We start from the raw sequence: 233,708 nt of genomic DNA, 5'->3' as shown, positions 1-233,708 counted from the left end.
GAAGAGAGAGCCTGTTGAAGGTTAGGGTTGTTGTTTTTCTCTTGGATTTTTCTGCCATCTGTTGCTAAGAGACAATAATAACTGGTACTTAATATGGAACGAAGTGACCAAGGTGGAGGGAAAGCCAGCACTGTGCCCTGGTGGCCAAGAAGGCCAATGACAACCTGGCCTGTATCAGGAATAGTCTGGCCAGCAGAACCAGGGAGATCACTCTTCCCCTGCGCTTGGCACTGGTGAGGCTGCACCTTGAGTGCTGTGTCCAGTGTTGGGCCCCTCAGTTTAGGAAGGATGTTTAAATTCTTTAGTGGATTCAGAGAAGGGCAACAAGACTGATGAGGAATGACTGAGGGAGCTGGGGTTGTTTAGCCTGGAGAAAAGGAGACTCAGAAGTGACCTTATCACTCTATCACTCTCTACAGCTTCCTGAAGGGTGGTTGCAGTCAGGTGGGGGTTGGTCTCTTTCACCGGGGGCACCAGCTGATGGAACCAGAGGACAATCAAGCTGCATCAAGAAAAATATAGATTGGATATTAGGAAAAAGTTTTTCACTGAAAGAGTCATAAAGTTCTGGAATAGTCTGCCCGGGGAAGTGGTGGAGTCATCATCCCTGGATGTGTTTAAAAAAAGACTGGATATGACACTTGATGCCATGGTTTAGTTGAGGTGTTAGGGCATGGGTTGGACTTGATGATCTTAAAGGTCTCTTCCAACATAGTCATTCTGTGAATTCTGTGAAAAGTGCAGCTGCACTCTTGTAGCTGAGGTGGCTTTCTTTTGGAAGGGCAGAGCTATCACAAGATTTTGCCGGGGTGTGAGGGGTTGGGTTCAGCTCTTTTCTCTCTCAATCTCAGGATCTGAGGGAACAGTTGAGTGGCTCCTATTGCTGGCACTGCGGAGTCCAGCCCGTTACTATTTTCTCCTACAATAGGTGAAGCTTTTGCTCATACGAGCATCTGTTGCACTGGGACCTTACTGACACCTGCCTCAGCAGAAAGGACCCTCTCCGTCTACTCGGGTGCCTCAGGGGAACCCCCGCGATCCCCAGGCCCCCTCCCCCTCCCAGCGGAGTTCGGGAGCCGAGCGGCCACCGCCCGGCCCCGCCGCTTCTCCGCCACGGCTCCGGGCTTCTCACTGCCCCGGAACTCAGCGCCCCTGCCTGCCGGGACACCCCTCGGCTCCTGCTACAGCTGCGGAGTTCCTGTTACATTCTGTTTGCTACTCCGGAGTCTGCTCGTCCCTGCGGCTCCAGACACCGCTCGAGGTTCCTGCTGCGGCCCACTCGCGCCATCCAGCCCGCCGCCATTGCCGTGGGGCGAGGCGGCTGAGCCCGCGCCACAGCGCCCCCTGCAGCCGCGGGGGAATCATCGCACCTGCCCGGCCCGGCCGGGAGCCACCGGCGCCCCTGCCGGCTGTGCCCGGAACTGCGCCAAAGGGGAGAGTGCGGGCGGCCGGGAGAGGCAGGGCCGGGGCTGGGCTCCGGGCCGGGGCTGGGCTCCGGGCCGGGTCTGGGCTCCGGGCCGGGGCTGGGCTCCGGGCCGGGGCTGGGCTCCGGGCCGGGGCTGGGCTCCGGGCCGGGTCTGGGCTCCGGGCCGGGGCTGGGCTCCGGGCCGGGGCCGGGGCTGGGCTCCGGGCTGGGTCTGGGCTCCGGGCCGGGGCTGGGCTCCGGGCCGGGTCTGGGCTCCGGGCTGGGGCTGGGCTCCGGGCCGGGTCTGGGCTCTGGGCCGGGGCCGGGGCTGGGCTCCGGGCCGGGTCTGGGCTCCGGGCTGGGGCTGGGCTCCGGGCCGGGTCTGGGCTCTGGGCCGGGGCCGGGGCTGGGCTCCGGGCCGGGGCCGGGGCTGGGCTCCGGGCTGGGTCTGGGCTCCGGGCCGGGGCTGGGCTCCGGGCCGGATCTGGGTTCTGGGCCGGGGCTGGGCTCCGGGCTTCTGTTTGTTGTTGCTGCTGCTGTTGTTGTTTGCCTTAATTTATATATATATATATATATATATATATATATATATATATATATATATATACACTAGTAAAGAACTTTTATTCATGTTTCCATATCTTTGCCTGAAATTCCAAAATTTTGAAGTTATTATTATAATTTGGAGTAAAGGGGGTCATAATCTCCATTCCAAGGAAGGTTCCCACCTACCTTGGCAGACAGCTATTTTTCAAACTAAGACATAGCACATGCTAAAAAGAGCCCCATCTGTTACACAAGAGTAACAGATAGGCTTCCTGCAGTACAGCTCATTCACGGTGTTCCCCAGGTGCAGGAGGAGTGTATGGTGGGATACAGGGTAGCCCTCAGGGTAGCATCACCTACTGTGTCTCACCTCTACTGGCTCCCCAGGATTCAAGAATTCTTCCAAACTAATAGGAAAACAGATTTCTTGGCAGCTGAATGCCATGAAAGCACCACTGAAAACAAATGAGTCGGCCAAGTAGAACAATGCCATTGCTTATTTCCAGTCTGACTGTGGCAGCCTTTGGAACCAGACCATGGGTGTGCCTGTGCAGAGCAGCTGCTGTTTAAAGAGAGAAATAATAAACATTATTCTAAAGTCAAGGAAGGGATTATTTGCATCATTTTTAATGAAATTATGCACCAATAATCTCTAACACTGTGAGTTTTGTTTTTCACATACAGAGCTAGATTTTATTCTCATTAGACTTCCAGGGATCCAACTGTCAGAGTAGCCCCAATTCTCAGCAACCTGTGGAGTTCAGGTTCCTTCATTTCACGTGCAAGCCCCTCATCATTTAGTCTTTTGGCAGTTTGGAGAGGACTGTGAAGGAGTGTGGGGCTGGCCCTGAATGCAGTTCCTCTGAGTTGAAAAAACTCACATTATCAGCCAGGAGCAATCCCAGCTCTGCTCCAAGAATCACTGCTATGCTGGTAGAGCTATGCTATGCTGGTAGAGCTGTGGGAGGGGAGCATTCACTGCTCACACCCCTGCATTATTATTATATAATGCCTGGCACTCATCTGCTAAAGAAAACAAACACAGTTTTTTTTTTTTAAATAACAATTTGGCACTTAATTTTCAAATCCGCAGCCCAACTGCATCTGGCTAGCAATTACTTATTTTGTTCTCTTCTTTTTCTAGTGAATTGCTTAGGCTGGACTTTTTGGCTTCTGTCCAATTGGCTATCCTTAAGTTTGAGGCAAAGTCCCCAAGGTCCTATAAGGTGTCTTTTAACCAAATTGAGGAGAGAAACTTCTGGGTTTTTTTTCTTTTTAAGGAGGCAGAGGATAATTTGGTCACTCTATCAACAGGGGGCACATTCCCACACTTGTGCTATTAAATAAACAAACCAGCTCCCACTGGAGTTCAGTTTTTAGTGTAGAAAGGTGTAAGAGGCAGTCTGAAGACCCTCACTCATTTGCCTGCCGATTGCCACAAGAAGGAACTCCCTTCCCCCTCTGCAGTTCTGGCTTAGAGAAGGCAACAGTGCAGGTGCAGCCGCTGCACTGTTACGTTGCTGTTCCCAACGAGGCCCGGCAAGAACATGGCAAGGAGTTGACAAGGACTTGGCGAAGACCCAGCACAGACCCAGCACGGAGCGGCCTGCTGCAATTCCTGCTTCACTCTCCACCTATTAGCCGAATGAACTGTTGGGGTGACTCTGGTGGTCTCTCACTGAAGACCCCTCATCTGCCTCGCTACCACTGTGACAGACAGAGATCAAGAACCCTCTCCCCCAAGGACTGAGACTGAGACCCCTACCACAAACAGTGGGCGGGGGGGAGAGAATGACCTGACCTGTTCTTCTCCAGTAACTTCAATGGACTTATTATTCATTGTGTTTGTTCAGCCTGGATGATTTTCTGTAGATACACCTGTTCCCCCCACAGCAATTTCAATAGACTCTCATTGTTCTGCCTGTTCCCCCCTTTTCCCTCTGTGGACTATAACTGGACCCCTGGGTTGGGTAGGACTTTGGAGACTCTCCCCAACACAACAAGACGGATCCCAATCGTCCGAACCAGTGAGGACTCCGCCTGTGTTGGTAGCTATTCCCATCCCCCCTTCTTTCTCTCTCTCTCTCTCTATCATTTTTATTTCTTTTCTGACCCCACTATCGCATTTATTGTTTTGGTTCCTAATAAAGGTGCATTTGTTGTGATTAACCTGCTGTTTGTCTTTTGCACTTTGGGATCGGCTAACGAACCATCATGACGCCCCGCTATATGCGGATCGTGACAAAAGGTCAAAGCAGAAACCTTTGGTTCCACTTTTGAAAGAGAATTATCAACTTATCTCATAATGCAATGTAACATGCTACATGTGTTTGGGAGTGCTGATTACTTAACCCAAAAGGAAAAATTCTGTGTGAAGAATCCTGTCCTGGGTTGTAAAATAAGCTTGTATTCTATTTGCCATCTGTTGGAGGTTGGGGCAGGTTTGTTATCTCTCCCAAAGACAATGGTTTGCCCCGTAGAGGCAATGGTTTGTTTATACACTATTGACTGACTCACTGCAGGGCTGGTAAATGTAACACCATCCCATTGTGAGATGCTCCACCCAGAGGGGAAGGCCAAGCACTCCTTTATGGTATAAGGGGGTACCTTTTTGGGGACAGAGCAGCTCTCTCTTTGGGGGATTGCCAGAGAGGCAGCTCCTTCGGCGGCACTCGCAGAGAAGCGGCCGGAGTGCGGTGAGGCGGCGGCGGCGGAGCTCGGAGGCAACCCCGGCGCAGAGGAAGACCGGCCCCACTGCCACCAGATCTTCAGAGGAAAACTATACCCTTCAAAAGATCACCACTGCAGCTGCAATTCATCAGCCACTGCAAGAGGAGCAGCTATCATTTCCACCGGACTACTACCAGCACCCCGACTCCTCAGGTTGTGGACATTATCACTAGTTTTTGTTTGTACCAATTGCATTTGCCTTTTTAAATTGTTATCTAGTTTTCTCCTAGTAAAGAATTGTTACTCCCATTCCCATATCTTTGCCTGAGAGCCTTTTAATTTAAAGATCCTGGTAATTCGGAGGGAGGGGGGTTTGCCTTCTCCATTGCACAGGAGGCTTTGCCCTCTTTCACAGACTCCTGTCTTGTCAAACCAAGACAGATTTTGGCGCATCAACGTGGGGCCCGAGGGCATTGAGAGGGAAAAAGGATTAACAGTTCTTAAGTAATTTGGTTTTGTTTTTTTGTTGTTGTTGTGTGTAGAAACATCTTAAGCATCACCATGTGGTCTAGTTTACCTTGGTTTGGGTGGCATGTGATCGTAGCTATACTTTTCCCATTTGCAGACCCTTATCTAAAAATGGGTCCCATAACTAAGGCTATGGTGTCTGTTATCAAGTTTGGCTGCTGGGTTAATTGGGTGAAGAATTCATGGATCTTTAATTTCCTCTGGAAGGCAGGTACATGGATTCATAGCTATCACACACTAACTGTATGTTTTTGGGGTTACTTTAATAACGGTACATACTGTGAGGAAATAGCACCTGGGGAAACTTTCTCCCAACCTTTTAACCTTCTTTTTGGGTCTGCTCCACCAGTTCTCAAAGGGTTAAGATCCTTTCTAAGTGCTAATGATACCATACAATGGGTGGTGTTGCTGATAGTCCTGTTATATTTAGCACTCAGAGATAAGGGAAGATTAACCTGGATAACTACCCTCACACCTACACCAGAGGCTAGATATGCTCCTGCAGAACCTGACACTGCCCCAGAGACTCGAGATGCTGCTACTCCAGAGCCTGACCCTGCCCCACAGCCCACCTTAGAAATGAACCACCCAGATTGGGTGAGGGCTCTGGTTAAGGAGATACGAGAGATGCTGAAGGAGTGCATTTCCCCAGCTGGTGAGAAACCAGCCCTTTGCCTTGAGGAGGAACAGTCTAATAGTACAGCTGTGGAACCCACAGATGTTACAACTGTCCAGGATCCAGCTGAACCACAAAGGCAGTCACAGCCAGCAGCAGTTGCCCCGGTAGAAACAAGGAAGTCTAAGGTGAAAGCAGAGCACCCTGCAGATAGGGACAGGAATGGAGGAACCTCACAACCCACAGGGGAGCCAGAGATTGCTATCATCACCAAGTCCCTGACGTACGAAAGTCTTCGTAATCTGCATAAAGACATTGTGAGACGAGGGTGTGAGGTTTATACTACTTGGTTACTCCGGGTTTGGGATCTTATGGGTACAGGCGTGCAGCTGGACAGTGGTGAGGCAAGGAACTTGGGACCCTTGACCCAGGACTCGGGTATAAATCAGGTTTTTGTAAGGGAACCAGGGTCCCTTTCTCTCTGGGAGCGGCTCTTAATGAGTGTCAGGGAGAGCTTTGTCCACAGAGAGAAAATGCAGGAGCACCATCATAGAATGCGCTGGAAGACCCTCGAGGAAGGGATCCAACAGCTGAGGGAAGTGGCAGTATTGGAGGTACTCTTTGGGAGGGATGGACGACACAATAATGACCCCGACAAGGTCAGGTGTACGGGACAAATGCTGTGGAGTCTAGCAAATCTTGGGCCATCTCAATACACCACTTTCATTGCAACAATCAATGCTGACGCTCACCAGGAGACAGTGGGCTCTGTTGCCAACAAACTTAGGAATTATGAGTATGATTAATGGCCCAATGAAGGCTCATATCTCAGCTGTGATTAAGGAGTTTAAAGAGGAGATGAGGGAGGAGAATAGGAAGGTTAATACAGCACCCGTGAGAGTCACAGGCCCCAGAATCAGCGCCCAACAATCCCCAGTTAGAGAGAGAGGGTACACCCCAAGGGCTAATCTGTGGTTCTTCCTGCGTGACCATGGGGAAGACATGGGGAGGTGGGATGGGAAACCCACTTCTGTCCTGGCAGCACGGGTCCGTCAACTTAAGGAGGGAAACTCTAACCAGGGGAGTTCCACCAAAATGAAGGTAGCCTCAACCTCCCGTGACCAAGCTTGTGGGTACGATCTGTCAGACCCCCTTGAAGGGACCTCTAGTATGTATGCCCAGGAAAGGAATGATAACCAGTTAGAGGGGCCCTGTCTCTAGCCAGGGAGAGGCACGGGAAAACCGGATCTTCTGGACAGTGTGGATCCGATGGCCTGGCACATCAGAGCCACACAAATATGATGCTTTAGTTGATACTGGTGCACAGTGTACTCTGATACCATCGGGACATGTGGGGGCAGAGCCTGTTTCCATTGCTGGTGTGACAGGGGGATCACAACAATTGACTCTGGTGGAAGCCGAGGTGAGCCTGACTGGGAAGGAGTGGAAGAAACATCCTATAGTGACGGGCCCAGATGCTCCGTGTATCCTGGGCATAGACTTCCTCCGGAACGGATATTACAAAGACCCAAAGGGACTCAGGTGGGCTTTTGGAATAGCTGCTGTAGAGGCAGAAGACATTAAGCAATTGAACACCTGCCTGGACTGTCAGAAAACCCCTCTGCAGTAGGACTCCTAAGGGTGGAAGAACAACGCGTGCCAATTGCGACCTCGACAGTGCACCGCCGGCAGTATCGGACGGATCGAGATGCCATGATCCCCATCCACAAAATGATTCGGGAGCTGGAGAGCCAAGGGGTGGTCAGCAAAACCCACTCACCCTTCAACAGCCCCATCTGGCCTGTGCGCAAATCTGACAAAGAATGGAGATTGACTGTGGACTATCGTGGCTTAAATGAAGTGACTCCACCACTGAGTGCTGCTGTACCGGATATGCTGGAACTCCAGTACGAGCTGGAGTCCAAGGCAGCAAAGTGGTATGCCACCATTGATATTGCTAATGCGTTTTTCTCCATTTCTCTGGCAGCATAATGCAGGCCTCAGTTTGCTTTCACCTGGAGGGGCGTGCAGTACACCTGGAACCGACTGCCCCAGGGGTGGAAACAGCCCCACCATCTGCCATGGACTGATCCAGACTGCACTAGAAAAGGGTGAGGCTCCAGAACACCTGCAATACATTGATGACATCATTGTGTGGGGGAGCACAGCGGCAGAAGTGTTTGAGAAAGGTGAGAGGATCATCCAGATACTACTAGAAGCTGGCTTTGCTATCAAGAAGAGCAAAGTCAAGGGACCTGCCCGAGAGATCCAGTTCCTGGGAGTGAAATGGCAGGACGGACGGTGCCAGATTCCCACTGAGGTCATCAACAAGATCACAGCTATGTCCCCACCAACCAGCAAAAAGGAAACACAAGCTTTCCTAGGTGCCATAGGTTTCTGGAGAATGCACATTCCCGAGTATAGCCAGATTGTGAGCCCTCTTTATCTGGTTACCCGAAAGAAGAATGATTTCCACTGGGGCCCTGAGCAGCAACAAGCCTTCACCCAGATCAAGCAGGAGATCGCTCATGCTGTAGCCCTTGGACCGGTCAGGACGGGACCAGAGGTCAAGAATGTGCTCTACTCTGCAGCCGGGAACCATGGGTTGTCCTGGAGCCTTTGGCAGAAGGTCCCTGGGGAGACTCGAGGCCGACCACTGGGATTCTGGAGCCGAAGTTACAGAGGGTCTGAAGCCAACTACACTCCCACAGAGAAGGAAATCTTGGCTGCCTTTGAAGGAGTTCAAGCTGCCTCGGAGGTAATTGGCACAGAAGCACAACTCCTCCTGGCACCCCGACTACCGGTGCTGGGGTGGATGTTTAAAGGAAAGGTTCCTACTACCCACCATGCCACTGACGCCACATGGAGCAAATGGATTGCCCTCATCACTCAACGCGCCCGTATTGGAAACCTGAATCGCCCTGGGATTTTGGAGATAATTACGAACTGGCCAGAAGGTGAAAACTTTGGTCTCACTGATGATGAGGAGCAGGTACAAGTGGCAAGGGCTGAAGAAGCTCCACCATACAACCAACTACCAGCAGAGGAGACCTGCTACGCTCTTTTCACTGACGGTTCCTGTCGCATTGTAGGGATGAACCGGAAGTGGAAAGCAGCCGTATTGAGCCCCATACGCCAAGTTGCACAAGCTACCGAAGGAGAAGGTGGATCAAGCCAACTCGCTGAACTCAAGGCCGTTCAGCTAGCTCTGGACATTGCTGAAGGGGAGAAGTGGCCAAAGCTCTACCTTTATACTGATTCGTGGATGGTAGCCAATGCTCTGTGGGGCTGGCTGGAGGAAGGCCAACTGGCAACGTAGAGGAAAGCCAATCTGGGCTGCTGATATATGGAAAGACATTGCCTCTTGGGTGGAAAAGCTAACGGTGAAAGTCCGTCATGTAGATGCCCATGTCCCCAAAAGTCGGGCTAATGAGGAGCACCGAAACAACGAGCAGGTAGATCAGGCAGCAAAAATAGAGGTGTCAAAGATAGACTTAGATTGGCACCATAAGGGGGAGTTGTTCCTGGCTCAATGGGCTCATGATTCCTCAGGTCATCAGGGCAGAGATGCCACCTACAAGTGGGCACGAGACCGAGGGGTGGATCTAACCATGGACAGTGTTTCCCAGGTTATCCATGACTGTGAGACGTGTGCTGCCATCAAACAGGCCAAGAGAGTGAAGCCCCTATGGTATGGTGGGCGGTGGTCCAAGTACAAGTATGGGGAGGCCTGGCAGATTGACTATATCACACTGCCCCAGACACGCCAAGGCAAGCGCTACGTGCTGACCATGGTGGAAGCCACCACTGGATGGCTGGAGACTTTCCCTGTACCTCATGCCACTGCCCGGAACACCATCTTAGGCTTGGAAAAGCAAGTCCTGTGGAGACACGGCACACCTGAGAGAATTGAGTCTGACAACAGCACCCATTTCAAGAACAGCCTTATCAACACCTGGGACGGAGAACATGGTATCAAATGGATATATCATATTCCCTATCATGCTCCGGCTGCCAGCAAAGTTGAACGGTGCAACGGACTCCTTAAGACTACCCTAAAGGCACTTGGTGGAGGAACATTTAGAAACTGGGAAATTAACCTGGCAAAAGCAACCTGGATGGTCAACACCCGAGGGTCTGTCAATCGAGCTGGCCCTGCCCAGTCAGAACCCTTACACACAGTAGATGGAGATAAGGTCCCTGTAGTACATATGAAAGGTATTTTAGGGAAAACTGTTTGGATTAATCCCACCTCAGGCAAAGACCAACCCATTCGTGGGATTGTCTTTGCTCAAGGACCTGGTTACACTTGGTGGGTAATGCAGAAAGATGGGGAGACCCGCTGTGTACCACAGGGAAACTTGGCCTTAAGTGAGAACTGGGTGTAAGATTTCATGGTGTGCAGATAGAAATAGAATAAGGGGTGGATAATGTCCTGGGTTGTAAGATAAGCTTGTATTCTATTTGCCATCTGTTGGAGGTTGGGCAGGTTTGTTATCTCTCCCAAAGACAATGGTTTGCCCCGTAGAGGCAATGGTTTGTTTATACACTATTGACTGACTCACTGCCGGGCTGGTAAATGTAACACCATCCCATTGTGAGAGGTTCCACCCAGAGGTGGAGGCCAAGCACTCCTTTATGGTATAAGCGGGTACCTTTTTGGGGACAGAGCAGCTCTCTCTTTGGGGGATTGCCAGAGAAGCAGCTCTCTTTGGCGGCACTCGCAGCGAAGCAGCCGGAGCGCGGTGAGGTGGCGGCGGCGGAGCTCGGAGGCAGCCCCGGCGCAGAGGAAGACCGGCCCCACTGCCACCAGATCTTCAGAGGAAAGCTATACCCTTCAAAAGATCACCACTGCAGCTGCAATTCATCAGCCACTGCAAGAGGAGCAGCTATCATTTCCACCGGACTACTACCAGCACCCCGACTCCTCAGGTTGTGGACATTATCACTAGTTTTTGTTTGTACCAATTGCATTTGCCTTTTTAAATTGTTATCTAGTTTTCTCCTAGTAAAGAATTGTTACTCCCATTCCCATATCTTTGCCTGAGAGCCTTTTAATTTAAAGATCCTGGTAATTCGGAGGGAGGGGGGTTTGCCTTCTCCATTGCACAGGAGGCTTTGCCCTCTTTCACAGACTCCTGTCTTGTCAAACCAAGACAAATCCATACTTTTGTGGGCCACCTATGGGCACTGTGATTACTGAGTCCTTTACTTTTGATCTATTGTTGCATAAATCTCTTGAATTTTGTTTACTTTTCATCTAGTTTTCTCCTCACTCTGCACATTTCTCCTTTGGTGTCAATGTCAGGTAACACCCTGGCCACACCAGTCAATTCATGACCAATTTTCCTTTTAGTTCTTGTCAAAAAAACCTTCTCATATGAAAGAAATAGCAACATTTGATTTCTACAGGACACTCTGTTCGGATATATACAACAAAGGACTAATTGGAAGATAAGCTTATTGGAAGATAAGATATACCCCCATTACTCTTATCTTCCCAGGAAATGGTTTTGCCAGGTTGTCCCTGCAATTCTTGGCCCATTAGTGAGTCTTCATCTGAATGAATTGACTCTAGGAAGGACCTCCCCTTTGCAGTTCCCCCATCTTCCTCAACCTTTGCATCATTCTTGCTGCTTTTCTGACTTCCTTCCTTGAGTACCTCAGTGACCAGTGGCTGTTGCCTGCCCTGCAGAAGGTCACACGTATACCCCAGAGTCTGCAGATACTCCTTGTCTGCAAGGATAAAGCATGGGCAGGTAATCCATCCACGCAAACAAGAAGCAATAAATGTTAGAGTTCTAAGCTTTTGTTAACCATGTTGTGTCATGAGATCAGTCACAAAAACTGCTTTGTAGCTGCCTGGTGGCATATGGTACAAACAAATAGCACAGCTGAGAGCCAGCTCACACACAGTTGCTCCTCTGGAATGGTGTCACTGGAGGATGAAGAGGAGTTCTTTTCGCCTCCATCGTGGCCACTCAAAGCCCTCTTGGGGTAGGTAAGAGATGTGCCATTGCTCAGCGGGACTCAGCCTGGGCAGGCAGTGTCCAAACAGCTTCTCTTACAAGAAGTACCTGGGTCTGCTCAGGTAAATGAGCCCAGGTCACCTTGAGGCTGCAGGAAAGCTGGTGCCAAAATGGTGGAGGATCCTTCCCACAGGCACTCTACCTCTACAGATATGCCTCCTTCCTCTGCAGCACCTATGTGAGTCTACCTGCACAGGGCACAGCAGTTTGCAGCAATTGTCCTCTTCACTGGCTGTGACTGCTGTCCATGTCTCTTGTCCATGCTGCAAACTGAGCATCTCAACCCACCTTCCCCTCAACCTCCCCTTCACAGTCGGGTTCCCCACAAGCTCATTCTGGCAACCCCTTCTCCTGTGCCCTGTTCCTGCACAGCAAAGAGCTGCATGCTGGGCCTGGAGGAGTGCTCCTGCCTGGGCCCAGAGCACCATGCCTAGATGTCAAGGTGCCAAACACCAGGCACCAACAAAAGTAATTTGCTTACACTCTCCTACGGGTAGGCAAAGGAGAGGGAAAAAAGATGAAGGACTCATGAGTTGAGATAGAGACTAGGAAAAAAACACTCTAAGGGAAAAACAGGTTTAAATTTAAAGGTACAAATTAAATTTATTAACAGAGTCAGAGGAGGATAATGAGAAGTAAAATAAGCGCTTAAACCACCTTTTTTCCCCTCAGCCCCTCCCTTCTTCCCAGCAACAGCACAGGGAGACAGAGTGTGGGGGTTTTGGTCAGTTCATCACTCAAGATCTTCTGTTCATTCAGGGAGAGGAGTCTTTTTTCTGCTATGCCATGGTGTCCCTCCCACAGGCAGTCATCCCAAACTGTTGTGGCTTAGGTCACTCATCCCTTAGGGGTGCAGTCTCCTAAGGATAGGCTGCTCTAGTTTGGAAGCGAGGGGTCCCTATCTCTGGAAGCTGGGGCCCTCTCTCTCTATTCGGCTCTCCCACTGGGTCACAGCTTTCTCTGGCATCCATCTGCTCCAGTGTGAGCACTTTTCCCACAGACTGCAAGTGGCTATCTTCTTTCCTCATGGACTTCATGCATTGCAAGGGAACAGTTTGTTTCACCACAGTCCTCACTACACCTTGCAGAGGAATCTTGGCTCTGACCACTGGAGCACTTATTCACCCTCTTTCTTTACCACTGATCTTGGTGCTGCCATTTTGTTTTCCCTCACGAGTCCTCACTTTCTCTTCTTCTCTGACTAGAAGAACTACTGACAAGAACTACTTGTCAACAAGTTTTACTGTCACTATTGGACACCAAATGAGTATATAGAAGCTTGGCGAGTTCAAGAGAGAAAAGGAGCTAATTTTATTTCTGATCTTGTAATATATATAATTTTAAAAGTGACAGGATTGGAGGATGAAATCATCACCTCTCCAACCACACTGATTGAACCAACAGTCTATCAATTCTCTCCTCCTACAAAGAAGAATACAAAACAATCATTATTTACATGAAAAGTGTGTAAGAATTCTAATAGAAATATGTAAACATTATCAGAAGGCTAAAGAAGTTTTATGAAAACTTTAGCACTTTTAAAAGAACTACAAAAGAAAACTTAACACTTTTAAAAATCAAGGTAACATTTCATTAATTCAAAGATTCCTGCAGGATCCCACAGTGCTGAGAAGCTGATCTCGTCTAGGTTCCACACTGGGGAATCACCCGTCATGCTTCTGCTGCAGCCACGTGGCCCTGCTGCCATTGCTCAGGCAGTGGTGGCTGCCGCGGCGCTGCACCATTCAATGCCTCTCCTTGTGCAGGGCACCGGGAAGGGGAAGCTGCCACCACACCTGCCCTTCTGCCCGTGGCACAGCTGGCTAGGAGTGACCAGGTGAGTGCAGCTCGCCACAGGCCGCACCAAGGTGGCAGCAGCTATGGTGGTGCATTGCTACATGCTACACCAGGGATGGCCCCAGTGGTGGTGTTTTCACTATCCATTGAAAAAGCAGTGTGTGCGCTGTGTCCATTTTCTTCTTAAATATGTAATCACAGAGGTCTTACCAACCGTCTGTAATTGGACCAGCAGCATGTCCATCTTCAGAGCCATCAGAGATTGGCTCTGTCAGACATGGTGGAAGCATCTAGCAACCTGTCACAGAAGCTACCCATGTACCCCTCCCCAACCCCCCACCCCTCACTACCAAAAACCAGGCTGTGCCAAGCCAACATAATGGGTCAGGGAGAGGTGTGGGGTTGTTCTGGTTTGAAAACCAGCGAGACACTCTAAGTCAGAAATACAATTTATTGGGAAAAGGGAAAAGAGACAAAATACATGCAATAATATAAAAGGAAGACCACCGACAAAGTCAGAATACAACCTGACACCCCTTTGGCCAGCGTGTTGGTAGCAGTCCAAATTGGAGTGGCTGCAGTCCTCTTGGAGTGGCAGATGTGGTTTCTGTTTGAGCAGTGGCCCTGTAGAAAAAGTGTAGTCAGTCTAGTGGAAAATCCCAGCTGTGTCCTCTTGGAAACCTGTGGGAAGGCTGCCTCTCTGTCTAAAAATCCCAGCATAGATCTAGGTGGGAACGCTTAGCTGCTCCCCCCTGGGCAGAGCATCTCACAATGGGCTGATGTCATTCTGACTCATGTGGTGGGTACTTGATCACCTGTTAAACTGGCTCCTGGATGGAGTTACCTCTGAGTCATGTGGGAAGACATTGATGGGCCCATTCACAGGAGATAAGGAAAATTGCCCAGAGAATAACTGCTACAAAGATGGCAATAGAAAACTTCTTGCTCTCAATCTCGGAGAGGGGTCCAAGAACACACCAAGCTAGAAATGAGGGCCAGCTTCAAGTCTTTGTCTGAAATCGGAGGTCCTCACAGGCTCCACTGAGATGCCAGTTTGTGCTCTTGCCTGTCTCTGGAAGCTGTTTATGGCTGGACAGCCCAGGACACCACTGGTACAGAGTGACAATTGGGCAGAGTTCATCCAGCTTCCTAGTGCTGCCCAAAGAAGCAATGCCCCCTGGCTTCTCCAGCCACACCATCCAGCCTGCTCCCCCTTGACAGCAGTGACTTTCAGGTGGCCCACCAAGGGACTGAGGTATGGCCTCATACCCACAGAAGCTATTCCTAGCTACATGGCATCTGGCCATTGCAAAGCACTGGCCACCTTGTAAAAGGCAGCAGGAGTACAAATGGAACTTGCATTTGTCCAAAGTGACTACTCCAAGGGAAATCTGTGGGTCTGTAAATGGCGTTTCCCATCTGATAAGGATGAAACATTTCCATCCCCAGCAAGACCAGCAAGGAGGAAAGCTCAGTTTCACATGGTCGCACTGCACCATACCCAGAGGAGCAGCAGTGTAAAACTCCCTGTACAGTGGCTGCAGGGGAAACTCCTTTTGTGTGGGTCCCTCAAAGAAGGCAGGACATTGGCTTCTCAATGACAACAATAAATGTAGTTTATCCAAGGATATACTTCTAATTTAGAAGTGATTAGCAACTTGGAAGACCAAAGCTAAGACATCTATAATTGCAGAAGTGGATACAAAACGAGGGAATTCCATCACATGGCTGCAGAGACTGTTAAATCAGTGTTGTAAGGCTCAGTGCAGCTCCAGAAGGGTTAAATCCTTTCCTTTAGAAGACAAGAGCAGCCTGCCTGAACTGGCAGGTACAGATAGTGTCACTATAGTGTTGCAGAGGATAGATAGATATGATTGTTATTTTAGCTAGCCAGATGTCACTTCTACCCTTGGATGAATCCTGGAGTGAAATGGACTGTTCCATCCCACCCTGCAAAAGATTGTGGTTCATCCCGCACCTCTGTACCTGCCCCTAAAACAGAGTCTGTAACCCCATTGGCCCATACCTTGTCCCAGCCCACCTGGGAGCCCCTAATAAGGGGGCTCTGAGCGGCCATGCGGCCTCTTGGCCCTCTCCTCCCCTCTTGGACTTCCTCCCTCCCTGGGGCTTCCCCTCTCCTAAACCCTCCGTTTCTCTCTCCCCTCCCCCATCCTCCTAAGCCCGGCCACGTGCTACGCCTGAGAGCACGAGGCTTGGGCATCCCTGAATTCTCCAATAAACCTCTTCCCCCAAGAGCAAGCTTCAGAGATCTCTGCCTCCCAACACCCCCAACCGTGCAACAGGAGCCTACTCTTCCCTCAACTGGCGCCCAACGTGAAAGAAAAAGGAACCCACGAATTTCGACACCTCCATGCACGGTAATTACCTGTGATAGCCTCCTCTTCGCTCTGAGCACAGGCTGTCGTTGCTAAGCAACGTAGAAGCCTTATCTCTTTAAAGTTTGCCGAGGCATTTTACCCTCGAGCACCATCGCCTGTGAATAGCCGGCTTTTGGAGCTCTTGGGACTGCCCGAGCAAGGAGCTGTGAGCTGGTGGCACGTGGCCACGTTAAGAGAGCACACCGAGCACTGCCCAGCACTGCCTGCGCTGGAAGCCCCGAGGGGGGAGGTCTGAAGGTCCCGAGCACGGAAAAGCCGTCCGGAGAGACGCCCGGAGCTCTGAGGGGACCTGTGCAGAGTCCTGAGGAGAGGATCTCTGCTTTTGCGAACTCGAGGTGAGCTACACAGGTCTAAAATATGGGACAATCCCACTCTACCCAAGATAGAGATCTCTATAAGCAATTTAACCATCTTTTACGTAGTTATAACAGTAGTTTGCCTAAGAAAGAGTTAAAATCCCTTTTGGAATGGGTCCTGCCCCACTTCCCTCATGCGGATCGATCAGCCGCCTTTACCAAAGACTTCTGGGACTCAGTAGGTGATAGGCTTTTTATTGAGATTTCCAGGAGAGACGCCGTTGCTTGCAGGTTACTCCCAGCTTTTAGAGCTGTGGCCGAATTGTTCGTTCCGCGAAAGCCGGTCCCGGCCATGTGGCCGGCCCACGCGGCTGCTGACGACCGCGCCGCGATCCCCTTCCGCCCCGCCCCTCCCCCTCCCGCCGCGGCCCCGGCCGCAACCGCCGCGGCCGCCCCCCTGAGTGACGCGGTTCCCACCGCCCCCGCCCTGGCCCCTGCGACCCCCCATCCAACCCCCGCGCCGCGCCGCCGGGCGCCGGCCCCCGCGGCCGCTTCCACCCCTGCCGCTTCCGCCGCGACCGCGACCCCACCCCCAACCGCCGCGGCTGCGCCGGCCCCCGCGACCACCCCCCGCACCCCCCCGATCCCCGCGCCGCGCCGCCTGCCGCCGGGCTCGGCGGCCCCCGCCGCGGCCGCTCCCGCCCCTCCCACCTCCGCCGCGACCTCACCCCCCACCGCCGCGATCAGCCCCGGCCCCGCCCCACCCCCCGCGGGCGCCGCTCCTGTCCCGGCCCCCGCTGCCGCCCCGGCCCCCCCTACTGGCCGCGGGGCTCGTGCCCGCCCCGGCTCCCCCCGAAACCCCCCTAGCAGCGGCTGTTGCTACTTTCGTTGGCTCCTTACAAAGCGCCTTCGCCGCGTTTCTACAAACGCTCGATCCGGCGATCACCGCCGCCGCTGCCTTGCCGCCGCTGCCCGCGCCGGGAGGGCGCTTGGCCACGCCCCCAATCCCGGACGTGCGACAGGAAGCACCGGGAAGCCCGGTGCGCCCACCCCAGCCCGAGCCCCGGCCGTGGGGGGACACCCCGGGTCCCCGCGCCGCGACCCCGCCACCCCCCGCCCCCCGCAAACCCCCCCGCGGAACGTGCCCATCGTCAGCATGCTCCGGCGGGGCGGCAGACGCGGCCGCCATCTTGGTTCGGCCGGCGGACCACGTGGTGCGCCCCGCACATGCGCAGTTCGCGGTGCCCCCGGTCCGGCCGGTCCCCGTCGCCTCTGCCGCGCCGCCGATAGAGCCTGCCACTCCCGCCGCGCCCCGTGCCGCGACCCCACCACCCCCCGCCTCCCGGCAAACCCCCCGCGGTGCGGGCCCAACATCAGACGGCTCCGGCGGGGCGGCAGACGCGGCCGCCATCTTGGTTCGGCCGGCGGACCACGTGGTGCGCCCCGCGAATGCGCGGTTCGCGGTGCCCCCGGTCTGGCCGGTTCCCGCCGCCTCTGCCGCGCCGCCGACGGAGCCCGCCGCTCCCCCCGCGCCCCGTGCCGCGGTCTGCGATCAGCCAGAACCCCCGAGCTCAGCGGCGGCGCCGGCAGAACCCCCGGAGCCGCCAGAAGGAGCCCCACCGCCGACGCCGGGGACCACCGAGTCGCTTCCGGGTTTGCCGCTAAAGCCCTCCGTGCCGGGTGCCCGCCCGGAACTCCGGCCAGCCGTGCAACAAGTAATTCTCGTCACCCCACCGCCGCCCCTACAGCCCCTGGATGCCCCCACTTCCTCTCCTAGGCTGCATCCACATTCCACAGCTGCAGCCTCAGCTTGGAGAGATCCCTCCGCATCCTCAGGTTTCTCCCACGAGCCTTTGCTGACAGTCTCCACTCCTGCCCCTCTGCCCCAGCTGTTGGCAGCTGCTGCATCTAATTCACAGCTTAGCATGCAGCCAGGGAAAGAGGAACAGCACCTGGCAGCTGCTTTGACGAGTACAGGATCCACGGAGAACTGTGCTACCCCTACCAGTACCACCCCTGCTGCCTCAGTTTCCCAGGATGCTCAGGGAATCATTGATGGCCTCCAACTGATGGACAGGCATATATCCAAGCCTCATGGTCCCAGAGAGTGGACAGCTGTCCCATCTCTGGACGAGAGAGAATTCCTAGTAGCGGCAGGAGATAGTAGCTTCCATTTCTCCTATTGTTACCAGCTGTTAGGGGGTACCATAGAAAAGACATCTGAGGCCCTAGAAAGCAGCTTATTAAAACAGACAAGGGGAATATATAAGGCCACACCCCAAAATAGGTTCAGCAAAGCCCCATACGCATACAATCTTTCAAATTGCTGTATAGGACAGCCTGACATGCCCATTTACAGACACTTTCTGAACAACAAAAAAGTAAAAATAAAAGTCTTGATCAAGACCTCAGTCACAGGACAAATAGAAAGCCCATGCAACCTTGTAACGTGGGAGAGAGGGTTTGCTTGTGTCTCTACAGGCGAAGGACTCAGATGGACCCCGGCAAAGAATGTAAGGCCTTACCATACACCGAAATCTGGCAGTGCCCTCACCAGTGGCAGTGACTTTGCAGGTGCAAACCAAGAAGCAAGCGCTCAGATTTGAACTGTGCTAAGACGAGATGAAAACTACCTGCCAGAAACAATTCAAGACTATGGACATTTATTTTCACATGCATGTTAATTTTGTACCCTTGTTGTTACATTTGTTCTCTTATTTCAAATTTTTGTATTGAGATTTCACCTATAGGTTAACCAAAGACAAATGCCTGGGTAACTCTGGCCAAGACTGCAAGCTCTGATACCATATCTCTAACTGATACAAAGCTCTAATAGACTTTTTCAACCTAGTCAATTATAGAACCTTCCTCAAAAGATTTTAATAACACTACCTCAGTTAAATTCTTCCATTAGACTAAAGCAGTCAAAAGGTTAAAATGCTCAATCAGTAAAGAAATAAACGCCACCTTGATTACAATTAATAATCTAGCTAAACAGTTTATCTGAAGGTTTGAGCTCTGCATCTTGGCTGAAGGAACTCTGTAAAGTAAGCTTGATTGTTTTTAGAGTAATAAGTATAGTTTCATTAGCAATATGTTATGTACCCCAAGTTGTGCAAAAATAGTAATTAAGTCTGTATTTACCTTTTCAAAAGTTTAATGAAAAGGGGCAATTGTTGCAGAGGATAGATAGATATGATTGTTATTTTAGCTAGCCAGATGTCACTTCTACCCTTGGATGAATCCTGGAGTGAAATGGACTGTTCCATCCCACCCTGCAAAAGATTGTGGTTCATCCCGCACCTCTGTACCTGCCCCTAAAACAGAGTCTGTAACCCCATTGGCCCATACCTTGTCCCAGCCCACCTGGGAGCCCCTAATAAGGGGGCTCTGAGCGGCCATGCGGCCTCTTGGCCCTCTCCTCCCCTCTTGGACTTCCTCCCTCCCTGGGGCTTCCCCTCTCCTAAACCCTCCGTTTCTCTCTCCCCTCCCCCATCCTCCTAAGCCCGGCCACGTGCTACGCCTGAGAGCACGAGGCTCGAGCATCCCTGAATTCTCCAATAAACCTCTTCCCCCAAGAGCAAGCTTCAGAGATCTCTGCCTCCCAACACCCCCAACCGTGCAACAGGAGCCTACTCTTCCCTCACTATAGGACACGTGAAAACACGACACGAGCTGCTGCTATTGCAAAGGTGAAAAAGAGAAAGTTTATTTTCTGACTCCAGCATTTATACTTTTCCAAAAGTGACAGTGGATTGGAAGGTGAATGTGCCACCTCTCCAATGACAGTGGACAAACTACCAGTACATCAAATTTCTCCACCTCTATGGAGGAACGGTAAACAATAGATTGTTTACAGAAAGTTGTGTGAGAAAGTTCTCTACAAGAATGTAAACTCAGAAGGCTTTAAAAAATCTTAAGAATCAGGACAACACAGATAGGCCCTCTTCTCAGGCAAAGCAAGCAGTTGGATTGGCCAGGTGGTCAGAAACCATAATTCAGCAGAGGCTCCAAGGCATAGGCAATGGTTGTTTTCCAGTTTTTCCTAGAGCAGCTGGATTTGGGAGCAGTTGCTGTCTGTGGCAACATGGGTGACAGCTTTAGTGGTGTGCATGTGCTGTAAAAGAAGACCTTGCACAAAACAGAACAGCAGAAATACAGGCACCTCTAATACCCTGTTCATGGGTGTTATATGTGGTGACCAGGGAGCTGCTGCAGGGGCAGCTGCCTTTCTCCTCCTTACAGGAGGGCACCTGCATGGCCCCTCTGTGTGTGTCTGTGTCCATGCACATGTGCTGCTCCAGAAAGGAGACAATGACTTGACCAGAGCTGCTGGTGCCCTTGCATGTGAGGTGATGTAGGAAAGGATTTCGCCCACTGTTTCTTCTGGTTTTGGTGGTAGAGGCTGTTGGTTTCTGATCTGGTTGCAAAGTCTTGCAAGTTATCAAATACTTCTCAGGGAGACTGTCTAGACCTCAGTTTACTTGCTAAGAGCAGCATTTTCTTTAAAGTCAGGTTCAAACTCTTTCACCTAGAAGATCCAAGGACCACTGTGAAAACTGTCCTGTGATGTGATGTGATGTGATGTGATGTGATGTGATGTGATGTCATGTCATGTCATGTCATGTCCTGTCCTGTCATGTCATGTCATGTTATGATGTGATGTGATGTACAAGGCAGTGTTTTGTTTAAAAATGTGCTTGAACCTAACTAATAAACCACCACCAAAAACTGTAGTTAGAGTCTCTGACTGTCTCAAAGCAGGGCTTAAAAACTCTTGAGAGAGCCAGTGAGGAACACAGTAGCTGCACAGCACAAGGCAGCCAGACACTGACCTGGCTGAGTTGAGATTGCTGCAACAGCTCTCCATGATGCAGCAGTCACTGTGTGAGAGAGAGACGGCATCCAAAGACAGCAGGGTCATTCCAGTGGGAGGGGGCTGTTTTTATTAAAAGAGGTAGCAGTGAGGACTCTGTGGTGACCTTTACTTCCCTACCAAGGAGTTTAAGCAAGGAAGCCTTGTGGATGTGGCAGCCTGGTCAAAGAGAGAGAAAACTAGGTAAGTTTTCTCAGAATTGACTTGAGAGACTTTAGGGAGTTGAAGATAAATAATGATAGCTTGCTATTATAAACAACCTGCAGATGCTGTTTTCCTACTCTCTGCTTTCTTGTTTTTCTCAAAGATTGTTTATAAGAAAGGTGTCTTCTTAATTAGCCAATCATGTGAAATGTGTTGATTAATTGACCAACCAGGTCTGTCTGTATTGGAACAATGTATAAAAAGAGAGGATCTGAAGTAAAGATGAGGTGCTATGCAAACCAGCCTTCTAGTGAGTCTGTGTAATTTCTTACTCAATACCAACAACATCTAGTGACCCCGCTGTTAGTCACAGCGATTGGCCCTTTGTGGATGGCAGGACAGACAGAGACGCCCCGGACCCTCGTGTAGTAGATAGGGACAGGCGATCGGAAGATCTCGGGATGTGATGGAAAGAAAGACCCTTCCCCCTCTCACCCTGCAACATGTTATCTATTACCCCCAGAGCATGTAACCACACCTAACCCAGTAGTTTTCCACTCCTTACTAATCCTAGAGACCCTACCAACCCCCCCTGATATAGCAAAGTCCCCCGAGACTATTTAAACCCATGAGATAAGATAATAAACGCTTTTGACCATCCACCACATTGGTGTTAGCGTCTGTTGTTAGCCCGAGTAGCCCGGGCAAAGCTGGGCTGCCGTGCTGTTCCTTGCAACCAGGTTGCCTTGCCTTCCCCTGAAGGCAACATATCTGGTGCTGAAGCCCAGGAAGATTCTCTCGGGTAGTGGGAGTCACCTGGACAAGGGCAGCGGCCGAAGCGGTGAGACCGTATCTTGGCGAGGGAGACGTCCCGGGACCCGCGATCATCATGGACACCATCGTGAAGGTCGTGAGTGCGATTCATAAGCAGTGGGGTATTAAGTGCAGGCTCAAAGACTTTTATCTTGCTATAGCAAGGCTGCTTGAGCTTGGGGCAATTGACTGCTCCATGGATGTTTTACATCCAGAGATATGGGAAAAATGCACAGCCATGCTGGCCGAGGACACGAAATCCTCAGGCAGTGGCAGAAGCCTTAAGGCGTGGGGCAAAGTAGAGAAAGCCCTACGCAAAGCAATAGAAGAGCAGGAGACATGGAGCGCAGCGCGTACGTGTTTATTGGTTACACCCAAGCTAGGGGTAGGAGCGGCAACGCAAACCGCCCCTGAGGGCGATCTGCCCTGGAGCGGGGATCCGGGGGGGCCCGGCGCGCCACCCTCCTCCCTGGGCTAGAGCCCAAACCCCCCCGCGGAAACTACCCAAAAATATGCGGCTTCCCCATCCGTCCCGCCACCACCAATCGGTGACCCGCTGCCGGAGGTGCAGCAGCGCGCGGAATCCTTTTGGCAGGGACTGGCGAGGGAATCCAGAGAGGCAGAAACCGCGGCTCAGGAAGAGATCCTAACCGCGCCGCCACCGTACTCTGTTGAAAATGGCGCCGGCGGCCAAGGAGAGGGGCGGGGCGCGGGCGGTCTCAGCGGGAAAAGCCCGGAGGCGCGGAGTTTTACGAATGTGTGTATGCGGGAGAAAGAGGAGGAGAGCGGCAGAGGGCACGGAGCCAATCGGCAGCCGTGGCGGACGCTGCTACCATTTAAGGGAGAGACCCCCCCCTGCAGGAGACAGGGCGAGCCCGGGGGGCGGCAGCGGCGCCACCCCCGGGGGGAGGAGCAAGGTTGGAGCCAGGCAAAAAAGCACCAAGCCCCGGAAGTGCGCTGGCATTCGACTTCCGACTCGGAGTCCAGCAGCAGCTCCGGCAGCTCAGAAGAGCTGATGGAGGCTGGCTGGGACTCTGAAACGGAGGAAACGGAGCCAATGCAATTTAAAACAAAACCGAGTAAAGCTTTAAGCCGCACCGAAAAGCAACCACAATATGAACCAGCCCAGTTTAACAACTGGAGAAAAATAAAAATAGCCTGTGCTGAATGGGCCCCAGCGGCTGCTATCCAAGCCTTCCCGGTGAGGATCACCGGCCCGGAAGGAAACCAGCAGAGGGTATATACCCCGGTAAACCCAGAAGATGTACAGTCAATTGTCAAAGCCATTGCAGAAAAAGGAATCAATTTGGCCATGGTCTCCACTTTAATCTATGGTCTCTTTGGTAATGACGACTTGCTTCCCTTTGATATCAAGTGAATAGGTCTCATGATACTTGATGGTGCAGGAATGATTGTGTTTAGACAGGAATGGGAGGATAATTGTACAAAGCTACTAGCCCAAGCATCTGATGCGGGGCAACCACTGCACGGCTTGAGCTTATCCAGGCTGATGGGAAAGCACGATGATATGATCACGCCTCTGCAACAAGCCATGCAGATGCGGGCTGAGGAGGTCAGGGTGACCACTCGGGCTGCTAGGGAGGCTATTCGTGCAGCCTCCCGGGTCGTGGCTAAGCCGTCGCCGTGGTCCACCATGAGGCAGGCAGGGATCGAAAGCTTCACGCAGTTTGTGGATCGCCTGCAGGCAGCGATAGACTCCTCTACCCTGCCAGCAGAGGCAAAGGACCCCGTGGTAGCTGACTGCTTGCGCCAGCAGTGCAACTCTGTCACCAAGGATATCTTACGTTCCCTGCCAGCCGGAGCCAGCCTGGCTGACATGATCAGACATGTAGTGAGGGAAGAGCACCTGACACCCATTCAGGCAGCCATCCACACCCTGACCAGTGCCATGGCATGTTTCAAGTGTGGTAAGGCAGGTCACATCACGGTGAGCTGTCCCCAGCCGGCACGGCAGCCCGCCGCGGTGCCTCCACCCCAAGCACGCCCAAGAGGAGCCTGTTGGGGCTGCGGGAGGAAGGGGCACCTCGCTAAGGAATGCAGGTCCTGGCCCCAGGGAAACAGGAAAGGGACGGGGTGTGCGTGCCGCACTCAGCCTCCTCCCACCACGAATGCAAGGCGGCCCATCTATGCCAATCCCCAGTGGGGCGGGGCGCCCTTATACCCCATACCCCCACGGGAGGCAGCCAACTTTGTACCCCCACCAGCGACACAATTGCAGATTTTCGCAACACAGCCTGCGGTACCTTCGCACCCACTACCACCGCAAGCAGCGCCTGTGCCGCAGGGTCAGCAGGAGATGCCCCAGAGCGGGACCCCTGGGTGGCCCTGGCCATGAAAATAGGGAAGGAGCCCCCGAAGGTGTGGGGGACGTGCCGCCTTTATGGCAGTCAGGACCCCCATGTCATAGGGCTTCAGTTTTGGGCAGACACAGGAGCAGACTGCTCCATTTTTCCCCAAACACTGTGGCCCCAACATTGGCAATGCCAAGAAGTCCCCCCAGTGAACGGAGTGGGAGGGCCGTCCCGAGCTTGGAAAAGCACCCAATTAGTAGCTATAACACTTCATACAAAAAAGGGACCAGAACAAACAGTAGCAATCCACCCCTACATTTTGCAAAACTCTCCACCCCTGATAGGAAGGGACATCCTTGCTATGTTAGGAGTCAGGATTACAAATTTATAATGAGGGCCACTGACATACACCCACTGCTGCCAATCAAACTGACTTGGAAATCACCAGACCCCATATGGGTCGAGCAGTGGCCTCTATCAAAGCTTCGAATGGCAGCCTTGCTGGAACTGGTTGACTGCGAGCTGCAAAAGGGTCACAAAGAACCCTCCACCAGCCAGTGGAACACCCCCGTATTTGTAATCCCCAAGAGATCTGGAGAAGGTTATCATCTCATCCACGACCTGAGGGAGGTGAACAAGACAATCCAACCCATGGACCCAGTTCAGACACTGCTGCCCACGAACTCAGACATCCCTGAAGGGCAGCCATGTGCGGTGCTGGACATCAAAGACTGTTTCTTTTCAATACCCCTGCATGCTGAGGACAAAGAACGATTCGCCTTTTCCATCGTGTTCCCAAACGGCGAGTGACCTAACCTCCGTTTCCAGTGGAAGGTGCTACCACAAGGTCTCGTGGACAGCCCGACCATATGCCAGATCACCGTGGACAGGGCACTGATGCCAGTCCGACACTCCCACCCTGCTGCAACCATCATTCAGTACATGGACGACATCCTCGTCGCTGCACCATCAGCAAGCCAAGTGGACCACCTAGTGTCCACGATCACAGAAACTCTCCAGGCCAACGGCTTTGAGATCGCAAACACGAAGATCAAGAGAGGACTGTGCGTGACCTTCCTGGGAGTGGGGATCACAAATTCCTACATGACCCCCCCCAGGGTGAAGGTCCGCCAAGACATCAAGATGGTCCATGACATGCAGCGCCTTGTGGGATCTCTGCAGTGGCTCCGCAATGTCATCCTGGTTCCTCCAGAGGTCATGGACCCCTTATATGACCTCCTGAAAGGAAAACACCCCTGGGACCCCAAGGAGCTGACACCACAAGCAACGGACTCTCTCGATTCATCGAACGTCAGATGTCCACTGGCACACTTGCCAGGTGGAACCCAAGCGTACCACTAGATTTATACGTCCACTTCATGCAGAAGGGAGGAGTGGGAGCACTGGCCCAAGGACCTTCCGAAAAATCCCAGCCGATCCAATGGGTGGTCCTCGGAAGACCAACTCATGCATTTTCCCCAGGAGTTGAATGCATTACTAACCTCATCATGGAAGGCAGGAAACTCGCCCTGAGACACCTGGGGACTGAGCCGGCAAGGATCCACCTCCCCTTCCGCAAGCGACTGACCATGGAGTCAACCGCGATATTGGAGCACCTGGTCCTTGCTCTCACTGGCTTCGGAGGAGAAATCTCCTATGCCACCAGACCACCTTGGACCCAGCTACTGACCATTGTCGACACAGATGTGCCACCAAAGGTCATGGATCGACCGCAGCCAGGACCGACGGTCTTTACAGACGCCTCCTCCACGACTTCTACTGCAGCAGCAGTGTGGCAGGCAGGAGAAATATGGCATTGTGTCAAAACATGTGACCCCACACTGTCAGTGCAACAGCTGGAAGCAGCAGCAGTCGTCTTGGCATGCAGACTCTTCCAAGATGAACACCTCTACATCGTAACAGAATCTATATTCGTGGCAAAGCTTTGCCTAGCCATGTCGAGACCAGGTGTGTCAGCATCTACAGCGGCCTCAATGCTTGAAGAGGCACTCATGACAGGGCACTGTGTCTGTCATTCACATCAACAGCTACAACCCAGTCAAGGGTTTCTTCCAGACTGGAAATGACAAAGCAGATGGCACGGCAAAGGGAGTGTGGACGTTGCAGGAAGCTCATCAACTGCACGAGTCACTCCACATTGGAGCCAAAGAACTGGCGAAGAGATGCGGGATCTCGACAGCAGACGCAAGACACGTGGTGGCCACTTGCCCTCACTGCCAGAAGTCACCCCTATGGACCGGTGGGGTCAACCTGAGAGGCCTCAAGGCCTCAGAAATCTGGCAGTCAGACTTCACTTTCTGCGAACTGCTGAAGTCCCGAGCATGGCTTGCAGTGACAGTGGACACTTACAGCGGAGCAATCGTGGCAACACAGCACCTCAAATCCAACTCTAATGCCACAATCCAGCACTGGCTGACAGTTATGGCATGGCTTGGTATCCCCAAGCAAATTAAAACTGACAATGCTTCCAATTTTATCTCCAAATCAGTGCAGGAATTCGCCTCGGTGTGGGGCATCGCCTTAGTACAAGGGATCCTATATAACAGCACCAGACAGGCCGTAGTTGAGCAAGCAAATCAGACCCTAAGAGCCAAGCTAGAAGTATTGGCAAAGGCAGAGGGCTTTGCCAATTCCATTCCCCCAGGAGACCAAGCACGCATGCTGGCAACCGTGTTGCTAGCACTGAACCAATTCCCTAGGGGAGATGAGACAAATAGTCCCATTCAAAAGCACTGGGCCACCCAGACACTAGAGGAGGGCCCACAGGTCATGATCAAAAACGAGCTAGGCGAATGGGAACAGGGCCAGAGACTGGTGCTTACGGGACGAGGGTACGCGGCAGTCAAAAAAGAGGACAGAATCAGGTGGTGTCCACTCAGGTCAATCAAACCTGACCTTCAGAATGAAACTAATGAAAAACTGTGAGTTTCTGTTTGCAGGACATGCTCGTGGACCATCCCCATGACGCATACACCCCTGTTCCAGAGGAAGATGATGGACCACCAAGCCACCAGACAAAACCCAAGAGTCCCACACCAGTGAGATCCAGACATGCACAGTGTCTTTGTGTGATTTTGCTGTTGGGGCTTGTGGCCGGGGGGCAAGCCGACCCAGGCCATTACCCCCATCAGCCATTCAGGTGGGTCATGCAACATCTTTCAAGCGACAAGGTGTTCAAAGAGGTCACCACAGTGAACACCCCATCCTTCATGTTCCACATAGCTGATCTGTTTCCAGGACAACCAAAACTACGGCCCATAAACCCATGTATCGTACTCATGTACATATCCTACTGGTGCCTAGCGTCCAACCCAGGGAAAAGGTACTGCAACTACCCGGGGTGGGGACATCGCGGATATTGGGGCTGCGAAACCATTGTTACAGATGCCAGACCATGGGGAGATGGGTGGCAACTGCAGGAGCCCGACAAATTTTTACAGTTCACCTGGGCACCCTTTGGCTGTGGAGACCACAATGCACAACCTAGATATCGGGGATGTGTAAGTTATAACATGACTGTTCTACAGCCAGATCACCCTAGTTGGGCCACAGGTAGAACATGGACAGTGGTCCTCAGAGGACCGAGAAGGTGGGTGAGTGTACGAATTATCAGGCTCCAACCACCAGCACCTCGACCAGTAGGACCCAAAAAAGTTATCAAGAACGTGCTAAAAGGGAAAAACACAACGCACCCCAGAACCTTGCCCCCAAAGGTCACCGATACCCCAACCGGCCATGCGGATGCCCTCCAGATAGGCCACACAGCTGAGTCAGACCCAAACCCAATCTTTCGTATGCTAGAAGCTACCTGAATGAAACCAAACCGAACCTAACTAACTCCTGTTGGCTTTGCTATGATGTTAAACCCCCTTTCTACGAAGGTATTGTTTTAGACACCCCCTTCAGTTACTCCACAGCCAGTGCCCCCCACCAGTGCAGATGGGACACTCCCCGCAGAGGAATCACCCTGAGTCAAATCACAGGACAGGGCAGATGTTTTGGCAATGCAACTTTAGCAAAGCAGAAAGGCAACTTCTGCACTAAAGTTGTCAAGCCCAACAGAAAGACCAATAAGTGGGTGGTCCCATCCGCATCTGGGATGTGGGTTTGCCAACGATCAGGAGTAAGTCCTTGTGTGTTCCTTGCCAAATTTAATGACTCTATCGACTTCTGTGTCCAAGTTCTGATTGTTCCTAGGGTCCTGTACCACTCGGACGAAGAGGTATACCACCTTTTCGAGGAACCCGACAGACTCCACAAAAGAGAAATAATCACAGGTATAACTATCGCAATGCTGCTCGGCCTGGGAGCAGCTGGCACAGCCACGGGTGTCTCAGCCATCGCAACCCAACAGCACGGACTCTCTCAGCTGCAAATGACCATCGACAAAGACCTGCAGAGGATCGAGAAATCCATCTCCTATCTAGAGAAATCAGTCTCCTCGCTTTCAGAAGTAGTTTTACAAAATAGGCGAGGACTGGACCTCTTGTTCATGTAACAAGGAGGACTATGCGCAGCCTTGAAAGAGGAATGCTGCTTTTATGCAGATCATACAGGAGTCGTTAAAGACTCCATGGCAGAACTCTGAGATAGACTGGCTCAGAGAAAGAAAGACAGGGAAACCCAACAGGGCTGGTTCAAATCCTGGTTCAATCAATCGCCTTGGCTTACCACTTTAATTTCCGCCCTGGTAGGTCCACTGGCAATACTGCTTTTAGCTGTTACCATAGGACCATGCCTGCTGAACAAGCTAGTCTCATTTGTTCAGCCCATCTAGAACGGGCAAACATTCTGTTTGTAGGCCAGCAACAAATGCTGTAAACCAAAAACTGCAAACACTGCCAGTCGCAAAAGCCTTCGAAACTCACCTTGCGATAATTACTCAGGTTTACCAAACCCCTTTTTCCTTACCAAGTTACAAGTTTGTACCTCACTCCAGTGCCTATATCTACGACTACCTCATTTTATTTATGAAAAGGAGGGGGGAGATGTAGTAGATAGGGACAGGCGAACGGAAGATCTCGGGATGTGATGGAAAGAAAGACCCCTTCCCCCTCTCCTCCTGCAGCACATTATCTATTACCCCCAGAGCATGTAACCACACCTAACCCAGTAGTTTTCCACTCCTTACTAATCCTAGAGACCCTACCAACCCCCCCTGACGTAGCAAAGTCCCCTGAGACTATTTAAACCCATGAGATAATAAAGGCCTTTCGACTGTCCACCACATTGGTGTTAGCATGTGCTGTTGGCCCGAGTAGCCCGGGCAAAGCCGGGCTGCCATGCTGTTCCTTGCAACCAGGTTGCCTTGCCTTCCCCTGAAGGCAACACCCCCGCCAGACCTCTGCCAGGACCCCACAGCGCCCACATAGCCCACCTGTTTCTGGACACCCTCTGTTCCACCAGAGAGGTAATGACCTTTCCGTGCATCCTCCTGGAAAGGACTGGGAACGTGGTTTTGCCCTGATAGCTTGGAAACGTGGGCGGGAATGAATTCCCCAGCAAAGCGGACAGTTCATACTTCTTGCTGGAGGTTGGGGGCCAGTATTTCTGTGATGGGGAGTCACCTCTCTAGAGAAGAACACGCAATTGTTTCTGTGTGAAAGGACATGATTTCCTTTATTGAAGTCTCTGTGTCAGATGATTCGCTCTGCACTCTGCTTGCCTGGGCCAAATCTCATGACTTTCTGGTAGATATATACACTGCTGTTAGTCTGCAATTATGGGAGGCATTGGGCTACGGGCTCTGGAAGAAATTTCTAAACTGGGCCCCACCACAACTCGACTTATACCTCTATGGGGACTCCTATCTCGTGTGTTCTAAGGCCACACCCGGGGGGGCAGCCAGTCAGATATGGCGATCCTCCACCCTGGGGGGAGGATTTCCAGACCGGGTGGCTGTTGGCTTTTTCCAGCTCCACGTGGACTGGCAAGGAACATGGGGACCTCCCATGGAACCTATCTCACGACTAGAGATTATGTTCCACCAAAATATCCTTATCCCTACAACTCTGTGAAGCCGATATCTTCTCCTCCAGTAAAACCAACACTGCTGAGAGCGATAGCTGTGTCTCTGCCATGCCCGGGGGACGACCTCTCTCTGTTTGCACCATTTTCGACCCCTCCATTGCCACAGATAGAGCCAGAACTATCACCGCTGCAACCAGTGGGTTGTTCTTCTCTGCCCTGTGAAGAGAGGCTGGCAAGCCACTGCAACAACTGGCCCTGCTCCAGCTGCCAGTGATTCCTGCCTCCATCTGGAAGGGAGCAGGGGGATGGCCTTGCGCTGCCCCACAGGCAACTTGGCCCTGCCAGACAGCCCTGCCTTCCCCCTGCCACATGTTGGGACCGACTCTTTCAGGGTTGGCAGGAGCTGCTGTTCCCCCCCCCATCGTGGGTGAGGGTGGAGCCATCTCTGCTGTTGGTGGTTGCCACAGCCAGACTGGTCACTCTGTCAGCTCCCTTGTTGTCAGCACAGAGCCTGCACAGATGTACTGGCCACCCCCATCATCAGTACCTACCGGTGGGTGTTTCTTCCAGCCAATGTTGCAGCCCCTGCCAGCTTGCCCCTCCTCTTCCATGGTGCCTACACAGACAACAGCAGCTGTCACCACTGCATCAGCAGTATCTCTCCAAACAGTAAATCACACAATAGGAGCTATGTTCCCATTCGCCCGCTCACCTTTAGTTGCAGAACAACTGCCTTTTCCTCCTCCCTGCGCAGCAGCTGACTTGGTTGACTAAATGTCTTTTTCAGCTTTGCCATTGTAACCCACGGCAATGATAGCAGTGCTGACAGCCACAGCCACACTGCCCACTGCCGTGCCTCCCGCCGCACCATCTGTGGCTGGACCCCCGGTTGCAGCACAGCCGGAGGCCAGTCCCCCTGCATCTGAACTTGTAACCAGGCCCTTGGCTTCGCAGTCTGCAGTCAGCCCCTTGACTTTGGAGCTTTTGGCCAACCTGCCAACCCCTGCTGCTCTCAGGCTGTCCTCCCCATCCCTGGATGGGGACAGTGACAGTGATGAATGCCAATGGGCAGCCCCTCAGCAGGGGTGTGCCTTGGCGGCAGAATGCGAACACTGACAGGCAGCATCATTGTCCCTGTGTAATGTCTGGACTTTGACCCTCTGCTGAGGTGAGCCCCAAGAACCCTCGCCGTTTTTGGGAAGCAGCTAAGAGCAAGTTTCAGAAACTAGGGATTGGAACCTCTTAGAGAGGGTGGGAATGACACAGTGTGAAGCTAACAACACACTAGATCTGAGGGAAGGGGCTACAGATGTCAGTCAAACAGTTAATCCAGAATCTGTGGGGGAGACACAGGTGGTTCAAGACCACAATGTTCCACCACAAGGAGAGAGTCAAGCTTTCCCCATGTATAAAGCTGTCCCAAATACAGGACATGCTGACAGGTATGATGTGATTGCCTGGAGGGTGGTCCAATATTTGCGAGATAAGGTTGCAGAATATGGCCTTGGCTCCGTGCAAGTTATGCAATTTCTCAGAGTGTTAAACACAGACCTGCTTGCTCCATTTGATACTAGACATATAGCTCGGGCATTGTTCCAACCTGTGCAATTTAGGGTTTTTCTGGACAGCTAGAGGCAGGCCTATGAAAGGCTTGCAACAGAAAACAGGCATTTGCCTCAGGGGGATCCTAGGATTTATGTGGTGGATATTCTCAGAGAAGAGGCCTTTTCCAATCCTGATTTTCAGGCTACCTGGGACTCTGCCATTCTTGAGTAGAGTCATAGGGTAGGATTTAATGCATTGTTAAGAACTATTGAGATGGCTTCCCCCAGGCCATGATATACATCAATAACTCAAGGAGCAGATGAGCCTTTTCTGCCATTTGTTGAGAAGCTTGCAGCTGCTCTGGAGAAGCAAGTTGAGGATGGTATCTTGAGGCAGGTTTTATGCAAGTAGTTAGCTTGGGATGATGCAAACTCTGAGTGCCAGGAGATCATAGATGCTCTTCCAGGCCACCCGATGCTAACAGACATGGTCAACACAAGTTTCAAAATAGCTGCTGTAGATCACAAAGTGTCTGCTCTGATGGTTGCTTTACATCCAGGCCAGAAATCCTCAGGGGGCGTATGACAGAAGAGCAAAAATAAGGGCAAGAAAAAGCAAGGAACACACAAGCGAACAGGGCCAAATACCAAATTCTTGTGCTCTAGATGCCTAAGGGCAGGTCATTATGCAAACAAATATAAGTCTAGATATGATGCTAATGGCCAATCTTTGGTAGGCCTGGGAAACAGGAGGATGAGTACACAGGGGAATTAAGCTCTGACACAAGTGATTCCTCAGGGTGTTGCACAGGCTCAGGCCTACCCAGCCAGCTCAGAGGCAGCACCCACAGCTCCGCCAGGGTGGATGTATGTATCACAACAGCAGTCATCTTAGAATCCTGTCATGAAGATAAGGTTCCTTTGGATGTTTGTTGTGGGGTGATTTTATGGCTTACCCCAGAACCCCGGTTTCTCCCGTGAAGGTGTCCTCCCAGTTGTGTCAATCACCGGAACCCCCCTGGACAGAGCCCCCAGAGACACTGTCTGTGATCTCTGTCCATGGAAAATAGTTTTCAATCTTACAGGATGAATTACCAGCTCTGAGTGTTTGATATAAGTAATAATTAAGTCTGGCACAGGTGCAAAAGTAAAATTTTAGGATTCTAGATAAGGGGTTCAAAGGGGACAAGATGGAGGACATTGGGTGTGCCTTGTCCTTTTTCTCCTTTTTCATGCCCTCCATGTTTCACTGTGGTGTTGGCATTTTTCTGTTGGTTCAGGCTGGGGACACACTGTCCAACGTAGGTGACAGATATTGGCACGTTATTGTAAATCCAGCACAGGGAGTTTCTGGTATTTAATGTTTGTAACATCCCACTGAGGGCAGAGCCCCACATGCTGCCCTGCAGGACAGAGCTGCAGCAGGGCAGCAGAACATGTTAAACAGAATAAACTACCTTGAAATCAGCACAGACGAATAATGACTTCTTCTTTGGCAGTGGGGCAGAAAGAAAGAGACTTTCTACAATCTCGGAATCATCAATACCACAGATTCCAACAGCCTGTCACTCCTGGCATTCCCGAAGTGAGCCATCCAGGTGTCCTTTGTCCCTTGAGACCTCCTCTCCTGTACCTGGTTGGTGGCTCCCTAACCCTTCCCTGTTGCAGAGGATAGATAGATATGATTGTTATCTTAGCTAGCCGAATGTCACTTCTACCCTTGGATGAATCCTGGAGTGAAATGGACTGTTCCATCCCACCCTGCAAGAGATTGTGGTTCATCCCGCACCTCTGTACCTGCCCCTAAAACAGAGTCTGTAACCCCATTGGCCCATGCCTTGTCCCAGCCCACCTGGGAGCCCCTGATAAGGGGGCTCCGAGCAGCCGTGCGGCCTCTTGGATTTCCTCCCCTCTAGGACTCCCTCCCCCTCTGGGGCTTCCCCTCTCCTAAACCCTCCGTTTCTCTCTCCCCTCCCCCGTCCTCCTAAGCCCAGCCACGTGCTACGCCTGAGAACACGAGGCTCGGGCATTCCTGAATCTTTGAATAAACCTCTCTCCCCAAGAGCAAGCTTCAGAGATCTCTGCCTAACTACACCCCAACCGTGCAAAGGAGCATAATCATCCCACACTTCCCCCCTCGCCTCCCCCAGGTAAAAGAGAGTTCTGATGGGGCAGTGACAGGATTCAGAGGTCTGCATGGGAGTTCTGCTTAGAACTGTGACTGGATTCAGAGGCCTGCGGGCCAGAATAAAAGCTCAGGATTAAACCCCCCATCAGAATCGACTCCTTTCCTTCACCATAGCCTTAAAGGCTTCTCCAACAGCGGGAAATCTGAGGAGCGGACCTCAGTGAAAGGAAGCCCCATCCCGCCACCTGAATTCTGGCTTGCCTGGACTTGTCTCCATGCAACAAGTCCTGCAACATCCAGCTAGCCAAAAGTGTCTCTGGGGTGAAACACCACAGTTGCTGCTATTTGGTTCAACAGCAGGGGCCAGACAAGCCAGGGCACGTCCCATTCTCAATACTGGTAACCACCAATAGATGTGTTTGAACCTCTGAGACAAGGATTGAGTGCACCGCTTGTGGGAAGATCTAGTGTCACCCACCAAGAAATCTTTGTTCAACCAGGTGTCATTGACTTGGCTTTTCAGGTCAAATTTGTACTAAGTTTCCACAACAACCACCCCCCCTCCCCCTCCACGCCCCCACACCCCCCCCCACCCCGTCACTATTCCGGCAGGGACTCGGATTGCTTCACTTGTGCCTTTTCAGTCATGTGTCCCCAGCACTGGCCAGTGGACTCGTGGGAATGGTGGCTTTGAATACATGAGACTGACACAAGTCTTATGGTCTACAAATTTTTCTGTTTGACAACCCCAGATGATGTGTACTCTGACCCTACTGCTATATGTGTATGATAATTTGTGCAAATAAAATTGTCATGTATTTTATAGTTATGTGCTGTAAGATATACTCTTATAAGAAGTTTTTAAAAACACACAAGCCAGCTACAGGGATTGCAACACAATGTTGAAACCACCTAGACAAAGGAGGGAGGACTCCATTCACAAGCAGTTGAACATAGCCAGCCCGGAGATGGATCACCCATCAAGTGGTCCAAGGAACGCCCAGATGATAAATATGCTGTAAATATCTGAAAGTGAGATAGCCAGAGCCATCAGGGAGATACATCTCAATACCTAATTCCGGGAACATGATCATGGGTGTTCATCACTCTCCGGACATGTACTGTTCAACTTGCCACAGAGAAAAGAACTCCACCTGAATACGTGCAGTCCAAAAAGGAAGAAAAGGGACTCTGCCTCAAGCAAGAAAAATCATATAAAAATCAGCCAGACAGGTCAGTCAACATGGAGCATAAGAGACCCTCTGCTGCAGCAGTCAAACCTGTGTCTCACACAACACCAACACCCGGGCTTGGCACTGACCTTTTTTTTATTTTTTGATAGTGTTTGATAGTGACTTTTCTTTTTGTTGTTATTCTCTAAATTTATATTTAGTACATTTAATAAATTTTCTTAAATTAATAAATTGGAGCTTTCATTTATATACTACCGGATGCTTCCCTGACGAAGATTGGGCTTTGAGGTTTGATCAACACAGGGGTGGATGTGACAGTTGTCTCCCTCTTTGCATGGCCTTCTATGTGGTCTTTGGCTCCCAGAGGGTTGGCCATTGAAGAGGTGGGGGGTGCAGCACATACTTTGGTAAGCCAATGGTCTGTGCTGATCAGTAACATGAATGGGCAGACAGCTGCAGTTTGGCTCCATATCACTCCATCTCTGATCAATCTTTGGGGGCAGGATGTATTGTCTGCCTGGAGTGTATGAATTGGGATGGATTTTTAATTGGGGCCACTGTATTGAAGATATGCTGCACTGCCTTTATGGTGGCTGGTGGACAAACCCATTTGGGTACACCAGGGATCCCTGACAAAAGACAAATTGGTCACCCTTCGTGAATTGGTTCAGGAACAACTTCAACAGGGACACGTTGAGTGTTGAGGAATTTTTGCAGGTCAATGGACACATTCAGCAGATGCACAATCCAGCCTTCTGGTAACAAAGTAGCCAGTTCAAAGAACGGGGACAGTGAATCCTTGAGGACGGAGAAAAGAAGAAGAGTCAGCAAGAATCAGCAAAGTTGTCAGCAAAGTTGTCAGCAAAGCTCGGGAAAGTGAAATAAAGAGGACTAAGGGTGGGCCAGATGACCACAGCAATATGCATGTAGAATTGGGTGATCCAATCAGCATTTAATCTTAGATGTGTGGACAGTTTAGATTAACCAATACTGTGTTAGCTAGAGGAGCATGGACAGCAGAATATATTATAACTATAGGCTTCTGTATAATAAAGTTGGCTTCACTTGATCATATTGATCAAGGTGTGATGTCCCATTTCTGATCCTCCGCATCACAACTGAGCCTTCTACTAGTCCTTGGAATACTCCTGTCTTTGTGATAAAGAAAAAAATCTGGGAAATGGAGTCTCTCATAGGACCTCTGAAAAATTAATGCAGTAATAGAAAGCATGGGGGCACAGCAGGCTGGTATGCCCTCACCTACCCTTCTCCCTGGAGGATGGGAAGGAAATCTTGATCATTGATTTGAAGGATTATTTCTTCACAATTCCTTTGCATCCTGATGGCAAACCAAAGTTTGCCTTCTCAGCGCCTTCAATCAACAACACCAAACCTGTGCAGCTATATCAATGGAAAGTTTTGCCACAGGGCTGTCACAATAGCCCTGGTCAGTCATATGTAGCTCAGGCCTTGTCCAGAGTTCACAAGCAGTTTTCTGACACATGTTGTTATCATTACATGGACAACATCCTGGTGGCACCACCCACCCAGGATGAGTTGCTGAGGATATGGCCTCAGCTGTTTGCAGCTCTGCTTTCTTGTGGGCTGCAGGTGGCTCTGGAGAAGGTTCAACAGCATCCTCCTTGGAAATATCTGGGAGTCAAAATTCTTGCCCAAACTATTCAGCATCAGGAGGTGCAATTCTTGGATTTTTGACCTTGAGTGATGCACAGAAATTGATGGGTGTCATCAGCTGGTTGTGTCCTTACTTGTCACTAACTGACAAACAACTGTCCCCACTGTATGATACTCCAAAGGGGGACCCTGACCTGAGATCACCTTGGGAATTGACTCCTGAGGTGCAACGAGCGCTGGGAGAGGTCCAAAAGGCTGTTTCTGCTTGTCAGGTTCATTGAGTAGACCTTTCTATAGATATCACTGTCTTCATTACCAATCCAGATTTTTATCCTATGGGTGTCATTGGCCAATGGAGTGACAAATGGTTTGATCCTTTGCACATTTTGGAATGGGTCTTCCTGACCCATCAACCAAGAAAGACAGCACCCTCATTATGTGAGCTGATCACTCATTTGATAATCAAATGCCATCAACGGTGTTTGCAATTAATGGCAGCTGATCCCGCAACAATCATTATTCCAGTAGAACGGGAAGAGTTTGCTAACAGTGTTCCTTTGCAAAGTGCACTGCAAAACTTCTCAGGGTAGATTGCCTATCATATGCCCAATCACAAGTTATAGTAGTTGGCAAAAAAAACTAACCTGTTGTTGCGGCTAAAAAGTAGCCAGGTGCCAGTGCAAAGGCCCACTGTCTTCACTGACAGTTCCAGAAAAATGGGAAAGCCATTGTTACCTGGAAGGATGAATCTGGATGGCAAATGCTGGAGGGCCATGAGTAAGGCTTGGCCCAACTGGTTGAGTTAAAAGCCATTGCCATGGCACTCCAGAAATTTTCTCAGGTGCCCCTGAACTTGGTCATTGATTCTGCCTTTGTTGCAGATATAACCAAGTGTTTGGATTGTTCACTTCTGAAGGAAGTCAATAATGCAGTTTTGTTTCAGTTATTGACAGCTTTATGGAGTGCAATTCAGGCCTGAATTTATATGTATTACAACTTACACATTTGGAGTCACACCAAATTGCCAGGTTTCATAGCAGAAGATAATGCCAGGGCTGACAGGTTGGCTAACCCTGCATGGGTAGTGCCTCAACCTGACAAGATTGTGCAAGCCAAAGCGTCACATGATTTTTTCCATCATAGTGCAAAAACATATCCTGCAGAAACAATTTCATTTGATGCCACCTGAGGCTCATGACATCATCAGCTCTTGTGCTGAGTGTCATGGAATTGCTGCACCTTTACCAGCAGAGGCCTAAAGGCCTTGCAGCTCTGGCAAACAGATATTACTCACAGCGCTGAATTTGGCTGACTCAAGTATGTGCATGTCTATTGACACATTTTATTCCACCATGTGAGCCTCTGCTCACACTAGAGAAAAGGGTTGCAATGTGATTGTCCATTGGAGGATGGCTTTTGCAATCTTGGGAATACCTTTTTCTGTGAAAACTGATAATGGCCCCACCATGTCTCGCAGAAGATGCGGCAGTTTTTACATTTATGGGGAGTGTCACACAAACTTGGTATTCTGCACTCTCCAGTGGGCCAGGCCATTGTCAAATGCACTCATGGTACCTCAAAGCATGTCTGAACAAACAAAAAAGGGGAATGCCTGGGGAGACCCCACATAGTCAATTTGGAAAAGCTCGATATATAATCAATCATCTTACAGTGCCACAGAACTCAAAGAATCCTGTCATTCTAAATCATTTTCTCTCATTGCACTCTTCAGGTGAGACGCACCTGCCTTGAGCGAACGTCTGGACACAAGACCTAGACACTAATACGTGGGAGGGCCGATACGACCTTATCACCTGGGGCCACGGGTATGCATGTGTTTCCACAGATACTGGAGTATGATGGGCACCTGTGAGGTGTCCATCCTGATTTGTGACACCAAAAAGAGAATGTGTCCAACAAGCAACCTCCAACCAATGATCAAGATGTCAACCATCAGTCAGATGGTCCCTCCATGAGTGGGGAGTAAAAGTTCCATCCTTTCTTTGTTTCTGAAAAAGAACTGTTGACAGGCTGTCAGTTCTTTGAACAAATTAATGATAAGTTATTGTTATATTAGACTTAGTATTGAGATTGTATTAGAATAGCTAACTGATTTTAAGATTAATAGTGTATTTCTGGTAAGAGGGAATCACAAGATTTGATTTCTCTGACCATTTCAAAATGTTGTCCAGTTGAGGTTCTGATTAATAACTAGCAACTGCTAGAGGAAGCTTGAGCTGTGCTCTCCTTTCTGCAAGGGACCTCACAGAGGATTACAAACACTGCCTCCTCCATTAAACAAAAAGGGGGACCTGTGGATGTGACAGCCTGATCAGAGAGCAAGAAAACTAGGTAAGTTTTCCCAGAATTGGCTTGAGAGACTTTAGGGAGTTGAAGATGAATAATGACAGCTTGTTATTGTAAACAACCTGCAGATGCTGTTTTCCTACTCTCTGCTTTCTTATTTTTCTCAAAGATTGTTTATAAGAAAGGCGCCTTGTTGATTAGCCAGTCATGTGAAATGTGTTGATTAATTGACCAACCAGGTCTGTCTGTATTGAAAAAATGTATAAAAAAAAAGGCTCCAAAGTAAAGATGAGGTGCTATGCAAACCAGCCTTCTGGTGAGTCTGTGTAATTTCTGACTCAATAGCTACAAATCCTCAGTTTGGTTTCGATTGCTCCCTGGTTCTATTACACACCAGGGACTCCTTCACCTCTTTCATTTTACCAACAGAGGCTGAATAGACTCTTGTCCAGCTCTCTCCTTGTCTTGGTTTGACAAGACAGGAGTCTGTGAAGGAGGGCAAAAGCCTCCTGTGCAATGGAGAAGGTAAACCCCCTCCCTCCGAATTACCAGGATTTTTAAATTAAAAGGCTCTCAGGCAAAGATATGGGAATGGGAGTAACAATTCTTTACTAGGAGAAACTAGATAACAATTTTAAAAGGCAAATGCATTTGGTACAAACAAAAAACTAGTGATAAAGTCCACAACCTGACACCCTGAGGATTCGGGGTGTTGGTAGCAGTCCAGTTGAAATGACAGCTGCTCCTCTTGCAGTAGCTGATGAATTGCAGCTGAAGTGGTGATCTTTTGAAGGGTATAGTTTTCTCTGAAGATCTGGTGGCAGTTGGGGCCGGTCTTCCTCTGCGCCGGGGCCGCCTCTGAGCTCCGCCGCCGCTGCCTTACCGCACTCCGGCCGTTTCTCTGGGAATCCCGCCGAAGGAGCTGCTTCTCTGGGAATCCCGCAGAAGAGAGAGAGAGCTGCCCTGTCTCCCAAAAGGTACCCCTTTATCCCATAAAAGAGTGCTTGGCTTCCCCCTCTGGGTGGAGCATCTCACAATGGGATGGTGTTACGTTACCAGGCCTGCAGTGAGTCAGTCAATGGCTCATTAACAAACTATTACCTCTTCGGAGCAAACCATTGTTCTTGGAAGAGATAACAAACCTGCCCAACCTCCAACAGATGGCAAATAGAATACAAGCTTATCTTACAAACCAGGACACTCCTGCCCAAAGGACAACGAAGGAGCACAGTGGAGCATTAGTGGCAATTACCATCAAGTGCCCAAATAGGGCTATCACAGCACTATGTGTTTGTAAGAGAGGCCTTGCTCATCATCATCACAGGTTTTGTGTCTCACAGCCACAGCCACTTCTTAGCTGGTAAAGAGACAAATCATTTCTGTTGTCTTCATGCCCTCTTTTCAGAGCCATGTTCTTCTGTGTATAGGAGTAATTCCAGCCCTCAGAGGTCCACAGTTGCAAGAATAGTGTGTGTGATGAACCCCATGAAGAGATTTTTGCTGCCTGCTGTTGTGAGTAATTATTTCCTGGAAGACAGAGAGGCTTCATCACTTGGAGAAACACTGTTCTTGGACATGTGAAGCACAGGTTAGAACCACACAGCCCTGAGACTTGCAGAAGTGAGTGGGGCTTCCAGCTGTTTCAGGTCTAGAGGCCTGATGCAGAACAGCCAGGATGCACTGGAGAAGGGGCACTTCCAGAAGAAACCAGACATTAAGAGCAACACCCTTTCATCTCAAAGGGAAAGCCTCTTATTACCTATGGGAATGGTTCTGAAGTTCTTTCACATTGGTTGCTATGCATATTTTGTTAATTAACATAAGACAGTAGCCTCTGAATTTAAGGTAGCCTGGATTTAAGCATGAAGCTGAGCCTGTCTCCTGCCTGCCTTCCCTATGACCATCTCTAGCTACTTGAGGCTACTGGCTTATGGGGTGACCCATGCTGCCTACTGGAAGATATCTAGCAGAAAACTAGATCTAGATCTTGGCAAATGCAAATACCTGCACCTTGCAAGACCTTAGCCAAGAACGGATAAGAGAGGAAGGTGAAGCACTGCTGAGCAGTATCAGGCTACTGTCTTGCTTGTCCTCCTCCCTTCTGGGGAGATGAGTCAGTTAATACTTGGAAACGACAGGTAAAGGGCTTTCCCCCACTGTGCCAGCTATGGAAGCACATCCTGTGAGAGGATCTTTCATCCGATGTTACAAAACAGTTTGTTGTTGGGTACAGGCTTCACAGTGACCCTATGGAAATTCTGGCTCCCCTAGAAGAAGGGAAGGGAGATTTGCACTTCCATAGCTGCAGGTGGTGGATCTTGGGAGGTGTGTGTGTATTTTTAGCCATGGTGTCATGAAAGGGGCTGGCTGAAAGATGAATGCAGTCAAAAGGACAGGTGGAAATCAGTTTATATCTGGTGTGTTTGCCTGCTTTAAGAATCTATACCTCTGCAGTGAGAAGGATGAGCTTCAGTTTCAGAAGACAGTGGGGTCCCAGGGAACACCATTCAGCTGTGCATTCTGTGCCTCTGTCAGGCAGGCCATAGGTTGTGCTGATTCTGTATTTGGAAAAGAGGAAGTACACTAAAATAAACTTCATCCGTCTTGAGACAGAGAACATCTCTGTCTCGGTTTGAAAGACAGATGTCTGCCAAGGAAGGTGGGAACCTCCCTGGGAATTGAAAATGTGATCTCCTTCCCTCCAAAATATTTTAAATTTGAATTTATGGAGCATTCAGGCAAAGATAAGGGAAAAGGAATAACAGTTCTTTACCAGAAGGTATAATAAACCAAACAAACAACCGCAGCAGCAGAAGCAACAGAACCACAAATCCACTCCCGGCCAAAAGCGCAGACCCGGCCCCGGCCCGGAGCGCAGACCCGGCCCAGAGCCCAGATCCAGCCCGGAGCCCAGCCCCGGCCCGGAGCCCAGCCCCGGCCCCGGCCCGGAGCCCAGCCCCGGCCCGGAGCCCAGCCCCGGCCCCGGCCCGGAGCCCAGCCCCGGCCCGGAGCCCAGACCCGGCCCCGGCCCAGCCCCGGCCCCGGCCCAGCCCCGGCCCGGAGCCCAGCCCCGGCCCGGAGCCCAGCCCCGGCCCCGGCCCGGAGCCCAGCCCCGGCCCGGAGCCCAGACCCGGCCCCGGCCCAGCCCCGGCCCCGGCCCAGCCCCGGCCCCGGCCCGGAGCCCAGCCCCGGCCCGGAGCCCAGCCCCGGCCCGGAGCCCAGACCCGGCCCGGAGCCCAGCCCCGGCCCGGAGCCCAGCCCCGGCCCTGCCTCTCCCGGCCGCCCGCACTCTCCCCTTTGGCGCAGTTCCGGGCACAGCCGGCAGGGGCGCCGGTGGCTCCCGGCCGGGCCGGGCAGGTGCGATGATTCCCCCGCGGCTGCAGGGGGCGCTGTGGCGCGGGCTCAGCCGCCTCGCCCCACGGCAATGGCGGCGGGCTGGATGGCGCGAGTGGGCCGCAGCAGGAACCTCGAGCGGTGTCTGGAGCCGCAGGGACGAGCAGACTCCGGAGTAGCAAACAGAATGTAACAGGAACTCCGCAGCTGTAGCAGGAGCCGAGGGGTGTCCCGGCAGGCAGGGGCGCTGAGTTCCGGGGCAGTGAGAAGCCCGGAGCCGTGGCGGAGAAGCGGCGGGGCCGGGCGGTGGCCGCTCGGCTCCCGAACTCCGCTGGGAGGGGGAGGGGGCCTGGGGATCGCGGGGGTTCCCCTGAGGCACCCGAGTAGACGGAGAGGGTCCTTTCTGCTGAGGCAGGTGTCAGTAAGGTCCCAGTTCAGTGCTGTCACGGGCAAAAGTCCTGGCAGAAGCAGCAATATCGGGCTGGGCTCCTTCAGTGGCAGTGATCCCTATCAACTCCAGCCCTCTTCCTCTGAAGCCGAGAGTAAGCCATCTTGTAGCTGCCCCAGCCCTTTCTTTTACCAGCCCAATCCTTGCAGTATTTGCCACTCTGAGAGAAACCCTCAGATTTCAGAAACCCTCAGAGAAATGCAGCCAGATGCCCTTCTCTCCACTGAGCTTGGCAATTTATTTTGCCCTTCTTAAGTACCCAATCGTTATTGTTTCTTACAAAAAAATAAAGGGGATGGGAGGAAATTCCCCAAGAGAAAAGAAAAACAAAAGGAAAACCTTTAACCTCCAAGATGCTATTATAAACAAATCACTCTGTAGAAAAATGACAATGGAATTCTGGAAACTTGGGATACCCTGAGCACTGACCCCTCAGCATCTTCTTTTACCCCTTTTCTGTTGAAATGTTGGGAAATATGTTGTGGTTTTTAAATTAAATTATAATTTCTTTCTGATCACATGAGACCAGTGTCTGGTTCCAGTATAAGAGTTTAAAGGGCCATGCTTAGAAGTTACTTGCCTTCCTGCCACAAAAGAGGGAACAATTCCAAGCATAAACCAGAATTCTCTCTGTCCAGACTTGGTTAACACTTCCTCCAGTGTGATACAGGTTGAATTTTGCCTCAGTAATGTTATAAATGAAAATATGTCCAACCAAACTAATATTTAAAAAATAAAATATTTATTTTGCAATCATATTCTATCTAGCCAGCCACAAGGAAAGAACAGAGCTGAGCCCGGGGTTGGCACTGGGTGTGCATCAAAAAAGTCAGCCTCAGCAGAGGTTTTCCTTTATGCCACACACCTCCATCCTGGCACAAGTGGTTTTTATAGGGAAAATTCCACCTGAGGCCAAGATTTCATCAGTCAGTTTTTTCTTCTATTCAGAGTCCATAGGTTAATAAGATTTTATTTTTCAGTGATGAAGAAGAAAAATTCAGTGTCAGGAGTTGGTGAATCTCTTGATGAAATTTACGGGAACACTGCATTCACATGGATCTGTCCGAGGATTTCCATGATATCCATCCCGGGTCGTTCACCAGATGATCAGCGCCTGGGGTCCCCCGTATCTCTCCAGACATGGTCCATCTCCTGGCCGAGCCGCATCCTTCTACGTGTAAATCGGGCTTCAACATACACCAGGTTTCACCTGCGAGGGTTGGGGGGAGTCCTAATACAAATGTGTCCAACAGATATTCAATATCACATATATCATACTAGAAATGGCATGAATTTCTACTACTACACATAACAGTAAGGACGTAAATTTTGTAGCAAAAGAATATTATTTTTCAAGGCTCCTGTCAAACAATAGATGCTGGATTCAGAAAAAAACACACCCTTTACACATTACAGTGTGATGTCTTGTCTTGAAAAAAACCTTGTCCTGCAGTCAGTCTGCTATTGGCTTTAAGCCCACAATTGTGTGCCATGTTCCTCTTTGCTCTTTTTTACATCCCAGCAAACTTTCTCGTAGTGCATGAGGAAGATTTCACCCATTACTCATGGTATACCATTCATTTTATCTACTTGCTTTAGTGCTTTCTGTCCTGACACTGCTGGAAACAATTTTATTCAATGAAAGATGAAATTCAGGAGCAGAATTCTGTGGTATGAGTACTACTTCCAGACTTGGACTCATTACTAGCAATTTTTTGAGCACTAATGCTGAGGCCAGATTGAATTTGGACTGATAGGAAAATGTTATGTAATATATGTTGAGTCCCTTCTAGAAGGAGAAAGCTAGAAATAATCCTATTCAAGACACATAAATACAAGACTGTAAAATGAGAAACAGGAGGCCATGGCAGCAACTGCTGAGAAACCAAAGCAGTTAAGAAATAGCATTGGAAATCCTGTATCTCCAGATTTATGAAAATGTCAGTCATTATAAAATCCCAGATAGTATCAGAAAACTTGTTAGACGCAAATGTACAGGAAACTGGTCAACGAATGAGAAGGAGCTCTGCATCAAAGGCTACACAAGGTTTTCCTTTGTCTTTATTACGTACTGGAAGCAATTCCATTATTTATCTGGTAGAAGAAACACTCCATACCTAAACAGATCCAATCTCTACTGTCTGTGTCTGACATCCCAAAAATTTAGTCTTATCCTATGCACACAGTCAGCTATGTTGCAAGTGTCTTTGAGCTAGAGCTTAAATGACTTTTTATCAGGGTGGGACCTGTACCTGCAGCAGTTTCCTCCTCTGCTCCACCTTCCACAAAGGGAAAGCCTGGAAGAGTGGGCAAGGCAGGAGCTGCAGTGTACTCTGAACAGGTTTCCAATCTGAATGCGCAGGAATGCAGCCCCAGGGATTGCCAGGATCTTCTGTTTTCCCAGCCAGGTGAGGCTGACACATTCCTATACCATCCCTTGGTCAAGTACTAAATTATTTTGTCTTGGGGTTACAAATCCATTCTACCTGCTCAAACCAGATGGAGTTTATTGTGAAATTTTTTTGGTAGCAAAGACCTGTCAAGGCCTCTAATGAAAAACTAATTGCTAAATATTAAGAGATGAATCACCATATTGAATGTGGTTCAATACTAAATCCCTATCATTGGAGGGATCCAAGAGGACCAGTGCCACAACTGAAACATATGTTGCACTGAAACATAGCTGGTGAGTGGCCACTCAGCTTTTCCACTTCCCTTTCTTCCTTGATGCTTCCTCTCCCCATCTCACCCCCAAACCATTCCCTTCATTTTAGAAGAGATAGGAAAAGTGAACATATTCAGTTAACAAGTGGAGACTGGTGTCAAGGATGAAATTGTGCAAGTGTCCAGGTTACTGCTAAAGAAAGGGTCTTCCTAAAAAATGTAGAAATATCAGGTAATTATCAATGCAAATTTCAGGAAGTATATTTTGAAAAAATATTTATTGCAGTACAGTTGATAGCAACACTATGAAAATACACAGTAACACCAGAAGGGGATAAAAACCAAACCAAACAAACATTAAAAAGAACAAAACAAACAAAAAAAAACCCCACAAAAACCCCCAACCCAAAATGAAACAAACCACAAAAAAGCCAACCCACCAAAAAAAAAAAACCAAAAAAACAGCCACAACAAAACCAAAACCAAAACCAAACAAAAAAACCCAACAAATTCCAAAGCGCACAAACTCTTGTAATAAAGTTTCTAAGCCATTTTCTCAACTTCATGAACAAAGGGGATTTACATCTGGTTTACATTATCAATCAAAATTAGGCAAAAAGCTTAAAATAATTTCTAAAATATGAAAGATGTACAGATGATCACATCAAATAACAAGAGAAGTGAGCTAACCCAAAAATGCTTATACAGAGGCTTTCAGCATTCTTAAAATATTTTTCCTGTCTTAACACAGAGTTTATAGCTGGTCTTCCACAAATTTGCTAGTGTTAGAAACTGAATGTTAAAGAGAGAAAAAGTTCACTCTTAAGTGCACGGCTTGATGCTCAGGGGTCTTTTTTTTGTTTGCTCGGGTGTTAGAGATGACACGGACTGCGTGAGGCAGGAGGAGGGGCCGGAAGGGTGCTGGAGCCGGTCCAGCAGCAGTTCGGCTACAGTTTACAGACAGGCGCCAAAATTCAAAACACGCACTGTGCTGTACTGCAACTCCCAAGTGTGGCTGGAACAAAGCGCAAGAGGCAGATGGGGCAGGTTCCGACCTCATTACGAGCAGCGACCACAGCACCCTGGGATTTGTAGTCTCTGCTTCCTTCCCGATTCAGGCAGAAAGCTGAATGTCATGCTAATTCGCTCATTATATCATCAGATCTCACTAGCAGCACCCTGCCGGCAGTGACCCTCATGTAGAGAGATTGTGCCTTTCAGAAAGTACATGGGAAGTGATCTTGCTTTCATTTTAGCTGTCACTCATAAACACCCTCTGGGGAACCCACTGATATCCACAACTCCACAGACTGGTGTGGAAATTTCTGTCCTTGGCTCTTGGTAGGAGACAGAGGTGAAGGGACATGCAGCGCTGTTCCAGGAGAGGTGATGCATGAGCAGGTGGGACAGGCACTCTGCTGTCCCACACAGCCAGGACAGCTAGTTTTGTATCAGATGCAGATTTTGAGGTAAATGCAGTCAGGTGAAAAACCGTGATTTATGCAGTGATTGCTAGGGAGACTTAAAGCTATTTGCCCACATGGATATTGAGAACCCAGAATTCCTGGGTTTATTCCAAGGTTTTCCAGTTTGAGGTGTATTTGATACCAGGATTTCACATGAAGATTGTTTTAGTTCTATTTTGAGACCAAATAACTACTACCTGCTTTTTCACCCTGGGTCCCTAAGTTTTCCCTAAGTTTTCATTGTATGTTGTATTTTCTTGCTGTCTTTCCTGTTTTTCTATCCAGACCTATCTTTGTATAATGCTCTTGCTACTTTTTCTCTTTGCTGTTCATACAGATGACAGTCTTTTCAATCAGTTTTTTCAACTTCTTTTTCTCAGCCCTTCCTTGTAGCTGAAAGGCACAAGACCAAGAATAGCTTTTGGGAATGGTAATCCAGTTTATACTTGTTAATGTGCAAGAACAGATAGAATTTGAGGTTTTGGGGGAAAATACAATTCCAAATATTCAGGAACAGAAAACTCAGCAAATTTTAGTTTGTACAAACTTTAACTATGTAGCCAAAAAACATCACTCTTTAGGAACTCCTAAAAACATCAACCTTGGGGACGTCTAATGCTTTCTCCATTTCAGCACAGAGCTGGACCCTATCCTGTGCAGAGCGGACAGCAAAGACGGGCAAAATCACACAGTGCACAGGCGGCTGTGGGCGGTATTTTAGGGAACTACAGTGAAAACACACGAATACACCTTTCAGTGAACCCATCAGCCCACAGGCCTGAGCCCCGTCAGCGACCCGGGCTGCTGCTCCGCCAGGAGCGGGTGAAGGTCAGTCCTGTTGGTCGCTCTGGCCCCTTCCACAGTCGCCACCAAAACCTCTTCGCTTCAGAACCGGCCCCACGCTCGGTTCTGTCCTTGACGCGTAATCCGAACAGCAACGGCGAGCCTTGATCAGGCGCAAAATGGCGGGCAGCGCTGAGCCCCGCGGCCATCTTGGCGGCGGGACTGCATGTCCCAGGCGGCGCCGCGGCGCGAGGGGCCGCCCGCCCGCCATCTTAGCGCTCCCTCCCCCGGTGCGGCGGGATTGAATGAGTCGCTGCCCGCCCGCCTGCCAGCCCAGCGCCATGTCAGGCACTCCGAGCCGCGGCACCCCCGGCGGGACCCCGCTGTCGCCGACCCGCATCTCCCGGCTGCAGGAGAAGGAGGAACTGCGGCAGCTCAATGACCGCCTGGCCGTTTACATTGACCGTGTGCGGGCGCTGGAGCTGGAGAACGACCGTCTTCTGCTGAAGATATCGGAGAAGGAGGAGGTCACCACCCGGGAGGTACGGCCGGAGTTGGGGACCAGCAGCGACTGCTTGTGGGGCGCCCCCCACCTCCATCCCGGGGCAGGTCCGTGGCCCGGGGCTCGCCCGGCCAGTTCCCGCCCGGCCAGTTCCCGCCCGTTCCCTGCGCGGGGTGCGCTGTGGCGGCTCCGTGCGGCCGCCGCGCCATGCCCGTCCGCCGCGCGGGGAGCGGGGGCGATGGAGACCCTGCACCTACTCGCGCGGCCCCGCGGGGCAGCTCTCTGGCCGCGCTGTCGCGCTGAGGGGCTACTGGCGACACATTCAAGGCGGCTCAGGCCGGGATTCGGCACGGGGAGGAGCCCGTGCCGGTGGCGGGAGTGGAGCGGGGCGGACGCGGCGCTGCGGGCGGTATTGGCGGCTCCCGCGCCGGCCGGGCTGCAGCGCGGAGCCGCTGTGGGGCCCTTGGCCACGGGCGGGGCTCGGCCGGGGTCGCGGGCGGTCCGAGCTCTCCAGTGCCCCGCGCCCACAGCACACGCGTACTCTGGTACCAGGGTGTTGGGTGTCCCCTACGGCCTCTGTCTTGATGGCTGATGCAATGGGATGGGAGATTTGAAAGGGTTTAGACTGGCTTTGCCTCTGACTGTAGAAAATATTTTACAGATTCCGTAAATACTCGGAATCAAGTCTGTGTAAGCGACTCTGATTTGTTTCCTCGAATTTTGGAACAAAACTGCGTGACTTTTTTCCCTAAACCTTGCTTTTCCCTATTCTGTGGTGTCTGCTTTCCGCGGTACTCTCCTTTCCTCATGCCGGAAGGATGTAGTCGGTGACACACTGGGGACAGTCCCGTCCTGTGCAAGCCCAAACCCTCTCAGCAAGGTGCGGTGTCCCGCCACTGAGGTGATGTTAAGGTGCTGTGGAAAGCCTATCAATAAACAGCCTGGACTGTAACTTCTGGGATGTGATGGATCGCTGTGCCACTGTGTAGCTTTTAAATTTTTTTTCTTTTTCCTTTTTTCACCCCTTGAGATGCTGATTTAATGGTGCTCGGAGTGTTGGGAATAGGGTTTGATTTAATTTAGTTTAAGCAGAGCAGATACTAGAGTGTCTTATTTGGAGATGGTTTGGAGTACCTGCAATCAGTACATATATGCCCAAAACCAAAGTACCTTTAAAGTCCCTTTGTATCACTTAATGATATATTGTATCTTCCATGCTTTCAAAATCGCTAGCTGTTTCTAAGCATGAAACATCACTTGTCATGTGAAATCATGCTATGAACAAAATAAATACATTTAATTTAGGGAATTTCTATGCTGTAGATCTCTGGAGGCTAGAAGGAGTATCCCTTTGAAATGCGAGAGGCAAAGTGTAATTCTACTGACAGCACACATGTAGCAAAAGTAAGAGAACAAGCAGACAACGTAGATATAATTTCATTCGACTTTTAGCATGAGCATAAACCAACTTGTAACAGCGTTCTGTGTGAGCAATTCTGAAAAGTATTCTGATGCGGTAATCAGAAAGTAAACTGGAGAATATTTGGTTACTTTTTAACCTTTTGGTTACTTTGAGCTTTCTGTCTCCAGTTTTTTCATCCAGACTTTAAAAAGGTCTTAATCCTTGAACATAACAAACTTCTTCAGGATTCATGAAGCTCTTCCTTTGGACCACCTTTGTTAAATACTTTCCTCATCCATTTAGGAAGGTCTGTTTATTCTTTTTATATGTCCACAAAAGGAAACTTTATAGTTTTACTGTGTTGGTAGTGGGTAGTGGACATTGGTTTTGGACTATGGAAGCAGTAAGCCTTCACATAGTTGTCAGATTTTTGATTTACTGGAATGGGAGAATCATATCCTTTTACTTTTGGGACCAACCTAGTAGATTGGATTTTCTGCTGACAATTCAGCAAATTCCGACAATTATTAACTGTTGGAATTTGCATTCATAAAATGATTAGGCTTAGTGTGAAATAAGATATTAAATAAAAATAAACCCTCCAAATCCCACAACCCCCACAAACATACCCCAAAGCAGCTCTTAACTTCTGTGTAGAAACACAGTTAAACATAATCCAGTGAAATTTGCATACTGTTCTCTCTGTGTTATTAAATATATATGTAAGCATCTAAGCTCTGCATGCTTATAGGAGACTATTTTCTTTTTCCGCAGTGTTCAGAATGAAAGCTCATTTTTGTTGTTCTCAACTGTGTGTAAATTTGAGTTGGATCTTATTTATTATTTATAAAAGCTAATTGAATATTCTATTATTTTTGGCTTTTCTTTGGTAATGGCAGAAAACATCACCTGCCACTGTGGTAGGTGGTATGCTGCACATTGTGGGAAGCAGACACGAAGAACTGCTCACCAGTGGGCTATTGGTTACTACCTGAGACTTTTGCCTAGAGAGCAGATGATGGGGTCCATGATCAAAAGTGGATTTCTCAAGGTTAAGGATAGCTATGGCAAGCAGTATACAGAACCATGGTTAACATGAGAGAGATGTTTGTTCTTTGTTTGTCAACTCCACAGGGACCATACCTGAGCTGGGTGACACTGTTGTTTACTGACATGACATGTCCTCAGTAATGGGTGACCGTTCCTGACACTGCCTGCCCCCACCCTGCAAGTGTGGGAGCAGTTTTGATCTGTCCTCAAAGTTCTGGTTTAGGGTAGCATCTCCTGGATGAGAGAAGTTCTACTGATGCTGATCAGGCAAGGGCTGTAGTCATTCTTCTGCCAGAGATTCTTTAATCATCAGCTGATCAGGATGTACTTTTTCCTCATTGTTTCAATCACCAGTTTGAAGAAGATTGCAGAAAGCAGCTGTTTGCTGTTTGTGTGGCAGTCTCAGCATAATCATAGACAATATTATTCCTGTTCTTTTTTATGAACACAGGGCTGCCATCTCTTAACAGCAGAGAAAAGAAGCTTTGCAGTTGATTGATCTTTAGTTCTTTCTTAATTAAAGCCTTTTTCCTAACCTTGTCCATTGCTGCTTTACTTGTATGTGTGGGAATCAAGGGCTTCCCTCTGGCTGCCCTGGAAAGTCTGGGACCCTGGCAGGGGTCAGGAAGCCCCCTGGACAGAGCCCCCAGAGACACTGTCTGTGATACCTGTCCATGGAAAAGAGTTTTCAATCTTACAGGATGAATTACCAGCTCTGAGTGTTTGATATCAGTAATAATTAAGTGTGGCATGGGTGCAAAAGTAAAATTTTAGGATTCTAGATAAGGGGTCCAAAGGGGACAAGATGGAGGAAATTGGGTGTGTCCTGTCCTTTTTCTCCTTCTTCATGCCCTCCATGTCTCACTGTGGTGTTGGCATTTTTCTGTTGGTTCAGGCTGGGGACACACTGTCCAACGTAGGTGACAGATATTGGCACGTTATTGTAAATGCAGCCCAGGGAGTTTCTGGTATTGAATGTTTGTAACATCCCACTGAGGGCAGAGCCCCACACGTTGTCCTGCAGGACAGAGCTGTGGCAGGGCAGCAGAACATGTTAGAGATAAACAGAATAAACAGCCTTGAAACCAGCACAGACCAATTATGGCTTCTTTGGCAGCAGGGCTGAAAGACAGAGACTTTCTACAATCTCAGGATCATCAATACCTCAGATTCCGACAGTATGCAGTAGGTACCTAGACAGATAAAAAGTATATACTGTAAGCCCTCAGTCAAATGCAAAAAAAAAGGTTTACAGATGTGGCTGAGGGAACCTCTAACTGTTCTCATTCCTTTTCTGCTTTCCTCCATCACTGCCCTTGTGTAAGGTAGCCTGTGACAGAAGAGAAATTGAGCTTATCCCCTTGTTTTTTTAAACCTTAGTACATGACTGATTCTGTTCTCACTGTGTTGGGGTCACTGTTGCAATAACATAATTTGTGAGGCTGGGAGGGGACATACTGGAAGAGTTAAGAGAACAGTCCTAGAGCTCTCCTCAATTCCCTTTTACTAACTCCCTTCCCTCTCTTGCAGTGCTTATGGTTGTAGCCTTCTTGAATAGATGTTTTAATGGGGACAGGAGAGATTACTGCGCTGTTCTGAGGACACCCCACTGTGCTCCCCCCTCAAAGGAGAATTAGAAAAATAAGATCCTTGGGAGCCTCAGCTCCCGATGGGAATTGCCCTTGTAACAAAAGCAGGATCTATGGGGTTCCTTATTCATCCATGTCTTTCCATCTCTGTGGATGTGAGTGCAGGTGGCTGCAATCTCACATGGTTTCCTCTTACCTGCCAGTGTTGGAGCTACCATGCCCTTTGGTGACCAGAACTACTGTCATGACCAGGATATGAGTGTCTGGTGTTGCCTAGGTGTCACCTGCAAAATACATGCTTAGACGCTGCTGTAGATGTTGGGTCACTCAAGTTGCATCCTCTGAAATACTGAGTTAAATTATTTTCTGGCACTGTAGATGTCATCTGGGAGGTGACGTAACACACATCTTCATTGTTCTTGAGAACTTGACTGATATTCTCGGTGGGCTTGAGCTATAGCTGACTGGCAGTCCTTTGTCAATCTATAACTGGCTAAATAAGAACATACTAAGCCACACCTGGTGGGAATACACTTATGTTTTGCACATTAATGTATTCTTATGAGATTAATGTTTCATCACCAAATTTGTCTGGAGTCACTTGTGGTTGGCTGGAACATGTTTCTTGCCATGTTCTCGTTTCTAGCATGTTGCTTCAGTGCCTTCTTGACATGTTTCAAGTCTTCACTGAATTACATGCTGCAGCTTTTCTCAAGTGGGGTTGTTTTGAGAGGGTGTTGGTGTGTCTGCCCTTGACCCACTGCCTACTGAGCTTTAAATGCTCCCAGTGAAGGTAGGTAAGAGCATCCAGCAGTTGTAGCTTTCAGAGTCTGCTATGGAAGCATCTCTGTTTTCTTTTTCTATTTCCTTGCTCCTGTGTTGCCCAACTACAAACTCACAGACTCTTTTGCCAGCAAAAGAGGGGGTAAAAAAGTGAAAGTACATTTGTGGTGCAATAAGGGTGTCTAGGTTGGCCTATGTGCAGGAAAAGTTATGCTTGGGTGCACATGGACATGAAGTGGATTGGGCTGCAGCATATCCTTTTGTTTTCTGGTAAACATTTTGGGTTTTTTTCCTTTGCTTTCATATGGGGTTTCCATTTTCACGGTTGAGAGACCAATTTGCTGGCCTAACTTGTCATCTTGGAATGTTTGTTGCTGCTTCCCAGGGTTTGTATTCTGGGCATTGTAGAAAATCTGCTGAGGCTCACATGGCCATATGCGTTTATCCATTCTGCTCCTCAACAGAGGGACCAGTGCTGGGGACAAGAGGGACCTGAAGAGTATCAGACATAACTACATGGCTCTGGGTCATTGTTGGAGGTTAGGGGTGGGTTCTGTTTGGGGTTTTTTTGGCTTGGCTGTTTTTGGTTTTGGGAGTTTTTTGGTTTTGGATTTTGTTGTTGGGTTTTTTCCCTTTTCTTTCTCATACGGAGTTTTTCTCCCATTTGTTGCTTAAGAGACTGCAACTATATATACTTGAGAAAGACAAAGGCCAAGATGTGCAGAAGGCATGCAGCTGGCTGCAGTACCTAAGGTTTTCTCTTGAGAAGTGCAGAGGCACTATGAGATTTTGGCTGGAGGTTCAGAGGCTGGGCTCAACTCCTCACTCGCTCTCAGGGTCAGAAGGCAGGCAGTTGGGCTGCTGCTACTGCAGGGAGAATTTGCTGCCACCACGGAGTTCTGTCCTGCTTCTACTACCATGTATGAGCCTTTGCTTATAAGAGCGGCCGTTGAACTGTGACCTTTTCAATACCCAACCTCACTGCAAAGGACCCTCATCTACTGGGGTGCCCCAGGGGAAAACCTGGAACCCTGAGCTCCTGGGATGAAGTGTCTCCCAGCTGCCACTGCCCAGCCTCTCTGCTTTTAGCGTCTGTTTCTGGCTTTTTGCTACACTTTATTGGACTCTCTGGGTCTCGCTGACCCTGGCCTCACTGTGTTTGCCACCCTGGGTGTGCCTGCCGCTGCTCTTCCAGCTTGTTTCTCTGAAGTTCCTGCTGCAGGCCATTCAGCTTTCCAAGTGGCGCTGAGACCAGCTGCCCCACTGAGGGTTTGCAAAGGAAGCCCTTTCTCTCTTTCACCCGCCATTGCCGTGGGGCGAGGCGGCTGAGCCCGCGCCACAGCGCCCCCTGCAGCCGCGGGGGAATCATCGCACCTGCCCGGCCCGGCCGGGAGCCACCGGCGCCCCTGCCGGCTGTGCCCGGAACTGTGCCAAAGGGGAGAGTGCGGGTGGTCGGGAGAGGCCGGGGCCGGGGCTGGGCTCCGGGCCGGGGCCGGGTCTGGGCTCCGGACCGGGGCCGGGTCTGGGCTCCGGGCCGGGGCCGGGTCTGGGCTCCGGACCGGGGCCGGGTCTGGGCTCCAGGCTGGGACTGGGTGTGTTTGTTGTTGCTGCTGCTGTTGTTTGTTTGCCTTGTTGTACATACACATACTAGTAAAGAACTGTTATTTGTTTTCCTTTATCTTTGCCTGAAAGTCCCAAAATTTCAAAGTTATAATAATTTGGGGAGAAGGGGGTCACATTTTCAATTCCCAGGGAGGTTTCTGCCTTCCTTGGCAGACACCTGTCTTTCAAATCAAGACAGTGATCATCAGTGGCATCAGAGCCCAGGTGGTGTGAGGAGAGTGAAGGGCTTGAGGATAGCCAAGCAGATCCTGCAGAGCAGCTCTGGATTCCACAACTGCTGTTGGCAGCAGGGTTTTGGATTCTGTAACAAACCCCCAGTGCAAATTTAGTCTGGGTGGAGAATAGATTGAGAGTCACTCTGGGACGGACTTGGGGGTGTTGGTGAGTGAGAGGCTCAACCTGCCCTGACCATGGGCACTAGCCCCCACAAACCCCCTCTGTGATGGGCTGAGCCCCCAGTGTGGGCAGCAGGGGAGAGGGCATTCTGAACCTCTGATCTGTTCAGAGAAGCTATGCCTGCCCCATCCCTGGAAGTGTTCAGGCCAGATTGAGGCTTGGAACAACTGGGGATAGTGGAAGGTGACCCTGCACATGGCAAGGGGTTGGAATGAGATGAGTTTTAAGGTCTTTTCCAACCCAACTCATTCTTTGATTCTTTGACCATGGAACTATCTTTCAGGATTCACAACTGCTTCAGAGAGACAGGATCAGGATCCACCTGACTAAATGTTCAGCATACAGCTGGATAACCCTGTCACATGCTGTGTGAGGAACTGGCTCACGAATTGGTCACAATGGGTTATAGTAATGGAGGGACATCAGGCTGACATTGATCACAAGTGGAGTTCCATCCTTAGCCCATCAATATCTTCATCAATGATCTTTAGATCCAGGACTGTGGTGGATTCTACGAAAGTTTGCCAGTGACACTAAACTGGGAGGAGCTTTCAACACCTGCAAGGGAAGAGAGGCCCTCCAGAGAAATGTTGACCAATCAGAGATGGGAAATCAACAACCATCTGAAGTTTAACAAGGGCAAGTGCTAGATGCTGCCCCTAGGATGGGGCAGCCATGGTTGTGTAGATGGACTGGGGAACAAGAAGCTGAAGAGGGGCTACAGAAAGGGGCCTAGGGGTTCTGATTGATTGATTGAAGTTGGATCTGAGTCAGCAGTGCCCTGGAGCCAGGAGGGCCAACCATGTCCTTGCCAGCTGGGCGAGGGAGAGGATTGTGTCTCTCTGCTCTGCACTGGAGCAGCCTCACCTTGAGTTCTGGGGGCAGTTTTGGGCACCACAGTATAAAAAAGATATTAAGCTAATAGAGAAGTGTCCAAAGAAGGGCCACAAGGATGGGGAAGGGTCTAGAGAGGAAGTTGTATGAGGAGCTGCTGAGGGCACTTGGTTTGTTCAGCCTGGAGGAAAATAAAGGGAGACCTCAATGCAGTATTCAACCTCCTCATGAGAGGCAGGTACCAGTCTGTACACTCTCATGACCAGTGAGAGAGCTTGAGGAAACAGCATGGAGCTGAGTCAGGGAAGGTTTAGTTTGGATATCAGGATGTTTTTTCCCAGGAGGTAGTTGGGCACTGGACATGCTCCCTGGGGAAGTGTTCAGAGCACCAAGGCTGCCAGAGCTCAAGGAGCATTTGGGCAATACTCTCAGGCACAATGTAAGATTGTTGGGGTGCTCTGTGCAGTGCCAGGAGTATGACTTGATGCTCCTGACAGGTCTAACTCAGCATATTTTATGATTCTATGAAAGTTGTTCTGGCATCCTTTCACAGAAGCAAAAGTAGTATTCTTACATGGTCTGTACCTTTTAGTTGTCTGATATAACTTTGAAATAATCATGCCTTATAAAAAATAAAAAGGTATAAAAGACTTCAAGATGCCTCATGCAGTTTGTATTGCTGATTATATGATAAATGATTTTGGGACAGGGAGAAGTCTGTAGTTCTTTATCCTATGAGATAGAGAAGACTGGAAGCTCATTTCTGAGCAGTTCACATTTCTATAGTTCATCTGGTTTCAGACCCTTTATAGCTTTGTAGTGGAAGAACAGCAGAGTCAAATTGGGCCCTTGGGCTTGTATTCCACAAAATGTCTTCATGTGTTAAAAAAAAAAAAAAATCTCCCAAAGCAGCAGTGTTGGGAATAACGGCAAGTAATTGAAGTTAAGATTGTAAGGTGCACTGATCTAGTTCAGTTTATCTCTTGGGAAGGTTTGCACATTTCAAACATAGTATGTTTTGTCGCAGTGGTAATAAAAACTAAATATTTGGGTTGCTCGTTAATGGAAAATGTTCAATATAGAATGTTCTTAAATGGCAGTAATCATATCATACACCCTTTTTCAAAAGAAACTTGTGTGTAACCTGGTCCTATGTTTCAGTTCTTTGATAGTTGTTGTGATGTTCTCATACCCAATACTTTTTTTTTGCCTTAGGTGAGTGGAATCAAGAGTCTCTATGAGTCTGAACTGGCTGATGCTCGAAGAGTTCTGGATGAAACTGCCAAAGAGAGGGCTAGATTACAAATTGAAATAGGAAAGCTGAGAGCAGAACTTGAGGAGTTCAATAAAAGGTGAGGAGAGTATTCAATTTCTTTTCTTTCAATTAGAATGGACAATATTTGCTGTGCAAATTATACTAATGATGCTTCTTAAAACGCCTTTTGGAAGCAGATCCATGAGAAGATTCCCTCCATGTCAGAGGGAAAATCCTTCAGCTTGTTGGTACAACTGTCAGAGCACATAATTCCAGCAGTATATACACAAGTATATTTGTAAATGTAAGATGAATGTCATGTGATATGCGAGTCAAGCAAATGGCTGTGCCTGCTTTGTTGTGTCATACCTCCCCTTACATGAACGTGCATGTGTGCAGCTGCTTGGTTGTCCTAGGTTATAATATTGGGGTGTATTTCATTACCACCTCAAGATGCAATCCCTTTCTTTCCTTATCTCGTGACTCAGAGGTAAATCCCTCCAGGAGGACCTGTTCTTTTAGGCAGGTGACTGATAAGATCACATCATTCTGTTGTGAGATGCTCCGCCCATAGGGAGGAGCCAAATGATGCCATCAAGGATATGAGCGGGGTTGTGCAGACAGCAAGGAGATCCCCTCTTCCAAGGGGAACAGCTGAGACCTTCTCTACACTGGACCTCCAGAGGGAAACTACATCAGTCTACAGGAGCACTGCTTGGACAGAGCCATATCTGCTACCACCGCCCTAGCCAGCAAATGTCAGGTTGTATCTCTAACTCTGTCAGTGGTTCTTCTTTTGTTATATTGTGTGTATTTGGTTCTTTGTTCCCTTTTTCCTAATAAATTGTACTTCTGACTTAGAGCCTCTCACTGGTTTTGCTTTTCAAACCAGGGCATAATTTTGGCGCCCAATGTGGGGCTAGAAGCTACTAAGAAAGTCAAAATTACAATTTTGCTATGATGCTTAACATGTTTATATGGGTCTCATACCTAACTCTATGTTTTTCCATGCTCAGGCATTATCTGCTGATCATAATGCTCCTATGTAAATCAGGATACAGTATAAAAATTGCATTATTGGTCTATTATTTCTATAGCATGATAACCTCAGAAACAATGAATGTAATTTGGAATATATATTCACTTTTGTTTTCTTGTCCTCATCTAAGCTGCTATGTTTGGGGCCTCAAAAATCTCACCCAGTCCCTGGGGGAGGGGGGGGTAAAGAATTACTTTTCCCAGCCTTTCAGGTTTGACACGCCATTTTTGAAAAGGTTGAGCTCTTTCTATATACCAAAGATAGCATAGTGTTGCTGTTAGTTCTGTTTTGTCTTCTCTGCACATCTTGCAACCTGCTTAGGAGCAAAGCACTATATGATGTGGTGCAGCATTTTCTTGAAGAAGAAGAAAGGAGAGGCAAAACAACAGTATCCATGCCCACGCAGACTGCCACAAAGGAAGAAGAAACCAGCAGCGAAACAGCATCCATGTCTATACAGACTGTGCCAGAAGAGGAAGGAACCGAATGTGAAACAGCAGCATCTGTGTCCATGCAGACTGTCATAGAAGAAGAAAGAACCACAAATAAAGCAACAGTGTCTGTGTCTACACAAACTCACAGAGGAGGAAGAAACCCAAAGCACCGTCAGCATTTCCACACAGACCATCACTGAACCCAAACAGCCTGAACCAGTAGCAGTTGCCCCCATTCAGAAGAAGAAATCAAAAAGCAAATCAGTCCGCATAGTGACCGACGAGGATGTGGCAGGACCCTCGCACCCAGCAGAAGAGACAGAGCCAGAAATCATCACTTGGTCTCTATCCCTGGGTGAGCTGCATGACCTGCAGAGAGAATTCACCCGCCAGATGAACGAGTCCATCCTGACCTGGCTGCTCCGCATCTGGGATGCTGCAGCCAATGATACCATTCTGGATGGAAGTGAGGCCAAGCAACTGGGAGTACTGTCCAGGGATGTGGTCATTGACCAGGGGATTGGGAGAACCCAAGAAACTCTCATGCTCTGGCGACTACTGCTGACAAGCATGAGGGATAGATACCTTTGCAAAGAAGACCTCCACGTACACCAAGGAAAATGGAGCACAATAGAACAAGGTATCCGATGCCTGAGGGAATTGGCTGTGCTGGAGATAATTTTCTCAGAAGACGAGACTTCCTAAGAGCTCAGATTGTGTCCAGTGCAAATCACAGATGTAGTTGATATTTGCACAGCTTGGAACAGAGATGTATTCCCGTTACCTGGCAACGCTGCAATGGAGAGAAGGCGAGGACAGGGTGGGTGTCTTAGCCAATAAACTAAGAATTTACGAGGACACTGTCACCGCCCCGTTTCATACCCATGTCTCGTCCTTAGAAACAAGACTGGCTGAGCAAGTCTAGGGCTTGATTGAAGACAGCCATCAGAAACTAAAAAAGGAACTTAAGGAAGAAGTTGACCAGATCTCACCAGAACCAACAAGAGTCTCTGCCATTAGGAGCCGGTGTTCCCCAGCCAAGGAGAGAGGATACACTCCATGAGGTAACTTCTGGTTTTTCCTTCAGGAGCATGGAGAAGCCATGAGGAAGTGGGACAGAAAACCCACCTCCTCCTTAGCAGCCTGGGTACGTGAACTGAAAAGAGGAACCCCCAACACGAGAAGCTCATCTAGAGTCAATGCTGCTCCAGTCTCTCACACATGAAATTCTAGACAATATAGGAATAATGATATGACCGACCCTCTTGAAGGAACTTCAGGAAGCTATTTGCAGGAAGAGAGAAATGTGTACTATGACCAGGCATAGAGGGGCCCTGCCTCTAGCCAGGTAGAGGACAGGGACAGTCGGATCTATTGGACTGTGTGGATCCAATGGCCTGGCACATCTGACCCACAAAAATATACAGCTTTGGTTGACACCGGTGCCCAATGTACCCTGATGCCATCAAGTTATGTAGGAGCAGAATCCATTTCCATCTCTGGGGTAACAGGAGGATCCCAGCAGCTGACTGTATTGGAGGCCGAAGTAAGCTTAACTGGGAATGGGTGGCAGAAACACCCCATTGTGACTGGCCCAGAGGCCCCATGTATCCTTGGCATAGACTACCTCAGAAATGGATATTTCAAAGATCCAAAAGGACATTGTTGGGCTTTCGGGATAGCTGCTGTAGAGACAGAAGACATCCGGAAACTGAATACCTTGCCTGGTTTTTCAGATGACCCTTCTGCTGTGGGACTGCTGAGAGTTGAAGAGCAACAGGTACCAATTGCCACAGCAACAGTACACTGTTGGCAATATCACACCAACAGAGACTGTGATTCCCATCCATGAGATGATCCGTAAACTGGAGAGCCAAGTGGTGGTTAGCAAAGCTCATTCCCCTTTCAACAGCCCTATATGGCCAGTGCGCAAGTCCAGTGGAGAATGGAGACTGACAGTGGACTACTGCGGCCTAAGTGAGGTTACACCACCACTGAGTGCTGCCGTGCCAGACATGTTGGAGCTCCAGTACGAGTTAGAGTCCAAGGCAGCAAAGTGGTATGCGACCATTGATATCGCCAATGCCTTCTTCTGCATCCCTTTGGCAGCAGAATGCAGGCCTCAGTTTGCCTTCTACTGGAGGGGAGTGCAGTACACCTGGTACTGACTGCCCCAGGGGTGGAAACACGGCCCCACTATCTGCCATGGACTGATCCAGGCTGCACTGGAAAAGAGCAAGGCTCCTGAACATCTACAGTATACTGACGACATCATCGTATGGGGGAGCACAGCAAAGGAAATTTTTGAAAAAGGAGAAATGATTGTCCAGATTCTACTGAAAGCTGGTTTTGCCATTAAGCAAAGCAAAGTTAAGGGAACAGCTCAAGAAATTCAGTTTCTAGGATTCAATTGGCAAGATGGACGTCGTCAGATCCCAACAGAAGTAATCAAAAAAATCACTGCTATGTCTCCATCTACCAACAAGAAGGAAACACAAGCTTTCCTAGGCGCCATAGGTTTCTGGAGAATGCACATTCCTGAGTACAGCCAAATTGTGAGCCCTCTCTACCTGGTTACCCACAAGAAGAATGATTTCCACTGGGGCCCTGAAGAGCAACAAGCCTTCACCCAGATCAAGCAGGAGATCGCTCATGCGGTAGCCCTTGGCCCAGTCAGAACAGGACCGAAGCTAACAAATGTGCTCTACTTTGTGGCCAGGAACCATGGTCTGTTCTGGAGCCTTTGGCAGAAGGTGCCTGGTGAGACTCGGGGTCGACCACTGGGATTCTGGAGTCGGAGTTATAGAGGCTCTGAAGCAAATTACACTCCCACAGAGAAGGAAATCTTGGCTGCCTATGAAGGAGTTCAAGCTGCTTTGGAAGTAATTGGCACTGAAACACGGCTGCTTCTGGCACCCCAGCTACCAGTGCTGGGGTGGGTGTTTAAAGGAAAGGTTCCTTCCACACATCATGCCACCGACACCACATGGAGTAAATGGATTGTCCTCATCATCCAGTACGCCCATATCGGAAATCCAAATCGCCCTGGGATTCTGAAAGTTATAACAAACTGGCCTGAAGGGGAGACTTTTGGATTGTCTTCTGAGGAGGAAGAGCAGGTAGCATGTGCTGAAGAAGCTCCACCATACAATGAGCTACCAGAGACTGAAAGACAACATGCTCTTTTCACTGATGGTTCCTGCCAAATTGTAGGCACTAACCGGAAATGGAAAGCTGCAGTGTGGAGCCCCACACGACAAGTTGCACAAGCCACTGAGGGGCAAGGTGGATCAAGTCAGGTTGCAGAGCTTAAAGCTGTCCAGCTGGCTTTAGATATTGCTGAATGAGAAAAGTGGCCGAGACTCTTATCTCTACAGCTGCTCATGGATGGCTGAGTTGCTGGAAAAAGGCCAACTGGCAGCACAGAGGGAAACGCATCTGGGCCGCCGAGATTTGGCAGGACACTGCCACCAGGATAGAAAGGCTGACTGTAAAGATTCGACATGTGGATGCACACATACCCAAGAGTTGGGCTAATGAAGAGCATCACAACAACAAGCAGGTGGACCAAGCTGCCAAGGTGGAAGTATCACAGGTGGATCTCAACTGGCAGCATAAGGGAGAATTATTCCTAGCTCGTTTGGCTCATGATGCTTCTGGTCATCAGGGGACAGATGCTACATACCGATGGGCCCATGACTAAGGGGGTGGACCTTACTATGAACAACATCTCACAGGTCATCCACAACTGCAAAACCTATGCTGCAATCAAACAGACCAAGTGGGTAAAGCCTCTGTGGTACGGTGGACAATGGTTGAAGTACAGGTATGGGGAAGCCTGGCAAATTGACTACATCATGCTTCCCCAAACCCGCCAAGGTAAATGCTACATACTGACCATGGTGGAAGCAATCACAGGATGGTTGGAAACCTACCCTCTGCCTCATGCTACTGCCCAGAATACCATCTTGGGCTAGAAAAGCAAGTCCTGCGGAGACATGGCACCCCTGAGAGAATTGAGTTGGACAATGGAACCCATTTCAAAAATGGCCTTATAAATACCTGGGCCAGGGAACATGGTATTGAATTGATATATCCCCTATCATGCAGCAGCTGCCAGGAAAGTTGAACGGTGTAATGGACTGCTTAAAATGACCCTGAAGGCATTTGGCGGAGGAAGCTTCGGAAACTGGGAACTGAACTTGGCGAAAGCCACGTGGATGGTCAACACCCGAGGATCCATCAATTGAGCTGGACCAGCCCAGTCTGAGCCCCTGCACACAGTAGATGGAGACAACGTTCCTGTGATACACATGAAAGGCATTCTAGGAAAGACTGTTTGGATTAACCCCACCACAGGCAGGGGCAAACCCATCCATGGGGTTTTTTTTGCTCAAGGAACTGGTTACACTTGGTGGGTAATGCAGAAGGATGGGAAAACCCATTGTGTACCACAAGGAGACCTAATTTTAAGCGAGAACTGTATGTGAAGCTTCAGTCTGTATTTGTAAAAATATGTTGGTTTGGGTATAGGTGGTAATAGAATAAGGAGCAGATTATGTCCTAGGTTATAATATTGGGGTATATTCCATTACCCCACCTCAAGATGCAATCCCTTTCTTTCCTTATCTCGTGACTCAGAGGTAAGTCCCTCCAGGAGGACCTGTTCTTTTAGGCAGATGACTGATAAGATCACAGCATTCTGTTGTGAGATGCTCCGCCCATAGGGAGGAGCCAAATGATGCCATCAAGGATATGAGCGGGGTTGTGCAGACAGCAAGGAGATCCACTCTTCCAAGGGGAACAGCTGAGACCTTCTCTACACTGGACCTCCAGAGGGAAACTACATCAGTCTACAGGAGCACTGTTTGGACAGAGCCATATCTGCTACCACTGCCCTAGCCAGCAAATGTCAGGTTGTATCTCTAACTCTGTCAGTGGTTCTTCTTTTGTGCTATTGTATGTATTTGGTTCTCTGTTCCCTTTTTCCTAATAAATTGTACTTCTGACTTAGAGCCTCTCACTGGTTTTGCTTTTCAAACCAGGACATTGGTAAACTGGATTGAGCAAGACGTCTAGATTAAAATTGATCCACCCAATGAGGGTTAATTAATGATTTTTATTGTCTGGTTCACTGTATGATTGATGGGAGGGATGGAAGCAAAGGGAAAGGGTTGGCTCTGAGCAGTTTGGGAATATAGAAGCAGTGTTGCCTTGAAAAGACATGAAGCTACAATGTAAATGTGCTGGGAGAAGACCTTGTACTGACTAAATATTTTTACTCCTGTTCAGTTTGCATCACAGAGAATTGGCATAATAAACTAGTTCCTGAAGTGAAGTAGAATCCATTATTTCAATTCCCATGAGAATTATTTGTAATAAAACACTGTTTAGCAGTATAAACTTTTTTAAAGTTAATATATGTAGTGGAAAAATAAATTTTTGCTTCTAATTGAATTTTGCTACCTATTTTAATATATAAGATTTGTGAATTACAGATTTTTCCTGAGCAGGTAATTATGTACATCACCTGTTTATCAAATGGTGTCATCTATAAAATAGATTTTAATCTGGCAGTGCCACTAAGGCCTGCTTTAAATTTCTCATCTCTCTTCATTTGCAGCTAAGTGGTTATAATAGGACTTAAGTGTTTCCCTCTCCTGTCTTTTATTTTTTTTCTGACTAGCTAGTTGATTTATGATAAAGTATTTCATGTTTTCTCTGTAAATTTTGCTATATCACTGGATGCTCATTTTCTCTGCTGGGCCCTCTTTTTAAAGTCATCCATTGGAGATATTTTTGTAATTTGTCCTAAAACAACTGTCCAAACATGAAATAGCTATAGTGTAAGCATCTGCATTTGAGTGAGTCAGTGTAAAGTCTGTTGAAGCATGGCTAATACCATAGGCCTGCATGTGGTCAGGCAAGCTGTGTGATGGTATTTGTGGACTTGGTTAGGTCACCTTTTGTTAACCATGAAAAAGTCCTACGGTAACTAGGTCAGCTGTAAAACCTCTGAAGTGTAGTGAGGTGAATCCCATCTGGCCCTACTGGGATGTTCCTGTTGGGACTTTTTCCTCTTCAAAGCCTCAGGCCAGCAGTCTTGGCATTTATTTTGGATAGTATATTTTGCATGGCAGTTGGCATCACATGGACTAAGGTTGTCTCTCTTGTCTTGTGATAGCAGGTACTCTTCTTGCTTGGCTTTTAAAGCAAACTCCATAAGAGAGCAACAGTAGTAACTGGGAATTTGGTTCACCTCTCGTGTTCTGCAATATGGTGTTTCTCTGTTTTGATTAAGGTATCCTTAGAAGTATCTTCACTTGGCAGATAGTGAGAATCCAGTTGATTCCTGTTCTTTAGACTTTTCATAGCCCTAAGAGATGTTACAAATACTTTGTTGTGGAAAATTGTACATGTAAAGTGATGGAGATGGTATTTTCCCTTGGATCACTCCCTCATCCAGTGTGGACAACTGAGTTGCCCCTTACCAGTCACTTCAATGACAAATTCTACCAAACTAATTTACTCTTTTTGTTTGCTTGTCTTGTGCGATAGATGAGGAAAAAATACCTGGTTTTCTGTGTTTGTCTCTGTGTTTACAGTTCATACCAGTAGAGTTGAATTCCTCAGCTTTAGAGTTTCTTCTATTTAATTCCTTCTAGTCCATTGAGATGCTTGTAATGTTCTTGGAGTGTTCATGGAGTGTCTAGCTTGTGATACGGCCAGATTTTAAATATGATTCTTGTAAGCACAACTTTCAATTTTTTGTCTGATTTGCAGTGTTCACTTGACATCTAGCTCATTACTGAAGCTTCCCTGTCTATGCTGATAGTCAGATGGTGCTTCTCTCAGACCAAACTTGCTTTGAGAACTGTGTAATGGAAGAGTAGGTTATTGCATAAGTTTATATTCACTACTATTTCCTCTATCTCTCTTTCAAGCTCATAACAGAGGAGAGATTCAAGGATGCCAGCACAGTCTGGCCAGGAGGGATCCCGAGCATTGCCATTCTGTTGTTTGCTTGGAATAGGTTGGCACTGTCAAGAATTCTGTATGGTTCAAGCTGTACATCAAATACTTCTATTCATTCCCATCCCTGGAAGCACTCGCTTGCTGCCTGGCTTCTGCAGGTGGGAGGAAGCAGGAGGTTGTGTGAGCACATACTGCTGTTCATGATCAGAGTGAAGTGGCATTTGCTCTTTGAGTCCTGCACAGGCAGAAGGCTCCCAGGTCTGATTGGTTGTGACACAGGCACAGTGGCTTCTTTTACAACACATGTGTAATATAGTGCTTGTAACCTTCTGACTACTGCTAAATAACTGTCTTTTAAATAGAAGCCATGTTTTGTCTGTGCCTCCAGGAAGCTGCTGAGTGTGAAGACACTGCACATATGTTGCAGAACAGAATTCACAGTGACAGATTGGACTGATGATAAGAAAAATTGGTTACAGTTAAATAAAAACAAATTCCAAGATCTAAACCATGAAATGCAGATAGAAAACACAAGCATATTGCATCACAAAATAAAGATGTCAGCTTAGAAAAAGATTTACCTGGGCCTTCATGCTGAACCATGTAAACCATTGGTAAACCACTGTATGAGCCACAGGTAAAGAGCACTGTGTGTAGGGCACACCAATACTCAATAATGGAGGATTTTTGTAAAGTAATTCTGGCCAGTTCAGGCAAATCAGAAATTCAAGAAGACAGTACAAGTGCTGAGCGTTTTGGGAACCAAGCTTCAGGATCCGGACTGGTTAGCAAGGTTTGTATTAATCTAGAACAGTGTTTTTTCAGCTTTTTTTTTTTTTTTTGAAACATAATAGTTTTTTTCCATGTTTGGAGTTGCAGATTGAATAAAGAGCTTTTAAAAGCCTGTATGTAGTAGGAAGTCTCTTCAAAGCTATTTATGTGGGCCCTTAAAACAGCTTATGGACCACAGGTGCAAACTACAGATCTATAGATCAGATTAGAAGTGTGAAGATAGAAAGGGAGAAAAGGTGTCTGCGATGACGTAAGAGAAAAACATTTAAAAAACTGTTCCCTCCATCCCATGTGGTGTGAGACTAGAACAGTGAACTTAAGCAGCAACAAGGAAGGATTATAGCACATAACAGATCCATTTTTAATAACATAATGATACATGCTGAGAAAAGCTGCAGAAAGTCACTATGTTAGATGAAAAGAGTAAAAATTACTTGGTGGGCAGAAGGAAAATTATCTTGAGCATATCTGAAAGTTGGATATAACAGCTCAAATAATGATATTTAAAGCACTTCGACATGCTTTGCCCGTAATGAATACTGCTGAAGAAATACTGTTTTGTTCCTGAAAGGTGACCACATTTCCATAGTGGATTACTGTATTTTACTACTTTTTGTGGGATTACATCATAAAGAATACGCTTGACCACATGAGATGTAAACCCTTGGGTGACAGATGTAAACCCAAGGGTTTACATCAGGGCTTACACATGGGATGTAAACCCTTGGATGTTCAGGCCTCTTTGACCACTGCATGTTGTGCTGCATCTGTGGTCCCCAGGGGGGGCCCCCAAGCTGTGAATTCGCTGGTAGCAGCAGGCAGGCAAGAAGACTCCACACAGCTTCTGAGAGTGCTAATTAGATGAGGGTTTATTGGGGGTCCTACCCCTGGGAAGCAGCATGGTTTCTGAGGGAGAGGGGAGGGGAGGAGGAGAGAGGGAGAAGCTAGGGAGAAAAGGGCCAAAGAGAGCCTGGTCTCCCCATCACACTTATCAGGGTCATTCAAAGTGGGCACAGAATAAGACTTGGGCCAATGGGATTACAGATACATGATACTTTAGGGAAGGATTACAAGCTTGGAGTAAACTGTACTTTTTTGACGGGTGAGACAGAGCATACCATTTAACTAAAATGTAGCATCACAATTGCATGCACTTTGTTTGCTTCATGGACTGTACTGCAAAGTAGAAGGTACCGGATTTGAAGCTGCCAAATAAAAAAGTACTGTTTATACTTTGTGTGTGTTGCCATCTCTTAGCTGCCAGAGTTGCCTTCTCGTTTTTCTCTTGTCTGTCCATGACATGTTTTTTACTGTACCATGCATTTACAGACCATAGTACCAGCTTCACATTTTGGGGGTGTTCCAGGTCAGTGATCAGCAGCATTTGCAGACTACTGTAGGAGCCATGTAGTGGTGAGCTGGGCTTGATGAAAGGTATCTGATAACAAAATACCTGTGGCTGTAATTAAAACATGCTCAGGGTGGGTGTGCACCCATATAAGTATAATGTACTTTTGTTTTTCCAGCTACAAGAAGAAAGATGCAGATTTGTCTGTGGCTCAGGGTCGTATCAAGGATCTGGAAGTTCTCTTCCATAGAAGTGAAGCAGAACTCAATACTGTCCTGAATGAGAAACGCAGTCTGGAAGCAGAGGTGGCTGATCTGCGTGCCCAGCTTGCTAAGGTATGGTAGGGAATGCTCTCTTGCTTGAGCACAGGACAGGCTGTGTAGCTTAAATTCCCTTTTTTCTTTGCAGTTAGTTTATAGTCTGGACATCAATGATGCACCTTGCTCACTGCTGAATCTTTGGCTGCCCCTCTTGGATACAGAATGAAATTTTAAGAAATCTATGTAAAATATCCAAAGCAAGACAATGTTTTAGACATTTTGGTTGTCAGATGTTTGTTTTTTTTTAAATTCCTGATGTGTTTATATCTTGAGTCATTAAATATTATCCTTTGTAAGGTCCTGCATTATTTTACACCTGTGCTGGAGTACCCAGTGGGACATTGCTAGCAAGAAAAAGAAAGTGCAGTGTATTGTGCATGAGGAATTAATAATCCTTAGCCCCTTATCAGAGTGTATTGAACTAATCCTACATTTTAAATAGCTGATATGCTTGTTTTTTTTTTTTCTGGAGCTTTTTTATTTATTGTGTTTTCTTTATGGTGGTGGTGTGGATTGGTTTTCTTTAAATCAATGGCTAGATATTAGTTTTGTTGTTGTGAGTAACTGCTCCAAAGACATCAGATGAAGACTGTAAGAGGTTTATGGATGGACGATAGGAATCCAGACAAAATTATCTTTAAAATTCTTTACTAGGCTGAAGATGGTCATGCTGTGGCAAAGAAGCAGTTGGAGAAGGAGACACTCATGCGTGTGGACCTGGAAAATCGGTGCCAGAGTTTGCAAGAGGATCTGGATTTCAGGAAGAATGTATTTGAGGAGGTATTATCAATCTAGTAATCTTGCCACTGTCTAAAGTTATGTAGCTTTTAATCAAATTGACTATGAGCAACTACTAACTAGTCCAGGCAGAGAAAATCAATATTATCCTTCCTATAAATGGGTTGAGTAATAAAATATGTGAAGGTTTTATACCTGTTTACATGGTAAATCAGTGGTGGAATCAGTGTGAGAACCAGGTGACAAGAGTATTGTTCCATGGGCAAGTGAACTGGAGCCAGCTGACTGCTGTGGGAAAGGGAAAATCTTTTTCCCTCTCTCTGGACCTGTTTGCATGATCCTGCTCTTTACTTACACCGGCTTTGGTTGCTGGACCTGATTATAACCTGTTTTTATTGACTAGAATAGTATGCAACTGCCTTGCTTATTGCAGAGGTAGTTTTCTGCCTGTTAAGTGAATAGTTCTAGTAAAGACCAAAATTTTTGTAATAGTGGGAATAGGGAGAGGAAGGCAAGACTCTCTCTGTACCTGATGCAAAGTGTTATGTCTGTTTATTCCATCTCTGGTGGCTCTGCTAGCTCATTCAATTAGTGGCTGCTGAGCAGTCGCCACCTGCTTCCACTGTTTATCTCATCTACTCTAGGTGTGATTCACCTAACCATTTCAACCAGATTAACTAGAAACATAATAAAGTTTTCTTGGTTGAGTTTAATTTTTGACTGCTTAGTGGCTGAGTTGATTTACCACAGAATCCAGATGAGTGCCAGGGACAGGGCTATGTGGCTAAGGACAGGAGACAGGGGCTGGAGTAGGGCAAAAAAGCCAACCAGGGAGATCAGCCTGAGATGTACTGACCATAGTCTCATTTCTATGCCCTGGAGTGGTTGGATTGGTACACTGACTGCGGTGACAGATCCTTATTTGCTTGTAGGACCTTAAAATAACTTTTCTTCTTGGGAATAATGTGTTGTTATTGAATGAAGGTGAAACTAAATGAGATAGCAGAAGCTAATCCTAAAGCTTGCTGTGCTCAAGGGTATGTTCTTTAGCCATTTCTGAAGCTCTTTGATTCTTGTATGCACCAATTCAACACATGAAGCAATAAATTGATTTCCTTTACATTAGTGAATTTATTTGGTTTACTGAAGGGTCCAAATCTCCATTAGAATTGAGTCATCATGACTGGGGGTGTGGCAAGTGAAGCCTGCTTATTCTAGTGGTGTTAAACTGCTGGATCAGCTCGGCCCTTCACCTGATCCTTTGTAGTCCCCCACAATATTCCTTTAGCTTCTGAGCTGTCATTGCCTACAGTTACTGAGAGACTGCTGCTTGCTAGTTTTCTTGGTGTAAAAATTAACCACAGAAAGAAAAGTTTATTCCATATCACTTCAGAGCACATTGCTGCTAGTAAAAGGACATGTTTCTGGGAATCTATTTTAGATGTAGAGCATTTCTGTTAAACAACTAGTAAAGTTGTTTTGAGTATGTGTTAGCCTCCTATGACTCCAGTCTAGCAAAATTGAGCCTTGCTTCACTTGCTCTTGTTCCTCATGGCCCTGCTGCTAACTTCAGGCGTCCTCCCAGTACTCAGAGCTACTCCTTGGTTGTTTGTCCTGCCCTGAAGGAAGAAATTATTTTTCTCATACCACACATTCAGATCTAGCCAGTCTCTGCATGAATATGTGCATGAGTAAACCTTACCTTACTAGTTTGCAACCAGTGTTCTTAAGCACAGAAAACAAATACACTTCTAAAAATGAAAATTTCTCAGTGCGAACTCGGATCATAAAAAATTATGTCTTCAGGATTGCTTGGATTGCTACTTTATTAATGCTGTAATCGAAATCTAATAAGAAGAGGACATCAAGTATATAGAACATAGATGAGACCCACATGTGCTTAAGAGTGAAATTTGAAGATGCAGTTTTTCTCTATAATTTTTTAAAATATATATAATGTTCACAAATGGTGTTAATTTTCATTTGACTCCTTGTAGACTGCTATTGTAATGTCAGGATGCATATTGAGATGACAGGGTTTGTATTGAAGCATATGGAATCTCTTTGCTATGTAAAAATTGATGTTTTTTCCACCTCCCTTCCCCCCATGTTGACTTTTGTAGCATAAACCAGCCCCTTACTTAGACAGTATGTAGGTATTTTTGAAGCTGGTGTTAAGTTGGATCACTTTAAGAATTACATCCTGACAAATGAGAACAGTAATTTGAATCTGTTAGTGCACGCAGCAATTCCCAGGCTTAAATGCCTGTAATACTGTAGCTCCATTATGCTAAATAGTTAGTACTGCAGTAGTTAATTGTTGTCTGAATGTAAATACTTGAACTGTTTACCTTAGTGTGGGAATTTGTCCCTCTTTGTATGTGTGTATGTAGGAAATAAGGGAAACAAGAAAACGACATGAACATCGTTTGATTGAGGTGGACACAAGCCGCCAACAGGAGTATGAATCTAAAATGACCCAGGCTCTGGAGGATCTGCGAAATCAACATGATGAACAAGTCAAACTGTATAAGATGGAGCTGGAGCAGACATATCAGGCTAAGGTAACAACTGCTGTCCACAGCACTGTCAGACTGGAAGCCCAGTTTTTGAGATAAAAACCACTTCTACCAGCTCTACTGGACTTGTGTGAAGGTGCATTTCCAGGGAGGTTATAGCCAAGAAGCAATAGCTTTAGTCAAGAGAGGTCAGTGAGAAAACATGTGGAGCTGTTGTTGGTCTCTGCAGAAGACACAGTGGGAATAGTGGATGTCAAACAGTAGCTGATTAGACAATGTCTTCTGCTATAAGGGTTCTTTTCTTATATCAGTAGATCCAGTTTTTCTTCACAAATGGAGGGGTTGGGAAAACTTGCAATATGGTCAATATGTTGTGCATAAGAAGCTGGAGGGGGGGATTGGAAGTGGATGTGTCTCAGTATTGGCTTTTGCTTGGATGCAGTGAGCTTGCAAACTAACACAGACACACTGGAAGGGGCTTCTTATCTAAGGGGCATTGTCACTTTGCTCTTAACTGTGGCTGTTGCAGTGTTCATAATCACGCCAATACACTTTTAAATATGTCTAAGCCTTGCAACATTTCAATGATCTAAGATAGTTCTGGACTGGAAAATTACTAGATGCAGCTGTGAATTCTTTGGTGACAGGGAAGCTTCAGGCAAGATACCAGATCTTTCTTAACCAGCTTTGATGATGAAAACCATGGTATGTAATTGGAAATCATAGAATTATAGAGTGGTTTGAGCTGGAAGGGACCTTTAAAAGCCATCTAGACCAGCCCCCTGCTGTCACTGTTGAGGCAGGACGGGAATGAGAAGACTTACTCAGAAGGCTGCTGAGAGTAAAAACTCCGGTTTATTCAAAATACACTGCTCTTTTATACAGAGCTTCGTGAGGGCCAATTACATTGGACCTGAAGTGAGAACAACTCACAGCATTGGTGCAAAGTGCTTGACGCAAAGTGATAGAACTTAACTATAAACAATGTGAATAACAAGAGAGATAAAGAATTATTTACATTCTTCTCCAGCTCTTTCCCAGGCTTCTGCCTGGATAGACACTCTCAATTTCTCTTTGACTGAATCTGAGACCCACATTTCCCCCTTTTTGTTTAAAGAAGGAGGCGGTGTTTGTCTCCTTTCTGCAGGGCCTTTTGCAGAAGAGAGGACAAACACGACTCCGAGGTTCACTAGTTGATAATTCAAAACCTCATTGGATGTTGGCTCAGAATGGTCAAAGAGCTTCCAAACATATAATTTTCAAGGAATCAGTTACCAACTCTAAGATTGTAACAACTCATTGTCAAACTGTCAAAGGACTGGCAGTCCAACTTGTCAAAACCCATTTCCCAGTGTGAGCATGACATGACAGAAAAGAAGGTATTTACAACACAAGCACATACCCAAATCAGCCAAATTTGAATTTGGCAAGATGCATAACATCTGTTTGCCACAGCTGCAAAGCCTTTAGGCCTCTGGGATTTGTCCCAGCCAGTAAGATGCAGCAGGTGAAACATTGGTTGGCATTCATCAGAATTGCTTTTACAAGGTGTGTGTTAATAAAAGAATCATGCAAGGCTTTGCCTATGCAATCATGTCCTCAATGGACAGCTTGAGTGATGAAATTGAACTCAGGTCCAAATTGCATCCTCAAAGCTTTCAAAACAATTGAATTAAATTGACCCAATTTAGAAAGGACTAAATTCACAACACTTGAGAAACCTCTGAAATGCCATGAAATCTCTGAAATGCCATGGCCACAGCCCTTAATTCAATCACTTGGGCTGAGGTTGATTTGTGGCTTTCCAGTACTTTGAGCTGTCAGTGAAAACACAGCTCTTTCTGCCTTTTTTTTTTTTTTTTGAAGAGCCAGCGGCAGGCTCTAGGACCCAGCGATGCTTGTCAAGGCGGGGGACCCGGCTCCGTGGGCAGGGCCAAGTGTCCCAAATCCAGCCAGGGGGGCGGGGAGCCCAGGCTCTCTGCTGAGCCAAGATTCACCCAGCTCGGCCCCCAGCTTCTCTTTGGTATTTCCTGGGGCCCCTGAATTTGGGGTCCCTGGGACACTCCAGGACCACTGATAAATCAGCAACCTCTCCCAACCTTACAGTTCAGTGCACGTCCCCAACAGGCTGCGAGAAATGCGGCAATTCCTCCGAGTTTCTGCTCTCCCCTCACTCCGCTTAGCCATGGGTCTTCCTACAGCTTCATGGCATCCCGCTCCACAAACCACAAGATAAGGATGCAAATGGTATGAGAAGGGTGGGTTTCCCCAGGAATATAAAATTCCACCCGGGCTCCAGGGCTCCCTGCACCACCCAAGCCCGCCCAGAACAAGGGGCTGCTCCTCTCTTCCAGTGTGCCTGTGCTGCCGCAGAATACAGTCGATCACTGCACAGTTCCCTGATTCGCGGCCCCACACCCCTCATTCCCAGCTTTGGGACCAGCAGCAGTGGCGCTGCCGCTGGCCAAGCCGGTGCCTCTTCCCAGCCCCTCTCCCTTGGAGGGACAGAACTCGGTGCAGTCTGGAGGAAGCGAAGGGCTGAATTCATTGTCCAGCGCGGGACTCTTGGCCGCCAGATCGCAGGGTGGAGCCGCTGCTGATGAGCCAGCTTCAGGGGGTGCAGTGGCTGGAGCTACTGCATCCTGTGGTCCCTTCCCCACGGTGAGCAGGGCGGGAAGCACCACCGCGTCTCCCGGCAGCGGCAGCCACAGCACTTCCGCCAATTCCAAGGTCGGTGGCAGCAGTGGCACTCTTGGCGCTTGCAGTTGCAATGCAGAAGGCAGCATGGGCACTGGAGCCGGCAGCGGGCAGTGCCGCGGCTGTGGCGGTTTCTCCTGGGAGTGACACTGGCGGTCCTGGGGTGGGCAGAGGCGAGGCTGCTGCTGCTGCTGGAGCCAGTGGTGGACAGGACAGTAAAGCCTGCTGTTGGCAGGGGTGGCGGCATGGCAAGCGTGGCATGGAAGGCAGGCACCATCCCCAACGCAGGAGTCTATCCCACAGTGGGCAGGGGGGAGAACAACATGGGTGTCCCGCCCAAGACGTGCTGTTGGACAACTAATGCCAGCACAGTAAATGAAATCAAAACAGCCGGTCCACATGGCACGCAGAGGGGTGGACCGGGAGTCAAAGGCTGTCCCTTCGCTACAGCTGAAATCCCCGCAGGTGGCGGTGGGCATGCCAGGGGATGGACCAAAGGCTGCAGTGGCGTCTGCGCAGGCTCCATCAGCGAAGGAGTCAGGAGGCAACCCCCACTCCGTGACATGATGCGGGCAGTGCCAGCCTCCCCACAAATGTGGTTTGGAAAGGAGGGGGCTTCAGGGCCATGGGCGGCGGCGGCTCCTGCCAGTCCAGGGCCACCCTGTGCAGTCCATGCAATGCTGGGTGTGCTGAAGCTGATAGCTGTGGCAAAGGCACCCCGGCTGCCTCCTGAAGGGCGGATGATGTCGCCGACACTGCGTTCAGGGCAGAGTGCACCTGTGCAGCCAGCCACCACACGGGCTGTGCCGCGGTCTGTGTCCGGAATCCCGAAATGTTCTGGTCAGAATCGCTGCCTGTGTCCAAGGCTATGTTGATGCCTGCCCAGATTGCAGCCAAGTCAGACGCTGTAGTGTCACCTTTGTGCATTTGCGCCGTGAGACAGCATCCCAAGTCGAGCCAGACCTTACGATCAAAGGAGGACCTAGGATTCACAGAAAATCCCTGATCCTGAGCCCAACTCAAAAGTCTGACCAGGTCTTCCTCAGAGAGCCAAGCTCCCACAAGAGGGATGTAGGCTCACCAGGCAGTCAAGACTGCTCGCTCGACTGCAGATGGCTGGTTTCCCATTGTTAGGAAACCTTTCCCTAGCAGATGTCAACTTCAAGAGTCCGACAGTCCGCTATTTCAGGGAAAACCCATCCCACGCAGTTCTGACCTCTAAGAGCCAGTCCGCAGTCCAAACAGGACCATGCCTTCTCCGGAAGGCAAGAGGTTTCAGCTTTACCTTTCTTTAAGAAGGCAAAGGTGTCCAAGCACAGCCTCCAGGCTGTTGGCGTGGAACCGCATCAGAGGGAGACCCCCCGCAAGATGCCAGGTTCGGGTCTGCTACCGAGGCTGAAATTCCACGTCAGGTCACCAGACCCTGTCCCTTCAGGGCAGGGTGCGTATCACGTCAGGGTCACCAGATGTCGCTGTCAAGGCAGGACGGGAATGAGAAGACTCTGATCAGAAGGCTGCTGAGAGTAAAATTCCGGTTTATTCAAAATACACTGCTCTTTTATACAGAGCTTTGTAAGGGCCAATTCCATTAGACCTGAAGTGAAAACAACTCACCGCATTGGTGCAAAGTGCTTGACGCACAGTGATAGAACTTAACTATAAACAATGTGAATAACAAGAGAGATAAAGAATTATTTACATTCTTCTCCAGCTCTTTCCCAGGCTTCTGCCTGGATAGAAACTCTCTTTATCTCTTTGACTGAATCTGAGACCCACACCCAGCCTTGAACAGGAATGTCTTTAAACTAGGCCAGGTTGCTCAGAGCCCCATCCTGGCAATTCTCACTGTTGAAAGTACTTGTCAAAGTTACAGCCACTTGTTCTTTTGTGCTGGAAGAATGATGGTACTGCTTACATTGTTCTCTCCCAGCCTTCACTGAGATTCCCTTTGAATTCTTTGGGGTAATGATTTGAGAAATACTTATCTACAAATATTTAACTATTACTTATGGCAGCAACCCTATAGATAATAGATACTAATACCCCAAAATTAAAATTAAAACCCCCAACACAGTTGACAGGGTTGGAATTATTCACAGAACTCTGGAACATGTAATACCTAATACAAGGAGCTATTTGGGTTGACTTGTCACAGTATGAAGGAGGTTCAGGATAGAAGATGCTTAGTAGAAAAAAAAAAAATTAAAAATGATGCAATATACAGACTTAGAGAATGAAAAAGTGACAAGTTTTGAACAGGGGAAATTAAGCTGCTTTTTCCCTGCATAAAGGTGGTTGTTATGGATGAAGTTGGAGTATGGGGGGAAAGTGATTTAGCTGTGAACTTAGTTCTGTGATTTCTGAACAAAGACATGTCCCTCTTAGAGAGCCAAAGCTGGGGAGGAATATTATGTCAAAGCAAATCACTAGGTTTAGCTACTGAGCAGCTCCAGGATGAGATGGTCTTGGTTAAAAGCTCACTTCTTGCGCAGGGCAGTTGTGGAATGTCTGGAAAAAGTCCAAAGAAGGTCATAAAAGTCATCCTGAGGACTGGACCACCTCTCATGGAGAGAGTTGGGAAGTTTAGCTGGGATGTTCAGCTTGGGCAAGAGAATTCTCCAGGGAGACCTTATTGCGACTTCTGAATACTTAAAAACAGCTTCTAAGAAAGATCATAATGGTCTGTGGTAATAAGCAGTAGAAAGCCTGAGTACTTGGCACTATGCCAGCTTGACTGTAAAGTAGTGAAGGCTAGTAAAGTTGTCAGATTTCAAATATTTTTTAGTTTTAAACTTTACAAGAAGTAATGGCATGTGTAGTTGATGTTCCTTCAAAATCTGTAGCCTAAAGGCTCTGTGTGTGCTGCTCAGAAACTAGTGAACAGCAGAGCTAGTGAAGATTGATTTTGTAAACCTTTGTGCTGTGTAGCTAAAGAACATCTGCCTGTAACTGTTCTTAGAATTAGATCAATTTAGTTTTTGAGTGGATTCCATGGTGTGGCAAAATTGTTGAAATCCACCTCTAAGGCATATAAAGGATGGTTTTTCTAGCTCTCTGCTTTCATGAAACTTACCATGTAAGATTACTGGTTTTGCTCTGTTTTGGTTAAAATTAGCCACTAGAAATTAAGCTTGTTCACTAGGTGAATTTAACAAAAAATAAAAACCAAATTTTTTATTGGCAACTATTTTGGAAAGAGAATAAAACCAAACCAATTTTTTGCCTCTGGGACAGGATGTCATCTGGAGTGCCATGCATAGTTTTATTTGCAAAAGTACTACATAATTGACAGAGACAATTTAGAGTGGGAAACAATTCATGCATGAGAAAATTTTAAGTAAAATTTTACCTGGAAAAGAGATACGTTGCAAGAAGTGAAAGATACAATGGATGTCTGTAAGGGGAGAAATAGCATGGAGGAAGGTGAATGAGGAGTGATTGTTTGCTATTTTTCCAGTAGGAGCAGGAACAGTGAATGTCCAGTGAGAATGTCCAGATAGAGAAGAAACAGAAAGTATTGTTCTTTAATATAGAGCTAAACTCATTGTCCCAAAAATTCAAAATTCCTAAATTTTGACACAAATTCATGCCTGAGAAATCCACTGAGAGATAGTAAGCAGTAAAATATTTTCCCTGACTGAGGAAGTTCCTGAGTTGCATATAGCCAACAGAGACATAATACCCATGAAATATTTTATTGGGTTAGTCTCTGGGCATCCAGGGAACTGTTGGACCAGGACATGAATTAGGTAGGCAGCCTTTGCTGTCACCCAGTGTGATTTGCCTTAGGACAAACAAGCAGAGCATGTGGTCAGTTTTTTGGAAACTAAGGTTGTTTGTATAATGGGAGGGCTAATAGAGTATTTTTTTAACAGCATAAGTGAATCCTGAAATACATTTTCCTTCGGTCCTTAGGGCATTCCTTAATGTTATGCAGTTCTTATCCTAAACTTACCAGACCATTTAAAATTTTATAAAATTAAATACATGCTATTTTTTTACCAAAAGCATATTTCAGGATTTCTAACTCAGTACAAGTGAGCTATATAAAACTTTCATTCCAGCTGGAGAATGCCAAATTGTCTTCTGACCAAAATGACAAAGCTGCTGGTGCAGCTCGAGAGGAGCTGAAGGAGGCTCGCATGAGGATAGAAGCTCTTAGCTACCAGCTTTCTGGTCTTCAGAAACAGGTAAAGGGACTAAATTGGCTTTCATCTCAAACACACAGCTGTTTTATGTGAATATATTAATGTTTCTGACCCTTCATATTTTCTGAATTTTGCACAGAGAAATCTTTATGTTCATTTGGGAGGGAGAAGGGTTTTAACTTTTTGAGTGGACCTGCATGGATGCCAGGCGAGCTTTTTCTTCTGCTGTGTGCCCAGGCCAGTGCAGCAGAAGATCGCATTCGGGAACTGGAGGAAATGATGGCTGGTGAGCGGGAGAAGTTCAGGAAGATGCTGGATGCAAAGGAAAGGGAAATGACAGACATGAGGGACCAGATGCAGCTTCAACTTACGGAGTACCAAGAACTACTTGATGTTAAATTAGCCCTGGACATGGAGATCAGTGCTTACCGAAAGCTCCTGGAAGGCGAGGAAGAAAGGTGTGTAAAGAGTCCACTTTCTTTTCTAAGGACTCTTAAGTGTTACTTTCATTTCTTGCCCTTATTTTTTTACCCCTTGAACAGGAATGCCCAGATTACCTTTCACTGAAATTATATTGGCTTCACACCACAATGTTGTTACATGGAACACTTGTTCTCAGCTGAACACTGTACTTATTTTGGGGTTTTTGTAATGGTCTTGGAGTACAGTGAAATACACCGTTCTGTGCTTGGTCTTTATATCATCTTTTTAATTAAATGCTTGTACTCTATGGTTTTAAATCATGGGGCTCAAGAATAGTGTGTTAGATAGTAGCTGTACTGGAGGGAAGGGTTAAGGGATCTGTGCTGCTCTCAGTATCACAGCTTTCCATGTCACGTGGTCATACTGCAAGAACATTCCTCAGAAATGGGTAGCCCCCTCCTCCTCATATATGCAGTACTCTTGACATATAGAGTGAGAATACTGTCAGCCTTGGACCACATTACAGTCTGGTTACTTGATGATATTGTAGCTTTGTGGTTCTCTGGGTGAGTTAATTCAAATGTTTTCTTGGTTGTGTTAAGGTTGAAGCTCTCTCCAAGTCCCTCTTCCCGTGTCACAGTCTCTCGGGCTACCTCCAGCAGCAGCAGCAGCAGCACTTCACTTGCTCGCTCTTCCCGAGGCAAGAGAAAACGTATTGAAGCAGAGGAGCTTTCTGGCAGTGGAACTAGTGGGATTGGCACTGGAAGTATCAGTGGCAGCAGCAGTAGCAGTAGCTTTCAAATGTCCCAGCAAGCTTCATCTACAGGAAGTATCAGCATAGAAGAGATAGACCTGGAGGGCAAGTATGTTCAGCTTAAGAACAACTCTGAGAAGGTGAGCATCAGCAGAACTCATAGAAAACAAGCAGGAACTAAACACAGCCTTTTGCAGCATGAGTAGGTTCGGCCACGTGGAGAGCAGGAGCAGCATCTCAAGGTGCAGAATTCTGCAGGAATTAATGGGGACTTTAAAAGTTGAACATAATGGTGGGCTGACATGCTGCAGGAAGATAATACGATTTGTGTCCCAGGTGTGTAAATGTGTGCTGGGACATTGCTCACAGAAGCAGCCTGCTGTCTAGCAGAACTTTGTTGTGTGAAATGGTTGTCTTTTAAAATCTTGCTGAATGATGTTAAGGGATTTACACTTTAGACTCTGACTGGATATAGGCAAATACTTTCAAGGTAGAGTGCAAATGTCTAACAACCATATAGATAAATTTATATTCCTATTATTTTAATAACAAAGACCTAGATTCTGATGCTTGTTTGTTCTGTTTTGTTCACTCTGAATAACTTTCTGACTCTCTCCATTAGGATCAGTCTTTAGGTAACTGGAGACTGAAAAGACAAATTGGAGATGGAGACGAAATTGCTTACAAATTTACTCCTAAGTATGTCCTCAGAGCTGGGCAGACTGTTACAGTAAGTTGTATTTACCGTATGTCAACAACATATTCTTCTGTTGATGATGTGGCAATTGAAAATCTTGAAGTCTGGTATAGCCTGATTCGATTTCATGGGTCTCACTCTAGAGGAGCAAGATTTCAGTTATAAAAATGCAAACCAAAAAATTAATTTCTATATTAGTACTTCAGTATTTAAGACCATTTCTTTGGGCACATAATAAATAGAAGAAAAAGGTATTTTTGGGGATAAGTCAAGAACTATTTGTTTCCAAACACCTTTGCCCTGATTTAGAACCCTAATCCTTAAAGAATTGGGAACAGTTCAGAGCATTCATCCAGACTGTAGTTAAGATGGACATTGATAGCATTAACTGTAGTTAATGCTGTTGAACAGCTGCTTTTCAATAATTTTGTATTTTATTTTCAGTCTGCAACAGATGTTCTTTAGGAAGAAACAAATGTATCTTTTAATCATTTGCAGCTATTTATACTTAAGTATCAATTGTTCAGATATGGATAAAAGATTAAGTTGATGCACTATGTGTTGCTTTTTGCCTTGCAGTATGGTTATTGAGACAGTGGTAGGAGAAATTTGTTCAGAAAAGAATTCATGACTGCAGTATTAGAGTTTTTAATACCTTACTACAAGTAATAGTGTCATTAAAATTAGGGTAATTCCAACTGCCATTGGAATTCAGAAAAGAAACCTAGTATGTAGAGAGAAGTAAGAGAATTAGGGGGATATGTATATTTAAAAGAAAAAATTGGATAAACAGCTAATTACCGATTGTCATTCTCTCTAGATCTGGGGTGCAGATGCGGGCGTATCTCATAGTCCCCCTTCTGTTCTTGTGTGGAAGAATCAAGGCAGCTGGGGCACTGGTGGAAATATCCGCACTTATCTTGTCAACTCTGAAGGAGAGGTAGGCTGTGTCGATGGGTTGGGTTATCTCCCAAACTCTTAATTTGAGGGTGGGGAGACATGACACTATGACAAAATCCTGATTGTAAGATCTCTGTGTTGTCTTCTAATATGACAGTTTATAACACTGAAATAATTACATATTATTTATGTACATATCTCTGGCATTTTTTGGATATTTTTAAAAACTGTGATCATCATGATAATGCCCACAGACACTTATTTCCTATTTTAGAAGAATACCCTGCTAGTATAGAATTTGTTTGGAATTTGAGTATGTACTTTCAGAAGAGTAAAAAAAAGAAGCATTTCTGGCAATTCAGTTTCATTATATAGTCCTTATGATGTTCTGAGGTGCAATGTAAATATTAATGTAAGAAGATAATTGTCCTTTCCACGTTAGAAACATATCATAAGTTCTAATTTGGCAGAGGTTCCTGAGCATTCTGCATTGTCCTACATCTCTGCAGATGACTTTTGCAAGGAAGAATCATGCCTTGGCTGTTACTCATAACCATACCATTATCCAAGCAATCTGATAACAGTAGGAAAAGGAAACAGACCACAGTCATATCAGTTTTTGTGTTGCCTTTCTCGCAGTTTTCTGGAAGAACTTTGTGGGCAGGATGAGGTAGGAGAGGGTTAATTTGTACAAATAGAAAACTAATGCTCTCCATATTCAAACTGTGTGGTCAAACTAGTATTTGAAAAACTTTCAAATCTGTGTCTGTTTTCACTATTGTTACCTTTAGTATCCCTGCTTAGGAGTGTATGTTAAGGGCAACTTCTTCCACAATTAGAGATTTTCACCTGTGATTTCCATGGTGCAAGTAGGCAGAAGAATTTCTTACTATTTAGAAGTGTTAAAATAATTTAGTAGTAAAGGAAGCTTCCTGGAGTTTTAGAATGTCCTTTAGTGCCTGGCTTGTAAAACCATGCTGATAACCAGTGTATGCAATTAACATTGGATATTTATTAGAAACTGGGAGTATTCCTTATGTTGTGTAATCATACTGAGAAAGTTTGGTTTCTTACATTACACTGTGTCTCAGACAGCTCCTACCCGTGTCTGCTGTGACCTTGTGTAAAACTGACTGTGATCACCTGAAACATGTCTGCTTCCTCTTAAATCCCAGGGTAATGAAAAAAAATTAAGTGACTGAATTACATTACCATGCCTTTTAGTGCACAGAAATAGGAATTATGCTGTGGTTTGCAAGATATTGCTTGTATTTGCTTGCATAGTTAGTGGTTAAATGTAGGCCAAGTTGCTTTAAACTCTCCAAAATTTAATAAGGATATTACATTGATGATATAGCAAAAACTTAACAAATAGATAAAGACTCCTGGCCATCTCCTTATCTGTCATTTTGTGTAGGAAGTTGCAGTGAGAAGTGTTACTAAATCAGTAGTCATGCGAGAGAATGAAGAGGAAGAAGATGAAGCAGAATATGGAGAGGAAGACCTTTTCAACCAACAGGTAATCAGATGCAAACCAGATGTTTAACTTGTGCCTCATTAGTTGGATCAATCAGGCATAAGGTTTAGTGGGGGGATCCCACTTCAACTTTTGTCAACTCTGAGCTTCCTAGTCCTTTCTTCCAATGGTTGCTTGCAACATTGCAGTGCACCAAGAGAGGACAATGTGAGCAGTGCTGCCAGGAATTACTGCTGGGATCCATCCTGGTACAGCTCAGGCAGTGGCTGATGCCTGCTCAGGGTATCTGTGCTTCAGATCACATAGTTTCAGTGTTAGCAGGCAGTGTTCCTCCCAGTATATGCTGCCCCAGGGCATTCTTACTGGAAACAGGATATTACCAGATAACCACTGAAAACCGGGAATGGGGGTGCTTCTGTTGCTGCAATTATTTTTCTTAATAATACCACATGTATGTTTTGATAACCTTTAGTTTAATAATGTGAAATAAGCAACCTGCAGTTGACAGAGTAAAAAAAGGAGAAAGATATATAGGTGATACCAGAAAATATTTTAAATTTGAAACTTAAGGGATTTGTTCTTCTGATCAATGGCCATTAGTAGGTCTTTTCACAAAGAATGCATTCTGTGCAGGTTTGCAGGTGAGTTATCAATGCTTTTTTGGTCCCAAAGTTTAAGCAGTGTGTTTGTAGTATAAAACAACTGATTTTTCTTACCCAGAAAAACAGCTATACAATACAGCAGAGATTGCTCTCAAATAAAATCAGCATTTGAAATACAGGAACTTGCTGGTCTCTAGCTAATGGCATCACAATTTTTGTTTGTCATCTGTATCACTGTTGGAAATATGGAGACTAACCAGTAAGCCTGTTGCAGGAAACCACAACCAGGGGCATGGCATGTACTCTACTTCCTCTTATGTGGTGATGTTCCCTTAATGTAACTAAACTACTAAAAATGTGCTTTTGACAACTGAGATGATAACCAGAGTTTAGGCTTGCAATCTGAATAGCTGGTAAGAATTGAATTCAACTCTGTCTCTTATTTTAGGGTGATCCCAGAACAACCTCTAGAGGATGCTCAGTGATGTGAAGAAAGAAGAAAGAAACTATTATTTACGCTTTTCCCCCTTCATTTATTTCCTTTTATTTTTGCTATTTTTTCCTTCCAGAGCCACTGAAAACTATTTTTATATGCATCACCTGATTTCTTTGACATTTACTCCTTGGTACATTTTTATAAAAAAATTCAAAAAAACTTTACTGAACAAAACTGCCAGAATTTTTAATAGATTTCTTTATTTTTCCCTCTTTGTTGAAACACTGTATTGGAATACAATATTTTTTCCCCCATACAGAATTTAAAGTCTTACATAGAAACCTAAAGGAGAAAAGAGATTTTTAGCTAAAATGAGATGAGACTCCTTGAGTGTATGGTAAATCTATAATTACATATATAACCAGTATAATACCCCAGAAAGAAAGTTTAATGAAGTGTGTTCATTTACAGGGCCCTGGGAGAGATTCACAGAGTGTTTCCTCAGCAGTTGTAGAAAAGCTAGTATTTTGCCTGGTATCCTCAGCAATTCCCAGCTTAGGAAAATTAGACCACAGATTCACTCAAAGTGCTGCTCCACAATTGCAATGACATGGGGAAGCTTCATTTTAGTAATTTTTGACTCAGGACCTTGCCATTGTGTCTTTCTTCAGGGTTTGACAGCCTAATGGTAAAACATCTGGGTCTGTCACACCTGAGCTCCATGTCATCATTTCAGAAGTTGAATGGTGGGTTCTGCTTCCTGAATATGCACACCATCCTAAGTTGGAAGTGTCAAACCCAGAGATTGAACTGTTTGATTTTTAGGGGATTTTGCCATTGTCACAAGTTAAATCATGGACACAAATTGTGATATTCAGTATTTATAATTTAATCCTTTTGACATATTCAACTTTTAAAATGTTTGATTAAGATTTTAGAAGTAAAACATATTTATACTTTTGGCAGTGATAAATATTGGGGATTTTAAAGGTTAACCAATGTAAATGTTGACCTTTTTAATCAGAGCTAGATAGAGCTTGTTCATACTTCTCTTAGTTTCAAAAGGGGCATTATCAGGTATCCCAAGGAGCAATATTTGCAAAATAGAGCAGAAATAATTGAATTACTTTTAAACAGTTCAAAGGAACTGCCTGTGTTAAGGATGTAAGCAATGCAGCGTTCAAGTCCTCAAAGCAAAATCTAACAACGAGTGAAGGAACAATAATGCTTTTTATAAACAATGTGTTGTATGGGTAGCAGGTGATTTTTATTTTAATAGGATGCATTTTTTATCTGATAGTGTCCATTTAGCTTGAGGTTTCTGCTGCTGCATTTCTCTGGAGATAACTGAGTCCCATAAGGGTTAGTTAGTGTTCATCTTTAAGCACAAGGAAAAATACTTGACTGTTCCAAAGAATGCAAATGTTTTTTCAACTACCAGCTGAAAAACAAACTTAGTACTTTGGATACAAAATTTGGACACCATTTGATTCCAGCATAAAATCCTGTTTTTACCTGCACTCTTGAACTCTGATCTTGTAAATCAAAATGTTAAAACTCCTCAGACAAGTGACAAGATGTGGATGTTTTCGGTGGCTTTTGGACATCATGTTCTCTGAACAGTATTGTGACTGACAGATATAACCTAGAAAGTTGGTTTAGTGGCTTGGATTGATGGCTTTGTTATGCAAGCAGAGTGGGAACAAAAGGGGCTTTAAGCTTCAGGATTTATTTTGTCATTTAAAAATAAAGATACTACTTTTCTCTCCTTGAGTGGGATAACTGAGTTGCTGAAGTTAAGCTAGTAGACATTTAGAATTATGTTTTAATCCATTATCAGAAGACCCATTACAAAAAAATGAGATAAAGATTCGGCTGTTTGGGCTGATGGGATAACTGCATTAATGTACTTGGCCATCTTTCTATTGTAATTTTTCCACTCTGCTTGTGTAGAAGGTTAAATATGTAGTAAATCATGTCTCTCTCTCTGTAAGATGTATCTAGTGAAATTATGTTTCTCAGACATACTGTTAAAATTACCTTTTCTAAATTCATTGTTATGCAAATGAATGCAATCAGTGTAAAGTTATTTTTGCAACACACCTTCCAGCCACTGGACACAATTTCCCTTTTCTGACCCACAGCTTCTATAATATACTGACATAGTGTTTGAGGGCTTTTTTGCTTTTTCCCTAAAGATCTGTATTTTTTACATTGGCCAGTTTTTAGACTGCTTATTCCTTTAAGATTGTCCTGTAAATTTAAGATTATTTTGTGATCTTAAATACTAAAGTAATGAATATGTAGTTAATTTACTTTTTTTTCTGTGGTTTTTGGTTTGTTTGTTTCCTGTAAAGAATGGCTTCAGAAAGGCAGCTCAAATGAAGAAAAACCTCTTGCTACCTGAGCCATAGTTTTCCTAACAGCTACTGTATGAGGAGTGTCTCTTTTTGTAGCCTGAAGAACTGGTGCTTGCAGATCTCGTGTAATGAGCACTGTGCCCTTGAGTAACAGTCTGCAGAATTTGTCTTTAGAATTGGAACTGTGGCCTTTAACTTTGGAAATGGTTTATTTGATTCTTTGGGACCATGCTTAGGTGCATACAGGTCAAATAAACCTGTGAACACTGTGGGAAAAGCCAAGTCTGAATGTGGATGATTCTGTTACCACAGTGCTTTTTAATAGGCTACTACAAATATGATAAATAACTCCTGGCTGTAAATTACAAGATACAGAAGAACTACTGTATTCCATGTACTTTGTTTTTTGTGTTGCCTTCTCCAGACACCATCCTGGCCTTTTGCTTTTGATGCTGAGCTTCAGTCTAACAGCGCTGTTCCAGCCATACTGGGAGGCAGTTTTGTTGCTTTAAATACCCAAAAAACATAGTTTATTATTTTTTTCTGTCTTTCCAAGATTTCTCTCTATTTTCAGGATATTTAAATTTTTTTGTTCAAATAAAATCCAGTCTCCTTGCCCCCTTTTTCTCTTGATAAAAGTCTTGATAAAATTAGAATGTGGACAGCAGTTCTACTTCAGTGCTGGTACTCGGCGTAAAGCTTGAAGGAGAAATAGATTTGACTTGCCCGGAGAAAAAGTATTTTAAGGTGTCTCTGATGAGGGAAATGAAGCTCTTATCAAGTAGTTACTTGAGCATAACTACCCATATGGATTTTCTTATTCCAGAAATATAACCTTATTGTGAATGAAATAGTAAATAGTTTTTCCTATGTGTAGCTCATAACAGAATACCATATAAAATACAATAAGCACATCCTGCCTCCTCCTAAGTTCATGCCACATGAAAATGCTTGTCTCAGAACAAGTCCATCCATCTGCAGACCTGTCAGGAATGTGGTGCCTTCTGGAGTGAGGTGTGGCCTCAGAATCCCTGGCATTTCATGCCATTTTCTTCTCCCTCACTTCTGCATTTGTTCCTTTAACTGTTGCATTGCAGTGACATACTCCAAGGAGTGGAGTGGCTGGGATTCCCTTGTTCCTACACATCCGTATTTCCTGTGATTTCTTTGCTGCCACAGGTGTATTTCCTGTTCCCTTTGTTGCTTCACAGCTCTATTTCCAAGCAGGTCTCTTTATGTCTACATGAGGCTCCAGCTTGGCTCTGACAGAACCCATCATTTGCACTGACATGTTGCTCACTTATCTTCAGCTCTGTGTTACCATTAGATGGGCAGTTGGCTGCATAGTCTTTGTTTATAGCAGGAATCAAAAGTCTCAGGACTTTTTAATGCTCATTCTATATAAAGGCCCTTTAACTGCAACCTTAACAGAGGTTGCAGGTTAGAAGAGACCTGTAAAAATCCTCTTTACACCCCAGGACCTTGGAGAATCTGTTACCTTTATGCACATCAGAAAGGTTTTGATGCTGCAGGAAAGTATGCACGCTGTATGTTCTAGGTCTCTTGTAGCCACCTCTCATGTCTTCACTGTTAAACCACTGTGTCTCTTCTTTCTGTATCTTCTTTTGAAAGTCTTATCTCTAAACAAAGACATATCTATATTTGATCCTGCATTTTATTGACACTGTTGGGTCCAAACTCTGTGTGAGCAGAGCCTTGTGAACCAGTGAGCGGAAGGTGACATAGTGATTGCATTTTTCAAAGCACTGTTTTAGCTGAATGTCGGGACAAATTATACTGGATAGATTGTTTTCTCATTATATTGGCCTGGGAAACAGAATTTTTATTTGCCTTTCAATATGCTTAGCTTTAAACCAGTTTAAAATTATTTAAAGGTGTTTGTTGGGTTTTTTTTTATACAAGACCATATTTATATGCAATTATTATTTGTAAACGTAATGCTTTTCTTGAAATGCTAAGGTCTAGAGTGAAAATGATGCAAAAGCCTCCATTAAGAATAGCACAGTGAATTGACTTGGAGTTCCAGAAAAGATGTTGTTTATTGAACTTCCAGATTTTCTAGTTAGCTATTACTGAAGTGACAAGTCCATCTTGGTAAGGCAGATGTTACTATATATTCAGCTACCCAGATTGTTACACTAAAATTACATGCAATAATCTCTTGAGCAAGTTTAAGCCAAAATGCTTTCCATTTGGGCACAAAATACAGTTGATCTCTTATTTTCATAGAGTGATGCCTTGTGACTTGAATTGTGATTTTTATGTTTAATTTTTTTTTACAAAATTTTGATTTAAACAGGTCTGGCTTGAGGGTGCTGCAGTAACCACCTCCAGTCAGCTGCTGCAGATGGGTTTTTGGAAGGTTCATGTTTTTTAAATCAGGGAGCTATGAAAAAGGCTGTTAACAGAAACATAAAGACAAAACAATGAAAGTGTTCACTTGAAACTTAGAAAAACTACATCATGACCTAGACTTTATAATTTCAAAGTGGTTTGTTTTTTTCTTTTTAGACTATGCATGCCAAATGTCTTGTCTTTTTCAATGATTTGTAATATACATTTTATGACTGGAAACTTTTTGTACAACATACTCGAATAAATGTTTTGCATTTTATTGGTTTTCTTCTGTCTACTAGCCAACACACAGGTAACATGGGCTATTTGAGATGATTCATCAAAGGAGGCCTTTCAGTGTGGAGAGAGGACATAAAGAGCTGCTGTCTGTGCTCCTAACTGATCAGCTGAATTGTGTTCCAGCAGGGATCGTGGGGTGTGTTCCAGAAACAAACAAATGCTTTCCTTAAATGTGATGGAGCCTGGTGGAACCTGCTGTCCTCTCTGATCAGTACCAACAAAAGCAGGGGGAAGAATATCTGGTGCGGTGTGGAGGATCAGAAACAGGACATCACGCCATGATCAATGTGATCAAGTGAAGCCAACTTTATTATACAGAAATCTATATTTATAATATATTCTAATGTCCCTCTAGCTAATACATGATTGACCATTCCTGTCCATGCATCTCAGACTAAATGCTGTTTGGATCACACAATTCTACACACATATTGCTGTGGTCGTCTAGCCCACCCTTAGTCCTTTTTTTCACTTTCTCGAACTTTGCTGACAACTTGGTGATTCTTGCAGACTCTTCTCTCTTCAGGAATTCACTCTCCTTGGTCCTTGAACTGGTTGCTTTGTTACCAGAAGGCTGGATTGTGAATCTGCTGAATGTGTCCATTGTCCTGCAAAAATTCCTCAGCAATCTGGGGCCGGAGCAGATAAACCTTCACTTGCTTTCTCATTGCCGCTGCACTGAAGGGGTTTTTTGATTTAACCTACTTGACGCTAAATAAGAATGAGAGTAGAAACGGATCCCTGGCAGGGATGGACAGAAGTATTGCCACCAGCTGATGCATTTGTCTGCCTGGCTCAGCCTCCAGCCCATTTTTGAGTACAGACTCAAAAGTGGGCTGGAAGCTGAGCCAGGCTGGCAAATTTTAAATTCATTTTAAACTTGTACCTTAAACGCGTTTCATTTTAAATTTGTACCTTAGGTGGCTGCCCTATTATTAGCAGTAGCAGATGATGTTTCTTGTGGAGTGGTAGGAATGCCTTCTGTTTGAAGTGGGCAGATCCAAAGACAGGATGATATGGTTTACAATACTCTGAGTGTGGGCTCGGGCTACTGACGATGAGCACAGTTTTGGCTTCAGCTTTGCTGTGGTACTCAGTGCCCTCCTCTCATGCCATCTCCTACCTGCACATCACATCTCACCCATGAAAAAGAGCTCCCTAGCGTGGTCCTCTCGCATTCGTTTCTACTTCGACCCACAGCATTCTTACTTAATGGAAGGAAGTGTAATGAAGCTGACTTTAAGGGCATGGGCCTCTCACCCGAGTCACCTAAGGCAGAAGAAAGCCTCGAAGAACAGAAGGATGAATTCCAGGAGAACCCATACGGCAAGTTTCTCTCTGCGGGGATCTCAGCAGAGCTGCTGTTTCACCACCGGGTGCAGCTGTGCGGCGTTTGTGTCTCTGGTGATGCCAGTTTAAAGCCCCTTCCCGTTGCCCTCAGTTCGTGGGGCTGCGCTGAGCCCTGGTACTCGAGCCCTGCTGCCTGAACCCCTCGGGAGCTCGCTCGGGGCCGCGGCCGGCAGCGGCACGGGCGCCCCCGGCCGCGGGGCGGGCGGAGCGCTCGGCCCCGCCCCGGCGGGGGCGGAGGCGGCGCTGGGCCCGCCGGGAGCCGCAGGCCGGGCGCCGCCATTTCTCCCTGCGGCGGCGCAGGGCCTCGGCCGCGCTGACTCTGGGCATGGAGAGCGGCTTCGGCTCCGACTTCGGCTCCGGAGGAGGCGGCGGGGGCAAGCTAGACCCGGTGCTCATCATGGAGCAGGTGAAGGTGCAGATCGCCGTGGCCAACGCGCAGGAGCTCCTGCAGGTCAGAAGGGGCGCGGGGCCGGGCGGGGGCTGGCTCGGTCCCGGCGCAGGTCGCGGGGGACGGCCAGGCCGCCCCGCTCCCCTCGTAACGGGGGCGGCGGCTGCAGTCGGAGCCCCCGGACCGCGCTGCCACTCATGGGCTCTCTCCGCAGCGGATGACGGACAAGTGCTTTCGGAAGTGCATCGGGAAGCCCGGCGGCGCCCTGGACAACTCCGAGCAGGTGAGGGCGGGCGGGAGAGCTGGGCACCCGCGGCCCCTTCGCTCGGGGCTGCCGCTGAGGCTCTGTGTCCCGCAGAAGTGCATCGCCATGTGCATGGACCGGTACATGGACTCCTGGAACACAGTTTCGCGAGCCTACAATTCTCGGCTGCAGCGGGAGAGAGCCAACATGTGACGCCTGCCGGCCTCCGGGCCGAGAGGGACCATGTGGGGAAGGGACAGCGGCCAGTCCAGGTGCTTAGGGGTGAATCCTGCTGCCTTCCCAGCCCCTGCCATGGCAGAGCAATAAAACCTCGCTGAACCTTTTGCATCTATTGGCTTTTATTAGCACCAGCTCCAGGAGAGAGTAATTTTTTTTTCCATGAGCTGCTAGGTTTACTTCTTGTCCTTCCTAAGTGTCCAGACTGGCCCAAGGCATTATATCAATTGGTAAGTCCCTACTGAAAGGGCTGTGACAGGCAACGAGCCTTCTGTGGAAAATAGGGACCAAGCCAAGTCAGCAACACAGTACCCTTGCTTGGGATTCCAGCATGGACCCATCCATAAGGTTGTTAGTCCCTTTTCATAGTGGAAAAACTGCCAGAAGATTGTCCACATGCCACCTTGGATCTTTCATTGCTTAGATCTGTATAGCATTTTGTGGGGCTGTCTTTGGGGTCACAGGCTTTGACTCAGCTCAGGCACAGTGTTGGGGAGCAGGACAGCCTTGCAAATGGTTGTATGAGCACAGCTAGGGATGCAGGGTTGAGAAGGACTGGTTGGGAAGTACTTCTTTTCTTTATAGAATAAAGTGTGTTGTGTGGCTGTGATACACTCTAGTTTCTGGTTTGGCTCTGGCACAGGTATTCCCTCTTGGAACCTATATCCTGAGCATAATTTTTTTGATGGAGGAGCATGTCTGCAACAGAGAATGTCAGTCTGCATTGGAGCACAAATCTATTTTTGTGCTTCCACACTGCTCCTGAAAAGGTTGGTTCATGCTGTGTGGTCAGCAGTGGATACAACAGCTGGAAGAGGAGGGTGTTGGAGATCAACAGTGCCCATGTAGTGAGATTTTTTTGTTTAATCCTTTTTTTTTTGAAGCTCTTCTGTATTATATAAAAGATTTTGTGGTTTGCTGGACACAGAGACAGACTGGAAGAATGACACCTCTGTACCTGCTAGGACATTCACTGGGATGTGGTAGAACCTAAAGTGTTCTCACATCAGGTATACTATGAGGAGATATTGGGGTATTTGGACTTACTGAAACTGGAGTTTCCTTTCTAAATTGTAAGAATGACTACTTGAAAATAAAGTGCTTTCAGACATGTTTGCTTAGGGAGCTTTTTACTTTTCTTTAAGGCTGTATGAATTCTGTGGTACTGGCTGTGCAGCAGTGCCATTTCATTCATGGGAGCATCCCACAGGTGTTCTAGCCAGGAATGTGAACCCATCTGGAGCTGAGCATGCCTGGAAGCCAGGTCTCCCACCTAGCTGGTGCTTTGTCTCAGAAAGTTGCAGATCTTGCTGCCAGCTGGGTTGGGATGGAGGAAACATCTTGTTATGCCCAGATGCAGAACTTGAAGCACCAAAAACGAGGAAGGGGTTTGGGGGTACAAGCAGCTGTTCAGTTTTGGTGGCTGAATCAATGGGGACATGTCTAAGTATGCTTTGCCTAAGACTTGGCACATGAGCTCTGCTTCAGTACTTTGCTTGTGAAAAAATTTTGTCTACACGTCTTACCCTGGCTGATAGGATCCGACAAGTGTACTTTGCACTGCTATCTCAGCACTTTAAATTTTTCCCACCCAGCTTAGCCAGACAGTGGTCTGTGTGGTCATTCCTTAATCTGTGCCAGTTTAATCACCTGTTACCTAATGCAGAAGGAGGTGCAGGCGGGTGTGTGACAAGCCCCTCCTTATACTCTAGTACAGGTCAGAGTTTGTGCAGTCTTAACTCCCAAGTGTTCTAGTCTTGCATTCTCTTAGGATCAAATGGTGAGCCAGGAGGTCATCACTGAGCTCTCTAGTGCCACACACTAATTGGAAACAGCATCACACCTTTCCCAAAAGCCACTGTACAGCACAACAACTCCATCAAGTCAGTGAGCTCTGAAGCTTCTGCAAGGGCATAACTTTGGGTCACAAGTCTGTTGGCTTGGTCATGGGATGACAGCTCATAGGTGGAGGTCAGCCAAACTCCATGAATCTTTGCAGATGTTTCCAGGACCCATCCAACTAGGAAGGTCGTGTTTTAATGTGCAGTGTGTTTGGCCAGGTCTTAAGATGTGGGACATGCTTAATTTATTTATAGAAAAGGTTTAGAATTTTTACCTTTCTATGCAAAGCAGTTATCAAATGCCTTGGTGTAACAACCAGCAGGTCACGCAACACTGGCATTTGCTTAATACCTGCAAGGTCGTCTTCACCCCTTTGCAACATCAGAAAAATGTACAGTAGCTGAGGAGTTAGTGCATCCTCTGGCAGTTATTCCTCTCATTCATCGCCTTCCCTGAGTGGTGAAATGCAGTTTCAGAGCTTGAGGTTCTGTACAATCCAGCCTTGGACAGCTGTGACTTTGGTGTAGACACCAGGGAAGTATGGCCTGGCACAGCCATAGCCCCAGCTTGTGATTCCTGCTAGAAACCACTTCCCTGAAGGTTCTTTACATGCCAGGGGCCCACCTGCATCACCCTGCAGAGAGAGGAAAAGGATCCATATCAAGCTACAAGCAGTGCAGTTCCCCCAGCTGTGAAATGTTCTTTCTCCCTGGGGTATGGGCATTTGCTGTCCTGTTCCCCACTTCCCCAGGAGCCCCATTCCAAGCTGGAGGACTGCTCAGTGATGTACCTGCATGAACAATCTGAACCTGGGGGTCTGGAACATAGAAGAGTGTGTTGAGAGGTACAGTGGGGTCACGGAACAGATTAATGCTTAGCATTACCTCTCTGTGTATTTCCCTGACCTGTCACAGGTTGGTGAGGCATACACAGCATGAGGTGTATGCAGGATGGACATGGATAAAAGCAGCAGCCAGCTGATGGATGGACAGACATCTGAGCTAGGGGAGGCAGGGCAGGGCCCTCCTGAGAGAATATAGTCTGCGGGCTTAGCATGAATTTGCTCTGTCCCAGCTGCAGCATTTGCTGCTCTTGCACTCACTGAGCAGCTGTCGACAGTGCCCTGCGGGAAACCAGCGCACAGCATCCTGCTGCTGATCTGGACAGGGTAGAACTTTTTGCAGGCCTGGTCTCCGATCATGTTGACTGCTGCTTTTTGCAGGTGCTTTGACATGAGACCTGAGGAGACAAATATTGCTGTTAGCTGGATAAGGAGCACATGAGAAACAACAGCATGTGAAGTGGGGTCTCTGTGGCCTTGCTTGCCAGAGGGAGAGACCTGCTCTGGGAAAGTCACCTGGTTCAGCAGAGCAAACTCTGGATGGTCCCTTGGGTGTATCGTTTGTCAGGCAGCATGGCTGACCAGACACAAATGATACTGGGTTGGTCCTTGTACTGCAGGAGCACAACTGGAGCAGCTGCTGTGGGGGTGGAGAGCGCAGTGGCTGGCATGTAGAAAGCTTGGGAAAGCTTCAAGAGGGAAGAGGTGTAATAAAATGGAGGAGTACACTGCATGGTAGTTGGGAAGAAGATGATGGTGACACCAGGCCTTGCCCAGCTTGGCAAGTATATGCAGCATATGGCCTAGGATGGGAGTGTTTGAGATAGTGGTGTGGGAACTTAGATGTTTGGGCTTGCAGTGTTGCAGTGTAGGTGGTCAAGCATTGAGCTTGGCCATCATGATTGTGGGAGGGTCCCTTTTAGCCAGTACCTCCTTCCTTTGTGGAGCCCCAGCCTGTGATGAAGCATCTGGCCCCTTCACGGAAGATGTGAGAATTGTCTGGGAGACATATAGGTCTGATGGTGCTGCTGAACGTGACAGGTGTGCTCAGTTCCAGTAGTGCCACATCATAGTCTAGGCTGTAGACGTTGTAAAAAGGGTGTTTGTAGATACGAAATATTTTCTCCATTTTGCCATCGATGCCACTCAGGAAGGGTGTTCCTAGAAAGGCCACCCACATTTTGGGGTCACTGTAACTGCAGAAAGACAGCAAACCTGGCTGTTAGGAGCATAGCCTCACAAGGAGGGCCATTCCTCCACTTGCAGGGCTGGCCGCACCTTGGGAGGTCAGTCCCCCTGTCTCCAGAACAGTGGATGTACTCAGGCTTTTTTCCACCCATTCCTGTTCACACTTACCTGTAGGAGTATTTCTCTGATAGGGGGTGTGTGCTTCCTGTGGGACACAGCATGCCAGCCAGGTGCTGGACCACGAGGGAGGGGAAGGGCAGGTTGGCTGATGGGACTGAGGCAAGAACCAGCTGACTTAACTAGCTTATCTCAGACTTACATGTTAAAGCAGTGAGCTGCAGAGAGCAGCCACCGATCAGCAATGAGGACAGCCCCACACTTGTGCTCCTTCCGCTGAAGCCAGAGACTGACTTGCCAGGGCCATTCTCCTCGAGCCGCACTGCTGCCACCCACGATCTTGCTAAAGGCCAGAGCGGTTGTTGAGCCACAGTCTGGAACACATGAAGAAGCACCATGGTTTTCAGTAACCGTAAATGAAAGGAATTACTTCCTGTCTTCCTTAACCTGTGCTGTGGGACAGCCTTCTGGGGAAGCATGCACAGGACAGTAGGATGTGATGAATTCAGTTCACCCAGCTGAGGCGAGGCTTGACAGACAGGGTATATTTTGCAGACTTGTTATCCCATATCACACCTTCCAAGGATGTGGTATGCAAGGAGTGGGTATTTGGATGGACTGGCTCAGCTATCAAATGGCAAAAAATGTGCAGCCCAAAGTGCAGTCCCAGGGATGCCAAGATGCTTTCTGGGCTGCCATGTTGTGCAGCACTGTCTTGCCCACCTTGTGCTACCAGACTGATTGGCCAAAAGACCTGTGTGCTGGGAAATGTGTTCTAATGCCTGTAGCAGAGTAGAAGAGTCCACACTTTCTGGCAGTAAATTGGGATCCAGCTCATCCAGCTTTATCTTGTTTTAGGGTCTGGCAGAGCAAGTATGATCTGGACCCCAGTGGGCTGGCCTAGGTCCCCAGTGTCTGAGCCCAAGACAGCCAGTGTGAATACAGTGGGTACCACTGTGGAATCTGGGTCATGTAGATCACAGCTGACAGCAGCCATGGGCTACAGAAGAGCACTCACCACAGTTGTGCTCGTCGAAGCCGTTGCTGCAGTCCACAACACCATCACATTCAGGATTTTCTTTTCCAATACACACCTTGCTGGAACACTTGAAAGTGAGGCTGGTACAAGGCACCACTGGAAGGCAATAACCCATGACCTGCTCAGTACCCTCTGTGCTGGAGGCCTCCTGCTAACATGTCAGTGCATCAGTTACCAGTTTTACCTGGGGTTTGGGTAGGCTTGGCAGTCTTGGTCGTTCTCAGAGCTGTGGAGGTTTCACTCATGGTTGTACTAATTTTTGTCTCCAGGGTGGTTCTGTTGGCTGGACCTGCAGCCATTGTGCTGGGCTGGATAAAAATGGCTGTGGTGGAAGTTCTAGGGATGGCTGAACTGGGAGGGATGCTTGTACCACCACTGGGCAACTGGGAGATGGTGTCCAGGATCCAGTCTGTGAGTTTGGTAATTCTGGAATACACACCAGGTCTCATAGCCTGGGCACAACCAAATCCCCAGCTCACGATGCCAGCAAGATAAAACACTCCTGGGGTCACCTCACAAGCCAAGGGCCCACCTGAATCTCCCTGCAGAAGAAGCAAGGCAATGGCTGCTGAGTCCAATCACATCTGCCCCTCAGACACACCAGAAGGACTTAACTACCCCCAACTCTTCTTTCTCCAGCCTTGTGGACCTGTTTGCTGTCATGCAGTGTGTATGCAGGGCATGAGTGTGGAGAAGTTGAAGTTGGGGTCAGTGGCTCAACCTGTCAGCACATTTCTACAGCTGCCACCAACTGCCACTGATTCACTGCCACAGGAGGACAGCTGCTTCATCCAGGATTTGTCAGAGTGGGATGTTGGTTTAAGTAATTCTCAGCTTGATGGAGCTTTATTTACTTCTCTAAATCTCCAAAGTAGTGGGGTGGGGTTTTTTGTGCTCAAGTACATGTGAGTTAACACAGCTGGATTACAGTAGCTCAGTAAATATTTCACAAGGATCTGCTGAAGGCAGAGTTAGCCCAGCTTTCTAGAACAATCTACAGAGTAGACAAATCCCACACTTTTACCTGGCATGAGTCTACCATCCCCTCCATGAAGCCAGCACAGATCATTCGGTCAGTGAGGGAGAAGTTGTAGAGGAAGTTGCAGGTGTTCTGTTCTATGATGCCCACAGATGCTTTCTGCAGGATCTCGGGCTTGGTGTCTGCATGAAAACCACAGAATTAGTGACTGCAGCAGAGAGAAGGAGCTAGCTAATGGCTTTCTGACTGACTCAACACATATTTTGGGAAAACAGGCTCTAATCCCACATGGGAATTGAGTCCTATGTAACCTGTTTTCTCTGCAGCCCTGAAACTTGTGGCTCCCCCAAGGGTGCAGTTTCCTGTCTGTGCTAAGGATTCTGCACACAGTTTGTGTCCCATGCCCCTGAGAGTTCAGCTTCTTGTCAGCTGGACTTCTTTGGTATCACACGTGCCACTCTCAGGCCTTCTCCCTATAGTGGGATCTTTGCTTATGCTCATTGCTTGGAACATCTCTGTGACTGAGAGTGGCTGCTGTGGCTGACATCCCATCCTGAAAGAGCTGCAGAAGGCTCTGAGGCAAGTGCCTGGCACTTGCTTAGCACAGTAGAGCTACTGAGGGCAGTGCAGCAGACTTCTCCTGGTTTCCACCAAGCTGCTCTCTCTATTTTCTTCTTTGCTGGTGACTGCTAGGTAACTGTGGCTTAAGGTAGCGCTCTGTGTGCCTTTATTCTTGCTTATTCTTGTGTTTCTGTCAGTTCCTGACTGTCCCTGTTACTGACCCCTGTTCTATATGTTCCCAGGACTGTGAATCACAGTGGCACGGGCTTTGCTGCTCAGGGTATCACTGTGCCGAGGCAAATCAGCAGGTAATGCATTACTACTTACCATTCCCTTCCTGGAGGTCACCCCATCCAGAAATGAGGCATTTCTTGCCAACAGGAAACTTCTGCATGGCAAGTGGGAGGCACACGGGCTGTATGTATTTGTTGAAGACAAGAGGTCTTGCCAGTTCAAGTACAGCAATATCAAAGTCTAGAATCATGGGATTGAAGAGGGGATGTGGGATCACTCTTGTTACATTCACTTTCACTGCATTCTTGTCTGTTCCATTTATTGATGTTGTTCCCACATAGGCTTCAATCTCTTCTGGCATTGTCCTGCAAATATATAAACCTAAATGTACATACTCACACACTTATCCCTGGCATGAATTCTGACATTGAAATTAGAGACAGCTTTACATGATCAGCATGTAGCAGAGCAGCCCTGCTAAGTGAGGCCCAAAGAACTATTTCCAGCAGTGGCACCTGCTTCCTTTTGATTGTTTTCCACCAACTTTTGGTGATTATTTGGTATCTTAAAAAGGCAGTCAAAAGACATTCCCTAAACACTTTGTACCCTTCATTATTGTACAGTCCCATCAAACACTGCCTTCCCATTAGTTATTTTTTTTTCCCCAAGTCTAGTCTGATCTATTTTGTTGTGCTTGTTATGATGCTGTTCCACACCCTGCTCTTCCCTGAGCCTTGTGTACACATTCACACAGTGTTACTCTTGCCCTCCCTGTGATGTTGGAGCAGTTGGTGTGCTGTGCACTACCAGCAGCATCCCACTCATCTCCCTTGTTTCTTACTGCATTCCTGTGCTCATTAACTGCCCCGCCACAGGATTGCTGCTGTCAGGGCAATATCCACCTGTTTCTGACCTCTTGTTTTGAATTGCAACAGCTGATGGAGACTCATCCTCATTCACAGACAGACAGCACTGCTAGTTTTGCTGTGTACCTCATTTCACACTTGCCTACCTTGCATTTCACTTGCTTCTTTATTGCCCAGCTGTTTAATGCATGAAGTTGCCTTAAAATCCTTCAGAGTTAGTAACCCACCTTTTCTGCTTTCAGGAATTTATTCTTGACAAGCATTATCTTCTTGCTACCCACTTCTTTAGGCTATTTATAAACCTAGGCTTGGGTTATTGCAGTTTAACAGAACTATGCAGGATTGAACTGAGCATTTTCTCTTTATCAGCTGACCATATGTCTCTATTTCACATATTACGGACAATTTTGTAAGGTTACTTTATTAAAGAAACAATCTTGTGGCACTCCTCCTTCCACTCCTCTTAAATATGTTGTCCTTTCTCTTTGATTAGGCTGCTTTAACCTTTCTCTGCCTCATTCCAACCTCTCCACAAGCTTACTTTTGCCATGAATGTCTAGTTATAGCAAAAATTAATGTCCAACATGTGTTCTTGATTTCCATTTCTTGTCTGGATTTGGTTGCACAGCTCTGTGCCAGTGGGCAGGTGAGCTGGAGCAGGGACAGGGATGGGCTCTTACTCATTGAAGCAGTGAGCTGCTGACAGCAGCCAGCGGTCCCCAATGATGGTGGCTCCACAGAAATGTCTGGAGTCTTCTTTCAGGCTGACTTGCCAAGGGATCTCTCCTCTGGAAGCATCTGTTCCTCCCACAATCTTGCTAGGTTTAGAGAACCCGGGTCGTCCTCCGCACTCTGAACAAAAGTCAAAGCATGACTTGTGAGTATTCCTAGCAGAAGACAAGCAAAGAAAGACTTTGCTCTCTCTAACCAGTAAGCCTTAGCAGGGACAAGTTAGGCCTGAGGTGTAAGATATCTACCCAAGCCCTGCTGGCTGATAGTGGCAGTGCCTGATGGTGGCCGTTTACAGCTAGACTTTCACATAAACTGCTGTTCTGCATCTTGCTCTTGGCAAGTCATGAATCCTGGGCCTTTGTTGAAGGCAGAGTAATCAGTAGCTCCCTGCCTCTTAGCCTTGCCATTCCAGATAAAAAGTTTGTTCTAGATTTAGAAAAATACCCTTCATTTGCATCTCCTTGCAAAGCTGCTGGAAATGCTCCTTGGAGTGGAAAGGTCATCCTGCAGACATTTGCCCTCCTTCCCTTCAGGGATCATGGCTGCTGTGAAGGGGCAGCCGTCAGTTTTGAACTACTGAGAAGTCCTTAGGTGGCAAGCAAAAGTAAGTGATCAACAGGTTAAATATTGTCAGATGCTGCTGTGCTTTAGTGACCTGCCAGAGCAGACCAGTTACACAGCAAGATTACACAGTCACAAAAGCAAAGAAGTGTATGGAACTGCAGAGGTACTGAGTGACTTTGCCAAGTTGCTCTGGACTGAGCCAGGGCAGCCATATAGTGTCATTTGTGCCTTAGCACTTTGGCAAAGTTGTGTGAATCACCCTACAAAAAGTCAGCTTAGGTCAGCAGAGGACTGAACCTGATGTTTGGACCTGTACCTGCCACTCTGCCTGCCAAGGTGCACCCGCTGTGGGTGCTCATACCTTGTGGTCCTGCTGCAGTTGCTGGCCTGCTGGCAGCTGGGGCTGGTAAGGTGGTTGGGGTTGCTCTGGTGGTGGTGTTGACGTCTTCAGCGTTGACCATGTTACTGCTAGTCCTGAAGTGCATTGGAGGAACAGTACGGACTATGGAGGTAGGGAAGGCTGAAATAGCATCCAAGATCCAGTCTCTGAGTTTGGTAACACGTGTGTAAACCCCAGGCCGTCTGGCTTCAGCACATCCAATACCCCAGCTCACAATTCCCGCCAGAAAAAACCTGCCAGATGGTTCTTGGCAAACCAGAGGTCCACCAGAGTCACCCTGCAAGAGGAAGCAGATTATGAGCTCTCCCTGGGGATGCACTGAGCTTGCCCTGGCCAGCCTCAGCATCCGTCTACCAGGTAGGGTCTCTCTGTCCCTGTGTATCCTAACTCACTTCATATTTCTTCCAGCCTAGTGATGAGTGGAGCATCTCTGTGCTGGCCTTTGGGTGTCTCTCCATGTGGGCTGTCCTGCTGTTACACAGAAGCCTTGTGCCCTTTATATGCCATAAAATCAAATGACACAATCTGTAAAATCTAGGATTAAACATTTCTACTGCTTTAATAGTTTGTTAAACCTCATAAAGGTTAATCCTAGCAGCCTGTACACAGCCAGATGATGAGTGTTCATTGCCTGATACACAACCCAGGGAGACCACAGTAATGTTTACATAAGATTTTCTTGATATGGCCTATGGTTCCCTGGTCAGTTCTTGGTTATTGTGCAGTCCTGTAACTATCATGATGGCCTTGTAGTGTCTGTGAAGCTGGTAATGCCTTCTGAGGATGAGATTGCTCTAGCTCAGTGATTAATAACCAGATGAGTCACATTCATCACCCAACCTTGAATCTTCAATTCTTGGCCTCTTCTTTGGTATTTGTGCTGTATTTGATGCAGAAATACAAAGCACTACCACCAGAAAAATGCAGATTTGTTTAGCTGGTTTCTGTCGGTTTGAATGTTCCTGCCAAACCACAGAGACTGACCTGGAAATCACAGTCCTCCTCCAGCATCACAGTTCTCCTCTGTCCATAATGTCAAAGGCAGGCCTGGTTCCAGCTGACCACTTGCAGTTCCAGGATGGATAAAGGCTAACTAAAAAACCACTCTGTTGTTCACCAAAAACTGTTGTGTATGTTTGAGTTTCCAGATAGCCCTTTGGCTATCTGGATTTTTATCTGAAAACTGTGTGGAATATTGGTAGGGCCAGACTTGGTGACAGCTCAGGAAGATGAGAAAAGTAGTTAATTAGCTGAAAGAGCCCCTTAAACAACAGTGCCCTGCTCTAAGCAGTAGAGAACATATCCTCATTTGTGTCTTACACAGTCACTGATCTATGCTTGGGTCCAAGGCAGGACCTCAAACCTCAATGGGAAACAGTGAACATAGTGTCAGTTCTGCTTCTTGAAGTGTCACTAGATGCATACAAGGAGGGAAAAGCCTTATGCAGGCAGGTGTGGCATCTTCTCTGGGCAAAGCTTACCTGGCAGGAGTCAACTTTCCCCTCCAGGTAGCCAGCACACATCATCCTGTCTGTGAGGACATGGCTGTAGAGACTGGAACATAGGTTCTGATCTAACAGCTCCACTGTTGCTTTCTGCAGGAACTCGGGTTTCACCACTGAATGAGAAAATCACAATTGTGAGCTCAGTGCAGGAAGTCCTGCACAGGATCATCAGCTCAGCCCACCTCAGCTGGCCAGAGCAAGGTCCGAGTTCCCTTCCCTGATGCATTCTGCCCCACTCACACCCCACCATGTCTCCTCTGCTGCCTGCTATGCTTTGCTTACAGAAATCCTCCTTGAGGTAGCCCCAGCCAGAGATAAGGCACTTCTTGCTGGTGGGGAAGTGATGGCCAGCATCTGGCAGGCACACAGGCTGGATGTACTTAGTGAAGGTCACAGGTCTCTTCAGCTCCAGCACGGCCACATCATAGTCAGCTGTGTCAGCATTGTAAGAGGGGTGTGGGATGATCTGTGAAATGTCCATTTTCACTGCACTGCTGTCAGAGCCTCTGAGGGAGGTGGTTCCTGTGTAAGCTGCCCACATGGCTGGGTCCTGAAACCTAGGGGAGAGACAGTGGGGTCCATGTGAGCCTGCAGCCACAACATTGTCCTGCAAACCCAAGCTGCCTACTGCCCATCCTGCCATCCACTGCAGAAGTGATGGAAACTCCTCATTCTCCTTGTGGTGGGGCAGAGAGATGCAACGGGAGCTTGAGCAGATAGGGCAGCTTTTGGAACAGGTATGGAGGGTGAAAAGTGTTGTGACTGAAACTTACTCAGTAAAGCAGTGAGCAGCAGACACCAGCCACTTCTCTGTGAGGATTGCAGCACCACAAAAGTGCTCATTGTTCTCTCGAAGGCTGACTTGCCAGGGGAACTCCCCTCTGGATGCCTCTGAGCCTCCAACTATCCTGCTGGCAGTCTGCATGGCAGGGCGACTCCCACAGTCTGAAAGGGAGGAGAAAGTCAGTGCATCGGGATCTTGCTACTGCACCCCAGCAACATGCTCTTGGGGGCAAGTGGGAAAAGCTGCTTCAGCTTTGTGTGTACTCTTGGCATATGCTCAAGCAGCAGGGTGGTACTTGGGATGTCACAGAGCAGCCTTTAACCTGCAAGCTTGGAAAGAGCACTGCAAAGCATTGGGCCATCACAGCATCCTCCCTGAAACTTTTCTAGAGCAGGAAGCTGTAGAGCAGCATCCTGACTAGTTTGATGAGCTTAGCTACTGCCTTGTGATAAGCTTCCAGCAGCTCGTGGACATGTGGCTCTTGTCCATTGTGCCAGCCCACCAGGAAGGTAGATGTTGTCACGGCCCTTGTCACCATCACTGATGGGACCAAGGTGTTTCCAGGGCAGTGTCCCTCATCCCAGTGCAGCCATTTACTATTGGCTTGAAAAGTCATGTCATATCCTTGGCTGTCTTCAAAGCCTGAGAGCCACTGGTGTCCCGCCTCCAAGATCTCCAGCAGTGGGTGCGGCCGGCCTCTATGTGCAGGAGACCTGCTGTGGGAGATTCAGCACAGCTCCCTCCATCAGAGGCATCAGGCAGCCTGTTTGGCTCTCACATTCAGGGCTTTATTTTCACATACTGGATCTTGGAGCAAGTGACTGCCTGTGTTCCAAGGGCAGCTCCCTGGGGATAGTGAGGCTTGAGCCACTCATGTCCTCTGCAGTCCACACAGCAACTCTCCCCTGGCTTCCCCAAGGGCAACCACCACTGTATCCTTGTCCTTCTGCTCCCTGGCTGCCCCAGAGTCCCTGCATGGTGCTGGGAGCAGAGCTGCAGCTTGTTTTGAGCTTGCAAGCCCCTGGGCCACCAGGTTATGAACAAGATGGGGCCCAAGCCTGTATCTATCTAGGCTGCTGGTGTGGAAGAGGAGAAGGAGGCTGCAGAGTGCAGGTGATTCTTCCTGCTGCCTGGCTCTTACCTGATTTCAGTCCAGGTCTGTGGGAAGAAACTTTGTTGGAACCTGGGACAAAGAGGAAGAAATCAGGATCAGCAAGGGCAGGGCAGCCCAGCCTCAGGTCCTGGACTGGGGCTGCCACAGCCTTTGCTGCATCTTCCTTTCCTGCCTGGTGATCTCTTTGCCCACCCGTGGCCAGTGTGAGGCAGAGTCCAGGTCCCTGCTGGGGACCTGTGCTCAGCCACAAGGCAGTGGAGAAGCAGTGCCCTACTGCCCTGCAGGCTTTGGGGTGACTCTACATACAGAGAGAAATTCCCAAAAGTTGTGGCAGTGAGCTGCCTCTCAGAAGCAGACTGGGGCTGAAGCTATGCAACGCTGTTTGCCTAGAAGACAAGGGCACTCTCAGCACCTTCCATTTGGGCAGCACAAGGCTCCTGGAGATCCAGGGGTCCTGCCCATTATGGCAGAGGGTGCAGAGGGAGCTGCAGAGGACCTCATACTTTCTTGTTTCCCAGGCTTATGGGTTTTTTTTAATTGGCTGGACCTGAAGTCCTACAGTCACATGCAACTCCACAGTCACATAAGAAAAGGAGAATTTCTTGTCAGGTGGTTTCAGAGAGTAATTAAACTATGAGAATTAGCATATATGAGCTGTAGTTATTGCTACAGGTCTGAGGTCTGCCGAAGGGTTGCTGTGCACAAGCAGGAACAGATAACCCAGCCATTAACCTCCTGGAGCTTCATTCCCTGTCCCTCAGACTGATTCCAGGTGCTGAAAGAAAAGCCAAAGCAGTTGCAATTTATACTTTAGGTTCTGTTGTTCTCAACCTGCTCTTTCAGTGCAGAGCAGCTGGACAGTATTATTAGTGTTGGTGGAGTATCTGGGGATCCCATAAATGTCTCTTAAGCTGACAAGATCTAGGCTGGTTTCTGCTGCTGTCTGGTGAAGCTAGAGCAGCTGGGAGCCAGGCAGATCATTTTATCAGTTTGCTGGGTGCCTGCCAGCACCCCAATTTCTAGCACTGCTTCTAGGCATGAAGCCTTGACTGGATATCCAGAGCTTGCACCAGTTTGGCTGAAACTAATGGTAGCTTAGCTGTGGCAGTAGGCTGGCAGAAGCCCCAACACAGGGCACCCTGCTCTGCCTGGCTGGTAGTGGCAGGAGGGTCATACCTGTGAGAGAAACTGAGGAGATGGTCCCATAGGCAGCCAGGGACAAACCCTGCTTGTGCAGGGCAGCCGCCAGCCCATGTCTGAAAGCTTCCTCCTCCAAGGTAGAGCTGAGGGGCTGGGAATCCCGGGGGATGAAGAGGAGGCGGAAATGGACGATCACACTGGAGTTTCCATTCCTACTGGGAGACAGAGAATTAAGGGGGACCTTGGCTCCATGATCAGTACAAGAGTCAGGTTCATGTGCTAGCTGTCTACAGGGAACTCAAAGGAAACATTTTATTCTTAATATTTGATTCTTAATAACTTAAGGTTTCTCTGGAGATGGGCTCTGGGTTGAAGTGGTCATTTGAATTTTTTTCCCTTTGGCCCAAAGCTGTAGTTGAACAAAATTGTTTTCCTCTGCCTTTCTCACTGCATTTTGAAATAAAAAAATCCAGAACATTGTTGCAATCCCAGATGAAAATCCAGCCTTGACCAAAAACCAGTTTCTCTTTGCATTAGTTTTAAACAAGAGCACAGGTGTGAATTCACCTTCATGCTGAGGCTTGTCAGAATGCTCTGAAACATGAGCTGCAGGGTCTGCAGAGGGTTTGCCTACACTCACCTGTAGCCCAGGATGGTGCAACCGGTGCAGCTCCAGTTTAGCTGGGAGTCTTGGAGACTGGACAGAAACTGCAAAGCAAAGAGTGATGGTTACACACTTACTGGACCTCAAGGAGGTGGCAAGAGATGATGCCTGGGATTTTGCTGGATTGTGGAGCTGTTGATGTATGGTCTCTTGTCTCTGTAAGCAAAAGCACCCATGTCCAGCTCATATGTAAACTTTTTCCCACCCTGGCTTTTAGGGCATGAGGTAGTACATCTTTTTCTTTATGCAAGGAATAGGCTTTAACACAAATTTCCCACTTCATGAATGTCTCTCAGGGCCCTGAGAGGGCTTCTCAAAGTGCAGTTCAGCCCCACAGTGTACCCTGCTGATGTTTAAGAATTCCTAGTTTTCCTCCTACCCTTGGCATAGAAATTCTGCTGGTGCTACCACTGCAGTATTTCACAAGTGTTTTTCCAGAAGGCCCAGATCAACTCACCAGCCTCTCAAGAGCAGGCGTCAGCACCCTGTAGTAGTCTGAGTTCTCCATCTGTAAGCTGCTATTGAACGTGATTCCTTGCAGCTCCACTGTGTGCTCAAAGCTGGCCTCTTCCGTGGAATGACAGGCTGCCAGAAGGGGAAGGTGTCTGTCAGAGGCAGCTTTCCTCACAGCTTTGCAACATGAATATCATCATGTCCTTCAAAACCCCCTGTTTTTAGCAGCTTGACTGTCCCTGCGCATCCCAGCTGCCTCGGGGTTGCCCCATAACGGGACTGGGGTACTCTGCACATTTGCAGTAATAGCATTTTGTACTGAACTTGTTTGAACTTGAAAACAGTGGACTTTTGTCAAACCTGAGACAGAAATTCATGAACAGATGAGTATAGCCTGGCAACCTGAAACTGGCCCTATCCTTGCAGGAACAGGGAAGGTTCTGCTGGGTACTGAAGCCACCTCAGAAACTGTAACTGTACAGGTGGCGTGTCACTCATGTCATGCTGGGGTCCTCACTGGGTGCTGGCCTGAGGTGGCATCTGGCTATAGGGCAGCTGAAGCAGCAGGAGAGAGGTGGAAGAGGGAGGGAGATGGTGGCCATGCTCTGGAGTGGGACAGCAAAACAGGCAATGCTCAGTGGCTGCAAGTGGTTGTGACAGGAAATGGCAGAAGCAGCAAGGTACAAGGTACAGTGCAAAAAAATTCAGAGTCACAGAGAGAGATTACAGGACAGAATCATAGAATCATGGAATTGTTTAGGTTGGAAAAGACCTCTGAGATCATTGAGTCCAATCATTTCACCAGCACTGCCAAGGCCACCATTAATCCATGTCCCCTAATGCCACATCTACATGTTTCTTAAATCACTTAAATTGCAGGCATGGAGATTCCACCACTGCTCTGGGCAACCTGTGCCAGGTCTGGACAGCCCATTCAGTGAACAAATTTTCATAATCTTCAATCTTAAACTCCTGTGGGCCACCTTGAAGCCTTTTCTTTCCTATCCTTGTTCCCTGGGAGCAGAGCCCGACACCCACCTGGCTGCACCCTCCTGTCAGAGAGTTGTGCAGAGCCAGAAGGTTTCTCCTGAGCCTCCTCTTCTCCAGACTGAGACCCCCAAGCTCCCTCAGTTGCTTCTGGTGCTTCAGCCCCTTCCCCAGCTCTGTTCCCTTCTATGGACACGTTCCAGCCCCTCAATGTCTTTCTTTTAATGAGATTTTCTGAAACTGAGCTCTGGATTTGAGGTGGGGCCTTACCAGTGCCCAGCACAGAGGGACAGTCACTGCCCTGATCCTGATGGCTACACTATTGCTTCAGCAGATCAACATCCCACCCAGCTTGGGTTGTCTGTGAACTGACTGAGGGTGCCCTTGGTCCCCACTGAGAAAGATATTTAACAGGGCTGGCTTCAAAGTGGCCTTGAGGAACACCACTGGTCACCAGCTGGATGTGACTCCATTCACTACCACTCTCTGGGCCTGGTCATCCTGCTAGAGCACACCCATCCAAGCCACGAGCAGCCAGTTGCTCGAAGAAAATGTTTATGGGAAATGGTGTCAAAGTCTTTACTGCAGTTGAGGTAGACCAGATTCAGACCCTTTCCCTCATCCATTAGGCATCTTGTCATAGAAGGACGTCAGATTGGTCAAGCAGGAAAGGAATAGAGCATATGTATCAGGAGACACTGAAGATAAAGTGCTCCAAAGTCACATATTGAGAACATGAGCTGACTACAGCCCTTGTAGTTTTTGTGCATTGTGCAGAAAGGCGTCTGTATTTTGTTCTCAGTAGGAGGCTTTTTGCTATAAGCAGTGCAGACCACTTCTCTTTTGGAGCAGATAAACTGAAAGAATGTACCTGGCTGCACACTCACCCAGCAGGATCCCCAGGCAGAGGGCTGTTGCACTGCCTGCCACGGCAGCAGCAGCAGTTACCTTCCAGCAGCAAGCTCCCAGCCTCCTCCTCTGGGTGCCTTGCCCTGGCTTTATCTGGTCCATGCTTTCTGAGCAGCTCTACAGATGGGCTCTGTGGTTAAAAAGGAGGAAAATGACAAGAGTGGAATGAAATCTGTCATGCCAGCTAAGGTTTCCCCAGGAGCATCATTGTCTGCTTCTGCTGGACCATTCCAACCTGGCTGTGGAAGTCTTGGCATTAGACTACTTATATCCCCAAGGTGCATGTTATATGGATTAAAACTCTTTAACTAATAAACCTCAGCCTGTAGTTGTTCATGAGGCAGATTCCAGGATGAGGTTTCATGTATGAAATGCTGGGTTCCAGGACAGCTTAGATGAATGGAGACGAGAGATCTCTGCAGGCTGCTCTTGGGATATCAGGTTTATTAGGGATGGAGAAAGCTCCTGCCTCGAGCTGCCAGACACAGCACGTGGTGAGGCGTGAGGTGATGGGGAGGGGAAAGACAAGAGGATGCTCTAGGAGAGGGTGGAGGTCCTATGAGGGGGAAGATCCAAGAGAGGGTCTGGCCCCTCGGAGACCCCTTCTCAGGGGGCTTCAAGGTGGACTGGAACAAGGCTTGGGCCAATGGGGTTACAGGCACTTGGTGTTTTAGGGGTTACAGGTGTGGGGTGAACTGTACATTTTGGGGGGTGAGATGGAACAGTCCACTTGGCTTTTGGACCTATCTGTAGGTATTGTCCAACCAGTAGGGGGGATTGTTTTCATCCTGGCTGTACTATTGTGACCGTTTCATATAGCCCAATGCTATTCCACATTCTTTGCAGGAATTCTGGAGGAATTATAAAATCACAGTGGGTGATTTTCCCCCCTCCCCAACCCCCCACCCCCCAATTTACAGCATTTAGCAGAAAGCTCCCAATGCCTAGTAATGCAGAGCAATCAATATGTCCTTTCCTTACAGCTTTGCTGCTACCCTGATGAGCAGATTCTCCTTCCCTGTGGCCAGCATTAGCACTGGTGCTTCCAGTATTTTGCCCCAAGTGGTCCTGTACCAGAAGCAAAGTCCCTTCATGTCACCTTTTCTGCCTCCACATTTTCCTTTGCTTGACTGGTTTCAGTATGTCAGTGTTTTTCATACACTGAAGATGCTCAGATGGGATATGGTGTCCCAAGTGTGTATTCAAAAATGCCAAAAATAGAAATAATATCTCTCTTGCTTTTTTTTTTTCTTCTGCACTCTTGCTAGTACAAGCCAGACTATATCTGGCCTTTATTTGCACATCATCAACAATTGTGTATAACTAGGAATGAAATCAGCCTATAATATACATAGTTATAACATCATTCAGACAAGTTAGTATCTGCAACAAGAGATACTGATGAGACAAGGAGGGGCACTGATTTCCTGTGGTCTTAATATTTCTCCCTCATAGGCATGAAGAAGATGTATAATGCTGCTGTTCAAACTGGCAGGTTGAAGTAGTCTCAGACAATTTGTGTGGTCAGAGTGGAAATCCACAGAAGTCCATTCCTCTTGGCCAAGGGTCCAGAGCTCCTCAGCTGCAGAGTGAATTTTCTGAGGATTTAGCCTCTAACTGTTGGGAAACTCAGATTTACAGGAGACACCAGAAAAGCCTAGGCAAGGCACAATCACCTCTCAAACTTACTCTGTCTTGATATTGACAGTGTCAAGAGTACAAAGCCCACACAGCTCTTCCCTCTTCAGTTCCGAAGTCTGTCCTGCCGAGGGACATCTCACCTGGTCACTTCCTATCCTCTCTGTGCTGTGAGAGGCTGGGCAGCCACAGAAGCAATTCCCCACCACTGTAAATCAGACTGGCACTTCAGAGAAGCTGCAGAGGAACAGCCTTTTCTAATGTAAATGCATCCAGCAATGAAAGGAAGAGGGGAGGAAAGGGACACAGGGAGAAGCAGCTCCCTGTTTCAGAAGAGCTTTTCAGTGTTTTCCAAGAGGCGTCAGCAGCTCTTTAAACCGAAGCTTCTAGATAAGAGATTTTAGAAGGTCACTTCTTTGTGAGGCAGCAGACAGAGAAAGGGGAGAGGGAGAGTCTGTCCAAGATGCCTCTTTTTTTCTAGCAGACATCCAAATATTCTTTTTCAGCTGTAACTGAGCCTGGCAGAGATTGGCACTGTGGCCCCCAGGTTCTGCTAACAATATCTCTGTTTGACAATTCAGCTCTGACTAAGGGGGGACAAGCAGGGAACCTTTTTTCCAGTGGTCCTTGTGGCCTGAATACATACAGATGAGGAATCTCTCCTTCCCTCTTTTGGTAGGTTTTGGAGTCACTGTCCCTCTGGCTGTGTGCTGAATGTGAGCACTCAGAAATCTAGTTCAAGTGTGCTGACCAGTGCAACAGTGGACTTCAGTGGACCTCAAAGGTAGGACAGATGCATCTGAGGGAAAAAATAAAGATTGCGGACAAAACTGGCTCTGGCTTATTGGGGTTTTTTTTGACAATACAATCTTAGTTGCATGTAAAAGTCATACTACAATAAAAGGTACTTGGAACCCTAGAAAAAAGTTTGTATTAGTGATTGCAGAGGCATTTTTACTGGAAAATAGACTATTTAGAGAAACGTTCTACTTCTCAAAACTTGTCTTTGCTCTCCCTTTAAGCATAAGGAAAGTTTATTTTCTTTTGGTGTCAGTGGTGTGAGTTAAAAAATAATTAAAAGGACATGTAAATGGAAAGGCCATTTTGCAATAGCAAAATAGAGATTACAATTTCTTTTTTCTGAAAGATAAAAAGGATCATCTATAAATGCATAGTGGCAAGAAGCTATAGGCAGTGAAAAATATTGTGACATAAAATCAGATGAGTGAAAAGTAGATTTTGTTAGTGGGGTAGAAATTTGTAGAGTATTAACAGTCATGAGTTTCCAATAGGAATACTGAGATGCAAAAGGACATTTATGGGTTTTTTGTCAGCTTATAAATTCTGAGTGGTTATAAAATATATGCCCTTGTAAGCAGGGCTAAGAGAGTCCCCACACCAGGGGGGGTCTCTCTTCTGTTGCATTTTAGCAGAGAAGGCATGTCTGATGTGCAGCACAGAATCAGTAAGAGCTGTCCTGCAGACTGTCACGGTCTCTGGTTGTCCCTGAGGATCTGCCACAGTGCAGGGAGTTGGCTACCACCCCTGGTCTGCTGCTGTTTGCCAGTCCAGGGTTTGTTTTCTCCACAGAAGTCTGAATTTTTCTCTAGGGCAGCCTTGAGTAATTCCATAGGATTTCCTTGGAAGATGACTTTTATTTCTCAGATAGTTCAAGTGTGGAAATTGTAAAATATAAAGTGATATTGTAAAAATATTCCTTTACCCGATTAGCTAAACTGTCATTAACACCCACTCTTCTCATCAAAGATGACAAGTAGCACACGTGTGTGTGTGTGTGTGTGTGTGTGTGTGTGTGTGTGTGTGTGTGTGTTATAGTGTGTGTATGTATGTGTGAAACCTTGTGAGTGTGATTTCACATGTGTGTGTGAATGTGTGACTGTGTGTGTGTGTGAATGAGTGTGTGTGTGATAGTGTGTGCATGTGTGTGTGAAACCTTGTGTGAGTGTGATTTCACATGTGTGTGTGTGTGTGACCTCACGTGTGTGTGAGATCTCGTGTGTCTATGTGCATGCACAGTGTGTGTGAGAACAGGCATGTGCATGTTGGGGGAATATCACCTGCAGGAGCAGCAGAGGGACAAGGCAGGGCCCCAAGAGAAGCACCCTGGTTGTTTGCCCGTGTGCTGCCCACAGCCCCAGCCTCGCTGGGGCAGGTGTCTCTCCAGCTCAGGTGATCCCACACACACCTGCAGGACTGGCCCAGTCCCCAGCACAAATTGCGCTGCTCCTGTTTTCATCTAGAAACTATCTTCTTGTGAAATGCCACAGCTCCTGAGTCTAAAGCACAGTGCTGACCTCCCAGTACTGTGCTGGTGGCTGCCGAGCAAAGGAGCTGCTTTTCTTCATTCACCTCCACATACCCTGGCCTTCTTTCTTCCACTGCTTCGTACTTCTCTTCCTTCACCTCACTGTGTCTTCGCCGTCATGTTTTCACCTCCTGAGGCCTTCTCTTCTGCCTTCCTAGCCTTCTCCAATCTCTCTCTCATCAGAACAGGAGTGTTTACACGCCTGTCTTGCACTGCACTGCCCCAGGCTTCCTCCTGCTTTTCTCCAGCTTCTCCCATTCCCAGTCTGCCAGCCCCTGCCGGCAGCTCTTGACCATGGGGACACAAGGTGAGGTGCCCTGCTCTGAACTGTTGGCCAGAGGAAAGAAAGACAGGAAAGAAATAGTAGTAGTCGTGTTTTCAAAAGTCAACTTAATTTACACATAACAAATGCAAGGAAACCCTGATGTCCCTCGAGGGACAATGCAAGAAAACCACTCCCCCATCCCCACACAATCCCCTTGATGGTGAGTCTGGGCTGCTCTGGGGTCTTTGTGCTGCATTTCTGTATTCTAGCATGGTTGGTTTCTCCCGCACTGTGTTGATAAAGGGCAGCCAATATGCTGCAACCATTTGAATAACCAAGTGTTAATGGAATATTTGCTTCATCCCATAATGGGGTAGTGTGGCTTTAGCACAGCAATATGGTGTCTACTGAGCCTTCAGACACAGGTTGTAAAACTGTCTCATTGTGACCTGTAAATCCTCACCCAGACAGAGCCTTTGCAAAATGATGGCGCAGGTATGAAAAACAAAGCCACTTGCTCAAGGCAGACCACAAGCTCAGCAGCAGATCTGCCTGCAGCCTCAGCAAGTAATGAGTCTGTGGCCAAAGGCAAGTAAAGGACTATTGATTTTATCACCAAGATAAGACTTGTGGCACTTCAGAGGGGGAATACAGCAGAAGCCGGATATTTCTCCAGAAGGAGGTACCCCAAAATCAGAAAGCAGACTCCAATATGCCTCACTTGGCAGGTTCACCATCCAAAATCACAGCTGCCAAGACAATAAACCTTTGGTGACATATATATTTACACCAAAGCACGAGCCTTAGCAGGAGAGAAGACACTCATTTGCTGTAAGTGAGATGAGAAGCATGACCACAGGAGATAAGAGATGTGGGTGTGCTAACAGATCTGCTGGCAGAGCAAGGTGGTGGGAACAGCCAACCTCAAACATCTCTGTTAAAATGGGTCAAGCCTAGTGATTTTATCCTTACAGCTAGGAATTTAGTTGTATTGAAATGAAGCTCAGAACTTGTGTCAGGAGGTACTGAGAACGGTAGAACACTTTTGTAGGGGAGTGGATTTATAACCAGTGGTATTTATTGGGTGGTGGTGCAGTGCGAGGTCATGTTGGTCTGGAGAAGCCAAAAACTGTGTGCCAGTTCCTCCTTATGGCTCACTCTCTGAGTGAAGCCATAGAAGAGAGTGTTGGAATTTATCCCCTTAAACCTTCTGATGAGATAATCTTACATGAAAAAAAGCCTATGCAGAGACAGCAGCAGCTGGTCAAACAGATCAGAGGACAGAGCTCTCAGCATCAGAGGCAAACATGACCAGCAGACACAGGCTTGGCTACATGGTCTTTTGTTCTGTGTGACATGAGCTTCACCTACCACAACATTGGTTCCCTTGATCAGTCAACACAGCATTTCTCTAATCCTTTTTACTTTAACCCATCTCCAGTTTCTGTAATGGATGTATTGAGCATATCCACATTCCCATATGTCTGCAGGTTAACATTTAGAAGTGGTTGTGCAGCATTTAAAAGGCTAAACCCTACTTTCAAGCGGAAAGAAACTCTTGTCATTTAAGAGAGTGCAGATTGAGCTGAGGACACCTCTTATTATTAAGGTGAGTGGAAAGCCCTGACACTGCAAGCTCCCAGATCATGCAAGTGAGCAGATCTGAAAGCTCCTGCCACTCACAGCCACAGAGCAGTGCCACATCAGCAATGAGGATCCCTGCTCACCTGCAGCACTCATGGAGATGCATCTGGTTCAGCTGTAGTCCTGCTCCCAGCAAGCCAAATGATACTGTGCTGGCCTTGTTTATTGTCCCTCTTGGTCTACAAATGTCTCTCAATTTACAAGTAAGAAGATCCTCTCCCTGCCTGCCAGCTCAGCAGTCTCAGCTGGGGCATGACAGACAAGCTGAGCTCCCCAGTGCTGGTATTATCACGGGTAACAAAGGCTCTAACATCACTTCCACCTTGGAGACACTCAGTCCTGAGCTCTCTCTCTGGTAACAAAGTTCTGGGCAGATTTGTACCTGCAATTACTTCTTAAACTTGTAGCCATGGATTACACAATAAAATAAAGGTAGCCTTGCCCCCCTTACCCCCCCTTCCTCCTCCCCCCCCCCCAACTCCACAACTGTGCTGGCTTGAAAACTCAGCACAGATAGTAAATACTGAATACACATAGGGAGTATCCAGTAAACCAGGAAGTCCATGTTTGTCTGTTACTTTCCACAATAGGAGCACTATATAATTTGATCCTTTTCAGTTCATGAACGGCCAAGAAAAACTCACATGCTTAACTCGTGGCATTTCCTTCACGGACATTCACTCACCTCCCTTGAACACTGCCTAGCCCAGTGCAGAGGGTGTGCGAGAAACCTTGGTGCCAATGAAGCTGATGGACATATTGGGACCAGAGGCTCTTGGAGGAACAGGGGCTAAAGTAGAGGTCTTCATTTTGCAAATAATCACATTTTATTCTTTCTTACCAGCTGACATACATTAGAAGGAATGTATAAAGTACATTTTTACCTAGCTTCAGCTGTTGTTATTTATTGTCAGGTAGGCATTAGTGTTCATAGATAGGAAACCTCTAAGCTACCCTGAAATCAGTTACTTGCAATGCATGCTCCCTCAAAGGAAGAATTCACACAGAGAAACCAGCAAGTGATGAACGATATCAGTCAAGCAGTGCACTCACAGCCCCGGAGTCAATTGGAGGCCTCAGAGCGAAACTCTCCGTGTACCGACACGGGGCAGCGGCACATGCTGAGCTGCAGCACGGCGCTGCGTGCCCATGCACAGCGCGGCCAGCGCGGCCGCGGGACGCGCAGCGGCTCCGCTCACACGGACCTCCCTTGCAGCATCGGGCAGCATCAGCGGCTGTGCCGGAGCTCTTGGCAGGGCAGCCTCAGGGCTGGAAGACAAGTGGGTGTGAAGCAGCGTGACTCTCAAGCCCTTCCCTTCAGCCATGGGAACAAAGAACCATCCAGCTACAGAAACATTTATTTAAGCTCAAATTATGGTGCTATTATAAGCCCATAGAGGTTGTTTATAAGAGTTTGTCCCATGCCTAGGTCGAAGCTGCTCGCTGTCACGGCTGTTTCACTCTTGTATTTCCTACATTGATAATATTGATTTTTTTTCAGCATTTAGGTCAAAGTTGCACTTTTTGTTTTCCATTAAGTACCCTGAGTTTTCTTTCTAGAATATTTCCTAATTTGTTATAGCTTTCAAATAATATAGACCGTTCTCTCTATTTGGATTCCAAAGTGTTTAAGTAACTAAGATATTTCTCTTAACTAGTACTTTCAGAGAAGAGGGTGAGGGTCTAGAGGTCGCTGAATCACATTAGAGTTACATGGGATCGAAAAGCACTCCAGCTTGACTGAAAATCTGCGGGTGCAGGCAGCAAACCTGTCTGACCCTGATGGAGAAGCAATGAGGGAGAACAGAAGGATGTGGTGAAGAAGGAGGAGAAGGAGGAGGTAGAAAAAAGAGGAGGAGGAGGAGGAGGACTGCCCGAGCCCCAGCCAGGCAGGAGGGATCGCGCTGGGCGGTGGGACCGCGGGGCGAGGAGCATCCAGGGGTGGATGCAGCTGTCGGGAAAGGTGCAGGTTTTTGTCTTCCCATCCGAGCCAACAAAGACCGGCACCTTGAATTAAGTAAAAATGGCTCCTAAGAAGGAGCAGGGACTCACCTGCTTTGCTTTTCCCGTTGCCGCCAAGTGCCTTCCCCGGCAGCTCACCCGGCCCGGGCTGCGGGGAGCTGGCGGGGGCGGTGGGAGGCACTGGGGGAATTCGCTGCGGAGCTTAAAGGCACAGGCTGAGCGACAGGAACGGTTCAGCCTGAAGAGCTGGTTTGTGCTTTCACTGAATTTTGGAATTAAGCAATTTCCCCCCCCCAGCTCCCCCCCCCCCCCCCCCGCCCCCCGCTCGCTCTCCAGCTGCCTGCGTTGGGAACGGGATCATTGATGCCCAGCTCCTGCCTCTCCCCAGTCACGAGACATTCCTGCAGTTCGCTGTCAGCTCCCATTCTCTCCAGCAGCAGGACCTAAAGGAAAAGAGCTGCCTGAAGTGGGGTGGTTCATACCTGCAGCACTGAATTTCCCCCCATCACCAGAACTCGCAGCCTCCACACTGGGGATGATCTCTTAACCAGCAGTGGCCCAAGCACACAGAAACCATAAAGGGAGCTGTATTCCCAAAAAACCCCTACTAATTTCATCAGTCAGACATCCATAGCCCTTCCAGTTCATACTGTATTTATCATCCTTATCATCCTATTTATCATCATTTATGTGATAGAACAGCCTAACTGCCACACAGGAACGGGCAGAGATTATCCAACATCACACACATACACAGCAGAGGCTAAAACTGGACAGAGTTCCTTGTGCTGAAGTTTATTTAAGCCCACAAGTGACCCTTCTGCCATCTTGAAAAGACAAAAAAATAGATGAAAAACAGAGAACAGAAAACTCTGGGTTTTGGTCTGCTGCTTGACACAGTCATCTCTCATCCAATTGCCACTTCTGTCCTTAAGTATCTTCAACATTAACAGCAAACTTGAGCAGCTCATGTGTTTGATGGCAAAGCAATAAAAGAACATAGGATCCTAAAATGATAAAATTATCATAGAGATTTCTCTGAAGTTGATTTTGGTTAGAGTGTATCCTTTCATTCCTAACATCCGCTGTCCCATAGATCTCTCCAGACTGAGCAACAATGATTGAAATCTGTTTTAAGTTTCCTGCTGAACATCAATAATGAAGACTTGGCTGGTTACAGAATTACAGACTAGTCTGTGCTGAAAGGGATCCAGAAGAATCATTGAGTCCAACTCTTAAGTGAATGGCCCTTATAAGGATGAAACCCAGAACCTTGGTCTTATTAGTGAAACAGAGATTTTTGGAATTTACTTAAGTTAACAAAATGAATTAAGCATTTATATTCTAGCTTGTAGAGTTAGGTGTTGAATTTTAACCTTTTACTTAAGAAATCTCTGCCAAGGTACAAAAGGGCACAAGAAAATGCAAATTACTGAGGCTTCTTGCATAAAGAACAATAGGAGTGAAAATACAAAGAACCCAGATAAAGAGGCTCCTCTGCCCCTAAGCCTACCAAGACTGACAGACAGTACTCAGATAAGCACCAAAAGACTGAAAGTGCACACGCAGAGAGGAAGGGTTCAAAAGTTCAACCATGAGAAAGACCATGATCTTCAGCCTCATGAGGCCACCAGAGACACCTGTATGACCACCATGGCAAACCACAAGTGCCCAGAAGGGTGTGGACCTATTTAGCATGAGAGGTGAGGACAGGCAGGGCCAGGGGTTCAATATACATGAAAAGTTGTGCAATGTACTGCATATGGAACATCTTTGGGAATAAAGGTTTGGGTCAGACAGATGCTCAGTGCACAAGTTTTTAGAGAGCTATCTCACTTGTGCTGAGCGCTGACAATACATACCCACTTCATAACTACCCCAGTCGTGGAGTCTATTTATTTATTCCGCATATTGCTTCATTAGCACCAAGCTAATAACCAGAAAAATGCTGCAGTCTCTGAATCTGAACTGACAAGCAGTTTTGTCCTTTCAGACAGACTGTACATCCCTGTGAAAGAGCTGAGTGAGAGATTGACATCCTTCTAATAGTTCATGAGATAAAGAGGATCTGCACCTATCTTTGTGTGAATGGAGACAACCAAAAGTAGCAAGGGGAGGAGGACTGCAATAAGACTTCAATAAAAGAAGAAACCAGCAAAATATATCAGTGGTTAAATAAGTAAGAAATTAGGGCAGTTTCTGCACTTCTGCTGAAGGAGCTGGGAGCAAACACATCAAAGTTAAGTGAGAAGTCAAGCCACTATGGATGTGATCTCTGGCGACCAAACACAACAGGGGCACTTGGGACCACCCTTGTCTCTTATGTTTGTTGCACACATAGTCACAGTGTGCAGATAAAATGAACACTTCACTAAAGCAATATAATACTCAAAATTTAATAGAACAATCAGGAAAACACTGTGGTGAACCAGAAGGATTTAAATGTCTTTAATAGTATTTAGCTGGTTTGCTACATTTCATGTTGGAATCCTGGAGAATGCTGTGCATAGGATATGAAATTATTTCCATGGTCAAGAAAATTTCTAGATGTAAAAAACACAGTAAGTAGAACTTTACCTGAAAGGATTTCAAAGACCATTCACTTCATTCTGCTTCCCAGGAAGACCCTTTTACTGAGGGTGTGGAAAAAAATGAATGTGAGGTTAAATGCTTGTGTCTCCTGGTTCTTCCCCTGTGGCATAACAGCTAAGAATTAGAATGGGAACAGAAACCAGCTTATAAAAATAGTTTAGAAATGAAGAGCTTTTTATCATGAGAACCCCATCCTGACACATCAAGACATATATCACACAGCACCACCCCCCAAAAGACATTTTAAGTGCAGATTTCTTTGTTTCATTTTCTTTTTCTGCACTGAGTAGAGACATTCCTCATTCTTGAAGGGGGAAAAAGTATTGGTTGATTTAATTCAATGTAAAATCTTGATTTCAGAGTGATAAACCAATCAAGATATAAGAGAACACAGGAATAGAAAAAATTGATACTCATATATAACTTTATGAGAGACATTTGAGATTTTTTTTTCATAAAATTAAATTCTGCACTTCTAATAAAAGTGATGGTTATGTGGTTTCTTCTGCTAGAGTTTCCCTCTCTCTTTTTTCCCCCTATGGAAATATCACAGAAATATTGAGTGACTCACTAACTTCTTAGTAATGAAAGTTATAGATATTCTCAGTTCAGTCAGAGAGAAAATGGAGGGTTTCTAACCAGGAAGGAGCCTGGGAAACAGTTGGGAATGACTGCAAATAATTCTTTATCTCTCTTATTGTTCACATTGTTTACTGATAAGTTCTGCCACTGAGCGTCATTCATTGCACACCAATGGTTGAGATGTTTTTACTCTGGGACCAATGGAATTGGTCTGGACGATGCTCTCTATAAAAGAGCAATGTATTTGAAATAATACAGAGTTTTAGTCTCTTGCTTTCTAAACTGGAGTTCTTTCATTCCTGTCCTGCCTCAACAGTGACAGAAAGTTGTTTGAATTTTGATGGAATTGTTTGGAGACCATTGAGCAGCTCTGTGATGGCCACAGAATTGTGTCCTTTCTCTATCCCCATCCAAGGGGTACAAAGACACAGAATAAATACACTATTCATTTAGACTTCTGGAGGTCATTTGGAATTAATTCCTCACTTGAAATGCCTCAACTGGAGCACGACACCGATCTGTGGGATCCTCAGCATTAGGAAGGACATAGATCTGTTGGATCAAATCCAGAGGAGATGCTCCCGGGTCTGGAGCCCCTCTGCCATGGAGACAGGCTGGGAGAGCTGGGGGGGCTCCCCTGGAGAGGAGAAGCTCCAGGGAGAGCTCAGAGCCCCTGGCAGGGCCTGAAGGGGCTCCAGGAGAGCTGGAGAGGGACTGGGGACAAGGCCTGGAGGGACAGGACACAGGGAATGGCTCCCAGTGCCAGAGGGCAGGGCTGGATGGGAGATTGGGCAGGAATTGTTCCCTGGCAGGGTGGGCAGGCCTTGGCACAGGGTGCCCAGAGCAGCTGTGGCTGCCCCTGGATCCCTGGAAGTGTTCAAGGCCAGGTTGGATGGGGGGTTGGAGTGCCCTGGTTTAGTGAAATGTGTCCCCACCTATGGCAGGGGCTGGAAGAAGATGGGCTTTAAGGTCCCTCCCAACTCAAACATTTATGGGATTCTGTGAATAGGACTATTGCCCTCATCACTCTGTAGCAGGTGTTGTGGATATTTTTTGCCAGCTTTAAAGAGCTCCTGACTGTGGCTGACAAGACTGTAGTAATGTAACAGAGTACAGGGCAGACAGGGCAAAAGAAACCTCCTCAAATTCAACAAAACTGAAAGATTCTTCCTCTGGAATCCCAATGCCACAGAGTTCATGAAGTCCTTAATGTTCTCTGTCTATTTTAGTGCAACCCCATGTTGTGAATCTGATCTAGGAAGGGGCAGCAGGCCAACTCTTGCTGCTCAAGTAGTGTTTCCTTGTAGTCCTCCACATAAAAGACAACTTTCCCTACCCCACACAGAGGAAAACATGAAACATCTGAATAGCTGGGCTGGATGGCTGTGCATTGCAGAGGATGCAGACATACCTGACTATTAACATAACCTGCTCAGGAGCATCTGTTGGGAACAGGGTGACTCCTAGGAGCCACTGGAGACATATAGCACACTTCTGAAAGCTGCATCTCTTTCCAAGGAACTCTTCTAACAGAAAGCAGTATGCAGAGGTGATCTAGAGAGTCAAATCTATCTTGGAGGTGAGAATGAGAAACTGTGAATATGGGAATTGTACTTAGAAAAAACAGAGATCACAATACTGTATATGCCTCGTTAAAGCTGCCACAAGAAGAAAAATAGGACAGATTTAGCCAAGTCTTAGGGTCCCCAGGTGGTCCAAGAATTCCCCAGTTAATCGTTGCCTGCAGAAGTGAAGCAATGAGCTGATTTGAGATTTGGTAATTGACTGAATACATTCGCAAAAATGTATTTCAGAGCACAGGTGCTCTCTGGGTGGGAATTTCAGTGTGCCCTTCAGGCAGCCCCTGTGCATAGAGCAATCCCTGTGCCATCATCCTGGGTGGAGAATGTGGAGAATTCAGCCCCTCCTTCCAGAGATGCCTGAGGGGGTTTTGCTGCAAAACTGAGCAAGGTGTATAGAGATAAGATGCCTATGAATAGTCCACACAAACCGTCCCTGCAAACACAGAAATGGTCACGTAGGACAGATCTTTAGCAAATGCACAGTCAGGAGAGGCTCAGAATGTCAAGATCTTCACTAGGGATGGATCTGCATTGTGGAACTGTGGGGAGAACTGTGGGCTCCACCACAAGTGTTCAGCAGACCAGCGGTTCAGTCAACAGCTCCTGTTCGAATGGTACCATTCCCCATTACTTTGTATCAAGACCGATAATATGGGTTAAAAAAAAAAAAAACAAAACACCAAACCAAACCAAACCAAACCAAACCAAACCAAACCAAACATCGACCTTGGAAAAAAAAAAAAAAAAAGAAAAAATGAAAGGAAGAAGAAGTAACAACCTGCTCCCCAAACCAACCCAAACCCACAAAACCCCAAACAACAAATGCTCTGTCCTTGTCCTTGTCTATTCAACAGATACAGGAATAATACAGGAATAACCTAGTACAAGAATATAAAGGTCACACAATTTCACAGATGTATGTCTAAATCTAAAACACCAGGCACTGTTTTAGATAATATCAGCTGAGGTTTACAATACTTCAGGATGAACTCTGTGGCCAGATTGTATCTTAATAATTACTACCCTCTATTTAAAATGAACCCAGTCTTTCTGGTTTTGAACCTGCCTTTTCTGAATGAAAGCATCTGTCTCTTGGTTCCCAGTGACAGTCCAGATAAAAAGGCTGTCTTGCTGCAGCTGTTTTTTTGTAGTTGATTGGATTTTTTTTTTTTTTGGCATGTAGTTTTCTTTTTGTTTGTTTGATTTAGTTGTTTTTTAGAGTCAGATATCACAGAAATTTTTCAATTTCCCTCTTCTCAGCTGTATTGTATATTTAGAAGTGAAATGTAGGACATACTAAAAAGAAGCACATGATGGAATTGTACCTGTTGTCAATTTGTACCACTCCTGGATACACATGTTACTTGTTTTGTAATTCAGTAGATATTCAGCATTTTTTTAGAAAAAGGGACTGTTAGTAAACACCTCCCTTCCCAAGCAATAGCATTTCAACATGCAACAGAGTAGTCAAAACAAACCAAATTTATCAGTACAATTGATCACTCGAATTTAAATGGCTGGTGAGGCCCTGGCACAGGGTGCCCAGAGCAGCTGTGGCTGCCCCTGGATCCCTGGCAGTGCCCCAGGCCAGGCTGGACAGGGCTGGGAGCAGCCTGGGATGGTGGAAGGTGTCCCTGCCATGGCAAGGGTGGGGTGGGGTGGGATGGGCTTTAAAAGGACATTCCAACCCAAACTGTTCTGGAATTCTGTCAGGGTTTCAAAAGCCAGGGAAAGAGATTACTTGTGTGGACTGTGTGGGGATGTCAGACACCATTTCTGGTATTAAGCAAGTTTTAAGAATTTTGCATGGAATCCAGCTCATGTTGGGAGCTGTACACAGTGAATTTTAAATTCCAACGCGCATTTTATCACATCCCAGAACAAACAAACAAAAAAAAAGTGTTTCACACTTAAGGATGATATAAAATAGCAAAACTCAGTTCAAAAATTAGGCAACTTTATTTGACACTTTTAGAAATTTTTTACAGTTTTAAACTAAAACAGACTAAAGGAAATTCCAGTGTTTTCAAAAAGCAAATAGAAGGAAAAAACTAAACACCTGCAATTTGACTAGCTGACCAGTCAATTTTAAGTTTGCTTTCTTTCCTTGTATCTCTGTATGCTTGAAACAGCATTCCTTATTCCATAGAAAATCACTCTGGAAAACCCTTGGGATATTTCTCATCTCTTTGTCTTAAGATTCTGCCATCCTTGTTAATTTTGAAATTGGTTTTTTCCCATCTGTGTTACATCACAGAAGGAAAGCTAATCTACATCTGGTCACTGGAAATCCAATGTATTACAATGTATTTACATATTAAAAAAAATATATATATAATGACGTGCTGTGCAATTGGATAGAAGGCTGTAATTCAGCCAGAGGGAGGTCTGGTATCAAAACCATAAAGATCCACACAGACACAGGGTGGGAAAAGGCCACCCAGACTGAACTGAAAATCTGATGCTTGTACTATGGTTTTGGAAAATCAGAAATATTTGCCAAAAATGTTTTTTACTACTTAGGAACAAACTTGCTTTGTCCCTTGGTTGTCGCAATGGCTCTCTCCTAGTGTCAGCACAGGAAGGGATCCATAAGGTGACACAGTTGGTACTTCGTACTACTTGCAAACAATAACAACAGAAAAAAAGTATTTTGTACCACAGATAGAAGATACTGTATCATAGACAAAATACACAGAATTACTGCTTTATCTACCCTTGCAGATATTCAATATGCACAATTTTGCAAGTCATTAAGTAGTAGCCTGAGTGAGGGGAAGGGACCCTCTTCCCATGGGGAATCAACAGCCCCACAATCAGCTACAACTGTGGGACTGAGCCACGTGGTGTATGCCATTGACAGACTGACTGATGAGGTAAAGGAAATACAAGATAGGAACCAGGGTCTTGGGGAAGGACATTGATTTTATCAGCCTCACTAAATATATCCTTACAGAGAACTAAATTACTCACCCATTATGTCCCATCTGCACTTCATTTCCATACCTTGTTTGTTTGAAATCTTTTTTGCACGAAAAATACTCCAAGTAAGTTTTCATACCAGTCTCCTACACTGACCAACTTCCTTAGCCATTCTTTTTATGGGGGCAGAGGGTGTTTTTTAGTGTGGGCTTTTTTCTAATTTTACCAAAAAAATTATTAAGGGGACAAGCTGCATAGAAGATCTTACAACAGTAAAAACATGTAACATGTTGGATCAAGGGAAAATCTTTCCTTCAGTACCTGAAATTAGCTTAAAGTTTATTCTTCATGCGTACATATATAGAGGGAAACAAATGCATTTGCAAGTTTTTGCAAAATTGCTAAAATTTGCAAAATTGCTAAAATGAGCAATCTTTTAGGTTGCACTCTTCATATACTATCCTACATACTACTACTTGAACACCATTACAAAGTCCTTCCACAAAGACAGCAGACATTTAAGACTAATCATGTTATCTCCAAGAATCATCTTCCTCTCTAAAAGTAGCTACTGTGAAGCATTCAAATGGGTCTTAGATTGTAAATCATCTTTATACTGCTTGAAATTTTTGCTTCCAGCCTCCAAACAATCCATACCCAGAGCATTTCTGATTCAATTTTAGTAAAGTAACATTAGCAGGGGTCACATGGGGCTCCTGGCAGGCTATTAGAACCCAGCTCCTCCAGCCTTTAAAGAACACTGTCAGCAGTGAACAGAGCATCTATACGCAGGGCTGAAACTTCAGATTTTTTTTAGGTTTTGCTTTCCTGTGTTGCTAGGCTGAAAGTACCAGCGCTCATAGCTGCAGTCAGCGGCTTTAGGCTCGAGGTTTCGTGTTCAGCCCGTGAGGAAGGCTGCAGGTGGGCCGGGCCCCAGGGTAAGAGCAGCAGTCAGCTCCATTTCATGCCTTTCATACAGCACCAGGAGTGCTCTGTGACACAGAGATTCCTTCTTGCTCTCCCACAACCAGTGCTGGCTGTGCGACTCTCTATGAGAGAGTTTGACAGTCAAAAGGTCGCCGGAGGAGGCAAGTGGCAAAGTATGAGTTGAAGACAAACTGGTGACATGCTCACCCCAGCAAAGGCACAGCATGGCACTAACTGGCCATCAGAGCAGCCAGCCTGTTTCCCACACAGGCTTGTTGCCAACTTAGGATCTGCTGTAACATCTTTGATAAACATTTTTTGCAGTCTCCACTACTGATTATGAAAAAAGTAGATTATGACCCAAACCAAATTAAATGATGCCACTGTGGGTTGTGTTTTACTTTGTCAAACTAAACCTGAACCACTATTTTGAAGTTTTTGTTCAACATCAATCAGAACAACTTCAGTCAGAGCAGAACAATAAAATTCTCTTCTGGTTCCTTGCTGGGGAATGATGTGAAGGACTGTGCTTCTCCTCAAACAGCACCAAGCTTCCCACCATCACAGTGTTCAAGGGTTGGATCCACAGTGGAGAAGTGGCAGGTTTGTGGCAATTTCCTGACTACAGACATATGCTTCAGAAGAAAATAGCTATTTCTATCCATTCCAAACCTCTGGCCCAAGGAAGAAGTTACTGTACTGGAAACATCAGACAGGACTCTTGTGCCAACCCTACCCCAGGGTCGGGCTCTGGGAAACCTTGCTGGCTTCAGTGCACCGACTGAAAGGGTGCTGCTGCTCATGCCAAGTGCCACATTCTCAGAACTGGGGATCTTCCAGCAGCACTTGATTATAAGGTGTTGGCTGTCTGCTACTGCAGGGTTCCTACCAGCCCAAGCCACCGATTTTTTTAGCAGTGATGATAGAATACGGGAATCACAAAATGGTTTGGGTTGGAAGGGACCTTTAAGATCATCTCATTCCAGCCCCTGCCATGGTCATGGATGCCATCCACTAGATTCAGATTGCTCAGGACTACATCCAGCTTAGCTTTGAACTTCCAGGGATGGGGCATGAGCTGGTGATGAACTGGTTTACTTTGAAACCATGTCTCCGCATATTTTCAGCTGACCAATATTTACATGAAACACTCAAAGTCAGATCACAACATACAGTGCACGTCTGTCAGCAGAAAGCAGTTCTTAAGCAAAAAAAAAAAAAAAAAGTCTAGCTAGTATATAATCTCGGAATTTCTCAGAGACAAACACCTGGATGAAGTTTGCCATCTGGAGCTGAACTTGCATGCTGACATGCAGAAAAATATTATGAGAAAAACGTAACACAACCTTCACCTAAGGAAGATAGCTCCAAATAATCATAGCAGCCTGTGCACCTGTAACCCATGGCTGCTGGACTCACCAACAGCTTCTGGGAAACAGAACCAAGCCTGAGCCCCTGTATCATATGAAGTTAAGTCCTCTGCTAGTTCCTGAAATTATAGATTATTGTGTACAGTACACTAGTTCCCAATTCAAGAAAATTCAATTAAAACACATTATTTATAATCTATCACTAATCTACAGATGGCAAAATGCCATCTTTACTCCACATAATCTGAATATTTAACTGCAAAACTCGAAAAGGTGGAACCTTCACAGAAGAACACATAATTATGTGTTAATAATAAATAGAGATAATAGAAAGGATCAGTGAAAAGAAAGTTCTTTTATGCCACTGGCCAAAGGAAGCTTCTGGTAGAACACAAAGCTGTCTTGTTCTGAAAATGTTCCAGGCTGCCAGAAGCAATACAACAAATTAAACATAGACAAAAAAGACTAAAATTGATGTTATTTCTTTCTAGAAGATTTATCATGTTTAAGTAGCAGAAAACAGTCTTTGTCTCACAAGAGCTGAACTGTCCATCACAGTGGTTACAGAACACCCTGACAGCATTCATGATATATAAACTGAGTACTTGGGGATGAAGTTCATGCTGTAACACCATTAAACCCAGGAATCCTGATCCTCAGAATGTATCTGGACAGGTAGGCCAGGGCAAGTTGTCTGGCCCCAACTGCCAGTGGCATGAATTATTCTGGTTGGTGTGGTTCAGTTCTCTCCTCACAGAATCAAAGGAGCTCATGCACTGGGCACTGCCCCGTCCCACTGAGCCCTTCACCTGTCAGCCACGCCTAGATTTTCCTACCACCAGTACCAAAATTTCTTTATTTATTAAGTCTATTAATTCTAATGTCATCCCTGCTTGAAAATGACAAATTGTTTTTCCAATTTGCAGCAGCAGTTCAGATTTTTGGATATTTTTCAGACCCTCAGACCTCCTTTTCAGAGTATACTCCACTGCCTTTCTTGTTCAGTGTCTCCTCATCTCATGCTTTCTGAGTCATCTTCATTTTTTATTTTTTATCTTTCCTCTATCCACCCTACCCAGCACCACTAGCAAAAACCTAAACTGAAAAGCTGTTAGTGCAGCTCTGTTCTTCATGTCCCACCCCAGCTAGGAAACCACATGCAAGATTAAAATACCTAAAGATTAATTATTCCTTGTTGATGATGTTTGACGCACCTCTGAAATGGTTCCTGTCCTCATTCACCTGAAGACACAGCCCTACATTCTTAAAATATCTGAGACCACACTCATCTTGGAAAAAAGTATAATCTCTGTAGGCTTTGGATGAGTATTTGGATCTACTGGTATGTCTGTATTTCAGAATTGTGTCAATGTGCTATGAGCCAAGCGTTGATAATCATTAGTTGTATACACTGCTGCTTGGCCAGCATATTCAGCCTTCAGTGCACTACAAATAACACACCAAATGATAAAAGTATGTACAATATACTCTGATTTGTTCATGGACAGTCAATGAAGCTGCTGTTAAAAAGGAGTATCATGGGCCTTACATCCTATACAGCCTGTATAGTGCAACAAACCAGAAACACAAACACAGCCATGGGGCTCAAGACCAGAACAAAAACACTGGATCTTGCACTACAACAGCACATGTGAGCTTTAACTTCAAGGCAACACTATTCTCAAACATCCAATACTGTCTTTTTTAAAGAGCTGCAGGTAAATTCACAGCATCTCCCCGAGGCAGATTAATTCATTAGTGACTGCAGCCATGGTCAGCACCAGTTTCCAGCATACACAGAAGTTAAGAGGCACTACCATGGTAGTCATGATCTGTTCCCAGTTAGAACAATGCAGTGGGAATGCAAAAACCAAAGCTGAAACACAGAAATGCACATGGCTGAAAAATACTGTCAAGACTTTCCTAACAACAGCTATACCGAGGGGTACTGTAAGGAAAGAGCATCATACTCTGAAGGAAAAGCTTGACCAATTATCCAAGACCATGGAAAATGTTCAAGAAATATGGAAACAAACAGTTTACTAAATGAAGTTTTCTATGAAACATGTTAATAAACCTTTTGGAAAATAGGCTATGCTGCAGATTTTCTGTTGTCTGGTATCTGCCCAAGTTTAGAGAAAACATTTTATTTTTTTTGCAAGTATAATTCTTACATATGTGGATGCACTTTTATTAGTGCCACTGGTAAACACAGAATATATTTTCAAACCTATTCTTTTATGTTTCTTTTTTATGTATTTCATTTACAATGCTCTTCATTTCTGACAAGAAAAATAAAATCAGCAAAATTTAAAGAGGGTTTGAGATACTTTTCTCTTGTCACCCTCAGTAAAGTCCTTCATATTCCATTCTACCTTCAGCTGCATTTGGGCAATCCTTCAGAAGGGAACAGACCAAAATGAACACTTGGGGAAGCAATCTGACTCTCACTATTGTGATACAGAGTCAGATTTTCTCAAATGGATTTTTGTTTTAGTTGTGTTGGTTGTTGTGGTTTTTGTGTTTGTTTGGGTTTTTTTTGACTAAAATAAATGCTTCCTCTGAACACATACTAGTTCTCAGGAACAGAACCCTTACTGAATTTCTAGATAGATAAGGCTTAGTGAAAGACATAAACAAGAAGCCTGTCAACATTATTTTTAACATTAATGTCACTTTCATTACTTTAAATATTAGAACTCAAGTTTTAATATTTAAAGTAATGGTGTGGAATGTGTATCTGAAATAATCAAAATCGGAGTCAGTCACATTGAACTGATAGGCGCATTTTCCTATACAACATTAATTTTTAAATTAAGCTGATCGGGAAGGTTTTTTAAAGATAAAAAAATACAGCCTTGGTGTTTGATGGAAGGGATTGATCTGCCCAGGATCAGGGTCCAAACAGTCACAGCCAAGCTGGAGCACCACAGTCACCTGATTTGTACAGTACTGAGATAGTCAAAGTCTGTAAATTGTTTCCATTTCACATGTCATTTCACAACTGGAGGTACTGAGGTACTGCACTGAGAAGCAATCAGGATTTTTTCCCCCTGCATTCCTTATTGTTCAGGGGAGAAAAAATTACACTTAAAAATAGATGGAAATTCCACAAAACCTGAGGTGAAGCAGAATGTCCAGAATGCAACTGTGAAATGCCTAATTCAGTGTGACCAATTCTTCTGTTTAAACTGAGCTATGAACAATCTGAAATAAACTGTTTCCTAACCACACAAGAGAACAAATGCAAAAGTACACTTTCAAGTAGATGACAATACCTAATACCTCATCATCAGAAAGCTACTGGCTTTTAAATATGTAAAAAGCTACTCCAAACAACATTCTGACTAAGAGATGATCAAGGCAAAAACCAATAGAACTTTGAGTCAGACTCCAACTTACCTTGCTATTTGTCAAGTTCATTATTTAAACACAAGATTGCTTTCTTAACTTTAATAGCCATACTTACACAATTACTTAAGGCATAATCCAGTTAATTGAAGTTTTCAGTAAAATGTTTTTGTTGCTTTTTATTAGTAATAACTGTTTCAGGTTATGGCTGGCCAAAGTAACGGTCCATCAAAGAAAAGACTGAAAACCAGATTGCTTTAGTACTATCTTCCATTAGGGCAATTTGTAAATTAAATGTACTCTTGTAGTTGTAAATTAAATGTAGTGTTGGCCATTGGACCCAGGGAACCTTCCAAAAAACTTCATAAATCATCCTATCAGATAAGGTTCAAGGCTTTAAGCAGGAGCTGGTAAAACTCTGAAGCCAGAGTGTGGTTTTAGAGAAAGCAGTTCACATCCTAGAGAAAGAATGCTACCATTGCCCACAAAAGATTTCATCCAAAAAGCACAGGGGAAGATTTTGGAAGATCTAGCCAAAAAGACAATGGCTGATATTTAATTGACATTCTTGAAAAGAGAGCTCTTCAACTCCAATTCAACATGCCAACTGGAGACTCACAATTTAACAGCAGTGCCTCTGACTGCATCACTGCGACAATACTTTTGTAAATTACATTTTGGGCTCTCAAATACTCAAGAGTATTTCTTCCATACAATCTGGAATAATACCCAAGGATCCTATAATACTTCAATTTTCTATTTCAGTTTTTGTACAAAGTGTTTGAGGCTTTCTGCAATGTAAGCGCAGAACAGACTCCTCTGATAAAGACAAATGTACTTAGATGGAACAAGTAATAGCAAAGTCCCATCATCTTTCTACATACAAAAGCTGATGCATAAAAGACTCAATCATGTTATACAGGAAAACAAGTTCAGGAATATGAAGTAAGACCAGCTGCACCCCAAAATTTTTAAATTCACAAATTCCTTCACAATGTAGCAAGAAACACAAAATAGTAAGTGAGCTCCCAGGTTCATTCCAGAACCTGACAGACTATGCTTTGGCTACTCTTGGGACAAAGACCAAACGTGACTTAGGCAGTTGGTAAGTTACTGAGCAGCAAGTAACTTTTAAATCACAACTGTCTCTAGGACCATATGTGCTCCATTGGGAATGAAAAATCAGACTGTTTTCTTCAGAATTAGAAATCACAATTATATTCCTTGAATGAAGAACAAATAGAAGCTCAAAGCCCCAAACATAAGAACATTTGCGCTTTAACATTTTTCCAATGAAAATATTGCCTGTTAAGCTTAGTATAGTGCTACTACCTAATTTTTTTCACCTATTTGGTTTATATTTTATTTTTAAACATTCCTAATATGCATTTGCTTCCAGGCATTATTCTGTGACCAACCCTGTTTATTATCAGAGCACTTAAGAGTTCACATGAATGCCTAGAAAGCTTCCCAGAGCTCTACTCACCCTGCCTTTTAAACTAGACTAGTAGCTCAGATACCTAGAAATAAAAACAAAGACAAAAAAGTTAAGAGATGCATTTAATGCACCATGGTAGCATAAAGCCTTTTGGAGTAATGGTAATTTAACCATTCTCTGCATTTCCTGAATGTCAGTTTATAATAATGCATTCCCTTATATCAATGGCTTTGACAAGTCAAGAGAAGTAAAGTAAATTGTGACAATAGGGAAAGTGCCAAAAAAACCCAAAGAGACCATGTTTCTCTCAAGTAAGCATTGTAGCAGACTTATTCAATGCTTTTCCTCCACGTTAACCTACATCATGGTAAAGCAGTGAAACAGCCACACAAGCACAGAGTACTGAGTAAATAAAGACTCTTGATGCTACCCTGCTATAATGCAAATGGAACAAATGGTCAAAGGCATTCACTAACAGTGACCATTGGAACCCACACGTGAGAACTCCTGGAGAGCACCATATTTCAGAAAGATGTTTTAAGTATATAGCTGTACTGAAGCTGGAGACAGAACATTCCTTGTTGGATTTGATGATCAGATTCCTAGTGAGGTTCCTCAATGAATGCAAACCTTACTAAACCAGTCCTACACACATACTGGTTTTATGTATGTTTGTGAGGGAAAGGAAGGAATTCTTATCACATCATTTATTCCAGCTGGTTTTGTTCTGCATTTAGGCATTTGCTTTCAAGGTCATCCTTATTCTGAGCAGTTGGTTCCTCACTGTGGGCCATAGAGATTTCTGACTGGTCTGTCTTTGTGCTGGTGTCGGCCAACTCCTCTTCAGCTGAGGTGGAGCCATGCAGCTCCTTCACGTGGAGGGTGGGGTTGGTCATTTGCTCTGCATCTTGTTGAGAGTCTGGCACACTGCTGTCTTTGGGAAGCTGAGGGCAGTTGACAGGAGCTATCACCACAGGAGGCTGAGGTAGGTCTTTCTGTAAATGGAAGATCACAGTCAAAATTATGGGAAACAAAAGCTATTGTGTCCAATTATCCAAGGTAATGACCATACAAGATGAAGATTAAAGGTCCATCAACTCAGTTAACATTCTCCAGCAGCAGATGCATACCGTTATCCTTTCTTTGTGTTCTATAGGACCCAGGGGAATTTTTCCTTCCAGAAAAGTGTTTGCTTTCAGAGTGATTGTTCCTCACCAGTTTCAGAAGTGCTCTGCTGATAAGGCAGCAACAGGCATTTGGTCTTTGGCCACTGTCCAGTTCTGTCCACATTTACTATGACTGTACAAGAACTGGTAACTTTTACATAACATTTCAGATGATCTCAAATATTTCTCTAACAATTAAATTCATTTCTCTGGTGGAAGCTTGTGAAAGTTATCACAACTAGTTGAAAAATAAAATAAACCTCACTGGAGGAACCTCCAGCTTCATAGATTTGGCCTTCTAGTAAGTACTCAAAAACTAAAATCAGGCATGATAGAAATTATTACTTTTTGAATCAAATTAATTTCACTTGCAGCACAGTGAAACAGTGATAATTTACAATACAATTTCCACCTTCATAAACAATATGCTATGAAAGAATATGAAGAAAGTATTTTAAGGGTATATTTTATGTAGTACTAAACCCCACATTTTATATAATATTGTGACCTTTTACTACTACTGATACTTTCAAGAGAGACCAAACAAGTAACATTTTGACAGAATCAAAGATAGACAAGGTCTACTTTACTTTTCACTACTCTGATTTAAGTGGCCATAAACATTGCAAAAACCAGAAAACCTGACTGAGGCAAAAAAAGTATGTAAAAAAGCAAACAATCAAGCAAAACAAAAATCTTTGTGTTTGTGTGATAATACTGCAATATTTTACTCAACTTTAATTCTAGTTAGGTTTTTATAATATTAGTATTTCCTGAAGACACTCATATCAAACTGGTATTCACCGCAAAGCCGCTGCCCGTCCAGAACATGGCAAGCTCCCTTCTCCAAAGGGCTACCACGAAGCTGGTGAGGAGAGTACAGGGCACCAGGTAGAGGAGAGCAGGCTGGCCCATCTGCATCAGTGCCAAGGCAACAAAGGTCACAAGAAGGCCTATGCCATATGCTGGAAGAAAACAAACCCAGCAAAACACAGTTATTCAGATATAGCTTTGCTCAAACACACCTAAATAATTGGCTAAAATAGCATTCTCACTAGAACTTTTTTTCAAGCAATATATAAAACATCTCCAGAAGTTTTTCAGGCCTCTTTAGCATTATTTACACCATGTAAACACGGAATACTACAGTTTTGCTATTCATAACATGCGAAAGTAGTGTGATTGGCCTAGTCCATATTGTGCAATTAAATAATTACCTTAAGCAAAATAAATATATGAAATATTTTGTATCATATTATATTTATGAACTCAGCAGACACAGACAAATATTATGACCATTATAATGTGCTTCTTGTTTAGGTTGGCTTTAGCTGTTTCTTCCTATCCTGCCAACACAGCTAAAAAAAATGCCAGCCAGCTCTAGGTTATATGTTTTTATTACTTTCTATTTAAATTTCTGCATAAATGTGGCATAATTTATTTAGTAGAACACAAGTAGCTTGGATCTCAAAATGTAATTATTTTCAATTACATTTTCAAGACAATGAAGTTAATCCAACTTTTTCTTCCAATCCAGATTCCATATTTTTCCTCAGAAGGTCAAGAAAGACTTTGAGGGGCTGTCCAGAGAAGGGAAAGGAGCTGGGAAAGGGGCTCAGCCTGGAGAAAAGGAGGTTCAGGGGGAACTTCCTCACTCTCCACAACTCCCTGACAGGACAGTACAGCCAGGTGGGCTCCCAGGGAACAAGAGACAGGATGAGAGGAAATGGCTTCAAGTTCTGCCAGGGGAGATTTAGATAGGATATTAAGCAGAACTTCCATCCCAGAAAGGTTTTCCAGTCCTGGCACAGCTGCCCAGAGCAGAGATGGGAGTGCCTATCTCTACAGGGATTTAACAAATGTATGAATTTGGCATCATCCAAATCTGTATTTGGATTTGGATATGGTTAGAGGTGGGTTTGGCAGTGCTGGGGACTGGCTGGACTTGATGATCTCAGATGGCTGTGATTAGAATGATCAGTAACTCCTTACAACCTTTAAAAATGGTTTTTGGGCAGGGGCATATTCTGTTATTATTGAGAGATCCTTATATCTAGCTAAAATGTTTCTTATTATGATTTAAGACCATTGCCTCACATCTTATGTGCACACCTGTAAGAAAAGTCTCTCTGTCCTCTCTGCAGTCTCTCATTAGGCAGCTGTGGGCAGCAACAGAATCTCCTCTTTGCTTTCTCTTCTTTTTACAACCCTGTGCTCTGGTCTTTGTCCATCCTGACAGTCTCCACTGGATTTACTCCAGTATGTCAAAGTCTGTCTGGCACCAGGGATCCTGGTTTACTCAGTCTTAAGTGACAAATTGAGAGGAATAATCACTCGTCTCATAATTGCTGACTCAGTCTTGCTAACTCAGCCCTGCATGTGGCTCATTCTCAGTGCTGCAATAGTATACTGCTGACTCTTTATTAATGCAACATTTTCCTATTTCTGCAAACATTTTTAAAGTACCAGATAAGACAACAATTTTGTTTTACTATATATGAGAGACAATTATTTGGAACATCAATAAAAGCATCTCTCTACCCCTGCTAGAAGCGTCCATGAACCTAGGTATTTTTTCAAAGGAAGTTGTTAATGACAATTTCTCATGAAATTCACTGCAAGCATTAGAAGTCTTTACTAGAAAAAGTACATTGAAAGAAAAAGACAACAGGAATCTGTCAGATCCTATTCATCAGTAATACTTAAGTTCATGGCACATAACTCTGTGGATTTTACAAACTAAAGAAAAAAACTTATCTAGAGGTGTTATAATAATAATAAAATTCCCTGCATCATAAGTTATGGATTCTTAGAATACACAAGAAATGAAGAACAAAGTCAGAGGATGATATCCCTGAACTTGAATTCTCATGCACAATCAGCTCAAAGGTTCATGAATCAAGAAACTACAGTGAGTAGCTGAGCATATGTAAAGAAAGTATAATTACAAGGGATTGACTGAGACCTTTGGCAGCCATGGCACCAGAAGCTCCCCTTACGCAAAGCAGGCAAAACAGCTCAGAAAAGCAATATCAGCTAGTTTGGTGATGGAAGATCTAGACTTGAAAGCACTTTGCTAAATATTTCTGTTTAATAATAAAAGGAAGAACAGGATAAAACCCACAAACTATGCCATGCAAGACTGACAACATGCTTTTAGAGGGAGCCACTCCTATAGGTCTTGTGTTCAGGTGACACTGTGGTACATACCTATTGTGCAGGCTACAAAATAGACTCTGGATGACTGCACCTGAATATCAAATCTATGGCAATAGGCTACCAGTAAGCCTAGGAAAAGAAAGAACAGTTACAATATGCTTTCAATATAGTCACGCACTTCATGATAAAGTTATCAAACCAGCTAGGAACTTGCAAGAATTTTTTTTTCCCAAAAAATTTCCTTGGCATCCTGTGTTTAAGCACCATGACAACATATCTAGGAGGCTGCACAATTTACAAACCAATTATCTGATGGTACAAGCCCCATGTCTTGGAAGCACTCCAAAAGCAAAATACACAGCTACAAATATGCAGATCATAGATAAAAATGTCATCCCATCCCTACTAACTAAACATTTGTAAAAATACAGTGTTCACAACAAGAGCAAGAGTAAGTTCAGCCCTTTGAGATGGTACTGAAGACAGTAGAATTTTATGGTTAATGACTATACCTGTTTCAGGCTGGGGAGAGGAGGGGAGACTAATGGGGATGACAGAGTTCATATTTTCCAAAATACAAGAAATTAAAGAAATGACTTTGCAGAAGAAATCGGAAAGCCAGAAGGTTCATAATTTTTTCACCTGCAGTGATGCCAGGGATAGTTCTACATACTATCTAAAATCATATTTGAGAGAAGGTGTGGCAGACAGACTTCCTGTGACTAACAGGAAGGTTTGAGTGGTCAGGAATCTGTATTTAAACCGTGTGCAAAGACAAATAATTTCCTCTATCACCACACTACCAAAGATGCTTTACAGCACAGAATCAGTTGCTAAATCTACTCCTTCAATTTCTCTACATTTCTTGACATCACTGCATGTGAAACTGAACCATAAGATTAATGCACATTTTTCTTGTGCACATTAATCTTATGGTGAACAGTGCACAAAAAAAAAACTATAATTGAAAATTTATCAGGTTTATAGTAGTCAAATCAAATCTATCACTTGAAGCAGGAGTAGAAGAGGAATAAACTAATATGACAATGCAACATGTAAAATTCTTAACATGCTAAACAATACCTGGAACTAAAATGTCTCCAAATCCTAGAAGAGAAAAAGGTCTGTCACACAGAGCCAATGGTGAGGAATTCAGTCGTGGAACCTTCAGGACCATTGGGAGCTTGGAATGAGAGAGACACATGTCTGATGAAAAGCACAGTCACACTACCTACCAGAACTTGTTCCTGTTGTACTCAAAGTGCAAGTTTCAAATACATCAAATGTATCTTTTTATATATTCATTGCATACAATATTACTGACAACTAACAAAATGCATTTAAGATGGGAGTGATGAAATACTTTCTAAATACTATGTTAACTACAAAGTCTTCACATACAATTGGGTATCAATTCTGCTTTAGCTGCAGGTATGTACAAAATTTAGGTAAGCTGCTACATGCATAAGAAATAATAATTTACACAATTCATTTACCAATATAAGTCTCAAAAGATCAAGACATGAAAAATTTCAAAAAGTCATTTTTCAAATCACTTTAAAGACTCTTCCCTGTCCCCTGTGTTCCTATTTATTACATAAATTGCAATGTGAGGCACAGTATGCCACAATCCATTGCAAACCTGTATTTTCTTTATTATAGTACATTAAAGAAACTGTATTTGCTTTTTTCTTTTCTTATATTAGTGCCAAAATAATTTTATATATTTCCACTTTCATTACTGTTTTATACAATTAATTCTGTGCATAAAGTTGAATTCAAAGGGGTACTTAAAGGGGTACAGGAGAGAAGAACAAAAGAAGTCAAAAAAATTAGTATGGACTGTATGGATTGATCCACATCCTGCAAACAATTACTTTCTTTGCTATTTTCTCACATGACACTATTACATTCATTGCTGAAATAGATCAAATTAATCATTAAATAAAAAAGGTTTTCCTACAGATAAGTTTTTTTTGTTTTGTTTTGTTCACTGTATCTCACTGTCTCCTACATCTCACATACTTTCCTCCCTGAGTCAGCCACATCTTGTAAGGTGTTCATGCAACTGGCTGCTGTCCAACGGTGAAAACCCACTGAACACTGACTTCTGTTTTCTTCTGCCTCCAGTTTGTGTTTCTCTCCTTTCCCTATAGTCTCAGCTTTTCATAAAGCAAATGTCAAAAAAGGGAAGGAGGGGGAAGAGACAGAATGATTATATGTTTTACCTCTTTAGGAAAAGATACTCATGCTCATTTAACAGCAAGTTACTATTTACAGATGTGGTCATGTTTTTGTGAAGCTGAGCTAACCAGCTTTCTTATATTGAAACCCTGTCAAAAAAAGATAAAGGGAAACCAAAGCTGCTGTGATGAACCACTACAAGTCTGCTTTGCCCCTCCAGAATAAACAGTCAGGAGCATTTATTCCCACATTAACTTCTTTTCAGACTGGCATCTTCATTTCAGCTTTGTGATCTTGAATTTTAGAGAAGTTAAAAGTGTAACAGTTGAAAGCTAGTGCTGGATTTTCAGACAACATAGAGTACCTTTTCATGAGTGGCAGAATCAGATGGGCCTGCAGCCACCTCCACCATTATACTCTCCCCAGTCTAAAGAAAAAAATGGGAAAATTGTAAATCAGCACTTCCCTCAGCAGCTCTGGGATGATTTAGGAATACACAGAGAAACAAGTCATTACACTTTGCTCTGTGGACAGCAGGGAATAGAGAAGCACCTTACTTACCTTTGTTAGAAAAGGTGTGATAAATACAAAGAATATATCATACACAAAAAGAACCAGGAGGAGTAAGGTACAACCCTGAAGGAAGAGACAAGATATTTGGTATTTACACACAATGCATTAGCAAATAGCAAAGAATTAATACTTAGAAGGCTATTCAAAGAAAAGCTTGCAAAGACTAATACAAGTCATTCATGTATTCTTAATTCCTAAATATTTTAGACAGAGGAATAGGGTCTTGCATGTATCATATAAAATAAAGTAATTCTTAAACACAAAATTACATGTTATTGCCCAAAATTCGTTCTGATGTAAAATCTGGAAATGGTGCCAATTCAGTTTGCTGTGGAATATGAAGAAGCTCTGCACTGAAATACGCGAGGCAGAGCTTGAAACACTATACACTCATTTACTGTCAGTCTATACAAACTTATAGGTGAAGGTAATTTGAAATAAGAGTTTGAAGAGCTGCTTAAGGGGCAACTAAATAACTAATAATGATTTTTGTCTTAAGATACTGACTAAGGTCAGAGAGATTTGAAAAAAACAGACTGATGCATTAGTTGTATGTCAATTTGAAAAACAAAATCAAAACAATCAAAATAAAACAAATAAAAGTCCCCCAACAACAAAATACTCAAATACCAAATACATATATAAAGGGGTGGTGTGTGATTTACTAGTCAACACTCTACAGAATCTACAGAATAATCACATGCCACTTCTGGGTCTCCATTATACTCGTTGCATCCTTTTTTTTCATGCTACATATGAATGGAAGTGCATTTCAGAGACAATATACTCCATTTTAAGTGACTCCTCTGTTCAAACATACATGCAAACTTCTTCTCTTTAACTTTCTTCTGAAAGTCTATAACTTCTGTTTAACTTTCATACCTTAAATGTAGGCAGGCGAATTGTTTTCAACATGTAAAGACAGAAAGCAATTCCTAAAGCATCTTGCAGAACCCAGGCCCACCTTAAAAACAGGAAAGTAATGTTTTTGCAGGAAACAGCAGGAAAAGCAGACCAAGCCTTGTCCTCACTAAGGACCTGCTTGGGACAAATAAAAACTCCCTTTTATTCAAAGTACTTGCTTGAAATTGACATTGTTGTCAGCATGAGTTTGCAAATGGGAAACTGTTTTTCATCAACCTGATAACCTTCCACAAAGAAGTGCCTGGGAGATGAGGGAAGACCTGGTGATAGTGTCTATCTAGACTTCAGTAAGGCTTTCCACTGACAATCTTCCATAAAATCTTCACAGAGAAACTGATGAAGTACAAGCTGAATGAGCAGTGAGGTAGACTGAAAACTGGCTGAATGAGGTTAGTGGATACCAAAATGGGAGGTCCTGGGGTCTTTTGTCCTGTGCATAGGGGTGAATCCTTGTGTGCTGAGGCAAATTTACAGCTGGGCCTGTTTTTCAATTGTGTTTTGCAAGTTGAGTATCGAAGTGCTCTTTGCTTTGCTCTCAACTGCCAAGGTCAAAGAGAAGTAGGATCTGAGATAAACAACACTAAGGTTTCCCAAAAATTGCTATGGCCTAGGTACAATGAGAGCTAGTGCTGTTGGATCAATACATGTGTATACTTGCTGATGGAGCTCTGTGCAGGAGACACTCAGGCTCACTTCAGCTCTGAGGCAGAAAATGGATTTCCTAGTCCTAAATATTTTGGAACATCTCTATAGTACTGCTGTACTCCTCAGTCTGACACTCATCTCTCTAAAGAGTCTTTCAGAGTTGATGACTCCTGATTTGAATTCTGTCACTGAATGATCCACACAGATCACAGACCCCACAAAAGCACTGACATGCATTCAGAGCACAGGTCAGACATCTCTGATATCATCATCAGAAACACATGCTAGCATTACAGTTCCAATACTGAAATATTGTTCCAATAGAGGAACCAAGAAGATGAACACAACCTGTATACATAGGAAAACTGCAATATCTGAGAGTGAGGTAAGAGGCAAAAAATCCCAAAGAAAAACAAAAACACAACACTCTGTAAAAGATCCACCTCTAACACAAGTGGTACGAACCTCCTACAATTAGGTACTACAGCAACACTGGATGTAGAGAATTACTGACTTGTACAAGAAAGCTGAGAAAAAGGAAAGATCTGACAATCTTACCAGTTCTTATTCTCATGAAGAAATGAGTTAGACAACTTGTGTCCAACTTTCCATATCACTTCTGAAAAGCTGTCTTAAAGAGATCAGAATTCTGACTGGGACTCAGAGAAAATCAAGCTTAACAAGAGACAGTTTTCTGTAATTTAAATGAACAAGAAAAAGATGAAGTACATAAGGAACAACTAAGAATTTCTGCATGTCTCTATTTTTTTTCCTGTCATCCCTAATTTCTGGATATATGTAGACTTCTGTGGATGTCAGTTACTTACATGATAAAGTATATTACAATTTTTAGCACAGAAATTTTTTTTAGCACAGATCACTTACTGATCTTCATTTCTGAAGATTCCCCAGACTACACTGACAGAGATACAAAATACTGCCAAGAGCAACATCCGGATCTGGGGACGCTTGTGAAAATACGGCAAGTTGTTGTCTGGGATTCTGAAAAAGAATCACACCGAAGCTACAGTTGTCTATGTATATAGGCTCTTCCCTTATCAACATTTTGAAACATGACACCACCTTTTAAACCCCACACCTACTCAACAGTATAAAAAACTAAGTTTCTCTATTAAAATTTTGAAAGTTGCCACATACCTACACTTTCCCAAGGGGAATCTTCTTACAAAGGGAGACAGACAGCTGTAAAGACCAATGGAGGCAGCCAGGCAGAATATTCCTATTATAACATAGACTGAGGGGAAAAAAGTATTAAATCCAAGTAGGATAAGGCAAGAAATGCTTTTTTCATATCCTGGCTGAATAAAGAACACACAATCAATAAAACTAAATGAGAAATAAGGTTTGCATTTCAACAGTGAAAGATAAATTCAGAGACTTCAGATGATTGATTAGATTTGTGCTCTTAAGGATCTAATTCTAGCTCCTTTTGCTCAGGTGTACTTTATGCAATACCTACTTAAAGAAATCAAAACCTCTATCCTAATGTTCTTAAAGTAAGTCATAAGCCTCAAAGGCAACCTATGATGAAGCATTTATCTTCTCTTTATGAGTAAACAGGAGCATTATAAGGGACTATTAAAGTCACTAAGTAGCAAAATGAATCAATACAGATGCGAAGCATGTTTCAGTACTTCTTCAAAAATATAAAGAAGCATTAGGCTCTCATATTTTGTCAATCTGGTGAGTAATCAGTAGAAAATTATAATATTTATAAAGATAAAAAAATGATCCTTGATCTTGACTTCAAATTGAACAATAATAGAGAGAAGGAGTAGGTCTGAGAACACATTTAACAAAAATAAAAATTGGAAAATACTAAGTCTGTATTTGCTTAATAGGCCTTAATGTTTGAAAGAAACTTTATGCCAACCTCACAAAAAGGATTAGAAATCTACTCAGTGAGTTTTCTTACAGTATTTTAAAACATATTGGGATGAACACACATGACAGAAGAGAGATGTTTCATTATTATTTTCACAATTAAGTGTTCTTTGAACGATGTCATCCTTATGATATTAAAGATGTATCAATACAAATACAACCTTAAGAGTACCTAAGTGGTCATAGAAGAAATAAAGGAGGATGAGCATCGAGCAGCACATCACTACAAACACACAGATCATTATGGGAGTCACATCCACTGTTTCATCATCATGTTTCTCTGCCCCATCATCACGCTTGTGCTTCATGTACCTCCTGAAAGAGTAACATGGCTACAATTAGTTCATTCCTTCTGCAACAAAATACACAAGGATGCTGAATCTTCAGCAAAAAAACACAAGGGGTTGAAACAACACCAATGCCTGCTTTGATTCCCACTCAAGTCAGTGGGATACCATTTTTCCATGGAGGTATGAACATCAATTGTAACACAATGCATAAACGAGTAACTGCTGTGTTAACTTATCTAGAGGATTATTTCATTTGGAAAAAACTCAAATGAATCCTGAAAGTAACACAGAATAGTTAACTTCAGACGAAATCCTTGAATCAAGTTGTGTATACAAAATACATATTAGAAATTAGTGTAGCACAATTACCTCCTTCTCCCAATCCCTCTTGCTGGCAAAAAGTAACCATAAAATTTCATTTAAAATTTGCTAACAAAGATAGCATATGTTAGCCATCCAATCAATTTGGTTTGCCTTATACCATTATACCAGTAAAAGCAAATTAATTTTTTTTACAAAGTATTTATGTAGTGAATTTTTGCAAAAGGGAAGTCTATTACTTAATTTTATTTCTGAGCTTTTCAAATGTTTGGTCTTTTAACATGGCAAAATCCTAAAAAAATCTACATGTAATTTATACTCTAATGATTTCCTACAATGACCAAACCAATGCAAGGTTCAGGGCTTTTCAAACATCACATCAGCATTTTCCCTAGAGTCTCCTAACATCACTAGAAGAGCTGCCAGGTAATGCTTACATAAACACCATCTATTTTTTGTTCTGTGAAAAATACAGAAAAACTGGTATACTGCATTTAGTGACTCACTTTTTCACATCTCTGCTTCCTGCCCAGTAGCCTCCAATTGCAACAGTCCCCACAGCCATGACAAAGATAATCACCATGTTGTAGTCCAGCACAGGTTCATTTGGTGCATACATTGCTCCTTTCACTGAGCTGCCAAAACTCTGTGGAAGTAAATACAAGTTAGGAAGGACATCCAAAAAGCCACCTTAGCAAAGGTTCACTTATTTAATTTTCATTAAGTAACCTCAGAATCAGGCTTTATTATAAACACGTAATAGCCATCTATTGGCTCTTCTATTAGTAATATTTATTTCCAGCACCAGGCTGTATTTTGATTTTATTATAAAGATGAGAAATAACCTCCCTATTTTTTCCAAAACACAATAATGCAATCTTCATTAATACACTCTCTACATAGTTAAAGCTCTTAAGGTAGACTTAATACTGTTGAGCAGTAACTCATTTACATGAGATAATATATATGAGAGCTTTTAGTATCGAATTTACCTTGCCAATATCTAACATATCAGTATAGCTAAGCAGAGCCACAGGAATATCAATCTCTTCATACTGACTCCTATTACCTCCAGGAGGAACCTGAAAGACAGTTCAGACCAGGTAAGAATATGTTTATTTCTGCAAATACTTCTACTCCTTGAAAAGGGTTAAAGTTGCAAATTCTGTTCTGGCTAATTTGAAAAATATTCTAGAAGGGAAGTTAATGATAGCAAACACTCAAAAGTAAAAATATATGCCTGTTCCCAATAAAACAGAAGTAATATAAGACTGTAACGGCAAAATGAAGCAACCAAATTTCAAGCAGTATCTTTTGCACATCAGGGTCACGAGTTTATGACTGCTGTGTGCCTCTAGTATTGGCCAGGACTCAAACCTACTAACTTTGTTTTTAAAACTACTAATTTTACAAAATACATGCTGTTGCTTCTCCAGCTGTATCTAAAGCACTGGATCCAGTATGGGAGCATGATGGAGTCACAAACCAACCACATTCTTTGACTCCACTATTTCATTTGGAACAAGAGTAATCCTGAGCCCTTGACCTGAATTTCACCTGAGCTCTGTGCCAACCCTTCCTACTGAAATGAGGGCCTCTTGTTTCATTCATTCTTCTGTCAGATGTATGGTTTCCACACATAACTATTCAATCTATGTACATGCAGGAACACACATGCATTATTTACTTTAAAGAGGAACATCAAATACCAGCAATGTGCACCACAGACAAGACAGTATCTAGCATCAGAGGAGTATCAGCAGCATAGGAAGATAAAAAGCAACTTACCAGTCTCTCTCTACTAACAATCAGCAGCCCACGAGCCCCATTTATCTGAGCAAGCCTCACTTTCTCATAGAAGGTGCAATTTCCTCGCATCACCATGGGGATTTGATTATTAAATCCCCCATGAGGTACATCAGAAGGAGAACACAAAACAGATGCTGTCTGATCCTGCAGTTGCAGGAGTGACTGAAAAAAAGAAATTAGTTAAATATATATATATAACATAAAATAATAAAAGAAGTCAAGAGCAGAAGCCAGAGCTTCTAAAGAGTAATTTAAAACCTTCCAGTAATGGAAGCAAAATGAAATTCTCAGAGCAAAATGAAAGCTGAAACAGTGCTGCCTTCTCTATTATGTAGGGACCTGCCTTGTTTCACCTTATTGTACAGAATTCAGCTGGTAATAAAATTTGGGATACATGTATGTATATATACACCTTAACTTGCATTTATTTTCTTCAGCATTGTTGCTGTTCTGATGCACACAGCCAGGATGTGGGAGGAGACAGCAAGGTTTTATCTTTGCTGGGGTAGCAGAGTGGCAGGCTGGGATGATGGAGGGTATGAACAGCTAGAAATCAAAACACAGGCTGGGGAAAAGTACAGAACCATAGGCAATAAAATTCCATCTTAAAACCAACTGCATCCAGTGACCTGAGATTTTTGCATCCCAAGTACTTGAATACTGAATTCTAAGATAGTTCTCTCAGCACTTGTGATCCAGAGATATTGCAAGTTTGTCACAATTCCTTAGTTTTGGCCCTCTTCAGACCCAAAGGCATCTAATCTGGTGTGTTTCAAAAACACTTCAAATGTTTTAGAAATAACACTGGCACAAATTGTTCCTTGCAAAATCTAAACAACCACCAGCATCTTTGCCCAGTTCTATTTGTAAGTTACCTGAAAACTGAATTATCTACCAAATAACCAGGCTGTGCTAAGAGAAGCAGGTCTCAGCCCTTGCTGAAGTGAGCTGACAGATTTGAGAAGAGTTAAGGTAAAGTTTTAACCTGAAAAAATGGAAGTTTGTATTAGAAATCCACAGGTACACAACATACAATACCTGTGTAGTGGAGTCTACAGTTTTAGGAGGCAAAGGCAAGTGTCAGGCTGTCAGTAGCTTCCACCTTATTCAGAAAACTGCTGTCTCCAGCCTGACCTCTAGAGACAGTGAAATGCTCCAACGCACTTCTTGGTTGTCCAAACTTCAGAGCACAACACAAATGCAGAGTGAGCTCAGAGGGGTGCACCGCATCACCTCAGTTAATGAACTGTACTGCTGGACTACTGAAGGAGGAGCAAGAATGTGAAAGAAGGGAAAAGCAGGAAAGAACCAAGGAAAGAGACAGGGACAGGCAAGGGATGTAGCATATACTATCCAAGTGTCTGTGCAAGCTAATCTGGACTGTACTGTCTCCTGCAGAGCTACTGAGATGTGACTCTAGTGAATTTTTATGAGACTGATTTAAATGAGGTGTCTACAGTACAGTCCCCAACTCTCACAAGTACCACAGTCAGTCATGCATGTGCTGATTCACATTACACAGTCAGGGCAAGTGCAAGAGTTTATCAGCTGAGTCTATACAAGGCAAAGACAACTACTGATGTATCTAGGGACTAATCTACAGGTGCAATAAACCCATCACAAATAACTGAGACTTGCCTATTGGTAAGGGACTCTAATAATTCTGTGGGGCTTATTCAAAATGCATTTGGTAATTTCATCATTCAGTACCAGTAACTTTGTCTCACAGAAAAGACTGAAGAATTTACTCAATTTTCAGCTCATACAGCTTTGGATAATGCAGCAAAAGCTTGACATAGTTTATGACTACCTAATGTTACACTTGACACTGAGAAAGCACTAAAGGCCACAGTTCACTATATAAGAAAAGCTACGTGGTACCTTCTTGTACCATGCTGATGTACAAAAACTCCTTTGCAAGCCCAGGTATGTGTCATTTTAATTTCATTGCTCACACCATTGAAAAGGAGTATTTTTGTTTTGAACAGCAATAGTCATTATCTCTGCACAATGCCTGGAAATTAACATTGCCATCCTAGCACTGCCTAGTGATCTTAAGAGATAAAATATTTTCTAAGCAGAGCAAGCAAAGAAGTTGCTTCAAATTCTACTAATCCAACTAAGAAATCAGAATTTTCCTTGTAACAAATGCATTTTTATATATTTTTTGTCATCAGTTAGCTAGGTACTTACAGCTTTACCCAGATCATGTGGCAAATGGGCCCACTGAGAGTTGAAGAGAATACAGTAGTCTTTTCCTTTGCTGCTCCCCTTCTCTGAAAGGACATGTACCATCCCATACTCACAGTACACCTGAAAATGTAACAAAAATTTCAGAAGAATTTTAGGTTACATAGAATATCAAAAGTGAAGGGACTAACTTGCTGTTGACTGGCTTGCTTTGTATTTTTAAAGAAAACCAAATGAGTTCACAAAGTTTCCATATCTGTGCCAGGAGTACAGTGGAATTTGTTATTATTTCCATCATGCTTCAAAGAAAGACTTCAGATACATTAGACAGATTCTCTCCTACACAGAAATTGGCCAAAGAATCAAATGAAATAATATTGGTGTGTTAAAAGAAAAAAGACCAAACCCAACAAATCAAAAAGCCAACCTCAAACAACACTGGTGCACATATGTATTTAACCACAGCAACGGAAAGAAGCTGCACAAATGCAGAACACATATGAGACTTGGAGTACTCTGTTCAGCTCTGGGGTTCCCAACATCAGGAGGATGTGGAGCTGCTGGAGCCAGGCCAGAGGAGCCACGGAGATGCTGCAAGGGCTGGAGCCCCTCTGCTCTGGAGCCAGGCTGGGAGAGCTGGGGGTGCTCCCCTGGAGAGGAGAAGCTCCAGGGAGTGCTCAGAGCCCCTGGCAGGGCCTGAAGGGGCTCCAGGAGAGCTGGAGAGGGACTGGGGACAAGGCCTGGAGGGACAGGACACAGGGAATGGCTCCCAGTGCCAGAGGGCAGGGCTGGATGGGAGATTGGGCAGGAATTGTTCCTGGCAGCGTGGGCAGACCCTGGCACAGGTGCCCAGAGCAGTGGGTTGCCCTGTCTCTGGAAGTGTTCAAGGCCAGGCTGGATGCGGCTTTGAACAGCCTGGCTTAGCCAACCCCATGTCAGGGGCCTGGAACTACATGATCTCTAAGGTCCCTTCCCAGTCAAACCATTTCATGATTTTATGAATAAGACACTGTGGTGTTGCATTTTAGTTAAATGGTATGCTCTGTCTCACCCCTAGAAACTCTATGCTTTATTCCAAGCCTGTAATCCTCCCGTGAAGTATCCTGTGTCTGTAATCCCATTAGCCTGAACCTTATCCGTGCCCACTTGGAATCTCCCTGTTAAGTGTGCTGGTGGGATGAGGCTCTCTCTCAGCTGGCTCTCCTGGCCAGTGCTCTCTTGCCCCCTCTCTCCCCCTCCCCTTTCCCCTTCCCTCCCTCAGAAACCATGCTGCTTCCCAGGGGTAGGACCCCCAATAAACCCTCATCTAATTAGCACCCTCAGAAGCCGTGTGGAGTCTTCTTGCCTGCCTGCTTCTACCAGCAAACTCACAGCTCCGCAACAAGACACCAACTCCTGAAAGTACAGCCTGAAATAATGATCAATTCTAGATTGCATTCACTCCAATACTCAACCTTGGACACCTTTGCTGAAGATGTAGCAAGACCCCACAGCAGCAGCAGCTCTTTTTCTGTCCTAGGTAGAACATGTAGACTGTCAAGTCTACCTACTGCATTTACCTATCACTGCTCAAATGACCAGTTGTCACTGTTGTCAAAACTCCAACATCTGCAACAACATAAGTAGTGAAGATTACAAATATAATATTTATAATTAAAGGCCTGTCCTGGGTCTGGCCGGGATGGAGTTAGTTTTCTTTATATCAGCTGATGGTGCAGTGTTTTAGTTTTGTGCCCAACACAATGCTGATAACAAACTAATGTTTTAGCTATTTCTGAACAGTGTGCAGAGTGTCAAGGCATACTCTGTTTCTCACCCTGTTCAACCCATGAATAGATGACCAAGAGGTTTAGAAGGGGTCACAACCAGGCAGATGATTCAACAAAGAGATATTTCATACCTGTAGCATATCATGCTCATTTTTATAAGGTTACCTATCTTTTGTATCATGTGCATGTTAGAATTCTCCTGAAGAACTCATGGAAACTGAGATAATAGAACCCAAATCCCTTAGTAACACAGAAAAAGAGAACAAGAACTACAGCAAAAAAAAAAAAAAAAGTAACATGCAGCAAATCTACCAGTTTTAGACATCTCAGTTGTGATACACAGTATGTAACTTGCTTATTTAGTGAACTGCTCACACTACATCTAACTGCAAGATGTGCTGATTTTAGCTCAAATATTTTCAGTTTCCCATTCCTGCAAAAAAGTACACAGCAAACACAGTATTTTCCTCATTATTTTAGTTAGGTCAGAGTGTACCAGACCATTTCCCAGCAAAACTGGAATATCACAAGTAGGTACTAGCAAACACTTCCTTAACACAGACATTTTCACAAATCTTATTCTTCATGATGAGTTCTGCTCTTTTAAACATCTACTCCTATCCTTCCCTTCCCTATGTATAGACAATTTCGTGAGTACTAGGTATATTCCTCATCTTCCACCCAAAAAGCTGAACCAAAATCACCTACAAGAGTATATATATGCATATATATATATATATATATATACACACACACACATCCATACATATGTATGCATATATACAGCTTGCAAAATAAAGTACTTTGTGTTGTTGATGCAGCTGTCTGTTTGTACCCCAAGTCCTAGTAGATATTTACCCATGGAATCAGAAAGCAGGAAGGAAAATAAAACAACAGTGGAAGTACATACAACTCCCCTATCACTAGTGATGGTTTCCTTTAATTAGTGGTGACTTCATTCTTGTATTAATTGAGTCAAAATAATTGTAAATCCTCCCTGATCTTGGAAATGGTTTGAAGAAACACGAAGTATATAATGAGGTCTGTTTGTACTGTTCTAAGGATGCTGAAATAGGATGTTTGTACTGTTCTAAGGATGCTGGCCATTTCTAAGTGGCAAATAGGTCACTTGCAATGTTTCTCTCTCTGACAAGAGCCTCTTGTCCTTGCTTGAACAGGAAGGCATCAGAGCATCATCACTCAACAATCAGCCATCAAATTCTACAGGACACTTGCTCCTCAGGGCAGCAACACTGGGATTCCAGGTTCTGTCTTGGGAGGACTGTCAGGCACCATCTCCACTCATTGAAAAAGTTAAGAAATAAGTTAAGAAGTCTTTCCTTTATACATTATATTGAACATCAGCTCCTCAGTGTGAAGTTTGCTCATACACATTCTGTGACCATCTAGTCAGGTTTGAACATCAACACATTAATAATTAAATTCCAGATTAAGATCTGACCAGCAGCTGCAAAAAGATTTTAATGCTTCACATAAAAATACATTAAGATACAAATGTAGTGCTCAGAAAGCAGGATAAAAATCTATCTTTTAAAATGTAATTCTATTATACAAATCCAGATCAATGCTTTTTTTTGAAAGAGAGTCTTGCTGATCTTCAGTTGCTGCTTTAGAACCTCACAGTGCTCTTACAGAGCAATTTCAATGTTCAAGTAGTGCTGTCTGGTAATAGATTATAAAAGGATGATTCTGAGATCAAATGCAAATCATATCTGCATTTTGGCTTCATACAAGCTATTAGATAGTCAGGAAAAAGTTGACCACATATTAAATGTAGCAGTCTCAAAATACTATTTCAGCCCACGATTTGGAAATCTAGTCCGTAGGAACACCACACACTGTTAATGTGACTGGATTCTTCAGAGTAACATTTTTTCCCAGAGCATTTGTTTCCTATTGTAATGGGAAGTTTCTCCATTTTATTGAGAACATTCGCTAATCCTTACTAGCACTTAGCACTTGCAAGTTGCAAAAAAACCAAAACCCACCAACCAAAATCCCCTCACACCAAACAAGCAAGCCCCCTATCCTCGCAACCATCTTATCTTTCTACCATCCTATTTGTGTCATACTCCTCTCTACCCACACATCCAGCTCCTTCCTTTCCATTCTTCCTTCTCTCTTTTGTCCAGCACTCAAGCAAAATTGAAGTAATTGACTGAAGATATGTTTAAATGGTCTATTGCTCTGCTTTAGCCTTCCCCAAGAAAATCACTTAGTGCTTACCAGAACTGATTAAACTTTGTTCTGTAGAGAAATATAACATCATATCCCTAACCATTGCTGCTACTAATTAGAACATTGTGGCAGACTAATTTGTCAATATCTGGTTTAATATTCGTAACCTGAACACACCAATGATTTGATAATTATGCAGTTACGCTCTCACAAATACACTTTATACATCTGTTTCTTCATATACCAGCTGAGGAACAAGATGCTAAAGATGACTGGACTCGGCAACAATGTCTTATCTTAACCTGCTCGTTCAAAAATCCATTAAAAGAATTCATCACACTTATTTATCCTTCTTTATTTCAAACCGTACTACACAGAAGTTACCATGCACCCCTAGGAGACACTCAGGGTAAAAGATGTTTTTAGAAAAACTTCTGAGAATCACAGACTGGTTTAGGTTGGAAGGGACCCTTAAAGGTCACCTTGTCCAAACCCCTGGCAATGGGCTGGGAAATCTTCAAGTATACCAAACCCTGTTCAACCTGGCCTTGAACATTTTCAGGGATGGGGCACCCACCTCCTCGCTGGACACAGTGAGTTGTGTGTTCTACCAGTGTTTTACCCTGTGTCAGTGTTTTACCACTTGCATTGTAAAATCACTCTTTTAACACACACAGTATGCCCAGAGGCAATGATGGCATTCTGCTGCAAGATGTCAGCAATGCAGTAAAGAAATATTATTGTAAAAATATACAGGAGGTAGAGATTTAATATAAGAGAATTTTTATATTTAGCTCTTCTGCATATAAATGGTCTTTGTTAACATATGCAGCAACTTTTTCCCTCTTTTATAACACTAGTATTAACTAAGTCCTTTAGAACCAATGACATTTGTCCTGAACATGCTGATATAGGAGGTCACTGATTAGTTCAGTGCAGATTAAAGCCACTTGAGCACAGGGCAAATTTCCAAGATATCTGTGGAGACAGAGAGACACTACTGTGCATACACTGTGAGGAAACAAGAACTCCAACTCCGTGCTATAGCAGACTTGTTAAGTCATATCTCAGGTATCCAACCATAGCACCTAAACTACTTTCAACAGAAACAAGTAATTTAGAAAAGTAACCTGTACTTATTATCTTGAATTTGATTTTGAAGAGTAACAAGCAACAGAGATGCAAATACAGTCACACATGAAAGACAAGAACAAAAGAATGTTCAATTATACACAATTTTGCTTTCTGAGCTATTTAATGGACATTCTTCAAAGAAATATTAAGGGAGTAAAAGGTTCCTAGTGTTAAGTGCTCAACACATTTTAGAAGCTATTTGGATTTGTGTGCCAAAAGCTAAATGAAAGTCAAGCATGAGAGGAATTAAAGGAAATATGAGCAGGGCTAAAAGCAAAAGGGGGAACACAGAATTTAAGAAACTCTGTGGAGAACACAGTCTGTGGATAATGTGGATTAACAGGCATTTTTATAAAGCTATTATCACTTAGAAGCAAAGCATAGTTCTGAAGTTTGTTCTTATCCACTTTGATGCATCCAGTTTTGTTTTTATTCATGTCAGTAGGTATGAGACAACAAAAGTTCAAGCAGTGCTGCTGTTGCACTGGCATAGTGGCAACATTTATGATTCCTTATTTCTAGAGACCACTTCATATCCTAGATTAACCCAGGAGAAAATGCCATCTCCTGTGCAGATCCTATATAATGTGCCTACAACCCCAAAAGGCTCTTTTCCAAGTGCTTGGATACCAAGTGCAGTCTTTTTCAAACACAGAAAAACAACAGCTGCTGTGACAATAAGGTATATTATAATACTTGCATCTTGATCCCATGGCTTAAAAAGCACACAATAGTGTATAATTAACACAAAAGGAAGTGTTTTCTATAAAGCTGCAAAACTGGAAAAGGTTTTCACACAACAGAAATGTAAAATCTGAGGGCAGAATTTAACAGACAAACGAGCTAATCTAATGTTTGTGGTAATAGAAGGGCATACTTGTTAGCTCTAAATCTCATCAGGGCCTTCCACAGATCAATGCATAAAAGAGAAGAATGCTCCCCAGTTTTTCTGCTGTGCAATTTTTTTTAGGTGAATTAATGTATTTCAGAGGCAAGCACTGGACTTGCAAGCTGAATGATAGAAGAAGGCGGAGAGAAAGAATTCAGCTCACCAGTATTTCAAGAAACTTCAGCATGAGTGACTGAGCCAACTCAGTATCTGTCTTGTTTGTTCCTCCCTGCCTCTGGCCCCACACTCACGTGGATGTCCTTTTCTGCTTTCAGTAGCTCTATTAACTGACCTGGCCACTCATATCTCAGACATTGGGAGCTGTGTTCCTTGAAGAAGGAATGAATGAGCTATCCTACTCTTACGGTAGGTACCATGCCAGAGTTCCCAGGAGCTGGAGTCATTCTGTCCCATTAACTGCACTGACCCATCTGGAGAACAGCAACAGCAGACAGCAAAGCTGCACACAAATAAACACTCCTTCAACAAACACTGTACAGTGCAGAGAGCTACATATTCATAATGCACTAATACCAGAAGACTAAATTATCAGCTACCACCTTAATGCAGAATTTCAGACAGACTTTCAAATTCTTTGGACCCATATCAGAGTGCCCTAATTTAAAATACAAACCCATCACCACAATTCAACATATTCTTCTGAAAGCTGCTATAGTGAAGGCCAGCTAGATCCAACACATTTGCTGCAGATCATATTACTATGTTCATCACTAGTCAAAGGCTCACATATCTGCTGTTGTTACAGGAAACTGAGGGGTAACAATGCCTGGAATGAATGGGAACTTAAATGAAATGTGAGAACTCGAATACCAAAGCAAGATCTAAGTGCAGACTGTCCTTGGATCTATAAGAACACACCATTCTTAAAGTGTTCCCAGATAAGGACCCAGATTTGGAAGAGTCATGCCTCAGTAACCAAGCTGATCCTTCTCCCAAAATAAGAAGATAGACGCATATGTGGACACTACCTCCTCTTGCCCCAGGGAAAACAAATAAACAAAACATTCCTAATATCCTGTTTCAAGGAGAGAGACAAAGGTATATGCTCACTAAGGCAAGAGTAAGGCACTAAGAATGAGTAAAGCTGGCACACAGCAGCTCCTGACAACAGCTGTCAACTCTGTCCCCCAGAATAACTCCAGCCATCAGTCACAGGGGTACCAAACCAGGACTAGTGCAGCAGAGCACTCTGCCTCACACTAAGGAGGATGTACCACTCAAGCCATCCCAACAAGTGCAAGCACAAGAGATGCAGAAGTTATGCACAATACAAGGTAATCAAGCAAATTTTTAAAACACTAGCTTGGCTAACAGAAGCATACTGGCAGTACACAGTAAATCCACTTTTCACTGCAGCAGCAGGACTGTTTCAGCACCCTGGCCAGTCTGCCCAAGCTTATTCAAGTACATTAACACTTACACTGCACAAATATACCAAATGTTTACAGACAGGAATGTGCTGCAATGCATGGAGCTGAACGCAAGACCTCCAAGTACCCACCGGTGGACTATCTCACCGCTGTCTTTCTGCGCTGCCATATGCTCACCTTCCCCAAACTGATGGATCAAACTGACTCCATGCCAGTCTTTGACTCATTTTTGTTAATTCATTAATTAAATTAATCTTGTTAATTAAAGCTTATTAATTTGTCGGGCCTATACGGCCACTACTAATCCCTGCAAAGCATCAGTGGAGATGACAAAAAGCATGGGGCACGCAAGAGCGTAATGAAGAGAATGGATAAAAAAGGGGATGATACAGAAATAAAGAAGTTAGCTGACAACCAGACCACTCTGTAACTAAAGATTACTGGCAAGGAAACAGTAAGGAGACAGAGGGAGAAGAAGGAAAAATTAGAGTTCCATGTTACACCAATAATATTCAAGAAGCCATAGCACACTCCAAATTGTCTAATAAACAGTCAAGAAGTTTAAATGACAGTTAAAAATTTTGAGAACACAAACCAATTAACTTAAAAGGCAAAAGCTATGCACCATGCAATGCAATTGCTAGAAATCCACTCTCTCCTGTATCAGGATTCATGCCTAGTATCATGCCTAGTTCTCACACCCTTAAAAATGTATCCACAAAACGAATTAATATTTTAGTAATGATAATAAAAGACCCAAGACAGACTACAGAGTCACTGTCAGCAGAAATCCCTTCTTTTTTGCTGAAAGCTTCCTCACAGGGAGTCTGTCAGTCAGGATAAAACAAATCGTCCCTGCGAGGATCCGGCCCGGGGGCTCGGCTGCGCTCTCCTGCCTAGGGCTGCCTGGCGAGGATGCTGGGCTTTGCCTGGCCCCGAAGTTTTGGGAACTACGAGGAAAACGCTAGTTAATGCGGAAAGAGTAAAAAAGTTTCAGAGAAGCCCAGACACACAGAATCAATACTGCCAAATCGCCGAGGGCAGGGCCAGCAGACCCATGCGCTCCGCTGCCTTCCTGCGGCCACGGCTCGGGCCCGGCCCGCTGCGGGCGGCTGCAGCACCTCTGCGCGCCCACGGCAGGCGGCTCCGGGCACGGCCACGGCGCACGGCCCGCCCGGGCCCGGCTGCCCCCCGCCCTCAGCCGGCTGCCCGCGCGTGGCTCGGGAGCACACAGCCCGGCACAGCCCGGCACAGCCACTGACCTGCGGCAGCAGATGCAGGAGCAGCCAGAGGCGGAGCCAGGCCGGCTGCGCTGCCATGCCGGGCCTGCCTCGCCGCCGCCGCTTTGTTCCGACCTGGGCCGGGCCGGACCCTTCCGTACCGGGCACCCAGAGCCCGCCCCGGACGTCCCGCCTCAGCGCCCCGAGCCGCCAACGGGCTCCGGCGGGGCGCGACGTCACTTCTGGCGGTGCCGAATGAAATGGCGAGCGGCGGCGGCGGCGGCGGCGCGGGGAAGATGGCGGTGAGGAGCGGGGCGGGGCGGAGCGGAGCTCGGCGGCGGCGTGTGTGGGGCTCGGCGTGTGCGGGGCTCGGCGGCGTGTGCGGGGCTCGGCGTGTGCGGGGCTCGGCGGCGGCGTGTGCGGGGCTCGGCGGCGGCGTGTGCGGGGCTCGGCGGCGGCGGTGCGGGGCTCGGCGGCGGCGTGTGCGGGGCTCGGCGGCGGCGTGTGCGGGGCTCGGCGGCGGCGTGTGCGGGGCTCGGCGGCGGCGTGTGCGGGGCTCGGCGTGTGCGCGGGGCTCGGCGTGTGCGGGGCTCGGCGGCGGCGGTGCGGGGCTCGGCGGTGCGGTGCCCGGCGGCGGTGCCCGGTGTGTACCCGCGCCCCCGTCCTGCCGCCGCGGTATCCCGCGGCAGCGATCTGGGTCCGTGTTTCCGTGGATGGCGCGTTTTAACTGGGCTGCCTGTGCTCTGCCGTAGGATAAGGAGAAGAAGAAGAAGGAGAGCATCTTGGACCTCTCCAAGTACATCGACAAGACGATCCGGGTGAAGTTCCAGGGCGGGCGGGAAGGTGAGCCCGGCGCGTGGCTGCAGCACGGAGCTCTTTTCGCCTTTCGGCGTTTTCCCTCAGCCGATGCCTGTCGACTCTGCCCTCCTGCTCATGCCGCTTTCCCATCAAGGGAAGCGGAGGAGTAGTGAGTGCTTTTACTTATTAGAATTTGCAGTTACCGGTGCAAAGCTTCTCTCGTTTAACTATTTCACTCATCTTCTGGGTGCACCTTTATCCTTATGGCTCATCTGTGCATCTCTTCTTTTATTGGTTGTTTTGAACAGCCTTATTTTGGCTGGGTTTTTGTTTTTTTTTTTTTTTGGCATTGCAAGGATGCACTTAAAGGAACAAAGAAACATTTATGGATGTAGTAATTAATACAACTGTCGTGCCTTTCATCTCTTGACATGGTAAGCATGCCTGGAGTTCGTGGTTCAATATATGCCACTGTGCCTTTGCATTCCCATCTCTTCCCAGTTGGGCAGGTACATCCCAATGCAGTTGGTGCTACCCACAGGCACTTGTTGGTCCAAGCTTACCATGTGCTGCATTTTAAAACTCCACTGGGACCTTATGCTTATAAGGGTTTGGAAGTTACTTGAACTCCTTACTGAGAAGTGTATTTGTCAAACTGGGAAGTTGCTCGGTGTAATTTTGTAATATATGTAGTGACTAGTCTTGTGGAATCAAGTTCTCCATTAGGACAAAGTGCTGGTCTATCTGCAGTGCCTTCCTGTGAGGCAGTGCTTATGTTAAAGACATCATGTGCCAGAAGAGCATCTGGAAGATGGGGTTTCTGAGGAAAGAACTTAAAATATGGTCTTGTTTTGTTTTTAACCATAACCTTTCATTAAGGATATTTATTTTGTTTTGTAGTTGCCTTTTTTTTCTTTGTGTGACTTATACTGATTTGTTATATCGTATTCTTAAAATGCCCTTGAAATTGACTGAAAGCAAACATGTTAGTGTCTTGAAGAACATTTGGAAGAATGAATTGAAAAGTCTCTAAGTTTTAATTGGTGCAATGCAGAGCAGTTTTTGTGTACTTGCCATTGAAAAAGAGGACACTGTTTAATACCTCTGGACTCACATGTTTGGTCTTGCCTGAAAGAGGGAACAGGGCTGGAGAACTCAGTGTAACTTTCTTGAAGTCTTATGTTGCTGTATACCTTGTTTTGGTCCTAATCATTGTTTTCTGTGTGGTCTTCAATAGCAAGTGGTGTCTTGAAAGGGTTTGACCCTCTTCTCAACCTTGTGCTGGATGGTACCATTGAGTATATGCGAGGTAAGTAATATGTAATCTTTGGGAAGCTTCCCCTCCCTGAGTGGCTTTCTTGACAGAAATTTTACAGCTCTGTGTGTGAATAAGCAGAAACTGCAGATTAACATCACCCAAACTACAGCATGCTTGGGATAACTGTAGACATACAGGTGAAGGGTCTATGGGACCTGACAACATGTTCCTGAGGGAATTGGCTGTTACAGTGCCCAAGCTAGTCTAAAACATTTAAAAAGTGATGGCAGGCAGGTGATGGGAAAAAGGGAAACATTGAACCCATTTTTCAAAAGGGTAGAAGGGAGCCTGGGAATTACTGTTCTGTCAGCCTGACCTCTTGTGCCTGAGAAGATCATGGAACAGATCCTCCTTGGAGCTCTGCTAAGGTATTTGGAGGACAGGGAAGTGATTTTAGACATCCACCATGGCTTTACCAAGGGAAAATCCTGTCTGAACAACCCAGTGGCCTTCTGTGATGGAGTGACTCCATCAGTGGCCAGGGGAAGGGCTTACAGATGTCTTTTTTTCTGTACTTCTGTAAAGCCTTTAACACAGTCCCCCACTATCCCAGCAGCAGGCCCCTGACCAAGTAATAATTAGCATTGACTCCATGATTCACAGAAGGCTGATCAGTCTCTTTATATATATCATTATTAAGAAACCCATCGCTTTTGTAGACTGTTATGATACACCTAGACCTAATTGGTCCTCCAATCCAAACACCATTGGCTAATTAAGAAATCACCCTTTGGTAAACAAGTCTCCATAACACATTCCACATGTTCACAATAACAGGTGCAGCAAGCCAAGATAAGAATTGTTTCTCATTCTTTTCTCTGATCTTCTCACAGACTTTTCCCAGAAAGGTCTGGGAAAGTTGTCTGTTGTTCTCTGTGGCCAGAGAAACCCCAGAACATCCTTCTCCCTGAATTGAAGGAAATGGATTTGATGGGTGGACTGTTTGGTGAATGTGGAATTGGTTGGATGGTCATATCCAGAGGGTAGTAGTCAATAGCCTAATGTCCTCGTGAACATCAATGACCAGGGGTGTCCCTCAGGGGTCTCTGTGGGGACCAGTACTGTTTAGTGTCCATCAGTGACATAGGCAGTGGGATCAAGTTCATCCTCAGTCTGCAGGTGACACACCTGAAGGACAAGGCCATCCAAGGGGACCTGGACAAGTTTTTGAAGAGGGCCCACAGGAACCTCATGAGGTTCAGCAAGACTCAGGCTGGGGAATGAATAGATTGAGAGCAGCCCTGCTGAGAGTGATTTGGACATGCTGGTGAATGAGAGGCTGGACAATACATGCCTGCAGCTCACAAGGCCAGCTGTATCCTGGGCTGCATCCCTGCCAGGGATGGGGCATTCTGCCCACTTAGGTGAGACTCCAACGTGCAGAGCTGCCCCAGCCCTAGGGAACAACATCAGGAGGACATGGAGCTGCTGGAGCCAGATCAGAGGAGGCCACAGAGATGCTGCAAGGGCTGGAGCCCCTCTGCTCTGGAGTGAGGCTGGGAGAGCTGGGGTGTTTACCTGAATAAGAGAGGAGATGGTGTTGTGGCCTTTCAGTTTTAAAGGGACATAAAAGGAAATGCTGGAGGGGGGTAATGCTTCAGCAGGCCCTGTTGTGGCAGGGCAAGAGGTATTGGGTTTAAACTAAAGGAGGGTCAATGTAGATATAACAGAAGATACAGATATAAGGAAGATGTAGTGTTGCTCTGTTCTTTTGAGAATTCTCAAGTTCTTCTAAAAGTTTCTTATGCCTCTGATGTTTACATATTTCTACTGAATTTTCTCACAGTGTTCATATAAACAGTAATTGTTTTGCATTCTTCTTTGTGGGTGGACAGAATTAATGGACTGTTAGTTTGACCAATGTGGTTGGAGAGGTGGTAATTTCACCCTCCAATCCACTGTCACTTTTATTATTCTGTGTATAGTAGAGTCAGCAAATTAAGTTTGCTCTTTGGGTTCTTTTCTTTCCCCTTTTGCATCTAGCATCCCTGTGTGAGTGATTTTGTGTCGTAGTGTGACAATGTAGATATAAGGAAGAGGGTTTTTTTAATAATGAGAGTGATAAAAACACTGGGACAGGTTGCTTGGAGAGGTAGTAGGTGCCCTATCCTTGGGAGCATTCAAAGATGGAACTTCAAGCAACTGGGTCTAGTTAAAGATGTCCCTGCTTGTTACAGGGGGGGCTGTACCGGATGACCTTTAAAGGTGATTCTACTAGCAGAAGTTAGGTTAAGCACATTCCCTATGATAGAACATCCCTGCTGGTCCTTGCTTGAGCTCCTCTATAGTTATGTCATTGGCTGCCCTTGTCCTCTAAAGAATAAAGCAGTGTCTCTTTCTCCTCTCTGATACAAAACCTACCATTTGATAAGAGAGTGTTTTTGAAGAGTATTCTCATACCTGTTTAAAATGGAACACCTGAAACTTCAAATTCCATCTTTAAAAGAGAGTTTTAAAATGTGTTGTTAATTTCTATTGAATATAGATATATCTCTATATGGAAGATAGAACTGGCTGGTTTGTAAGTGTTTATTTGGCCTGTCTGAGAATGGGCTGGTGCTCTCTTCCCTAGTGCATTGAGAATTCAGGGGCTTTTTCTGATTTGTGTTAGTCACCAAGTGTTTGTCTATAATGGCATTTGAAATGAGACCAGAAGCTTTTTTAATCACTTGCATGTATACTATTAGTTATATGCATGAAAAGGCCTTTGAATTCTTCAATAAATATGTTCTGCTTTTTTTGCATACAAAGCAGATTTCCTATTGCTCACTGTAAGTAAGGTCTTGAAAACATCATATGTCACTGCTGCATCACCTGTATGGTCCATGTGCTCAATAAAACAAAGCAGTTATGCCAGGAAAAAACATGCATGTCTGTGCCTTTTGAAGTTGATGGAATTTGGTTTCTTTTTCTTATTTTCCTGCTCTAACCATGGATCTCTGCTTTTTAGATCCAGATGATCAATTTAAATTAACAGAAGACACACGTCAGCTGGGACTTGTGGTTTGCAGAGGGACTTCTGTGGTTCTGATCTGTCCACAGGATGGAATGGAAGCTATTCCAAACCCTTTCATTCAGCAGCAAGATGGCTAATGCTTTCTTTGGATTGTCTCTGAAAACTTCAGGGGGTGCAAGTCATTGGAAAAAACTATCAGTGTGTGAGAAGCTTCCTGTTTGGGGGGGGAGTTTGAATGTGTATTTGTTAGTGTGAAAAAAGTATTCAATTTGTAGCTTTCATAAATGATGAGAGGATGTGGAATGTAAGAAGCATGTTCTTGTTTTCCTCCCAGCCCCAAATAAGTGTGTAACTATGTTGTTTAGACCTGACAGAAGAGAACATATTGTTATGAATTGTCTGAAACCTTCTTGATCTTGTGTGTTTTGAAACAACCCCATAAAATTAGTTATGAATGCCCTGAATATTAGTTATATTCTTTCAATTTTTAAATACATTAAAATGCCTTTAATCTAAATTAAAAGCCTAAATACAGTAGAACATGTTTTTCTTCCTCTTAAATATCAGTACTCAGCTGGGTAAGCATTATGTTGTAGTCTTCTACTGCATTCAGTCTATTTTGTGCAGGAAAATTACTTCCTTGTGTAGTGTCATCACCTTTACAAGGGATGTAGCCAAGAAGGTCTTTTTCAGCACTTGTTCCAGAAATTGTGGGCTGTGATCTGTGTATCAGCAGGCTCACACATTTCTACCGAGGACTGATCTAACTTGTGGGATAATTCTTGGTTGAGTGACCTAAACCTTATGGAGGTAGCTATTTGTTCCTTGGAATTTTAGGGGAAGAATATTTAATATCCTAACATTTGTTCAATTGTAGGCAGTGTCTGGAAGCACTACTTATTTTTATATTGTAGCTATCCACTTGTGGTTTTGCTTGTTATAACTTGATTTGTAAGTAAACATTTTTATTTTTTTTATACTGCAGAAAATGCAAGATTTGAGGAGTTCTGAGTGAATAAAGACAATTGATCTGTTTGTAAATGTCTGGTTTTTTGTAAAAGTGCACTACAGCTGACATCACAGTTCTCTAGCCATAAATCCAAATTAAATTAGTTCATGAGGTGCATAAGCACTGCAGGATCAGGAAGGACCAGAGCAAAAGCCATACTTAAACAGGGAATTGATGGGAAAGGCCTGAGAGTATCTCATCCCTCTTCGGAGGCATTTGAAAGACTGCCTGGTTGAAGTATGTGCCTGGAGCCTGTAACCTGCTTCTTCCACCTGCGCTTGCCTTTATAGAGGACCCTCTTTGAGGTGATTATGACAGAGTGAATTGTTTTGCTAGCAGCAGCAGTTTTGTTCCTGAAGGTTGTCAAGAACCAATGGCAAGTACAGGTTGTATCGGTTATTTTGGCCACAGCATCGTTCTCCCATGCATAGCCTTTCCTGTGTCGGCTCCAAAATGGGTGGGAGCTTAGAATAAATTTCATTTTAGTGACTCTGACTTCAGGAGGCTCTAAAACTAGGGACCAGGTGTTGTGTGTAATGTATTGCCTGCGTGAACTTGGGTGCGTTTGAATTTTAATCTGGGGGCTTACAGAGCTGTCTATAAAGTTGTGCTTGCTTGTGAAACTGCACAATTCAAAAGATAATCCTTATTTAGAGTGTGCGGAATAGAATTTGCTTGCCATCAGCCTGAGCAGAGTTTTGAACTGTCCTTTAGGTGGGAGAAAGATTGTTGTTGTTGATACCAGTAGTGTGCAGAACAATTTTTGCACTCTAAAGTCTAGCATCAGAAACAGACCTGCTGGGGCTCTCTGGGGTGGATTCTGAACTCTTAAGTGCTGGGAGATCTGCCTCAAGCCATGGGTCAAGTGTGTAAACTCTGGAGAGGGGCATGTTCCCAGCATTTCCTGCTCAGATGGTTGGTTGCTTGGTCTTCATTGTGAGCTGCATGGCTCTCCTTTTCTGCCGTGCAGACTTTGAGGTTATACTTGGGAGTCAAGTACCTGAAAAGAAGAATATGAAAATGATGGGGGACAGACATGTTAGCAGGGTCTGTTGTGATAGGATAAGGGGCAATGATTTAAGCTAAAAGAAGGGCAATCCAGACTAGAAATAAGGAAGAAAGTTTTTATGAAGCTATGGTAAGACACTGGCACAGCTTCTGTTTGCTGAGCTCTGCCAAGAACTGGGAGTGAGTCTTGCTGGTATAGGCTGGTATGGGTAAGGGACTACTTCAACGTCCCTATGCAGGTTTCTTCACGTAATCACTTTGGAAAAAGTCACTGTGGCATTAGCTGTTCTTTGTCCCACATCTGTGTTTATTTAGTGCTTTCAGATTGAGGATGAGTGAACATGTGAAGCCATCTGGGTTTGAATGGGGGTTCACTCCTTCCTCTTCTCTCTTACTAAAGTATAAAGTTAGATACATAATAAAAACTGTAATCACTTTGGTATTTGGTTAAACTTGAATTAATGAAAGATGAGGTGATGGTTGTTTTTTTCCAAATGGGTTCAGTATTTTCTACAACTTCTTTATATTTACTCAGTGCTTAGGAATCTTTTGGTTGTTTCTCCTGCTTTTTCTTTTTAGCCCAGGCTCTTTTCTTGGCTGACGGCTTCCCTTATTTGCTGTGGTCTTACCTGGTAAAAGAAGATGCCAGTCAAATCTGTAATTTTTAGGTTATACTGCTGTTCTGGTAATGCTGTTCAGAAAGCAGCAGAAAAGACAGAAGAGGAAAGCAGGAGAGTAGAAAGCATTCTATTTTTAGGACAATATTGCCTTATCTCATCCCAGCTAGGGGGATAGGGTTTCCAGAGATGGAAAGGGTTGCATAAAACTTGAGTTAAAATTAACTGCCTGGCAGTCTACAAGCATGGAGCCTGCACAAGAGCCACAGGAGCTGGGACCTCAGACAGAAATGATTGCGGACACAATTCTTGAGGTTGGAGAGAGACTCTTCCAGGTCAGCCGTAGGGTGCTTTCAGTACACAGTCGATACTTTGAAGCCATGTTTTTTGGAGGAGCAAGAGAGAGCTCTGAGCAGCACATAGTGATCAAAGGGGTTGATGCAGTGCCGTTTCAGGCACTACTTGAGTTCACTCGCACAGCGCAAGTGCTTATAGGTCAAGAAAATGTGACCAGCTTACTGGAAACAGCTGATTTTTTTCAGTTTGACAGGGTGAAACTGTTGTGTGAGAAATTTCTGGAGAGAGAACTGCATGTTTCAAACTGCCTTGGCCTGATGATCTACTCACAGCAATTTGCCTTTACAGAGTTGTATGTGTCTGCTATGAATGTGGCTCTCACTCACTGGGGGGATGTGATATGCCAGGAAGAATTTAAAGCATTACCTAAGGAAATGCTGGTGCAGCTCCTGAAGAGTGATGACCTCTTCATTTCAAGAGAGGATGTGGTTTTTGACAGTATTATGATTTGGATAATGGAGGACCCAGCAACAAGAGAGGAAGAATTTCTGGATTTGGTGGGCGAAGTCAGGGTCACTTTTCTGAGTTTGTCCTTCCTTGATATCTTGGTGAAACGCAGCAAGCGTGCTGGAGAGACAGATATCTTTTCCAGACTAATAAAGAAGTTAGACAGCTGTCCCCCACCCAGCTGGCAAAATCCGAAACTGTGTCCTTATGCTGGCCGGAGCTATGACACCTTATATGTCCTGGGAGGAAAGCATGACAAAGAACAGCAAGAATTATTTCTCTTTCAACCTAAAACAGGGACCTGGCAGGCTTGTTCTCCACTGCAGCGCAGGAACCTCACCCAGTATGCAGTGGCAGCAGTAGGTAACTTACAGAGAAGGGAGACTTGAGCAGATGCGAACAGAAGTTGAGACTGAATGCTGTATGCAGGGAGTCAACTGTTGCTGTAGAACTGGTGTGCACAGCACTGCTAAAACCTCATTCATATTGGTGTTCATATTTGTTCAAAGAATGGGTTTGTCTTCCTTAGTCCTGGGAGAATGCTAGACAACGCTATTCTCATATAGCAGAAACTATGCAGTCTACCAAGCTCCTTACCTTGGCTTTATCTGGAATTAGTCTAAGGACTTGGCTTTAAGCAGTGTATTTTTTGGCCTTCTCTTTTGTAGTGATTAGACCTATGACAGGCAACTTCTGATTTATAGTTGCCATTACATTAAACTTTTCCATAGATGTTGGGAAATCTTCATGCCTGGAGACTTTTAAGCTAGCTCAATATTATTGGTTCCTGTATTAATGTTGCTAATAGTCCCATTTCTGGTAGGAGTTTGAAAATAAGATCTCTGAGGTTCTTTCCAACCAGTGTTTCCATGATTCTATTAAAAATGGGAGCAGGCTTAGAAAGACTGGCTGCATAATGTAGGCCCAATGTATCTGTGTGGATGAGGAATTAAATACTGCAAACTGATTGATAGAGCAGTGATTTTCTCCCATCATCTTGCACCTTATCAGTACAGCCCAGGGTGAAGTGAGAACCCCAGGTATCAGGAGCAATTTTTAGCCTTCATGTGACCAGTATTTGCTGTGTTTCCAGGGAGCTTCCTTTTTGTGACAGGAGGATATTTCCGGGATGAGATTGTGTGGTACAGTGTGGATTGGGTACTCATCTACAACTGCTTGGACAATTGCTGGCTGGAAGGGCCAGCCATGAAGAAGTCCCGCAATAGCCACTGTGCAGTAGGAGTAGGGCTCTACTTGTATGTTCTCGGAGGGAGCACAGATGAAGGGATAATCCCAGCAGTGGAGCGCATGGCTTTGATGGAGTCAGAGTGGGAAAGCATGAGTCCTATGGTTCAGCCTGTAGAGAGAGGTGATGCAGTCAGTGTGGGAACCAGGATCTATGTGGTCTGTGGCCTGGATGAGAATGGACACGTATATGATGGAGTGCAAAGGCTGAACACAGAGACAGACAGCTGGGATGTCATCTCATTCTCCCCTCTTCCAAGGTAAGAAATAATATTCTGGGACCTGGCAGAAGACAAAGGATTCTAATGTTGGTCCTGCTCCAAGAAGAAGTTATAGTGTAGAAATCCATAAGTCCTGTCCCTGCAACAATTCTGTGATTCTCTGTTTAAACAGGACTTCTGATTGGAGGACCAAGGTCATCCTGAATATTTCAGGGACCAAATCTTTCTGTTGATTCTGATCAAGGGTTTCTTCTCTCTCAGGTATGACCTCTGCATCACATCCCTGAATGGGGCTCTGTACACTGTAGGAGGGGAAGCTTTTCGTTTTGATGTGGAGACAGATGAATGGACCCAGGTGAATGAGGAATGCTTGACCCAGAAGTTCTTCATGGGATGCAGCACTGTGAATGGACAAATTTATCTCCTTGGACAGAGGAAGGGAAACAGCACCCTCCCCATTGTAGTCCTCTTTGATCCCTACACTGATGTGTGCCAGGTCATATATAACAAACTCCCTTGTCCCCTTCCTATTCACGGCTGTGTCTCTGTGCGAAGATTTGATACGTGGGCATAAGAGTGGAAGATCATGTGCGTTACAGCTGAAGGGAGTTAAGATTGCATCAACTTTGGCCTGTGACATTGTAAAATTTTGTTCCTTTGAAATTTTACCTTTTTTTTCCTACTTGACAAATTAACTTAAAGAAAAAGCCAGTGCAGTCTTTGTCTACACAAAGGCTGCAGGTGATTATTGAAAATGACCTGATGATGGTATTTAACTTGTGATTGGTATTGTTATGGTATATAAACTCCTTAGGGTTGATGCTCAATAAAGGGCTGTTCTGACCTTTAAACTCTGTGTCTCTCTGTCCTTTGAACAACTGGAAAATCACTGCCTCATTGTTGGAAAATATTATAGGATTTAAATTATTAAATGGGTGTCAAGGTGAAGCAATACACGGAATAAATAAATAGACTCCACATCTGGGGTAGTTATGAAGTGGGTATGTATTTTCAGCATCTGGCACAAGTGAGATAGCTCTCCAAAAACTTGTACCCTGAACCTCAGGCTGACCCACACTTTTATTCCCAAAGGTGTTCCATATGCAGTACATTGCACAACTTTTCTCTGAATATTCAACCCCTGGCCCTGCCTATCCTCGCCTCTCATGCTGAGTAGGTCCACACTCTTCTGGGCACGAGTGGTTTGCCATGGTGGTCCTGCGGGGGTCTCTGGTAGTCTCTTGAGGCTGAAGATTGTGGTCTTCTTCATGGTTGAACTTTTGAACTCTTCATTTTTGCATATGCACTTCGGTGCTTACCTGTGTATGTCAGTCAGTCTTGATAGGCTTGGAGACAGAGAAGCGTCTTTATCTGGGTTCTTTGCATTTTTAGGCATCGTTCTTTGCGCAATAAGCTTCAGAAATTTGCATTTTCTTATGCCCTTTGTTCTATGGCAGAGATTTCTTAAGTAAAAGGTTAAAATTTAACACATAACTCTACAAGCTAAAATATAAATGCTTAATTAATTTTGTTAACTTAAGTGAACTCCAAAAATCTTTTTTTTTTCAAAGAGAATCTTCAGCAGGATTATAAGCCCATAGTGCTGTGGGACAGTGAAAAACAAAAACAAAATAAAACCAAGACAAAACCAAAAACCCAACCCAAACAGCAATTGCCGTCAAGCCGTACTTAATATCAGTACCATTTTAGCCTGAAATAAGCAAATTTTGCAGGTTAATTATGGCTAAAATTACCTTTATTCAAGGCTGAAGAGCACCACAGAAAGAGGGAGACTGTTCTGGGTTTATGGATTCAGGTATGTGATGACAAACATTTGCACGCTGAGTCTTAAGAATCTGGCTACAGTTTCCTTAGTCCTCTTTGTGTTCACAGCTGCAGAGACGCAGAATAAAAATGCCCATCCCAAAGCACTAAAATGAGGGTGCAAGGAGCAGGGTCCTGCACATAGCTGTAATTAAAGACTGTATGAGAAAGAGCATTTCCTGGGCAGAACTATGGCCTTAGGGCAGTAGGGATTGATCTCTGAAATGAACAGGGTCTATGCCTTTATTAATGTTCAGCTGTTTATTAAAAAGTCAGCTCAGCACGGGGCTCAACACGGAGCTCACCCCCGCTGTTGTAGCTTCTTCCGGTAGCCGAAGGGTGAGAAGGCTGCAGAGTCTGTCCCTGGAGTCTCCGTGGCACACTGGTAGCCGGAGGTGAAGAAGTGTCCAGTCTGTATCTGAAGTCCTCTCTCTGTTCTTCCTGGCACACTGGTAGCCAAAGGGTGGGTGGATGTGCAGAGCCTGTTACGGAGATCCAGCAGCAGCTATCCCTCTCCTTCCCTCCTGGTAACACCAGGAAGAGTGTCTGTTTTCCTTGTGCCTGCTTCCCACAGCCCAGTCCAGTCTGGTCCTCTGTAGGTTATGGTGACAGGTCAGACACAGACCAGGGATCTGGTTCCCTTCTCCCCAACCAGCACACCCATCCAGCCCCCTCCACTGTGCCCCTCTTTTTCATTTTGGGGTGTTTTTCATCCCCAAAACCCCTTCCCATGATTCCACTGGTCTCTCTATTTTGCATCCCAGTCCTAGAATGGTAGTGAGGGTGGGGTGATAGGTGATTCCCAGGAGCAATTAGGTAATTAACATTTCAATGTCAGTACTTAGTTCGAGCCAAGTGTCCCAGCCAGGCTGTTTAGTTCATAACAATCTCCAAGGGCACTCGGGCCTCCCAAGTGTGGGGAGAGAGTGACTGCCCCACTGGTGCAACAGAAGCAAGCTGGAAGGCTGCACTGCAAGCACTGCTGTCTTCTGTGCTGTCAGAGTCTGTTCTCTGATGTGACACAGCAAGAGAGCTCCTGAGCCAAATGATTAATATCTCCACAGAAGGAGAGAGGCCTTAAAAACTGAGAGGTTTTGATGAAAAGCAGCCCTGCCACTGTGACAGCTCTGTCAGGACAGCAGGCCTGCAGACATGCAGCCCTCTAGGTCTGGTTTGGCTTCCTCTCCTTGCCAGCTCCCCCCCAGAGCTCGGGATCCCATGATGGGGCTGCAGCAGCCAAGGCTGGACCTGTTCTCTGGGTCCGGAGGCCAGCTGAGCCCTGGAGACTGTATGGGTCTTTTGAATTATGAAGTTCTCATGTATCATTTGGGGCTTTAAAAGAAAGCATCGTACTTGGAGGCACAAGGTACATTAATTCATGGGTGAACCCTTACACAGGGATCCCAATGAAAGGTCTTTCACCTCACTAAAGCACAGCTAGAGTGGGCGTAGGAATGTGCTCCTGTTGACAGAGAGACCAAATTACCCTTTGTCTCCTTAAAAAGGAAAAAAGCCCAGAAGTTTCTCTCCTCAATTTAGTTAAAAGACACCTCATAGGACCTTGAGGACTTCGCCTCAAACTTAAGGATAGCCAATTGGACAGAAGTCAAAAAAGTCCCACCTAAGCAATTCACTAGAAAAATAAGAGAACAAAAGAAGTAAATTGCTTTTGTGAAGTGTTTTACCAGGAGCAAGAATCTCTTGCCCTGGCTCGGGTTTTCTCTGCAAAGAGCTTTGTTATTTTGCTTTTTATTAAAACTTTTCTGTTTCCAACACTTGTCTCAGAAGCCATCCTACTACTTTTATGCCACCTGAGCTACCTGAGCTATCTTGGGTGTGATACTTTGCTCTAAGAGCTTATGAGACCTGTTTTGAAGAGATAAGTATCGAGTGGGGGTGAGGTGGCATCCTGCTCAAGGCTGATGTTCCACACAGGGAGAAGGTGGCTGCCTGCCTTCCAGCATTGCAGCCTGCATGGTTTGACACTGGCACAATGCCAGTGCCCCCATGAAAATGCAATCTCTCAACTGAATGCTGTGAAATGCAATTGAGAACAGAGCAAAGCAGGCCAAAGCTTAATAACAGGAAAAAAACTTTATTAAGCTACTACTATAAAAGGAAAAAAGAAAGAAAAAAACCCACAAAGATCAAAATGAAAACCTTGCAAAGCATTCCTCCTCCCACCACCCAACTCCAACAAACCACAGTGAGACACAATCTGGACCCCAATCAGGTTTCCACCCTCCAGACAATCAATACTCAGTCCATCGAGGGAACAGAGTCTCTCCTGTGCCATAGACCCTCCAGGAAACACAGCTGCCACATCCTGTGCTTCTATGTCACACATGGCACTGCCTGGAGAAAAAGTTTGCCATGGTGACCCTTCTCCTTTTCATGCACCATGCTCTCACCACCAATGCATGGGTGGACAGACTGCTTTTAGGATTTTTCTTTTCAAGGATGCCCTGCCAAGAGGGGAAAAAAACAACAGTTCAGTTTTTCATTTTTTGGGACCACAGTCCCCCCCCCCCCCAATTTTCCCCTGGGGCCGAGGGCTCAAGAACAGAGATCTTCTCTTCTTCTTCTTTGAGGACAGGGGGCACCACCAAAAACCCCCTAACTTTTCTCGGTTCACTCAACTTCTGTCTTTTCCCAGCTGAAGGAGGTCTCTTGGCTCACTGGCATCCTCCTAAAATACAGTCTCTCTTGGAGGAGAAAAATCAGTTCAGTCTATGGCCAACAAGGAAAAGTCCAGCCAAAAAGCCACTCCTCATCTCCTCCCACCTAGAATTTCTCCTTCTAACATCCCAGGGTCCAAGCTGTCTCTCTTCCTCTCTTTCAAATCAAGGAGGAGAAAAATTTCACAAAGCTTTCATTTCTCAAGGAAGGGTTAAAAGTCCTGACTCCCAGGGATGGCTCGATGCCCAGTCTCCAGCTCCCACAGGCAGCCAGGAACCTTGCGGCCCCCCAGCTCTACTCCTTCCCCATGGTAAAACTGGTGACAAAACTGCTGCTGTTTCTTTCTCTCTCTCTCTCGAGAGAGAGACTCTGGGGGGAACGGAAACATCCCAGATTTCTCCACCCTTCCATCTGCAGGGGCCAGCCCAGTTCCAGTCCCTCCACCCTTGGGCCCACCTTAGTCAGGCCATGGGCCTTCCCCTCCCCACCCAGCCACAGCCAGGCAGGGGAGAGGCTGCACTGCACAGAACCAAAGAGAGCGAGTTCTCCTGGGAATTCTGCTTTTAACTCCTCTGTGTTCTCAGAGGCATGTCTACCTTCAATTGATCAATATCCAAATTGAACTCTTCTTTCCGAGAAAATTCTTTTTCCATGTCAAACCATGACACAGACCCAAATTCCAGAGTCCTTCAAGGAAAACTCAAACTCAGTGTTTGAGTTACATGATGTCAGACTGCCAGCAAGGTTCAAAGATTTTCCTACTGACATATGATCTGATATTGTAAAAAGATTTCTTGCAAAATGTACATAAAACAGACTTTTTTTGGGGTATAATTAATTTTTTACATTTACTTAAAATTTTTTGTTATACTATAAATCCTGAAAATTAGAACTTATGCAAGAAATTACAAGACGAAGCATCATCTAACTCCTAAACTATCCAGGTAAAATGATAGTTTTGTAATACTCCTATTTTCCAATTTTAAAAATGAAATATCAACACAATTAATACATCTGTATAGAAAGCTTCCATTTATTATGTATAATTTTTGGTGGAAAAATGTGCATTTGGAAGAATTTAGTTCCTTTCAATTTTAGGCGACTTTTCCCTGAGTGGACATTCAGTAAGCAAAATCTTTTAGACATTAGAGCTATTTTGAATAATTCATACAACAAATACAGCTTGTATTATTTGGCCAGGCCTTCACTGCAGAAATGGTTTATCCCAGAGCCTGACCATTTTATACTTCCCAAGTAAAAACTTGTTTGCCATTTAAACCGGTGCCTTTCACATGCAAGCCTTTTCATGGGGTGGCTGGCAATGAATGCCACTGTGTTTTGAAATTGCAAATTGGTTAAATTTTCCCCAGTTTTAATTTATTATTTCATTAACCTTTTGGGAAGACTTTGAGTTAATAATAGATAGGAGTCATAACTTCAGCAGCTTGTTCAATCCCTCTTCTCTTTCTTTATACAGTGGGTCTTTGGCTGGTATACCCTTTTCTTCCTGGATGAATATAGAGTAGTAGTAAAAGAGTAATCCTAACAGAATAATTATAGGAAACAAATCCTGAAGTGACTTAACTGCCTATAGATGTGAGGAAATTCACCACCTAGGCCTCAGACACACTGCAGTGAAGCCCTGTCCAGCCTCTCCCCCAACTCCTGTTCAGCCTTCCTGCATTCCAAAGACTGCCTGGATTCTGGTGTTTTGCAGCAAGCCCTGTGTTATTCTTTGTTCTTTTCCAGATCCTTTCCTTTGCTCTTGTCACTCTCTTCGGTGTCACTTCTGGCATCTTGTCTTTTCTGAAGAAAGTGTTATAAATGAAAATTTGTCCAGACAAATTAAAATGAAAAATAAAATATTTCTTTTGCAATCAAATTCTATCTAGCCAGCCACAAGGAAAGAACAGAGGTGAGCCCAGGGTCGGCACTGGGTGTGCATCAAAGAAGTCAGCCTCAGCAGAGGCTTCCTCTATGCCCACACACCTCCATCCTGGCCCAAGCGGTTTTTATAGGGAAAATTTCGCCTGAGACCAAGATTTCAACAATGAGTCTTTTCTTCTATTCGGAGTCCATAGGTTAATGAGATTTTCTTTTTTTGGTGATGAGGAGGAACAATTCAGTGTCTGGAGTTGGTGAATCTCTTGATGAAATTTACGGGAACACTGCATTCACATGGATCTGTCCGAGGATTTCCATGATATCCATCCCGGGTCGTTCACCAGATGATCAGCGCCTGGGGTCCCCCGTATCTCTCCAGACATGGTCCATCTCCTGGCCGAGCCGCATCCTTCTACGTGTAAATCGGGCTTCAACATACACCAGGTTTCGCCTGCGAGGGTTGGGGGGAGTCCTAATACAAACGTGTCCAACAGATATTCAATATCACATATATCATACTAGAAATGGTGCGAATTATATCTACTACACATAACAAAAGTTTAAATTGTATTTGAGAATGGTATGCATTCACAGCCCTCAGGGCTTAACCTGGCAGCTAAAATAAAAATAAGAGGTGTGATCATGTCATTAAAGCCAGTGCGTCAATTGTCTCTGCACTGGGAGACAGGCTCAAGCTGACAGGTGGTAGCTTTATTATGGTTTCACCCAATATTTCTCACCCTGGTAATGTACCTTGTAATGTGATTTCCTGAAAATAAGTTAGTATTTGTTCTACATATAGTTGTTCAGCATATTTTTCTATGCAATTTATTACTGTTGAAGCTGTGAAAGCCAACACAGATCTGTCCAGTAAGCATATGCACTGGGCTCCTTATTTGCTATTTTCTACAATCTTGATGAGCATATCTGTCTTAGGTTATGATGTAAGATGTAACCAAAAGAATGTATTCTATCACCATCTTCATAAACTGTTAAAAACAGGTGGGACATTGTTCTTTACCTCTTCCATGACTCAGCCCTGATAACACCCTTCTGGGGAGATCTTCTGCCAATGGGCCATCAAGTCTCACTGCATGGCTCATAAATTGCATCATCTCACTGTGAAATGCTCCACTCATGGGGAGGAACCTAGCATTTCTACCTGGATATAATCTGAGTTTGGAACACCATGAGGAGCCTTACCTACTGGATTCCAAGAGGAGAAGAGCTACACAACCTCCCTGGACCATCAGAGGAAGACCAGACCATTCTACAGGATCAGCACTTCAACAGAAATTATACATAATAAATGGAAGCTTTCTATACAGATGTATTAATTGTGTTGAGATTTCATTTTTAAAATTGGAAAATAGGAGTATTACAACACTGTAATTTTACCTGCATAGAAGCACATCTATCACTAAATGAAGACTGCAGCCACTGTTTAATTTGACTGTTACCACCACCCTGACCAGCAGTGTGTCAGGTTGTATCCTGACTGTCAGTTTAAGCCAATGTTTTCTACCTTTATTTTAATTTTCCTATTAAACTGTAGTTCTGACTTGGAAGTTCCAACAAGTTTGTTTTCAAACTAGTAGAGTGTCCTTCATCATTTCCTCAGAAAAACTGCTTTTTCTTGTAATTTAGCTTTGATGAAGGGGTAACTCAAGAAAGTTGAAGGCATAGCACTAACATGGTGGAGAGATTTTTTTGACCACAAGTCTAAAAGCTTTCACAAACCTTCTCAGATGCTCTCACAATGTCTTCTCCCTCTGTTAGTAAGGCAGGCTAGGGAGCTGCCCTCTCTGATGACAACAGTTGTCCCAGTGATCCCTATACAAACTCTGACATGCACCAAGAGCCTGTGGAAAGCACCCAAAACTCAGAGATGCAAATACAGTGTGCTATCTACCAGGCTTACCTGGTTACTCCTTCCTTACTCCACTTTGGACCTACCAACAGGTTCCAGTTCTCAGAGAAGCCATTAGGCAGTGAGGAGAATAGTCTGTGGATGGCTCCCATGTGACTAGAACATAGCTGCAAGCTGGAAGTGAGCTCCTGCTCTGATCTTTGTGAGATAAGGCATCCATACAACTCCCAACATATGCCTCGGAAGCTGTTAAGAAGCTGTTTGGCTGTTTGTGCGGCAATCCCATTTTGCTCCTTCCTTCGTGCAGGGCCGGTAGGAGTCACCCTGAACCTCATGTTCTCTCATGAGTGGTGGTGGCACAAAGGAGACAAAGACTTTTCATACCTCACCACAGCAGATGACACTGAAGATCATTTGGATGATCACATAGGGCCAGAAAATGTGTAACAGCTGCAGGATCATCAGGAAAGCATTTATGAGACAGTTTATGGGGAACAACTAAACTTTTGTCATGAAGTAATATACGCTCGGGGAAAGAGAGGGAGAGGCAAATCAGAAGACACAAGACTAAAGCAGGTTAAGTATCTTCAGACTTACAAGGATCAGGTGTCTTTCTGCAGAATGACTTGGCTGATGAGTTCCCAGGGCAGAGCTGAGCTGAGCCAGGCTGGCACCACCAGGCTTCACACAGTGCCCAGCTGTCACAAAGCAAGTCCCAGAGGACTTGCAGAAGCTCTCTATTAAAATCACCAACAATACCATAGGCTTTGCAGACAGGTCAGTTATCAGAAACCTGCAATGCTCCCTTAGAAGAGACAGGATCTGGCAACATTTCTCCTAAAATAAATCTTAAGAGGAACAATGAAAAGTGAAACCATAAGGGGACCTCAGTTAAATAAAAAGAGAATGTCTTTTTAAAATGAAGTTAAGGGTGCAGATGACCAGCAGGGCATGGCATTATTTTTAGCAAAAGTCACAGAAAGTCTGTATCCTCAGTGATGAGAACAGAAAGGAGGACAGCACTGGTTTAGAAATGGAAAGCAGACAGGACAGAGAGCAGCTCAGCACAGGAGACAAATGATGAGTTGCTAGTATTTTCTTCCTCCACAAGTTACCTATGACATGAACATATTTTATGCTAGGAAACCTTGATGGACAGAGCATGTATTTGCTCTGCACTTGTTCTCCTAGAAATCTGCTGCTTGCTGTTGGTGCTGAGACGTGCTGATCCCAGTAGATCCTTAGTGTAATCCAGGACACCTGTTACCTTCTTTGTCCTTACATGATGGTACAGCAGGTTGGGATTCTGGGACTTTAGTAGTGGAGACAACAGAAATTGTGCTTGTTCTCAGGGAAGTTGCCTCAAGCTTTTACTGATTTTCTCTCTAAGGAGACATATGACTACCAGAATCTGGGACTTGTCATGCAAAGTCAGACTCATAGGCATCCAGACGAAATGGCAACATGACCAAAGTTCAAAACTCAGCATCTACAGTGGTGGTATGCAGCAAGGGCAGGGACAAAGGACAGCAATATAGATTTATCCCTTTCTGTGTACATAGCATGTCCTATTTTTAAAATTCTTCTTGGTGTAACAAATGAAATGTTTGGTTTGAAAGAAAACAGAAAGATTAGACTATAACACTAGTGTTATAGAATAAGTTTATGGGAAGTTAGTCACTATCAGCTTTCCCAGGCTACTTGGCAATGGTAAAGAAAAAAGAACAACTTCAGCCCAGTTAAAGGCTGGAAAGGTTGCCAGATGTGTGTACACAAAAGCCATTCTCCAAGGCTGGTACCTGTGTGTGGTTTCTGGAGGAATCATTTCTGATGCCCTCCCAGCATGTCAAGTATCCTACATCCTGAATCCCTCATTATTTTCTTGTTTTATTTCAGATACATGGTGGGTAACTTTAAATTTACTGTGCTGTTTTTTCTATACTAATTGTATCTTAGTAAATCTTTGAGCATTAAGGCTTTTTTAGTTGCTAGGAATTTCTTGGGAAATTCTAAATGGTATGGTTTGCACCTTCTCTCTTTCATAGGAACCAATGTTTATAACATTAGGAGCATCTGATCCTGCATGCTGCTGCCTCACTAGGATGTGTCAAACACTCCACAAATCATCAGTGTTCCCCACCACACTACAGCTCTCTGAGGTCCTGCAAAATCTCAGGAAGGAAATTTTGTCCTTTATGCCCAGTCTATGGAAACCCAGATAAATACCCATGAGACATATGTAGGTTCAAATATGCTGGAAGATAGATTTTTATAAGTTTTTGTGAATCAATCTGTCCTTCCAAAATTGCTCTCTTAATACCCCATATTTTCTTCCAGATGCCTCCTCTGTGTATTGAAGGCCTTTTGTAATGGCAGTAGATCACCCTTGGCCTGGGGCAGGTCCTATCCATGGACTATAATGGATGAACTCTTCAATTGCCCGTGCTTCTTCAGTTGACTGTGCTGCAAAAGTCATGTATACATTTACAGGACCCTCATCAGGACAGGCCAGCACCCCCCCAGCCTAGCAGACAGGAAGTCCGTTCCACACATGAGCAGGGCCCAGTGCATGCTGCAGTGGTGGGGTATGAGAGCTGAAGGGGTTCACCTGCACAAGGGTCTTCATAGCAGCACTTGTGCCTTCAGTTTTGCACCCCCAGGACAGTGGGACAGGGGCATAGGGGGCTGACTGAACCACCTGGTTGTGGTTGTTCTGTGGTCAGTCACCTTCCTCTTCACATCAAAGGGCAGGGTGGTTTTATGTGAAGTAGATATAATTAGCACCATTTCTAATATGATATATGTGATATTGAATATTTGTTGGAGTATACATGTTTGTATTAGGAGTCCCCCCCACCCTCACAGGAGAAACCTGGTGTATGTTGAAACCCGATTTACAAGTAAAAGGATGTGGCCCAGGTGCTGATCATCATGTGAACGACCCAAGATGGATATCATGGAAAGGCAGATACATGTGAATGCAGGGTTCCCGTATATTTCATCAAGGGATTCACCAACTCTGGACATCTGACAAGAATGAATGACAAGAAAAGGAATCTCACCAAACTATGGGACTATGAAAGGAAGAAAGGGCTGATTGCTGAAATCTTGGCCTCAGGCAGAATTTTCCCTATAAAAAGTGCTTGTGCCAGGATGGAGGTGTGTGGGCATAGAGGAAAACCTCTGCTGAGGCTGACTTCTTTGTTGCACATGCAGTGCCAACCCCAGGCTCAGCTCTGTTCTTTCCTTGTGGCTGGCTAGATAGAATTTGATTGCAAAAGAAATATTTTATTTTTCATTTTAATTTGGCTGGACAAATTTTCATTTATAACAGTGGCCATCAGTGAGCAGTAGAAGGAGAGCTGAGGAGGTAGAACCAGCCCAAAATGCGTGGTAGAGGCTGTAAGACAAGTGAGGGGCATTGTGATAACCCTGCCTAGCTCTGGGTTCAGGAGAGGGGAAGAGTCTTCCCCTTCATTCAACCCATGTTTGGGACAGCAGGTGTTGGTCATGCCTAAATTTTCCTGTTCCCACTGACTGAACTGTTTGCTGATGTACTGACAAGATCAGTCTAAAGCCAGGACTAACCCTGGTCTGTCTGAAATGGGATTGGGAGCAGCTGGAGTCTTCTCTCTTCAGAGGTTCAGACACCTCATCTCTATCCCTTCTTTGAGGTGTCAGATGTCCTGACCACCTTTTGTGGCTACAAACAGCCACTTCCAAACAGACTTTGGTGACAGAGAAAGTGAGAAGAGGTGCCTGGTCTGAGCAGAGCTCTCCATGGGCTGCCACGTGGGAGCACATGTGAGAAGCTCATCATGCAGGTGTCAAACTGTTTGCATAATAAATAATGTGAGGACAAGGGACCAGAGGGGTGTTGAAATAAGACAGGTGGATATAATGAGTTATACATATAAGGCTTTTTGTCATAAGGTGGTGCTGTCTCCATACTTGAAGGTTTTCAAAACTAAAGTGGAAAAAACCTTAGGTAACCTGGTCTAAGTGATGCAAGCAGGAGGTAGGACAAAAATCTTTCTTATCTCTCTTCCAGTATGAATTATCTTGTGATTCCGTGTATTTGCTGCTCATCTGTTGCGGAAATTCCAATCAGCACATAGTGTGGTTCTACAACCAGCGCTTCTGTGCATAAAGAAGGCAGCAGTAAGAACCCAAAGCCCTTTAATGACATGTAAATACCGTGGTGTGGTGGTTTGTTTTTTCTTTAATTTGATATTTGTTCAATGTCTGTTCACCCACCCTCCCTAATCTCCTCCTCTCCCCAGTTGTCAATCTTCCCAAGATCTTCCCTAACACCCTCTTCTCCAAGTTGTCAATCCTCCCTTTCCATGCTCTTTTCCCTGGAACATTCCCTGTCAATCCTCATAGTCCCTGCCCCTGCTTCTACAGGATTCCCTGTCCATTTAGTGAGGCTCAACACCCTATTGGTTACATTGTGTTTTCCCTGACAGGTTTATATGTTAGTCCCACCCTAGACTCCTCCCCAGGTTTACCCTCATTGGTTGCTGTTCCTACACCCCTCCTCCTGAGTTCTTATATAAAACCTTTGGGGCTCAGTGAATAAAGTGAGCAGTGAAAAACTGTTCACCCCCAAGTCCTGTGTCACCTCCATCTGTCCCCGCGACCGTTCTTGTCCCTTGCCGCCAGCATGCCGCGCTTGGGGTATTGCGGCAAGAGGAGCAGCCCACGATACAACGCCATGGGAAGAGGTGTTGCAAGAACTTAGTGTGCCCATGCTAGATCCAATCTGGCTCTGAGCTTTGGAGAAACTGGTTGGCAAAATGCATTGATCATTAGTGAATGTACAGGACTGTTGCAGATGATAGATAAATATGATTGCTCATAAATAATACATCTAGGATGAGAACAGTTCTCCCAGCTAGCCGGATGACACCCCTGCCGTCGGATGAGTCCTGGGGTGAAATGGACTGTTCCATCCCACCCCCAAAAGATGTATGGCTCATCCCACACCTCTGTACCCTCCCCTAAAACATCAGTGTCTGTAACCCCATTGGATATGCCTCATCCCAACCCACCTCAAAGCTCTCCTGATAAGGGGTCTCTGAGGGGCCACGCGCCCTCTTGGAACCTCTTCCCCCATCTTGGAACTTCCTCCCCTCCTGGAACCTCCTTCCCTCCCTTTGAGCTTCCCCTCTCCCAAACCCTCCTTTTGTCTCTCTCCTCCCCCACCCTCTCAGGCCCAGCCACGCGCTGCGTCTGGGAGCACGAGGCAGGACCCTCCTGCACCCCCAATAAACCTCTTTCCCCAAGAGCAAACTTCAGAGATCTCTGCCTCCTTTCACCCACACCGTGCTGGAGCATAGTATTTCCCTCACAGTACGTCATAGGGAGAGTCTTTGGAGCAGTGGGCAGCAGTCACAGTCAGGACAGGGTCTGCTCTTGTCTGAGATGCTGGAGCTGTGTGTGGGTATCTGTGGGGAGCACTTACAGCAGGATCTAAGACAAGAACAGCAGGGTGACATCACTGACACCTAGCCAGCTCCACCCAGGGAAAACGTGTTATGTATAATGAATATAATTCGCGCCAGTATAATATGATGTATGTAATACTTGATATTGTAGGGAAGATGCACAAGTCGGCATTGGGAGTTGCCCCCACATATTCGAAAACCAGTCTCTGACAAAACCTCATTTGCAGACTAATACATGTGGCTCCCCTGGAGATGGGTCATTTCTCGAGGTGATACAGGAACACCTAGGCATTGATCATCCCAGCAACGACTGGAGATTGGGATCACTGGGACCCTCCAGGCTGATACATCTGAATGCCGTGTTCCAGTAACTACATCAGGGAGGTTCATCGCCATCCAGACACCTAATTGTTCCACCCCAGCACAGAGAAAAGAGACTTTATGAATATGTAGGACTTTGAATAGGAAGAAAACACTGATTGCCGAAATCCCGGCCTTGAGTGAAATATTCCCTATAAAAACCAATAGGGTGGTGTGTGGGCATAGCGGGGACCCTCTGCTGAGGGACGCACCCAGCGCCGATCCTGGGCTCGGCACTGTCCTTTTCCTTGTGGCTGACTCAGAGAGAATTTGATTGCTGTAATAAAATTTTTATTTTTATTTTTTAATTTGGCTGGATCAATTTTTATCTATAACAAAGGGAACTTCTGAATCGGAACTTCTGAATCAAGGTTGGGGATGATTCAGCTCCATAGCCCTGAATTTATCCTTTGGCTTTGCGCCCACAGACATGACCACACATTGTCTTTGGATGGGCTCTTTAAAGTGGCTTGGGACCATCAGCCTCATTTGCAATGAGCAAAGAGCCCTTGAAAGGTGTCACTTCACAGCATGACCCTACTGACATACTTACATCATGCAGAAGAGCCAGTCCAGAGAAGAATGAGGTGAAATAAAATGCAAATCTCCAACTAAAACAGAAAACAAGGAATTAAGACCTCCCCCAGAGTTGAACTAGCTCCCCAGGCTATGTCCAGGATGCCTACAGGGGAACCTGTGCATGTTTGGACAGAAATTTGCAGAATCTCAGCTCCGCTGGCACATGGAAGCATGTGCTGTAACATAGCACAGTATCCACTGCTCAGCCAGGCTCTGCTGAGATCCACACTTTGCCCAGATTCCTTGGGCATTCCATCAGTGCTAAAGAGGATGCAGTAAGACAGCCAAGATGCCTCTCTGTCGGAGTCCAGAGCATCCCTCTGGCTGCCCCGGATGACTCAGCCCAGGAATCTTGGCAGCAAGTCAAAAACACCTGTGGCTTCAATTTTAGCCCATCGGAGAGGCTGCCAACCTTACATGCGGCATTACAAGCCAAAAGGGTTTGAGTAGTGTAATAGAGGAATTGACGCAGGGTGGAAAAGTAGAATTTTGGGATTTTTTTAGAAAGTAATTTGGGGGACAAGATGAAGGGATTTGGGCGTGTCCTAACCTTCTTGTTCTCCTTGTCCTCCATGCCTTGGTGTGATAGTGACATTTTTCTGTTGGTCTACGATAGGGACACACTGTCCAACATAGATTTTAGGTATTGGTACGGGAACTGTAAACATAGTCTACGTAATTTTGAGTATATAATGTGGGAGACGCCTGGGGCTGGAAGGAGACTCCCATGGCTTCTGTGCTAGCTGGACCTCGGCAGGTCAGAGAGAAACTATTATAGATAAGAAAAAATAAACAACCTTGAAAACTCAGCTTCACGCATTCCAGATCTTTTCTACAGTGGCCAGGCTAGGGAAAAAAGGACTTTCACACTGTTGGGGTCTTGTCAAGTGACCCTGACACCTCTCCCTGGATATTTGTAGATCACCTATCAAATGCTTATACACTCCAGACAGTAGAAGGCACCCAGTTTTTCTCAGTGATGGCACAGGAATACTGGGGGATTTACTACTTTCTTCAGAAATGCTGCAGAACAAGCTTTCAGGTGGAGAATATTTTTTTAAAAAATATAATTACATGATTCAAGCACTGAGTAATTTTCAGAGGGGGAAGAGGAGTAGATCTCTTACCTGATGGGGGTGTTAATGTACATATAGCATTAAACCTCAAGGTGAGAACCGGAGATAACTTGATTCTCTTGATCAAGACACTTGGTGAATCCTCTCTCCACCCTGACTCCATGTATTACTAAGATGTGTAAGAAGACTTAATATAAGAGAACAAACAACTTAGGGAAAAGGAAAGCTGTGAAGATTTTGGTGCTTTCTTGTGTTGTTCAGTTTTAATCTCCCCCTTTCATGGTTTGCACTGCCTCCTTACTCCACTTGATGGATTCATTTTCTGCCCAACCATCCATGCCAACAGTATCTTAAATTTTCAATTTTGTATCACGATCATCTTTGAAAATAAATTTAATGCATTTTAAATGGCTTTGGTATTCAAAATCCCTCTGAGCATCTGAGATTTAAACCTATTCTCCATCACAGCCAGTAGACTCTGCTGAGGCAAATTTAACTTTTCAAAGGTAAAAGTGGGAAGGGAAGGAGAGAGGGATGGAGCTGGCAGTGCTGCAGCATGGCTCTGTGTGCAGTAAGGGGACCTTGCCTTGTGGGACAGAGGCTCTGCTCGCAGCCACAGCAACTCCCTGGGAGTGTGTTTGGGGTAAGGACTTGACAGAGGGTATTGACAATGTGCAGAACTATTGGACATCTCCATCACCAAAAGCTAACCCAACTACCCGGCCTCACAGAACTTCTTCATCAGCCTGGGGTGGTCCTGGGCTCGCTGGTGCCTGAACCAGGTCTCCACTTTTCTGACAGGCAGGTCACTTTGCTTGGCTAGTGCAACCAGTACCTCCTAGAAAACAGAGTAGGGAGGAAGGACTGAGCCTTTTGGAGGCTGTCATTCCCTGTGAGGGACGAGGAGCTCTGCTCCCAGGGCCTGCTTCTGCCTTTCTACCTTTGCCCAAAGTACACCTTTCTTTGAAAAAAAATTGTATCAACTCTGCATTTATGAACTCCCAGAAGATTATTTTGGCCATTTTAAAACTCCAATTTAGACATATCTAAATGCAGGTTCAGAAGTAAGCACAGCCTCTCCCTGGTAAAGTTTTGCCTGCTGTACACAATGGGATGTAATGGCTGGCTATAGAAGTCTAAATACTTTTTTTCTTCATCTCTGATACAATTTTGGCTTATAATTATCAGCTACTGATGGAAAACCTGAAGATGAAAGAAGTTTCAGCTTGTAAAGATAAAGAAACAGACACATGGTTCATTCCATGTCAGTAAGCCATTCAGCTGTTGAAGTGGCAGTCACAGGCTCAAAGGCATCAATTCTATCATTCTCATTTCTGCATGAATGCCAAAGAACATGACAAGAGTTAAGATTTATAAACTGTGATTAAAATTAATGCAAAGATGAGCTCATGAGCATTTTATAATTAATCTGACAAAGCTTCATAGTGATTAAAGTAAATTATTTTTTAAAATCCATGCATCAGTGTGAGTTGTGATCCAGACCAAGAGACTGGTGGTGGATGGAGCTAAATCCAACTGGAGATTGGTGACAAATAATTTTCCCCAGAGCTCAGTTTTGGTGCCAGTCACGTTTAGTATTTTCATCACTGATCTGGACAAGGGGATGGATCAAGGACACCTTCAGTCATTTCCCAGAGGACACCAAGCTGGGTGGGATGTTGATTTGCTGGAGGGCAGGAATGCTCTGCAGAGGCAATTTGACAGGTTGGATCAATAGGCCAAGGCCAGCAAGGCAAAGGGCTGGGCCCTGCCCTTGGATCACAAGAACCCCATGGTTTGGAGCAGGGTGGCTGGAAAGCTGCCAGTGGAGAAGGGCCTGGGGGTGCTGGTCAAGAGCAGCTGAACATGAGCCCAGGTGTGCCCAGGTGGCCAAGGAGGCCAATGGCACCTGGCTGTACCAGCTACAATGTGGCCAGCAGGACCAACTCAGTGACTGTCCCCTGTGCTGGGCACTGCTGAGGCATTTCAAACCCTGGGCTCAGTTTTAGGCCCTTCCTGACAAGAAAGTCAGTGAAGGGCCGGAGCATGTCCAGAGAAGGGAACAGAGCTGCAGAAGGGTCTGGAGCACAAATTTGATGAGGAACAGCTGAAGGAGATGGCAGCAACTCAACCTGTAGAAAAGGAGGCTCAGGGGAGACCTTCTTGCTCTCTACAACTCACTAGCAGAAGTAGAACAAGATGAAATGGCCTCTAGTTGTGCAAGGGGAGGTTTAGATTGGAAAAAACTTCAAGCCCTGGCACAGGCTACCCAGGACAGTGGTGGAGTCCTCATTCTTGAAGAGATTTAAAACATATGTAGATGTGGTACATGGGGACATGCTGGTGGTCTTGGCAGTGCTGGGAGGATGGCTGGACTTCATGATGTCAGAGAGTTTTTCAACTTAAATGATTCTGTGATTCTGAAGGACTTGGAGTTCTGCCAAAAATAAGCAGCCTTAATAGAGTCTACCCAAAGGGGTGGTGGCTGCCTTCCTGCCAGAGCCAGCAGCTCTCACAGCAGCTGCTGTGTTTGACATGCATCAGGTCAGGAGGTGCTGGGATTGCAGCTGTTGAACATGTTGGAAGCTGCTGCAATATCTGCTTATACATCTCTTCCCTGGAAGGATGGCTAACAGTAACTGCCTTGCTTGTGAGGTTGGTTGGCCTGGCCTGGGGATAGAGAGAAGGTGTTGATTGCCTGGGCTTTTGTGATAATGGGACACAGGGGACACTCACCTTCTTTGGGGTTCTGCCCAGCAGAATGTAGAAACCTTCTAGTGTGGCACTGGTCTGAACTTTGGGCCTTTGCTTGTGCTCACCCCCAATGCCCTGCCCAAGAGTAGAGCCAGGGCTCTGTAAGAGGAAGCAGCTCTGTCAGGAGAGGACCTGTGTGCCCACACTGACAGCCAGGGTCAGCCAACAGGAAGATGTCAGTGCCGTGTTCTGTGCTGCATGTTAAGCCCCAGCACCACCAGAGTGCTCCCACATCTGGCCCAGGGCACAGCCCAAGGCTCCCAGTGCTGCTCCAGTGCACACTCAAGGCTTGGTGCCTCTGCCGGGTCCATGCTCTTTCTTCACAAACACAATGGCACCAAAGCAAAGATGGGGTGGAGACAACAATAACGATGGCTAAATAAGCAATAATTAATTTTGCTGAGGCAACAGGACACAGAGCATGCCACTGTGTTGGAGTGTATGCTGGCCCTCCTCACTGTGCTCCTGAGCAGTCCAGAGTATGCCACAAAACCAGTCTGCAAGTGTCTGAGTGTCCCATGGGCTCTGTGTCCAGGGTACCTGACCATTGTCTGCAGCAGGAGCCAAGGACCGAACACATGGGAATATGCTGGTTCCTGCAGGAAACCCCAGCAAAGCTCTAGTGAGAGGCATTGTGTCCTAAATCATGTTGTTTCTAGGAAGCCAGGCAGGTGCAACTTGCCTTCCTTTCTTTGAGGGAAGACCTGATGACCCTGGAATTAACTCTGGCTCTTCCTACAGCCCTCATCTGCCACATCTTCTTACATGGCTGTGCACTGCAGGCAGGAGCCAGCACTCAGGGCAGATGGGCCAATGCTCCCCTGGCTCCTCCAGGAGAGACCCTCTGTCCCAGCTTAGGGCAGGTTTGCTGACCACAGTTCAATTCTTCACATCCTCCTCTTTTCCCTTCTGGAGTCCTGTTCTGCCTGATGGAAAGCGCGCTGGCAATTCTGCCCACATGGGCACACAGCCCTACTTTAACTGACTGGTTTCCAATTTTCCAAGTGCGAGGGCTGATCTGCACCTCCCCATGTGTCAGTCCTTGTTCCTGGAAAAGGGACACAAAGCCCTGTCTGAATCCATCTATGGGATGAGCAATGTGCATCTGCCTCATTGCCACACACTAGTTCTGGGGAGATGTTAGCCAGTCCTCAGGCTCCCGGAGGGTGACATGCCTGCAGCTGGGACACTGGAGTGTGTCGTCGCCCCTGACAGAACTGGAGTCCTCGGTGTCAAGAGGAGAAAGTGAGGCAGAGCTGGGCAGAGTTGTGTGAGCAAAGAGGTCCCGCAGCAGCTCTAGGAGCTCTGGGGTAGGGACCTCACATAGCACCTTCAGGAGCAATCCTCTTAGGATCAGGCTGAACCCTGGCTCAGCTAGGGGCTCCCATCACTGACATACCCAGTAAATCCCTTATCTGTGCTGCAAGCTGCCTTATCTGTCTTGGACCAGGGGGATCCTCCCACAGCTAATGTACGACTTGAGAGATGGACTTATCTTTTCATACCTACAGGTACAGGAGAGAGGGAGGGCAGGGGAAAGAGCTGCCATACCATAAAAATACCATATGGCATGAAAAGCAGAGAGATTCATTATCCTTGGGGACAATCCCATGTACATTTTGTAGTGGTCAGGAGGCAGGTAAGGAGTATTCTGGAGCAGCCCCACAAAACAGTGGTGGCAACCAGCACAAGAGAAACCAGAGGTGCTGCACTCACCTTTCAAAGCTGCATCGGACAAAGATCAATAACGGGGTACCAGGGATGCAGAGCTGGAGGTGCTGAGGCTGTGGTTATTGTATGTCTGCAGACTCCTTCAGGTGTTCCCAGAGAGCTCCAGGTGACAGCCAGTATTCATGGTGCCAGAATCCCTCTGACACTCCCATTCTAGTCAAGACAGTGGGCAAAGAAACCAGAGGCTGCCTGGTATTAGTAAGGCAGAAAGCTCACTGCTCAATCAGGAGTCCCAACTCAACAACTCATCACTCACTGTCCCCACCTCTTGCTCAATCCCATGAGTACGTCAGACTAGTTGAAATATCATCACTTGTTTTGACCTGCCTGTGAGCTTGGAGGTGAGGTAAGATGTCCTAGTACACGAGAGTAATTCAGAGGGTGTCAAGGAGGTGGCTGATTTCAATTTCACCCTGTTTCACCTGGTGACACTATCAGCAGGGTCATCTCTCTTGCCCCCTCTTTCTATCAGGCTTTTCCTTCTCAGGCTGCACAGCCCTTGTCTCTTAATCAGCTCTGACACCTGGCAGAGGGTGTGGATGGAGGTCCCAGGGGAGACTGTTTACATCCATTAAAATCTTCTGACATATTCAAGGCCCCAGCAGTCCTAGTTTTGGTTCCTTCATCTCAGCCAGCAACATCCCATATCCTGTTTGCATTTTGAATCATCATATACTGAGCAAAAACCTGAGGCACTGCTCCCCAGAGCAGCTCTGGAGTGCTCACACACAGGCCAGCACTTCAGGACACTCTCTCTCCTGCACCACCTTCCTCTGCTGCACTCAGCTTCACCTGTGTTCTGTCAGTCTCTCAGTGCTGTGAGCTGCAGCAGACAACCTGCAACACCATCATGAAGAACCTTCATTATCAGATGATTTTGCTCTCTGCCTTTCCCTCCCCCTTTTTGGGGGCACCTGCAACAATACACAGCTGCAAACAATCAGTGTTTGCTGCAAGTCTCTCATCATCAGCTCAGGTGGGTTTCCTCAGGCTGGTCAGGGACCTTTCTGAATGCCTTTGCAAAGCTGAGCAGGGTGCAGGTTCTCTCCACTACACAAGCTCACCAATTCCTTTGGTGTAACTCCTGCAGAGTGAGACAACTTCCCCACAGATGCCTCCCATGGCAACTCTATCCTATGTAGTTCATATCTGTTTCCAAAAATTCTATCACAAAAAATACTTTCTACTGCTCTGACCAGTCTGCATGTCAGACTACAAAAGGTTGTAGTTTCTTACATTCCCACTGGGAACCTTCTTAAATTTTTCTGATAACAAGATGATTTGAGACAAAGAACAGCATTCCACTGTTGGTAGTTGAACTCCTCTAAGAACAAATCACCTCCTGCCAGTGGGTTTGAAGATTTGCTGTTACTCAGTGAACATTTTCTCACATATTGGCTTGAAGTAGATCCTCTTGGGATATGCTCTGAGTGAGATGTCGGGTTTTGGACCCTCTCTCCCTTAGCTGGGGAACCACACAGGGCAGCTCACTGCATTTCTTGGCTCTAGCCTGACCTATCCCAGTGTTCCTGCTGTCTGCCACCATAATTTCTGAATCCAGCCATCTTGCCAATGTTTCAGAGACTGTTATTTCCTTTCAAGTTGTTTCTCAGGATATTTCTTGGCCTGCTTTATCTCATGCTTACATTCATCTGACAAAGTTAAAAGTCCCTTCCCTTGTTTTGATATGACTTCATCTTTTTGAACAAGGCCTTGCCTTTATTTGCAGGCAATGTCTGCTGTACCTGTGAGAATGAGAAAAGCAATTTTGTTCCAAGTGCAGCCATCCAAGAAGAGGTTCCCTTGGGCATACATTTCTGAATGAAATAATGTGAAATAATGCAATAATGGAGATCTTTGAAGGAAACAACTCTGCCAAATTATTCTTAAAATAAGATCCAAAATGGCACCAGATGTCCACATCTACTGGAGTCAGCAGATTCGTGTCAGCCATAGTTTTGGGCTAGGGCAGGCTGGAGGCCACACTGTGCCAGCCTTGACTGATCCACCTCACAGCAACTGGAAGCATCTCTATATGCTCTTTTTCTCATTGCTCACCTGGAGCTGGATGCCTCATCTCCCACGGTTGCTCACTAACATTATATGGGCACACACTGTGTGACGCACATCTTGTCTGTGCATATGGGGGATAAAAGTATGGGGAAAAGAGAGTCAGGCCCTCCTGTGGTGTCCGGGGCTCCATCTGGAGATAGAACTCTCCAATACAGAGTAAGTCCTATGAGGAGAAGCCGAGGGAACTGGGGGAGCTCAGCCTGGAGAAAAGGAGGTGCAGGGTGATCTCACTCTCTACAACTCCCTAACAGGAGGGTGCAGCCAAGTGGGAGTTGGGCTCTGCTCCCAGGTAGCAGTGACAAGAACAGAGGAAATGGATTTAAGCCATGCCAGGGGAGGTATGGGCTGGACATCAAGAAGAATTTTTTCATGGAAGGGGTTGTTAAACATTGGAATGGGTTGCCCAGGGAGATGGTGGAGTCACTGTCCCTGGAGGTAATTAAGAAGGGACTGGACTCTGCTCATTTGACGAAGTAGTGACTCATCACAGGTTGTACTTGATGCTCTCAGAGGCCTTCCCCAATCTAATGGGTTTGGTGGTTCCATGATATGCTCTGCTGGGTGACAAGTGACAGGCAAGTGACAGACTTGCTGCAAGTTTTCTACAACAGCTGTCCTGTGGGAGGAGCCGTGATGCCTCTATGTGTGAAGAGAGGAGGGGATAGATACACTAAATTCTTAAACTATCACACTACTCTGAAGCTTCTCAGCCCTGGAGCAAACATAAAGAGAGAAGATGGAGCAGTGCAGGGAGGAAGCTGAATGCTTCTTCAAGCCTTAGCAAGTTGATGGCAAGAAAACAAATTCAGCAGCTGATCTGCCTCAATGACTGCTATGCTCAGTTAAAGGCAGCACTCAGTAATTTTCAAATCCAACAGCTCTCCTGTCTCCTTGATGTATCTTTCATAAGAACCAGATTTGCCTCCTAACAAGCTTATCTCAATCTTCAGGGACACAACAAAGCCCTGAGAATCAAATCCAGCAGGCATTAACATACACTGCCTCCACTGAGCATTATGCAGACTCTGGGAAACATTCTGCTCCTCGGAGGAGAGGTGATGTGATTTTACAACAGGGATCTTCCCTAGCCTCCTAAAACCTCACCAAAAAAAAAAAAAAAAAAAAAAAAAATAATAAAAAAATAATTTCTCTCCTCCTACCCTTGCAAGGCCAAAGCACCTCCCCAGTGTTGCCACCCTGGACTTGCCATTGTCGTGGCAGTACCAAGTAACCTGGCCCGCCCCTAGATCTAGTGTAGGGACGTCCCAAATTGTCCCTTATTCCAGGGCCAAACACATTCTCACTGAGCAGGACACAAACCTGGCTGCTGCAGGCCTTTGCTGGCATGGCTCAGTGCAGCTGTGTGTCCTGTGCAGGCAACATCTTCCCCTTGGCAATGGCACCCACATGGGTCTCCCTCATCAAACATCCAACTGTAAGGTGCAGCCAGCCAGGTTTACCTCCTGGTGGTTAAAGAAGCAGAAAAGAGACCAAACGATCAAACCTTTAAAAGTAATTTATAAAGAACATTTACATTCACTAGTACAAAATGATGTATCATTTCAATATCCCTCCTGAGCACAGCACCTACAGAGAGATGGGACCATACGCTCAGATCACAGCGTACAGAACACGTGCTTCCAACTACCAATTATCACAGAATTACAGAATATTATGTGTTGGAAGGGACCCACAAGGATCACCAAGTCCAACTCCTAAGTGTCTGAAAAACAGCTGTCTGGATTTTCCAGCTCTTCCAATGTGATTTGTGTGGGTACTCCTCCAGCCTGGGCTTTGGAGTTCCCTCCTCAGGGGCAGTAAGTAGGGACTGAGATCCATACCATTACAAAACTAATAATGTGTCACTGGCACAAAGAGTACTTCCTTTGAGAAGAGTATGTTTTATCTTATGCCTTTCCAAAAGCTTTCATTTCACTATGCTCAGTTTTAATTCTGTAAGTGTATACAGGGCACCTGTTTTCTCAGACGAGATATCCCAGTGGTAAGGTTTGTCACTTGTCAGCCATAATAATTACTGGCAATAGGCAGGGCCTCCAGAGGCTTATCCAGGCTAAACAGATTCCTATCAAACATTAGGTGGGTAAAACTTGACACTGCTGGAGTTTATCTACCTTCTTATTTTTAAAGTATTTTTCAAGATTAATGCAATTGACAACAATTATGGTACAGTCTTAATACAAGTCAAACCACTTTGATCCCTTGCTATCTGTTTTGAGGCTACAACCTATAGTAAGCTTTTACTGAAGGAAGACAAAAAACTTCCTTCAAATATTCACTGACTATAAACACTTCAGTTTATGAGAAGCAGGAATTCAGCTACAATACTGCAATTGCACTCCAGTTAATCTACACAGTGAGCAAAACTGTTTCTACAGATGGTGGCCTGGGGTCGCTGGAGGCCAGGCCAGCAGCACAGGACAGCAGCTATCTTTCCTTGGCATGGCCATTGGCACGGTGGGCTCTGTTGTCCAGGGGCTCAGATCCATTCCTCTGGATGTAACCATTGCTTGTGATGTTGCTGAAACATGTGATCCCATTTTTCTCCTTTCCTTTAATTTTATCTCTTTCTTCATCCTTGTCACTTTCTTCTGTGTCACTTCTCATGTCCTTTTCCATCTACAAAGGCAGGTAAGTGAGAAGCCAGATAAACACAGCAGTTGCACAAGCAGCAGTGATGGCTAAGCCACAGGCTGACCATGCACCTGCTGCGTCAGCTCCTCAGCACAGTCCTGCTCTGTCTCTTCAGCTTTTACATTACCCTTGGGAACAGATGCTCCCTGCCTCTTTGCTTTCAGTCTCACTGGAATCTATCTGTGATCCTGACACATATTCCTGATACACGTAATTCCTGAAATTAGGAATTACAGGCTGTGAAGCAGAACAAAACCATAAATGCCCAGGAGTGAGGACAACTGTGTAAGCCTGAGGAGATCTACATTGCTGTGGTCATCAGCATGAGGGAGGCAGTTAATCAAGCTCTTTTACACTTTCCAAAAGGGACAAGGAGCTAACTTCTGCCTACATGGCCTGGGTGGCTGCAGGCTGACAACACTGCTTGGGACAGGCTGGAAACACATGCTTCCCAAAGGCTCAACACAAAGCCACTCCACTCTGACTATATTCAGTTTTATAGTCAGGCTTTTCCTCTTGCTGTTTATTGACTGAGAGACCTGTAATCCAGTTCTGTAAGCATTTAATTAACTGCCTTAAAAGGAAGGCAAAAAAGAAATAGTGGGATAAAATGACAGCTTAGAAAAAAAAGCAGCTCAGCACTTCCTGGCTTCTCAGGCTGTCTCTACTCTGCCATATAAAATGCCAATACTGGGGACAAATTCAGTGTCACACTCCTTGCTGGACAGCGGGAAAGCTGCAAACCCCTTCTGTGACCTCAGCTTTAGAAACTGCTCAGGGGAAAACCAGGTGCTGCCCAGAAATTTAGTCTTCATTTATGGCTATCCATTCTTTTTGAGATCTCCCAGATCATACTGAGAACTCTATTTCAGCTCATGCTCTTTCCAGAGATCACTACAGCCAGATGCAGACAGGATTTGTAACAATCTAAACTTGCACTGAATTCAATTTACCTCCAAGGACAATATGGGTGGGAGATAGTATCAGTTGTGAACAACCTGCATCTTGGATCACTCTGGAACTGACAGATCAGGAAATATATAGGAGTCTGGACCAGCAGCATAAGGACAAATTGTAGTCAACATTTCTAAATATATCCATTTATAGCCAGAGAATGTGGCTGAGGCCTTAAATCTGGCAAGATTCCCAAAGGAACTATAAAGCTGCTCCCTCTATGAGGGAATGAAATTTGTACTTCAGGATGTAGGCTGAATTCTAATTACTTGGGATTAGGAAACATCATGTGAGAAGGTGGTAAAGATTATCCTGTAGCCAGGGAGGAAAACCATGGAGACCAGAAAGGCCTGCAAGAAGAACATAAACTGACTGCAGCAAAAGTTTCATGGCTCTCAAAGAGAGAATGTCCTGTATTCTTTGTATTCTGTATGCTTTGGGCTACTAAATACTGTCATTGAAACACATCTGTCTAGGACAATTCTTTTTTGCCTTTTACTGCTCAGTATAGAAAGTTTTCAAATATAGTTTTATAACAAATCTGGCATATCCATTTTAGATAAAATAGGAAAAATTCTGGATATGCTTTAGGATTTTCCTCCCTGATGGTTCTTTACTTTCTAATAAGACTATTTATTACCTCATCATTTTACACTACAGTAACTGCAGTGGTAATTCTGCCCTCACAAAAACTAGGAAAACAATAAAAGGCTGTCTTCAGTTATGTCTTCATTTCCGGCCCTGTTTCCTGATCTGCAAGTAATTTGCTCTGTGCTACCTTAAGGGAAAGCAGATAAAGAAAATGGGAACAATCAGGATAAAGAGGAGCCTTTAATGCTTGCTCTCAGTTTCTGTAAGGCAGAATTCCTCAGCTGGATACTAATAAAAGCAATCATCCTGGGCTCTGAGGTCAGTTCCTACAAGGCACTGACTGGTCACCTTTGGACTGCATCCTTGGCATGTGGCCAGTCATGGCTTTGATTTTGGGAATAATTTCATGTTGAGCAGCACTTTGGTCTCACAGCAAACACTACAGGCCAGAGAGTGGATGTAGGATGCATTCCATTTCAGTTTATACAACTGGAGGTCAGATACTTATCTCTGGTTGCTCTGTGGCTGTTGAGCAGCACTGCCAGGTGAAGTATAGAATGGATTGTGATTTGGGCATGCCTGTTGCCTCCACTGCTGGAAGTGCCCTTCACAGCCCAGACAGTTGGTTTAGACAGAAATACTTACAGTGTGAAATCTACAGCACCATAACACAATTGTAATAAAAAATCCTCTACCATAAAGGAAAACAATTCTGCACTGACCTCACCAATCATGATAGTTTCCTCTTCCTTGATTTCTTAGTCATGTTACAAATGCAAATCACACTGCACAAAGTGTTGGGATTTTTACTCAGCTGTCACTGGCTTTGTTCACAGACATCTCTCCTGGAGTCCAATCCATATTTTTGTTGAATATAAGCACCAGAAGTGCACCCAATATTGTAGTGATTCATAAAATTATTTTTGTCAACTTTCCCTAATATAACTGCATTTCCTTCCACCTCACTGTTGGAAATATACATATATAATTTCAATAGAACAATAAGGAATTCATGCCAGATGGACCCCTGTATTCTCAAGCAGTGATGTAAAGGATAGTACAATCCATACCGTGCCCTGGAGGATGAACTTGTAGACCATGTGAATAATTAGGCAGGACCAGAAGACATGGAGCAGCTGCAGAATCATCAGGAGAACATTCACAAAGTAATATCCAAAGAAGGGTTGGAATATCTCCATGGAGTAATAATAGGTGTTATAAAGCACTCTGAAAAAGAGAGGGGATGGCAGTGGAAAGCATGTTGTTAACAGGGCTACAATTAAGCCCCAGAAATTTGTAAGTCACAGAGGACATTTCAGATCAGGCACTTCCATCTTTACCTATCCCAGCTATCAGTTCCCCACCCAAAGTTCCCCATCCAAACGGGATGGAGCCACTGGCCCAGGGCTCCAGGACTGCTCTATGAACCCAAAGAGCAGCCTTGTTTACCCCAAGGCAGGTGCAACAGCCACGTGGCACCCATGTGCAAAGGGGAGGAACACATGCTGCAGGACACAAAACAAAGGCTGCAGCACCCAGATGTCTCTCAGAAGGCAGCTTTTCCATGTCTCCTCACTGCAGCAGACTCACGTGTAGGGGTAAATGACGAGGCGGCTGATCAGGAAAACAGCTGAGAAGATCATAAAGAGGCTGTCACAAGTTTTTTTCCACTTCATGTAATTGAATATCTTAGTTGGCTGGAAGGAGAAAGAACAATTAAACAGCAGCCAAGACAGTATCTGCACACAGTCCAGGGGGTTAATGAGACAGATATGACACAACCTGCACGCAGGTAACCACAGCTCTGCCCAGCTCTCAGATGGACACCCTTTGCTGGGTGAACAGAGCAGCAGAAGGATCTGTGGAACACCCCAGTGTTTGGCCTGCATTAGGTAGAAGGACATTCTGTGACTGAAGAGCACCATTGCTGATTAGGCTCTGCTTGGCTCACCTCTAGGAAGCAATCAGAAGCATCATGAATCACCATCACCAGTGTCCCAATGCGGATGTAGTTGGCACAGTATGAAAAACTGATCAGGAAGATGGTTGCAGCATGATGGACTATCTGCTCCTTGAAATCCTGATGAGAAGGGGAACAGCAGAGAATAAAATACATAATGCATCTCCTGCCCCAGTCCAAGCGTGGTTCCTGCAGGTAGCAATGGTATCTCTCTACCTAGTGATTAAGAAACCTCCCACTACAAAATCTTACCCATGTAATTATTTTACCAAATGAATTCTAGAAATGTAGGCAACCAAGAGACCCAGGAATTAAGGGCTCATGGTATAAACTGAGAATCACACAACAAAGAACATTCTTTCCCCCTACCAGCCATGGCCTGATGCTGCACCCTGTCTGTTGGGACAGTGGCACCAAGAACACAAGCAACTTTACTGGAAGAGAACCACCTCTCTTCCTGTCTCTATGATCAGTGCAGCCTAGAAGAGTTACAGAAGAGCAATTTTTATATTTAAATTTTAAGTTTGGATTGAGAACTCTGCAGTACTTTGCACCTTTCTATATCATGGTTGGTGCTCTCCACTTCCCAGAGTAAAGAAAGCCAATGAGTGGGAATGAAAATTCCTGTGAATGAGCAAGAAGTGAGTGCCACAAAACCTTGACTAGCACTATAAACATGCTCTTAAAGATCACTCTCCTAAGTGTTCAGCTTGTGTCCTGTTTGCACTTGATTCTCCCCTAAGACTGCCACTCACCTTCCTCTTCACATCAAAAGGCAAGGTGAAGACCAGTGACCAGTAGAAGGAGAGCTCCAGCATGTAGTACCAGAACAGGGAGGGCTGGAGAGGCTGTGAGAGAGGGAGAGACAGGGAAACACCCATCAGATACATTAATGCAAGGGCTGCAAGTGAAAACTCCTTCCAAGGCAAAAGACAAATATAGTGGGTTGATGCTGACTGATGCCAGGCATCCACCAAAGCCACACTGTCACTGCCCTGCACAGCTGGACAGAGGAGAGAAAATATAACAAAGGGTTCATGAGTTGAGATAAGGACCAGGACAGATTGCTCATCAAATGTAGTAATGGGCAAAACAGACTCTAATTACATATATGAATTAAGTTAATTGCTAACAAAATCAGAGCACGATCATGATAAGTGAAATAAACCCTTAGAAACACCTTTCCCCCTGCCCCTCCCTCCTTCCCAGCTCTACCTCATACCCCAGTGATGCAAGGAGATAGGAATGGGGGTTATGGTCAGTTCATCACCCATGGCTTCTCCTGCTGCTCAGTGAGAAGAATGGTTCTCCTGCTGCACCGTGGGGTCCCAAACACTTCTGCATTAACTTCTCCAGTGTGCGTCTATCCCACAGGAAACAGCTGTCTATGAACTGGCACAACATAAGTTCATCCCATGGAAAACAGTCCTTCCCAAACTGCTGCAGTGTGGGTCACTCTTCCATGGGTGCACTCCTTCAAGGCTGCTCCAGTATGGGCTCCTCTCTCCATGGGTGTCCCATGAGGCCACAGCCTCCTCTCAGACATCCCCCTACTCTGGTGTGAGCTCCTCCTCCATGGGCTGCAGGTGGGTCTCTGCATCGCCCGTGGATCCCCATGGGCTGCAGGGGCACAGCTACTTCCCCTTGCACAGCCCGCAGAGGAACCTCAGCTCCTGCACCTGGAGCACCTCCTGCCTTTCCTTCTCCACTGACCTTGACGTCTGCAGAGTTGTTCCTCTCCCATGTGCTCAGCCTGCTCTTCTCTGGCTGAAAATACAACTGTGCAGTAACTTTTTTTTCTTTCTTTCTTTTAAAATCCGTTATCACAGAAGTGTTAACACTATTTCTAATTGGCCCAGCCTTGGTCAGTGGCATGTTCAACTTGGAGGCACCAGGGATTGGCTCTGCTGGACATGGAGGAGGATTCTGGTAACTTCTTACAGACGCCACCTCTGTAGGCCCCTGCTACCAAAAAACAGGCAGCGAAAACCCAATACTACAACCAAATCAACAAAGTTAGCTCCTGCAGCTACAGGGGGAAATAGTTCTCACTTACTAAATGTCATCTGTTCCAAGATTAAATCAAACAGCAGGGGAAATTCAACTTTACCACACCATGTCAAACATTTAGGGAACCACCATGAAGATCGTGAATATTTTTAGGATTTCTTCAGCATTATTCAGATTCCTGAGCAGACAGTACAGAGTTTTAAAAACTACATAAACCAATTCATTATGGTGGAAAAGGAGTAGCTGAATAAATCATTCCCTTTTTAGGCTTGAAGATGCATCAGATACCCTGCACTATGTCACAAATTTTCCAGTTTAATCAAACTAATGGAAGGAAAAATCCAACCCCAGGAGGAAATGTAGTTCACATTCTTTTGAGTAAACTATCTGGGCTTTTACAGCTGGAAATTGGAAAGCTTAGACCCACTCAGTAAGATCTTGTTACTTAACAAACAATTTTTGCTGTTGTTGCATTATATGACCTCCTTAAACTTAAATATATTTGATAAATAATTACTATAACTAAAGGGGCTTTGCAACCATTTTCAAAGGAACATGAAGTGTTGTCCTCCCTAATAACAACTGGTTATTTATGGCCTTCATAAATTTTAGTCTGTTTTCCTTTGTAGCACCAGCAATTGGCCACAAGAGGAAGCACAGCTGCATGCCCTGGGGCTTCCAGGGAGGATATGAACATCTCCCTAGCTGGTATGTGCTGGTCACACTCCGGGTTATCCTAGCAGGAGGTCTGGATCAGAAGCTATGTTTTTGCCCCCAAAGATCAGACAATTTGAAAGAACTAGTGTTTCTTTTGTAATTGTCTGTAGCACAGGACATGGTCTGTTTAGTAGAAATTGTACTTAATACATATTAATACATTTGTTGTTCCTGCTAATACACAGGTTTGTCCTTGACTTGTTCTTTGCCAGTGGGACATGACCAGCCCTGGTTTTGGTTTTTTCTGGTTGTTACAAATGTTGGAAAATTGGTGTGTGTAGCATTTACATGGAAAGGTTTTGGTAGCAGCGTGGGGGCAGGGGTGGCTTCTGTGAGATGCCAGAAGCTGTCTGTTGTCCTGCTCCAGACACCTCCAAGATGGATCTGCTGCTGGCTCATGAATGATAGTGGCACTGGCTCAAGAGCAATGTATTTAAGAATGGAAAAAACTGCCAGGAAAGAGTGCTGTGGAGAGAGGTGTGAGACTATGAGATACAGTTCTCTAGACCCTCAGGTCAGTGCAGCAGGAGAAGGAGCTCCTGGTGCTGGAGCAGAGATGCCCCAGCAGGTCATGGTGATACAGGCTGTGCCCCTGCAGCCCACAGAGGTCCATGGGGAGCAGAAATCCACTTGCAGTCCATGAAGGAGCCCTGACTAGAGCAGGGGGATGTGGCCTAAGGAAGCTCTGAGCCTGTGGAGACTCTGTGCTGGGGCAGGCTCCTTGCAGCACCAGCAGACCTGTGGTGGACCCGTGGTGGACCCATGATGGAGCAGTCCATTCCTAACAGACTGCATCCTGTGAAAAGGATCCACAGTGGAGAGGTTCTTGGAGAGCTGTCTCCCACAGGAGAACCCTGCTACCAGAGCAGGAGGAAGGAGCAGCAGAGACAAGGTGCAATGGACTGACCACAACCCCCATTCCACATCTCGCTGTGCCACTGCAGGGGAGGAGGTGGAGAATGTGGGGGTGAGGTTATGCCCAGGAAGAAGGGAAGGGTGCAGGAAGGTGTTTTTTAAGATTTGGGTTTATTTCTTATTAAACTACTCTTATTTGAGTAACAGTAAGTTAAAATAATTTTTCTCCAAGTCAAACCTGTTTTACCTGTGATAGTAACCAGGGATGCTCTCTCCCTGTCCTTATCTCAACCCATGAGCCTTTTGCTATATTTTCTCCCCCCTTTCCATTTGAGGAGGGGGAGAAAAATGGGCTTGGTGGAGACACTGTGTCCAGCCAGGGTCAGTCCATCACAGTGTGCCATTATGGAGGCTCCCACTGTTTTTGACAAGACATGTACCACAAGTGTACAGAGTAGGAGACAGAGGGAGCCAAATGATGCTTGAAACCTTACATTCCTATTCAGGCCCCACTTGTTTGTATGGTTTAATTCTTACACAGAACTATAGATTTACCCCTAAACTTTTTGCCTTCTTGCAATACTGGATTGTTCAGACACTCGTCCTCTTAAGGCATTGCCTCACCCTTCAGTCATTTGTCCCGTTACATTTCCTCTGCCTCACGCTGTTAGAATTGGGCATTACTTTTCCCTTTATGGGTTTGTAACTTCCACATATAGTCAAGGGGTCTTGCTCTAGCTTTGTCTGTCAGACAAAACCCCTGGAACATGTCTTCATTTTCTCTTAGTAGTGACAAAGTGCTCTGCCAATTCATCTTCTCTTGCATTAGATGATACCAGGTACAAAGATGTTATCTCCAGATGATGGTCTCACTTTGAATTCTTAGGTCTTCTGTGTCTGAATTTAATCCAGTGTCCTCTTTTTGTCACTATTATAATCTGATTTTCAAAAAATACAGAAACACAATACAAGAACTGTAACAGCAATTTTCTTTCTTAAATGACTCACCTGTTGTGGATATCCTGTCCAGCACTCTCTGTGGTCCCAAAGCCAAGGCTTCTGCAACAAAAACGCAACATGTATGTGAGAATATCAGAGGATTTCTTTTCTTATCAGCTGTCCAATTCCTTTAGTTTGTTACTACTACAGACTTAGTTGTATTTTATTACAGACAGAGCTGGTCTCACTGTCTGGAATCCAATTGCCAAGAGATTTCCACTACAAGGACTTCCATCTGCTTGTGACATTTCCAAATTGTGGCTATTTGCCTGAAATCTCAAACACTATTTAGCCATTCAAAATTAAATAGCTCAGAGAAGACCTCTCCCAACTTTTTGCCATCTTCTACAAGCTTGAGGTGGTGGTGATGTTTTGAGCATTTAAAAATAATCTTACAAGTATTTCATTAGGAATATCTGTGATTTAGACAATAACACTTAAATGCGGATAGAAGGCTGAAAACTGGTGTGTCAGGTATGTGTTTTTTCCTTTAACAATGAAGGTTATGCTGCAGTTTAAGTAATGACCTCTGAAAATATCCTATTTTGTTCAATAGAAAATTAGTAGTTTAGAACTTGGCAGTTTTGAAACCTTCATAGAAACATGGCAACTAAAGTCCCCAAGAGTCCTCCCTGCATGAAGCATGCTCTGCCTGGAGCTGTGCCCAGACTGGGTCAGAGCTCACAGAACACATCAACGCCTTGCACCTAATTTTATTTCAATTCTACAGGGCTCCAGGTATCAGAGATGAGGCAAGAAGGCAGCATTTCTTCTTCCCACTGAGCACTGCTGGTGTGTGGGCAATACAGAGGCAAAGCAGGAGGCAGTAGTTTTAGGTGCAGTGGTAATTTGGAACAGACACAGTCCCTGCTGACTGGGAGTGAGGTTGGGAATAGAATTTACAGCAATTACAGAATTTACATGTGCAGAACTGGGAGAGATGTGCAATATAGAACCAGAAAGCACAAAGCAAAAACTATGAAACAACTATGGCATACTGTTTACCTAAGCTAGAAAGGAACTTCAGATCCCTGAATTTCATCATTCCTCTATTCTCAGCAAATATAGCTGATTTCTGGTGGCCTACTGGAAGATAACTTTCTTTTGTTACAGGCTTTTTTCACTGACTTACGGGCAGAGGTTTTTGCTATCAGTCCAAAACTACTAATGCGGAATTTAAACATTTGCATTTTTCCTAAAGAAAGAAGGGACTTTCACAAAAACTAGTGCATGTTTAAAAGCTACTCAGGTTACAAAATAAACATGTGAAAGTCAGGAAATCTCACAGGTATATATGCCTGTCATGTTATTTCTTTGTCCTTCTTTTTAAAGTAGCCATTTTAATACAATTTAGGTAACAGAATAACATATTTGCTACAGGATCTAGAGGCGCTGTCTGTAGGATGGATGTCTCTCTTTTTTGTGAAAATTGTAAGAAGTGTGTTGAATAAAGAGATGAGTCACAAAAAGTGAAAATGGTATTTCATCCATATAGTGGACAGACAGCATGCTGAAGAATATGATTTTTGTCCCTTTGCCACAGGGCTCCTGTACAATGCTAAGCACGTCATCCAGACCAAATATCAATAGCTGGTCTCAAAGAACAGTTTTGATGTACAGATCCACAGAAGACTGCAGCTCAGGTTCAGATACCTTCACTTCTTAGCTACCTCATCCTCTAATTCTCTGTGGGAATCAAGGGCTTCCCTCTGGCTGCCCTGGCAGGTCTGGGACCCTGGCAGGGGTCAGGAACCTCCTGGACAGAGCCCCCAGAGACACTGGCTGTGATCTCTGTCCATGGAAAAGAGTTTTCAATCTTACAGGATGAATTACCAGCTCTGAGTGTTTGATATAAGTAATAATTAAGTGTGGCATGGGTGCAAAAGTAGAATTTTAGGATTCTAGATAAGGGGTTCAAAGGGGACAAGATGGAGGAAATTTGGTGTGCCTTGTACTTTTTCCTCCTTCTTCATGCCCTTCATGTTTCACTGTGGGGTTGGCATTTTTCTGTTGGTTCAGGCTGGGGACACACTGTCCAACGTAGATGACAGATATTGGCACGTTATTGTAAATCCAGCACAGGGAGTTTCTGGTATTTAATGTTTGTAACATCCCACTGAGGGCAGAGCCCCACACGCTGCCCTGCAGGACAGAGCTGGGCAGGGCAGCAGAACATGTGAGAGATCAACAGAATAAACAACCCTGAAACCAGCACAGACCAATTATGGCTTCTGCTTTGGCAGCGGGGCTGAAAGACAGAGACTTTCTACAATCTCAAAATCATCAATACCTCAGATTCCAACAATCTTCATACTTTAGAGTACCTTAAAATCTGACTTGAAAGTCTGTGTATCAAGTGTTACAGTGAGAGGTTACAAGGAGAGTTTGTGCCTGCTGCCTTGGGCTGTGCACATTTTGCATCACTTAACTCATCAGACTGTGCCAGAAGACTTTTGCAAAGCTCACTTAGGGAACCAGACACAGCAAAAGAGTCAGAGGAACATAAAAAACAGAAGCAGCAGATGGCCAATGCCCTAGTCCCAGCTCAGTGACCACAGCTCAGGGACAAGAGCACACCCATGGCTCCTGTTACCACTTCTGCCTGGTGAGGCAGTACAAACTGTATCAAGAGAACTCACTATTTATCAAATTGGAGAAAAGGCTGAGGCATGAGCCTGAACCAATAACACCCTGGATAAGGAAAAGAAATCTAGTAGATAACAATTATTAAATTGCAGTCCATACTCCAAAGGAAGCCAAATTTATTTACCTTAAAGAGGTATTGGATACAACACACAAACAGGCCCTGCAGCTTCCAGCTTAGGTAAGTATTCTATCTACTACCTGCAGAAATTTACTTTTATACAATCCCAGCTGCATTCTGCTTTGCCAGAAGAATAGGAAACATCTTGGTTCTGGAGCCCTTAAAATAAGCATGGTCCAGTATGTCTGTGGTCTCTTAAGTGTGCTATGCAGGGGATACACACCAACCTGTATGGAAAACCTCTAGAAGAAGATCTGAAAAGACATGTTTGACAACCAACTCTGCCATTCTTGCAGGCATTGGCTGGGTAGAACATCAGGTGACTGTGTGTATACTCACATCGTACAGGACAGCGAGTCCAGTGAAGAAAGAAATGATGTAAAATGTAAATCTCCAGCTACAAACAAACAAAACAAAGGACATTAGCATCCCATTCATTAACCCCTGAGCTGCAAGTCTGTGTATCCTCACACAAATTAAAAGAATAACTCTTTTAAGGCAAAGACACGTGTTAGTATGTTTAAGGTTTGACCAAAACAGGAGCAGCTCTTTGCATTTTATCAGCACATTTAACAGACTTCACAAAGAGCAATTCCTTTGCTGTAGAGATGGCAGAGGACACAAGAATCTTGCTGACTAAAATTCTGAGTAGAATAATCCCAAAGCTTCCCAGCAGTAGCAGATGCATTTGTAAAAGTGAAACAATGCCAATCTCTCTCCTAGTCCTTTGGAGATCCAGCCTGCTAAATTTGTTATCATGTACAGTAACTAATTATTGTCATGTTTGACCCAGTGAGGAGTCAGAAATGACTTTCCAACATTAAACCCACACAGAAGTACATACAAACTGTTTGTTCAGTTCAGTGGACAGAGGCAGGTCACCTGCATATTCACACACATAGTAAGGAATGGGGGAAATTTCAGCCCAACAGAATAAACAAGTTATAAAAAAACAAACCACAGGAAATATTAAAAGGTGTAAAACTGTCTAAACTAGTCCTTTAATATCCAAAAATCTCCATAACAATTCAGACATAACTGCATTTTGAGAGACTCCATCTGTCAATGAAAGCCCCAGGAATTCCAAGACAAAAATAAACTCTGTAAAGCTGCTACGTCACATCAGAGAACCATTCTGTCTACAGACTGCACACGGTGACAGAGGGCGGGGGTGGGGGAAGGACACTGTCCTCAGTGGGCTGAGGCAAAAAAGGATTTACTGTTTCCTACTTACTGTTACTATTTACTTCAAGTCATCAGAGGGCAGGGAGAGCTGATTTTCACTGAGATGGAGGCAGAATAAACATTGTTGCTTTACAACTCCTTATTCACTGTTTCTGTAAATATTTGTAACTACATGGAATATTATAAAACGTAATATACATCCTTTTCTTCTTTTTGAATTAGGGTTTTTAGGCAAGGGTTTTGAATTACAGGTGCAGTGTTAAATGGAGCACATGCTGATGAGCCCAAAGTTGATGCCTATCTTATGCATACAAATACACACTTTTAGATAGATGAATAGTGCTCCAGGTATTTAATGATTTCTTTTGCTTATGTGGCTTTCCTGGGGGATACCAATTCCTTACACAAATAGCAGAGCAGCTCCTTGTAAATAAGGCATTCCAGCCTACATGTGGAGAATCCTCCTTTTCTGTGGAAAGCTGAGCCAAGACTGACATTCAGATCTGTCTGTCCTGAGGTTTATTTTGTGCCTCCACATAACAAAGAGGATTTCCACACAGCTGTTTCCTAGGCATGTTTTGCTCTTTGCTCACACACTTCTGTGCTCACCCCCATGGAAGGGTGCTGGTTTATGACTTTCAGGATGCTGAGGACAAATGACAGCAGAATCCAATCCAGCCTGCTGCCTGTAGCTTTTGAAAGCAACAGTGTGCAAAATAGTTGCAGAAAAGGTGCAGCAGAAGGAATCTATGCAAAAAGGGAAACCATGGGAAAGGCAAAAGAAAGGATGCATTTTTAGTAGGTACTGAAGCAGCAGCAGAGCACTAAGATGTAAACAGCAGAGAGTTTTTCAGGTTCAAATGTGTGTCAGAGCAGGATGTCAGTGTGACAAAGTCAGGAAAAGTCAGAAACAAGGACCCAGTAAGGAATAAAGGTACAGCGGTAAAAGGAGACTTGGGATTACAAATAAGGGGGAAAAGAAAGAAATGTTTCCATAACAGAGAAGCAGCAGAGAGTTATATCAGAGCCAAGTGGGTCAGGGAAGACCCAAGATGGTCTCTGCAAAGGGATGGAGGGCAGACAGGGAGCTGGGATCTCTGTGTAGGGATGGAGGGCTGGGGGATGCAGTGAGCTCTCTGTGGAGCTCAGCTCTGGTGAAAACTTGAGTTCATGGCTTGTGCTCCTGCTCACCAGGCCTCGCTGAACTTCTTGGACAGACTGGGCCGGTCCATGTTCCTCCGGTGCCGGAACCACTTCTCCACCTTCCGCACTGGCAGGTCACATTGCTTAGCTAAACTGAGCAGATCACCCTGGAAAACAGGTGAGGCAGCAGGCTCAGATCCAGATTCAAAGGCCAGACAGGGCAGTATCTCATCTGACCCACCACAGAGCCCAGCTGGAGCCCCTGGCCAGCCTAAGTCTGTTCAGGCTAAGGCATCTTTCTGAAAGCTGTCCATTCCTGCTGTAAAGATCTTGGATACTACAAAATCTTTCCATTCCCCTCCAATCAATTGGTTATAAATACTAATGTTGAAACTTCTAATTTTTTTATGTTAACTACCCCAGTTTCAAACTAGTCTTGTCTCCTCGCATGAGTTTGTTGCCTAATCACTTCCCCACCCTATCTTCAGGGGCCAAATCCTTCCAATTTGTCACTCCAATAAAGATCATTGCACAGATTAAATAATATTTTATGGTTCTCCACTAAATCTTGTCACGCCTCTCAGCAATTCGGACGCAGTATCACAGTGGATGTCATGAGCAGAGGCAACATTTTCCTACTGCATATTCTCCTCTTGTGGTAAACCTGTTAGGGGTAATGCTTCAATATATAACTCACAGAAATCCTACAATTACCTTCCTTCTTGTCCTTAGGCTGTTAAGAGTTTGTCATGTTTTATATTCCTACTTGGAAGTGTCATCATGGATAACCTTATTTTTTAAGTAAAGCAATAGTTTCTCATGGAATGCATTTACCTGAATTGGTACCATGTGAGAGTGGCCTATATACTTTGAGCATGCTGTACAAAAATAAATTGTTTACCAATTTTTAGATATGCTGCTTTCAGATACGCTGTTTTTTGAGCCCTGTTCTGGAGGTGGAGACAAATGGAGATGCTAATTTACATTCTCCAACTGCTTCATCATAAGGAATTCCTCCCAAGAAATGGCTGCCAAGAACTGCAAAATCTCATATTGTACTGGACAAGTAAAAACTGCCTCTAACAGTGGTTTGAGAGCTCATGGGAGGGGAAGGAGCCAGCACACTGGCTGAGCTGTATCCAGTGAGTGGAGGGAGCCAGGCAGTTCCTGTTCCACCTCATACTGCTTTCTCATGGTGAGGATCTGTTCCAGTATCCCAGATCTGCTGGGAGAAAAGCACCACTTCAGTGCAACAGAGGTGCAGATAGAGCTCTGGGAAAAACCTGCTGGCAGAGCCAGGTCTTGAGTTAGATCTCTGCTGTAGAAGCAGTTATACTGAGAAATGTTTGGATTTTGGGGACAGAAAGGCAAGAGGAAGGTCAGCCACACTGACAAGTGTCCCTCAGAACACTCCTTCCCACTGCTGCAGAGATGGGCTGACTGCACTACCCAGATCAATGCCTGCATTTTTATTTTAGTCTCTTTTGCTTTATTTCTAACCTGGTACTGCATGTCCTGGGGCTCCTCATGCCCCACTGCACCAAAACCATGCTGCAACAGTCTTGGTGAAGCAATGTGTTTGGAGTAGTCCTTGGGACTGGAACACCCTACTCACCCATCCTCTATAAGAGTTTACAGCTATTGCTTTGAGGCCAAGAGAAAATCTACAAAAACAAGCTGAAATAAAATCAGATTGCTTTTCTTATCACAGAGTTCACACCCAGGGACTTCACTGACCAGGTTAAATTCTAATATTGCATGACAATTCATAATCCTGCTAGTGGTTTTTCCCATCAGCAGCAGCCATTATAACTCTGGGTCATCTTGCCAATTTCTTGAAGAACACTTTTCTTATCCCTCAGGGGACAACTACCCACCAGTTGTGTTTGCAGGTTTCTGAAGCCCCTCACAATCTCTGTGATGATGGCCAAGAGTCTGGCTTCTTGCAAGGCCAATCTCAAACTCATGGATTGCATGGTAACAGAATGACCCAGTCTAGGACTACAAGATCAAGCAAGACACATTGGCTGAGCTGCAGGACTAGCAATGTGGGAATTCAAGGCAGCCAATCTTTTACAAGATTTGCCAGTACATGAAAAGAAGCCATCACAGAATGGCTGGAGTTGGAAGGGACCATGGAGATCACCTCGTCCAGCGGACCTTGCTCAAATAGAGCTGCCTAGAGCCAGGTGTCAAGAACCATGTCCAGAGAGCTTTGAGTTTTCCCAAGGATATAAATTCCCAACTTCCCTGGGCACCCTCACAGTAAGAAGGTGCCACTGATGTTCAGGCAGAGCCCCCTGTGCTGCAGCTTGTGCTGTGTATAGGGTAAGCAGGGACAGGAGCTGTCACTGTTCCTTTTGGGAGCAATTTCTTCCCAGGTGTTCAGAAGCAGAACTCAGAGCTGATGGCATTGCAGGAGAACCCTCCTGGCAGGCTGCTCTCAGGTAACCAGTGCTACAGCGTTTCCTTTCTTGAGCTTCTAGATATGAATGGCATTGCTAAACTTCAGGATTCCAAACGGGATTTTCTTTGGCTAAAGACACAAAATCTACAGGAAAGCAAAGAAAGAAGGGACTCACCTCTTTAGGGTTCTTGTGGCGTGTACCATAGAATATTTCCAGCACAGGGTTGGGCTGAGCTTTTGGTCTCTGCTTGTCTCTCACACCCAATTTGGTACTGAGGGGCAGGGCTATGGCTCTGCAAAAGAAAACATAAAGGGTCAGCCAAAAATAGAACAGTGATTTCTGATTTTGCAGCACTGTTAAAACATGATGCAGTACATAACAGCTGCTTCCCACATGTGAATCTAAACATAAGTATCATGTAAAGCAGGTAAAATCACAAACCTACCATGGAAACTGTTGGACTTGAACCCTACTGCTCTGAGCTCTGTGCTGTATTATTCAAAATTACATGAGGCTGGCAAATGTGATATCCTCCTTTGTCAGCTTCTGAATCACCAGTCATGTGTCTCTGGAGTCCTTGCAGCTCATGGGGAGTACCACATTGGTGATAAGGCCTAAATGTTGTTCCCTGCTTGATCTAGAACATGGAACATACATGGCATCCACCTGAGCTAAGGCCTTGGCTCAGGATCAAGAGGGAGGCTCTGCCATAGGTGTATCATTAGTGTAGAAGAAATGTCCTGAAACAGGAAGCCATTTGGTCTTTCCTGAGTAACTTACCTCCATGTTTCCTAATATAAATCAAACACAGTTGCAAAATAAGGACATGGCAACTAGAAATCTTGTCACAAGGAATGGATGTTTGCATGTTTGCACTAGCTGTGCATCTTCAGTCTTTCATGGTGAAACAAAGGAAAAAAAAAAAAAAACCAAGAAAACCTGCATAAATAGAAAAACACTATCCAAGGAAAACTGCTCAGAGAATTCCTGTGCTCAACAACTCAACACCTATACAACCAACTCTCTTCTCTACCTCAGCAGCAGGAAACATCCTCTTCAAAGGTGTGAATTGAGATCTTGCATAAATACAGCACAAAGAGGAAACCTGTCAAATAATTTTTTAAAAAAATACCCAAATCATCTGAATTTTACTTTAGTTTCTCGAGAATTAGATGTTCTTATTAACTACTCCCTTTTACACACTGCCACTGGGGAAGTGTCTCTGTGTTACTGCAAACTGGTGCTGAAGCTGAGCCCCACACCTGCTCTGCCTGGTCACTCCTGATGTCCAGGCAAGTCCTCTGATGTGCTCTTCCTAATGATTTGGACACAGAATATTTTTTTTTTCTTTCACTTTGCTTAAAGAAAGCTGCAAAAGCTATTTCAGTGTGTAGGTGTTTAAAGGTGTTCTACTTCAAAACAGTATGGGATATATTTATGGCTGTGATTATCTGGTGTGGTTACCTGTGGTTTCAGCTAGTCATAGAGCTTATACTCCATATGCATGTCTTTAGGGACTATTTCAGGTTCAGAATTCTCCAAATGGGTATTTTAGACATTGTCTTCTCAAGAACTCATTTCTTAATTTAATTAACAATTATTAAAAAAAAAAAATATGAAAAGACCCCCCTACCTAAGGAATGCTGTAATTTCTGTTAAACCACAGAATGGGTATACATTTTGCTCACTCATATAACAGTTCTCACTTTTCTTTTGAACAGTCAGCCCACCTGCCTGTGTATCAATTGTTCTTTGTCATTATCTCTGGGAAATTCCTTTGGCACCACTGGCTAGAGGAACATTCAAAGACATACCAAGACCAACAAAAATTACATGTTTCTATCATAAAAGAAGGGCCAGGGCTAAGTGTGCTTGCTGGCAGCAAGATGCATAGTGATCACAAAAACATGGGTAAGCATTAACTAGTTTCAGTGAAATTTAGCAGCACTCTGGCACTCCTGCTGGGTGGCAAAAGAATATATCCATCACTGGGAATTCTGGGGTTTGGCTCTGACTGTTCTCAATAAATGTTTTAAGTGCATCTAATGACTTTTTTCTATATGAAGTGATTGGTTTAAGAAGAGTGATACTGGACCAGCAGGTCCGGTGCTAAGAACAATAACACAGTATCTCAGTAGTATCCATAACACCACTGAAGCTGGGAAAACATCTATTTTAAGATCTGCATTAGATCTTGGTTCTTGTATTAAACAGTGGGCTTGATCTTTCTCTTTCAAAGAACAGGCATAAATACAAGCACCTCTGAAGAGGAAGATGTAATCAATTCTATTGTTGAAAACAACCTTATTGCCACTTCTTATCAGGCCATATTGGGAACTAAAATGTATGACATTTTCCAGATACATTAAACAAAGACAATGTCAGGTGTCAATGTAGCTTTCCAACAAATTTATTTTACTGAAAAGTGTCCTGAAAATTTTCTTAATTTTGTTTAATCCCTGACTTGTTTATATTTCCTGCTGATTTCTTATGGTCATGGCATGAAATCTCACTGTAACAGAAACAAGCCAGCTGCAGTGGATGAAGACAGGGTGTAACCAGTTACAATTACTTTGTTGTTGAGGTTTTCAGTTTACCCATGATTTATGGAACCAATCCTACTTTTATGAACATCATTGGGAAACCAAGGCCTGAAATTCTTCCTAAGGGACATTTGCATGTGTTAGCTGTATGCTCTGACTCAGTTCTCAGTTAAGTCCTGTTCCAAGAACAGCCCTAAAAGGATGATGCTAGTACTGATTTCAACATTACAGATATGTCATCTCAATGGCAGGGACAGCCTCATCATGGCACTTTATCAGCTCTCTGCAAGACAAAAGGGTAAATCTGAGGACTAAACTCTGCCCCTCTCAGACACAGTCAGGGAGATGATTCTCATCACCAGCCTACTCCTCCATCAGTGAGCACCTCTCACTCCATATTTTACATGGCAGAGTTCTCACCAAGGCACTTTATTGAGTAATCACAGAACAAACTGTCTTGTGCAAAACCTCCTGAAGTCGAAACTAAGTGGATTTATCATAAATGGGGTTAAACTGCTACTATCCCACCTTTCAAAAGTGGGCTACACTCCTTCTGCAGAGGCTTTCAGAGTTAGTGTGAGGTAAAACAAAACAAAACCAAAACAAACAAACAAACAAAAAAAAAAAAACCAACCAAAAAACTTTGGGGGTGGATTTAAAAAAAAAATTATCTATAAGGGTGCCACTTGCAAATACCTTCAAGTACTAAGAAATGCAGAACTGGTGACAGCAGCAATCTGAACTTCTGTTCTTTGAACTGCACAGTCTCTTTTGATCTGCTTTCCTTTGGCACAGGGCTATTGCTATGCTCCTGGCGTAGTCTCTGCTTCTCCTGCTTGCAGATGTTCCACACTGACTGTGCCATTTGATACAAGGCCTGGATTCACTACAGTGCTGCTGTTCAAACAGAGTTAGGTCCCTTTTCAGTTAAATGCTGCAATGTGCCCCTCATCTTTGCACCAAGCCCTGCCTGTAAGACCTTAACAGCAAACTGTTTCCAGATCCTTCCTGATTATTGATCAACAACAAAAGTCTCTATGCAAAATAAACTTTAGAATGATTAATTTCTAAATTAAATACTCAGAACTGGTGTCCTTTCCTTCTTTTGGTCTTGAGTTCAAGTATCTGTTCCTGGCTGATGAAGAGTGTCCATTTCTTTAAATGTACAACATGTGAGTCACATCCTGACACCACCCTTCCACAAAGAGACCTAGTATTTCTGACTAAAATCCTCTTCTAGCGAAATCTGGGAACTGTGTGGATTCAAATTCACTGACAACTCCGTTCAAGTGACCACCACCAAAAAATCCCTGGACAAGTCTAAAATCAGACAAATAAAATATTGTATGTAAAGAATGGTTTTCAGTAGCTTTACTATTACTCAAAGGACACATTGCCACATTTTACTAACCATGCAGGCAAGAAACACCTTGCAATATTCCTTCAGAATAATAGCTTTCCAAGAACTTGATTTTTACAAAAATGGTCTTAAACATTACATAACTAGAAGAGAAGCCAACATTCTTGCAGGACTATGTCCAGGGAAAATTCTGCTAAGTAAAAGCAAACTCCAAGTTATGGTTGCAGAATATATCTCCTACTCACAAGTGCAATCTGCAAATATTAAAGGAACAAGGGAAGTTCCCAAGTTCTATCCTCTCTATCCTTTGGACATCATTCATTGCTTCCCCCAGTTCCTGCCTCAGTACTGTGGCATAACCCAGCACTGCAGCAGAAATGGGCTTTCTACTCTCCTGAAGCACTGAATCCACCTTTCCCCACCTTCCTCAGCACAAACCAGCTCACAGGGGACTTGCTCCACAACCTGTGAGCTGTTTCTTCTCCCCCAGGGCTGCACCCACAACCTCCTCAGCTCTCCCAGGCCACACCCAGACACCCCAGGTCCTCTTCCCACAGCCAGCACCTCATCCCCTGCATCACTGGCTCTTAGAAGGATGTTGCTGTCTCAGTTTTCCCCAGTTCAGCCAGCCAGTGCAAAGGAGAGGAAAAATCCATCCTTACACATGTTTAATGCCTAAAAAAAGGATGAAACAATCGGTCCCAGCACAGCAGCTGATGCAGATATTGCAGAAAATCCTCCAGACTTCCCCTGCCTCTTATTTACCTGTAGTTCTGATCATATGAACACATTATAACATCTCTGAAATCCCAAAGCAGACGCCACCAGGAACTATCTAGAGAGAGAAAAACATGGCACCCAATGCAGAGTTGCAAGCAATAGCTGGTGGTGGCTGAGGGTAGAATAAATTGCCAGAGGGCAAGCTACAGCCACCAAACCCAAATCTGTCTACTAGTTACAGCCACTCATTTCAATCTGCAAACCAGGTGTCCAAAGAAATACAGTCAGGGTTATCTACACAGAAAATGAGAAATAAACACACATTTCTTTTTGCAATTCACAAACTTGGTGTAAATTAATTTAAACAGGGCCAGTGCCACTGTTTAAAGATACAGATAAAGCAATGGAGAAACTGAAGGCTGGATTCACACCTCACCTTCCCAGGGGAAGCTTTCTTCTCCAGGATGAACTGGATGTGAAACAGTAATGATTCAGAATGAGAAAAAGTCATGCTGAAATAAATTACTGCAGAGTTAGGACAAACAAGAATACAGCTCAGAACACCGGCTTGTAATTTGCATAGGTAAAATAGTGCTATGATTATAGGCTTCCTGGACCTGTAAAATGGGCTTGTGATGTTATCTTTTTCAAGGGTGTGACATGTAGCTTTTATGTAATGAAGTTTGTGAATCAAAACAGCTTTAAAATTAATGAGTAGGACCAGGCCTGTGGAAACACTCCCAGCTGAGGCAGCACTTGCATGGGAAAGAAAAAATCTTTTTACTTGGCCATTGGCATGTAAAAGCAGATTAAAAAGATATTTAGATTGACTGGGAGTGGTGTGGCAGGAGGTAGGCAAATAAAGGGACACAAATAAAGAGTCACAGAAGCACAGAATCAGAGATGCTGAAAGGGGCCTCTGGAGATCACCCAGCCCAACCCTCCTGCTCCAGCAGGCTGCATGGGCTATGTCCAGCTGGGCATCATGTATCTCTGCCCATGCAGACTCCTTTCTTCTCTGGGGAAGTTGTTCCAATGTTTAAGCACCGTCACAGTAAGAAGACAGCTTTTGTAAGTGCAGTTGGAGCATCATGCAGTTTGTGCCCATTGAATCGTGTCCTGAACCACCACAGGGAAGAGTTTGGCTGCTCCTTCTTCCTGGCCATGTCTTGCACTGGGGAGCCATAAATTGGCCAAGTGCCAGTCAGTGGCACATGGGCCCAATTTCCAACCCCACACCAGAAGCACATCTGTGTCACTGACCAGCAGGGCCCACCTGAAGGAGTAGGGAATCCAGCCAGGTCTCGTGCACCAGCAGGGAAGAAATGTGTCACTTGTGTTTTAATGACTACCTAGAGCACCTTGGTTTCCACATGAATAGAGGTAACCAAGCTGGCCATGTCCCCAGGAAAGTCCAGGATAAAAACCATGGAATTTATGGAATGGACACTGAACATATTGTTTACAAAGAGGAGATTTTAATTCCAATCTTATATCATCCTAAAATTATTATTTCAGTAATTACTCACATATTTGGTTTTAATAAAATACCCCAAATTATAGCCAGTATTTTTAGATAAAAATACTCTCATAGGAGAGCTCAGAATAATTTCAACTTCTATTTGTTTTTCCAAGCTACTCTTGTGTCACAGAGAATCTGCAGAAGAAACATCTTTCTAGTCTACAGAAAAGTCCATTTCCATTTTGTTATGCAGCAACTTTTCAAAAAAAAAAAGAGAAAACATTTTTTAAAATGTCATTTCCACCCATCTTTCTAAGCTTAAAACCACCAAAGATTTCAAATAATTACCTCTTCAGAGAGCTACTAAGAATACTGGGTTTTGAATATACTAAAAAACACTTTAAAGTGTATTCAATATCACGAAGGGGATTTGCTCTGCAGTCTTAACTACAGTTAATGCTGTAGTAAATCTCAGTTTTCCACCAGCAAATCATATGTCACCAATCACATTAACTCTTGTCCAAACTGCATCAAGGAATGGCACCAGTTCAGGACTTTAATAATTAAACTCAAAGTTAGTGACACCTGCAGGATTTCTTGTTATACTTTTGTCATAATGCCCAAATTTTCTGTCCTGAAGTGTAATGTGCAAAACATTCAAATGGTTCTGGCCAGAAAGATCCTTGAGTCAGAGTAACTTCTTGTGCCAGCACTGGAGTATGATATCACAGAGTTTGCAAAAAGCAGCCCCAAAAGCAGATCTGGTAGCAGAATGTGGGGAGCAGAAATCCTGGCAGCCCAGCACTGAGGGGTCTGTAGCAACTGTAAGTCAGAGGAAGCAGCTACAAATGTGTGTCCCTGGCAGAGAGCAGTGGCACTGCCAGGGGGTCAGTGCCACACAGCCCCCTGTGCTAAGCAGGGCTGATGCTGAGGCACAGGGCTCAGCCCAATCTGATGCATCTTGTTCAGGTTTGTCTATCAGGTACAATACTCCAGATTCCCATCACTCAAGATAAAGGAGATTTAACTGTATGATGGAGTCTTAACACGTTTTCTGCCACACTCAATCCAGAAATAGCAAGTAATATACAACATACACAAACCAGCAAAACACACACATAAACCTCACTTACACTGATCTATGTGTACAAAGTCACAATGCTTGCAAATAGACCCCAAGGATAGGGTTTGTGCTCATCTTTAGCCAGTACACAGGGCTGAAAAGAAGGAGCTGAAAAATGCATCTACGTCAGCACACTTTGCGACATGGAGTCTCTGTGGACCTCTTCAGTCATGCACTGGCATAGACAACAAAGCCAGCTTTTCGACCCAAACTGCTCCCATTGCACCTAAGAAACCACAAACACTATTAAATAACTTACCTTTCAAAGGCACATCGAATTACTACCAAGATTAAAGCAAAAGGGATACTGAGCAGGAGATCACGAGGTTGAGGGTAATGAGTGTCTTCAGATTCTTGCATGTCCTCCCAGGTGATTCCTGGGGGCAGCCAGAACTCGTGCTGCCACAGCCACTCATACAGAGAGCGAGCCATCCTGGAAGGAAGAGAGACCAGGATAAAGTGAGCCCTGCACACAAGAAAACCTGTCAGCACAAGCCGGTGCAGCCTAGGAAGGATTACACCCTTGCTGAGGTGGCATCTGGTTCTGGAAGCAGAGCAGCTGTGGGATGCAGCACTGCCCAAGGAACTGATAACCTGTTCACAGATCCTTATCGTGTGCTTGGTAAATGCTGACTCCTGGCACCAAACCAAAACTGGGGTAAAATGGAGAAAAGTGCCTCAGAATTCAACAGAGTATTAGTGCCAAACTTCTCAGTTTCAGCAACTCCTCTCTATAGCTTGGTACTGTGGGGATGCAGTAAGTCTGCTCTACTTTTTATGTATATATCCTTATTTTTCAGTTTTTGATATTTTGTATTTATTTGTTTCTATTTACAGATTATCATTCCATTATCTCTGTGTGTGTATGCATTATACTTATTCTGAGACTTCGCCTTATAAAAGAAAAAACATCAGCTTTTTGCTTTGAATTATTAAGGAAGGTACTTCAGGTAAGAATTTTTGTGCTAGGTGGATTTTGTGCTGGGTTCTTAATGCAATTTTAACAACTATGCTTGACTGTGCAATCTACATATATGATCAGTGAATTTAGCAGCAAAATCAACAGCAGAATTTTGATAATGACAATTGAACACACAAATACTGTTTCTAGATAACTCTACCTCATACAGAAATATGAGCTGCACCGCCCTCCAATAGATATTGCTCATTCTTAGCTTGTAACAACCAACATCCCAAACACAAGCTCTGAAGTCAAACAGACTCAGTGCAGCCACAGAAGGATGAAATGGGAATGAAATGCCGATTGGATAATCAGAACAGTGCACAGGAGATGCCACCTTAGGAAACTAGGCGAAAAGCATACAATTTGTCTGGTCCAAGTATTATAAAGCTCCTCTTCAAGCACAGTCCCAAGGCCTGGTCTATTTTCTGCAAGAACTGCCTATCAAATCAAAAATTAATCAGACATTTTATTTTGAAGATATCTGTAATTCTGATGCAATTTCTCTGTTAAACTCATTCCACATTTTGGTGTCTGAGGGATATTTTCTAAATCACAACCATGGAGTCATAGAATGGGCTGGGTTAGACAGGACCTTGAATTTCATTCCACCTCCTGCCATGGGCAGGGACAACTTCCACTATCCCAGGCTGCTCCAAGCCCTGTCCAACATTGGCTTGGACATTTCTAGGGATCCAAGGGCAGCCACAGCTGCTCTGAGTAACCTTTGCCAGGGCCTCACCACCCTCATGGGGAAGAATTTCTTCCTAATATCTAATTTAAATCTACTGTCTCTCAGTTTGAAGGCATTCCTCCATGTCCTGTCCCTCTAAGCCCTTATAAAAGTATCTCTCCATCTCTCTTGTAGGCTCCCTTCAGGCACTGGAATGAAATGTAACATCTTTTCTTGATTTGGACATTACTATTCTTCTCAATGTGTCTTTTCATCTGACTACAACAGGGAAAAACAGGATTCTATTTCAACAAATTTGACTCATTTCTCCTGGCACATGCACATCTAATTCAGTTTGAGGCCAAAGCTGCTTAAAAATATATGTATAATTGATAGTAAGTGGATGCAAGTTTTCTAATCACTTATAAAAATATATATATATCATATATAGAATTTCTATATCATATATAGAAAACAGGAAAACTTTTCCCAAAGAAAAAGGAAAACCATCTTATGAAAAATGCATTCTTCTCCTCCCCTGTGCACTGCCTGATTTCAGCTTTTCAGAATAATACCCACAGCATAAAAATCCTCCTAAAAATCAAGAACCTGACATACTGAAGAATTGCAACCAAAAGAAATGGAAGTAAAAAGAACATCCAGTGTTTACTAGAGTTCAGGTTGACAATAATAAACAGCATTTTCTTTCTGGTGTAGCTTCTGGGCCTCTGGAAACTGCAGTTTTGATGCCACTTCCAGGCTGCTCTCCATTCCTCCTTCTAGCTCTTCTTCTTCCAAACAATGCCTGGATAAAAAACCACTGGCACACAAAATGGAGATAAACAGGGTTTATAGATTCTTCAAATCCTGTTTTAAGAGCCTGACTAGCCGGATGCAACAGTTTTTGAACTGCCTGCCAAATCTCAAGTCTCTACAGCTCTCAGGGGCCTAGAGGATAATCTACCTGTCCCCACCAAGGCTGTTTGGAGGTGGGAACATTTGCTACCAACCACTGTTCCTCTGGCAGGGCTGTAGGATCCTTTAGGACAATTCCCTTTGTGCTCCAGCAAAAACAGCTGAAGCCAGGATCGTGGAGGTTGGTGATGGCTCCCTGGTGACAGAGAGAACTGAAGCACACATACTGCCAGAAAAAACTTTTCAGACTACTCAGTGAACATGCTACTCACCAGTACAGCTCCACTTGGGTGACACAACCCTGTGCCCATGGGACAGGCTGGGCTGTGCTGCCCAAGCCTCTGTGAACCATTTTTTCAGGATGTCCCCAAACTTCCTATAGACTGTGTGAGCCCAGGTTTCTCAAAAAAAGTCTACATTTTTAGAGAAGAATGTGTTTGTGTAGAAGCAAACTGTATATGGGCTTAGCCTACGATGAATTCAACATCCTGTCACCATGAAGCATGGTGACACCACACCAAAACAACTTTTGCACTTCAGACAGTACAGGATACCAGCCTGAAAAGCCAGATAACCTAAGTGAGGTACCTGAATTGCAAAGAACTTTACAGGCATTGAACATACCAACCTCAAAATGTTGGTAAACTTTCTCAGCAGTTAAAAATCTCAACTCTAGTTGGGAAAAGCATTAGGAATACCTAGGAGAACTCCAAGAAGACATTTCCTCCTTGGCTCAGCTCTTCAAAAAACATTTCTTCAGTAGGTTTTCCAACTGTACAGGCAGAAGGCATGATGAGGAAAGATGCCATCACAGCCAGCTTTGCAGCTACACAATCCCACATTCTCCCTCCAGAAATGTATATATCTGGCAACAACACAAAGCCACACTTGGTAGAGAACAGCAGCTCAACTCCACTGGGGACTCTGCAGGAGAATACAAAATCGATGTCCAATTTGCTTAGGGGAGATGTATATATTCAGTGTGCTAAGGAAGCAAATAGCCAGTACTAATTGACACTCATGTGCAAAAAACAGATAGTCAGGATCACTCTCATGGAATATTCATCTTTGCAGCAGTCTTTACACATTGCAAAAATAAAGAACAGGGTACTGTATGAAGCAACACATATATCTTTTGCAATTTATGCAGGTCAAGTTCTCAAGTCAAGGCTGCTGAAAAGCTGAAGACAATGGTGTGTCTAAAAGGCCCTTTGAGCACCCACAGAAAAGTGTGTGCCCATTTCTTTCTCATAAGTTCTTTATACTTCACACAGCATCTGTCCTGCACTGTAGCTTTGTAACATGCCAAACCAAGCCCTTCAGCTCTGAACAAAGGTCTAACAGAGAAGACACCCCCGCACACAGAGCTCAGCAAGAACAGAGATAACAAACAACAGTGGGAAACACTGGACAGATCAACATAAAGACTTAACATACAAACTTGACATAACAAACAGCCAACAAAATTGTAAATGCTGAAAGAACAATTTTAGGTTGGTTGTAGAAAGGTATGTGTAAGGATGAAACCAAAACCAGAGAAGTATCACAGCTATACCATGGGGTAAGGGAGGACAAGGCTTCAGCACTTCCTGAGCCCATAGGACACCAAGAGAAGGCTAGCAAAGTGGACTTCACTGAGCTCCTTTGAGGTGACACAGGTCTTGAAGCAACTGGACTCTGAAGCCCAGTGGCCCCATTCACTGTATTTACTTTGTTGAATCTTGCCTTTCCTGGTATTGATTTTTTTTTTTCTGTTTTTGTGAATATAGTGGTTTCATCTGAATCCTCATCATTACAAAGGTCTCTTCTCTTGGGCTTGCTGAGCTGCTCCAAGGAGAGCAGGAATTGCTGCATCCACAGTGCCTGCAGCAGAGCAGCACAGCAGGGTCCCCACCCTGAGCCACAGAACACCACTGCACCTAACCTTGCAGGGCCAGGTTTCGCTTTCCAGGCAGAACTGTTTGAAAAGAAGCAGGGCATCCAGCTAAAGAGGTTACTGCTTGTCTCACAGGTAAAATGGCTAAGCAGGTTTATGCAGGCAATGATAACTGTTCCTTACATCTTTAAAGAGTTATTCTCTTTCTTCACTTACAGACTCCATTCCCAAGCAAAACATTACTATATTGGTACATAATTATTCATGTAAATTTACATGTGTGAATACAGCAGATAAGGGTGGGGATGAAACAGAGAGAAACAGCTTACACAACTTGGAAAGACCTGGCTACAGAGGCCTTCAAGTGCTCATTTATAGCAGACATGGTCTATTGTCTACAGGTGGATTATACAGGTTTGTGGGTGAACCATGCCAAAGGTACAAACATCCCTGCAGTGGCTCTGGGCCAAGCCATTTAGGTCAGCCAAGTCTTACTAGTTTAAGTGCAGCATCATGTTAATGGCCTGGCTGCCAGAGCAGTGCAGGGATTCCTGCAGCAGCCTTCCTGGTAGGGCCAGTTTTCCCAGGATGCAATTATCCCCTGCAGCACAGCACTGCCACAGGGGAAATCACTGGTTGATGCGGACACCACCACAAGGTTGCAGTTATGCTGCTTCTCGAGTCAAGTTGCTTTATTTTTCCATGGGGTTAATGCTAAAGCAAACCAAGAAAATCTCTTCAGTCTCGATATGTTGGAGACCAAAATGGAGAGGCTTGTCCTATCTTCCCGAGAAACTGGGGTCAAGAAACAAAGTCCTCCGTATAGCTCTAAAGGTTCCTGTTATTTCAAACTGGAAGAGCCATTATGTTCCTGCCCTACTCTGGCTCATATTGCCTACATTTGAGTTTCCATTGCCTATTATGCATTTGAACCTTTAACTCATTTTACTAAGAAATCAGTTAGCCAAGAACTCCATGAATTAATTCTCTCCTGATAGCTTTTCTTGTTTGACACTTCCCATAATCCTGATGTCTTCAACTAAAGCTACTTATTAGAGCTACTCAAGAGAAGTTACTAGTTTAGACATGAAAATTACTGCATCTCTTTTAGGCAGAAATAAATAATTTTAACAATTAAAGCTCTGACTAACATAGCACAGGCTATCTTTTCAACACTCATATTATAGTTAATATCTTAATCTCCATCTCCAAGAATTTTTCTTTTTTTAAACCTTCACACTAATGATCACAATACTGGTATTATAGTTTAGGATAATTTTTTTTCTTTCTTTGATTTTATTTGTTTTGTATTCTTTGTAAAATCTTTTATGCATCTCTTCTAATATATATCAAGACTTGTTAAAATTTATTGATAAAAAATCACTAAAGATTTGGTAAAATTTATGGATAAAAAAATCTTTGCTCCAAAATTATTAATTACATGTAGCATTATTTTCTGCATACTGAGACGGTGATTAGTTAGTTAGAGTCTCTCCTACCTGAAGGGAATACATTAATCTTTTCAAATTTCACTTCAGTTTTGATTTTGATTTCCATTTCCTCATCTCTGTTACCCATCCTGGAATCATATCTGCTTTCAGATATCACCTTATTCAAAACAACATTTCCCCTGCCCAAGATCCCTTTTTCAACTATGTTTCTCTTGGTTCTTTACCATTTTAAGACTTTTCTTATAATGCAAATTTAATCATTGATGTACAGTGTCAAAGGGACTCAGCTGAAATTTATCAATTAAGAAAAATGCCAAGAAGGTCCTCCCATGGTAATGAAAAAATATTTAAACCTTTCCATATAGTACCAGTCCATGAACTACTGATTGACCTTAGCCCTCCTAGCATGCTTCCTCACCCTGTCAAAGTAACATTCCTACAGAACCCATCACCCTCTACACTTCCATTTCTTTGAACTTTTTTTGCAGATTTTTACAAGCCTGCTTGCTCTGGCCATAACTGATGCAGAATCTCCAATCACATGTACAGGTTTTAGTATTAATCCCTTTTTACCTGCAGCTAATTCTGCTTTTTTTGTCTAGTTCCCCAGCCTTCTCATATCTTCCTCTTGTGACTCTACACACCCCTTTCCCTAAAACTACAATTTCTGGCAGAACCTTCATTTCTTTTTGCATGAAATAATATGTTTAAACTCTGACCAGTAGCAAGAGAAATGAAACTACAACCTCCTTACCTTCATAATCACCAACACTATGTTCACCAGGCTGACCCTCCTCACCCAGACTCCATTCTCCATATCCTCTTCTTTGGAAGATAATTGAAAATTTGAAATGATTTGTGCAGCCTTGTTTCTCCACCAACATCCAGTTGCCCTCAGCTTCCTAGCTTTTAGATGTTCCCCTCACTTAGATCTACCAGCTGACATTTCCTACCAAATTATTTCATGTCTGCTGTTTACACAAGAACAAATTCATTTTCTAAGTCATGTGCTGTTCTGTTCAAAGGCAAAAATTTTTATGTACACCATCTTTTGGGAGAGCTCTGTTCCAGAAAAACCCTAAAATGCCCAATCAAACATTTGAAACTGCAAATAGACACAAACTTGCTTACCTAGATCTGCAGAGAACATCTTCCTCACCCAGCATGAATTCCATACTAACCTCCCATACCTTATGCTCCACTTGCCAGCTCCTTCCTTGCTGGGCTGCTCTGCCTGCGAGTGCCTGGCTCCGAGCAGACTGCGAGTATGACCCACAGCACAGGTTTCAGCTGTTGTCACTCACCACGTCAGAATGCAAATCAGACAGCTCTTCTTATTCAATCATCCCTCACTGAGGGGAATGAGTACAACTTCCTGGTTTTGCCCAGTGAAAAACAAGCATTAGTTTATTTAGCTAAAAACAAGGCCAGAAAAGGCCCCAAATACCTCTGGCTTCACCATGTCTTTGGTCAGAAGTTGCTCAGAGCAGTGTACCCCAATTTTTCTTAGCCTCCCTCTTGCTACCAATGTACTTTCAGAAGCTGTTCTGGGTGCTCTTCACGTCCCTCATTCCAGCTGAGCTTTAGCTTTCCTACCTGCATCCTTCTTTCCCTAGGCAACATTTCTATATTGCTCTTGGCCATTCATACATCTCCCACCTTCCTGATGCTCCCTGCTTGTGATTAAGCTCAAGCAACAGGTCCATGCTTATGCTCGTTTGCCTACTACCATGTTTATTTGTCTTCCTACATGTTGCGATGGACGACATGTGCTTGGATCTGACTGTCCTGGAAGATAGCACCTTTACATGCCAGGAAAGTCTCCCATGAACTGCTGACAAGTAGATCGCTGAAGAAGTGCAAATCTCCTCTCCTGAAAGTTAAGAAAAACCCAAGAAGGTAGATATAAATTTTGAAATACCACAGCTGCTTGTGCCATATTTTTCCTCCAAGAAACTGGAGATACTTCCCTACTAATGCTGCAAAAACCTGTGCTGAACTGCAGCCCTCATCAAACTAGTCTGAAAAACAAAGTACTGTATTAAGTTATCAGGGTAAAAGCAACAGAGACAAAAGCTGAAGACCTTTTCTGTTTGGCTGGTACCTAGTCCATGGCTGAATTATTAAATGAAGTAACATTGCTGTTACATGCCAACATGAAGTAACATACCTTCCAAGGGCAGGGTGAGGTAACATAAACCTTGTTGTCCTGACACTTGGGAACAATGTTCTGCTACTGAACATTAACTGTACAAACGCACAAACAAACAAAATAATTGAAAAACCACAGGACACTGCATGCTGATTGTTTGGCCACAGCACTGTGCAGAAAGCTACAGACCATGTTAAGGCTTAGTAAGGACAACAGACACCACTGGCGTTCAAGTAAAGCAACTGAGGCACTCAAAGCACCAGCTACAACATCTCCACAAAACACATAGTCCCAGACATATGTGTGTTTCTCAAGAGTGCAAAGGTAAAATATAACAAGGAGACACCTATAAACCCCAAATGAGCTACTTATCAATTTCTTTGTATTTTTCCTTCATCCTTTCTCCTGACATCTACTATTTCCTCCAGTCTCACTGTAGAAACAGCTGTCACTGTCTGACATCACTTAATAGAATTGAGGAAGAAAATCAAGTTATTTGCCTCAGGCCACAGTGAGCTAAGAAGACAGGTTGGAAGATCAGTCAAAGAATCAAGAGGGAGATTACTTCTCCTAGAACTGCTCACCTGTTTTTTCTCTAAATTTATCAGTATCAAAGAAAGAGTCAGACAATCTTAATGAGATCATGTCCTTCAATCTAAGTTAAGAGACAGTAAAATCTGCCAAAAAGCTTCTAATCAGAAATGCTTTTTATCCACAAAGATTGTACCAACAGGCAGTTCATACACCAATAGAAGCCTTTTGACAGATTTTGGAAGAGAAAGGCACAAAAAGGAATCACACGGTGAGAATACACACTGAATAAGGCTCAAGACTTTGAGCCTGGGCAGCAATAACTTAGTGAGAAACTCTTACAAAGGCATGTTCTGGCCTTTCAACCCAGTTTATGGGCATGGATGTTCAGGTGCTGGAGGAGCAAAAAATACTTGTCCAGATCATTCATGACAATATATACCCCTGACACTTTTTCTACTACCAACTGAAATCACTCAACTGATTATCACTAACCCTGTTACTCAACAAACACATACCAAGCCTTGAAAAGTTTAATTCTAACTTAAAAATTGAGAATAATAAAAAGCAGGTGGGAGGTTCAAGCTTCCAAGTCATACTTGAGTCACATTAAAATACCAACACAGCTCTCAATAAAGCCGCTTTCTTATGACAGTGCAATGCTTCTCCAATGCATTACCTGACTCTCCAGCCCTTTTGAAGAATAAACATTCCTAAATAATCATACTGTTGTGGTCTGATGGCCCTCTCCTCACCTATCCTCTAAGAATCACCCTTGGCAACCCCTTCTGGTCCCTTCCAAGACAGCTCTTCCTCTTCTGTCCTTTTGCCTTCAGCCACACTCCAGGTTCCACAGTCTGTGCAGCCCTCAGAAGCTCTTCATCCATAGTTTCACCTACAATTCCTACTTTCCTGCAGCCCAAAGCATCACCATTGCTCCTAATTCATACAGTCAAACCCTACAGTGAATCAAGCACTTTTGTCCCTCTTTCTCCCCCAGCAAGACCATTTCCCCAGACAAGTTTTCTAATTCATCACACCAACACCTCTGAGCATCCCCCTCAGTGAAGTGCTGAACTCCTGAACAGCTGATGTTGGGGCAAAACAAGAGAACCTGCTGTGTTAAATAAGGAGGCCTAAGGGACCAATCTGTGCAACCTCTTCCACAGACCTCGCAAAGATCAAACAGCAAAGTAGAATGCCAACATAGATTAGGAAAGTGCTTACCTATCACTTGGGATTAATCTGTTGCTGAAGTTGAGGGAGGCATCCTCTATTACATGCAGTACACCTACACACACAGTGAATGACTTTTCACACAACCCTTGCTCTCCTCCCTTATGCAGGGAACACACAGGCTTTAATTACTTTCTATGAGTTGGCTTTAAATTTCAGTATCAACAGTTCCATCAGTTTCCCAGGTATTTGTTCCTGCAAACTTCCCAGCCTGTTCTAAAGCTTAGGGGAAAAAAATTAATTACGCTAAAATTAAGATTCTTTTAAATTATACTCCTACCTCTAAAACTAGTACATGCTTTCATGATTTTTCATTTCAAAACACAAAACTTAAAACCTTATCTCAGAACATCTACATTCCCAACATTACTGCAAAAGCAAAATATGTCAAAAACATTGAGATAGCAACTGATTGAAAGATTTCTCCTTCTCAAAGATTAAAAGCATTGAGAGTCACTTTTCATAAGCATTATTGCTTAATGAATAATGCAATCTGTCACATGATGATGTTCATTGAAAAACAAATGTGAATATGAATTATTCTTCATTAGCACAGATTACTTAAAAGCTCTGTGATAGGAACAGCCTATGAAGCAGAATGTAAAACTCTGGCTGTTTCTGTAGGCACTGCACTCTTTTCTTTGCTGGAAAGTGCCTAACATGAAGAGAACCTGCCTCCAATGGAGCTTTACCTATTACACAAACAAATCACTATAGGATGGTGTATTCCTTGTCAAGATTTGAAGCCTGCAACCACACTGTGCTATTTATCCAGCAATTCTGGCATTATGGGATGGCTCAGCTACATGTGCAGTGGGACCCTTTCAGTAAGTGATCCCGCTGGACACAGACAGGGCTCATTGGGATTGCTCAGCCCTTGTCTTCTGCCGAACACGGTCATTCCTCAACCTGGACTCCTGATCTGCTGAGGAACCCTGTGTTTGCTGACGGATCGGAGAGAGAACTCCGACACCCATGCGATCCTCTGCGGAGCAGCCACCGGTCTGCCGCAGCGCAGCCGGCCGCTCCTCCGAGCCGGCGCCGCGGGGCCGCGCAGGGCGAAGCGGCCGGCGGCCCCGGCCGGGCGGGCACAGCGGTCCTTTGTAAAACACCCGTCCTCAGGGTCACTTTCTCCTCACTGCAATTCACCACAAGTAACTTCACAAGGAAAGTCACACGGAAGTGATTATTTGGGGAATTCTGCTTTCATGCTTTTAATTCAATATCCTCTCTAAACAGAAATTCCTCAGATCTTTTCTTTGAAAACATTAAACACAGACTCTGACAATTCATCTTTCAAGCCCTACAGAAGGATTTTGCAAATATGTATGAAGACTGACAGATGAACAACAGGGAAGCCATTGTCCCAAAAGCTCTTACAGTACCTCAGGGATAAAAATAACTCTGCTCATTACAAACAAAATAATGTGAACACTGCCTGTAGTTTACCTCTTTCACAATTTATTTTTCCTTATCTGTTTTGATTTAAAGCCTTGGCATTTTTTGGGTTGGAAGGCATATGCCATAACCTGTGACTACCAGTGCAGCAAACGCACAAAGAAAAGTATTTGAAGAATTTCTTTATTTTTGAAACTGACTTTTAAAACAAAGACACTAGTTCTGGTCAAAACCAGTTTCAGTAAAAGGTGAATCAGTTTCAAAGTTTATGGAATTACTGCAGTCCTCTTTGAATGCATTTCCTATTTTTCCAAATAAAACTCCTGGATTAATTAAAACTAAAGCATATTGGAAAAGGAGTGGGCAACATGCATTGGATTCTTGACATTGCTGTTTAATTCTGGACAAATCTGCCGAGGCATACTCATCAGTAAAGATGACAACACCATAAAAACAACCCCCAAGATAACAGCCTTAAGTGGACTTTCAAAACTGGGAAAATGATGACATTTTTTCTTTTTACTTAAGAAGAACCTGCAATAGGGTGCCGGTAGAATTAAATACAAAACCTTCAATACAGATATACTAAAGGTGAATACATGCAAATAGCAGAGACCTACAATAAAACGCAAACCTTTATTTGAATGAGGAGGGTGGCCAAGGGCACAGAACAGACTTGCAGACACCTGGAAAACACCCCACAGCCATGTCCATATGTGAGACCAGGAGCACTGAGACACACCACGAGCAGGTACAAGGACAGGAGCTCTGCCAACACCTGAAGTGGCCAGGATGCATCCAGTGGAGAACAACGCTTTGCATCCTCAACCCTTTACAGCAGGCCCAGCCTGGGCTGGGTAACAGCTCCTGGAACTCATCCAGAACCAGAGCCTGCACTGGGCATTCCAGGGCTGTCCATGCTGCTGGGCAGGAGGCAGTGCCCAGCTCCTGGCAGAGGTTCCCCTACAGCTCCTCTCAAGTCTACTGCAGGTCTAGGGACTCCATGAGCTGCAGCTTTTACGACAGAACCTGCAGTGTGCTGGAAATGTGTAAACTCCACACCTGCAACAGATGCCACTGAAGTGTTCAATTACTCAATTAATATTAACTAGAATGAAGATAATTAATTTTACTAGTAAGAAATAATTACAAGATTTTGGCCTCCTAAAGAGTAATCTATTTTTAAGTAAGCCTTTTGACTTCTGCTTTTCCTTTACATGAAAGCGTGGCTTTTCTTCTACAGGGAAGAAACCTGGAACAGACATTAGAAATACAAGCAGGATATAAAACAGAGAGCACAATAAACAGTTCTGACTCCAGAAATCTCGTGACATTTTTGTTCTTGTCAACAGGCTCTAAACTCACAGCTAAAGTGGAGTCAGTTCAAAACCGCATGCCCCTCAGTTCAACTGCACCTCCACTGGATTTTAGTGTGAACTTGTTATGTCATAGTAATGTCTGGATACATCCAATGAGTCTAAATTTGTTAAACAAATGTGGTTTTTCAGAAAATGTTGTGATATAATGACTCAGTTTTCAGCATTTCAACATTTTATTCATGTTACTTACACCCTACAGTACAGAAAATCAAGATGGACTCTTTGTTCTGACTTGTGCATGTCAGTACTTTCATGTTCTATAATCTTCTTTCTTCTAAGTTTACTTTTACCTGAACAAAGCCTAAGACTGGAGGATAACAGTGATAAAAGAAACAGATGTGCTTCCTTTAAGATTATATCAGTGGGTGGAGAGATCCACTACAGTCCTTAAAATGAAAGTGCTGCTCTTTCCAGCATGAAGATTCCCCTGCTGAGAGAGGCTCCTTACAACTGAGAGCCAGTGTAAACCAACAGAGCCATCAAAGACTGGACCCTGGCCTCCACCCAATCCGGCCAGCCCTCCCAAATCACTGCCACAACCCCACCATGCTCAGCACAGGAATTTGTGAGGCTTCACAGAGAACCAGCTTGAGAAAAAGATTTGGGTTTAAACCAAACTTCTTTTGTTTTTACTTGGGAGTGATTTTACCCCATACCAGTTCCTCAGTGCAATTCACTTTCTGGCTTCAAAATAATTTGTGCAGGTTCAATGCAAGGTGTAAGGGGAGATAACAAGTGGCCCAGACCCAGCAAAGGTGGCACCTCTCTCTACAGAAACACAGCTCAAGCTAATGAAACTGTACCTCTACTGAGCTCCAAATGTCCATCTGCTACATCATACCTGGAAATATCTGGATTCATATCATCAAATCCTTACAGGCCTCTACAAAAGGAACCTAAAAAAAAACCCAAAAAACATATAAAACAACAAAACAAAACAATCAAAACAAAACAAAAAACCACCAGAAAGTTAAGCCTAAATATGTGATAGATGCAGCCCCAAGCAATTTCTGGGCATACATACACAACTGCAGGTACCCTCTGGATCATATCACACCAAACACCATGCCTGTATTTCTCTCCTATTTCCTTCAGGAGTGAGTAGCAAACTTACAGAACTATCCCCTACTCATCTCAGACCTGAAAAAGTAGTGTAAAATAACATTCTAGCTGCATTTTAACCTCTTGCAGAGAAATTTGCTATGAATTAGGATTCAAAGATTCCCCGAGGGATCTTTCATTTACAACTGCTTCCAAAGTCTGGACAAATTATCATGACCTTGGCAGGTGGCACCCAGCTGCTACAGCTCAGCTGTGAGGTCCCTTGATCTGCTGCAAGCACTGGTCACATGTACTTGTTCTGTGCACAGTGCTCTCCAAAAAGAGAAGTCCCATGGAATTGCCTTGGAAGAAAATGTGACCAAGCTCAGGCATGCGCCCAGGTGGCTGGAGCCTTGTCACCTGTAGCTGTATGGACTAAACACTCCTTCACCATAATCACTTTTCACAAGCAGAATTAGCAGCTTTGCAATTTGACTTTTGTGTATTGAGCCCACATAAGCCACTTCCTAGAATAATGCTAAAATAAGTGATCTACAGAGGCTTTCACTTCCTTCCCTGCCCTGTATTGTTCTCTGCCATAAACATGTCAGAAAAGAAAAATTTGGATAATTCTCTGAGCCTGAAAGCAATTTCCCCTCAAAAGCTCTGCTCAGAAGAGACTAGAGTATTATAAAAGCTAGAGCTAAAATAGAGACTAAAAATTTAGAAAAATAGTATCAATTTTCTTGTTATGTATCTCAAAGAACAGAAAGCAATTGGACTTTCCTGACACCTTTTTGCTTCTTGAGCCTTCTTGGACTCATGAATATGATCAAGGATTCTCATTAACTTCTGTCAGAAAAAATATGAATTGCAGGAAGGCCTAATATAGTTATTTTTGTGTTTATGGGACACTGCCAGGTTTATAGAAGATTGGCTGTTGTCAAGATGTTGACACTCCAGAGCTCATGTGCTCCTTCAGATAAGACATAATTTAAGTTCTGCATTCAAAAGGATGTTAGAAACTGCAAGTGGTGTTAAAAAACCAATGAAAATGTGCTCCATCAATCTGGTGACCTCAGGAAGTGAAGGAAAAAAGCTCTATCACGAGGAGAAGCTTTAAAAATAAGACTTCTTTCATTCTATTTTGACAAAAAGGCATATACCAGGAAACTGAACTTTGAAGCCTGTGAGGATGCCTGCACGAGTACACAACCGTGGGCCTTGGGAGTTCAGACAGGTTGGTGTCCCCAAACAGACTTGGGAAGCAAGAGCAGATAGCTGAGACATCCTCCAGCACCACTTGTCTCTCATTTGGTAATGCAGGGTCTCCCCAGACACTGTCCAACAACATGGGAAATGACACAACTCAGGTGAGTTTTTTATTTTGATTAGAGCTGAAATCCCTAAGCCCAACATGAAAGGTTAGAAGCATGAATCTAATCTTTGCCACATGTGAACAGAGGAGCTAAGTCTCTTGTAGTTACTGATGTGAGAGACAGCAGAATTAAACCCATTTCTGTGGATTTTGGTAGACTACAATGAAAGAAAAGGACAAAAATAATTTTTCATTGCAGGTGTTTACTGTCCTTCCTGTCTGGAAGCAATTGTCAGGCTGTGAAATCTCTACTGTATCTCCTTAACAACTCTGACATTACATGGGAATTAGATTAAGAAAATTAATATTATATGCAAAATTCAACAGATTTTAAGAGCTAATAAGCCTCAGCAGCTTTGATTCTCAGTAAAAAGCTCTTTTGGCTGAACATAAGATGCACTTTTCCATTTTGGCATTTTCTTTGCTGCTCTGAACACAAGTATTTCACGAAGTCTTATCTTTCAGTGTACAACCCCCAGGTAAAAAAAAAAAAAAGCTTTGGCCTTTTTTTTAAAACAGAAATACAGAAAAAATTCCTCTGCATTTTCAAGTCTCATGGCCATCTTGATAATCTGAACTTGTAGATTCATCAGTCATCTGCTGAGTTTCACATCTCACCCCAGTTCTCACTGGTGGCTGAAGGAGAGGTAGGTTCCTTCTGAGGACAAATTTCACCACGTGCGTCCTCTCTCACACACCTGCCATCTGACTCTGACAAAACTTATCTCACAAAACTCCATATTACACTTTTGAAAGAAGGAATTACCTTTAACTGATGATAAACTGATATAGATAAAGATGCATTTTCCAATATGGTGAGCTAAACTTCAGCTGTCAGACTGCAAATTAACACTGGTCTGCTCCAGAAACACACACCTCATGCCCTGACACCTACCTTTACTCTTATCCCATTGTCATTACCTCCTAAAACCTACCAGTTGGTCTGGCTTGAAATAATTCCAGAAGTGGAGTTTGCTGCCAAGGATCTGAAGTTTTTGGCAACTCCAGTCTAAAATTAGGGTTGGTTTTTTGTCACTATCCTACTTGAATTTTGATCATTACACAAATCTTTCTAAAAACAATTCAAATCACAAACTAAATACCTCAGCCTCTTGACCAGCTTTGCCGTCCTTTTCTCTGGGAACAGTTTTCATTGCCAGCAAGAAAATCTTCCCCCAATTCCATCGTTTTTCATGCCACGGGGTAAAAGCGGCGCTCCCGTGCTGGCCGCGGGCTGAGCGGAGCCAGCGCCCCGCGGCCGCCCCGGCCCGGCCCCGCGGCCGCCCCGGCCCTCGCCCGCAGCCCGCTCACCTCCGGCCTCCCGCGCCGGGCAGCGCCGGCCCGGGCTCCGCCGCGCCCCGCGAGCGGCCCCTGCGCGCCCGGGCGGAGCCGCCGCCGGCGGGCCCGGCCCTGCCCCGCTCCCGGCTCTGCCCCGCTCTGCTCCGCTCCGCTCCCGGCCCTGCCCCGTTCCTGGCCCTGACCCGCTCCGCTCCCGGCCCTGCCCCGCTGCCGGCCCTGCCCCGCTCCCGGCCCCGGCCCTGCCCCGCTCCGCTCCCGGCCCTGCCCCGCTCCCGGCCCTGCCCCGCTCTACTCCGCTCCGCTCCCGGCTCTGACCCGCTCCGCTCCCGGCTCTGACCCGCTCCGCTCCCGGCCCTGACCCGCTCCGCTCCCGGCACTGACCCGCTCCGCTCCCGGCTCTGACCCGCTCCGCTCCGCTCCGCTCCCGGCCCTGCCCCGCTCCGCTCCCGGCACTGACCCGCTCCACTCCCGGCCCTGACCCGCTCCGCTCCACTCCCGGCACTGACCCGCTCCGCTCCCGGCTCTGACCCGCTCCACTCCCGGCACTGACCCGCTCCGCTCCCGGCTCTGACCCGCTCCCCTCCCGGCCCTGACCCGCTCCGCTCCACTCCCGGCACTGACCCGCTCCGCTCCCGGCTCTGACCCGCTCCACTGCCGGCCCTGACCCGCTCCGCTCCACTCCCGGCACTGACCCGCTCCGCTCCCGGCTCTGACCCGCTCCACTCCCGGCACTGACCCGCTCCGCTCCACTCCCGGCACTGACCCGCTCCGCTCCGCTCCCGGCCCTGCCCTGCCCGCCCGGGCCCCGGTTCAGGGCGGCCTCGCGGGGAGATCTCGGCGCGGGGGACCCGGGTCTCCTTCAGCGAAATTGCAGCTGCTCTTTACATGGAAAACAGTGGTTAAAGTAATTCATAGTATTTCAGTCGAAACAGGGAGAAAGTGTTCTTCGGTGCACCACGGCTTTGGAATCAGCTCAGGACAGTTGTGTAGATTTCAGGGCTGGGAAAAAAAAACACCCTTAAGATGATCTATTCTGTCCTGTGTTACGAAGGCCAAAAAAAATTCCACTCCATCATTCTTGCTTTCAAGCCTTGGGAGTACAGATCCTGTTTGCTGTTCTGTGCTATAATGCATTCTTGGAGCACTTAAGGCTGTTCCCTTGTCTTACTGAAATGCTGTCCATCAGCTCTTTCTTGCCAGACTTTTCTAAAGCTGTAGTCAGCACGGTTATGATGAACATGCTTATAAATACCTTTGCAGACATAAATGTGAACAATTTTAAAACAAACACAGTGACTTGCTGATAGTTTTCTTGCTTACCCGCTGGAGTCCACCTGCTCCATTCTCACTAGGCAGTGTACAATCCAGCTGCTGGCAAAAGGATGCCTTGTAAAGAGTCTCTGTTACAGTAGCCAGGTTGCCACAGCGTATCAGAGGACATACTTACACAAGGTACTGGGGCCCTGGAGTTACAATCTTGCCAGGAAACTCCGGCCATCTCAGAGCCCCAGGGGACCCCTGTACGCCTACAAGCAGGTGGTTGTCCAGTAGATCCTTGCATGGCATAACTGACACCAACTTAAAACAGTGCTTGATCTGCAATGTCTATAGTTATAAAGCCAGTTTTTCTAGGGCTGATCCGAAGCCCACTGATGCGAATGAAAACTCCCACTGACTTCCAAAAGATTGGGATTGGGCTTTCTACAAGCAACAGTCTGCTTGTTTCAGTGTGTGCAATAGGTGGAACAAAACCATCTAAGACCCCTGGAGCAAGGGAAGGTGCTCATGTGTTGTTTGCCTTTTATTTCCCTTGTGTTCACTGTGACTCTTTTAGTTACAGAGGTGTGACCCAAGTCCTCCCACTCAAGAGGACCCATCTGTGTCCTCACCAGAGGGTCCCCAGCACACAGAGCCACAGCAGCACCACGACCCAGCACAACCCTCTGTACAGCAAAGCAGTGAGCAGAGAAGAACTCAGAGCAGAGCCTTGGTCAGAAGTGCTAACCCTGCATGCCTCAGCAGTCCATAATCATAAATCATGGTGAGTCTAGAATTACAAGTGCTGAATACTGCTACTCAATCCCTCTGCAGAGTGCTGCCTTCAAGCCATGAAAGATACCAGTTTTTTTGGGATCTGTACCTTGAGACATCCAAAGGGTCTGAAGAACAAAGACGGACACACAGTCTCTTACCTACCAGGTGTGTTCAATACTTCATGAAACAATTAGGATATGAAGTACTTAAAAATCACTTTTCATTTCAGAATATGGACTGCTGGACCCCTGCTGGGTTAGTATTTATATGACAATATATTTATGAGTATACACAGATTTATAAAAATGTAATCATTTATCCAGCAGATGCTCACTGTGAACAGGATGATAATGTGTTCAGAGGTCAAACAAGTCCTCTAGTTAGAGTCCATAAGAATGTTACCCTCTGAAACCATGTTCAGTGAGTCCAAATGAAGCTCTGAGCAAGACTGATGGCCATTTTGTCTGTGAGCTCTGGGATGTGATGCTGGGCACTGGAAAAGCAGATGGGTGGCCTTTGCCAATGGGAACAGTACCCACGAGTGGGAAAATGAAGTTCCTCCTAGTCAGTAGGACCTGAGGTAAGCAAGATTAGTTCAGGCTGGAGAAGGCTCTAGGGAGAGCTCAGAGCCCCTTTTACTCCCTTAAGGGAGCTTGGGAGGGACTTTGAGTAAGGGCCTGGAGGGACAGGACAAGGGGGAATGGCTTCCCACTGCCAGAGGACAAGGTTTGATGGGATACTGGGAAAAAATTCTTCCATGTGAGGATGGTGAGGCCTGGCACACTTTGCCCAGGAAAGCTGTGGCTGTCCCATCCCAGAAGTATCCCAGGCCAGGCTGGATGGGACTTGGAGCAACCTGGGATAGTGGAAGATGTCCCTGCCCATGGCAGGGGTGGGAATGAGATGAACTTAAAGGTCTTTTCCAACCCAAGCCATTCTGTAATTCTATGAAACTCCAAATGCAATTGTGCACTGGTACTCCCAGAGCTGGATGTGCCTAGGTCTGGCAGTGGTGAGTGAATGCTTGTGCCTGCTGTGGCACATGATCTGGGCAGACCTGCTGGCCATTGCAGCCTTACTGGTCCATCTGCCCATCAACAAATCTCACCTTGTGTGGATTCTTGCATTCAAGTCACTTCTGAGTTGTGACTAGCATGGCACTTCATCCTACTCTTTTATTCATGCGCCTCTACATCCTAATGAGGATCCCAAAGCCATTATAACTCAAGACCAGGACACAGCATTTTCATGGAAATAGTTCATGTACTCTTGAAATAGATCCTGTTTATGAACAAAAGAGGAGGCTTGTCTTCAGGAGATACTGTAATTCCTCAGGTCTTGAGAGAGGATGCTGTGGTACAGTGTCTAACTGGAACTGCACAGGTAGTTCATGGAAGAACATGCAATTATTTACACCTGAAATTTGATAAGATGCTGTCGCTAACAGGACTATCCTTTTGAACATGCCTTTCTATTATCACTTTATGGCTTTTTTGTCAGAGCAAGGTAAGCTGGGAGTTTTGAAGAAATTATCACTAGCAGACAACTCAGAAATTTACTTTCTTGTAGATCATGGTGAGGCATATGTTTGTGGTCAGGCAATGAGGGTGTCAGGGGGTAGATACTATGGCTGACACATCAGTGATGCTTCTCAAGAGGATCCAAACCATGATTAACTGCACCAAACTTCCTCTCTAAAAATGCTCATGTTCTGAATCAGTGACATTTCTCATGCCAACACTCCCAACACTAACAGTCTGAGGAGTCTTAAAGTCTTCATATCATCAGCTAAGCCAGGTCATTAAAATAAATCCCCACTGTCTTTGCAGAAAGCAGGTATCTCTGTTCCAAGTCTGCTGTGGATTCCTTCTGTAGAGGCTATGAATTCCAGTTCCACCTGGGTGCCTCCACATCTGCTTGCTCATAGCACTAGATATAGCATCATTTTGGCACTGGCTGTGGCCAATGGGGTATTGGGTTTTACATGACTAAAGCAGAAGGAGTCTAGCAAAAAAATGTACAGCAGTAATGGAATGTATGAGCCTGTGGTGCAGAGCCTGGATCTGTGAATGCCATCAAAGCCTGCACATTACAGCAGCAAGAGCTTTATTTTACTCACAGGACCTTTATAAATTGTGCACTCTCCTAGAGAGTGTGCTTGGAGTGCTTTGAACAGGTCTCTTCCATCTCAGTTACACTGAAATGCAGAGATGGTGGGATTTAAAGAACATTCTTTATTAGGAAAATTTGAAAATCTTCTAGGTCTCTTTCCATTTACCAATGGCTATTCCTGTAAAAGCAATGTCTTCTATGAATTTTCTGGAATAACATCTCCTCTTTGAGGGTCAATGCCATCTCAAGACATTACTGCTCATCATACTATTCCCTAGGAAGATAATACACAGCTTCCTGCTAACACCATAAGGATATTTTGATGTATGTGCTTTCCTTTTTCCCACTTAGATAATCCTGAATTCTGTACCATTTAGTTTCTTCATTTGTTCAAGTCTGATGCAGAATTTTTTGTTTGGGCTAAATCGAGTCCCCCTTATCTGTCACTCAGCAGCTGTTTGCTACCTGGACTCTGTCCTAAATCCTGCAGTGACAGGTGATGCCCACTGACACAGCTCCACTTACTCTCTTTCCTGCTGGCATCCCCACCCCAATATTCTGAAACTGGTGTCTGCTCTTAGTGTGTCATTTGGTTTCTGAACCCTAATGTTTAGGGTCACAGAGGGACCTCAGATTCTCTGTGCAGACAGCATGTCACAAATCCCATACCCATCGCTGTTTATTGCAGTTCACTTACCCGCTCCTGCTGCTGGTGGCTGCTGCACTGTCTTACTTGCACATTTTTCCTGCCATGTATCAACCTGAATTGGTTGTCCTTGGATATCCTTACAACCTTGGGTGTGCAGAGAAGGTGGCTTATTTCCTGGTGCCAAAGTTCAGTATCTTGAGAGAAAGGTACAATTTTGTGAGTGTAGTAGAAATAGGAGAGATGCAGACACCATGGGTACTCTCAGATACTGTGTGAGCTCCTCCCCCAGCTCTGTGGGGAGGCACATGGGAGCAGCTTTGTTCCTATTTTAGGTACAGACCAAAGTATCCAAGAGCCATTTGTACTCTCTGTGCAGCCTGGCAGGATTTGGGTTACAAGCCTCAAAGACCTGCTATTGAGAGTGCTGCTCCAGGGGATTACGGGCAGGAAAGCTGTCCTACAATCTCTGTCCTTCAAGAAAGGCTTTCTAAAGTATCCGATCTGTGGCTAATATTAGACTCTGCAACTTCAGCAAGCAATCCAGTGCCCTTTCTGTACTGCTTGGCTCTGCCCATACCTGCTGTGATTTCATCCTGTAGCACCATTTTCAGGGTGAATGTCAGGACCTCGGGACTCACGTCACTGGACACTTAAGGGTCCCTTGGTGATATTTTTGTTGAAAAGGGTGAAGTGTCCTAAGCAAGCCTGCTGGAATGTCAGAACATTGTCCCCTTCCTTTGCACA

At 45.1% G+C, this 233,708-nt stretch overlaps 7 protein-coding genes and 3 long non-coding RNA genes across 31 annotated transcripts; 5 read left to right on the top strand and 5 right to left on the bottom strand.

Annotated features, from left to right (window-relative positions):
* Positions 1-13,088: 13,088 nt before the first annotated feature.
* On the bottom strand, positions 13,089-31,455 carry LOC110469504 (uncharacterized). Its single transcript, XR_002465257.2, has 3 exons — positions 31,135-31,455; positions 30,974-31,038; positions 13,089-14,215 (listed from the first exon to the last, which is right to left on the bottom strand). It is a non-coding gene; the product is annotated as an uncharacterized LOC110469504 (long non-coding RNA).
* An 8,360-nt stretch (positions 31,456-39,815) lies between these two features.
* Positions 39,816-42,222, bottom strand: LOC144247585 (uncharacterized). Its single transcript, XR_013341212.2, has 2 exons — positions 41,676-42,222; positions 39,816-40,756 (listed from the first exon to the last, which is right to left on the bottom strand). It is a non-coding gene; the product is annotated as an uncharacterized LOC144247585 (long non-coding RNA).
* A 405-nt stretch (positions 42,223-42,627) lies between these two features.
* Positions 42,628-44,420, top strand: LOC116184530 (uncharacterized). Its single transcript, XR_014950306.1, has 2 exons — positions 42,628-43,104; positions 43,991-44,420. It is a non-coding gene; the product is annotated as an uncharacterized LOC116184530 (long non-coding RNA).
* Positions 44,421-48,170: 3,750 nt separating this feature from the next.
* On the top strand, positions 48,171-88,651 carry LMNB2 (lamin B2). The gene is made up of 12 exons (XM_021528183.4): positions 48,171-48,465; positions 57,318-57,454; positions 68,124-68,280; positions 68,920-69,045; positions 71,397-71,567; positions 78,284-78,409; positions 78,605-78,825; positions 79,393-79,684; positions 80,167-80,274; positions 81,062-81,181; positions 82,559-82,660; positions 83,669-88,651. Exons 1-12 carry the CDS (start codon positions 48,229-48,231, stop codon positions 83,708-83,710), a joined length of 1,839 nt encoding a protein of 612 aa, XP_021383858.1. The 5' UTR covers positions 48,171-48,228; the 3' UTR covers positions 83,711-88,651.
* Positions 88,652-90,284: 1,633 nt separating this feature from the next.
* TIMM13 (translocase of inner mitochondrial membrane 13) lies at positions 90,285-91,001 on the top strand. Its single transcript, XM_021528184.3, has 3 exons — positions 90,285-90,472; positions 90,624-90,692; positions 90,768-91,001. Exons 1-3 carry the CDS (start codon positions 90,347-90,349, stop codon positions 90,864-90,866), a joined length of 294 nt encoding a protein of 97 aa, XP_021383859.1. The 5' UTR covers positions 90,285-90,346; the 3' UTR covers positions 90,867-91,001.
* A 1,002-nt stretch (positions 91,002-92,003) lies between these two features.
* Positions 92,004-115,921, bottom strand: TMPRSS9 (transmembrane serine protease 9). 8 transcript variants are annotated; one of them, XM_021528265.4, is made up of 19 exons: positions 115,735-115,921; positions 107,788-107,939; positions 105,918-106,045; positions 105,437-105,504; positions 104,833-105,008; positions 103,684-103,725; positions 102,532-102,703; positions 102,041-102,315; positions 101,735-101,871; positions 100,215-100,530; positions 99,238-99,409; positions 97,785-98,056; positions 96,942-97,078; positions 96,102-96,459; positions 95,897-96,013; positions 95,081-95,252; positions 94,504-94,769; positions 93,835-93,971; positions 92,004-93,366 (listed from the first exon to the last, which is right to left on the bottom strand). In XM_021528265.4, exons 2-19 carry the CDS (start codon positions 107,909-107,911, stop codon positions 93,205-93,207), a joined length of 3,231 nt encoding a protein of 1,076 aa, XP_021383940.3. In that variant the 5' UTR covers positions 107,912-107,939; positions 115,735-115,921; the 3' UTR covers positions 92,004-93,204. The 8 variants fall into 8 exon arrangements, with proteins under 8 accessions (XP_021383940.3, XP_085418835.1, XP_085418837.1 ...); XM_085562709.1 differs by having other exon boundaries at positions 104,833-105,011; positions 115,735-115,857; XM_085562711.1 differs by lacking the exon at positions 107,788-107,939 and having other exon boundaries at positions 104,833-105,011; positions 115,735-115,884.
* Positions 115,922-129,058: 13,137 nt separating this feature from the next.
* On the bottom strand, positions 129,059-154,366 carry SPPL2B (signal peptide peptidase like 2B). Of its 3 annotated transcripts, none has more exons than XM_021528186.4 (15): positions 154,220-154,366; positions 145,579-145,698; positions 143,365-143,547; positions 142,569-142,658; positions 142,083-142,222; positions 141,138-141,280; positions 140,219-140,315; positions 139,946-140,062; positions 138,374-138,455; positions 137,480-137,554; positions 137,283-137,345; positions 135,818-135,917; positions 134,786-134,863; positions 132,312-132,540; positions 129,059-131,404 (listed from the first exon to the last, which is right to left on the bottom strand). In XM_021528186.4, exons 1-14 carry the CDS (start codon positions 154,274-154,276, stop codon positions 132,359-132,361), a joined length of 1,527 nt encoding a protein of 508 aa, XP_021383861.1. In that variant the 5' UTR covers positions 154,277-154,366; the 3' UTR covers positions 129,059-131,404; positions 132,312-132,358. The 3 variants fall into 3 exon arrangements, with proteins under 3 accessions (XP_021383861.1, XP_021383860.1, XP_085418839.1); XM_021528185.3 differs by having other exon boundaries at positions 132,380-132,540; XM_085562713.1 differs by lacking the exon at positions 139,946-140,062 and having other exon boundaries at positions 132,380-132,540.
* A 49-nt stretch (positions 154,367-154,415) lies between these two features.
* LSM7 (LSM7 homolog, U6 small nuclear RNA and mRNA degradation associated) lies at positions 154,416-160,284 on the top strand. 2 transcript variants are annotated; one of them, XM_077788767.2, is made up of 4 exons: positions 154,416-154,479; positions 154,930-155,020; positions 156,213-156,284; positions 159,244-160,284. In XM_077788767.2, the coding sequence occupies exons 1-4, from the start codon at positions 154,438-154,440 to the stop codon at positions 159,384-159,386; spliced, it is 348 nt and encodes a 115-aa protein (XP_077644893.1). In that variant the 5' UTR covers positions 154,416-154,437; the 3' UTR covers positions 159,387-160,284. The 2 variants fall into 2 exon arrangements, with proteins under 2 accessions (XP_077644893.1, XP_085418850.1); XM_085562724.1 differs by having other exon boundaries at positions 154,930-155,144.
* Positions 160,285-161,986: 1,702 nt separating this feature from the next.
* On the top strand, positions 161,987-165,004 carry LOC110469449 (kelch-like protein 23). The gene is made up of 3 exons (XM_021528187.4): positions 161,987-163,050; positions 163,781-164,192; positions 164,415-165,004. Exons 1-3 carry the CDS (start codon positions 162,129-162,131, stop codon positions 164,725-164,727), a joined length of 1,647 nt encoding a protein of 548 aa, XP_021383862.1. The 5' UTR covers positions 161,987-162,128; the 3' UTR covers positions 164,728-165,004.
* Positions 165,005-187,931: 22,927 nt separating this feature from the next.
* On the bottom strand, positions 187,932-233,248 carry CERS4 (ceramide synthase 4). Of its 12 annotated transcripts, XM_085562714.1 has the most exons (13): positions 233,013-233,238; positions 228,933-229,168; positions 225,293-225,347; positions 212,139-212,312; positions 204,846-204,963; positions 202,312-202,430; positions 200,275-200,332; positions 197,181-197,231; positions 193,346-193,438; positions 192,582-192,710; positions 192,221-192,327; positions 191,701-191,857; positions 187,932-189,070 (listed from the first exon to the last, which is right to left on the bottom strand). In XM_085562714.1, exons 3-13 carry the CDS (start codon positions 225,310-225,312, stop codon positions 188,879-188,881), a joined length of 1,218 nt encoding a protein of 405 aa, XP_085418840.1. In that variant the 5' UTR covers positions 225,313-225,347; positions 228,933-229,168; positions 233,013-233,238; the 3' UTR covers positions 187,932-188,878. The 12 variants fall into 12 exon arrangements, with proteins under 12 accessions (XP_085418840.1, XP_085418845.1, XP_085418848.1 ...); XM_085562719.1 differs by lacking the exon at positions 225,293-225,347; XM_085562722.1 differs by lacking the exon at positions 233,013-233,238 and having other exon boundaries at positions 225,255-225,347; positions 228,933-229,149.
* Between the last annotated feature and the right edge of the window lie 460 nt (positions 233,249-233,708).

The sequence above is a fragment of the Lonchura striata genome, chromosome 28 (assembly GCF_050655825.1).
Source record: "Lonchura striata isolate lonStrDom1 chromosome 28, ASM5065582v1, whole genome shotgun sequence".
In the NCBI taxonomy this organism is placed as follows: domain Eukaryota; kingdom Metazoa; phylum Chordata; class Aves; order Passeriformes; family Estrildidae; genus Lonchura; species Lonchura striata.
This window is presented reverse-complemented; position numbering and strand designations above follow the sequence as displayed.

What these genes read in the sequence shown, in the direction of transcription:
- TMPRSS9 (XM_085562704.1), bottom strand. Translation starts at nt 107,911, where the DNA reads ATGGACCAGATAAAGCCAGGGCAAGGCACCCAGAGGAGGAGGCTGGGA. An exon ending in CTACCTCAAGGAGGATTTCT is followed by an intron (nt 101,872 to 102,040) that starts GTAAGCAAAGCA and finishes TTTCTCATTCAG; the next exon opens with TGGTGAAACCCGAGTTCCTG. An exon ending in GCAGCTCACTGCTTCAATGA is followed by an intron (nt 98,057 to 99,237) that starts GTAAGAGCCCAT and finishes ATATATTTGCAG; the next exon opens with GACAATGCCAGAAGAGATTG.
- TIMM13 (XM_021528184.3), top strand. Translation starts at nt 90,347, where the DNA reads ATGGAGAGCGGCTTCGGCTCCGACTTCGGCTCCGGAGGAGGCGGCGGG. An exon ending in ACGCGCAGGAGCTCCTGCAG is followed by an intron (nt 90,473 to 90,623) that starts GTCAGAAGGGGC and finishes CTCTCTCCGCAG; the next exon opens with CGGATGACGGACAAGTGCTT. An exon ending in CCCTGGACAACTCCGAGCAG is followed by an intron (nt 90,693 to 90,767) that starts GTGAGGGCGGGC and finishes TGTGTCCCGCAG; the next exon opens with AAGTGCATCGCCATGTGCAT.
- LOC110469449 (XM_021528187.4), top strand. Translation starts at nt 162,129, where the DNA reads ATGGAGCCTGCACAAGAGCCACAGGAGCTGGGACCTCAGACAGAAATG. An exon ending in GTATGCAGTGGCAGCAGTAG is followed by an intron (nt 163,051 to 163,780) that starts GTAACTTACAGA and finishes CTGTGTTTCCAG; the next exon opens with GGAGCTTCCTTTTTGTGACA. An exon ending in TCATTCTCCCCTCTTCCAAG is followed by an intron (nt 164,193 to 164,414) that starts GTAAGAAATAAT and finishes CTTCTCTCTCAG; the next exon opens with GTATGACCTCTGCATCACAT.
- SPPL2B (XM_021528185.3), bottom strand. Translation starts at nt 154,276, where the DNA reads ATGGCAGCGCAGCCGGCCTGGCTCCGCCTCTGGCTGCTCCTGCATCTG. An exon ending in ATATGTTAGATATTGGCAAG is followed by an intron (nt 142,223 to 142,568) that starts GTAAATTCGATA and finishes TTACTTCCACAG; the next exon opens with AGTTTTGGCAGCTCAGTGAA. An exon ending in ATTCTGCCACTCATGAAAAG is followed by an intron (nt 135,918 to 137,282) that starts GTACTCTATGTT and finishes TCTCATTCCAAG; the next exon opens with CTCCCAATGGTCCTGAAGGT.
- CERS4 (XM_085562714.1), bottom strand. Translation starts at nt 225,312, where the DNA reads ATGAATCCAGATATTTCCAG. An exon ending in ATGAATCCAGATATTTCCAG is followed by an intron (nt 212,313 to 225,292) that starts GTATGATGTAGC and finishes TCTTCCTTCCAG; the next exon opens with GATGGCTCGCTCTCTGTATG. An exon ending in GGACAGGATATCCACAACAG is followed by an intron (nt 193,439 to 197,180) that starts GTGAGTCATTTA and finishes CCTCTCTCACAG; the next exon opens with CCTCTCCAGCCCTCCCTGTT.
- LSM7 (XM_077788767.2), top strand. Translation starts at nt 154,438, where the DNA reads ATGGCGAGCGGCGGCGGCGGCGGCGGCGCGGGGAAGATGGCG. An exon ending in GTTCCAGGGCGGGCGGGAAG is followed by an intron (nt 155,021 to 156,212) that starts GTGAGCCCGGCG and finishes GGTCTTCAATAG; the next exon opens with CAAGTGGTGTCTTGAAAGGG. An exon ending in TACCATTGAGTATATGCGAG is followed by an intron (nt 156,285 to 159,243) that starts GTAAGTAATATG and finishes TCTGCTTTTTAG; the next exon opens with ATCCAGATGATCAATTTAAA.
- LMNB2 (XM_021528183.4), top strand. Translation starts at nt 48,229, where the DNA reads ATGAGTCGCTGCCCGCCCGCCTGCCAGCCCAGCGCCATGTCAGGCACT. An exon ending in CTTGAGGAGTTCAATAAAAG is followed by an intron (nt 57,455 to 68,123) that starts GTGAGGAGAGTA and finishes TTGTTTTTCCAG; the next exon opens with CTACAAGAAGAAAGATGCAG. An exon ending in CTGGAAGGCGAGGAAGAAAG is followed by an intron (nt 78,826 to 79,392) that starts GTGTGTAAAGAG and finishes GGTTGTGTTAAG; the next exon opens with GTTGAAGCTCTCTCCAAGTC.